General features: G+C 32.5%; 11 protein-coding genes and 2 long non-coding RNA genes across 25 annotated transcripts; 3 read left to right on the forward strand and 10 right to left on the reverse strand.

The window, feature by feature from the left end:
- Positions 1 to 4,547: 4,547 nt before the first annotated feature.
- Pkc53E (Protein C kinase 53E) lies at positions 4,548 to 109,416 on the reverse strand. Of its 4 annotated transcripts, none has more exons than XM_065356990.1 (16): positions 109,154 to 109,416; positions 81,028 to 81,059; positions 62,044 to 62,126; positions 56,120 to 56,231; positions 44,369 to 44,497; positions 24,744 to 24,897; positions 21,783 to 22,011; positions 13,754 to 13,771; positions 12,313 to 12,441; positions 12,065 to 12,238; positions 10,937 to 11,028; positions 10,655 to 10,856; positions 10,371 to 10,559; positions 10,144 to 10,284; positions 7,682 to 7,848; positions 4,548 to 7,593 (listed from the first exon to the last, which is right to left on the reverse strand). In XM_065356990.1, exons 1-15 carry the CDS (start codon positions 109,336 to 109,338, stop codon positions 7,696 to 7,698), a joined length of 2,022 nt encoding a protein of 673 aa, XP_065213062.1. In that variant the 5' UTR covers positions 109,339 to 109,416; the 3' UTR covers positions 4,548 to 7,593; positions 7,682 to 7,695. The 4 variants fall into 4 exon arrangements, with proteins under 4 accessions (XP_065213062.1, XP_065213061.1, XP_065213064.1 ...); XM_065356989.1 differs by lacking the exon at positions 56,120 to 56,231 and adding an exon at positions 50,914 to 51,025 and having other exon boundaries at positions 109,154 to 109,415; XM_065356992.1 differs by lacking the exon at positions 13,754 to 13,771.
- Positions 109,417 to 110,121: 705 nt separating this feature from the next.
- On the reverse strand, positions 110,122 to 114,273 carry LOC135840443 (probable RNA-binding protein 19). The gene is made up of 17 exons (XM_065356986.1): positions 114,104 to 114,273; positions 113,821 to 114,025; positions 113,607 to 113,749; positions 113,313 to 113,528; positions 112,980 to 113,229; positions 112,523 to 112,726; positions 112,251 to 112,433; positions 112,029 to 112,177; positions 111,837 to 111,950; positions 111,627 to 111,762; positions 111,410 to 111,544; positions 111,227 to 111,348; positions 110,935 to 111,137; positions 110,741 to 110,857; positions 110,561 to 110,666; positions 110,359 to 110,485; positions 110,122 to 110,240 (listed from the first exon to the last, which is right to left on the reverse strand). The coding sequence occupies exons 1-17, from the start codon at positions 114,149 to 114,151 to the stop codon at positions 110,173 to 110,175; spliced, it is 2,526 nt and encodes an 841-aa protein (XP_065213058.1). The 5' UTR covers positions 114,152 to 114,273; the 3' UTR covers positions 110,122 to 110,172.
- Positions 114,274 to 114,472: 199 nt separating this feature from the next.
- On the forward strand, positions 114,473 to 118,076 carry thoc5 (THO complex 5). The gene is made up of 15 exons (XM_065356987.1): positions 114,473 to 114,757; positions 114,912 to 115,046; positions 115,135 to 115,349; positions 115,420 to 115,495; positions 115,564 to 115,749; positions 115,829 to 115,961; positions 116,043 to 116,146; positions 116,226 to 116,340; positions 116,434 to 116,539; positions 116,641 to 116,737; positions 116,806 to 117,019; positions 117,108 to 117,299; positions 117,377 to 117,495; positions 117,671 to 117,846; positions 117,921 to 118,076. Exons 1-15 carry the CDS (start codon positions 114,653 to 114,655, stop codon positions 117,988 to 117,990), a joined length of 2,043 nt encoding a protein of 680 aa, XP_065213059.1. The 5' UTR covers positions 114,473 to 114,652; the 3' UTR covers positions 117,991 to 118,076.
- Positions 118,008 to 120,143, reverse strand: LOC135840447 (uncharacterized). Of its 3 annotated transcripts, none has more exons than XM_065356995.1 (4): positions 119,879 to 120,143; positions 118,583 to 119,377; positions 118,222 to 118,490; positions 118,008 to 118,123 (listed from the first exon to the last, which is right to left on the reverse strand). In XM_065356995.1, exons 2-4 carry the CDS (start codon positions 119,369 to 119,371, stop codon positions 118,078 to 118,080), a joined length of 1,104 nt encoding a protein of 367 aa, XP_065213067.1. In that variant the 5' UTR covers positions 119,372 to 119,377; positions 119,879 to 120,143; the 3' UTR covers positions 118,008 to 118,077. The 3 variants fall into 3 exon arrangements, with proteins under 3 accessions (XP_065213067.1, XP_065213066.1, XP_065213065.1); XM_065356994.1 differs by lacking the exon at positions 119,879 to 120,143 and adding an exon at positions 119,503 to 119,767; XM_065356993.1 differs by lacking the exon at positions 119,879 to 120,143 and adding an exon at positions 119,494 to 119,767.
- Positions 120,144 to 121,728: 1,585 nt separating this feature from the next.
- Positions 121,729 to 184,961, reverse strand: LOC135840358 (potassium channel subfamily K member 18-like). The gene is made up of 5 exons (XM_065356846.1): positions 184,676 to 184,961; positions 123,218 to 123,388; positions 122,707 to 122,862; positions 122,317 to 122,602; positions 121,729 to 122,212 (listed from the first exon to the last, which is right to left on the reverse strand). The coding sequence occupies exons 1-5, from the start codon at positions 184,899 to 184,901 to the stop codon at positions 121,831 to 121,833; spliced, it is 1,221 nt and encodes a 406-aa protein (XP_065212918.1). The 5' UTR covers positions 184,902 to 184,961; the 3' UTR covers positions 121,729 to 121,830.
- On the reverse strand, positions 150,338 to 152,525 carry LOC135840035 (uncharacterized). The gene is made up of 2 exons (XM_065356347.1): positions 152,242 to 152,525; positions 150,338 to 152,137 (listed from the first exon to the last, which is right to left on the reverse strand). The coding sequence occupies exon 2, from the start codon at positions 152,132 to 152,134 to the stop codon at positions 150,338 to 150,340; it is 1,797 nt and encodes a 598-aa protein (XP_065212419.1). The 5' UTR covers positions 152,135 to 152,137; positions 152,242 to 152,525.
- Positions 151,762 to 152,277, forward strand: LOC135840036 (uncharacterized). The gene is made up of 2 exons (XR_010557689.1): positions 151,762 to 151,883; positions 151,969 to 152,277. It is a non-coding gene; the product is annotated as an uncharacterized LOC135840036 (long non-coding RNA).
- A 990-nt stretch (positions 184,962 to 185,951) lies between the features above and the next one.
- On the forward strand, positions 185,952 to 236,955 carry LOC135841397 (uncharacterized). Of its 2 annotated transcripts, XR_010557914.1 has the most exons (6): positions 185,952 to 186,296; positions 187,006 to 187,106; positions 188,338 to 188,557; positions 188,889 to 189,011; positions 189,147 to 189,266; positions 235,764 to 236,955. It is a non-coding gene; the product is annotated as an uncharacterized LOC135841397 (long non-coding RNA). The 2 variants fall into 2 exon arrangements; XR_010557915.1 differs by lacking the exon at positions 187,006 to 187,106.
- Positions 193,972 to 198,371, reverse strand: LOC135842148 (uncharacterized). Its single transcript, XM_065359531.1, has 3 exons — positions 198,173 to 198,371; positions 196,422 to 196,517; positions 193,972 to 196,219 (listed from the first exon to the last, which is right to left on the reverse strand). Exons 2-3 carry the CDS (start codon positions 196,502 to 196,504, stop codon positions 194,287 to 194,289), a joined length of 2,016 nt encoding a protein of 671 aa, XP_065215603.1. The 5' UTR covers positions 196,505 to 196,517; positions 198,173 to 198,371; the 3' UTR covers positions 193,972 to 194,286.
- Positions 198,814 to 208,389, reverse strand: LOC135842147 (uncharacterized). 4 transcript variants are annotated; one of them, XM_065359529.1, is made up of 4 exons: positions 208,261 to 208,389; positions 207,284 to 207,453; positions 203,765 to 203,887; positions 198,814 to 203,040 (listed from the first exon to the last, which is right to left on the reverse strand). In XM_065359529.1, coding segments are annotated over exons 2-4 (2,172 nt in total). In that variant the 5' UTR covers positions 207,286 to 207,453; positions 208,261 to 208,389; the 3' UTR covers positions 198,814 to 200,993. The 4 variants fall into 4 exon arrangements, with proteins under 4 accessions (XP_065215601.1, XP_065215602.1, XP_065215600.1 ...); XM_065359530.1 differs by lacking the exon at positions 208,261 to 208,389 and having other exon boundaries at positions 207,284 to 207,506; XM_065359528.1 differs by lacking the exons at positions 207,284 to 207,453; positions 208,261 to 208,389 and adding an exon at positions 207,112 to 207,259.
- On the reverse strand, positions 211,625 to 214,574 carry LOC135841396 (uncharacterized). Its single transcript, XM_065358336.1, has 3 exons — positions 214,421 to 214,574; positions 213,755 to 213,886; positions 211,625 to 213,686 (listed from the first exon to the last, which is right to left on the reverse strand). Coding segments are annotated over exons 1-3 (2,001 nt in total). The 5' UTR covers positions 214,423 to 214,574; the 3' UTR covers positions 211,625 to 211,819.
- LOC135841394 (adhesion G protein-coupled receptor E2-like) lies at positions 214,994 to 228,277 on the reverse strand. Of its 4 annotated transcripts, XM_065358332.1 has the most exons (4): positions 227,492 to 228,277; positions 226,866 to 227,084; positions 225,932 to 226,081; positions 214,994 to 219,093 (listed from the first exon to the last, which is right to left on the reverse strand). In XM_065358332.1, coding segments are annotated over exons 2-4 (2,127 nt in total). In that variant the 5' UTR covers positions 226,868 to 227,084; positions 227,492 to 228,277; the 3' UTR covers positions 214,994 to 217,118. The 4 variants fall into 4 exon arrangements, with proteins under 4 accessions (XP_065214404.1, XP_065214403.1, XP_065214406.1 ...); XM_065358331.1 differs by lacking the exon at positions 227,492 to 228,277 and having other exon boundaries at positions 226,866 to 227,484; XM_065358333.1 differs by lacking the exon at positions 227,492 to 228,277 and having other exon boundaries at positions 219,016 to 223,751; positions 226,866 to 227,484.
- Positions 229,824 to 232,768, reverse strand: LOC135841395 (uncharacterized). The gene is made up of 3 exons (XM_065358335.1): positions 232,334 to 232,768; positions 231,935 to 232,105; positions 229,824 to 231,836 (listed from the first exon to the last, which is right to left on the reverse strand). The coding sequence occupies exons 2-3, from the start codon at positions 232,099 to 232,101 to the stop codon at positions 229,943 to 229,945; spliced, it is 2,061 nt and encodes a 686-aa protein (XP_065214407.1). The 5' UTR covers positions 232,102 to 232,105; positions 232,334 to 232,768; the 3' UTR covers positions 229,824 to 229,942.
- Positions 236,956 to 242,625: the final 5,670 nt, after the last annotated feature.

Raw genomic sequence — 242,625 nt, forward strand, 5'->3', positions numbered from 1 at the left:
GTTATTATGATAAGTTGCCTATCTTGTAAAATAAAGGGTCCACGTGCTCCGCAAAATCGGAAATTTATAATTATAAATTTTGAAAAATTTATCAAAAATAAGAAAATGTTTGAATCATTTAAATGATGCCCCTAACTCATAGTACTCCAGTGGACAAAAAAAAATGTTATTATGGCCAATTGCCTATCTTCAAAATTGAAGGGGCAAACCTGATTCAAAATTTCCAAATTTCGAGTGCCCTAAATTTGAGTTTTGAGATTGTGCTTGCCCCTTCAATTTTGAAGATAGGCAATCGGTCATGATAACATTTTTTGTTCATCCACTCAAGTACTATGGGTTAGTGACATCATTCAAACGATTCAAACATTTTCTTATTTTAGAAGACTTTTTCAAAATAGGTAAATTTTAGTTTAAAAATGGGGTAATTTCTTCAATTTGCAGACAGTAAGAAAATGTTCGTATCATTTGAATGAAGTCACTAACCCATAGTACTCGAGTGGACGAACAAAAAATGTTAATATGACCAATTGCCTATCTTCAAAATTGAAGGGGCAAGCACACTTTCAAAACTCAAATTTAGGGCACTCGAAATTTGGAAATTTTGAATCAGGTTTGTCCCTTCAATTTTGAAGATAGGCAATTGGTCATAATAACATTTTTTGTTCGTCCACTCGAGTACTATGGGTTAGTGGCATCATTTGAATGATTCAAACATTTTCTTATTTTTGATGAATTTTTCGAAATAGGTAAATTTCCGATTTTGCGGAGCACGTGGCCCCTTCATTTTACAAGATAGACAACTTATCATAATAACGTTTTTTGTTCGTCTCCTCGAGTACTATCTGTTGAATTTAACGAGACGACTCCGGATTCATCCTATGTACATAATTAAAAAACATACAAACATCATCATTATAAAAGATTACTTCCAGTATCAAAAATGTGAAGCAGAGTTGAGCTGTTTTCATACACCAATATATTATCCAAAAAGTGCCTGTAAGTATAGGCTTACAGACAGACTGGGAAAAATTTCAATTATCTACGCTCAAGATTCACAATAATACCCTTATTTTTCTCAAAGCTTTGAGTCTCCTTCCTTTATAGCTATAGCTGTAGTAGCAAAATGGTGAAAAAGAACTAGGTATTGTTAATCATAATGAACTCTCGATGTCACTTACTCGAGATATTTTTCAATAGGCTTCAGGTGTTTCTCTATGTATCCTTTATCATCTTTGGGACCACCAAAAATGATGGTTGAGTCAACCACGACGTCGATCAAGTAATAAAAATTAGTATTCCGGTTGACGTTAACTACCTCTGTGCAATAGTATACTCCACTATCATTTTCACTAAATTTTTCAATAGTTAATTCGTAATTGTCTTGCGAAATTCTCCAAACCATATTGCTCAATTCGATTATTTCATCTCTCATAAATCTGTCTCTCTTGAACCAATTTTTGATTGCTCCAGTGCTGTGCCTAATATATGTAACCAATCAGCTTGTATATTTTCACATCGAAAAAAAAATCGAAAGTTTAAGTAAAAAATCTCGTTACTTTTGACAACAAGGTATTTTCACGTCGATTCCTTTTTTTACGAATGTGGAATTAAAATCTGGTACTTGACTGATTCCTCTCAATGGCTCCTTGAATGGGCAATATAGATATTTTTCTTCACAAAATACAACTTTGAATAAATTATTAAAAATTAAAATGAAACACAACTCGATGGGAAACTTCACCATGACTTGAATTTCATGTGGACAAATTTACATAACAAAACGTAGAGGCACTTTTAAAACCATCTATTGATTTAAAACGAGTGATAAGTACCTATACGTATAACCTTTGTATAGGTACCAATTTTTTTTATTTTTTTAATACCTACCGATAAACCCATAATTGAAAATTACCAAACCATTCACTAAAATTAAAGCGAATCGTAGACGAGAGTATTGAAATTTCAGAAAATATTTATCAAAAGACGTTGCGGTAAAATTACATCGTATCATATAAAAAGATATCCATTAATAACGTCAGAGGATACCTGTTTGAATGATTAAAAAGACGGTTGATAAAAATAGATAGCTACGACGCTTTTTCGAATTTAAGAAGTCGTATATTTACGCCGCGTATTATACAATTTATTTTACAGTTGGGGTGGTATCCTTTGAAGTTGTAAGATTACGAAAGGCTTCTGTGTGGAAATAAAATTTAAATTCTAATATAACAACGGGTACAACAAAACTAGGTCACGCCGAAGAATTGGTTGAAAAGGTTTCAAGCACTAATCTGCGCGTTAACTACGCAGCTCACTGCGAGATGGGAAGCATAATATTGGAAATTCATCGAGTAATGAATAACGACGATGCTTGTACAAAATTTCCGTTTCAATAAAGCCGAGCCGCATTGGGTTAAGGGCAATATTGACGTCATTGAGGTGGTTTGCAATGGCAGCAGAGAACAGAGATGCTGAGAAGTTTGCTACCATGGCGACGTACAACGCAAAAATACCTGCTCTTTTTTTATCTGCTCTTAAATAGATTTAAAACCTGACGTCAAACGTTTTACTTACTTACTCTTCTTATTTTAATGTCAAGGATTAGTTTTTTTGCGCTTTCAAAATAATACCTAGTAGGTAAGTACCTAGATTACCTAACTACCTACCTATACCTACCTAGGTACCTTGTGTAGCTACTCGTATGGGTAAATTTACACTTCGAATAATTTTCACCCTTTGCTGACTCGTGAGAGATTTTCTAAATTGGGTTACTGGGTTAAATTGTGGCCGTGAAAGATACTCAGCTATACGGGGTAGTTCGTAGAATATAATTCCTACATATTCAACTTTATTCCACTGTAAACGTCATAGGGATGTATTTACATGTGGTTTGGTCATTGAAAATATACATATACCATACTCGCATTTCCTGAATGGGTAAGTGGATAAGTAGGTACCTATGTTAAAAATGCCTAAACAAAAGTACTTTTGGCAAATGCAAATAAATGAAATAACGATCTGTTTTTTTTTTTTTTTTTAAATAGGTAATGTGAGACGCAATATTATGTATTTCATAACGACCCAAATAAAAAAAAATTGAGAAATTTGCAACTTTTTTCCAGAATTGTCTGAAAAACGTAATTCTTTAAATCATAAAAACAAGAAGAAAAGAAAACGAGCCAAAACTAAAAGACTCCGCTTTTTATGAGATCTGTGAATTGAAAACAAAGCTCTCCAACTTAATTAAAAATATCACTCATTCCTCAAATTGTGCACATGTTTTTGGAACATTGGTTTAATTTGGATAATTTTTTTTTTACTCAACTTAAATCAAGATGATAATGTATCACGAAATAATGAAATCAGGTATCAATTTTTTTCTACCGTTCATTCAAAACATCAACGAAAAATCATGAATGAAACTAGAGCACAGGTATTCTAAGGTACCTAATTTCAGAGCTGCGCAAACGTAAGTACTAAGTAGGTACGAGCTAAATTGACATAATATTTTCTCAATTTTTTTTTATCAGTTGGTTTGGTCGAGGTTTTCTCAAGCAAAGAGTAAATGCCGCCTAAGACATCAGGGGGAAATGCTAAAAGAGGTAATTTTTTTCAACGAGTGTTCTATGATACTCCAGGGATTTGATATTTCATTGAAAGTTTAAGTGAAAAAAGAATGATTGCTCGAACAACATTTTTATGAAAGGTTACGTCAAAAACACAAGACAGGTTTTAATATTTACCAACTCGAAACGTGTGGGAAGTTTTCTTTTTATGAACACTCTCGACTATTCTCTTTTTTGAGGGGAATTTTCACAAAATTGACAGAATTGTATTCGGGAACCAACCAATCTTAAGAATGAAAATATCCTTGAGAAAAATTTCAGATGAGAATGAATTAAATTTCGTTTAATTTTTATAAAGGTTTTTGAAGGGTGAGTAAATAATTGAAAATTCGAATTGGCTATACTGTCATCAGAGTACAAAACAGTCGAGATAGAATCCGCCAATTATATACATTAAGTTTCCCTCATTGGAAAATCTAGGGGTGATCATACGTAACAAACGAAAAGGGAACAAAATTTATGTATTACAGCTCGATCTATCTATTGTTGTCAATAAAAACTCATTAACGAAAGCTAAAATTAATATTTGAGTTTTTTTGTTGAAAAAAAATATTGACTTTTGAGCACTAACCGCTTTTTATCAAACTGCCCTCCAGTTACACTAAAAAAACTAAACCTCATTAGAATATTGTTAAGTTCCTGGGAATTCGCATTGATAGATCACCAACTTGGAAAGATCACATTAGGATCAAACTCAACGATCTAAATATCAAATTCAAAAAAATGCATTTGATATCAGTATAAAAATCTTACTTTTCAAAGCCCCTTCCTCCAGGAGGGTGTTAGGGTTGCAACGATTGGCTCCAAAATCATATTTTACCGCCACAAATACGAGGCTGCAAACATTTTTGAAAAAAATTGATTTTGGCCTATTTAAACAAATTTCTACATCAACAACTTGTTGAAAAAAAAATTACAAAATGGAGGGAAATGGTTTTTATTATATAAACAAAAAAAGGAAAAAAAACATAAGAGGTAACGATAAAATAAGTAAGCTAATAAATATTACAATAACAAATCATATTTGAATGTAAAGAATAAAACGAATAGAAAAATTGCAAGATAAAATTATTACTATTCTAGGTATAGTTTGATCATCGAATTTTACAAAATAAATTTAAAAGAATGATAGTCAAAATGAATCAAATATTTTAAAAATTAAAACACAAATTGTTCTAAAAGCCGTATCGCAGGCAGTTCGGGGTAGAGAGGTAAATATATATTTTTTTCTTTTCTTTTTTAAAATATTTTTAAACCGCCTCGATACGTTTAGCAAAAATGAGCAAGATTTTTTTCTTCGTCTTTCAAAATTTCAGTATATTTAGCAAATTTTTTAAGTAAAAAGTAATACTTAGTTCGGTTTGCATTAATTTACATATACACCAAGAACGAACACCGTGATAATTAGGAGCAAACCTCACATAAATTACATCTACGTTGCATTGATATCAAGAGTAATCAAACCAAGGAGCTAATCGAGATGAGCGATTTTACGATTCGGTTTTTCATCATCAAATCAACTTCATAAAATCCGCTCGATATATATCTATTCAATTTGCTAAATATGCGTAGAGGTATTTAAAATACTTAATAAAATCGAGAATAATTTAAAAACTATAAAGCGAAAGAGAAAAACGACTACGAAATTTCATCTCACGCACAGATGTTAATCACATTTTAAACAATATATCACAACTTAGCAATAAAATTAAAAATACTATTGCACTTAGTAATATTAATTTCAATTGAATTGAAAAAAAAACAACTACCGGGCGATTCGATTCGTTCGACGAATATTTCGCTTGATTTGCTCTTCTAAAGCAAAAGCATCATGAGGTAAATCGAAATATCGATAATAAGTATTCATTTAGTATTATTTTTTTCAGTGATATGTACGAAAGGGAAGATAAATGTCGTGCATTTTAGAAACGAGTAAAATTTATACCTATCCCACATGATGGGGGGGAGTAAAATTTCGGCAGCGAATAAAATATTCAAAAAACAAAAACAAAATCGAATACTACATCAACACTATATAAAGTAATATACGTAAATAAGAAAATAAATAACAACGCGGGGCAAGATTTTGGAGAGAGAAAAAAAGTACATTACATCAGGAGGTAGGTAAAACATTATGTACTAAGATTATACAACTAGCCAACCGTAGGTATTGATGCTAAAATTAACGTAAAATAGAGATTAATGTATAAAACAACGTATTAATTTCAGTCTCTATTTTACTTAATAGGTAAATAGTATAATTTTATCATCGGCACAACTGTAGAATTTCACCTGTTAAACTTCTTAGTACTGACAACCCATTTTTAAATAAAATATATAGGTAGGTAATAACAGTCGTTAAAAACAGTATTAAACTGTTCGCGGCTGCGAAGCTTACACATGGCATGAGATGGTTTTAAAATTTCACTATCTCGAATATAGGTAATTGGTAAAGAAATGGAATAAAATTACCCATATCGATAGAAAGTGCATTGGTATACAATTCTTCGCATAAATATTAAGTACACATCGATGAATTTTGGACAAATTAGGAGAACCAATTTAGAAATTCTAACATACTTCGGAACGCGCAACTAATCAAATATTCGCTATAAAATTACTCTATTTTAAAAATAGAAAATTCTTAAAGTTTAACATTCCACTTTAGTAGATGTAATACTGCAAATTGAGCAATAAAGCTACAACATAGTAAGATAGAAAGAGACAAAAAGAGAAATATAAAGAGAAAAAAACTACAACCTAATAGGTACCGTTTCTTTTACATTATAGGCAAAAACGCTTTTCGAAATAAGTTTTAAAATTCATGATGATAGTGGAAAAGTTATCCTTTGTAGCTTTATTCTTGAAAAGAAACAAACAAAGGTAATTGAAAAAAAATCTAAATAGTAAGCAATTTTCATATGCCCAAAATGAAAAATTCTAAACGTTGATATCGTTGAATTCGTAAAATCGTGTACTATCGTCGAAAAAAATCGATATAGATAACAATAACTCTCGAAATTATTGGTAAAAAATTAAAATACACGAGGTGATTGTCATAGTTAAAAATGTTTACTAATCAATTGTGAATATATTTATCATTTGTTTTTATTTATTTATCACATGACGAACGAATCGTATACTTACGTCTTTTTTAAAATAAAATATCATTTAGATTTTTTTTTTTTGAAATCATCTATATTACTTCACACCTGCTCGAGAAAATCAAAACTACCTACTGAACAAATCCTCAGAGTACGTTACACAAATAACTTGTTTAAAATACGATTTTATAACGTATGTTTTTTTTAATCATTTTGAAACAACTCTTTCCCAAGATATTGATAAAATTTTCTACTTTGGCAATTCGTTCGTGAAAATGCTACAAAGGAGATCAAAGAAGACTACACGCGTAGAAAAATCTATACGAACTCCAAACGTTTTAGTTAGTTAGGCCGATTTAGAAAGTTAAAAAAAATCCACACCGTTCGCGATTATTTTTTACATTCTGTTAACGTTGCTTTTCTTCATTTCGCGAACATATGTGGCGATAAAAAAAAGTAAAATAATCAGAAAAGGATGAAAAAGTGATGATGGATTTTCGTTCATGAAAAAAAAGAAAGAAAAAAAAGAAGAAAACTGTTAAAAAATCTAGATAAATTAGAAAAAAATGATCTTAAAATAACGAAGAATAAGAAATACATAACATTAAACAGAAGAGATCTTACTAGAGGGTAATCTTCATTCGACACGTACACATACAACCGCACACAAACATACATAAAGGTAGAAAAATATAGCACACAATCGAATAATAGAAATGGAAACGTTACAGTCGAAGAAAAAAAGGGGCTAATGTGTTAGGCGATTAATAAATCTTACTGTTGGACATTATAGCTTCGTTCAGTCAAGCGTTATTTTCACCAACAATGAAGAAAGATATTTTGATAAAGAGATACAAGATGACCTGTTGACAAAAACTGTTTTAAGTAAATGGATAAACATAGTCTATAGAACAAAATATACAATTGTTTTTTTTGTTTTTTTTTTTTTACCTTCTGTAAAATCATTACACGTGTTGGATGAACTCCGGGTTCAGATACGAAAATCCCATAAATTCGGTTTGGTCTAAATTCATCATGAATAGCTTGTCGGTAGGCGTTAAATCGATCTTTTCCGATGTAAATTGCTTATCAAAGTTACTAACGTCTTTCCGATGTTTCTGAAAAATAAAAGTACAAAATTCTTAGTAAAATACAAGGCACATCAACGTAGTTGATCGATAAGCAAAATAAATTGAAGAATCAGTATAAATGATAGAAAAATTTTTTAGCTCATTTTTTTCATTTATTAGATTAAAATTTTTTAAACATTATTGAACAAAATTTCAATTAAAAATAATTTTTTCAACTCAATTTTTTATTAATGCTATTTTTTCCAAAAAAATCGTGATTTTTTTTATTTTTCATTCATTTTCTTCAGAGTTCCGCTATTAAATTTGTTCCCAGTACAACCAGCTCTGAGAAATGAGCCTCATGACAGAATGTGACAGTTTTGCAGTAAATGTATGAAAATTACAAGATTCCCGCCTTCACCTCTGAAGTATTAAGACGAAAATGACCATAGTTGCAATGGAATCAATCCATGTTGATTAAGTTGCATAAGCGGTTTGCCGTAAATAATACATTATTGATAATCATTTCATTTTTATCTTCGTTTGCCGGTATTTTTTCGACTAGAAAAGATGCTCCGTGATATTTTATTTATGTATTTTTTGAACATTCTGTTTAGAAACGTTGGATCGAAAAATAAATCGAACGCCTATCCAAACTCCGCGCCGCCATCAAATTAATAATATTCAATACCTATGCCACTTTATTTTAATTTTTTAAAATTTTGTATGATAACTGAGAGGCTTTCTGGATTTTGGGACAATGCTTCGAATCCATTATCTTGTTTTGTGCTTCTTAGGCTTATCAACACCTCATTTCGAAAATTAGCTGGTTTAAAGTAGAGTAAAAAATGGCCTCAAAATATAAATTTTTGAATTATAGTTTTCATTTAATTCGAAAATTTAATTTTGAGTTTTACAAATACTAATTTGTTGATTTTGACCTTATACCTAAATCCTACATACGTTGGATTGGGTAGAAAATGAGCAAAATTGAAGAATCCGTTCTTTTTTTTGGTTCAAGTAAATATTGAATAGGTCAGGATCCATCTGCAGGACACTAAATTGAGCATTCTCTCTTTAAAAAAAATTCACTCTCAAAATATGAGAATATTTTTCAGACTTGTGATAAGTAATTCATGATAAAAAAATTTTAAACAATAAATTAGAGAGAAATAACATAGTAATTTTAACGAGTTTTCAGTGAAAAATGCAAGACGTTTGACCGAAATGTTGGACTTGATGAGCATTTCATCGTCATTTCATCGATTTTTAGCGTTTAGTTTGTAAAATGCAGAACTGATTTATCATTTGTAGGACCTAATGGAAATTTCGTTGAAAGAAAAAAAAACACCTCAGCTTTTTATACCTGGATTTGTGAGAGTAAAGCACAAAAAATGCAGTTGAGAAAGTATCAAAGCAGCTGAGATGTTTTTTTTTTATTTTAATGGAAAAATAAATGACATAAACAAAATAAACATCACTTCACAAGGAGGTACGAGAAATACGAAGTGGAAATATGTATTCCGTAAAGTTATTCACATCATAAAGTCGTTTAAAGACAGTTAAAATGATATGTAGGTATATTCTATACATCATCATAAAGAAAAAGATCTACCTATAATTCAATTCAAATCACTCCTAGGTATGAAAAACTTTTCACCAAGCCACATTACGTTGTCATAAAAGCGGAATAATAGATAATATTTTTTTCTTTCTTCGAGTCTACTCGTATTTTGAAAATGTTATTATGAAAAACAGACTAAACTAGGTACGTAAGGTAAGGTACTCGAACAGGGCATTTTTACTTTGACAAAAGAAAAGATATTTCAGCTAAAAAAAAAAATCCCCACTCGTAATTTCCAATATCAACGCTCCGCCGAAAATTAACTTGGACATGAGAAATACATACAAAGTTTACAGGGTGGTGTTAGCTTTCAATTTCATCGAAATTCGAAAATAATCAACTCAACTTCAGACGAATTCGGTTTAGAAAATAATTAAAATGAAACCATTGGTTCGCGTTTCTATGTGGAATTTGCTTTTTCTTCTGAACTTTTTTCACTTTAACGCAAGATTAGAAGATGATCAAAACATTCTTTCGGTCAATATGCGATAACGAGAATCTCTCATCTTTTAAATACCTCGAATTCTTTTAGCTTTTTTCTCGACGACGCGAGAAAATCGTGCAGGTGTAAGTTAAACCCTTTTATCTTTAGTTTGCAACGTTAGGTACTTGAGGCATATAAGACCATCATTGAAAGCTACCCACTCGCAAAATGCTTGTATCAAAGTGAACAAAATTTAGTTTCTTGAATACTCATTGTAGAAAATGTTTCAACTTACAATTTTTGGCTTAAATGGTGGCTGAACTTCTCTATTTTCGATTTTATCCCAATCGATTCTTCTGAAGAAAGCATGCCCTCTAATATCTTCTTCTCCTCGGGGACCGCTTCCTAATCTTTTGTTCGGATTTTTCATTAAAAACTAAACGAAAAAATAGGCATCGTTATTACGAACGAGTAAAAGTAGCATGTCTAGTTTAAGATTTACTTAGATTCATTTCGACTTACGCCTTTACAAATTTCTTTCGCTTCTTTGGATAAACTTTTTGGGTAACTAACACTGTGATCGGTAATGGCGGCGAAGAGTTCTTCTTCATCTTCGCCATCAAAGGGAGGCTGGCCGACTAACATTTCGTAAAGTAGTACGCCATAGGCCCACCAATCCACCGATTTACCATAAGGTTGATATAATATAATCTATTAAAAAAAAGTAATAATTGGAACTCGTAAATACCATTATCAATAATTACCTGATTATTATAAATTATGAATTGCATAAACTAATAATTTACCTCGGGGGCTATGTAATCTGGCGTGCCACAAAACGTTTTGGTAGTTTTGTCGCCACTGATACCTTCTTTACACATACCAAAATCGGCTATTTTGATATGACCATCTTGATCTAGCATAACGTTATCTAATTTTAAATCACGGTATAGGATTCCATTGGCATGTAAATAAAATAAACCGATGGCTATTTCGGCAGAGTAAAATCTACATGGAAAAATAGAAATTTTATTTTAAAATACAAATAAATAAATAAAGTACTGATTTTGAATTTTTTTTATACTTACACAGCGACGGGTTCTTTGAATTTTCCAAATTGTTGTATTTGAAACATCAAATCACCGCCATTAACAAATTCCATCACGAAATACAACCGATCCTAAGGTCAAAAAATAAATCCGTCTTAATGTCATATTCGTATATTATCGGCACGTAAATTTCGACCCTTTTTTCGCTAGACGTATTATCTTCAAGTTTTTCAACTCTATTTTCACTGATTCAAATGCATATTTTTATGGTATTCGCCAAGAGCTTGGAAATTCATAAATCCACTAGAGGCTCATCCAGAACCAGAACAACTTGAAGCCAATACCAATCAATTAAGGAAATTTCAGCTTTTTACCTCGATTTGATCAGAATTTTATTTTTGCACAAGAAAAGGACTAAAGCCTAAATTCTCAAAAAATTTGTCAAAATTTTAAAAATAAAATTCATCACTTTAGAATTAGAAGCAGTGTACAATTTTTTCTACTGTTTAAATAATCAATTTTTTTAAATTTGGTGTTTCTTATTTTTAATTTTTTTTTCATTGTTACAATTGATATTAGAAGGTGGAAAATAAATAAATAACTCTTACATAAAATGATATCGATCAAATTTTTTAAAAAAATTTACTGATTATTTCTATCCTAATTTGGAAAAAAAACAGGACACGATTTTTTCCAAAATATTGACGAAAAAGGGAGCAGTTAAACATTGATTTGAAGAGTTCAAATTTTTGGATTTCTTAGAAGATATTTTACAACAAATTCTTTACTTATTACCCTCATTATTAAAAAAATAAAAAAAATAAAAATCAACTCAACATGTTTTACAAATTTCTAAGTATCAACACGAGTGTCGTAATTTATGTAGTTTTTTAATGACTTTTATTCCACTTTTTCCCCTCTCACACTCTCATAAAAATGCATAAACAGTAAAGAGAGCCCGGATATATTTGAAAAAAAAATCTTTTTCAATAAAGTCTGAGATAAAAAACCGAGTCCGAAACACACACGATACATTGTACATAGCCTTCATAATACATAGTTAAACTGAGTAAGTACACATCACAGCCCATTATCTGATAATTTTTAAAGATCATCTATCAAAAAATGACGTACGTCAATTGGTTAAAGTTATAATAACAAAATTACCATAGTTTGAAAGCACGAATGAAGTTGGACCAAAAACGGGGGTTTATTCGATAATGCCAGCACTCTTTTTTCCACCATCGTACATTCCACATCGTCGTCTTGTATGATTATATCTTTTTTCAAAATTTTTATCGCGTACAATTCATCGGTACCTTTTCGTTCAGCAAGCATAACCTGTAAGATGAAATTTCATTAAAATACGTGCCATCGATTGATATATAATAATGTAAGTAAATAGTTCAACTCACCTTTCCAAAACTTCCTTTTCCCAACACCATCAAAAAGTTGAAATCTGTCGCTCTGATAACATCTTTTCGCCCCATATTATGTGGTATGTCTTTATCCGAGACCACCGGTTTTTTAGAAACTGAAGTTTTCTACACGAGTAAATTAGAAAAAAAACAACGATTAATACATTTTTTTTTTTTCAAAAATCTGTCAAATAAATAACAAATGATATACGCGTCGCCTATAATAAATTTTAGCTGGTTTATACCTACGTACATAAACAATCTGTAGGTAATCTACAAACGAATGAAAAACGATTATTTCATAAGCAGACTTAATTAATATTACGCTGCTCTGTGTATATATAAAAAAAAAGGTCTTTCATAAGCGTTTTAATACCTTTTAAATGTGATAATACGAACGCGGATAAATTTATATCCGCTAAATCAACGACATTTATTTGATATTTTTCTACTTAATCGGATGAATAAGGAAGTATCGTGCATTAAGTTTGTTTATCAACCGTTTTACAATGGTGCGGGGAAGAAAATTTCATCAATTTTTTTTAATCGTTTGAGCAGAAATTTAGTATAAAATAGCGAGATGTTAATTTACACAGTCTTATGAATCGTGTAATTTTTCTAATAATTTCCCAATTTGTTGTATTAATTTTACGAAAGACTTTCCAATTTTTGAGTCTGAACCAAACCCACTATAATAAACAATGCCCAATGGAATGAAAATAAACTACGATTGTCAATTTAGTGAATCGTCATCACTTCATCAGGTACTAATAATTTGACAGCCCTCCTCTGACCTGGATCTGGTTGAGGGAATTCTATAGGGGAAAAAACTTTAATTAAAATTTAGATTATCAAGTATGTAGTCGAATTTAATCACATCGTCAGACGTGTTTTATTGCCTGTTTGTTTGAATAAAAAATTTCATCATGAAATGTAGCTCGATTCAAATTTAATACACGAATGCATCAAATTAGGTGCATCTATCACACGAATTGACCATTTTCATTACTGCTTCAAACGATTCGACGACAACGATGTAACATTTTAATTAAAATAAAATTCAAAAACGACGTTTTAATTGTCCATACCTACGACATATTTTTACCATCTTACTAAGTACATCGAAAAACTATATCTACAGCACGTAATTTAATTACACCGAAATTATTTCATCGTCGAAACAAATGTCACATACAGGCGTAGGTATATAATGTATTATAGTGTGCAATTAATTGAATTCTAAAATTTTGAATCCAACTGCGATTCAAGCTGAAACCTATGACTATCTAGTACAAAGCTGAAAACAAGCAATTACCGTGTAATAAACCTCAAACTTGGGTCAACATTACATTATTACCTACAAAAGTATACAAGCGTTGGCCAAATTAGCTACGAATATCAAAGCAATATGCGACAGAATGTCAAAAATAGAACAAACCGAAAATTGTCGGCTTTGCTGAATAAAGTCCAGTAACACAAGTGCGCAAAGAATGAAGTAAAAAACAGTAAAATAAAATGAAAATTAGTGTAAAAATTTATATTCGTAGATTCGTTTAATTATAGAATTTACAAAACCATGTGCCATTCATATGTATTTTAGACGATTAGTACGAAAATAAATAAATTGTTTACTTTGACACTAATCTGTTTTCAAACCTTTCAAATTGGTAAATACAAAACCATCGAGCTTCCAATCCAAGCCCCTTGAAATAAAATGAAACAATCTTATAGATAGGTAGGTATCTTTTTTGTTAAATTGGAATTTATGCAAACGAATGGCCATGGCAATGTAAACGCCTTAATTAGGTATATTCCACAATAAGTTTAAACTTATTGTGCATTATTTAACATATTTTTTTACGATTTAAAATGAACGCAATTTACTATACAGGGTGTCGCAGTTTGGTACACAAACTCAGTTGCCTACAAAAGCAGAAAAAAAATCTAATTGAAATAACAAGAAAAACGAGACAACAAACAAAACACTCTTTTAGCGTTTTCAATTTTCGACAAACATCAAGACATCTTAAAGAACCCTTTGCTCATTTCCAGGGCCGTATTTACGTATAGGCAGTATAGGCAGCTGCCTAGGGCGGCAAATTTTAGGGGGCGGCAGATTTTTGCTTTAAAAAAAATAATAAATCGTACGAATTTGGCAAAAAGTGCCTACGGAAATGTACAGATATCTCGATTTTTATCCAATAAAACATGCAAAAATGGGCGTTTTTTCGTTTCTTGAACCCATTTTTTCAAAAAAATTTTCAGCGAAAATTTTACTTTTCTTCCTTTAGAACTATCCCACGCCTCAAAAAGTTCCATTTGGGTCATTCCACGTCAATTGAACCAAGAAGTGGTAGGGGGGTTCGGCGATTTTTTTGAAATTTTTCCTGTGGAAAGACCTTCTGAAGGGATGACCAATGGCGCGAATCGCAGCCCTCTAGCCCATTTTTAAAGGCAGCCAGGGGGTGTCAAAATTTTCAGTGAACCTAAAACGTCATCCCCATTTCAGCAGTGGATTACTCGATAACCGCGATACCTACCAAAATGGGATATTTTCCCATAGTTAGGGGTTTTGAAAGGCTTTTTGGTGATATCATAAAAATCAGTGTTGCCAGATTTTTTCGTAAGAAAAAGTAGCTCAAAAAGTTTTGAAACGTAGTTTTCATATCGTTCCGACTCTCAAAAATTCTGAAAAAAATATATTATGGACATCTTTTCATGCTGAACAACATATTAAAAAATTGGGATGGTAACATGTTGCAAAGTTGATTTTAAAAAATTCAAAGTTTGCGAAAAAATGCGATTTTTGAATTTAAAACATGAAAAAAAGTTTTGATAGGTGAAGTTGACCCATTTGACCCCTATTTTTACGTATCTGTTGAAAAAGTTGAAAAAACCCTTTTACTCGTTGAAATACTTAAACTCCTCACGAAAAAATTAAAATTTGAAAAAATTTAATTTTCAATTTGAAACAACAAAAAAAGTTTAAATTTATTCAGTTGTCTTATTTTGACCTCTTTCTGACGTATTTCATGAAAAAGTTGTTGAAAATTACTCTCACAACAAAAAAATAAAAATTCGTTCACTTCTTGAATCTTTTCGAATTTTGATTTTTTTGTGAGGAGTTCATTTCATCGAGTGAAAGGGTTTTTTCTCAACTTTTTCCACAAATACGTAAAAATAGGGGTCAAATGGGTCAACTTCACCTACCAAAACTTTTTTTCATGTTTTAAATCAAAAAATCGCATTTTTTCGCAAACTTTGAATTTTTTAAAATCATATTTGCAACATGTTACCATCCCAATTTTTTAATATGTTGTTCAGCATGAAAAGTTGTCCGTAATATATTTTTTTCAGAATTTTTGAGAGTCGGAACGATATGAAAACTACGTTTCGGAACTTTTTGAGCTAATTTTTCTTACGAAAAAATCTGGCAACACTGATTTTTATGATATCACCAAAAAGCCTTTCAAAACCCCTAACTATGGGAAAATATCCCATTTTGGTAGGTATCGCAGTTATCGAGTAATCCACTGCTGAAATGAATGATATTTTAGGTTCATTGAAAACTTTGACACCCCCTGGCTGCCTTTAAAAATGGGCTAGAGGGCTGCGATTTGCGCCATTGGTCATCCCTTCAGAAGGTCTTTCCACAGGAAAAATTTCAAAAAAATCGCCGAACCCCCCTACCACTGCTTGGTCCAATTGACGTGGAATGACCCAAACCTCTAATTTTGAGTTTTCATGCCCAAAAATTTGGTATTTCACGCGGTCAAAAACTCAAAATCAAGAAACACGTTTTTTAAGGTTGTTTTTTTTAGTGTAAGGAAACTTGCGTATTTCATTTTTCATAAAAAAATACGGATTTAAAATAGATTTTTTGGATGCCAGCACTTTATGAAAAATAATAAACAAATGCAATGTTTCTGATATTAAATACGTAGATATTGATATTGTATATATCAGTTACGTTTTGTATATTTTGATTAAAAATTGAATTATGGGTGGGCATAAATTTTCACACAAACCAAAAAAATTGTGGGGGAGGAAGGGGCGGCAAATTTTTTTCTGCCTAGGGCGGCCTAATGTTAAATCCGGCCCTGCTCATTTCGATAAGTGCCATGAACCACACAAGTTGTTTCGTAGCTCTTTCAATAATTTTGAAAAAAGGTCACATGTGCGGGTAAAGTTTCACGTACGTCGTCGAGGAAATTTACAACTACCTGGTAGATTGTTCCATGCACTTAATTGGGACACCCTGTATGTAAATTAAAACACAAAGGTAATGTTGATTGTTTACTTCTTGATTTATTTCATTAAAAAAAAAAAAAAAAATGTTGCTGAAGAATAAAAGCGGTGCAGAAACGTACCTTCCAGAGGACAGCGCCTACCTCCCTAATTAGTAATTACCTACAAAGAAGAATGAAGACCTTTTCAAGATGGAGAAATACAGTAGGTATTTGAAAAATATTTGTGGTCGTGATCAAGACTTAGTTCTGATCTGATCATGAAAATTCCAATTTTGTTAAAGTGTTTGTATACCTAGGTATAGGTACTTCTACCTATCATAATAATTTTCATTTTTCAATCAACAGAAGAACTACATCTATCGGTTCCTTTTCTACAGGACTGTATTTCTCAATTTGAATCTATCTATAGGTAGTTGAAAAACGATAATGACTAATCATTTTTTTCAAAAAGCTTCGGCCAGTTGGCATGGTGATTTGGCTTTCAACTCGAATTCTAATTTTTACCTAAAGATGTTAGTGGAACTGGAACATCCCCCATAACCACCTTCAAGTCTACTTTAAGAAGTTCAAGTCACTGGAGGAGGGAGAGGAATTTCAGAAGAAAACCAAAAATACGAGTATATTATATTCGTATTTTCACAAAACTTTTTTTGAATTTTTGTGGCCGTTTCTATTGATTTCAAAACGAGTTTTTAGCTAGTTGAATGCGAATCTTCCGATATCGACAAAACTAACTTAGGTCGAAGAAGCATGCCTAAAACCCCTGTAGCCTGTAACCAAAATTTAATATGCTAAAATTGATTTTACAAATTTTTTACAAATTCTTGAGAATTCAAAAATTATGTTTATGGTGAATTTTCAAGGCAGCCTATTCTTTTTTTAAACCTAACAAACTAGTGCGAATAATTTTTTCATAGTCATAGGGTATATATTCAATAACCCTTTTTGAGAGAGGTTATTATTTTTAAAAAAAGAAACCATGACCGATTATAAGAAACCTGTCAAATTTCTTGGGCCTCATCTTCTGACAGATTTTTGAGGAATATCTTCAGAAAAAAATGAACTACATCAAAAACTTTTGTAGGTACCTATTTATCAATTTCAAAGAGTTTCAATTTCAAATTGCTTATTACTAGAAAATTCATCGAAACCCGAGCCATTCAAGATAAAAATGTTTAAAATTGACCCACCTTGTAAAATTTCAAATAATTGTCACGTCAAAGTCTATCAGAAAAATAATACATACTGTATTAAATTTATGAACATATTGATGAGCTTTGTATTCAAAGCACAGTTGAATTTCAACATAAAAAATTGGAAACCGATCAACCAATGAGCTGTACGACAACTTTCGGACAACTTGACATGAATATTGAAAAAACTGTTTATTAATCCTCTGACTAGATACGCTTTTAAACTGAAAATACAATAAGTACAGACAGATAATAGAATTGATAATGCTTAAGCAAAGCAAAAGCGTTTTAAACGATAAATAAAAAGTGAATATTTATTGCTGAAATTGAAAATAGGTACATAAGTTGAATATTCAATTTTTATTTCATGATTATAAAAAGTATCACCGTAGGGCGTAGAAAAATAAATCTTGGTAGATCAAATGCTCAAAAATCTTTACATTTTATTAACAGGTAGATATATTCAACAGTAAAACATAGGGTTGGATTTACCACACGTATACGTATGTTGTTAATTGCGTAAAACCCGATCCTATATGCCCTGTAATTACGACAGGGAACCTTGCGTGTTTGTTATTGGCCTGCCTAATGAATGAATACAACACTTTCACATACCTACAACACTTCGCTGATTGATACAATATATCAGTCAGATACAGTATAGTTACCTACGTATTAAAGGTATACCTATCTTGATTTGTGGGAAATTTGACGAAACATCGCAAATATAGATAGGTACCTCCTACCCACGTACCTATAAGTTAATTTACTCAAGTTATACATACTAATTACATCACTCATATTTTAAAAACGATTATGCTTAATTTTTTGAATAGTAATACAAAGACCGACTGCTCAAAAAAGTGACAGCATTTTTTCTACAAAACATATTCTTATGAGACAAGGTATAAAAATGACGCGGGAAAAAAGATGAACTTCTCCGATAAGGTCTTTGAAAATTAAGTTACACGAGCAATCCTATTTGCATGAAGTACACTCTGCTCAAAAGCATCACAGAATAAATTTGCTTTCAAATTTTCGCAATTTATTTAACATAATACGATTCCTTTGAGACGTTTTTCAACGTTGAATTTTTTTCTTTTGCAATTAAGACGAGCATACACAACAAACGACGAGCCTATTCTTATTTCATCGCATAAAAAAGATCACAATATCTAGATGTAATTTGGCTGATCTGACAAAAAATTATCAGTCAGGATAATTTTTTTCATCTATAAAGTTGGAATTTATTTGACTTTTTACGACGAAATAAAAATCGAAAATTTCTTCATCATAGGCCTATTATTTCATTCGTTTAGCACTAGAAGTACGAGAAGAATATCTGAAAAAATTCAAAGACTTACAAATGACACGCAGTTCCAAGAAATGAGACACACCATGTTGACTTGAACACTACTTACACAGGTACCCAGATCTCTAGTTCTCTACCTAACAAACTCCAGTCAAAAAAAAATAGGCTAAGTCCCATGATACTGTTGTATGTAGTATACCTACCTATTTTAATAGGTAACAGAATCGTGAATTTTGTGGTTCCTTTTCCTACACATATTTACGTATGAAGGTGTTTTTCGAATTAAAACCGAGGATACCGAAGCAATCGTGCAACATATGTACTGTTTTAGTAGCAACTTATACAGGTGTATATTCGATGTCGTGCTTTTGAAAATGTTTTTTAAAGCTATTGTTACTGAGAAACATGGACGTTTGAACATACGGTTATGGGAGCTCATTTATTATTAATTTTTCTCTTAGGTGGAGGTTTCCCGTTTCTAGGTATGTAGGCCTATTTTGAAAACCTCAGAAAAAATATTGATGCAGTAGATAGAAAATTACCGAAACTAAATCATCGGGTGTCGAAAGGCACGTTAAAAATCCTGAATATCAAAACTGATTAGATGAAAATGAGTTTTTAATAGGTTAATTGTTTATCGGATTGTGAAACAGAATTTGAGTTTTATTTGGATTTTTGCACCAAAAACATGTATTTTCTTCACAATTTTTTTCTCTTATCTTACGTTGCAAGAAAAAATTATTCACAATCTATACTTCTACCCTTTTCGTTTTAAAAAAGAAATTTAATTATGTAGATTTTTATCTATCAATTTTGCTCATTCATTCCATCTTTGACTAAAATCCAACTCTATTATTCCGAAAGATCTCAAAAACTTTTAGGAGGAGTAAATTTTTTTTCAAAAGTTTAATTTTCTTCAGAATAAAGATCCTCAAGCATTCAAAATTTTATGTATGTAGTTCATATGTACTACTTTAAAGTAATATTTTGAAGCAAAATCAAAATTAAAACATTTTTAACACGAAAACGAAAGAAAAAAAATTGATTTTGACGAAAAAATGTTTGGCTTGTGATGATGGTAGAGACTACTCTCAAAATATCTTCCCTCGGCATATTTCACTTTTAAAAATGTATCTACAATGACTGGAAAACCCTTCAGTAGCTTGTAGAATTTTCAGTTCATCCAGTAAGTGACCAATTGACCATGCCACACTACAAATTCTAGACAAAATTTGAATGTTGTCTCTTCGAAGCCTTTTCACAAACCATAAAAAAAAATAACACTCGGTTTGAAGCTTTATACAGTTGAAAAAATATTTTAGAAAAGACCGAGTGTGTTTTCACTCAAAATCATCGCAAAAGAAGCGCGTAAGAGGCTGAGATGGGTAAATGCATATCTTGGAGGATGCTACAAAAATAGGTAAATCTAGGTAGGTACTTGACGAAAAAAAATCACTAACAACAGTTCATTGTTTGGATTTTTTTTAATTTTTGAAAACAAAAATAAACCATGTCAAGTATTATAGATAGTGGATACCTCCTATTCTAAATGTAGGTAGGTAGGTAGGTAGGTACTCGAAGACATTCAAAATTCAAAACTAGGATACATTTCAAGTTTTGAGTCAACTTGAAGTAAACTTAGCTTTCAATTAATCTCGACGTTTCAAATAAATTTATCACGTTTCCCAAAACTGTTGTAGTGCCTCTAAAGGAAATATCATGTTTTCCAACACTTTCAAACTTCTTCAAAAGTACGACAGAAATACTTGAACTTTGACAGCTGAAAATTTGATCAGAGTATGCTACCGAAATTCTCAATTGATTAACAACGAAATGTACGTAAGAGCTAATACATCAATTAAATTTTCATTCCGTTTCGAAGGAATAGGTAAGCGAATTCTGTATAGGCTTGGGAATTTAAATTCGACAAGTTCGTTTCTAGGATTGTATTTCTTATTTGGTAGAGTAAAACGACTATTGTTTTGACAGAGGTGATTTTTTATCGTGAGATTGATAACAAGGTTATACAAAAAAATATACCTAGTAGGCGGATATTCGATTTCAACAACCTCGTATAACGAGTATTCCCAAACGACGTCTCAACTAGGATTTTACGTAGTCATTTCAGACGTTGGTATGCGCGAATTTTGAAAATTAGGTTGAATACACGTTGCTGACGTTGCAGGTAGGTAGGTAGGTACCTATTCTAACTGGTAAGCGCAGTCATCAAAATGAAAATGTCCATAAACTCGCAAGGCCCGATGGGGAAATCTAAATATCCTCTTTAACTCTTTCGTCCTTGGTACGCATAAAGAGAATAATTTCATACACAAAAAATACCTTCGCTCAGTTGTTCGCATTCAACAGCGTTGATGTTTTCGTTGATAATTACATTTTTTGAAACATTTTAATTTTCGAGACGAAACATCTGGCACTAAAAACATCGGCAACTGTTAATTTAACGAACCTGCAGCTTTTTTCCACATTGCGTTCGTTCGATTTTTTAGTTTAGTCATTTTAAAACGTTGTGAAGTTACGAAAATTTTCAATACGATCACGTATTCATCAAGAAAAAAAATGACATGCATGTAGTCTAAGGTCTACCATAGTATATAGGAGAACAAGAAGAACGATACGAGACACAAATAAACGCCAAATGAAACTGAAAGATTTCAAAAAAAAAGTGATAATAATGCAATATGATACACTTACTCTCATTTGATTTTTCAAGGCTGCCAAATCAGCTCCTTCTTCTGGAACTGGAACGTTGTAAAATTCGCCTTCTTCTTGGGTGAGTAACTTGAACCAACCAGATACCGGAGACTTCATTAATTCAGAAATACCAAATGATAATGATCCCATGAAATCATTACGAGATGTTCGATCCCAATCCCAAACTTCGATTAGAACTCTTCGATCTTTATCTTCTGATCTCAAATCGCTGTAACAAATGAAACCAGTAGTTTGATACGTATTTTGGTTGAATTTTACGTAGGTGTGTCAATTTTGAAGCATCGAGAGAAATGTTGAAAAACTTGTACAATTCACTCATTTCAGAACTTTTCAAAGCAAACTGACTTCAGAAATGGACTTGAATCGGGTAGAGGATAGAAAACATGCACTTTCAAACCGCATACTCGTCAAACCTTCAATTATATAATGAAAATAAGAAAAAAATAATAATGTTCGTATCAAAAAAATCTGTTCAGAGTCTATGCTAATGAAATTCATCGACATTTTTCAGGGAATACTTTTTACGAATGTGACTCAAAATAGGTATTCCAACTAGATACACAATTGATATATTATAGGTAGGTATCTGATTCCTAGATGATATTGTCATACCAAACAAACTGACGTATTCCAATTACAAATGAAAACCTAAACCAAACATGGTCAATATTTCAATTAAAATCAATTCTACACAGCTACACACTAATTTTAGTGTATCGTCACCTCAATGAGATACTCGCGTGGCATAAATTTCAGCTCTCATTACGAAATTGATTCGCAAAAGACATATAAACTACGTAATACACGTTCATCAATATTTACAGTTCCACGTCAACGACGAAAAAAACCAAGGGGGGGGAGGGGAATACAAAATTTCGTTAATTTCGTTAAAACGACGAAACGTAAACGAGTTTTTACAAATTGAATATACCCTTTAACTCAAGCTGTGCAATTTACACGGTCGAACTATCACATTTCATTTACTCGTGTCAATAAACTTTTCTTCAATCCGCATAAGTAATTATTTCGTTTTCACGCTAGTTTTCCTTTAAAACGACACGATGTGACGAAGTTGCAAATAAGTTACGATGACTCGGTCGCTTTCAACACTGTTCGTCATTTTCGTTTTCAACGTATTAAAACAGTTTGAGGTTATCTTTGTACGCGTTTACTGTGATACCATACAGTTCATCATCAAATTTTAATCCACCCGGTTTAAAAATCAATTTCAACATTTCATGCGTCCAAAGTCGGTAAAAGGTACTTGCTTTTCGCGGAATAAATTATGGTCGATGATTTTCGACGGTACAGCTCGGCAATTTTCATTTTCAAACTTTCACTACAGAGATTTACGAATGAAGTTTTCAAGTTGCCAATCCAAATGCCATTCGTATACGTAATAATCCAACCATCGACCGAACCAATCATATGCGAAGTCCAATTCTCAAAGGATTCTGTTAAACTTATAACGAAAAAACTCGACTTTTGCGACCACTCGGCGAAGAAAAAATTTTACTTATGTAAAATCGAAGCTTTGGAGTATCATAAGAATGTAGAAATGTAAAACTACGGCGGACTAATTTCTATTTTTTATAAAAAGTTGCAGACTGAGTTGGAAAAAAGTTGTTCTCGTACTCGTAATATGACGTCAATAAGAGGCGGTGAAAAGTAAAGGTTTTGAACATGCATAATTCCAAACTCTCTCCCCTTCTATTTCAATTTCAAGCGGTAAAACTTTAAAAAAATGAAAGATGAATACGTAAAACACCGATATAAAATAATGCGAGTACGCGTGTTTATACTAATTAAAAAATAATCGAAAACAATGTTTCATTTTTGACACATTTTGAAAAAAGATAAGAAAAAGGAGAGACGACGTTGCAAACTGCAATTACTGCAGCAAAGAAAAAGATTATCAAAATTCCCAGCTCTTATGAAACACAGTCTTTTTAGAGGCTTGGGATGGATTTTCATGAATTATTTCCACATTTTCAATTAAAAATAAACGGACTTCAAAAATTAATGCAAAAGGACAGATGGCAGATGGCTAATTTCATTTTTTATGAAATAAATAAATTGAGCTCAGAAGAGCGACGAAGTGAAATGATTGTAACGAAAATTGATGAATTGAGTCACAAAACTATTAAAATTCCATTCTAAATTCATCCTGATCATTTAAAAATGTAGATTCAAAAATTTGAACCCCTATTTTGTGGGGGAAGGGTGTGAAAAATTCAATCGATTTAACAACTAAGAAGGCGCCAAAGTACGGTATACCTATTTCAAAAGCTAATAAATATTTGAAATCAGCACCTGTAAATTAGCGAAAATCACCACATTATGTCACAACATTTTTTAGTAATTTTTGTGCATTTTTTCACAATTGTGAAGAAGCAGAATTTTTAAAAACAAATAAACGGTTCTGAAGCGAAAGGGCCAATCTACGTTTAAAAAGTTCCGTTCTGAACTTTCTGAACTTGAATGCATTGCAAAATTCAAGTTTCCAGCTAGTAATAAAATGTTCATGCACTTTTTTCTCCCCTCTGATAATTTTCCCCTCGTTCAGTACTGAATACGAGAAGAAAACTTGAGAAAAAAATTAGTTCTAAATGTACTTGAGCAATAGTCGATTTGGATTACACGAATTCTGGTTAGACACTTGGACAGGCACCTCCAACATTTGGTTAACTTGAATAATGAACTGTTGAAATGCAGACCGTACGTTCGTTAGGTTGTTTACATTTACTATATAGTCCGAGTTAGCGCAGAATTTGCTAAATTCAACGTCGGTGTAATAGAAATTTCCCACTAAATTCATTTAAATGTTAACCCGATTTGAAATAAAGTTTAAACGCACGTAACGTAGGCAGCCCCTATTTAAACACCATATAAATTAGTGCAACTACGCGATTCAATAAAATACACGCTTTGTCAACTTACAATGAAATCGTTTCATTCCAAACTGGATTTAAAGATGCTTTAATTGTTTTCGTTTTCTTCTTAATGTTGTCTGCATCTGGTATTAGTTTTAATTTCACGTATGGGTCAGAAGCGCCATTTGGGTCCATTGGTATCAGATTTTTAGCTTGTAGAACTGCAAAAAAAAAAAAGCAATAATAAAGAGGTTAGTGTACAGCTACGCAAATTTAAATTAAATTTTTCATAAAACACGTGTTACATCAAATGTGTATTACACATTCAGATTAGACAAACCAAAAACTTCGTGAAAACAATTTGTGTATCTTCGCATACCTATGAAGAGACAATGATATGAAAAATTCCAAAGAAAACAATAATTATTATCTCTTCAAATGCCAAAATAAACGACACCTAGCTTACACGAAGTTTTCATTTTCTTGAAACTAGTTACATTCAATGTGTATTTGATGGGACACCTTGTATACGAAAAACCAATAAAATTAAAAATCTTCAGATGTACCTAAACCTATGTGAAGGGTAGTATACGTCATACGTATGATACAATGAATTAACAATAAGAATCAATCCACATGTACTACCAAGATTGATTGCTACATATTTATTTCGTAATCGCTTTTCTTCGACTTCAAAGTAGAATACAACAAAGGGAAAAATTACCATTCAGTTTCAAATTATCGGTACCTAAGCCTATAACAAGACAGTATACTACAAAGATGAACTAACTCTTTACGCGGCTCTTTTCGTTTGCAGCATCAAATTACCAACTCTTGAGTTCACGTATCGATTTTGTAAAAGGTATAATGTTTATATCTACAGATATACATTTCAAAATGTATTTTACCTCGTAAAAATTATACACATAAATGATTTTCCACAACAGCTCTACTCTGTATACTTATTCGTAAACCGATTGTTACGTATTTTTATACACGCGAATTTTAAAAATCACATCACGTTTGAAATGAGCCCACTTCACCGACATCGAAATGAATACAACTTCAACAAAACTAAACCGACAACAATTTTGAATAAGGCGTGAACGATACATAAAAATATGTGCCAATAATCAAAATAAAAGAAAAAAACCTTCATCAAATTTGGAATTTTTGTTTAAAAAATATTTTCAAAATCAACAATAAAAACGCGGACAGTTTTACGATCATTTTGTATTTTATTAATAAATATTTTATACTTCGACTTTGCACTCGCTATGCTATAAAACTTTTTTTCCTTTTCGATAAACTTCAAAATGAACTCGAACCTGGAATGAATGAAATATAAGCTACACAAAAAAATATCCTCTAGCTAAAGACCGAGACGAACTTTTTTTTTGTAAATTTTTCAGCACATTTCGAAACAACGGAATGAAAATTTCATTTGCCTTCGAAACATTTTCTAAAAACGTGAATTTTTTTCAAATCAAATCATTTCGACGACGCGTTTATTTGTTTTATCAGTCGACAAGTTGTAGGAATATTGTAATTTTTCTTTTAACCGGTGCGGTAGTGAATGTTAGGTATGTGTAATTTTTTTTCATTCGACGCGACGAAAAATTAAACCGTCGAGATGATATTCTTCGAGAAATGTTAATAAAAAATCACGCTTCGGAGAGGCATTGGAAAAGGCAAGGGAAGGTGCGAGGTGCGGGCGCAGTGCTTGAATTGACATGTTAATAGAATTGCATACTCGGTTCGCCGTGAATTTAAACAAATGCATTGCAGCAAAGTCTGAAGTACAACGTCGTCGCGTCGGTCGCGCTCGTTGCTTGATTCATGGCCAGTTTTCAACTTCTTCCCCTCCCCCCACTACGCAAAATGCTTCTGAAGGTTGGGAAAGATAATGGTTGGTAGACAGAGTCGACGACTACACCATCTCTTAAAACGGATTTGAAAAAAATTATTGATTTCATATCCTTGTATTGATATTTCAGAGGGAGAGGAAGGATGCTTGATAATCTAATTTAATTTTTTTTAAATCTAAATTTAAAAAGAAAATCAAACATTTTATAGTCTCTTCTCCACAGCACATTGAACCTGAGATATGTTCTATGTATTACCTTAAATAGGTACGCAACATTTGTAACAGTGTTTGAAAATAGTAATCATAAATAAATTGATATTCAAATTAAGATTTCTGACAAACCGAAAAAAAAACCTTTACATGTCTAATTCTTTGTCACACACATCTTCGTTCAATAAACCAATTTCTCGAAGCGCAGACATATTTCAAATAATGCCCATTCTCACTTGCTAGCGAGAATTAACTTATTATGGCATACCTAACTCGACAAAATTATAGCATCCGTGAAAACACCTAAATCCATTTAACGTACCCTCGTGCGCTTCTATTCGGTGTCTAATATCAATAGCGCGCTATAAATCCGCTACAAGGTGCGCTAAGATCAATTAGACACCGGGTATGTGAATAAAATAAATGCTCACGCTATCAGCTTAATTTATTATCATTAATATAGTCGGGTGTAAATCTCCAAACGTTGAAATTTATCGAAGTGAAAAAAATTAATTAAAGCTTGTTAAATAAACTAAATCAATTATAGCAGAACTAAGATACCTATTATAAAACAAAATAAGAACAAGTACATATAAAATTTATACATTCGAAGGAATGCTATTTATTGAGGATAAAACGTATTTATTTTTTTAAAGATCATTTTGCAACTTTGATCAGCAAATTTCCAACGTCTTTAAGTAACTGCGAAGATACAATTTTCCACCTACGAGTATTCATGGTCGCATCGTCAGAAGTTTCTTAATCAAGATAGCAGCGGAAACTTTTTCTTCGGCTGAAGGTTAAATTTAGTACATATTTCATGATGAAGTTATCTTTGATTCATCAGGCTGCCTGCTGAATTGAAAGAAGAAGAATAGTTTGTTTCTATGTCTTAATTCTTCGTATTGTTTGCGAATTTTAAAATAAAAAGTGAAAAAAAGAGAATTTTTGTTGTTACGAATTTTTTGTCTTTTGAGTCCGCTGAGTCGAAATATCAATCGACTTTTTAAGTCTGACCCACCACAGACATCCTAATTTGGCCCAAAGATGGAAAAAAGTTATAGGTATAGGTAGTACATATTTCATGATTAATCATATGTTAGGATTTCAGAAGCGCTAAGGGTGAATATCATTAAGATCCGACCTTCTACACCTATCACAATTCATAATTTTATGACTTTTAGAGGTTCACTCGGAAAGAAAAATTACCACGTACACAATTCAAATGACGTCGTCTTTTTTGTAGAGAGGTCATTTCGAAAGAAAAATTACAAACAGCGAGCCCCCGTCTCTGTTTTTTTCTTTTTTTTTTTTGGACAAAAATGCCAGTTTCAAAGGATTTTATCCCAACAATATTTTATCAAAAAGTCACTTTTTCAAGGAAAATTTCAAATACATACATAATGCCCTTGATTTCAACATTTTTTTAAAAATCAAAGTGTGAGAAAAATTTGAAATTAACTACCTATTGCCAATTTGATGACTTTTTGTCCAAACGCGAATTTTTCTGTAGAATTAAAATGGTAGGGGATCCTTTAGTACTATGTACATACATAGATATGATTCAACGAGCTTCTAGTACAAACATCAGTTTTTAATTTAGGCTATTCTAAACTTGAAAACACAGTACCCACTAGCCAGGTCACTACCATAATTTAAAAACTTTTTCCAGCATTTTTTTTTTGTTTAGAATTATCTCGAACAAAATTTGACGAAATAGGCGTTTACTTTGCAATACGAAGTGTATTACGTGATTCTAGCTCTCCTCGGAGAATACTTTCCCACTTGTTACTCATTCAAGAAGAGAAATTTTATTGTGCAAACAATTTTTGTAAAATACCCTTACATTGGACATTTTCTTGATAGAAGATCATCTGTCAAATAATTATGTTTATTAAGCATCAATATTTTCAAAGTGAAAAAAAGCTTAAACTCTATAGAGGTTTTTGTTTCGTTCGAAACATTTCTTTCGGCGTTCATCTTAAGGCGTCGTGTAGTAAGGCTCGTATAAACCTACCTAATATGTTTTTTAATTTCCCAAAGGGGATGTAATTTTTTTTTTATTGAAGATATTTTCATATGTAAATGGATATTTTAATGTACTACTTTTTAGTGGATTGTAAAGAGGGTTTTCTGTTATATCTCATAAAAGTCCACGAACAGAAATATTATTCGTGGTACTGTTCTTTTGCGGTTTTAGAATATCAATGATTAAGTACACACGTATCTACTCTTTCAAACTTATAGTCGACCAAGAATCGAAAGTTTTTCGATAAATAATGGAATTTGACAATTTAAAATTCGTCTAGACATTTTTAGGTAATAAAATATATTTCAAAAAGATCTCATTCAAAGTATATTTTTTTCCCCTATAACTATACATTTCCAATGCTGAAAAAAAGATTGAAATCGAAATAGATGAAAAATACCTAATGTAATGAAAATCTGGTTTGCTTTTTTAATATTCCAAACGAACGGAGAGAAAAAGAAAGGAATAAAGGTGTTACCAGGTGCCAGTATTCGGAACAAATAATTTATGCGACGTGTAAACGCGTAACATGCTAACAAGTCTCATATATCGAATCCCATGTGCTTTTGCAAATTTAATGAAGTACGTAGTATTTTTTTAATAAAAGTTTTTTAAAAATTTTCTTCCTGCTTTTATGATGCACGATATTCAGCGTGCACGTTAGATACTCGTACTTCTCAGCATTCCTATAACTTGGTGATATATTTGTATGACGAAAAATACAACAAATTTTATACATCGGCATCGGCATCGACATTTTCTCTACGGTACAATAACCTTACACTTCTGCGTTCACAGACATTTGCATTGGTATCTATTGTATTTTTACATTATTTTATAGGTACGTACATTTATTCATATCGGATTCTCAGAGCACGATCAACCTGTGTAAATCTTTATCCGCATCGTAACATTATTACTAGATCAAACTGGCTCCATAAACCAAGTTTTACCCGGCTTTAATTATTTAATAAATTTTTGTTGCGTTTCAGAATAGGTATTCGGACTCAAATTACATACGTGTGCCACTGTGCGTGTAATAGTGAAAAACACATACCTACTCCTAAATACCTGTGTCCGCTTTTAATCAAGCGAATTAAATTTAAACAATAGGTCAAGTTTTATTTTGTGGTAGATTGCCCGTAACGTTCGATAAACGCTAGACATTTTTTTTTAGGTGTGCGGAACTGTTACAAGTCACAATGTTTGATACCTACGGTGGTAGTTATCTACGTATCTATTCTAGGCACTGATGTAACCTATATTTTTGGTCTTTCAAAATCAAACGTGTGAAATTACTAACATACAAGTATACATAAATTGATATTGTATTAAATTTTGTACATACGTACGTTACGACGTATGAATATAATAATATGAATATTGATTAATGGAAAAATCATGCGATATTTTCTAAACAATTGAAATTTTATGTGAAAAGCATATCGCTTTCCCAAGTTACGTGGTAGAATATAATACGTATACGAGAGAGGCGAAGTTGAAAGCACTTTTCTGTATTGAACACGAAAAACTCGTTAGTCCGTGAATTAAGTAAATGTGATAAAAATTAAAATTTTTTTCTTTTTGTACTCGTCATTTTAAAACGTTTTCGTTGAGAGGGAAAAAATGTTGTTTAAAATTTTGCAAAAAGGTACGTACATTTATGTTACGCCTTAACTATGAAAATGTCTGATGCATGAAATGTGCGATTTTTTCGCGGATGAGCATACAAAATAGGCCACATTGTTACCTATTTCGTGCATTTTTCACATTCTCGTTCTCAAACTTCAAATAAAAAATTCAAGACGATTCTGTGTGTTTTCTTTAATAAACGGTGTCTATCTTTTTTTTTTGATTTTTTCTAGTTGTGATTGCATCAAAACTGCAAAAAAAAAAATGCTCAAAAATATTTTTTCTTATTTTATTATTCGCACATCGACGCTTATGATGCATTTTACCTATTTGAAAAAATTCTTGAAAAACGATAACGAAAAGTTCCAAAACAAAGGATTTTTGTCAAGTTTTTAAACTGAATATTCATCTCTTTTTGCAAATATTTTTGTGAAGAAGTGTAACTTGAGCACATGAGCAGGAACCAACAAATTTGAATTTCACACTCCGCCATTTTGGTGTTCAAGTTTCTTCAAAAAAAGCATTGCTTTCTTAGAAAATCACTGTTCATAGATCATGAGCTTTAAATTTTTGGAATTACTACTTGGATAATTAAAAAAATTAGACGACACAATTTCATATTTCTCCATAAGATTGGAAGATTAATTCCTGATTACATTTTTCTGGTGCCGCTAAATGTTATTCAAAGTAACAGATTGTTTGAATAAATTTCAATCAATCAATCAACCAATTGATATTAAATTGAAAAAAATATGCCAGATTATGCCAGTTTGAAATATGAGTAGGTACCTATTACCTACGCTAGAAAATTAAGCTAAATTTTTTCATGTCAAACGTCAAAATTTTCATTCCAGATAGACCTTAAATTTTGCCAAGTCGAGATGGCAAGACTGCTTTCACTAGAATTTTTACGAAGGTTAAATCGCAAAAATAGTGATTTCTTATCAATTTTATGGTATTTTTCAAACATTAAAAATATTCTGTATTTGAGCTCAGCAGCCCAGGAGGTTGAAATACTATTACAACACTTTTCACGATTATTTCCATAAAATTGTCCAAAACCACTTCTTTGTTTAGTTTTTTTCAAGGCTAAGTTAGAATTCAGCATTAGTTTTTCAGGATGAAATTTCCAATGGTACAAAAGTGCCATAAAATTAACACGAAAATGTGATCTTTGCGATCTGCCTCTCATAAATCACCTGCAGCAGGCGGTTTTAGGGACATGAGTCACCCCTCACGTTTTAACGTTTGTCTGAAGTACGTATCTTGACCATTGGGATACTTTGGTATTTTGATTATTGAATAAACTATAGGTATAAGTGACCAATTTGTGACGAAAAGATTGCTCTTTCAAATGAGACAAAAACCAACCGCTTACTTCTTTTACTCTGCGAGAAATTAGAGAATAGAGAAATAATAAAAATTGTCTGAAGTATATCCTCCTTCTCCCCTTCTTATAGGCAATCATTTATTAAGCTACGGAACAGATTCCTAACATACCCTTGTCCCTTATTCATTACTTTTCTTTTCTCACATCTCTCAACACGCCCTAACAATTGTAGGTATTCTCATTTCTGAAAAGTGAATTAAGCTCAAAAAGACTTGACAAAGACTCGATCTGTACCCTCTTTGTATTCCCTCCCATGTATATAGTTACGCCGCCTTACGCGTTTATAATTACAGATAACAATTTCAACTTGAAAATAATGCCTCGCCATCAATATTAATTTACCGTGATTTTGCTTATTTAACTTTATAAAAAGACAAATAAAAAAACCAAGATGTTTAAACTGCGCGTGAAGTTTCTCATTTTTTTCTCGCGAAAAATATTTAGAAACTTTTTTTAAAAAGTAGTTTAGAAAAAACATCGTGTTTAGTTACACTTTCGATGTACGATTCCCTTTAATTTTATTAAAGAAACTTAGCAAGTTTTTGAAAGTTAGTTTGCTCAAATAAGTACTTGGTATGGCGAGTAACGTTTAATTTATTCTTATATTTTCTGCAGTGATGTCTCTTAAGAGAAAAGTTTTCTCGTTTAATACAACTTTAATTAGAATACGATAACATTAAATTTTAATTACAATAAAAAAATATCCAATTTATTAGTTTTTGAAAAATGAAAATTGAACCAATTATTCTTAGCCGAAAATACGTGGTAAATTAGGTAATACGATCCACTTGCAGTTCTTGTACGTAGTACGATTGCGAGTGTATATGTTTTAATGCCTGTGATGTCATTAACCAAATCGTAAAAACATTACGAACTTAGGAATAGCGTAAGTTACTCATGAATAAAAAAAACTATAAAAAATGCTTAAAATTACTACGAAAATTGAGTAAATTATCATTTTTTTTTTAAGAGACGTCATTTAAACCGTCAACAGGATATTTGATTCAAACGACAATCATAATAAGTACCTAATATAATTTCAACAAATAGCAATATTTGTTTACATTGTTTTTCACGAGCTTAATGCCAATTAATTGATCATTTTTTTCCTACATACTTCGAATCAGTTTTACAATATCTGTTCCTGTTATTTATTTCTATCGCCAGTTTGATAAAAGTTTTAAGAAGAATTTCAAAGGTTTCTTGAATGACACACCATCATCGACGATTTGAAGAATAGTTTACATCATTTTGAACTATTTTATTCACTGATATATTCCACTAACTTGTTATCACCTCTCTCGTTCTCATAAAAAATGAACTCGCATCTGACGTGCGCTTATTTACCTACCTGCAAACGTCACTAATTTTGATTGACCGATTTTTTTTTTTTTAAACGTAGCCCTCTCTACTTTTCTTCCCATTAAATTGTAATAATCGAGATGCCAAAGTTACGTAGGTACTTTAAAATAAATAACATCTTGGGTACGTAGACGTAGGTACCTACTTTTCAAAGTTGAAAAAACTACCCGAGTACAACCTTTTCTTATTTGACGATGGTATAAAAAATACGAAAGACGACAAGAGCTGTAATGCGAAGCTTGGAAAAGAAACTCGTTACAAGTCAAGTTTTAAATATCTGCTTTTGAAACGGAAGAAAAAATTTTGGCGCAATTTCCCCAAAGGACAATACGTATAATAAGTTTTAAAAAGTGAAATTCGCCGATACGAAGCGGCTTCATACGATGAAATTGCGGCTGGTATAGTTTTTATTAGATGAATAATTTATATTTCAAGTTGAATTGTGTGTTTTCCACATGTGAAAATATTATTACGCGTTGTATTTGACGGCACTTTAATGTTAATATATTTCCTTCGCTCGGAGGCACTTCTCTTTCATTCGATGCAGCAGCTATTGCTCGTAGGTTTAATAAACGACGGGTAGTTAGTTATTTACGAATCAAAAAGTCAAGCGTACGATTCAAAAACATCGTTTCGCATCATAATACTGCACTATTTGACTTTCACGACCAAAAGCTCGCGTTTTAATAATATCCGACGTATTTCGGTTAATTTTTTTCTCCTTCGCATGCATATAATGAATGAATTTTGACCTCGTATTTGTATTTTCTATATTCACGCAGATTTGTTTGGCTTATTTTCATAGTCGAGCGTGTAGAATTATATAGCGAGTTTATTCAGAAAATATTACACAGGGTTCACAAAACGAGGCTTATCTGAACTTTTTTGAATTTATTTTGGTTGCACTTCGGAACCTCTTTTTTGAAATATTGTTCTATATACGTACAAGCTCGAGGGGGAAAATTGGAATCGATAGGGGAACGATTTTTAGATGAGGAAGAAGGGTGAATTAGAGTAGATATGCCTATTACAGTTATTTACCCATAGAGTAACAAAAAAACAATTATTCAAACGACAATCATAAACCAACTTGCACTTCATCTCATCATTTTTTTGGTGTACTTCAAATTCATAATGGAAACCATCCCTTTCTCTGCCTTTATGTTAAGATTATTATGAGAAATGGTTCACAAATTCAGAATTTTTTCTCATAAATTTTATCATTCTCATGTTAATAGGTAATAAAAGGGATTGCCCAAGATGGTTCCAGTCACTTAAAGCAACAAGTTTTTTACTTTGTATTCACTTTCAGCATCCTCTCTTCTTCTCAGTGGTTACCACAACCAATTTTCCTAATTTTTTAAACACATCATAGGGGCTCAAATAAATTTCAGCCACCTAAACGAAAATTTGAGTTTTAAGAGCTTTTAAATTTCTCAAAATCCTCCATAAATTGAATCGACTAAAAAAAGTGAATGGTCAGTTATTATTTTAGAAAACTTCCATTTCTAGCCACTGTTGGATTGAAAACACCTCTATAAAGGTCCAATTTTGACATCAGTAACGAAAACAGCATTTTTAAAGACCGACATTTTTAAAGAATAAGGTCATAAAATGGCGAAAAATACATTTTTTGAACATTTCAAACTTATTGGTCTTCAAAAGTGATGATAGTGAACGTTTTCTAGAATTGTAGCTCACATATCCACATTTTAAGATATTCAAAAAAAAAAAAAAAATCGGAAACTTAAAAATACCTTTTTTTCACTCATGTTGAAAAGGGAAAAGACCGAGGAAGTCATTCGGCCTAAAAGGGTTGAAGATACGAAGGAATACCAAAAAATGTATTCAAAATGTAATTTTGTCAACGACTCACACTACATACGATGCAAATGTTCAAATGTAAAAAATTCCTATAAATGTTGAATGTTACCAAAACATCTTATCCGTTTGATTATTGCCACGAGGGGCAAAAATACTTCTTTTTTCAGAAAAATTGCGATCATCTCTGTAGATATAACAACGCAATCTGTACTATAACATGATTCTCGGGACTAAATTGACATACCTCTTATAGGCTCAACTGCGATGATTTTTTTTCACGACCAATATTGAAATTTTAAAGCTCGGCGAATTGTAGTCGTATATTTATAGAGACATATTATACCTACAACGTATTTCTAAATCCATCGAGCTTTACTGTAACAGGGATCGTTAAAATAAGATCAAGTTTTCATAATGCTACACATACATAGAATCCAATAAACTGTACTCGGTTTAGGGTCAAACCGTTATTATAGTTTTTCCCACGTAGTCTTCTAACGATTATTTACTCGTATAGTTTTTACATCGAGAAACCATACCAAAAATACTTCGCTGGTTCCGCGTATGGAAAAATCCTCAGTTATTGGGAACACGAGCGACGAGATGAATCTTATACGAATTGAAGCAAAGATTCATTATTTTTATAGGACGCAGAGACGCAGATTTCTGATATTGTATCTATAAATCCGATGAGTTGATTTTAAACACAGCAGCGTTGTTGAATTAACCGACAAACAGGTGAGCATTGTACCTGTACTCGTACATAGCCTATCTACCTACGCATAGAAAACTTGAAAATGCGAATAAACGCGCAAAATTTGAAAAATTCAACGCTTTCACGATGTACAGAGCCATTTGCGCGTTTAAAAGTGAAACGAACAAACGATTCAACATGTAGGTAAAAACGCTATAGGTATATTTCCGATGTGTCACGATAGGTATTCGAGAAAACCTTTGTAAACCAGTGCGGATTACACAATACACAACCAGTCAGATTTAATAATTAATGAACCTATCAAGTTGAAAAGCTTTTTAACTTGTGAAATATAAATATGGTTGTATGTTAGGAAAATACGCGAGTATTTTTTTCCTCTCTCTCGCATAAAGTCTTCAATTTACACGCGGCCAACTTTAACACACGATACCGAAGTAACATTTTAATCGCGTAAATTTATTATCTGCTCGCGCGCGGTTACACTAATATAGCGATAAGTACCATTATACACCGCGCCTCTCCATATACGGTAGGTATCTAGCGCCGCGTATAACGCGTTAGCACGCATCATTTACTAATCTTTCTTAACTATGTATAAAGGTTTAAAATCTTTTCGTAGCCTTAGCCTATGCGATAGCATATACGGGGTGTCCTATACCAAAAAATCAGCCATAGTTTGAATTTTGATACAATCATGGTACCTTCGAGAAATGGAAAAATTTCGATGAAGAAGATGCCCATCTTGGAATCTGAAGAGACAGCTCGGTTTAGAAATACATCTTACTAAGAAGTTATTTTTTCAGTTCTAATTTTGGTAGAATCATTCTAAGAGGAACAAGAAAAGGTTCAGGCAAATATCGAATCTGTTTCACAAAACTTCCGATGGCAGAAAATTTTAAACGATCCCACGTAAAATAGTAAAATGACTTACAAAAAAAAAAAAAAAAACTAACATGCACATTTTTCCTGTCCCTCGTTTTTAAAGAACTGTCAAAAAAAATTAACGAAACGAATAAGGTGATTTAAGAAGTTAATAAGTTGAACAATTTGCTTTGAAGAGTGTAATAGGTAGGTACACTGCCCAATTGGCTATAACACAAAAAAGTTGAGCTTTCAAAGAAAACCTATTTTGGAAAATATAACTTTTGAAAAATCTCAAATTCTTCATTTCCAACAGAACAAATGAATATACTCGTAGGTAAATTGGAAATTTTTTTCAAAAATAATTCAACAACATAAGTAAAAAACTCCTTTTTTGGTAAAGTGAAGTCTATGATCAAGATTTCTTAATAAGTATAGGTACATATAACATCTTTTCAGAGAAGCATTCTAATGGTCAAAACATTTTTCAGATCAAAAAAAAAATCAAAAACGCATCCAAATGCCAAAAGTTTGAGGGATGTCTAGAAAGTCAGGGACACATTTTTTTTTACTGGGAAGGAATTGCGCCAGCGACTTGAAACTTTATATGGTATTAGACTGGGGGCTCTACTTCCAGCTGCCGCAAAGCATTTGTTGATACATGCAGTAGTACTTCTTCTATCCCATTTTAAGTATCTCGCCGCTGATACCAGTGTGCATGCTGATGGGGAAAGTGTGTAGTCTAGTTACGTTTAGTCTGAGCGTATACCACACAAAAACGATCTCCTATGGAATTTGAAAGAATAATTCACGCGTTGTATGGTGACAATGTCGCACCTCGGGAGTAATAAGGTTTCATCTCAAAAAAAAATTGATTTTGACGTTTTTGCATTTTTGGGGTTTGTATGGCCCCCTCAACCAAAAATAACACTTTGAGTTGGGTACATTATCTAGATCTTGTAAAAAACGCAAATGGCCTAACTCAAAATCCAAAATCCCAAAAACATTGCAAGTTGTTTGGAGTTACGTATAAGGGTACATCTCAAAAAACGCCATCTTTTTTGAGTAAATTTTGTACATTACAAAGTGTTAACAAACAGTTTTGATTGTTTTGAATGTTTGTCAGTTAGAAATAGTCACAAGCAGTGTATTTTTTTTATTGGTTTGTACGAAATGAAAAAAAAAAGTTTAAATTGATCATGATCACTTTTCAGAAAAATAAATTTGCACATAGGTATAATGAAATTTTAGTTTTTTGAGAAAAACTCAAAAACTAAGCACTCTAGAAAAAAACTAACGACATTACGTCGATTGGAAATTTGATTCTCTACAACTTTGTTAACATGAAATTTTTTTGGACGCTTCCTTTCACCTCCAGATCAATTTTAATGAAAGCTTATAACTCAAAATGTTTTCCAAACATTGAAATATTTCCTCTTTAAGATTTTATTTTTCAAAGTGTTCTTATGCTAAATAAAGGTAGGATACCAGATCTTTAAAATGAGGTGCTATTCATTCCTCACAATTGATTATAAGTTGATAAAAATAATGAATTAAGTTTTTAAGAAAAATAAAATCACTCTCCTGTAAAATTTCACTTTTTTGAGATGTAACCTTATTATTCCCGAGATGCGATGTGATGTCCAGTAAACAAATATTATCAATCTGGAGTTCAAAATTTGACTATGGAGAGGCAGATTTGGAGGATAAAGTTGGCCCATGACTGCCCACACAGAAAAGATGAAGCACGAAAATTGAACATCTCATGTAAGCTGATCGCCAAATCAAAATTTGAGAAATCACCAATGAAGCATGCATTTCAAAGTCTGTAGTTCATAAAATTGGACAAGATGGCTTGAAATTTTGAAAACTTTGCGCGAAATTGTGCCTAAACAGCTAATTGTTGAGCACATAGCACAGAAGGCTTAAATGCTCGCAAAGAAATCTTCAACATTTGGCAAATGAGGATAATTTTTTTGGATTGAATCATAATGGGAGACGAAATCTAGATTGTCTAAAGTAATACCAGAGTGGTCAGAAGTTTGATTGTGATGAGAAGCTGGTGGCAGTGATCATGGAATTCGTCTGAAATTAGTGTGTACATACAGGTTTTTGGAGAAGGAATTTTTAAATTGAAACTACGGTGTGAAAAATGGGTCAATGTGGGGAAGTGACTACGTTGAGAAATAGTAGAAAGTCTATATTTTAAGGTGTATGTACAAGTATATCACTTTTCCATAAAAAACATTTGTTGATTGGTTGGAATTTTGTGTATTTGACTTTCCTGACAACTTTCGTAAATCACTTAACAAAATTTCCTCAAACTGACGCGAAAAGCTGAAATAAGTACCTTCCTAGTACCTATAGGACATACCTACCTACCTACATATACATATGTATCTCACCTCGAAGAAATTTTTTGTGGGACTCCCTTGACTGATTTCGACACAAATTTTCAAAGGCTGTTTCTGTTACATTTAAATTCATATTAATTTCAATAGGTAATATTTTTGAAGAACTGGTAAATGTTAAATCCTTAGAAAGACTAGAAACCTTCATTAAAGAATTTGAGAGTTCAGGACACCATGTATGATCTAATTACCCGCACAACAACATCAACAAATGCGAACACGTACGAAAATCAAGAGATATTTCGCGTGAAAGTGTTTTTCCGCACCACCGTCGTACGTCGGTCGGCGTCGCGTCGTCGTCGTCGTCACTCAAGTGGTACCTACAATTAATATTTATAACAAATTATAACCGCTTTAGGTTCTAAAGGTGAACTTTTACTCGCATATGCCATTCAATAACCGCACAATTCCCATACAGACGCGCTAACGCATGTAATAAAAAACAAAAAAAGGACGAAAACTTTTTTGTTTATTATAAGCTCGACGACAAACGAGGAAAAATGTCAGTTTCATCCGTGTACCGTATACCAATACCTTTACCTAACTATACGAGTATACGACGAATGCACAACCGATTGTCTATCTGGGAATTGAAAAAGCAGCTTTTCGGTATTTATGTACCTATACAACATCAAAATTGACGTAAAACTTGGAACTCTAAATAAACAACGGAGAAGTTAAAAGGTCAAAATAAAATATCAAAAGTATTAACAAAGCTGTTCCGCAAGCGAACAACGGCGTACGATAAATAATCCTCCTTTTTCGACAAATCCTTTCATTAATTACTGTTTACATAAGGAAAACTAATGGACCGAAATTATCTAAAATAAAATAAGAGTATGTAAGTAATACCGATATACTGATACGGGGAGAAATCACTACTTCAATTTAAGACCACGAAAATAAGAAAACGTTCCGTTCGGTTCCGGACGAAAAGTCGCTGATTTTACACGAATTTATTTCACAAGGTACTAAAAAAAAAATGCTGAAAAATTAGCTATAAAAATAAAAGGCTAGTGAAAAAGCACGTTTACATACTAAAACTTGGAATAAGTAGGTATACTTCTTATAAATTTGATGGTTAGAGTAAGTATTTCCTCTAAAGTATGTATCTGAGCGACGACGAGATGAAAATACTCTTATCGAATTTGATGAACTCCCTGAACAGTTCGGCAAATGTATGGAGTGTTAATTGACCGAGAAATCGACTTATGACCAAATTTCATGAAGACCTTTGTTTTGAGTTGAAAGTTTTTCAGAAACACTTTGCCCTGAAGGTGTCCCTGGAGGAGCTATCAGCTTTGCAATAGAGATATTTTATGAAAAAATCACAGTTTTTCCATTTTAAAAGTTTACATTTAGGATTATTGCTACCACAGCTTATTAATTTTCATTTTTAAAAAGTGATTTCTTGATTTTTGTAAAGATAGGCAATAAAAAATGAAAAATGAAAAATCTTTCTTTTTTGAACCAATATGTTGCAAGTATTTTCGATTTTCATCTTTATGAAGTTTTTATTTAATATTTTCTGTACCTGCCGGCTTTAAGCTTGTTCCGTTTTGAAAATTGCATTTGAAAATGTGTAAATAAATAATATTTTAAGAACAATAACACAAGAAGGTCGACAATCGAAGATTTCAGCTTATGTTAGGCTATTCGTCAAAAATCTCGAGAAATAATGAATGAGCCTCGAATCCCGTTCCAGCATGCGAACGATGACGAAAGTCGACAATATTCCGGCTAAAGGAGAAAGAATATCTTAAAGTTGGAGAATTCTATTTTTCAAAATCGACATCCGCTTTTCCGCATAAAATCTTAACGCAAGATACCTAAAGCTTTCCTCTGTCTTGTACAATTTTCAAATGAATTCAAACCCCATTAAATGGAACATTTTTATAAACTTTTGTTCGACAATTATTGGAATTGAAACGAAGAAAAACGTGATTTTCGACCGTTTCCGACCGTACCTACGAGAACGAATCAAGCGCATTAGGGACGTTTTCAAAATGAAATTTTTGTATCTAATCTAATTTTTCACGTTAATTTACTCCGGCTTATAAATTTTTAGTAGGTATTATTATTCAGAAAACGCCAAATACTGACAAATATACCTATATAAGGCTCGTTATTGGAACGAGCTTTTGATCATTCGTCACGTAATCCAACTTTCGTATAATAATTTTAAAATGAACTAACCATGATTTACGATCTTTCAAATTAATACCAAACAGCGAAGAAAGTCGGCTCGTTTAATCCGTCCTTTTTGACAAGCGATCGAAGCGCGCTATTCAAAATTAACGAAAATCGTACCATAAAAACGGGAGCCCTGCAATTGCGCCAAATCACCAAAATCATGTACCCGGAATTGCGCCGGGTGTTCAAAAAAGTACACTGGCAATTGCGCCGAGTTGAAGAAATGCGAAACGAACAAGATATGAATGAATCGTTCAGTCGCAAAAGTTATATCTATGATTATGATTTATTCACTCACTCCAGAATCTTCCTCCACCTAATGTCGCAAAAAAATAGGTTCAACGAACAGGAACAAAATTAGAGGTTGTTCGAGAGGGGGTGGGGAGGGTTACTGAGAATTTTTCGATTGGTATGAGGAAAAAAAATACCAATTTTGCCGAATAAAATGATGCATTTCTAAATAGGTACTCACTCATCCATTAAAGCTTATTTAAAAATTGTAATTTTCCCTTTTGAATTTATGGAAGTTCCAAATATGTATGAAATTTTTTTAGTTTGGGAAAGAGATAGGAATTGGTCCAAGCAAAATGAGGTCAAAAGTATTCAAAAATTTGTATTTCAAGAAGTGAAAAACGATGTAAGTATTTTTTAAAAACTTATTTCTTTTTCTGCTAAAGAATTTTAGAATTTGAATGTTGAGTTTTTGAAAATTTCAATTTTGAAAATGAAAAACAAACAGACGTGAACGAAGCGAGGACAAAATCTGTTTCGAGAAGTAAGAAAACGATGTTTTTAGATTGCAAAAATTTATGTTTATAAAAAGTGAAAATATAATAGCAATAAGTACCTCATGCCCCTACGTCTACAGTGTCTACACCTAATTATAAGAACGAATTATTCAACTAAGTACACCAAAATTACGATTCTGACAGTCCGCAGTGTGAGCAAAGGGTCGGGAAGATTCGTTCTTTTGATCGGTGCAATTCCCCATGAGCACATTTCCCTATTTGGCGCAATTGCAGGTATGCTTATTTTTTTACTCGGCGCAATTCAGGGTATATTTGGCGCAATTGCATGACAGCCATAAAAACGTTTTTGCTTTTTCCCTAGCACGCCGTAAATTTTACGTTTTTAATCTCTCGAGACTAATCCACGATTACCCTACACCCTTACGAATGTAGTACGTAGTAATCATTAATATTTGAAACTCAACCAAACGTAAAAACAAATATTAAAAAGCTTCTAAAAACATATCTTTGAAAAAAGAAAAATAAAACATCAAAAACAGATGCTCTTTTCTCAACTTGAAAGCTAAATATGTACATCAAATCAAAAAGTTCAAAAATAACTCGAAACGGCACAGCACCTTTTACAGAGAAAAAAAACAACAATACAAATTTTAATTTGTTTACAACTCGGCAATTTCTCCTGCAGCCTTTTTTCTGATCAGGAGAAAAATTTGAAAATAAATTATCCTCGAATGGGAAAATTCTCGAAAAAGTATTTTTTTTTTATAAGTTTCTCTCGCCAATACCTATACGTAGCGATATTAAATCAGATATACGTAGACGTACTTAGATACTTCACAGTGCAGGCCTACATGAGACGAGATGGACTCAAACATAAAACTACAAATTGTAAAAATGTTTAACGATTAGGTACAATCCGTTTGGTGTCGATGCTGCGGGGAAAACGCAATAAAAATCGTCATTCGAGCACTTTTTTTCGATTGGTAAAAATCGCTGATACATTTTTTATTCATTCGTGTTGGAAATCTGTATTTTTTTTTTACTATCTCGCCATTTTTACCGGCATTTTCGTAGTAAATGCGTCGAAAAGCCTTCACAGTTAAGCCATCTGCAGCTAATGGATGTATTTTACGAGTTCAATCCCAAACCGCTCGAAAAATTTATCTTATGTAGGTTGAAATTAAAATCTTCGCTTTTTTCCAACACTTTGGCACCGAGAGGGAAAAAAACTTTAAATAGTAAGTATTAATTTCGTTGTAGTTTTCCATTCAACACCATTTCAACAACTTTCAGAGAATCACCGGTGTGCGAAAAAGTTTTACGAGTGAAATTAAATTCAACTAAGTTCGCCAAAACTACGAAATCCGTTCGCTCATTTCTCACGTTTTCGCATACATAATAATATTCATAATATTATCATTCTTTTACAACTCGACTTATTTGAAAAATTAACAAGTTGAGCTGATTTTGTCGAATTAAGAATACTTCTACAATTCGCAAGAGCTTTTTATTTAAACGCAGGCGAGTCGGTGATATTTCCTAATGTTCTAAAGCTTACAGCCCAATTAGTACTCACAATTAGTATTTACGTATTTATTAAAATTAATGTTATTTAAGAGCTTTGCTAATTCCAAAATTCTCTGATATTAAATTTTTACCCATTTCTATTCGAATACTAGATATATTTTTCAATTTGAAAAGTCACACAAGTTTCAAATTTCTTCGCGTGTTTTTCTTTGTACTTTGGTGAAAAGCAAACGGTCAAAAAAAACAAAATTTTCTGCAGATTTTCCATTTTTTGTTTTATTTTATTCATTATAAAACTATTAAAGATACTGAAAAAAATAAAAATACAAAATTGACTGAACTTTTCAGAACGACCAGAAAAATTTATGAGAACGAAGAGGGTGGAGGGGGAGTAAAACCCGACTCCCAAGTTTGCACATAGGCTACCTACCGCACAAAAACAAGTTACTAAATAGAAAAATAATTTACAAATTCAATTTTTAATTTCACGTAAAATTCGAAAAAAAAACGAGAGGTTGAGAATTGTTTTCCATAAGAGAAGCTAAGGTCCTAACAAGGGACCCTTTTGACGAGATGTCTGCCTCCGACATGAACAAAAATGCGATTTTTGGAATGAGCATGGTAGCTGAAATTTTAAACAAAAATTCCCAAAAACTGACATACGAGTATTTCGTAAACTTCATCAAATAAATCGCCACTTAACTTCTGCACGCATATTTATTACTTAATAAACATTTTCTGCCGGGAGAAAGGCATTTGGGAAAATTATATGTTTCGGGGAAATGCTCTTTTGAGATTTTGTCCTTTAGGCAAATCGGGTTCGAGGAAATGTCCGGGATCCCACAATTCGGATTAATTTACACATTTTATCTAATGATTAAAATCTTATACTAATATCAAATAACATAAAATATTCACTAACCTTCAACAATGAGCTTATTGGAGGAGCAATTTATCTTCAGTTCTATTCTACCTCTTCTTTCGGTGTGGTCGCAACCGCATAAATTTGGAACACTCTCTTGGCATCTTTTATGAACATTCATATCACATGCTACGCAAATAAATAGAATGTTAGTATCTTATTTTTGATATTTGGAATCTAAGTAAGTCTAGATACCTTAATTCAAATTATACACCTATTTGATACGTAATTATTACAGGTAAGTATAATAAAGAAATGAGAACACTCATCTTCACATTCCTTATTTTTTCACAGTTTTAGTTCAGTTGAAATTTATCAAAAAGGTTTACTTACTCAATTTTAGTCGACGCAAAATCATTTAAACTTGTCAACGAACAGCCTGCGACAATTCAAGGTTCATCCGATTTTTTTTTCGTAATGCATAAGTATAATGCACTTTACATTTTTCACATTATTCTGTGGTTAATTTTGCATCTGATGAATAAAATCTTTTGATTTTGAAATAGAATGACAAATTTAGGTACACTTCGTTTTATTTAGAGCAAAATGAAAAGTAAAAAAATGTGATAAAGTGCACTTACACCCTTGTATCATTTTCGCGCTCAAAAGTTTTCTGAAGAGGGGATATTACGAGTATGAAGAAACAATTTAAATTAATTTTCGATGAAATAACTTTCAAAAAATATCTAAGTTTTTACATCAACTGAACTAAATACCGAGTATATTTACCCATATGCATATTACTTCGTACGAATACACATACAGGTAGGTATTTTATATAAGTAATCGTGCTTCAATAAAACACTAAAAAAAAAATCAAGTAATAGGTAAGTAGATATATAGTTGTAATGATAAAGAGGTGCGTAGTTCCCTCTAATAATTTATCTATAATCTAAGTACCAAACTAAAATGTCATATACTAGAAAAAATTGTAAGTAAAAAGCCACAAAAGCGAAAAAGAAATCTATAAACTATAATAATTATTGAAGAAGAAAACAAAGAATGAATTGCAGTACTTTTTAAATTCAGGTTCAATACGAAACTATTTGTTACATCTCACGTGAAACGAAATGTTCATAGTCAAATGTAAGTAATCAGCAAAACGCGAATTGTTAAAGAAAAAAAAATCTCCATAGTCATCATGCATAACCATGCCAGTAAAAAAATACACAAAAATTCAAAATAACATTTTTCCGCTTACCATTGAAACGACTTTAACTGGCCAATTACAAAGAAGGTGATAATGAAAAACACCAATAGAAAGTATTTCTAATAGCACTATTCCGTGATACATCAATTTTAAAACAAAAACTAGGTAGGTAACAATACGACGTATGGAAAACTTAGCTAAAAAAACAATGATCTAAAATTTTCGATTAAAGCGGTAACCAAAGTAAATTTAACAAAAAGTTCGAATAAAAAAACCACACACACACTAATACATCGCATACTTAAAATTCAATAAATATAACGGACGAATGAGCTTCTATTAAATTTTTAAAAATTTTAATGAGGAAAAGAGCTCCCCATAAAAAAAAACTTCTAAGAAGTCGATCTTTACAAAACAACTTCATGAAACTACAAAAAAAATCTTTATAGTTTGCGCATTTCATAAAATACCTACTAAAATGAAAACTGCGTGCACGAAGAAAAAAAAATAATGCTTTTCATTATCATTATTATTATTTCTGCGTCAGTTACAGCAACTTTTAAAAAAGAAATCCACTGTTAATTCTTTTTAAAAAGTTCCTTCAACGACCAATTTAAGTTCAAATTTAAGCCAAACAGCCTCGCTATAAATTTCATTCATCTCATTTTCGCAGAACAGTTACACTCATTGAACCCATTTTAGAAAAAGAGAGAGAAGAAGAAGAAAAACCTACAACAAAGACGATACGAGCACTACATAATGAAGCTGTAACTCAATAAAGTTAACATGTATGTAGGTAGCTCTTCAACTCCCAAAAGATTGATACGCTTGAGAAAAGATATCGTAGAAAATCGTTTTATCGAATATTTTCACGTATTTTTAAAAATTAATGTATCGTAAAAAATGTTCAATCTATCGCGCTACCAAAGGATTACCCTTCAAAATTACAACTAATGTATCGAAAACCTATATACTTGGTTCTTTCTTCGTCTCTCATAATATTACACATTCGATTAAATTTCAACAATAGTTTACGCAGCTTTATGGACAAAACAAAATTGATTAACGTTTAAAAGCCAGTTTCTCTTTTTTTTCATTAATAACAAAAGGTCGTACGGATCCTTTTACAAACGCTTAAAACGATTAAAACTGAATTAATAATCTATCACTACGCAAGCAAAATCGTACCAGACAAATTCAATCTACCTACCTATATATTCGTTGTACGAAGGTAAAACTCATTAATTTACATGAAAATTGAATATAATTTGGAGTGTATGATATAGTTATAGCGTCAAAGCGTTAAAAAAAACGAACACAGCCCGGCGTACACTTGAAAAATAAAATTGTGCAGTATTCATTTTCGCTTTTTTCCGAACAAGCTCGCCATAAAATATTATAGGCATTGGTTAGATATGGTACCCGATTAGATCATGACTTTTTTTTAATGATAAATTGGGGAAGGCTTTCGAAAAAATATCAATTCAATAAATAAAGACCTTTAAAAAAAGACGAAGAAACAATTTTTATCAATTTTTTATTTCAAAATTCATAATAATGTTGAATGTGTTATTTCAGTAGAAAGAGGATCTCAAGATGAACCATGAAGCCAGAGCTTTTTATCTAATTCCATGATTTTTCTGACAGCTTTAACCACAATCTAAAAAAATAATTCTATAGCCCATTCTCATATTCGCTGATTTCAAGTTAAGAAAATGCTCTCGAGCATATTTAGTCGATATAAAGCATTAATGAATGATTCGCTGCTTTGCTACAGGGAAAATCTGACGGTGAGAGGGGGAGGGGTCTACAAAAGAATTCTTTTATAATTAAAATATTAATTATCAACTCGAGTGAAAGAAAACTAATTGAAAACGTTTAAAAACGAGACTTCGCAACAGTCGTAAAAATTATAATGCTTCTTAAAGGCTATAGATCAATGCTAAAAAATTTCCAGATATTCGCAACATTGTTTTCGAAACAAAAATATGAATTTTGTTTCTTTAAACCGATTCCACAAAAACAATCGATTCTCTCAGCCATCTAAATTGCAATACCCTTTGCAAAAAGTGTCATCCTCGATCGTGCTCGATTTAAAACATATCGTACACTTACATGTACCACAACAGTTGCTCGCCTTGTCGTTACACGTTTCAGGACAAATGTTGTGGCACATGTTGTGATACGTAATATGCCAATCGGTGCACGTAGAAAATTATCACACATTGCAACGTACAATCCTTATTCTCCAAAACGTGTAATAAAATTTTCAATTTACAACATATTTTTATCTAACGACTTCAAAAAAAAGCCCGTTGGCGGATTGATTTTTTTCAACTATTCAGCTTTTCATGAGAAAATTAACGACTACACGTCCATACACCCAATTTTCAAAAAAATAAATCAAAACACGAATTGTTTAACGAATGATCAAGAAGAGATGGTAGGTATCATCAATCACATGTTGTTTTTTGTTCATACAAGAATGTAAGAAAGGCATTCCTATCTTATTATACGTAGGTACGTATAATATATTAAAACATTTGGTAATGATCAAGCCTGAGGGAATTTTACTTTAGGTATGACAATAAGAAACGAAAACGACAACATTTTGTAGGCGTACATGCACTACATGTACATTGAAAAATAGGCATAAAAATAGCTCGCGTAAACAACCACTATAATAAGGTAGAGATACAAAGAGGCATTTTAATGAAAAATTATATGCATCTTTTAAATTTTCAAAAACATAGGAATTTTCATTATGAGAATTTACATTTTTGAATGTTTGATGAAATGCGTGGACTCGAATAATTTTTCATTTACAGAACTCTGCGGACTTTTGAGTTCACGGTGCTGAATTTTGAATGCTCATTTTGCTTGAAAGGCAAATTATAACAAAACAAATAATGCACATTGCAAATACATGCAATATTTTTTACTTTTCAGATTCATTTTCATTCTCATTTCTCCAGAGTAGATAAAACTGAACTTTTTTTTGGGGGGGGGGCATTTCGATGACCTTTCTCATCAGATCTTGGAACTTTTTTATTGAGCAGAAATTGGATAGTGTAAAAATACAATTGAGGAGTCGGCCTGCAAAGTGACCTAACTGCAAAAAAAATGATTTTTGAGATAGCAACGCTATCTGATAGTTTAGGACATGCCCTACAAAAGGAATATATCACCTTCATCCAGTTTCACTCGTAACACCCCTTCCCCCTCCCTTGAAAATGATAAAATTTAAAGCATGGCCTGCAAAGTGACCTTATTTTTACAATTTTCCGAAAATGTGTTTCATAGGGTACTGTTTGTTGAAATCAAAATTAATTTTAACCCCTTTTAAAGAAATTCAAAAATTTTGGAGACATCGAAAATCGCACTGGAGGCTCCAGAGTGATTCGAAATGGTAAAATCGTAAGTTGGGAATAAGCCACAACTCCAGTTTTAGCTACCCAGCTTCCTGTACATAAAAAAATCTTGAATGAATGAATAAATCTTTGCTTTCATAAAAAATAACATACGCAATGAAAAACCGGAGAAAATTGCGTACATATCACTAAAAAACAAAAAAAAAACGTATGTGCGGCCTGCAAAGTGACCTAACTGCAGCATTTTTCATTTTTGTTGCACCCTGTAGCGAACCCGTGTTCATATTTTTCAGAAACGAAAAGGTGATTAAGTGAGTGAGGGTTGACCCTTTCGATTCCCGATAACAGATTTCGAAAATGTGACTTCATTTTCCTAGGACACGTTTTTCTCATTTATCTCGAAATCAATTTTTTGCAGTTAGGTCACTTTGCAGGCCGACTCCTCAATTTATGTATTTTGTACGATTTGCAAAGTTGGTGTAGGTATTTTTACATAACTTATTTTTTTTAAAAGTGAGTACGCTACAAATGTATTAATGCCTCGCACAGCAACTCGTTGAGTAGATCAACATATCTACAGTATAGCTACGAGCGATGCTATGAAATGAACCTTTATGTGCATAGGTTTCGGAACCTAACTCATACACAGCCCATCCGTACGTACATATAACAAATAAATGTCACCTTCATCATTTTTGTCGTAGACTAATAATTTGTGGTTGCACAGCAATAAATCAAAAATACCTAGACCTACATATACCACAGACTACCTATATCACCTACCTACTACCTGTGTTCGCCGTATAATCAATTTTATTCGACCTTTTTGTTAAAAGTCAACTCAAATTATGACGAAAGAACAAATTTTTAAAAAAACAAATAAATCAACATGTTCAAATTTCGTTCAAGAATACCGTTAGAGCTACAGAAAGTCAGGTGTATTGAACATCGTGCACAAAACGTATCTACCGGAAGAAGATTTAGTGTACACGTTCAGTACTCTAACTGTTTTTCATGCCGTACATCACCTACATACTAATCAAATTGCAATAAATTTTAAAAGATTTACGACCGGATAAAAATGCCACCTACATGAACTAAAATATCGGTAAATGAGTCAAATGTACTTATGGTACATTGAGATGTCTGTCCATTGTCTATGGATTGAATTTATAAAACCGAAACTAAAAAACTAAAAAAACCTATCTATAAACTTAATAAAGGCTTCTAGTTCTACAAAAGTGAAGCATCTTAGGTCACCCTTATTTCACCATCAACGAACAGTAAATGCTGATGGAAAAAATATGAAAGTTTGATTTTTAGCTCATAATTAACACTTTCAAGATCAATATTTTGGATTGTCGCGTTATTTTAATTTTTAAGAAATGAATTGAAGTATGCATATTGCATTTCTTCGATCTCTTGTTCATTCTAAGATTTATCTGTGAGTGATTAATATTTTAAATTTTAAAACGAGATACTTAACAGACACAACATTCAAGTTCCAGCGTTATCACAGATTCAGCGATAACGCGAACAAAATAAATTGAGTTAGGCCTACATAGCAATCTAAAATATTGATCTTAAATAATTAGGTGCTAAAAAAAAGTGATGAGAAAGCTCTAGAAATACCATCATCCTTGAAAACCCTTAAACCAATGAATTTTGAGCACATGAGCAACAAAAATAAGATTATGAACGAATGCAGAACAATGCACCATTTGCAGTCGATTTGCGTCTTGTAATAAATATATGTACAATTGAAGAACCCGGCCCAATATTACTCGCATTTAATGTATTAGGTATTTATACTTAGTTACAGACAATTCAGCTAATTTTCAAAATAAATGCTATAAGTCTACCTAGTCTACGAATTAAAAAAAAAATCCAAGTGGGTTAATTTTGTGCAAATTTCTGCAATCAACAGTCAACCCTTCAAATAAAAGTAACCATAAGGAATAAGGATGCGAAATAAGAAATCATCTAAGGGAATTCGACGAATGCAAAATATTGAAACTTCTCACCTGAACACTTCCATCCTTGGTGCGTTATCCCATGCAGCATTGATCCGCAATGATCACAAAATGTAGGCGTAATATACGTATGTAATTGCCATTTGTGCTTTGCTTGTTCTGCCTTTTGTTAAGAAATAACAAAAAAAATTGAAAAACAAAAAACTGTACTACCAAAAAACGAAAAAATAAAAACTAAGGTAAAAAATAAAAATATTAAATTAAGTTTTTTAAAAAAAGTTATACACACGCAAGAAATCAAAAATATTCATCGAAGCGAATTAGTGTCAAGTAGAAGCGTTTTTAGTACATTTAAAAAAAAAACAACAACAAAAATGAACACTTATTCAAGTAAAAAGGTTGATCAGTAAAGTAGGTATTAAGTAGACATAGAAGAATAGAATCGAGTTAATGTTAATAACACACAAGCATTATGAATACAAAAAATTGATTACTTTGCAATATCACGCAACATATTTTTTCATGCTTTGATTTCAATTATTAAATTTTTTGTTCATTTCATACGACATTCATTTAAATGTAATAAATAATTATGTAAGTACAATAAATAATGATCAACACCTTCATTCTCGTAGGTATGTTAAAATATAAAATATTTAACGACCTTGACCATTTTTCCCACTATCAAATGCAGAAAAAATTAATTAAGTAATTTCCATTGATCTAGCGTATTTTGCACCTATGATTTCTCACTTTGATTAGATTCTTAATTTAGCTAGGTAAGTATTTACTTTGATACATCCACCAGTCCCACCCCACTAATAAATGAAACTTCTTTAATACCAATGTTATTCGTGCCTCATGACTCATACTTAAGCCTCACAAGATATAGGCTACATTTTAATGTAGGTACATATTATGTACATGAATACTTAATTTGAAAACAGCAAGTTGAGAAGTGGCTTAATTAGCGAGAAATGAATTTCAAAAAATCATAATTTAATATTGTAGGTACATAAAGGCATATCTGCATAAATTTGAATTTTGAAACACTGAAAATCAATTTAATAAACTTTTCGTAGATGATGAAAAAATATCAAGATGCTGTGCATTGAAATAAAAATGCCTAAAGCACTTTGATCATATTAGCTCGACATATTAAACGAAGAAGAAAATTGAGCTACTAGTTTGCCCGAAAGTAAGAAAATTTAAATTAAAATAAATCTCGCAATATGACTCGTGAATATTGAATAAACATTACTTTAATTTTGGGAATAAAGTCCAAGTGGCTCGTGAATAAATGCTCTTTGCTACTTTGTGCGTAGCGATAACTCTAACTAACTATAAGGGATTGAGTTGAAATTCATAGGGTTTAATAATTAATTAGTAATTCTTTCCTCGACGCTATCTAATACACAGGTAGGTAAGGTATAAGTTACATCAAGTTATCTCCAACGTCCCTGTTACATTATTGAAATGTCTTGATTATTAATTTTTCAAAAATACGCTTTCGCAGCCATATAAAAAAATGCTGATTTTTCCAATATTTCGACTAGATTTCAGGTCAAAGGATATCACGGGATTTCACAGTTACGTAGAGCTGCTGAATTTTGAACGAATGCTTCCGTCCAATTTAATTCATTACTTTCACATGAGATTTATACTAGAATCTGCGTCGTGTAGAACGATATACCTTTACCTTTGTATTGTTACTCTTATCTCTAAGGGTTCAAAAAATTCTTTCGCAAAGGCCCGTAGTTCGGTGGAAACTTTTCTCACCGTCCTATTCTGCCTTGTTGAAGTACTTCTTGTCATTCCATTTTAAACTTTTAGGCTCAGTATTTCACAATGTCAAATAAGGCAGACATTTCAGGGTTTCAATACATTCTTTATATCTACTTACTGAAGGTATTTAGTAGCGCGATAATTTCAAGTTTTGCTTTAGGCCTATTCGTTTGTTTTCGTTTTTAAAAAAAGTACGATTCGCAAATAAACAAATTGGTTTTTTGAAAATGTTGATAATTCTTATACATCTTTACCGGAGAATTCGTTGCAATGCAAAATTTTTCATCGGATACCTTTTTTTTCTAAATTTGAATTGAAATACGTATAGCTATAGGTACGTACAGGTACACTCTTGCACTCTACTAAATAATTATTTCAGCATGACGCCTATACATACAAACTGCACGTGCAGACTTTATGATAAGTTGAACTTTTTGAAAAAGAGTTATTATTTCTAGTTTAGTTTTTGCTAAAATTAGCTATTTAGATGAGAATGACCGATTTTATTTTAAAATCAGACGACTTGGTAGTTGGGGTGCATTATCACTATTAACTATAGTAAAGCTTAAACTTCCAAAGAAACCATTATTTTCCTTCACACAGTTTTACAACACTTACAGTAAGTAAGCAAACAAAACAGTATTTGATCAAGAATTAACTAAGCGGATATAAGAAAATCCACACTGCAAATAATTGAAAAGTTGAAACCTTCAAACTCGACTGAAACGCATAAAAATTTTACGAAGGGTATTTTAAATCTCCTTAGTCCGCGTCGAGGCAAAAATTACCACCTCCATAGAAAAAATTGAGACGGTTCATTTATTCCTAAAAAAATTCATTGTCAACTAATAATCTCGATTTTTGAAATATCCGATCAAATTTGGCTAAAATATCTAGAAACATCATCAATTTTCATTCCAATTTGGAAATGCATAAAACATTCAATTTTTTGGGGGAAGTACTCTTATTTTGAAGTAAGTACAAAAACAGTTAACCACTCGTGGAAAATTCAGAATTTCAACAAACGTTTTTTGAACGTTGGCAAAACTTTGATGTTTTATATTTTTCATATTTGTACTACTATCACGAAAAGGTAACTTAAGCAAAAATAAAATGTTTATGAATTTTTGCAACATTTTTAGTTGATAAAGCGCAGGAATTTTTTTTTCGAATTTTCTATTAGGTGTAATTATGCCAGAAAACATATTTAAGCATAGGCAAATTTTTTCTGTATTGAGGCAAGAAAAAATTTTTATTCGTCATCTCTGTCAATAAAATGGTCAAGTAGGTATTTTGACATCACAAAAAAAATTTCTGAAATTTTTTACAGCAATTTTGTATACAGCCTACTCACAATCTTTAAAAATTATTTTCTCGAAAAATTTTCAATCTGTGCTTTTATACCTACTTTTATTTCAATTGTAAGTTTTTGAACTGATTTTTTTTGCATCATCAAAAATCAAAAGTCGCAACACGCTGATTTTAGCAACATGAGCAAAAATAGCCAATAGCCTTTGGAATGTAGAATAAAATTTAAAAAAAAAATTTGAACCGCAAAATTGATTAGAACCAGAGCCATAGGCATTTGAAATTTTAATTTGCCAGTCATTTTAAAAATTTTCAATTGCTCCTCCTGCCGTCAACAAAATTGTAGGAATCTCCAGTTTATTGCGCCATTCCTAATCGTTGTTACCTAATTTTTCAAACTACCCTCGTATCATTATTGAGCATATTCTTATGATAAAAATACCAAGCTTTCGCTCCTGTGTTTCAATTCAATTTTTTTTCAGAAATAATTTTCATTGATTTCAATAAAAACATTTTCATCATAAAACTTTCCAATTTTCAAAAATTTCGCCGGGTTTCAAAATTTGAAGATAATTCAAGAAGATGTAAGAAAATACTACTTATTATATCCATCTGGGGGAGGGAGTGCATTATCTGAGTAGTGAGTAGGGTGTTTCAAGACTCTGATATGGTTTTCAGTCCACTATCCAATAGAAAATTGAAAAATAAATTCATCCAAAACTACACACTTTAGTTCATTCCAAACAATTAAGAGACAATGGTACGTGAATGAATATAAACCCAATAAATAATTGAAATTGGACACATGAATGAAAATTAGATCATTTCAGCCCTCGGTTGTTCACTTGAGTAAGATATGTTCCAATACATCTTACATGCATATTATGGTCTATCCTGTGATCCGAGGATAAAATTCAAGATTCGATAAACGCGTTAGACGAAAACTAAGTTATTCTAAATATTTTAGCACTACATACCACGTAAGTCCTTAGAAAATAAGAGTTTCGTGAAATTACACACATAAGTAGTACTATAACGCGTTAAAGTGACGTGTAACGAGAAAATTACATCATTTAACCGCAGTACCAAGACCTACTGTATACTTATACTTATTCATATCACATGCGCAATCTAGCAACTTAAAAATTACGCATTAATTTTATAGTAAAAGAATATGCAAGATATGAGAAATAAGTCTACCTCACCGTACGACAACTTATTTTTTCTCGTAAGTATACGTATATAAGTAGCCTAATATATCATATAGTTTGCATGCACGTATTCAACACCACAACACGAAAGATCTACATACAATGATGCTAAACGATACATACACATACACGTTTCGGAAAATGAAAAAAATAAACAAATACTAATCAAACTGTCTTCATCGACGTTGACAGTCACAGGCTCAAGAAAAAATAAACACAAGTAGGCTACTACCGAAAAAAAATCCCTTCGTATACGCGCAACATGATTAAAATACTGGTACAGGAACTCAAATTGCAAAATAATGTCATTCCAGTAACATACACAAACATATAAGTTTAAGTATACGACGATATTATCTATGTATCTATGATAAATGTACGAATACGCATTTGAATAATTTTTACGTGCAAACTTGTGATAGTTAAAGGCCATTGGAGAAAGACAGAAAGAAAAAAAGAAAGTAAAAAAAAGAATAAATAAATCAATCAATTAATACAATCACAAAAATTGATAGGCTCAAGACAGAGAACAAAACGAGTTTACAGAGATTAGAAGAACAAAATAAAAAATTTCACGCCATCAAAAAATTACCCAATCTTTCATACTGTAACAACGCAGCCAAAAAAAAGAAGTGTTACTAAAAGAGAAAAATCATCACACATAAAAAAAAAGAAAGTTAAAAAGCAGGCACTCCATTCGTAAGGAAAATAGTGTAATTCAAAATGTAAAATCTTCAAGCGCATTTTTTGACCATGAACATTAGGAAAAGAAAAATCAAAAAAAAAAAAAAAACCAAATACATAAAATATCGAAATACGCGAGACCAGCGGCGCACGTATTTCGATAAGTGTATTGGCGTAATCACGCTGCAAAAGCGCGAGTAAAGTGAAAAGTAATTATAATAAAACGGAAAAAATTTCCCTACAGAGTAGTTGGAATGTTAGTGTCTAACCTTCACATTTCATGCCTTGGTGAATAACGCCATACAGCAGCGAGCCGCAATGGTCGCAGAAAGTAGGTGAACCGTATGTGTGAGATTTAAATCTGTGCTTCGTTCTAGAATCCTGTAGGGATACGTTAAACACAACAGGTCAAAAAGCTATTTCAAACCTAACCAAAACTTGAACACTTGACAAACACTTTAACCTATGTTAGATATCTAGATAAATCCAGAGAGAAAAAAACAGCACGATAATCACAAAATTGTACACGTACGATTTTCCGCGCCCTATTACAGCGTTTCTTAGCTAAAAATTAGTACAGTAGACAACTAACATAATTATTGATCATGTATTCGCCAAACAGTTGTCATAGTTTACTTTCATGAAATTACCAAGTTTTTTTTTTGATAGACTACATACAAAATGAATACAAAAAAAAACAGGTATAGATACAGGATAAATGATAAATACCTATATTGAACCGAGCAACGAGTTGAAAAAAATACATAAGTAGGTACTTGTAAATTGAAAGAACCTTAGAAGTAGGATCATTGGTAAAATACTTTAAAAGAGGGTTACTTCAATCCGTTTTAAAAATTTTTTGTGTAGTGGGCCTCATACATTAAGCCTGACGTGACACCAAACATGAACATTTTTAAAATTTTGAGTATTGTCTCTTTGCTCAAAATCTGAGTTTTTTTTTTGTCAAATTTTGAATGCATGTACAGTGGAAAAATGAGGCGGGAGGCTGAGAAACTGAAAATCAATACATTTTTAGAAAAACGTTTAAAGAGGTACTTGGGTACGGTAATTTAAATTATATGTATTATATTAGTTGAACAACAAGCTTTTCGCTAAGAGTTCAATATTTCTAAGAAATTTTTCATGAAGAATGTCATATTTTTATTGAGGAGAGGTTGGCCGGTATCTTACTGTGATAAGCATTCACCAACTAAAAAAAATATCATCTCGAAAATGATTTTCTTAAATTATAATTAAAAATATACTGGGTGTTCTGTAACCATGGTCCAGTGCAATAATTCGACTAACAACACTAGGTAAAATACACAACACACCACATAGCTGAATATTAAAAGGTGCACAAGAGAAATGTTTTCCGTTTTTCTATTTTAGCTCAGAAATTTTCAAACAGACTGTGAACATAATCTTTCACAGAACATTAAAGGTTCCATAAATTAGGTTTTATTCGTGTTATGTCTGATTTGAAATTGAAAGCGTTAAACCCCTTTTAAAATTTTGATCGGTTATACCTAGTTTCATCAGTTTCGAAAATTGAAATCAAGTTGAAAAGAACTTTTTTTTGTGTTTGTGGCACTTTTCATATTTTGCAACATGGCGTGATCGTATCTGCAATGTTGCAGTGTTTTCAGGTGAATTAGGTATTCGACGCCTGTTACAGATCACCCAGTGCCGAAAGAAGGCTAAAACAAACCTATTTCAAACAAAAAATTCTGGTTAGACAACTATTTCAAAATTTCAAAGCTAAAAGCAAAAAAAGAACATGGACTTTCTTAGCATTTTCTAAAATTTTGAAGTGGATTCGAATGTGCTTAAAAATTTTAAAGTGGGAGCATCCGAAAAAATTGAAAAAAATTTACTAATGAAAATTGAGCATAAATTCACATTATATTTTAGAAAAAGATTCGACTTTTTGTCATAAGCACTTGAAAAATGAAGGAAAAGTTGTTAAAAAAATCAGATTTTTACTACGCGTAATTTAAAATGATATTTCTCACGACAGGTTCAAGAAAGAAAAAATCTCATCGATTGATTACATTTTAAGCTAAAAATTGGCCTTTTTTCAAAATTTCTATAAAAATGACAATTTTTTACTTTTCGCATTCAGCAGCCTTCCTAATCACGCTACCACATTTTGAAAAAAATACATTCACATCAAAATCTACGATATAGAATGCAATCATTCGCCATGTTTCACTTACTACTATAATGTCCAACAGACAACAGTATACGAGTACATACGGCGTAGGGTATGCAAAAATATTAACACGTATTCAATATTCGTGGCTTCACAATTGAGCATACCAACGTTGGGCTTAATTTTATTTATTTTTTCCTACGATTGTCAACATGAAAAAGGTACAAATACATTGACGAAAGGCAGGTACTAAGTGCTAAAAAATTAATCAATTCTATTTCAAATCATTTTTCGATCGTTACACAGCAAAACTCATACGGTCCATACACAAGGTACCTGTACCTGTGCCTACTTATGCTATTTAAATACACAGTACATACATAGTTACACACACATAACATAACACACGACACAGAGGCAAACGGTAACACTTTTTGCGCCTAATTTTCAAAGCTTTTATAATATGTATTCAGTAAGTACTTATAATACTGTACGTATTTTTTCTTCTTTCTTTTCTTTTTCGTTATTTTTTTTTGTACACACGAAATTGTAAATTCTCTAGAGAATTCTTGTCTCGTAATACTTGACATTTATCTCGAACTAAAATGTATAGGAAATGACGTTCAACACGCACAATAAATGTTACAGCTTACAAATTGTATGTACGCATGTATTAGAATTTCCTTTACGTCGAATCGATATTACATTCATACAAATATACACAATGAGTTAAACGTAATAAATCAGCAACTTTTGCTTTGCGAAAATTCTAAATAAAACATAATACACAAGGTAAAATATTCCTTTGCGGTGTTATTCACCAAATTTCTGTATCCAGTTTATGAACAAAGCAACTATACCTATAACGTTATATGTATGAGTAAGCCTGTTTCCAAAGTACATATCAAAAATTGTACGTTTACGTATGCCGAAAAGATAATGCTGTTGAAATTTGTACATGGAGGTGTAGTTACTAGCTGGTAGGTAATATGCGACATGGAAGCATTAGTGTATATAGGTATACTTTACATTTAGTATTAAATAGATCCAATTTATCGGATTGTTTTCTTCCATTATCGATGTTATATTTCAGTTTTAAAAATAATATAATTGCCAGTATTAAGTACTTTGTGTTTCAAAGGTAATGGTTTTGTATTCGTTATCGGGAAAATCAAAATTTATAAAATATCTTTCATTACAAACAATGGCTTTACAATGCAAACGTTCGAATGGAACTAAAAACAAAAACCTCTTTGTAACATTGCCAATAGACTTGCAATTTTAAGATTTTCACAAAAATGTAATTATATACCTACTCACTACTTCTCATATCAAGGAGAGAGGGGAGAGGAAACGCCCATTGAATATAACGACTTTTTGCTTTCATAACGTATTCCAAATGATAACTTATGCCTACTTATTATTATGTTCCATAAAACTTGCTAAAATTCACAAAAATGAAATTTTGAAACTACAGTAAATTCCGCTTAAAAGAATAATCCGCTTAATGCGATCAAAATTGATTGGAATGGAACAGAACTCTTCTATCTTTTTATATGTATGTAGATGTACATAGAAAATTAAGTACGCTTATTGCAATAATTATGAATGTTGAATCAGTTTACATGTAATAGAATTAATAGGAACCGTAGTAGGTGGGATAGTTTTTAAAAAATATGTAATTAAAATTTTTCAATTTTTTTTGTAATGGTACCGAAAAACTTTCAAAGTATGTAGGTACTTAATGTTTTCAACAAAAAAAAATTGTCTGGTACAAATTTTCTGAAAAAAATCGATAGGAATTAGGAATGTTGGTAATTTGTTTTTGTTTTTTAAAGAAAACTCTACCGCATTCGTGTACTTCAATTCAAAGCATCAACTTGATTAACAAAAGGAATTTAAGAAGCCCACACGCCCACAGTGTAAATTCCAATAAAGAACGACAGGATTAAAAAATAATAAAATGATGTGAACTTGAAATTGAAAACATATTTCACAGAACTTGTACCAGATATTAAATTAACTTATCAAAAATACTTGTGTTTAAAAACTCAATCATTAAATAGAACAATTTTTTATATAAAAATGAAAAAAAAAAACAAAACAAAAACAACAACTGATAGGTAAGTACGTTGTATGAACTGTACATACAATCAAACATTTATTCATATGTCGAATACACATACACATACAAGGGATGATACTGAACTATATTTATAAATACCCATAAACTGTCAAAATGTAATTTTGGTACGATTGTAAATTAAATCATAATAGCTTCAAGGTGGGTATTTCGTCAAATATAATCTATTTAAAACGGTTTTAGTTTATTCAATTTATTTCAAAATACATAGCGTGCGTCCAATGAATTACAAACAAAAATTTCGCTTCAGCGCGAAAATACAACCAAAACAATATAGTCGGAAAATACAAAATAAACACCACGAGTAACAGAGCAAAAAAGTAATGTTCAAAAAGTGATGTTTGTTGTAACATTTTAACAAAACTCGAGAACTTGGGACAAATTTTTCGATTCAGCGTGAAGTTTTGTTCGTTTTTCCCTTGGTGTGAAACATTCTCATCGATAAAATAAAAAAGTATATGAATCGAAAACGTGGAAAAACTACATTTATCCACTGCTATAAATTAAAAGCTGTAACCAATTTTTTTATTTGTTTCCTACGTAAAATTTCTAGGTACTTGAAATGTTATTATTATCATCAACAATTAAACATGAAGAAATCATCAAGAATTACAATTTTTCCAACCTCAAAAATCGTATAAAGATGCCCATTTTGGAATCATTCAATGAAGTTGAGTGCTCCAATAAAATAAAACTATTTAGAGAAAAACTAACCCCACTCAACAGGTAGAATATTGCAAGCTCTATAATTTTCTTTATTTTTACTTCTCACGCAGGGCACTCACTTCTTTCTTAAACATTTTTTTTTTTTTTTTGTGATAGAAAAATATAATTTTTTTAAAACTTTTTCATTATGCCTATAAAAAATTTATTTTTTGTGGAACCTTTATTTATTTATTTATTTATTTATTTTTTTACTTAAGAACAATTTTTAGAGAAAGTTAAAGGTCCCACGGATTGAATTGTACTCGAAGTTTTTCAGCAAGATGCAACTTATACAGTGACAGCAACAAATTGTGATTTTTAGACCTTAAAATTTTCATACAGCACTAAATTTTTTGATTGGACAGTCGCTCATTTTATGGCAGCTTTACTTCATATTAAGAAAAAGACATGCGATCTTCATCCAGCAGTCGGTCAGCATGTTTATTAAAATAAGATTGCTTAATATTCGCCAAGAGAAATATTTTCAAGGGAAACAAAAACGTTTCAAAATCAAAAATTGCTCAATTTTTAAACGCTTCAAACTATGTACCAGGAGCGGTTTAAATCCAAACAGTCCTTCTTTATGAAACACCATCACCACATTTTTTCAGGAGGATTTTCCAGCCATTTGAATTTTTCATTTCGTCGCATGTGTTTAATAACATCAGTACTTATTTACCATAGTAAAAATACAGCAAAATATCCATCTACTTCATACAAGTAACGTGTAATAAACAAATGTACTTATATTATGAGTACCTATAGGTACATTAATCAATTACCTACCCATTAATTAAATTATGTTATTTGCAAGTTACGTAAACGAAGCGATTCCTTTTACAACTCATTTCATACACCCATTAATTTATATTGTGCAGCATAAACCATGTAAAATTGGTAAATTTTTTATCGTTCACGCTCAACGATAAAATTACTATTAATACCATTATTAGTAGACTAACAATAAGATAATTTTATTGTAAAAACCCTATACACACATTCATAGAGCAAACTTTTCACTACTACACCTATACATTCCCTGCTTTTTAACATTTACTACCTATAGGCATCTACTTAATGAAAATTCATATCCCATAACCCTTTAATTATTTTCGGACCAATTTCAATAAAATTATAGTAGTTAATAACCAATGGTACATACTACAAAGAATGAGAAAATGGATACTTACGTCGGAATCTGGTCCTTTGTCAGCACCAGGACAAGTAAAGGAAACATACTCATGGCAACGTTTATGTACTACGAAACTGCAAACTGAAAAAATGATAAAATACGTGTAATTAATTTTCTGTCACTTGAACTCGTATAAAAATTCATTTAAGATTAAGTAAATTTTTCAGTCAAGCGAACAGCAGAAAAAATTGAGAAACGAAATGAAAATATTCCATCAAATTTTGAACAAATAGAGAAATCGAAAGCCAAAACTCGAATTAATAAAATATGCGTTTAGAGAAGCAGAACAATGGTACATATTCCACATTCAGTTTTCATCGCGAAGAAATAAACTCGCAAATTATAAATAAAACCTTAACATAATCGCATTGAATATTTCAATGAGAAAGTCTCTTGAAATTTTACTACGACAAAACAAATTTGTAATTTAATTTCAAGTAATAATATGAAAACGAATTCGTAAGATATCTCATTTTGCAAATGAAAATTCCAACAATTGGAATCCAAATGAAAGAAAAGCCAAGATGAAAATTGTATTTTTTATGTCTTTTTTCAATCACCCATTCCGCTCATAGTAAGGTTATTAAACTCGTATATTTCGTTATCGTCGCGTTTTGGTTTTTTGTTTCGAACGTACGATTTGATCTTTTAACGAATACTGATAGATAATGCCGTCATCTTATGTACCAGACCTTTAGCCGGTACCCGAACTTCGCTCCGGATGGAAAAATTTACGAATTTGTTCACGTAAGGAAAACCCTTCTAAAACGTCGATAGAATAAGAATATTAATTCACCATTATTTCGAAATGGAATGACAATTTTTGTTGGTTGAAATTACTCATACGCCCTTCTCGAAAGCATCTCATTTTTTCGCTCGACTAATGCTATAGGCTATTCGATTATTTATAATTTAAAGAATTTTGATTCATAATCTTCCATAAATAGATCCTCTAAAGGGTCCTGTTCCACTAACATTGGATAATCTATTGATCCTGGCAAAATCCTCAAATGCACTGACTCAAATCACATGAGTAAAAGAGCGTGTAAATAAGCTGCGACAGACTGAAAGTAGAATTCTGCTAAGTTGCCTTTGTTTTACCAATTGTGACAAGAAAATCCGGCCAAAACAGCGAGCCTATTATACCCTTTTTATTCTTCAAGTGAAGTTCACTGAAAAAAAAACAACACCGTTGTTTGCTGCAGATACTCTCGATTTTACAGTATCGGTAAAAATGGTAATAAATGAGACATTCATCGAGCCGTAAAAGCGTAGGTATAATGTGACGTTTGAAATATGGTCACAATCTGATGCGAAATTCGAGTAAGCGGATTAACCTACATAAAGTAGTTTTTCTTCGTCGTTATCTCGTGCTCCATTACAAGGTCAACACCGAAAAAAAAAACCATTTACAGGTAGTTTATATACGTATATACCTATGTACTACCGTAAATATCAAAGTTTTAGCCGCCTGGCTGTTTCAGCAGGTTGATTATAGGGAAATACGACAATGAATAATGCACAGTCAATTCGAGTGAATACGGTTAACATACAATGAATGAATTTCTCGTATGCTCGTTATAATTGAAGCGAGCTAATACATATGTAGTTGAACTATTCACGAATGGTTATACAAACGACTGGAGAGATGAATTGAGTCATCAAGAAACCAAGGATTTCCCCAGTGAGGTCTCGGGATGATTTGGTTCTCACAACACACATTCCGGATTTTTTCTATGGTAAGATCCTGGATACTAATTGTTATAATATGTGTATTTCTTTCATAGAATAAACAAATTAAAAATTATTCAAGACTCTACTGTACCTACTTTAAATGTTACGTATTTTGTTATGAAAGGAGGGAGGCATTTAATTACATTTTTTTTGTTGCGGAAACGAAATTCTGAACATTTTCAATTTTGTGCCATCTCTGTGGTTTTTCCAAACTGATCTCGGAGGCGATTTCAGGGAAAAATTGAACGTGAAAGAACTAATATGTACATAGTACAAGGTGCCTACACGTAAACTCTATCTCTGCAACAAGTTGGATTATAATATACACCACTTTAAAGAACATCTTGTAAAAGAAATAGCGCTCGAAATTGAGAAAATTTGATCCCTTCAAATCATTAAGTCAACAAACCTAATATTTTCACTGGCGTTGTCTGAAGCTCACCAAAGCCTTAAACTATAGTCTGTTCCAAATAAGAAACGCAAACTGACAACCCGCAACACACGACGAGGCGTGATGTTCGGGGAACTGGCGGGGAGGTGAACAATATTACACAGCAATGAAAAGCAAACCGGTTATTAATTTCGTTGGTTTAGCGTAGTGCTCAACCTTGCTTGTTCATGTGGACCCTATGTTTTTGCGCCTAGAAAAGTTTGCGTTTCTTATTTGGAACAGAGTATATTATTTTGCAGTAGATCGAAGGTTGTGAACTATACGACCCAAGCATACGATTAGAAAACGAAAAGAAATAAAGAAGTCGACGGGTAAAATTGACATGTAGGTACGTACGTAGAGTACATCGGTACCAGATAGGTAGATATGTGTAGCAAAAGACACTAAATATTTACCTAATAACCACACCAGAGTGTTTTTAAAAATTAATAATTAGTGTAGAAAAAAATTCAAGTTGCCACTACTAAAGAATTTCCGTTCGTATGAATAGGTGGCGCAGGGGCTCATATACTTAACAATTAGGAAATCTGCCATTGGCTATAAGGATCATTTATCGCGCAGTTGTGACGGCCGCTTGTCACACGTTTCCTCGTTCGAAATTCGTTTCCATGTCGCCAATTCTATTCGCGATGATTTTCTCTTTCATTTTTATTGTAATATTTTGACGCGCGAGTGTCAACCGCTTGGTTGAGTTGAAATTCCTCACTGTTTTGTTATACTTTTCAGTCATTTAACGTATTTTCAGCGCCTATATACCGACTAACCTATTACGACACCAGACAACTCGGCGACGATGAAAAAAGCATTAATTCTGCCATCTCTTCAACACACCCACCGTCATGATTTTATCCGCAAACGCGTAGCATTTAATATACTGTTGCGAATCATTAGCACTGAAAATCAACCCGTAAAACTTCTTGACAAACGTTTGCTTCAGAGCGAGTATATTTTTGTGTTTTCTTCCTCATCTCGAACATATCTTATCAATTCGTCGATTAATCTTGCTGCTTTTCGCTGCCAGCGTTTTTCATAAATAATTAAAATCGCGCGATCGCGGAGCGTTAATTTTTCTTAACAAAATATTGCTAATTTGACTTCAGCCAAACACTCGCGGCTTCGTTTTATTTCAAGTGCAAATAATTAAAACTCCCAACGCGAACTTGAAAGCAAAAAACTTACAAAATTAGATAAATTTTGCTTTTTGCTACGCCTCATAACGCACCAAACCAATCTGCAGAAAAACTCTCGCTATATAGGTATTTTCTATACCTACTCGTATTTTACGTAATGTACGTACTTACATCGGATCGTTTTTTTTTTCATACTCGTTGCATTGATTTTTTTTTATTTCTACTTTAATTCATATCATTTTAATAGCGAAAGAAGGCGTAATATAAAAACCATGCGGTAGTTTTACAATTTCGTAGATATTCTGCAAACGTGACGAACATGATAAATACAAATGAGCCTATTTTAAGTTCACTCGTAAGTACATCAGACATAAATTTGTCCCTAAATCTTATCCTTTCCTGCAATACTGGAATTATTTTTCCCGAACGTGACTGATTTACAGGAAAAAAGAGCTCAACAATGATTATTTCGCAAAAGTTTAATCGCTCGATTCAATTTTTATTTAAAAAAATACGCTTATCTTCAAATTTCACGCAGCTTTCGTTGAATAGAATTTTGAATTTTTAAACGTGTGATGATTTCAATTTCAACATTTTTTCACTCGCACGTACGATTTTTATTTGCAAGTGGGTAAAATATAGGTACTCGTATGTAGATTATTTCAACAATAAACATCAGGTTGTTCCTCTCTATAATCGTATTTTGAACGACTGATTTTTTTTCTTGGAATTATGGCTCTACTCCCAAGTCTCATTTCTCAGCATTTTTTCCAACAAAATTTCAGCTAATCAGCGTATTAAGTTTAATAATCTCTCGAGGTGATCTATATCTGTAGAAGAAAAATACTCTAATTTGGCTGAAATTTGGCATAGGTACTGAAAATTCATGTCACCAACACCACAGAACCAAATTTTCAGCTGCCGAAATTGATTACAGCGCTTTCTAAACCGATTCCATGTGTGCTGGAGAAAAACTCATTTCTGCTGCAGGCTCCAGATCGTCTCGAAAATGGTAGCAATCGATTCGAAGGGTCGATTTTAGGGTATATGCGAAGTTTTGGACAGTTTTCTCCAGAGATATGCGCTACTAGAATTTTTTGAAAATATGAAATAATTATTCAACTGGTTAAAAAAATACATTCGTCACCTCGTCATCTCAGATTCGTAATTTAACCGCCCAAATCGATTGAGAATATGAAACTTATATAGGTACTTAGTAAGATTAAAATTTCAGCTGACGAAGTTAATTACAGCACTTTCTGGAGCGATTCTAGTGTGCTAGAGAAAAATTAATTCCCGCAGGCGGCTCCAGATCGTCTCTAAAATGGTCGCAATCATTTCGGGAGGTCGACTTTAGCATCCAAACCAAATATTTCAGATTTTTATCTCGTGGTTTACCTTTTAAAGAAAACCTTGTCAGTAAATAATGGACTATTTCGGCCATTTTCAAAAATTTGCCAAAATTCGAAAAATCAACTTCCGCAGCTAAAAGTTTGGTTCTATGATGTGCATGACAAGAACTTTCAATAGGTATGTCAAATTTCAGCCAAATCAAAGGTGAAAAATTAACGACGTTTCCTTGTAAGATACCCACATATAAAATTGTTGGATTCCAAGCCAAAAAGAAGTAAGACGTACCCAGTACCCCAATATTTGAAAACAAAGGAATGGAAATACTTGTAAATATTCAAAATGTCTACCAGATTACAAAACAAAATTTTAGACTTTTTTCGGCAAAAAAACTGTTCAACTATGATGTGGCAGGACTTCCATTTTTCTCCTTCAAAAAACGTTTTAATTTCACATGCATAAGGAGCTGTTATATGCCATGAGCTTCTTTTCATTTTTTTCATATTAGGTACCTACTTGATTTAGGAGAAATTATAAAACAAGAGATTATTTCTTCATAAACCTCAAGAACTAGAGGGGAGGAGAGAGAATAACAGATGTGTACGGGTACCATCAAGACCTAGGTAAGTAGTAAGTACTGAGTACATGAAATTCGCACACAACCAAAAAAGTGAACAAACTATAGTTAATATGAATCCAGGTATCTTTCAAAAAGTACATTCTTTTCAAATTAATGACTAATCGTACCTAAATAGGCACCTCTTACTAAACAACGAATTTGAAAAAAACAACAATCAACTTTTCTTAGCAAATTCATAAAATATTAACAATATCAGACGAATTACGAACACAAAAGCGTTTTTGAAAAGGGAAGTCAGCAGCTCAACAGCTTCCAAACAATACGTCGGTAGAATTAAAAAGAAGAAAGAAGTTTGCAAACGACAATGTAATTAACCTAGTCTAGATTAAAAACGGGTCAAAGCTAACTTTCAACTGTTGCTTCGGCGGCTAAATTAAAATTTTTTTTGTGCTTCGTGTGTGCGTCAACTGTATAACACGAATCAATTAAACTTAGGTATATTAGGTGATACGTCTAGGCAATTTGCGAATACATTGTCGTTAATGATAATACTTTGCAAATAAAGGCCAGACACGAATTTGATAATTCATTGAAGAGATTATCTAACTTGATGATCTCACTATAATTAATCGAAACATCGTGAATTTGGTGCATCGTTCAACTAATTAACAGTTAGGTATTAGTTATTCAAAAAGATTTCGTTAGAAAAGAGTGTTTTTTTCCCAATATGAATAAAAATAGATGCGAATACCTAAATAATGTATAGGTAAGGTACCTAGATAAATGAATAAATAATGAAATCATAACTAATGTTCGGGCAAAATGTGAATAAAAACAGTTATTTCGTTTAAAAAATAACAACCACCGCAACACAAAACAAAACAAACAAAAATTTCTCCATATTTCTAAACTTTTTCACCCTACAAAATAGCAGGAAAATCCCGTATACGAAACTTGAAGCGAGGGAGAGGTCAACAGTTTATCCCCTCCCCTCGGATCAGCACCAAAAGTGAAAACTCAATATTTCAAAAAAGAAAAAAACCACTGTATTAAGTTCTTTTAAAGAACACGAATGAATAGAATACATGTACAACCTACCCTGTGGTCGATTTTAATAAATTTATCGAAGTGTGAAATTATCAAGATTGATGTGTACAATAACGCAGAGAATTAAACGTACTCTATACGTCAACAGCTTCGATAATTCTTCGCTTGAAAAAATAACGGGTCGTAGCGGCCCGTACACTTCTCATGCGCATATACGTACGCAGTAGGGTGAAATTTTTGGCCGAATTTTCTTCAAAAAAAGTAGCGGTATTGTTGCATTATATTGATTAAAAAATGAGGCTGGGGTTTAGTGTTCTATAAAACTGGTTTTCATATTTTCTGTTCAAATCGCAAGTATCATACACAGACAGGCTGACCAGACATTGAGTAGTCAAACTGAAAATTCGAGCACAATGATCATGCAATCTATCTTGAAAATTGAAGGGGCACACGTAAATTCGCGATAATTGACCATGAGAATTTAATATGCGGCAAGTAGTATAACTGTAAGTCAAAAATTGAATAAATTGAGCTTTTGCTTTGATTGAAAATTAAAGGAGGCACGGAGTCGAGATTTGAATAAAAAAACGACGATTTAAAAATCGTTACCGCGAAGGCAATTCCGTGTATGTCCATAAAAAAAATCAATTTTGCGTTTGACTGATAAGGCTCTGGCGTGTCTGGAACAGTTTGGGAAATACTGATCAGACATCAGTTAGTTTCCTACATCTTCTGGTGTTCAGTTTTGCTACACCCAGATGAAAATTTTCCATTTCCAGGCACGCTAGAGCCTTATCAGTGACACGCCCAATTGATTTGTTTAATGGACCTACACGAAGTTGCCTTTAAGGTAACGAGATGATCAAGTTCACAGACAAATACAGTACGTAGGTAGATACGCTAATAATACATTATTCAACTAGGAAAATCGTTTATTTTAGGTAATGCTTAAAGCGAATGACAGAAAAATAAGTTATGAATTTCCTTGGCTCATTTTTTATTTATACTTACCTAGCTTTTTTTCAAAATCTATTCGCAGCTTTTTCAGGCTGAAAGCTGAGAAAAACACACCCAATCAAAGTTTACAAACTTCTTGTTTTTCGTTTCGATGCAATTACTACCCACTTCTGCAGTCTAAAATTCATTTAAACCTTTTTTCTTCAAATGGTGTGTGCTTCTTCAACTTTAGAGACCGGCAAAACCTTCAGCAAACATTTTTTTCTCGTAATGCTCAACATACAATACAAATGTTTGATTCGGGCATCTAAAAAGTCACTCAGAAAGAATTTAACCCTTTGGAGGTTCTGTAGGTTTCCATATTGAGGAAACAAAATTACTTTAATGGGTATAATTCGTAGATTACTCTGCCCAATTGACCAAATCACAAAAAAGTTGAGCTTTCAAAGAAAAATTCCGTTGAAAAATGAAAGTTTTGAAAAAACAGAAATCCTTCATTTCCAACAAAACAAATGGTACTCTGCACACACACGTTGCATTAAACGTTACTCGATAATTCGTAATAACTCAATGCAGAACTTTGATTGGCGAAATCAAAATGAGACAACACTTAAATTTGACACCAAAATTTTTCTAATTTGTAAATTTTAAAATTCACAATGACGGATTTTCCACGGGAAAAAATATGTTTTGTACAACAGAAGATCCATTTTTCCAAAAACTAACAGAAGTCAACTGGGTTTCAGATAATTCTAAAATCTACAGTTGAGTATTTTCAGCCGATTCAAGGACTGATTTACTGCAACTAATTGTAAAAGAAAAAAAACTAGTTTTTTCGCATTTTATTTCGAAAATTCTTACTTCGAAAGTCACTGAAAATATTTCTATGAAACTGAAATTTGGAATAAATAATTATTGAAATTGAAGTATGTTCGAGATTGTGCGTTAAAATTACCCCAAAAAAAGTTCAGCCCCCCACGTGCCCCTGCAGTGAAACTGTGCCCCCCACCCCCCACCCCAAAGTAGGGTCATTTTGGGGGAAACGTTGTTTTTTTGAATTTAAAAGTACTTACGAGTACAGTAGACTCCCGATTATCCGCCCTAATTGGGGCTGAAGGTCTGGCGGATAACGAAAATGGCGGATAATCCAAAATAACGTTTTCAGGGAAATTCGTTTCGTTTGGGTAAAATTTTTTAAAAAACTTTCCAGCTAAAAAACGAAAAAAACATGATTTTTTAGAAAAAATTTGAGAAAATGGGCAGAAATGGGAAAAATATACATTGAAACGAGTAAAAAGAACAAAATATGCTGAAATATGCGCTAAAAACAGCCAAAATATGCAAATATGTGTGCATCCGCCCTCAGTAGGTCGGATAACCCGGAGGGAAGGGCGGATGAAATTGGGTCGGATAAGCCGAAGGGCGGATAATCGAATGGCGGATAATCGGGAGTCTACTGTATTCAAATTGTAGTAAAACACAGTGAGGGACGATAAAGGTTAGCTCTTCAGACCATTACGCCCTTGTTTCTTCTTATTTTCAAAACATTTAGTTTTTACTTTGTTGGTCTACGTCTATTAGTTTAAGGTGGTACTCTAAATATAAACCCTTCTTGAAAACAGCAACTTTGAGAAAATTCGGCTTAGAAAGCTTCGCTGCTATGCTTTTTTTCATTTGAAACGTGTCGTTTCATGTACCGGTCATTAAAAGCAGAAAAAGTTTTTCCGCGTAGTTGGTAGATACGCGTATATTACGGCGAAAGACTAATCATTGAATTTTTTCCCTGTGGAAATGGAAAACGATAATGAACTTTTTAAAAGAACGGTTTTCCGGTAATTTTCCAACACAGCAACTTTTTCTGTTTCGAATGTAAACTGACGTTTTTGCAAATCTGAGAAGATATGAAAATTTAATTTAGAAAACCTCTTAACGAAATTGAAATTTAAACAACGAAAATTCGTAACTAAATGAGCCCGTTGGCAAACACTTTAAAAGCTATATTTCGCGTTGAAGAAAACCGAATAAGTACCTGTAAGACGGTCAAGAAAAGGCTAATTTTTAGTTTTTTAGAACCAAATTGAAATGAAAAAGTAGATAAGCATAAGACTATACATAGTAAGTAGGTACGATGAACTTTGCTGTGAGACGAGTCATCACATGTGAAATATAACAGTGACTATACATTTTACCTTCTACATCTACGAATGCTGCAGAAAAGCGAACCAGTGCTGCAAAATCACATTTTTTTTAGCCAAACAATTCTTTGATTCGGCGAATTTTCACTGTTTTTTTTTTTTTTTTTTTTTTTTTAACAAAGATTTTGGGACGTATTTTGGGACACTCGACACTCCTTGCACCTACTCGAAAGCACTCTTATGAGGTCAAAATTATTTGCTGATAAAGGAATATCGCGAGGTGTTTGCTTTCGATATAAACGGGATCGCAATTTTTAGAAAAAGCACTATCTGAAATCCTTAACTTATAGCCAATATTCATTTTCCAATTTTCGGAAAATTTTTGAAAAACAAAAATTGACTATTTTTAGCGATGCAGACAACAACTAATTTAGGATCGAAATGCATCAAAATGGACCAAGTAAACATTTATATTTCGGAGAATTGATACGAATATCACGATACGAGTAGAAATTTTACTTAATTATTACATATTTCTTTTAATTATGATTCATAGGTAATTATGATTAGGTATTATCAAACGGAATATCCTTTTTAATACTTTTTTTTTTCAACAAAAGAATACCTAATATGTATTTTAGAAACAATAATTTCGGAATTCATCATGTTGAAAAAAAGAGAATTGATTTCACCATGCTTCCCATGTGTCAGTTTCTATTGAAAAACAAAATTGTTTGGGTTGGGACACTGCTTAAAGTCAACTTCTCGAGTTGAATTCTTCAGAATCCTGATTTTTAGCCAATATGAACTGTTCAACTATAAAGATAAGGTGCGATAAAATTATGAAAAAAAAATCTACCAATAATGTACGTATAAATAGAGAGCAACTCCAACTTAGTTACACATACTAACACTGAAAAATTAGTACCTCAAAAAGATACGTTAAAATTTTGAACGTTGCAAATTGTAAGTATAACATCTCACACTCCTCAATCAGAGGCTTACAGTTTCAAAAATTCACCACTGGAAAAATATGAATTCCTACTGTTTTTATTCTAATGAAAATCAATTTGAAGAATTAATAAAATGAAGGAACATTCGAAAAACATCGTTAAAAAATCAGATCACTCAAGTGATCAACTGTCTACGCAAAAGTATGAAACCTTGAAAAGTACCTACACCTACATATAATATGTACATACATAATACAATATACATATGTACAATACAACGTACGAATATGTAAAAAAGTTTTGCTTTCTGAATCAAAATGTCCAAAATTTATTATTAATTCATCAGCCAACGTACAATTCAATCTAGTTTTCACACATTCAATTTCAATGTAAGTACTTAAAAGAATAATGAAATCAAACGAAACTTTTACAGCTGTCTGCAGGTTGCTAAAAGTTTTATTATTAGTTTTTTCTTACCTTTTTTTTTCTTTTTTAAAATCTGAAAAACTCGTTTTAATAATTTTTAAATGTCGGAAGCATGATCTCTTTTTCATTCTACATTTTAAAAAGGTCTATAACCACAACCAACCACGTTTTTCCGCTACCTAACGAATTTTTTACGAGAAATACGAGAAAAAAAAAGAAAACACGTACTTTGTAGTACCCTACATAATCTTCTTACAAAAAGGAAAAAATTAACAATCAACAACTCCCTTATAAAATATGACGTGAATAAAAATTTCTCCTAATAGAATTGCAAAAAAAAAATCATAATTATTTACAATAAGTAATTCGCTCGAATTAAAACGTTGATTTGATTAGAAAAAAATGCAAATTTATTCGTACCCATTCATATAATTCCCACAGTGGAGTATCGGTCGAGTTTGGCTAAATGTTTGCGGCTTTAAGCCTATTTCAACGTCAGGTATATGCGTAAATTTATCAATTAAATAAATCACGTTCATATCTCAATTATAAATGGAAATGAGGAAAAATGCCGCAGCAGTTCCACAGCTAAATACATCAAGATCCTCAACATTGTTGTCGGGAAATTGTAAATGCGTGGCAGTGGCGTTCACCAATATTAATAGCGAATGTTAATTAAGTCTTCGGGCATAAAGTCGGAATGTATGTGCTATGTTATTTTGGTCGAAATGACAAAGATCATAATTTATCACAGCACGTCGTCGTTCTATACTCGTTTCATATATCATACTATGTGGTTTTTCCATCCGTTCTTCAGAAATAACGATGATATGGTTTCAAAAAAAAAAAAAAAAAAAAAAAAATGAGACAGAAAAAGGGGAAAAGAAATGCGCGATACATTATACGAGGGTTATTACTGGTCAAAGCTAAAGCTACTTTGTTCGGTGAATAAACAGTAACTATTCCTTACCTATGTACGAGTTATACGAGTATCAATACATGATGAACATCAATAACAATAGCAAAATAACTTTATAGGTTTCTTCAACATTTATTTCATCGAAATCGAAATGTTCTTGAAACCAAAAATGATTTTTTCTAATTAACGTATTTTAAAACTCTTAAGAAACTCGCAAACGTCTCAAGTTGAACGTCGGCGAATAGACTTCCTTCGCCATTTAAAACATACGAGTAAGTATGTACTTCACATATTTATATTTTTCTTTCGTAGAAATAAAAAATGAATGATACCGCCGAGTGAAAATAATGAAATTTCTCAAGCAATATACAAATTCATCGATTATAAGAAACGAATACATTCACTTATCCCTGCTCAGAAATTTATGTACATTAAAAAACGCCTCATTTTTGCCAAAAGTTATAAAAGATGAATTGAGTAGAAATTTTCGTGCGCAAATATGCAAATTAGAAATTACGTTTCGGCACTAATACGCGTTTGTTGTTTTTAAAATCGGAAAGAGAAAAGAAATAAAACGACATTAATTAAGTACTTTGCCTTAGTCCAAGTCTACCCCCGTTTATGGGACAGACGTTAAGGTCTGCAAAAGAAAACAAAGTACACACTTAATCGAAAATAACGAGCGAAATGCAACAGAAACAATAAACGAACAAAAACTCAAGAAACTTTTAGATTATTAACTATCAAAAGTTTGGAAAAGTTGTAAAAGCAGCTGAAAACTAAAGACAAACGAAATTATACTACGCTTGTCAAATAACAAACCGGAATAAAAGCGAATTTCCAAAACACTCGACGATTTTTTAGCAGATTTTCTTTACCTTTCTCCCCGTAAAAATTTCAGGCGTTTCGAATTACAAAAACCCTTAAGTATTTGCTTAAATATTATTGTTTTCATTTGTAACGAACGATACTGAATAAAAATTAACCTGTTAAATAATATGGGTAAGTTTGTATAAGTATAAGTAGGTAGACACACATTTAAGGATGAAAATATTTAAACGACTTCTTTTGGCTTAAAAAACAATTAATACGATACGTATGAGATATTTAAGTGCATTATTATAGTACATTTATGACCATCATCTCAATTCTAAATCTTTTAAACGTGGGCTAATGAAGTCTTGTCATATCTTTAATGAGGAAAAAGAAAAATGAAATAAGAAATTTGATTAAGAACATGTCAAAAAAAAGTTTTTTCTCTGTAAGTACTCAGTAGGTAGATAAACCTACACTCCCATCAAATGGGTTCTTGAAAATGCTGTAAATCAAGCCACAACCCAACCTCGTCTCTTTATAAAGGTCAAGAGCAGACAGTCCCAGTTGGACATGAGTACCTACTTGAGGAGAGAAGAGTTTAAAGTAATGAAGATTTTTCTGCCTCATTTTGTGGTAAATATTATACACTATAAAAATAAAGCAAACCGGAGATAAAAATAATATCTCAATAAAAGGAAGCAAGTGCAAGCATAACTTAAAAAAATGAGAACTGATCAACATATTTTTCATCCTGGACATTATTTTCTGTTATTTTTCGAGTCAAGAATTCAACATGATAAGAATATAAATGGGTAGCTATTGCGCCAGAGAGCAATGCGTTTTGAGATACAAGGCAATCCTAATGCGAATTTTTCAATGATGGTGGATCTAATTGTAAATCTACCAACCAGGTGGTTTAAAAGCAACCAGGAAACACATTTATACGAGCTTGGCGGTGAAATGTACTTGTATGTATGTATTTTTAAAAAAAATACTTGTACTGTTTGTATTAATATGTACGTATATAGGTACCTACTACCTACCTACATATAAAATTCTTTCACACTTCTAATGTAATCTGGTGAATTTTTAAGATCGAGCATCCCCCTTCCGGAGTTAAAACCTTAATTTTTCTATTTGAATGCCACCATAGTTAAGTACATACATCGAGTAGAAAAATTCTTTGAAAGTAATTTTTAATGAATTTTTAAAGTGAGTACAGTCGAAAATGGTTCACATTTCGATTTCTCGACATGACTTTTCAAATCACATTTCATCGCGTTGGAAAAAAAATCATAACGGAAAACGTTTCTTTTTTGACACTCGAATACAATGTTTACTTGAACTGTTTTTTTTAGTGTGCGTAGCACACTATTAGTTTCGGTCTGAAAGTGTAAAAATTCTTTGGAACGAATGTTCTCTAAGATGGATGGACCGATTTTTTTGAAATTTTTGTAGGTAGGTGTGGTTTAATGTGAGGCATGGAACGCCGTAATTATAATTGCAATTACTCAATTAGCTTCTTGAGTAATTGCAATTAATTACAAAAATTTGTACCAAAAAAAGAATAAAAAGGGGAAAAGGGCCATATCAAAAGGAACGCCGACAAAAGCAAAGCCGACCTCAGTTAAATTTCGAAATTTATGTAACGCCACAGGGGTTCTAAAATCTTTTCTATTGTTCAATTTTTGAATTTATTTTTCAAAATTGAACAAAGGAAAAGATTTTATCAAAAGTGAAGCCGACCCCCTGTGGTGTTATATTTATCAAAAGGGAAGCCGAAATCCGTTTTAAAATGTAACACCACAGGTGTCCTAAAATATTCTTATCTACAGTGTTATCTTTCCCTTTGTTCAATTTATTACGAAAATTTGTACCAAAAAAATAATAAAAAGGGGAAAAGGGCCATATCAAAAGGAACGCCGACAAAAGCAAAGCCGACCTCAGTGTTAAATTTCGAAATTTATGTAACGCCACAAGGGTTCTAAAATCTTTTCTATTGTTCAATTTTCGAATTTATTTTTCAAAATTGAACAAAGGAAAAGATTTTATCAAAAGTGAGGCCGACCTCCTGTGGTGTTATATTTATCAAAAGGGAAGCCGAAATCCGTTTTAAAATGTAACTTCGCAGGTGTCCAAAAATATTCTTATCTACAGTGTTATCTTTCCCTTTGTTCAATTTAAAACATTTCTCTATTGTTCAATTTTGAGAAAGGTTTTTAGAACACCTGCAGGTGTTTCATTTACACACATTCAGTACCTAGACACCGCAAGCAGGTGGTTACCCTTTCGGAATCAAAACCCACCAGTCATTTGTGATTTTGCTGTGCTCCCAAGAGGTTCGGAATCGCTTTGTGCTTTTTATTTCAAAATGACGTTGTGCTTTTTTTCAAATTCGCGTTCTTTTTTTTCAAAATCGCATTGTGCTTTTTTTCAAAGTTGTGTTGTGCTTTTTTTTACAAATTCGCGATGTGCGTTTTTTCAAATTCGCATTCTTTTTTTTCAAAATCGCGTTGTGCTTTTTTTTCTAAATCGCGTGGTGCTTTTTTTCAAATTCATGTTGTGCTTTTTTTTCTAAATCGCGATGTCTTTTTTTTCAAATTCGCGTTGTGCTTTTTTTTTGAAACTGAGTTGTGCTTTTTTTCAAATTTGCGTTGTGCTTTTTTTCCTAAATCTCATGGTGCTTTTTTTCAAATTCATATTGTGCTTTTTTTTCAAAATCGCGTTGTGCTTTTTTTTCAAATTCACGTTGTGATTTTTTTCAAATTCGCGTTGTGCTTTTTTTCAAAATCGCTTGTGGTTTTTTTTTCAAATTTGCGTTGTGCTTTTTTTTCAAATTCGCGTTGTGCTTTTTTTCAAATTCGCGATGTGCTTTTTTTTCAAATTCGCGTTGTGCTTTTTTTTGAAACCGACTTGTGCTTTTTTTCAAATTCGCGTTGTGCTTTTTTTCAAATTCGCGTTGTGCTTTTTTTTCTAAATCGCGTTGTGCTTTTTTTCAAATTCGCGTTGTGCTTTTTTTTCTAAATCGCGTTGTGATTTTTTTCAAAATCGCTTGTGGTTTTTTTTCAAATTTGCGTTGTGCTTTTTTTTTCAAATTCGCGTTGTGCTTTTTTTTCGAATTCGCGTTGTGCTTTTTTTTCAAAATCGCTCGTGCTTTTTTTCAAATTTGCGTTGTGCTTTTTTTCATATTTGCGTTGTGCTTTTTTTCAAATTCGCGTTGTGCTTTTTTTCAAATTTGCGTTGTGCTTTTTTTTGTAACCGAGTTGTGCTTTTTTTCAAATTTGTGTTGTGCTTTTTTTCATATTTGCGTTGTGCTTTTTTTCATATTTGCGTTGTGCTTTTTTTTCAAATTCGCGATGTGCTTTTTTTTCAAATTCGCGTTGTGCTTTTTTTTGAAACTCAGTTGTTATTTTTTTTCAAAGTCGCGTTGTGCTTTTTTATGCTTTTTTCCGAAATCATGTTGTGCTTTTTTTTTACTGAAATCACGTCGTGCTTTTTTTTTGTAAACGCGTTGTGCTTTTTTTTCTAAATCGCGTTGTGCTTTATTTTGCTTTTTTACCGAAATGGCGTTGTGCTTTTTTCCCCAAAATCGCGTTGTGCTTTATTTTGTTTTTTTTTCGAAATCGCATTTTGCTTTTTTTCTTGAAATCATGTTGTGCTTTTTTTTCGAAATCGCGTTGTGCTTTTTTTCCGAAATCCCATTTTCCTTTTTTTGACTTTTTTCAGAAATCGCGTTGTGCTATTTTTGTCTTTTTTCTGAAATTGCGTTGTGCTTTTTTTTCTGTAGTCACGTTGTGCTTTTTTTTCGAAATCGCGTTGTGCTTTATTTTGCTTTTTTACCGAAATCGCGTTGTGCTTTTTCCCCCAAAATCTCGTTGTGCTTTATTTTGCTTTTTTCGAAATCACGTGATTTTTTTCGAAATCGCGTTGTGCTTTTTTTTTGAAGTCGCGTTGTGCTTTTCTCCGAAATCGCGTTGTGCTTTTTTTTCCAAATTTGCGTTCTTTTTTTTTTGAATTCGCGATGTGCTTTTTTTTCCAAAATCGTGTTGTGCTTATTTTTTTGAAATTACGTTTTTATTTTCAAAATTGTTTGTTTTTTTTTTTTAAATTGCGCTGTGTCCTTTTTTAAAAAATCTTATTGTGCTTCTTTTTTCAAAATCGTGTTGTGCTTTGTTTGGAAGTTGTGTTTTTTTAAAAATTGCATCGTGCTTTCAGAATCAAAATTGTGTTCTGCTTTTGAAATCCCAATTGCGTTTTTTCAAAACCGCGTTGTGCTTTGTTTTTCAAATTCGCGTTGTGCTTTCAAAATCAAAATTGCGTTGTTCTTTTCGAAATTGGGTTTTACTTTTGTAACAAAATAAGCGAAGCACACTGTTGCAGCTGCGCTTAGCGCAGCTGTCTAGTTTTCAATTAATTTTCCATTATAAAATGGTTACCATTGCAGGGTGGTCCACCCTTGTTCGGAAATGATGTTCCCTGACTTTTTCAGGTTTTCCAAAACAATTTCTCCAATTTTCCAGACCCTTCAAAAATGAATTTCACATGCGATCAGGTGGGGAGGGGGTGTCAAATTTTTCTAACATTTTATTGCACGTTAAGCTCCGAGTACCAGAACAGCAGAGGCAACAGAAATGCACGTAATTTGTTGCCGGTATCAAAAAGCTGTAACTGGTTTGAGCAACTATAGGTAGCAGTGATTACTGAACTCAGGGTTGTAAAAATCCGGCTAGCGATGTATGAGCTACTTTGTAGATAGCGTAGAAAGCAACGGGAAACTACTACGTGAAAGCTCAAAACAACGTCGATTCCCCAGAATAATCGCTGTGGCATAGGCATTCGCCTCACCCTGTTAGGGTACCACCAAAATGCGATTTCCAATGTCCTGTAAAGGACATGGAGCCACTACGACGACGATGAGCGAAAAATATCGTTAATAGGTCTACAATTGTGCCCTTCATTTTCCAAACACGGCTGTGTGCTCAATAGGATGGCCCTTATTTGTACATGATGGAAATTTCTTTTTTGGGTGCCACTTCGTGAGAGAGCGATTTTGGCGAATTGTTGGTGAAAGAATAACCCGAATGTCATCGTCTGGTGACTTCTGGTGGCAGATTCACCAAGAAGTCGCCAAGTGGGTTTCTGAGTTTTTTATGGCGAATTGTTGTTGAAGAAATCACCAGAATGTCCCCAGGACTTTTGAAAATTCTTTTGGCCACCCGGTGACTTCTTGGTGGATTCTGGTGACTTATTCACCAAAGAGTCACCATGTGAGTTTTTGGCAAATTGGTGTTCAAATATTCACCAGAACGTCCCCACAACTCAATTGAGGAGCGATATTCCAAAACGCCCTTAGTGCATTTTTTTCGAATTGCGTTTTTAAAAATAAAAAGTGTTCCAAAACGCACTTTGTCCATTTTTATTGAATTTTTTTTAGCGGTACCTGATGGATGAAGTGTATAGCTAAACTCCTAACATCATAAATCCACCCAAATAAAGTTTTAAACCCGCCTAAATAGCCAATTTACCAGACTAAAAATTAATTTTTTTAAATGGACATAGGGCGTTTTGGAATATCGCTCCTCAATTGAGAATTTTCGCGATTTCTGGCGAAATATTACGGTACTTTTAGCAATCTCAGCAAAAGAAAAAGGTTTTTGGCAATTTTTGGCGAAAAAACGACACATTAGAACTATGTACATTGGAAAAGAGTGAGAGTTTTCGGATGAAAAAAAAAACAACAAAACATTAAGCAATTTTTCGTATTAAAAAAAAGTTCTTGACAATAAAAAGCGAGACTTTTTGCCATTTTTGACAAAAAACGAGACTTCAAGGCTTCTTAGCCATTTTTAGCAAAAAAGCGAAATATTTAAGCACATTTGCGAAAAACCGAGATTTTTTAATGATTCTCATAACTCATAAGTTGATAAAATGCAAGACTTCAACGATGTTTGCAAAAAAGCAAGACTTTCTAGGAATTTGGAAATTTTTGATGAAAGCGAAAAAATTGCCTGAGCAAAGCGAAGGTAAATTTTTTCATTAAGAGAAATGGGAAAATCTGTTAGAAGTAACCTTTCACAAAATTCACTTACTTTTGAGTAAAAAATGCTGTGAATTCCAAAATTCCCCAACTTTTCCAGACCGACCTAATTCCCCGACTTTTCCAGGGTTTCCAGGCTTGTGGACACCCTGCATTGGGGAAACTCACACAACTTGCGATAACCAGCCAAGTTTATACTATTTTCTCTTGATTTCCAAACGTGAATTTTTAAAATTCAACATTGTAACAATGAATAAACGAAATACGGTAACTCGTAAAATAAAATATGATGTCGTAATTCAACGTCAGCTTGACTTATTCAAGATTTTTATGATTACAAAGGGAAACGGTGTAAAATTTCAGCTTGATGTTTTAATTTCACGGTAGATTTTGATAACAAAATTAGATATGATCGAATAAACGAATCGTTAAAGAAATAAAAATTACCTTGGCATTGAAACCCTTGTTTTCCAAAGCCCCTGTAACAAAAAATAAAAATTCAATATTATTTTCTATTCATTTCTTACCAAAAATATGTATAAACAATTAACAGAAAACTATATTATCTAAATTGATGTTATCATATACATAGAAATTATAAAGAAAAGTTATATATTTTCATAACAAGGTACTTCTAAAAAAAGTTGAGCCGTGTCTTTCTTACGATTGAGTTTGAAATATAATTTGATAGATGCATATCCAAGGAAAATCTGGACAAGGTTGGGTCGCCATTCTACTTTTTAAAATGATTACCGAATAACCTCAATAAGATGCAGGAAAAATGTCAATTTTTGGTAAACGTTTGACTCTCCTCCCTCACCCCCGGCTCGAGCTCAAAATTCTCAAAATTTGGAAAATTTTCAATTATTTCAATTGTTTTTTCAGTTCAGGTGGTCTGTTGACGTCTGTAGTAGGTACTTGCATATGATCACTTTTAGGCCGTTCATTTTGCTTAATGCAGGAGTTCTCAAAATATTCGGGTTTTCCTTTGAAATAAGACAATTTTGTAATCATTTCTTCAAGATGGAAAAATTAGAACTGAGCAACTGATTCACATTTGCACGTAATAATGGGCATCAGTAGACCATTTATGCTGTAAAAAAAATTTAGTTGAAAAATGAACTACCCCCAGCTACTGTACACTTCAAATTTAAATTTCTCTCAAGCTCGGTAGACTCTCTCAAAAGAACATGCAAATAACGTATGGGACCCTTTTTTCAAAAATTATACATACTTACGTATAATTTGACACCTTTGAAAATCATGATTTCTTCTCCCTACCACTTTCTTTTTTGCAATTACATCAATTTTTTTTAAAAACTCATACCTACTTTTAAAAAAAAAGGTTTTTTTGGTCTTATACCTAATGATAAAATTTACATAACTATTATGTACTCAAAATTTTCAAAATAGGCAATACTACAGGACTTTTCACTTTTCGCACCAATACCAGAAATATCTGAAGGTCAACAGGTGGAGGTTTCATGGAACTGCTATTTTTCAAGTCAAAATTATGGCAACTTTTCCTCTATTTTTAGCACCCAAAGGAAATTTTTCCGATTCTTTACACGAGTATTTTAAGCGAAGGAAATTGAACGTCGTCGGTGACGACGAATGAACAAATATGAAATGCATGATACATATTTCTAGCGGATTCGAATAAAAATAGGTTACTGTCACAACAAACTCACCGCACGTGGAATAAAAATAAGACTCGAACAGTTTTCCACCCTTAAATTCGTCGAATGGTGTTAAAATATTTCATGACCATTTTCAAGCGAAAAGTGCGCAATATTGTTTTCGGGGTGATAAGCGATAACACGGTCGTATTCTTATTGTTGATTCTGTGAGTGATAGCAAATAACAGTTTAACAAAACAGAAGGGCACGAGAAGCATTTTTACATTCGTAAAGTAAAATTTCACAGCACGTTAGTATTTCACGATTAATGTTGTCAGTTAAATTACCATTTTTCGCGAAAGCGGTTCTCTTTTTTCGTTTCCTTGCCTACTTGCTTACCTACCTACGCATAAATTGAGTGGGAAAATTTCTTTTTCCTGAAGCAGCTTTTTCTCAAGTTGAGAAAAAAAGTTCTATTTTATTTTTCAAATTCCACGATGTAAAATTTTCATCGATGCGGATTTTAACGCAGGCAAATCGCCCCAGTAAATAAAATAAAAACCAGAAAACGATTGAAAATTCAACTTGCAGAAATTATCATTTTATTGGTGATGTCGTGAAATAGTAATTATTATCGATCGAGTATTTATGTAGGTAAGTTCTAATGCTAAAATACTCCCGATAATTACTTTTGCTATGATTAATCTTTGAAGCACTTTCTTAATTACACTACGTACATCTGTTTGACGTTCGTTAATGGTAATCATTCGTCAGCCATAAAACCATATTTTCGCCTTTGTTGCTTACCAATGCGTGCACACGATGCACATGTACAAGTATAATAATCATCTATGTATGTAGTTTGTTTTTTTCAATTTCAGCTCATTCGCTTAAATGAAATGGTAATAAAAGTAAAAACATACCCAGGTAAAATTTTCCAACTACCTACGACAGGTCCTTGCTAAAAAATATCAATTAGGTTGGTAATTGTGCATATAAGAATATACAAAAAATGCTTATTATTCATCGGGAACAAGAAAGTCTACGTATGGTAGGTACTAGCTAGAGGTACCTAGTGAAAGTTCCACGATAGCAGCTTTAATGAGTAAATTGAAGGGATTCGGAATAAGACGCCAGGGCGAAAAGTTTTTCATTTTTTAAATATATCATTTTGAAAATCCGTAATTTATTTTCCAAACTTTTCGGCTCATAGTGAAAATTTTAATGCTTTGCTACCATAAAAGGATGTAATAAAGAAAATGAAGAAAGTCCAAGACAAGCTGCTTAAGGGTATTCTTTACACCTTTATCAGTAAGTGCGGTTTCTGGTTGCATACCAGTTTTTCCTTAACATATATGTTTACATTTGATGATTTACTTCGCGAACGACCAAAAATCACGAACTGCAGAGGTGCATTTCTTCTGTCTATTCATTCACAGTCAGACAATAGTGCATACGCAACCCACTTTTAACAATACCTACCCTCTTCACCCCATACTTGCATAGTTTTTTAAACTGTCACAGCTTCTTGTTGTATGTATGGGTCTAGTGTGATACATTCGAGAATGACCTTTTACATTACCGTACTGTATACACCCTACCTACCCATACCTACACCCCGCTGTGTTGGTATTTTTATACTTCTTTTTCTCTCAGTTTGTTTTTTTTTCTCGCAAGTGTTATATAGATAACTAGATGCAAAGACTACAGTAAGCTAAATTAGTAAAAGAAGAGAGGACATACTCATGCGAAATATTGAATTTTTGAGGGTGATTCTGATGGGACTTTTCACACTGTTCTCGAGAATGAGAAAATGATAAAAAAGTTCCACTTCATAAACATTTTCCGCAAAACCAATTTTCTGATTGAAAATTTTTTTCCATTTTTCATCGTTTTTGAGGGTGAAAAATGCTACACGATCAAAATGTTTTTTTTTTAAATTTTTGGGTCAATATTTTTTTTAGAAGACAAGGGGCTTCACATGTTTTTCAAATTTTGTTTCAAGTTACGTAATAAAGACCTATTGCATTTTTGCGAATTTTATTGATAAAATTTGAGAATAATGAGAGACATTTTTCAAAATTTCACTAAAGTTTGGCAATTTTTTGTCAGTGATCGTGTTCTAAGATGTCGCATTTTTGATGGAAGTGTGCTAAACCAAAATAGCTCAAACCAACAGGTTACAGGTGCCATTGAAAATCACCAAAACTGTCAAAACTGTGCAGTCCTCTGAAAACATTTCGAGAAAAAAAAAATTAAAATCTTACCAAATAGACCTAGAAGGCTGACTTTTGGAAAATACCCTATTTTTGACCTTCCAAATCGATTGAAAACTGTTTCAGACCGTTTAGAGTAGTTCTGGAGTCTCCAGAAGATTTTTGAAATGAAATTCTCACAAAATGTCATGAAATGTAGTTGGAAAGACGAAATTCATTCTGAAAACTAATTTCAATACGCTATGAAGTCGACTGCAGGTGGATTTCAAGTCATTTTAGAGTCTCCAGCGACTTTTTGAAAGTTACTAGAGCCTCCAGTAGATTTCTGAAACTTGAAATTTTGTATTTTCACGAAATTTCATTAAATGGAGATGAAAAGCAGAAATTTACTCTGCACTCTAATTTTAGCACTCTCCGAAGACGACTTCAGGACTCAGGTGGGTTCAAGTCATTTTGAAGCCTCTCCTGCGCCTTTTTTGAAACTTCCATTTTTTTAAAAATGCCACTTGTACTGTGCATAATAAATTTCGGTTTTCCAACTCCATTTGATGAAATTTTATTGAAATTTCAAGTTTCAAAAATCTGCTGGAGACTCTAGGAATAATTTTCAAAAAGTCTCAGGAGGCTCCAAAATGACTTGAACCCACCTGAAGTGGTCTTCGAAGAGTGCTAAAATTAGATTGCAGAGTAAATTTCCGCTTTTCATCTCTATTTGATGAATTTTTGTGAAAATTTCAATACTGTAGGCTCCAGTAACTTTCAAAAAGTCGCTGGAGACTCTAAAATGACTTGAAATCCACCTGCAGTCGACTTCGTAGCATATTGAAATTAGTTTGCAGAATGAATTTCGTTTTTCCAACACCATTTCATGAAATTTTGTGGGAATTTCAAGTTTTAAAAATCTTCTGGAGGCTCCAGAACTACTCGTAAACGGTCTGAAACAGTTTCCAAACGATTTGGCAGGTCAAAAATAGGGTACATTCAAAATGTCAGCTTTCTAGATCAATTTGGCGAGATTTTAATTTTTCCCCTCATTTTTGGCCTTTTGATTTTCAAAAATTCACCAAGAATCGAAAAAGGCACTTAGGCACTTGAAATTTTGTCAGTTCCTTAGGACTCCTCTTTTAAAAAAGTTGTCCCGGAGGATAGGCTGCTGGGTGCAATTGATCCTTATGCGGGTCCCCAACTAATATGTAAGTCCTTTTTATACGGCCAGCTTCGTGTTTTATTGCAATTGAATGTTCTTTTCAGACGTGCCAATTTTCCTCAGAGAGAGGAAATTTCTCAAAATATGCATTGTGATTTTTTACTTCTACTACTACCTCCACCTCTTTTCAAAAAGAACTGCCCCAGTTCTAAAAGATAGTATACTTGAGATTCTGCGTGGCGTCGATCAATGATCAAGGTCGTCATTGTCCTCAAAATCCAAAACCTCTTTCGGCTCTTTCAGAGTTCTACTGAGTGGTTAAAAATTCTAAAATTGCTTAGTTTTGGGTAAATTACGTAGTATTTTGAAAATTGTTTCTTCCCAAATATTTTAAAACATCGAAAGATATAATTTCTGAAACTGGGGGAATACTTTGGAATTCAGTTGTGTCAATTTTTCGATCATTATTGCCAATTTCATAAACTCGAATTTGTATCAATTTTAACCAATTTGTCATTAAACTGAAATACTTAATATTAGAAACTAGTACTCAAATAATTTCAATTTATTGATGAAAAAAAAATGAAATTTTACCAAGTAGGTGTACACTAGGTACATGACATACGTTTCAAAAAAATTTCCATGGGTGAAACTCGAGTATTGTTGAAAAGAAAACCAAACAGGCCAATACGTGAATTGAGAGCTTAAGCTTTTAAAAATTGATAATTCAAGAAGTAAAAACATCATTTTTGACGATCAGAAAAGTCTACTTATTTTTCAAAATTTGATACTTATTTTTGAAAAATTGAACAAGAACAAGCTTCTGAAATTTCATACTTTGAGAAGTAAAACAAAATTTTGACAATAGGAAAAAAACTCCAACTTTTCTCGACGTTGACTATTGAGTTGATATTAAGGAACGTTTTTTTCTATTTTTTATTTTTGAAAAAGAAAATTTTCCATAATTTGTTAGTTTTGTAATTTCTTCAAATTTTACCCCCTCCCATCATCAAATTTACCACTCTAGGCGGCCGCCTTGCCTTGCCTATTGAATTAGAAAACTAAATCGACACCCAATACCAGTAACCTCAGAAGAACTCGGAAGAAGTAAAACCGGTTTAAAACGGTTTAAATACGCAAAATCTGTGAAGAACGAAACTACCCTTCTTCATAACGTCCAACACCCACACACACCCTCTATATTTTTTAGGCTGAACTGTTACTTGGAATGTCTCATGTCCCGCCACCCGCTCCCGTCCATCAGAGTACAGAACTTATACACCTGATTACTCCGCAAGTTTCAAGTTTTTTAAAAAAATTTTTTCACAGCATGGTTCAAAAAAATGAGATCTAGCCGAGTACGTCGCCACATTTTTGATATAAGCCTTCAGTTGCCTGCTTGGCTACTCGCAAATTACTGTGTTTTCAAAGCTTTTTTTTGAGAAAAAAAATTGATAATTTCGAAAAATCGCTACGTACTCGGCTAGATAAAAGAATAAACGTCATATTAAAACAAACTCCATTGAAATCGGTTAAAAATTCACGGAGTAATCAGGTGCATAAGTTGAGCATTTTTCTCGAGCTGAAACAACTGATAACTCGTGGTAAAGAATACCCTTAATGAACATTGAAAATACGGATGAAGATGGGCAGAAAATATTGCGACGTCGTTCGCGCGAGAAAATCAAGTTGAATTACCTACTTGCTAAATAAACTGCTCTTCAACTCCTGTTGATCAAGAAGATCATCTTGATAGAAACAAGGGTGACAAGTTAGAAGTAGGAAATTATATAATAATTGTATAGGTCATAGGATAAAATTTAAGGATAGGAGATGACAAAGAAAATGCCAAAAACCAAGACAACCACCATCCATCAACGTCGCCGCTCAGGGTGAAAGTAGCCAATGGAAGTCATTAAGGATAATGGTTGAAGATTTATTACGTGAAATGTTCCACTATCAGACATTTACCAACGACACGCGCACCATGACATCCAATCAATGTTACCAACACCTTATTACATATTTTTTCTATCCATAGAAACACTGATGACGCGTTAAACACGAACGTTGTTTTTCTAGCGTAGGCTCAATTTGAAAGCTTACGTTTACTCTCGTGAAGACACGAGCAACCTACTGAATTACGTAAGTTGTACATGTTCATTTGTTTAAACTGATAGAGGTCAGTTTCATTGAATGATGGTTGAATTCAGTTGATTTTACATATTTTTAATTAGTTCGATCAATTCAATGATTCCTATATATGTACATCATTATTGAGAATCTCACCTACTTTCAAGTTGAGTGCTCCACAAGATGTGTATTAAATGCAATAAAATTGAAATTTCAAACTTTTTTGAAATTATTTTCACTTTTGTAATTTTTCAATTTTTATTCTCTCTTCTTTTCGTTCACACTCCATAATCCAAAATTGCAGAAAAGGAGGATCACTGTATCCACTTTCTTAAATACCTACTCCTAAAATTTATTAACTTAGGATCTTAGGTCTTATACTCGTATACATAGAAAATATTCAAAAGATTGAGCGAAGTGAGCGCAAGGATTCTGAAAAAAAAGGAATTAAAAAATTCACGAATGTTATTTTCAACATTTTGTCACCTACATTAAAAATTTTGAACTTGAAAATCTCGATAACTTCTGTCTAGTACAGAAACCATGATCAAGAACATTTTACTTTCTGACAGGGGATGCTGGTTGGACCACGAATATATCACAATAAAAATCAATAAGTGCTTACTATAATCACTCTCATTAGTACGTTACACATTCACTAAAAAGCTACCCACTGAACCACTCGTAAAAACCCAGTATAAGTAGGTAACTTATCTTTTACGAATGAAACTGAGAGCATAAAATATGGAATCAGCTTTATGTAACGAATTTGTCTACTTTTTCTCATTTGGAAAAAACCTACGAACCGCATATAAGTACTTAATACAGATACGAGTATAAAGTATATGTTAGGCTCGGTTTCATTCATTTACATACATTTTTAAAGTAAAAAACACATTTTCACAGAAATGGAGTACGTGTTACGTTTTACAATTCCTTCTCACCCCCTAGTTACTCGTGTAAGTGGTTTCAGCAGCTAAGCTACCTATAAATGTTCACAAAGTTCTGCAAACATTCAAGTACCTATGTCAAACCTTTTTTGTGGTAAAATTCACCAACTTATGTTTCAGCTGATGTCATTAAATTCTTAGCTTATTTTCTATCGAAACACGGTACATGACCTAATTTTCATTGACATGAAGCGATACATATTTTTTCTTTCTTTTCGTTTTAAGTCGATCACGTTTTTGATGTATTTCCGAGTAAATACGACGTATTTCAATTTTTTTCCCATACTTATCGTTTATTATATTATGTACTTTTGGCAGACAGATGCTCAACTTCTTCATGAAAAAAAAAAAAAAAATGGTTCAGATAAATATTACGTAGGTACATGTTTCTTTGTGCAAATGTCTGCTGTATGTACCTTGGATCTAGATATAACTGCCTAACAAGATACTAAAAGCAATTCTATTTGAAAATATAGCTCGACGTAAAATACAAAATTTCAGCATTAAAAAAAAATAAAGTCTTGCGCAACTTCGAAGACAAATGAAAAAATTTTACGACAAAACTGCTCATTTTAAATAAATAAAAATAAGCTGCACGAAAGTGGAAAGTCCTCTTCTGTAGGTACGAGTACCACAGGGAGGTGAGTACAAAACAAAAGTCATATTCAATTATGGATGACCTTTTCACCAATTTGAAGTAGTTAACAATACTAATACTGATTATTAAAATTTTCATAATATACGCACTACGCAGTGAAGTAAATTCAAAGTGCACTCGAGTTCTTTAAAATAAAAAATTTGCCATTGGTAATACGACCTTTTTCTCTATCGTATGAAGAGCATTTTCTCAGCGTCTTCAAAGTTTCCGTCATTCGAGATTTTGAACGAAGAAATTCCAAATTGACCGATGATACGCGACCCTTATCAGAGAAATTTACATTTTTGTGCCCCTTCAACTTGAACGATACACTTGCAGGCTGCATGTTTCGATAAATTCGAGACTATCTGTCTAGTCCATCATGAAAAATGATATCAAAATCAAATATTCTAAATTTTCTTGATTCTTGGAGATCGCTACTTTTTTAAACTTCAAAAAAGCACCGAAGAATCTTTACCACTCATGCTTGATATTATATCATTAATACGAAGTTTTCAGAGACTCCATGAGCAAGGATAATATCGTACCTACATAATAGATGAAATTTTTTTAAACAACCATTTTTGTCTGATTATCGGTTCAAAAAGTGTATTATTTACAAAAAAAAAATGTAATTCCCAATGGAAAATGTTTGAATTTCATTCCACTTTTCAACTTATTTCACGACCTTTAACACTTGTAGTTTTCGAACACCCTGTATCTAACATTCATTTCAACTGAAAAACATAACTATACGACAATTGACTTCTTTATACGACGACGAATAGCTCGCTCTAATGACAGTTACATGTCGCATACGAAAAAAGGAAACCATACTAACAGGAATTTGTGGAACGCTTTGAGTATGAATTCACTTGTACTTGTACATAGGGGGTTAATACAGTAGACTTTTTTAATAGACTCGAAGATATACGAGTAATACTTTTACAAAAGTTCACGAAAATTAGACGTTTCATTTGTATATTTTGCGAGCAGGAGCAGCAAACATACATATTTTATATGATCAGAAAAGAAGGAGAAATCTCAATTTCACTGTACGTAAATTTTTTTCGCTCAACTGAAGTGTACAAGATGATGCAATGGAAAGCCTATCGATAAAGTAATTTTTATGGAGTTCCTTTTTCGAGTAATGCACAAATAAATATTTGATAGCCTAATAAAAAAAAAATCAATAGCAACGCTAAGATGAACTTTTGGAAAAGTTGTACCTTTCGAGATGTTGGAAAAGATGGCAAATAATCTTAAAAATTAGGAACGTTAAATATCCCATTGGTAAAGTACATATCATCAAACGATCTCAAAAAAACAATTGCGAATATTTTGTACGTAGGTATTTTGCTCAAGAAGCAGCATGTTTAAAAGGAATAATTATTCAGAAGCTAAATATGTAAAAATTGTGAATTTCTTCAAATTCAAATACCAATTCGAGCTCAAATTTTGAGGTAAACAAGAAATACTCTTTTGTAAAATGACCTTTCTTGAAAATCAACTAAAAGTGATTATACCTACAACTGAATCAACTTTTAAGATGAACTATCGCGTTATATTTTCAATTCATCATCAAAGGTCACTCCAAACCAATACCATCTTAAAAATTCACATTTTCGAAATTTTGAAACTCTGTTCGTTCAATTTCCAAAATCAACACTTACAAGCTTCCCATATCAACAATATTTATCAAGTTCAAGAGAAAAAAAAATCGAGCAATACGTTGACCACGTCATTGGGTCAATAAAATGGGCACTCGCAGGGCTGCTAGGTACTCGTATTTTTCTATTTATTTCGATTTTTGGTATTAGGTATAGCTGTTTACCATAACAGACAATTTTCATCGTCACGCCTGAGAAAAAAAAAAGGTTTACGAAACGAATTGTTGATTTTATCCTTTTTCCCCCTAATCCTCAATGTTCTTATATGTCTTCGAAAGGAAAAAAATCAAGCAACGAGAAGAGAAGATCTTCTTCACTACGAACACGGTAGTTTATACGTATTTATAAAGGATTTCGAGCCTGTAACGTATACAGATATGGTGCAAGTTTTCAAGTTTTTTTCTCTGCTGAAATTACAAGAGAAGGAAATTCAATTGAGAAATCTTCTTTGTCCCATATTTTCACAATGTACCTAATACGAAAAAAAAAATTTAAAAAAGAAAAAAATAATGTGAAAATTGTATCAGCGTTAACAAACATAAAACATATACGTGTTCAACAGTCAACACGAGCCCATTGTATAAGTTTGTTTATATTTTGTTTCCAGCGGTCTTGTTTTGTTTGTTTAAAAGCTCTATTATGTTACTAAAACAACAACCAAATAATACATAGAAGACAAGTTGCTTCTTTTCTTTATTTATTAAGTAACCGAAGTGTGATCCTAACCAGTAAATTTTACAGGATTTTCTCCATTTAAGTTGGTGGTCGCGATAAAGACGTACACTTATACTTGACGTCATTATGATCTGTATAGGTATATAGGTACTTATGCTTCGTAATGATTATTGATACGTACGAGTACAATACGGTTTTAAAAAATGGTAGCATGGCGTGGACAGCGCAATTAAGGCAGATTGATTAAGCTATTAGGCCTGCATTTCGAGTGTTTGTTCAGTCACATTTTGAATACACAGGGTGTCCCACTGAACGGCGCGACTAACATAATAACACCGTGCAAGAAACACGAAAAAAGCAATTTTTCAAACCCTCGCCAAAAAAAGGAGTCTTTATGCATTCAAAAATTAACGCCAATCGGTTTTGTTTTTCATGAGACAAGATCTCTACGTATACAAAGACATCGTTACGTTATAACAAAATAAATTTTCAACAACTCTCGAAAATATGGTAACATGTTGAAGCCAAATGAGAAACCGTGAAGATCAAGTCAGGACGGGAAAGAGGGGAAAATATTGACCACGTTTCTCTGATAGTGAGTCTAAGATTTAGACATAATTTCTGAGGTATCTTTTCCCCATAACATACAATTTTTAAAAAAGTGCAAAACGATCATCATCCCCAAAGTGACAACTTACACATTTACCATACTAACACGCTGATCTGTGACATAGGTAATTGTCGAAACCATGCCTATCCATAACGTGACATTCACCCATAAAAGTTGATATTAGTCAAATGAATAACAAGGGAAAAAATGAAAACAAAATCGACCCTATTTTCAATGATACATATATAACAATATATTCGTTACGTTCAATGGTAATTATATGGTGATACTCAATATAAAGTCTATTTACTACAAGTGAAGACGTCAAACGCGCGTTTATCAATCATGTAAAACTACTCGAGTGCATGAAATTTTAAATTTATCGATTATTACAGTTCTAAAACTGTATCGTGTGATAAATTCAATACGTCGTCGCGTCTTATCAGCATTATTACAATTTTTAACGCCGCGCCGCGGTGTAATCACAAATTTTTACTGTTGGGTATGGTCGAGTGAAGAAGTCTGCAGTGTACGTCATCGATCTGACTATAAGTTCCGGTCCCCTGGCTAAACTTTACTAAGAAGAACTTCAAACAAGCGCAGATTTAAAACCTCATTTTCAAAGCGAGAATATATGCATCAGACTTTACAAGAGAGAAATATTATACCTATATAAAATGCGTTTTTCTACATTCGAGATAAAACGTGGCATTTTTGCTCTCTATGATTCACGAAATTCCCAATAAAATGACTCCCGCACAATCATCATTCAGTTTGAATTTTTCGAAATTATTGATAAAGTTCTCAAGTTTGATAATTCTTTCTCAATTTTTTCTCGCAATAGAGTGATTTTGACATAAATAACAAAAAATTCGACATTAATCTCGCTAATAGTGTTATTGGTATTCAGCGTAATAATGCAATTTTTAAGGGCGAAAAGTATCGAAGCAATAAGGGAAAGGCAACCGTTCAAAAAGCGAAGTACGAGAAATGTAAGACTACCTGTGTGAATTTATGGAACAAATATATTTATATTTTGGTAGAATATGTGCGCATTATTTATCTACAGGGCCACTTTCCTGATAATGATATCGTTTCATGATAATTTAGGAGGAAAATAAGCACAAATACCTACATATGTTTTCTCACGTAAAAATGCAACGATGTGCTGAGGCAAGATAGAGGCTCCAAAGACCAGCAACTTTGCATTATTCAGCGGTTCTTAGATTTTAAAAACGCGCGATTTGGAACCAGCTCGGAGCCACTGTTGAGAACCGCCGCCGCACAAATAATCCGTTAGAAGGTTATTAGCATAACCGCTTCCGTCTCGTGATTGGACGAGATCACCCGGATTTTTATTCCGCGGTGATGGAATTCCAAAAAAAACAATCCGCCACTGAAATCTCCATTGCTGAACTCAGTCTTGGAAGAAAAGTACGAGTGGCCCCGCATCGAAAATGTGTAGAATTACAGCGACGTTTACGAACGATCACTCAACCATTCGTATGACCAATATGTTGAAGATATAAATTTATCTTGACTGCAATAAAAATTTTCAGATTTCTTTTGGAATAAAAATTCTTAGATATGTTGTCAAAAATCTGTCATTCGAGGAAATTATGTTCGAGTATATCGATCCGGGAAAAGATTTTTCGGGTGTTCGGCAAGCGGAATTTCAGTTTTCGGTTTGATGGATTTGGGAAAATGGACGGTAACCCACCCTCCTGCTCCCCGCTTTTATGCATCCTTCATTTTCATTCCTAATAAATTTCAAATGAATTGTCATGTCAGCAACGCTGAAAACTTATATATGTTTACTCTACAGATCAAAATCAATTTTCTCTTGAAATTTGTTTTTAAAAAAGAAAGAAAATAAATGCAGTTATACATGGCGTACCGTCGCAGATGACCTCCTTCACCAGTAAGATAGGCAACCCTTCTTGAGTTCATGTATGGATTCTTGTTCTCTAGGAAGCTTAGCTTTCCACATACATATTTTTGCGTCAAGCCAGAGCTGAATTTTAATCTTCTGAATCTGAATCGAATATTTTGAAAACTAAGCTTTTGAGCAATAAGCTGATTGTATTCCATGTCTTTAAATTTCACGCATCATAATTTCAGTTTCATTCATGTTTTTATAGGACTAGTAAATAAAAATTTATTTAATACAAGAACTCAAATTTCTTAGAAGATCGTTGGAATCGATTTTCTTAATCAATAAAAATATAAACACTGAAAGAAACTTCTGATTAAAAAATTGATTTAAAAAAACACACATACTAATGATAAGAAATGAGGAATACCTAACTGAGTCATTTTGACTTTCTATGAACAAGTTGATGAAAAACTGCTCAAAATCTCTGATATATTTACAAAAAGTTATATGTATGTAAGTAATATAAAATGGATGAAAAAAAAACAGCCAAATTAATTACGATTCACAAGATGGAACTGACCTCTATTCTAAAAACATTTCCATATTTTAACATTAATTCAATGTTACATTCAACATTTAACCAAAAAAATGTATATACGGTACTTATTATTTATAAAATTTTTAAAAGTTTTTGAATAATTGCCTCGCAAAAAGGAAGCTTATTTTTCGAGCTTTTTCTTAATGACCCTCCACTTGAAGACACATGCGTAGGTACTTTTAAAAAGCTATTCTCACATTATTCAAATATTTACTCGTAATATTTGAGAACTCGTTTTCAACAAATAATAATTACTCATTAGTCATTCACGTGTATTAAAAAACGTACCACCAAAAAACTTGCGTATGAATATATGAATTCAAAACTGAAATTCAAAGTTGAACTGGAATTGAAAATGAAAAGTACAATTTCTATAATGAAATTTTCTGCAATTAATATGGCCAGTCTGGTACTGCATAAATTATGGACAATCTAACCATTGAGCGTATGTTAATTGTTGATAATTACATTTTTTTTGAGACTGGAGAGGGACTGCGTTTCTAACAAAAAGTTTACAGCTATGAGTACTTTAGAGTCAAACCCAGAATTCTCCACTTTTCACTATTTTGAGAAAAACGCAAAAAACTGATGGAAGGTGGGTATCAGTAGTAGCAGGTTTCTGATCCCGCCTATATATAGTGCTTCGGGTAACAATCAAATTGACCAAAAAAAAAAATTTTTCAAGTCATTCCATAGCAGTAATTCATGATACTATTTTGGAGAATTCTGGTTTTGACTCCAAGTCTGTAAAAAATTTCGAAAATACATGAAAATGCATGATAAAATGAGGGATAGTTCTAGATTCAAGTCTGTTGAAAGTATCTCAAGGTTGTTTACAGTCGACTGGAATGAAAAAAAAAATTTTTTTGAAGTATTTTTTTCAAAGTTTGACTTGAACCCGATATTTTGGACCCCCTAACCATCATGGTATCGGACGGGGTAAAATGTAGAATGGCAACTGATGCGTACCTACTAACTGTACCCAAAACAACCATAATCTCATTTTTGAAAATTTTGGACATTTTTCGGAATTTGGCTCGGACCCGGTACTTTGGACCCCCCTGACTGCGTCATTGTGTCAGATAGGTAAAAACGGAGAATGGCAATCGATGCGTACCTACTAACTGTACCCAAAACGATCATAACCTCATTTTTGAAAAATTTGGAGAATTCTGGTTTTGACTCTAAAGTACTCAATATGTACCTAGATCTAATAGGTAAGTACGAGTATATAAAACAAAAAAAAGTCACTAACTACCTACTCGAATTAAAAAACTTCTTCCTAAAAAAAATCCAGAAAACCACTCGAATAGAAATTATTTTAATTAAAATGATTTTCATAACTTTGAAAAGTTTATTATATAGCGTGACTAGTGACTACTGATCACCTACTTTTTGTGAAATGGTGTAGCTTTTTGACGTCTGTTGCAACTAAATCTCCAAGTCTTATGATAGGAAATAGAAGGTACAAATTACTATAATTCATCGAAAAAATAACAATCGTTTTCAAAGCGTAGGTAAAAAAGTTGGGGTCTGTATGGATATCTCATTATTGCAAATTTCGCGAGTGGTTTGTTTTCCTGCCCATTTTTGTTAAACATCGATCATCTCAAATTAATTAGCTTAATAAGTATGTACTATGTACAATGTACATAATAAATTTCATCATTTAGCTATGTAGACTTACTTAAATACATATTTGCAATTTTTTGACATCGTGCCGAATATAGCAATTTAATTCATTGAAAAATCAGCCTAGCGTGTAATCAAAAAAATTTTTATAGAGTAGCAAGAAAACTCGATAAAATAATAGAATCGTACAAATTTTCTATTTACCTAATTCGCAGAACAATTATCACAAAACCTGCAGTTTCTACCTACAAAACTTGAATTGGCGCTCAAATCGCCTGATTTTCTTAAATACTTCGATAAAAACTTTTGAATAACATTTTCGTACAAGCTAAATAAATAGGTACATCACCAATCGCCATATTTAGGTGCACGTTGCCAAAGCGTCGCCTTTAAATGGCTTCTTGAGCTAAAATTGAGAAAGGAAAAGACCAAAGCATGAGAAAAGAGCTAAATAAAGGCGCGATGCAAATTTTCAAAAAGGTACCTAGTTACAAGAAAGAACCACGGAAATTTTTTTTTTTTAATTTGGTGATTTTAATTATTTAAAGATAATATGTTTGTATACGCAAAGTTTTTTCGATAAAATAACAAACTTCACTCGATTATTACCATCGTTAATGAAAAATATAAGAAACTTTTAGAAAGCAGTGATTCTCATTAATCACCACAAGAAGAAAAAAAACAGGTACCTATAGATTACTTAACAGGGTTGAAAAGAAAATACACTGAGTAACAAATGCACGAATACGATAAAAGTTTGGAAACGAAATTCCTTCTAGTGATCGTAAAATTCGCCACTACAATGAATAAATTTCATCGAGGTATAATTAATTGAATCTTTGTAACTTGAAATGTTAACCACACCAAGCTTAAAACTTGCGAGGAATTCATTTGTATAGGCGTTTTTCAAACGCATACTTGTACATATGTATACTTTATATTATATTGGCGTAATAATATGTATCATCTCATCTACGAACCTACTCGGCTCTTTTGTTTTAGCAAAATTTAATTAACGATCCACAATTTGCACATGATTTGCACGTGCTATTTTTTGTATTTTATAAAAAATATTGATGGCTATTTATTTCGCGGTTAATTTCAATACAACGCAGCTCACAGAAAAATGTCATTCATAGGTACTCATGATACCATGTTGATACATACCTACCTTTTTCGCATTCCTATTGGCAACAAGTTGAAAACCAAATGACATATAAAATAAAAAACGAAGCAAATATTACGATGTGGCACAGCGTCGGAAAATTCTTTTAAAATACTTAGATGTGTACTTCTTTTAGCAATGGTATACTTTTTCTAATAAAATTTATTTTCAAATCAACGTTGGAAAGTAATTTTTTTCAGAGCCGACACTTCGGTTCAACTTTTTGACACATTTTACAACATATCGTTGGTTCGATATAGTGCTATTTCATTACTCGTAGTGAACAAAATCACCCTTACCCTTTAGGCACATTTGCCGACTGTTAGAAACCTTAAAAACCTTCGCTTTGCAGGAACTTTTAGCACAGCTTTCCTCTCCAATCCACTATCATAACAAAAAAATTCCCAAAATAATGTACTCGTAGGTTTAGGTATAGGTAAGGCATCGTTCAATTCGCATTCCTCATAATTCAATTAGGAATGAAACGATTTCAAATAAATGAACCATAAACTTTGTGAAACCATTTGAGAGTGCGGATTCAAAAGAAACTTTTATAAAAGATGAGCAATCAAATCGAGACTTGTTTTTAAACTTCTACATCTTTTCCTTCGTTTTTTTCTTCTTATTTCACTGGCAATCAAAACGAAAAAACAAAACTCATCTAAAAATTAAATTACCTAATTGAAATTAGTAGCTGGAATTTTCGTTGTTAAAGAGTTGTCCACTTCTATAGGCAATTAAATAAGGATTTCCATCAATAAAATGTCTACAAATTTTTAAAAAAATTATTTTTCTGACAACATTTCTTCCAACCAATAAATTCATAGCAATTTCATACATTTTTCTTCATTAAACAATGACGTATATAAGTATATACATAAGAGCAGCACTTTTTACTTTTATCAAATAAAAGAAAACGAAAACACTTGAAAAACACAAAAATCTTGAAATATTCAACTCAAACAGATATTTTAACACCTTCGATAGGTATAAGAAGGAAAGTCAAGCATTCTGCTGATATTATATGCACACGAAAAGTTGTCATTGTTAATAACTAAGTACACCTGAATTCTTTTTCACCGAAAACAAAAGAAATAATCAAAAAAAAGGAGATGAATAAATACGCTTTTTTCATCAGGGGTTACGGAAAAACGAATCATTTTCAAAACATGCAGCTCCTTTTGTTTCAAGATTTAATGAACATTGTCATACAATGTGAAGCAAGCGTAAAAAATGATACAGGGACAAAGCTTATCTAAGCATTTTTTTCATTACAAAAAACCATAAAATACAAAACCAGGACAAATATCGAATTACTTTTCTCGTTAAGGCAGGAAAAAATTATGCATTTTTCAAATCGCATTAACGTTGCGAGATAAAAGTACAGGCTCAAGTAATAATAAAGTTAAGAAAAGTAAAACGCAGCTCGAAAATTTTTATATGATGTGAATTCAGAATTATACTTGTACTTTATTCTACCGACTTAGTCAAGTTGTTATTTTTATCGTTTAATCAATTCATTTGGAAAAATACCGGTTCCTTGATAATACTCGTATCAGAAATTAATTAAAAGCTAGTAAATTTAGGTACCTACTTTGGCAATTTTACCTATATTCAATGAGTAGGAAATACGCTCGAGTATAGAAAATTTTTCGAAGAGGTACGAAAGATGAATTATAATTTGGAAGCCTTACAAATTCACTTTCATTAACGTTCGAAATGGATTTACATTCGACATCGTCCTGTAATTTTTTAATTCAATTATGTTACTTCCATTTGATGGATTTTTTTTCTCAAGCGCATCGAAGATGAGCTGAATATAAACTCTTCGTAGGCCTATGCCTATGTATAAATTAATGATGGCCCACCGTTAATTTAATCAGAATGCAAAGAATTATCAGCCAACTTGAAAATCAAAACCACAAATTGAAAAAAAAACACGCAAATTCATAAATTTTCAAATAAAATTCTACCTATTTATTGAAATATGTGTTATATCATGAAAAGGCTTAGCTTGCATATTCGATAATCTCAGAATAAAAATATATACAATGTACAAGATAGGTGCCTGCCTACCTATACCTGTATAGTGTATATTGAATCCAGTAATTCTGATAATATTGAATAATAATTCCTTAATACTTCAACGAGCATAAAAATATTCAAATATGGGATTTTGCTTTAAAACAATTGGTTTTTTGAAAATCAAATTATTGATTCATTTTTTTTATGGCATCCAACATGTTGACCTTTATTACGCAAAAGCTGAAATTATCTTCGCTCTAGTGAAGACACGGTTCTGTTTTTTACATATACGTACGTAAGTACACATTATGAACGATTCCGTACGGGATGGAAGGGACAATATGGAAATTTAATGTTTTTATGCACTACACACAGACTATTGTGGCAAAATATTTCTGCTTACAATTTTCTAGCGTCTGTTTCGATCCATTTCGTCGATTAATGGCACCGTAAACAGTTAAAAACATTGTCTTTGAAAATCAAAACACATGGTGAATGCTTATTTGCGCTAAATTATTGTCTCCACATAACATGTAGGTACGCATATATGGTAATGGACCATGGCTTTTTTGGTCACATATGAACAAAATGGTATCAATATATTGTGTACATATTCTTATAACAACTGGTCTAAACAATGACTAATACATGACCATTTTAAAGAATATTTACCGACATATTCCTCATTCCTACAGAAAATCGCACTTAAATGGACTTTAACACAGTACCTACAATGATTTGTTTTCGATAGATGGGAGGACGGAGAGGATATGAACAACAGGCATATAACAAGCACAGAAAATGTTTCCACATGAAGAAAGCTGCCTCGTCGATTTATCAATTATATTAGTATTGATGTAAGCATATTTCGAGTTGGAAGTTGTACACATCGAGCTTTTAAAAAGGGAGCCGAAAGTTTCGGTAAAATTTTAGGTTGTTCAAGAGAAGTCCCATAACATGTCTATCTGCAATCATCTAGAAGTTGGACATTTCTAGTGAGTACAAGGGATGTATTGTTTTGTTTTTCTTCTTGCAAACCAACTGACTGTACCCTCACTTCATTTCGATCACCACTGGTTGGTGTTTTCCATTTATGCTTTATTTTTGCAATTCTTTGAGAAGAATCACGCACATTATACAATTGAGGAGCGATATTCCAAAACGTCATATGTCCACTTTTTGAAATTTCCATTTTAATTTGGTAAATTGGCTATTTAGACGAGTTTAACACTTTATTTGGGTAGATTTGGGCACTTTGGAATATCGCTCCTTAATTTCAATTTCAATAAAAATCAAAATAAACAATTTTCTAGAAAACTGAACCCAAAATACGAGTAGATACTTTTGCTCTAAAAAACCATTGACAACGAATTTCTACACGTCATTAAATCTAGCAATTTTTTCAAAATTGAGAAGAATGTATAGTCTATTGTAAATTTTGTTTTCAAAACGACTGAAAATTTTTAAAAACGCAGGGAAAAAAATATTTTCTCCACGACGACGCAGAAAAACAAAACCAATGATATTTTTGAGAACAAGCTCCTATTTCACGATATGTATAATATGTGAGACAAACTTCAAAAATAGACTACGTAATACAGTGATAATGGTAAAAGCGATTAAGGAAAGGCACGTTCAAGTCGAAGGAATTCAATTTATACCAATGAGAGAGTGGTCAGAAGTGATCAGTGATCACTGCCAATGAGAACGAAATTTTACATTTGATTTTTTCCACAATGCCAAGTCGGAAAATGAAGATGTATGTACTCGTATATTTCAAAATACACAAAAAATGTAAACTTGATATGGAAAAAATCTGGCTCGACTTATATGAAAAATGAGGGGATGTCAAAGAATCGACAATAAAACTCATTTTGTAATACAGTTCACTTCAGTAACCGAAATTTGAAACTTAATCGAATACTTGGTTCTTCAAAGACCTCAAAACAGCCCAGGAAAATGCGATAGAAATAGAAATCTATCACAGCTTAAAGAGAAGCAACAAGATCGAACAACAAAATATCAATTTTTTACGATATATATAGGTACTTATACTCGTAGAAGGTATACCTAAATAATATAACGTACCTACTTAAAACTTCATCAAAGAGGTATACGCGTATTATAAAGTTGCTCGAATATGTAGGTGTAAAGCTGCGTCGCGGTGTTGAAAACGATCATACACAACACAGACACACACACACACACTTACTGAAAGTGATATCCATATTCCATATCTATCACCGTAATAATATTAACGTATAAATTTCATTAATACCCACTTTTCATTACCTTGCTCTAACATGGTATTTAACAAAATCGCAAAATTTATCGTTCTTTATTTCGTCGAAACGATTTAAAAGCACATTTTAATGAAATGCTATACTCCAATTTAAATGATAAATACTGCTAATAATCGTAGATTATTTTTGAATCTGCGAAATAATTGGCCTTTATTAGCGTACAAATTAATACAAATTTATACATGTGGGCAATTTCATCGTCAATCCATAATCACGATGATAACAATTATTTTCATTAGAATTGATATCCACGCACCAGCTCCTGCCGAATAGGGGCATCTTAAACGAAGGTAAAGGTATGTATCGACACGAATAATAAACGACACAGGAACGAGTAAGAGTAACTCAGTAAACTATCGTTTTACTCACTCCTTTTCTACCTACACAATATGCACGTAATTTACTTCATTTCACCACACATATTTGTATGTATAGTGATAGTGTAGGTATGTGTATGTACGTATGTATGTACATTACGCACTATATTAGACACATGAATCATCTTACGTGTGAGATAAAAAGCCAAACTATGTACGTACATTTTTTTCTAACCCCTCGTGAAATCAAGAGCAGGAATTTTTACAGTTAGTTTTGCAGTTTTGTGCGAAAGTACCTATAACTATTTCCTAACATTTTCACGTCACCTCATCTCCTAACCCGAATTTTTTCATATTTGCGCGTGCTTTCCCTCTTTTCTACATCACTGCTAATTTCCATTACATTCTTTCGTAAATTAAGCCACCTACTTTGGATTTTACGAAAATTAAAAATTCTTCTACGCTCAAACCATCAAGAACGTCGAAAAATCTTGCGCAAAAGTTCAAAAATATCTACAATCTAGTTCGCCTCGTGCGCTTCTTACTCGCGTATTACCACCCCAAAACCTATTCGGTGGCGAGTGGAATATTTTCGCAGAATGTTTACAATGACCTAAATTACCACAAAAATGGAATAACAGCCCATTACCGAGTATTTTTTTGATGCCCTCATGAATGAGCTTTAGGTAGGTATGTGTAGTATGTTTATACGATGAATTCGTGAAATCGCTCAATGCTCGCACTATAGGTAGACTGGTTACCAAATTCAGGCACGTTTTCTATTTTTGTTTTTCGTTTTTTTTTTGCATGGGCAAAAAAACTTTGAACAATTTAAAAAAGTTAACCATACCTCAAATAAGAAAATAACTGCGACAATAATTGAATCGGTGAGAACAGAAAGGGACCAAGTCACAATTTCGGAATTTTTTTTTCACGGATATGTGGGTTTTGTTATACGGCGGATCGACTGGTGATGTCAGATTTTCGCAAAACTGCCGGGAAAGTGGTATTTGGGCGCAGAAAAAGGGCGGATCTGCATTGATGACCGTTTTTGTTAAATTTTTTGAATTCCTTGAAAAATAAGAAACATTTTCGAGAAGACAATTTTTTGAAATTCAAGTTCATCTCTGTATTACTGAAAAAAGACGAAAAAATTAGCAACTTGGGCAAAAAGTTTTACACCTCAAGGGGTTTTTGGTCAATTTAAACGAGATAGCAGTCTAAATGATGTACTTAGATGTAGAATCAAGCCCCATTCGTGCCCCGAGCAATTTCAAGAGAAATTTTGGCGATTGAGTGCAGAAAGGGTCTAAGTCCCATTTGTTTAGGCAGCAACAGCGCGGGCGCACGTGAATATTTTTTTTCAAAACTATGCTAAAAATTGTGTCTTGGGGTTCTCTTTCAATGACCTTAAGCATGTTTACCAAAAATTTTAGATTTTCGAATAAATCAATTATTTTTTGTTATTCCTGAAATATGCGAAAATGGACTTAGCCCTTTTCTGTTCTTACCGATTCAATCCTTATACGAAAAACCGGCGAGGTTTCAAGTCATTAATAACACGCACTTAACTATTCACAAAAAATACTTTTTATATTGAAACTTTTTTTCAAGAAAAAAAATACGAAATGTTTCGAAAAATAATTTTTACACGGCAATAAAATTTACTTGCATAAAAATTTTAACAAAAATCGTATTGGTTTTCGAATTTGAAATTGCAGATTGTAGAAGTTCCATAAAATTGCATTGGAGCAAAAATTTGAAATTTGAAAAAAAAATGCTGTCGAGTGAAAGTTGAGTTTATGTAAATAGGAGGTACCTAAAAATGTATTTCTCTGACAGAAAATTTTCATTTTGGAGAGCAGCGTTGTTGGGCAGTAAACGGTTTTGCTTTCCACACAAAAAATTGACATTTTATGCAAAATGAAAATTTTTTCCAACCTAAAAAAGACAAGATTTAATGGGGGTTAAAAAATTTCAATTTTTAGCAAACATTTTTCTCCATCTTGAATTCCAAAAAATGAACATCTTTTAACCCTTTCATATGAAATTTCACAGGACGTCACAGGGTTGACTGAGTTATTTACAGAAATTACATCCGAGCTTATTGGCATTTTTCTCATTCCAGTATAGGGTCGGTCGTAGGTACCGAAAAACGCGCGACAAGCTCTTTCACACCCTTCCAATCGCATTTGCAGCCAAATCATTTCATTATTTTTGAAATTTTAAGATATTTTTTTTTAATGTAGTAGGTAAGTAAGTAAGTACATAGAAAGGATTGAGAGGTTCACCTCAGCTGAAAAATTGAAAATTTATCAAAACATTTGCGATATTATAAGATTGAAAAAATTTACCATCCATTCCATTAGAAAACCGGGCAAAACTATCGAGTTTTACGTAATACGATTACTATTTTTCACTAGCTAGATCACTGCTTAAATGAAATATGATTTCATGTTAATTGTTGTATTCAGATCCGGAAGTTACTTTTGTTATCAGATTAATGTAGAAATTTCCATCAGGATACATTATCTGGTACCTTTCGTACACCTACACACGAACAGATAAAAAAAATCACTCATTTCCACAACAATAATAATCATGGTAAGCCAGAAAGAAGAGACCACGGGAAGGGCACTTGTTATCCAACGATTGATTTCCCTCCTTCGAGCGCACATGAAATGGTTTTAAATAGCTTTTTAACCAATTTTGGAAACGTTTGAAATTTTTTGAATCGGTTATAATTTTTTTATTTGATTTTAATACTTGACTGATTCGTTTGTATCTTACGTAAGAAAAACAGTACGTATTCAATAGTATTTTTTGTACACTACGACGATCTGAAAATAAAACGATTAGAAAACTCGAATTTTTTTCGAGAAATGCGATTCGCGCGCGGAGTGCGCCGCTTTTTTATAAGTTACTCGCGCAATAAATTATAATGCTGATTCTCGTGCACTATAAGCTATTAAAAAAATACGACTAAGCGTAAATCTCAGTAGTAATTTTATGGCGAAAAAATCCTCCACTATAAGTATATGAAGATAATCAAATCGACATTAACGAAGACAAAAACTCGAAAAATTATGAACAAATCCGAGAAACAAACATATTTTTAAATTCAAATGTTTAATAAATCATTTTGAATGAAAAGTCATTAAATTATTGGGGTGTTTATTATTTTGATGGGAAAATCGAATAGAATAAAAACCATCCTACTCTCAAAACTGAAGACTAATCGTTAAAATTGAAATATTTGGATGCGATACCTACCTATTAAATAATGAATAAAATGTGCCGAACACATGCGTATATTACATGTACCACCTACCTATTTCTCATATATAGGTACATAGCGTTTATTTATGCGAGCTAAAAGGGTGCGTATTTATGGGTTGGCGGTAATCTGATAGATGTCATTTGACTCAACTCAACATGTAAGTCTTCACCAGAATTCAATAGTTTATCATCTTCAAATACACAATACAACGTCAACCTTTAAGCTCACCGTAACGTGCAAAACTCACAGAACTAATTTGCACATGTATTCAACGAAGCAAAAGGATACAATCTACTCCTACTCAATATAGATCACCGAATAAAAAACTTTTTAAAAATGGATTTTACGCAATCTCAAAAATATTCATAATTTAATTTATTTGGAAATTTGTTAGATAAATTCTCACACCAACGAACTATTGTTCAACTGATAAGGTATACTAATAGAAAGTTACAGTTGCTTAAAAAATTGATGAGTTGGGAATTTTGAAAAGAAGACGAGACGAGATGAAAAGGCATAACATAAAATCGTTACATGAAAATACTTATTACGCCTATAATTTTTTTTTAAATATCTATTAATTATCAATATAGACTAGAACTACTTGAGTTTACTGCCAAGTGCCAAGTTTTCAAGTTATGACCGGATTCTTCACACATTTTTACTAAATCTGCCAAGTAGCAAAGATAGCAAAAAAATCTTCACTTAACCAACTTTTTGTCTTTCTGCTTGTATTTGCCACTCACGTAATTCCTCTTGCACGTAGAAATGTACGTAGAATGTAGGAGAAGAAAATGAGCTGAAAGTTACCCACAACAATTTTTATCCCCGAAGTGCCCTGGAAGCCTGGAAGGGTGACATGAAGCCTCAAAGAAAAGGCGTATTCTAAAAAATCATGGCTATTCGCTCTAACTCCTATTCAACCTGTTTCGGGAAAAATGGACTGGCCCAAAAGAAAGTATTTCAGATTCTGTGTCGATCTATGCTATTACCGTAAAAACCCCAGACCACTTTTAGGGTTCTGTACTGAGCGTTTGAAAATTTACAAATCGTTTGTTTTTGGATAAATTCGTGTTTTGAAAATATTTTCACCGCAAATACTTTGCATTAATTATTATGCCAAAACATCGGAAGGTATCATTTTTGAAACTCAAGAAATATCTTGGAACTAGTGGTACCAATTTTTTGATCATTATCGCCAATTTCAAAAAATCGAGACAAATAGCCAAAAACTCGTGACATTTTTGCGGTTTTTTTCACAATAGGTATTGATCAACAGTTACCTTGCACGTGCACTTTTATGCAAGAATCAACACAGTCACCTCATCATCATGGGCCACTGTGCGACCTTCAACACATACTTACCCCCTTCTCTACTTTCCCACACGCCCCTACGATTTTTTTTTGTTGTTAAATTCAGAATCTACGACCCTTGAAACATAATCTTACATTGGCTTTAATGCGAATCACTCGATCGCTCGATCCGTAGTTGATTTTTAATTCAAATCTCGTTGGTTCGCAAATGTCTTGCTTTTAAGCCATAAATCAACTCAGCAAAAGAAGCATAATAACAATAGGCTGGTTCTGGTCCGCAAAATGTTCTACGCCCGAAAATTTCACACTTTCTCTGTATAAAAGGTTCTCATTCCCTCCTCACCCATCAATTTTTGAAAAGAAATACGTTTGCAAAAACTTTTTTGGATCACCTTAAGTGCTTAATTGTACCTAAACCTGAATTTACGTACATTAAAACAATTTTCTTTAAATGTTTAAAATTCCCAAAGCCCCTGTCCTTTCTACTTATTGCCAAGAAAAGCATTTATGTAGTTCAAATATGAAGTTCTCCGTTTTTCACACTTAGGGCGAAAGCACCATTTGAGAAGACCGAAGTTATTGACATGAATACAAAAACATGAACTAAACCTGTGATCTGTCAAGCTTGATTATTTTCAAACTTGCGTGAAATTCATTCATAAAAGAAATGCTTTGTAAGTAAGTCTAGGAGTTTACAATGCAAACACCTATTATAAGTAAATACAAAGTAGGTATCAATTTTTTTCGAGAAAAAAATGTTTCCCAAAACGCGATTCGAATACTATCGAAGTATTTTCACATAAACGTTTTACACTAAATGGATTAAAAGATCACAGGTAAAATCTAGATAGAAAAACTTTCCGAGTTGTCGAGAAACCATAAGACTTGAAGGAGTATAAATGGTTTGGTTGAATTATGAAATGAGTACAATTTTTATGGTTTCGTAAGAGCTATTCAAATATTCAAACGTCTTTTTTCTTCTTTGTTATACGCGACGCGCAATCGATATAACAGGGAGAATGAAATGCAAAATCAAGACGACAAACACAGATCACAAGAACGTGAAATTTTTTCTACGTTGTATTAGTTTGATTGACGTAAATTTGATTCGTTGACTTGTTCAACCCTAAATAGCGAAAAAGTGTTCAATGATTCTTCCGCTTGCAATTAAATATCTTCCTTCCTGCGCTTTTGACATAGCAATAAAGAACATTAATTTTCCTGAAGGGTCAATAGATATAATATTTGCAGCGTTTCTTTTTTTCTTCACTCGAAATATAAAGCAACCAGAAAAAAAGTTTTTTAAGGGTGAATAAAATTGTTTTCATCTTGTATTTTATTCTGTCTGCCTGCTTAAAGTGAGTAGGTAAGAAACGAATATATAGTTAGTTAGTTACTGTTACTACGAATCAACAATTTGTTTTTAAAAAGTGTTTCGCATGTTCGCAATATTTGAGAGATTTATTCGGGAAGCTAATTAATTCTATTCAACCAATACAGATGGCTATAATTTTAAATTAGTAACCTATTTATCAGGTGAACGTGAGATCTTCATATACATACATGAATATGGTTTTGAAAAATGAGGTCTTTATTAAGAAATTGAATGCCCTCAACACCTTGTACATTCACATCAAGTAGTAAGGATAAGTCATAAGTGTGCTATTCTAAGGTGTGAGTTATAACTCAAGGTAAAAAAAAAGCCAAAACCATCAAAATAATTTATAGGTATTTAAAAATTGAAACTTTTGATGCTGGTAACTGAATTCGTTAAAGCATGACAAGTAAATATTCGCTAATCAAGACTTGGACGAACGAGTACGAAATTTACTGCATTCTCAATTTTTTCAGACAAACGAACCAAGTCAGTCACGCAGGTGTAAATTATAAACCAGTTTTTAACGATGTAGTAGTAGTATTCTTCATTTAAATTACTCCTACTTCAAGATGAAACTCCTGAGTGTAGAGTAATTATATATGCTCGTGGTTTCAATGCGAACAGGCCAATTTTCATTACATAATATTCGCACTAACTAGCAGCAAATGATAGTCGTCCAGACTAAAAAATTATATCAATAATAACCAAAATGATGATAATAATTCAAAATAAAACCACAGGCATACGCAACCACATAAAATGTGTACCAGTATCAAAATATAAATTCTATTTTGAACTTTTCGCGCTATCACCACGTACATTATATGTACCGTATAAGTGATAGAAGAACGACGAATGCAGATAACTCTGAAGATGGGACGAATAGCGAAAATTAACGTAGAATTGCGATAGCTCAGGCCGATATCTTATTCCAGCAAAGTACGAAGTACTTGTACGATGTTGAACGATAGTTAATTAATTCGAGCTTATATCGGACGCCGGCGATGAAATAAATATGAACAACTCACCAGATAAAGTCTTTGCAATGACTACAAAATGTAGGTTGTTTGAAAAATCTGGGCATGAATTTATGATCTTTGACAACGTAGACATTCTTCTTTTTCAAGGCTCCTTTGCGACCTCGTATCTTTAATCCAAATTTAGTTTCGCTGGAATAATCATCATTGTTGTGTTCGACTTCTTCCTCAGCCATGGTAAAAAAAAAACACGACACCACACTGTTATCAGTAATACAAACGCACACTAGAATGTTTAGAAATGGAAAATAATTTACAAGCGAACTTTACAAAAATGTAAACACTTCAGATATGTGCGCACGCAGAAAGCGCAAGCGAACTTATAATCAATGCTGCCAATGTTGTTACGATTCAACATCTAATTACTCGAATTTTCGCATGCGGCGGGTAATTTCAATTTTTATAATTATTTTGGTAACTAATGCGGCAAAAAATTGAAAAAATTATGCAAAAATAATTTACATTCTTGATTTATTATTACCTGTTATACAGAATCGCAAAAATTACAAGGTTAGAAGAATAAAATTTGGACCCCGTTTCTAACGAGGGAAATAATTAGAATAAAAAGTGAAAATGAAACGTTTACTGATTACTGACTCGCGCTTGCTTTATGTGTCATCACGAGCACGACGGGAACCATAAAATTTCAAAAATTTGTTGCAAAAAAATTATAGTACCATAAAAGTGAACGCAAATTTTAAAAAATGTCAATTAAATATTATGTTAGATTAACTTATCTGGACTTTGCTCAGATCAAATTCACAATATTTTATAGTCAAAAACTAAGAGTATGTAATTATTTTAAAATCACGAAAAACGAAAAATTATTTTTTTGAAAAAGTACATTGAAATAACAAACTTTCTCATCAGCCTCATTAAATGAATCGTTTCCTTCCTCAAAATGAAGAGGTGCGGTACTGAAAGGTGTTGAAACCTAACAAAATAAATAACTGACAAGCTTTTGAGAAAGAATTTTTTTAATAAAAATATTCATTAATAACAAAATAAAATTATTCGTCATCACTCTGTTCAGTATTAATAATATCAGCTGTACTTTTCTTACTCCTGACTTCTTGTTCTGCAAAGAAAAGGAAAAAAATTAAAAACCGAACGTGCAAAATTTTCCGAATCAACAACCATAACTTCAACTTTAGAAGATGGAAAATACATAAATTAAAATATGTAGGTATAGGTACCTGTATGAAATCGCTCAGCAGTTCTTTTACGAATTTGATCAATATCTTCTTCAGTAGATTGCGCCCATTCCAGAACCAATCGACGACCATACAAATGAGTACTTTGACATAACGATTGCATTGCTTTCTACCATGTGAAAAAAATGGGTAAAATAAAAAATCTGAGAAAGAAAAATCACAATATTTTTACAATAAAGTGTACCTTGGCATCCTGTTTTGAATGATATTCAACGAAGGCAAATCCACGATGAGGACCAGTCCCCACCATTTTCCTGGGTAATCTGAGTGCTTTAATGTCACCAAAAGTCCTAAAGAAAAGTTGAATATTTTGACATGAAAGCAGGTAGACTCGTAATTAAAAAGAACACGAATTAAAACATACTTAAAGAGTTCTTGTAATTCAGATTGTTTCGCTTGAAATGGAATATTCCTCACGAGAATCTTAGTACCAGTTTGTTTTTCTACATTATTTTCTTTCCTTGCTAAATGAGAATCGGCTCTGCAATTATCATGATAAAATTAGAATCGAAAATTATCTAACAAATTTAAAAATGAATTCATGAGTAACTGAATTACTTCAAGGTTCTATTTGATCTACTCAATTCTATACAATGCCCATCCAACATCGATTGTTGTAATGTCTTTAAAGCTACGTTGGTTGAATTTTTTCTATAAAACTGAATAAATCCGTAACCCATCGAAAGCAATGCATCTGATTTTTTTGGATCTTTCTTCCGAGCTACCGTTACATTGGCAATTTTTCCACAGTTTTTAAAATGCTAAAATCGTAATAAAATCACGTAACTATCACATTTTTTCACCACACACCGCACAGAACAAAATGAAGCAATTCAAATCAGAAACTTACCTCTTTGATACTATCTTCTGTCGTTTCGAAATTTAAATTTTTAATGAATAAAGTAGCATCATCTTCCGGATCGTCTATTTCATCTTCAACACCTTTACTGGGTTCTTCGTTTATAGCGGGCACTGTAAATAATACGCATGAATTCAACTGCACATTTTATGCTAAAATAAATAACTATTTTACCTTTTTCAGGCACATCTTGAACAAAAGTGTCATCTGGAGCCCACTCCAAGTAAAGAGGTAAATTTTTAAATTTTGAATATGCTAATCGTTTAAACGCAGTTCTAGCTTCTGATGGTTCAATGAACTCTATAATTGCTATTGAATACATACAAAATTAGGCGTAGAAAGATTAATACCGATAAATCAATGAAAATGTTTTCTCAAAACTCATTCTCACCTGTGACTCCATGAGGTGGTAAAAGTGTTCTTCCTAATACACCATGTTTATTGAATAATTCTCGTATTTCGTTTACAGTGGTGCCTACTGGTAAGTTTTTGGCTAATATAACAGTCTTACTTCGATGATTTACAACCTAGAAATTGATGATGAGCACTAAACTTTTTTTTCTGGATTGAATCATTTTTGAAAATACTCTTAAATACGAACTCTATTGAATGCGTCCAATTTGACTCCGCTTCCTTCGAGAAATTCCTTGGTTTCATTCACTAATTGCGTTTCTCCCAGAGCTAATCGAACGGCTGCATTACTTCCGGAAAAAACCTACCATAAATCCATTTTAACATGAGCAAATAGCAGAAAAAATGATTATAAATTCATATTCAGAACAATCGAGCGTACTTCTTCTTTAGATAAATCATAGTTGTTGGCAATAATATCAGCTACTGCGTTTTGCCCCATAAATAATGTATTCCAATTATGCGAAGAGCCAGCCTCTTCTTTCAATTTCTTAATTTTTTTAGTTTTAAATGAACTTCCTTCTTCTGGTCCTGAAGCATTGATAAAATAAATAAATATCGCTCATATTTTCTGAATGATCTATAAAATTAAATTGCAACACACCAATTTCATTATTTTCTTTTGATTTTCCAGGAAGCAAGTGTAACATCCGTCCATGAAATATGGTTCCATCCAATTCACTGAATGCTTTGATAGCGTGTTCAGGTATCAAGAATGTGACAATTCCATATCCTTTTATTTTTCTGGTAACTTTATCGATGGGTACTAGAGTTTCAGTAATAGGACCTACGATACATGGAAATAAATTAGAACGGGATAAATTCGTACAGGCATGTTTCCATTCATATTCTGACAAAATTAACAGAATTAATAACCATATTTCTCAAAAAGTGCTTGAATTTCTTCTTCTGTGGCAGTGTAAGGTAAGTTACGGAAAAAAATTCGTCCTGATTCTGCAATAGTTTCCTCTGTTTTTAAACCATCTTCTTGTTTTTGCCATTTTTCATTTTTTTGTGCACCTGATGAATTATTGGTCTCAGTTTTTTCATGTACACATTGGATAAATATTTGTTTTCCTTCTGTAAAATTAGAATGCAAAATGAAAACATTACTTATAACTTAATCTCAGTTTTATTATTATTTTTGGCGACTTTGATACCTCTTATGTGCAAAATATGAATAATTGGATAGGAGATTTTTGCAGCCAGGGATCAACGCACGTTATTGAGACGAATTCAATGATATTTTAATGTCATTTTGGCAAAAAAAAAAAGTCACATTAGGAGGTATCAAAGTCGCCAACGACAAATTTAGTACTGATACTGAACTTACCTATAAAACTCTTGTTTCTGTTGAGTGCTTTTTTCATGCTGTTTTCGTTTTTAAATCCAATATACGCAATACCCTTGACTTTCGGTGGGATCCGTATTGAATCTATTTTCAGAGGCTGAAAAAATTCTTTGATATTCTTTTTTCGAACTTTGTAAGGTAATCCACGTACAACTAGAGTGAAATATCTCGTAGATTCTGTTTTCTTCTCTACTTCATTTAGTGTTTTCTTACCGGCTTTCAATTGCAGATACTAGAAAATTTAAAAAGTAGACGAAAGATTTGCAGGATTACGTTTTAAAAATTACAATTCAATAATTAATAAAATAGGTATACCTCTGCATCTGAAATTGTTTGATCTTCAGCGAGTTTCTTTTCTTCTCTTTCTGACGATTCATCTTCATCGGACAGTTCCGCTTCACTTTTTTCATCAGAACTTTTCGCTTTGAAAGATAAGAAAGCTGTTATGTCATCATTTTCCCAAACCTTACGATCCTTTTTATGCACTTGTAGAAACTCTAAAAATTCTGGATCATCTTTAAGTTTCTCAATCTAAAAACCAACGTTGCATGAGTTAATAAATTATTATTTACTATGAGAAGACCTACTACATTTTGAACAGTGAAGTACTTTTTCATTTAGGTGTTTTGTTACAGGATCGGTTTCTACTGATTTACTCTTGAGATCAGGTTTTTTGTCAGCTTGTTGTGATTTTTTAAAAGATGTACTGTCTGGTGCATATTTACTCCAAGCTTTAGGTTTATTCGTATCTCCTGAAAAAAGAACTCGAATTATGAACTGAATGTACTGCGAAGGAAATCCATTAAACGGAACGTCATCTTACCCAATTCGGAGCAGAATTGAACTGTTATCCGTAAAGAATTGAAATATGATTTATCGAAATATTCAACTGCTGCTTCTGCTTCTTCTCTAGTTTGATATCCCACGAAACCGAAATGTCTAAATTTTCCATCCTTGGTGTATTTCAACTGTACATCAGTCACAACACCTTTCTCCGAGAATTTTCCTTTCAATTTCTTTTCAGTAACCTAGATGAGTACATGAAATAATCCAATGAGTACAAAGAAATGAAATGCATGATCACCTGTAAAATGGTTAGTACTCACACTGCTATGAAGATTTTTCACGATTATTCGCGACATCACGAAACACATTGAATAATTTTTCTGAATTCCCCAACTAAAAAATAAAAACTTAGAAACATCATTCAATTTTCAAATTCAAAATTCAAAATTGTCGTCACGTTATCTGTTTTCAAATGTTATCACACGAATTCACCGTACCATCATACCATGCGTTGAGAGAATTATCCCCTCTCTTCGTTGGATTTTATTTTCTTCCGCCAATCAAAAAGAGTTTCCAACTTCTAAAGTCGTTTTGAGCCAATGAAATAGTTCAGTTTTTATGATCTTGCATGCGAACCGATGGTATAAATCCAAAAAAGCTTCGCCCCCCACCATCCGATCGGAAGTGAAAGCTCTGAAAGCTTGCGTGTGGTGAGGAGTGTTGGTGTTGATTTTGATTATGATAATTATGAATATTTATGATATACCGGTTGAGTTGTTGGTTAATTCAATATTATCGTGAAAAGAATAACAGAATTATTTGATTCACTTCTATGAACAGTTCAAAGTGAAAATTAAATTGTTCAAACAATGGTAAAAGATACGATGGACAGACATCCTAAACTAAAAAGAGGTGATTCGAAAATTGAAAACATTAAACTGACGAATTCAGATAATAGTAACGTTTATCATAAGGTAAATCATTTGAAATCTAATCGCTTTACTAGTATAATTTTCCTTTTTGTATGTACCTACACTTATGAGTACTCGAATACTGCTTTTCGTAACCATAAATACCTAAATGTTTCTTTGAGGTAAAGTTGAAAGTTTTCATCTGTCATGGTAATAGGCTATAGAATTCGAAGAACAAGAAGCTCTGTCTCGGTCCGGAGACGGTGATTATGAAACATTCAAACAGTGTTGTGATAAATTTCGAGAAATCATTAAATCGGTTGGAGATATAAAAAGTCGAAGCGATGGAAAGGTACTTCCTTACACATTTATTTTGATTTTATAAATTTATAATATTAATTTCAATAATACATCTTTTAAAAACATGAATTAATTTCTAGCAAAGCGATGCAGTAAATAGTTATCGTATCGATGGCTCTTTGCTGTTTGTAAAGATGAAGAAATTGAACCGTCTTGAAAAATTTCGTTTGAACAATGCTCGAGACAAGTTGTACGATACAAAACGAGAAGTAGATAATCTGCATTTACAGTGGCAAAATCTTCTTTATGAAACACATCATTTGAAGAAAGAAATAACCAAGTGTTTGAGTTTCAAGTATGTGTTTTTTCTTATGTTATATGACCGGTGGTGATATTTTCTTATAATTTTATCCAATGTTTTGCAGATCTAAAGATGAACACATTGAATTAATACCTTTAGACGAATTTTACAAAAGTGCTCCTCAGTCGATTTCAAGACCTGTAAGTGTTCTCTTATATCGTGCATCTTCGTGTTTCACAAATCTTTAAACGTTGTTATCGCTTTTCAGGAAATTACTAAAAAAGACCGCCATCAGTTGAGATTGGCCCGTCTGGAATGGGAATTGAAACAGCGAAAAATGTTGGCGGAAACTTTTCATGATTTGGAGAAGGAGAAAGAGCAAGTTGCTCTTGATATCAAAAAAAGAGAAGATCGTATTGAAAATCTGGGTCCTATGATAAGAAATATTTTGACAGTAAGCATACGTTCGACGAAGTACAATTCTCAGAAATGTCTCATACTTACCCATTCCTTTTATTGCATGTTACCTTTAGGTTACGAAACCTATGCAAGAACATTTGAGTTTGCCTATGCCACAAATACAAGTGGAACCGGAATTAGCAGAATTACTGCCGCATCCTTTATACTTTCTTTCTATTCAAGTAGATGCCATGCGAGAAGCTTGTGGTAAGTATTTGTTCAATTCAGATGATTTTATAATAAGTATTTTAAAAATGAAATACAATCACCATTTTGATTTTTTTTCAGATTCTTTATTGAAAATTCGCATTGACGGTGATAAAGAAGCGGCTGCGAGATTCAATAATAATCTTTCCGAACTAACATCATTCGAAGAATCCGATTCAGATGAAGTAAATTATTAATCACTTTTTATCAAATGTCTATTTTTCGATTTGACGTTGAATTAAATTTGAATTTTTTTCTTCGTAGGAATCGCAAAATCATCATCACAGGCGCAAAACAAAGAAACAAATTAGGGAAGAAAAAAAGAAAAAATTATTAATGAAGCACCCACTTACTGTTAATGTACAGATATTCTTGAAAGGTAAATACACATTCTTAATGTGAACATATTTTTTGTCTGTAATTAATTTTTTCTTTTTGCTGTGAACATCTGCTATTTATTCTAATTTTTCAGATAAAAGAAGTATTACCATTCCGTTTGCGTATCTGATTAATCTTCGTATTGTCACAGTAATGCCTATAGTTAATATTGATAGTAGCCTGGATGGCGTTTGTTGCAGGTAAATTAACATTAAACTTTCATTCAGAAGAATGAAGTATGTTACGAGTATTAATAATTACTTAAAATGTAAACCTGACAAAATTATATAATCTTGCGTAGACATTTACTCGAACCAAGGAATATTTTAAATGGACTTTTTGATCAAGATTATGGAAGTGAGAGCCCTAACGCTGCTAATAATTATCAGTTGCAACAAGTACGACATTCACTTCGCTCTGTATTGTTACGTTGTGTATCCTTATTCATTCATGTTGCGTGTTGCAGTTGGGTTTGGATTTTGATATCTTCAGTCTCGGAATTCCATATGCATGGGCTCAAAAATTGTGTGGTTTGGATTTCACTAGACGTACTTCTAATGATAATTTTATTGTTGACGCGAAAACAAATGCAGCTCAACGGAATTTGTCAATAACTGTAGCGAAAATTCGTCGACACTTTCAAACTATCGTGGATCTGTGTGATCAATTAAGAGAAATTGGTAGGTCAAGTGTTCATTTTGATTACTTGAAGTATTCAATATTTCGATCTTTATTTTCCTATCTGTAAGTAATATTTATTTTTTTTAGATAAGTTACGCATGCCTGAAAAGTTTCGTGATGTTACTTCGCTTCCTGTAAAAATAAGTTGCACGTTGACAAAATGGAGTCTATTATCGTGGGATCAATTGAACTCATATGCGCATACTAAACATTTAATACCGATTTTGAATTTATCTGAATATGATTGCTTCTTTGAAGCAGTCTTCGTTAGAAATGGAGGTATGTACGAATAAAAATTTGTCTCTCTTGATCGGGTTCATGATCAGATTGTTTTAATGTATGGTGCAATGTTGCAGCTAAATTGGTCGCTGTAATACTTCTGAAGCCGGACTATCCCGATATTACACCAGTTTTCTCTTTAAAAATTGAAAATTCAGGAGTAAAATTGACAGCTGAAAATGATACGAATATTAAAGTAAGAACCTACATTTTTTCTACTTATTTCTGTATCTGAAAGTAAGGAGTAGATAAGTCAAAAAGAACGAAATCTCTTATCGTATTACTTCTTTGCGCTTATCTTCTCCTACAAAGTTTATATTTTTCATGTATTTTGCACGTACGATTACTTATTTGATCTGTGATTGATGTAGGATATGGAAAAAGAAGTAAATCTATTCGTAGACGAGTTATTTGATCAGCTAGGAAAACGAAAAAATTGGATATTAACTGCTCAGTTGTACAAGTTGGCAGTATGTTTCGATATTTTCTTAGAATGCACAGATAGCGCCAACTTTCCTCGTGAAAAATTATTCCTTTTCAATTTCCGGTGAGTTGATGTACATTATATTAACCATTTTGAAAATGTTTGTGACTGGTTATATACTTCTATTTATTTTTCAGTGGACGGACTAGAAGCCTGCCTTTTAAATTTACGAAACAAGGAAACGAAGGACTGTTTGTTCAAAGATGATCAATAATATAAACTCATCAGTGTGAAACTATTTTTTTTGTAATAATCAGACAAACGTTAATAAATTTGTACATAATTGAAAACCATTCATAAAGTGATTTCGTTTGTTTTCACCCACGCTGTGAACACATTCCTACGAACAAATAAGACAGTCATTATGGGATTAAAACAGATTTTTACATGAAGAAATATGCACAATGTAGATAAATCAATAAAGATACGATAACATACCTGCAATGCATTATAACGCACTCGTTGCTACAAAACTCTTGCTCCCATTCAGGATTATTTATTGCACGATTAGCACAACCGTCTCGAATACACATTTGTATGTCATTAAGTTCATCTTCAATATTAACTTGATCAACGCCATTCGCAACAGCATTACTCGCAGAATCGTTAAGATTTTCATTTTCCACCTTTCTCTGTTGTTCAGTCAATTCTTCGGTTTTGACAGTATTTGTAGGTGATTGAACCGGTGCAGATACAGTTGTTTGTTCCTAAAATGAAATGTTGACATTGAATTCGCAAAGGTAGGTGTATTACTGTTATAAGGTACTCGTGATAATAAAAACAGTCCTTGAAAATTTACCTGCTCAGCGTTCAAGTCAATTTCTTCTTGTTTACATTCTTGTTTTACTTCGTTTATGGGTTCTGGTTTTGCATCAACTTCCTGAGCATCATCTTTTATTACAATTGGCTGTTCTATTACTTCAGGTTGGGGTCTCGAACCTTCGTCCAAATTTTGAACCGTACTCGCAAACTGGTTTTCATGAACAGTCGTGTGATCAACATCCATCGAATCTTGTGAAATATTTCCACAGTATAATTCACTCGGACCACTGATTTGCGAGAAATCATTATTCACCGTAGCGTTTACATCGTGTGGAATAGGATTCATTGAAAGTTGACTATTGGCATAATCTGCATTCATGACGTGTTTTTCTTCATTAAAGAAATTATTTTTGATATCAACGTCATTTGGTAAAGCATACTGATTTGGTTCCTGCGTTACATTTAGATTGCTAGCATTGGCAGAAATATCTATAACTAATTGAGGGTCTGATGAATTCACATAAGAATTTTCAGAATGAACTGTTTGGTCCATATCTACACAGAACGGTTGCTCCGAAGGTTTCATAGGAATGTGTTGTTGATTCAGCGAACCATCGGTATAAAAACCACCATTTGGTAAAAAATTATTATAGTTGAACGAATCCGGTACGGTATTTGGTTGGGTGGTATTAATTGCACCAGTCATGATGGGTTCATTCACACTGTACGGCATCATCCTATCGGAATAGTCGAAATTCGCCACATTTGGATCATACTGTAATGTGTTATCGATGTTGGATTGTCCACTCAAGTCACCTTGATCCATTTTCAACTGGAAACATTAATAAAAATCAATAGTATCAACGCATATTCTTTGATAAAAGCCCGTAACTAAAGATTGCTTATGAAAACTAAAATATTTGGTAACACATGTAAAAATATTCGAACCGTTAGTACATTTTCGGTATCCCTAAAAATTCCATCTTGATCCAAATCATCCAGCCATGATAAATACTTCATAAGCTGTTTTTCATCATCCATTTTCACCAACCAATTAGCAAAATAAATATACTATTACGAATCTGAATTTAGCTACATGAAAACCACACAGAGGGGTCAAATTTGAGTACCCGAAGTTTAAACTGAAATAACTTGAACCGCTTTGAAAAAACAGCCGCATAAATGTGGCAGAAACACATTCGGGTGTTTCTAATCAGTCATTCATGTACATGAAAATAACTGTATCGGTGAGATTACAATTCAGATGTACATATTGAATTCATCAATCATCATATATTAGATACTAGAAAATTAAAAATAATTAATCAATTACTTCGGAATTCCAAGATATAAGGCACTGATCAACTTCTTTTTCAAATCGAAACTGATATGACTGGATCTTTCAATTTCGTGGCGGCAAAAATGAGATCTTCTCACTAAAAGTCGTCAGAATTTCTTTCATTTCGAAAACAGTTTTTTTGGAATATTTCGCATATTCGTACACGCCATTTTTCATCACCACATGAAGCAAAAACTTGAATTATTATTTTGAAATTTTTGCGAAATAAGCGTCAAGTCGAGTGTTTTGTTGTTATCGCAAGCTGTTTTGTTGTTTTATTTTTTCATGATTGTTTAGCAGATTACTGTGGAGCGATCGCCGCAGTGACGATAGTTTGAGTAGCTTGTAAGCTCCTTTCATTGATTGTGGAGCCTAAATTCATTTTTTTTTTCAAAAATTTTTTTTAATAAAAAAATTTATTAAAAAAATATGTAATATTAATTAATTGATTAATTTTTGTAAATTTTGTGTTGTACAGGTACACAAAATTTCGAAGTGTTATTTTTTACGGCATAGTAAAATTAATTTTACTTTTCCGTAAAAAGTACGTCAAAGTAACTTCGAGTTTTTTGAGAAAAAATAAACACAATATGGAATCGCCGGAATCGGAATCATACTTCAGTTCATAGTCCATGAATTATGATTGATTTATGATTATGAAAAAAAAAGTAAAAACGAACAGTCGAACAAGAATGATTGATTTGATTTTGATTCGAACTACAATGTTATCATTTATCAATTAGGTACTTACTACTTACCATTCGGCGCTGATTCTGCTCTGCTACTGCTAGTACATTAGTGGCGGCAATAACAATTAATAAATCTCACAAAAAATTTGTTTTTCAACTTGTAAGAAATATTTGCGCTCAAAATTCATCAAAAAATAAAATTCAAATTATTTGTGATGCAATCTCTGCTCAAGTTATGCATAAATGATTACAATTATTATGAAGTTTTGAAAAAATGACCTGTTTTACTTACCTACTCCTACAGTACAAATTACACGAATAATTACATCATAAAGTAAGTCGTAAAGTAAAATGAGATTTCGAAAGTTCTCTTTCATAAATGAAAACCCCTTCGGTCATCTATGAGCCAGCGTACCTGATTAAGCTTCACGCAAAATTATGTACCTATTGTACTGTACTTATGATATCTAACTACCTGTGTATTTTTAGGACAGCTTCTTACATGAGCACTTAAGTATCATTCAATTCGAAGAAGACGCAATGTCTGAAATGTTCAAAAAAGTACGTACTTATGTGATTTTATGACAGAGTATGTCGAAATCTTACTCGTATGACGAAGGCTTCTGATTTTATGCCATCCATAGAAGAACGTCGAATTAAATTAGAAATACAAATTCTCAGAGAAATTAATATGTACTAGGAAAAGAGTACCTACAGGCTACATCTTCTCGATTTCAAGTCAATAATTATTACAAGTAATTTCTTTTAAGAAAAAGCTCTGAGATTTAAATCTTCGGAATTTTTAGCTTATCTTTTTCAACTCATTTTTATATCAACACATTTTTTGAGGTGAAAGGGAGATCCATGAGTAATATGCTACTTTTGATTTTTTTCAATTATTTTAGAAATAAAAGAAAACAAATGTTTTGAAAAGTATCACTCAATGTGATTGTAGTTCCTACATGCTGTTAATTTGAATTTCTCCAATCATCTTTTTTTTGGGAAGAGGGGGGAATATGTGGTCGTAGGAACATTTTCCCACGTTATTATATAGACCATCTTGATATTTCTAGATCTTGTAGTACTTACCTAGTGGAATATTTCTGCACGTAAATACATATACAATGTTCGAACAGCACCAAACACACCTAATCATTTATTAAAACAACGAGATGAAAAAATGTATTAACATATTTGTACAAAAATCCAACAAACAGTCTTTGAAATTAGTAATAATTACCTATAAGCTTAAAATTATTATAATGCAACCTCGTCGCTTTTCGAAGTTTCATGTAATCGAACATTATTTCCTGATTGCATATTTTTCTGTACCAATAAAACCAACGACGCGCTCAACATTAATCCAATCAAAAGATACATGCAGTATAACAACAGTTCCATAGTTTCCTGAGCAGGATTAAATACATTTCGAAATATATCGCAAGATCCTATTGTTGTTAAAGTTAAAAAACAAAAATAAGCTCCATCTGTGAAAGATTGGTTTTTCCATGCGGAGTAAGTTAATGCGCCAATGCATACATACATAATTAACAAAGATACAGTAAATGTTAATGGAAACCAATAAATACGAGATTCTAGATGAGGTTTTTCGATATTTTGCGCGGTGAAATTCGGATCACTGAAATAAACAATGAGAAATTCAAATTTACCTTAATAATCATACAAAATTCACAATCAGATTATAAATGTATAAGAATTATATTTTTCATAAAATTTACCTACCTAATTTTAAATCGCATATTTTCTTTGCACCATTCACAGTTTATGTCAAACTCGCTACATTGTTGACATAATGAGCAATTATTTTTCAGTCTTGAATTGTTATAAGGTTTTAAACAATCTTCAGAAGAGCAATTCGATTGATTTTGTTCTAGTACTGTGTGGCAAATTTTGGAAGAACGTTTATTGCTAGATCTATCATTAACGCTAACGATTGTGTCACGTTTTATGAGCGTCAGTCCATTACATTTACTTTGTTCGCATATATTGCAATGGTTTGATTCAGAATCTGAAAACATTTTGAAATTGATAATTTTTAATTGAAAAAATACCTACTTATCTGATTTTTAATTAGAAATAATAAGTAGGTAGGTACATAAATATAAAGCTTACAATATGTATTTTTATTCAATTGACCAAACTGGAGAAGATCTGAAAGTTTTACTCCCAAATTACATATGCACAACAGCATCAAAGGCACACCAAATGTTGCGTACACCACCGTCGCTAGTTTTCCAAATGAAGTATTGGGAGTGTAATTATTGCAGCCTGGAAATACAAACCAGAACGTAGTAAATAGAGAAAAACGAGAAATCTCAGGTAATATTTAATCTTTTTGAAGCAGGTACTCGAGTGTGTTTTCTTTTTACAAATATCTGACCCATTTTTATAATATTTGTTAATTCCTTTCAAGAGGTTCAGCCATTTATTCTCATTGGTCAAGTATACAGTTTTAAAGGAAACATTTCAAAATAGGTAGTAAACTCTTAAAGCATCGAATTTAGGTCGAGTGTTTAGAAACGATGTTCTTACTCTCGCATCGAATTCTTTAATTTCATATTCTCGATATTAAAGGGTTGTATTGAAATTCAACGTTTGAATATTTTCTTTACCGTAAACTTACCAATGGTTGTCAAAATTGTAACTGAATAAAAAAAGGAATCCATATACGACCACGATGGGGTTAACAGTTTACGATTTATTGTGATTTCTTTCACAACATTTGCTTCGAATTTTTTAATAGGATCTAGTGCATCTAAAGTCCAATTTTGTTTGTACAAAACGAAAGCAGATTCTGCAACAGAAAATATGACAGAAGAGTATTAATATTTTAAAAGTTACCAGTTCAAACGCGAGGAATTTATAGCTAGCTAGGTACATAGAAGTAGGTACATTAATAGGTAATTAAAGAAAATATTTCACAAACTTGGTCCGCATTAAAATCGTCTGTATATATGTATAAGCAACCTAAGATTAGCACGTTGGTTTTTTCATTAAAATTTTGAAACGTGCTGTGATTTACCAATTCGGCTACGTAAGGTGATTATTTATTCTACATAAATCAGATTTGTAACTTTGAAAAGATTAAAAAATTAATAGCTGTCTGTTGTACCTACGCAAGTATATCCACCTATACCTAAACATTGTGCTTAAATTTTATATATCTATAACATGCTATGTTGAGAATTTTACTTGTTTTAAAAATACTTTTTTATCATAGCTTTTATGACCTAAATTATTAAAAACAACATTATGATATTATTAATAATTCAACATTATAGCGAGGCTTTTCTCTAACTATTCACGATATTTTCTGTTATGGCATAAGTTTTTCTCTTCTCTAAGCCAAGTAAGTAATTGGACTACAAAAATGCTTTGGTTAATTTTTTTCACATTTTTATTACTCAAGTTTCTCGATTTGCAAGCGCTGCTCAAAAGTAGACTAGGTACTTTACTGGTATTGCGTTGTGTTTGAAACCTACCTACATTGAAATTTGAGAGGGGTCTAGAAGCAAAACTCAATTTTGCCAAAAAGTTGATTTCGAAAAGAAAGAAGGAAAAACGATTTCCAATTTAGCGGGATGAACTTCAAAACTGCAAAAAAAAACGAATTTGATTTACCTAGTTGACAAAAGTGAGTTTAGCTTAATTCCCCTTATTTTATCAATAATTTTTCGGTAAAAGATACTTCTTTAATTTAATTATCAGTGTAAATAAATCTTGGCACATGATTGGATCATTTAGGAATAATATTTAATAGGCCCATATGTTCTTCATTGCAAATTCAAATTTCGAAATTCAATTTTCCACGAATTTTCATCAACTACATACTTGATGTAAATGTTGCAATAGTTTTAAATAAACAATAACACAAAAATAAAAATACATATCTGCGGATATTGTTTCAAAAGTAAGACCATTTTCACAACATTAATTTCACACGTACAAATAAACGTTACGAAAGTAAATTGTTTAGTTACCAGCGAGACTGGTCACAAAAACTGAAGATGAGGTAGGTATCTACCTATCTACAGTAAAGGTATATTTTTAATTCATTAAAACGTGGAACAATGGTAAAATTGAAGTGGAAATGAACACCGACGAGATATTTTCCGAAAAAGATGCTATACTTAAATTTATGATTATGTATGTTATCGTACTTAATCGTTTTTATTTATGTTCTCCTCGAATAAACCAACCACGCAAAAAGTTGCCAACATTGCTCTCATATGAACATTTCCTTTTGTCTTCGCATCATTTCCCTGATACTTCAGAAAACATTTAAGCTATGTATTTTTTTTTTTTTTTACCTCACTTACCTACCACTTTTTTCCACGATGGTTTCATTACGTCAAGAATACATATACCTAATAAGGGAAAATGAGTGAAAAATTAAACGTACAAAACAGAAATTTGTATCTGTTTAATATTTCGCCCTCACAGGTAGGAAATGCAATAAGGAAGTAAAAAGGACATCACAAATATACTCAACGTAAAATGTCGATTGTTTCCCCCGCGGTAAATATTTAATCATTAATGTACCTAAATGTTTTCTCCAGTCGTGTTCGCAACCCGAACCACACGATCGAGTCGCCATTAATGCATACGTAATTACAAATTATTACACGAATACTACTTTTTACCAATATCTATAGGTTTCGATGAATTTTCATTAAACCTTCAAATACGTGTTAATACACTTTCAAATTGTTATAAAAGGTATCACAAGGGAGTAATTTTGAGAACTTTTCTGAAATTAGCAACCGTATAAATAATATATCTCTCCCATCATCATACCACAACGAACTCGACTGAGAAACGCGAGTCTGCCTTCGACCTCTCTTCTATCAATTTGCCCGTTTGGTTACTATGCATAATAAGGTTTCTGTTTAATTAACTTATCCGCGAAAATATTTTTATACTTCTTTTTTCTATTAATTATTTTCCATATTGTAGTTAAGTAGGCTTCTCTTCCATTTTTTTGAAAACTACAATACCTACTTCATGACCTACCTAACTGTAAAGTGTAAACTAACTAAGCAGGTAGGTATAGGTATAGGAACTATAGTATATATGCGGCATTCTGCTGATAACCAGGCCAATTTTAATGCCCTATAAACCAAGTTTTTCAATCCAAATTTACCAAAATTTGAATGTTTCAAGAAGATTGATTTTGTAGATCAGAATGGTATTAGGTATAGTAAATACATATAAGGACATGCGTACAAATCAGAAGAATAAAATCAGCCGAGTTGGGCTACTGAATACGAAAACACCTCTTAAGAATGAGTGTAAGATAGACACATAGACAGATAGTTTAATTAAATCAGAAATTTCAAACAACACCTTTATAAAAAATAGGCATTTCGACGAAACTTCTTTTCATTTTTTTTGTCTTGCAGCCAAATTTCAAAAAACTGAGACAGAAATAAATAAAAAATAATTTCGAGATATTTTCAACTTTAATTTAATTTTGTGCCATGATGACAACATACGACAATGTACCAACCGTTTTGCATTAGGTATAAATTTCCGAGCCTTTTTCCCCCTAAAGAAATGGTAAACTTGGAAAACGAATATCAATATTTTCTGCGTAGGTTAGTACTCTTTATTCTTCATACTTTTCAACGCATCAGTTTCTAATGAATTTCTCTCTCTTAAAAAAAAAAGAAGAAAAAAAACTTTGGTTCTTCGAACCCCATTTGTACACCGATCAAAGAAAAGTCGACCGGGCTACAAAGCAGCCTACTCACAATTTGTAAACATTTTCAAAGTTTCAGCTGTACACCTAATAAATATGTAATGCTGGTACATTTATAATAGGGTGGAGTGAAAAACATAACAAAAACATAACTTAGATGTTCAGCGTTTTCATGGAAAAGATTCATTTCGAGTTGAAAGTTGTCATCTACTCTACTTGAATTTTCAGCTAGCTTCTGTATAATTGAAAGCGGGATGGGGGGGGGCGATGGGTTTCCAAAATAATTATGCATATTGCATATGATTAGAACGGAAATTTTGATAGACCATGTAAAAGAATTCGTAAAAAAATCAGAACAAAATGGGAGGGACCGACTTTATTTTTCTGTTTCAGTTTATATGGAATAGGTTTGAAGATGATTTAATGGTGTTAATAAAATTGCATACTCAGTTTGCCGTAAATACATACAACGTATGTACTTTCACACATTCGTAGCGAAGTACTGATGACTCATCTGTCATCCCAACACGGTTGAACTTATTACCTACTTATGCTACAATTAGAGTGAATTTGTTTACAGAGATGTAAAAAAGTAGATAGGATATCAAAAATTTTAAAATAAGGACGAACTTACGAAGTGAAGACGATGGCAACTCCAAATTTGTAAATGCTGAATTTCATTTTCACCGCACTTACAGCTTTTTTTTTTGAAAACTCCAGAACGGTTCAAAATCATCACCAATCAGCCTGGGAGGTCAAAAATACTTAATGTAAAAACTAAACAGCCTTTTATTTCAATTTGATCAAATTTTTTTTTCTTAAAAAATAAAAATCAAAAAATGAATTTCAGCGCCTGAAATTTTTGTTGGTTGTGTATTTTGGAACCCTCTTTCGATTTCTCTGTGTTAGATTCGAAAATTTTCACGTTGATTAGGATACTTCCCTTTTAAGGCATTTTTAAAACTTTACCTCGTACAATTCTTCTGTTCATTTTCAATTTTTAAGCACCAAGGTAGCCGAGGGAGTTTAGGACATGCCACAAAATTCAGTCATCCACGAGCATAAATTAAAAACATTGAAATTTTTGCGTTCCTGCATTCTTGTTCGGACAAAATGTAATCGTACATATAATTATTTTTGTTACTATTATTATTTTTTTACTCGGCGTTGAGGCAAATTCAATTAAGTACATACATTATGTAGGTAGTATAAGTTCGAAAATACAAATGCATATAAAGGGACAAAATCTGGTAAAAATAGGTGTAAGTCCACCAATGCGCAATCTTTTTTTTTTTGGTTTTTCCTTTTGCTAAATTAAAAAGGGAGCTGAAAAGAGACAATATAAGACTTCTACATAAATACGAGTAGTTGAACAAATTCGCCAACACGTGGAATGATTTTTTTGATAGTTTTAATTGGCGAGTCTGCGTTTTTCTGTAAACCTGTAAAAATTATCAGCTTTAATTTCACACCACTGTACGTACGTTACATCATAGAATCTAGGTAATAGCAATTTAGAAAAATGCGCATCGTCTACAATTCAATTAAACACTTTTCGCATTAAGCCTACATTTAATTTTGCAATAAATTACCATAGTTGACATGCGTATCCAATAAATTCTTTAATTTAAACATTTGAGGAAACACTTGCAGAAATTCTGGATTATTAATTTTTCAACATAACTACAAATTTATGATACCAGAAACGAAATTTGATAACTTCCCATACGCTTATTAATAAATGACACGAATATAATAAATTACAGAAAAATTAAAAAAACAAATTTCATGCTATATGCAAATACATTTACATACGAGTAGTATGTATGTACATATAAATACGTTTTCCGTTTTTCACATATCAACGTGTAAAATAACCTCAAACATCTGGCGAACGAATGCGAAAGGTTCTTTTACCAAAAATGTCGCTTTACTCGATAAACCCTTACTTATAATCGGAATTCAATATAAGTGTGTTTTTGAAACATATTCATATCATATTTCACGGATTCGTGAAAAACAAACCTAGACGTATAAACTTTTTTTTCGAATTTCGAGTAAGTAAGCAGGTATTTGGATTACGTTTTTGCGGAACAGAGAACATCATCTTTCACGATGCATCAATCTTCATTTTCAGTTTTCGAAAAGGTAGGTACCTATATGTTAGCTATGTTTAATTTCGTTCATCGCTGCATTTCGCTGAAAAATTAAAAAATACGAGTAATTGTTGAACGATTTTAAAAACATGTCTTTTTTTTCACATTATCTAGGTAGGTATACATCTATAGCTCGTGCATACTTACATTGAAATTCATGTACCTACAAAAAGATTTACGGCTTTAATCCTGAAATTCGTAAGCTAAACACGTAAATCGCCAAGGACAAGAACAAAATGAACTAATCATGTGTAAAAAAAAGGCATGCAGATTTGAATACATAAAAATTTGTACATTACGGGCATTTATCTTACGACATACCACAGAAGCGGATATCAGGATACGTATAGTTTCCTGTCGTTTATAAAATAAATAAATTTTATACTAACATCTACACATATTAACGAATCAGGTGGAAAAAGAAAACAAATCAAATCAAATTCGAGCGATCGACAAATACCTATACTTTGAATACGTTTTTATTTTCATACAAATGGTTCTACATACAAAAAATTTCCAAGTTGTAAAAGTGTAGATGAGAATGCTGGCTACGTTTACATAAAATGTTTACATACTTTTATTATCGTTGATTGTACAGAAACGTAAACACCTATATTGCTTATACCTATTTGCTCAAGCAGCGTATCATGGCTGCGTGCTGGTATTGGTAACTGCAGACTTGAGGAAAATAATCAACGAACATGCAAATTATAGGATCGAAAAGATTTTATCAAATTACTGCCATACAGTATACAAATAATAGAAAAGTGTTTTCAAAAAAATGATGAAAAATAAATAAAAATAATAATAACATTCCTCTAGTGTGAATATTTGAGCTCGCAGGTAAATAAAAGAGAAGTGCCAACAGAAGAAAAAAATGAGCAAAAAGTTTAAAATTAATTGAATAATACCGCAAACAGTTATAGCGACGCTTGTTTTATCAATAACCCCACAGATATCATGATTGATACTTTCTTTCCATTAAGAAATTAAAGAAAGGGTTTGTTTACCATTAATTATAACTTGGAATCAAAGTCGTAAAAATTACGCTGCATAATTTAATCTATTAACGAAGGTGAAAAATAAATAGCTAGGTAATTACATTGAAAGCATCGAAGCAAACATTATTTCTAAAATATTGTATTAAAATTCATCGGAAAAGAAAATAAGGTGCTAGGAATCACGCGATGGATAATTCTATACGAAAATGTTAATCGGTCGAATAAGATAAATGGACGAGGCGACATACATCTAAAACATCATCGGTTTACTACGGCAAATAAAATTGAATACATGTCAATGATAAGGGCCCGACTTGATTAAGGCCCTCTCTCTATCTCTTTTTTTTTACGTAATGTAGTAACTAACATAGGAATGTTTGTAATATTATGTAATTTTAAACAAACGAAAACAGTTCAAATAAAATTTTACCCACTCTGTGTTATTTTATTGGTAGGTACACTAAAATTGAGCTCTTGAGAGGAAAAAAGGAGTGAAAGCAGATTGAAGAGAAAAGTGAGAACGATTGGGAGCGAGAGAAGTGTGGTGCAAGATTTCGCATCTCTTCTTTCACAGCAAGGATTTTTTAGAAAAATTGATCAAACACATGTTTTTTCAAACTTTCGGTAATATTTAATTATAAATTCATGAATTTAATCTTAGCAATTTAGAGGACGTGTGCTAACAAGGGACTCTTGTCAACTTGTCAATTTCGATTTGGCTAAAATTTGACTCACTGAAAATTCACGTCACCCACACCTCAGAACCAAATTTTCAGCTGCCAAAGTTGATTACAGCGCTTTCTGGAGTGGTTCAGCGATTTCAGTGTGCTGGAGAAAAGCTAACTTCTGTCGAAGGCTTCAGATCGACTCGAAAATGGTCGCAATCGGTTCAAGGTGAGGGGAGTAGTTTTAGGGTACAAACGAAAATTCGGACAGTTTTCTCTAGAAATATGCTGTATTGTAATTTTTAAACATTACTAGAAAATTTGATGACATATTATCGGTATCAAGCATGAAAACTTCTGCTTCTAAAACGTTATAATGTCATTAAGAGCATAATTTTATATATGTAGATGATTTTTTAAATAATAGATAATAATTAGGTATTATTTTTATTATAGTGACAAAAACTCAGAAATATGGTAAAAATCATCAATATGAAATTCTACTTCGTATATAAGTAGGTACATAAGATATAATCAAGTCTCTTTCAATGATACCATTTCTCTTTGAAAAATTTGTGTCAATGAAAAGGGTCTAATTAACGTTTTACTTTGATTAGATGTTCCTATCTCCCTACACAAAGTAAGTAGCTGAAAAGAAGGCAATTTCAGTTGATAACAAATGAAAGTAAGTAGATAAATTGATACAACCATTAGCATGATTCATAAGCATGAAACTACATACCTAATACCTATGTAAGTATGCACTCGTATTGTACACCTAACGCTTCTATAAGTAGGTATGCATTTTTTTCGAAATCAGCTGACAGCTGAAATATATTCATTAAACTAGCATCAATCAACTGGTTGTATAGGTACTAACGTGTACACGTAGACGTACATTATAATAGGTAGGTAGTAGGTACACTAGGTCAGATAATTATGTTCTTTTATTTTTAGAAAAACATTACATCGTCGTCTGTGTATTAAAAAAAAAATTTTCAACATTGTGCCTACTCATAGCTTAAGAAGCGAAATAAGTTAATCATGAACTCTCTGTCATAAATTTGGACGTTTAAAATAACCCTTATACTTTTTTTTATTTCACCTTGACTGGTCTCGATGGTATAAAAAAGAAAAATACAAGTTCAAAAATTACGACCTCACTCGTAACTAAATAACGCTCATAAATCATATCACATGTGCACTTTTTTTAACACAAGAGCTTTACCTACTCTTTTTTTTTTAAAAATAAGAACGTTTTTCAGTACAATAAACTCGAAAAAATGGTATTGCAAATGACATCGTTCATTACCTAAGTGAGTTAAGAAAGATGTCTATTGGCATATCAAATTTCATTTAGGATATACTTATCGAAGCACGGTAGTAAGATACTAACCGTGAACGTGAAAGTACCTACTTAGTCTATGTGCACTTAATTTACCGAAAGAGCATGAAATACAATTTGTAGATTTATCGACAAATCCTCATCATAAGCAAATTGATAACGAAATTTTCAAGATAACGTAGGTAGGTATTAGGTAGGTAAGTATAAAATCGCATAAGTAAGGAAAGTAACCCTAAACATCCACATTTCAGATACACTTATGAGTAATGTAACGTTTATCAAATGTTACCGTACTTTTAGCATTTGCAAACGCATCTAATTTTATCTGTATTATTTTGACAAAAAGTTGATAGATATTTTTTTACTGCGTTGTGTGTACAGGATTAAGAAGGTTAGAAAGGTTACGAGAAAATCGACCCATTATCTGTAATGTTTTGAAATAGGTAAGTATTTTTTCCATTTTATGCTATCTTCAATATATACGTATAACGAGCATGCATAAAAATCGTTTTTTCAATTGGAGATATAAGTATATCTGATGTCAGTGATATCTACTGTTTTTTTCTTCGATATACAATCAGTCCCTCTAAATTATTTTCTCAGTAGATATACCTAACGTTGAGATACTCGACATGTCACTGAAGTACGATTTTAAAAGATGAACTTCAATATGTAAATGAATGCACTTACGAAACACATTTTCAATAACTATACAATTCAATCTCACTCAGAGTAAAAATAAATATAGCTACGCGTATTCCGAAGGTACAACATTTTTAATGCAACATTCTTCATTTTTATTTTTACTTTTCAATTTTTTTTAAAAATATCGTGTAATGGATTCAACATATACCTAGCAATTAATTATAGATACCTACATGATGTAAGTACTATTTTTTTTATCGATAAATTTAATGATAGAAATACACAAAAAAAGACAGACACGTAAAATTTAAAAAAAATAAAACCATAGCACGAATCAAGAATGTTTTTATAAAAGTACTGATATTACGATGAGGTGAAAAAAATGTTTCACACGCTACAGGATTAACATAATATCGAATGGTTTTTTCTTTTTTTTTGTTTCATCATGTAAAAAAACACACCCACAGTTAAGCGGGTAGGTATAGATTTCGGTATCTAAGCCTTTACAAATTTCTATAACGAGCAAGTTCATTTTTATTGAACTTGAGATCACATTATATCACTCGCAGCGTTTCAAACTATCAATGATAAAAAGAGGAAAAAAATCGTTTTAAATAAAAAAATCTCATCTTTACCAAACGCAGTAATGCGTAAGATGAAAGTATCACCTCCAGGGTTTAACCAAGTACCAACTTCATAATAACTTCTCTAAAAAAAATATACTACTTTCCCACAATAACACAGCTTTTTTGTTTTATGTCTTCTTTTTTTTTAAATTATCTAAATGTACTTCGAATGAAAAATAAAATAAAAAAGAAGGAAAGTACAGAAAGAGATTTTGAATCACGCGAGTAAGCATGTACGTTCTCCAAAGATGTGAAGAAAGCAGAGCGTAGGATAGGCACTTTTTGAGATTGAAAAATAAAAACGTATTGTTTACGATGAAATTAATGAACTCGAATCAGAAAACAATTACATAAATTACAGCACCATCATCAACTAGATGGGTAAGTACTTGGAATAATTATTCATTTCCAACTGTTGAAATTAAAAAGTTTATCGTTGACCGGATTTATGGCAAATCGAATAGGCAATTTTATTAACATTTAGCTTTTGAATAAAACAACTACCGCGTTAGGTAGCGTATTTTGAGAAAGTGTGACTGAAACGATAGAAATATTCGAGACAGTATATTTAATGATGATGGTTTTCAACGTGAATTTCAAATAAAGTTGAGAAGTAGACGCGAAGCAATTTTTCAAAGTATACTTACACGAAAATTCATAGGCAGGTAAATCGTTTATTTTTCAAGTGATTTATTTACCTATTTGAGAGAAAAAAAGAAGATTATATCGAAAGATGAACGAGTAAAAAGTATGTAGCAAATCAGCAATCGTTATTTTCACGCCTCATTAAAAAATCGTAATTGGTCTGGTAATCACTAATCAAGGTTTATAATGGGGAATACCACGTTAATATGTTCATGTGACTCTGAGCCCCTGAGGTAATGCTACAATTCATTATAAATTTAAAACTTCATACCTTAGGTTTTGCAATTTCATATCGTTGTCCGGAAACTATAACAACTGATCACTACACCTGTAGCATATAGGTTAATAAAATTGCATACTCGGTTTGCCGTAAATACGCGATTGTAATTTGGGTTTATTTTCATTGATTCGATTAAATTTCGATCAGTATTTTTAGAATTTTTTCTATTGGAATTCGATATAAGAATTATAAAAATCAATTTCAGAGCAAAAAATTCTCAAAATCTTCATTTTTTAGTGGCTCTAAAAACACCTATATCTTCATTAATCGCATCTAAAGTGGCACGTTTATAATAATTTCTTTAAATTTTATTGGAGATGAGAAAAATACCTAAATAGGTTTCTACCAAAAGTATTCATTATCTATGTAGCTTCGTTAAATGATTTCAAAATAAGCAAGGGTAGGTAATGTATTTGGTTTTCATGAAAAAAAATCGACTCCTATACCAAAGTAAACGAAAAAACACTTCTTTCTCGTTTTAGTTCTGTAACGAAGATTTTAAATTACAGTGTACCTACGGTACAAGCTGAGATCATAAATCACACAACTATACATTTTGAATTTTTAAACTGAAAAAATAAAATGAGGAGCGTTTTTTAAAAGCGTGTACCTGCACATATAAGTTTCATAAACGAAATGAAATGAACGTATGTAAAGCTAAGCTTGGCGTGTTTTATATTTTTCCAACGCTGAACAAAATTTAATAACTCGCGTGCTGTTCATAATTTTAATTACATAGTGACAAGCGTTTTTATCGGCGTGCTCTTAATTCAAGGCTATTCCATTTTATTTTGTTGCAAATTTATTACCTTAAATGTCACTATACTTATGACACTATTAAAATTATAAAGTTTCAGATTCAAAATTCGTTCAATAATGAAGTTTTCATTAATTATTATAAATACTCGCGAAAAAATTTATTCGAAATGGTTTGTTTTGTATAAAAAGCAAAATCCAATGCAAAGATGGGGAAGGAAATTTGAAAACACACTTCGTTAAATAAAAATGCAAATATATACATCTATTCTTACTTTTAAAAGGTGAATTTAAGAACGAATTAAAACTTTTTCTAAAATAAAATTTATAAAAGCTACGTATCTCAAGTAGTTAGTAGAATGAGAATGTTTCGCACTATTAAAGTTCGTTAGTGTTTTTTTTTATTTATTTTTTTTATTTGTTCTCCAATTCATTTCATTACTTTTTGTTTCGTTGAAGAGCTTTTTAATATAATTATTTTACTTTTACGATTCAATTCAGTTCTTTTTATTGTGTCGGAATTACGTAGTGCGCAGCTACAGCACTATTAGGCAAAAGTGGATTCGAAATAAGTACATGCTATTAATTGAATCATGAGATGATTTTATTTATGAATGAAAAAATCATTTCATCGAATCAAGATTATTGGAATCATTTAAAGAACCGCGTGACTCTAAATTTTAAACATTTTTTGCTTTTTCGTATAAAAACTGTGAAAGTCTCGTGAAAGGTATCTATTTTGATTTGAGATAAGTTTGAAGCGACAAAGTTAACTGAAAAAATTGATAGAGCTCATTTCTGCCCCTTCAGTATGCGGATTAGGCAAATACAGTACACCAACATAAAGTCAGTAGGTGTTGCATAGGTAATTGGGGGATAGAAAGTTATAATCCTACCCTAAAACATCGTATACTCATTTATAAAAGACTACTTTGTAGGTAGTGGGTAGGTACATACTATGTACATACGAGTATAAGTTACAAAATTAGAATTCCCTCGTGCAACGCAATAAATAATAGTAAAGTTGATAAAGATATCAAATATACACATTATATTGAATTTGCACAAAACAACAATAACGAGACGATAAAACGGGAAATTTTGATTCTATTATAATTATATTGGCAATGCAAGAAAAAGAAAAAAAATTCGCTTCTTTCTTCAAAAAAAAAAAAAATGAATAAACGTTTCACAGCTTACAAATACGATAACTGCCTACTTTCTACTTCTTTCTGAAGATACTAAAAGGCTAAATTATTGCCTCATTACAAGTATTTCGATATTTGATATATTTTGCCAAGTTGAAGGTTCGCCTGAAACGACGCGGAAAATGAATGAAACAGAGTTGGCAATTTAGATAGTTGTCTTGTTCGTATTTTTCCGTTTTCGATATCGTATACTACAAGCGTACGTTTCGAATAAGAAAAACTGAAAGGAAAGAATTTAACAAATGATTACAGAATTATCGCCGTTTAAAACTATTAATTTTTTTCTCCCAACGAAGCAACGACAATCTAGAAAGTAAATCGGGTGACGAGGCGTTGGATTTCACTTCGGATAATTAGAGAACTCTTAATTGAGGCTGAAAAATTGTAACAGATGGTCTCTGACGACTTTAATAAAAGGAAAATAACTTGACTGGTAAAAACTCGATACGACTGAATGAAAAAGGGAAAGAGACCCCTTAAAATCATTTACCGCTAACATTATATTAATACGCGTTTAATTTCTTAATATTATGTTTTTAAAGTTTTGACAAAATTTCAAAGAATATCGCAAATCGATAGCTTTGTGTAATTTGTTACATAATTAAGTATAAATTCGAGTTTCAAGGTTTTTCAACATGTAACGTCTAACAAGTAACCTTTACAACTCGTCAACTTCGATCGAGCTAAAATTTGGCTCGCCAAAAGACCATGTCACCCAGACCACATGAACTAAATTTTCAGCTGCCGAAGCTGATTTTTCGCTTTGTGGCGAACTTTTGAAAATAACTGAAATAGCCTATTGATATATTAATTTTCTACAAAAAGAGCAAATATTGAGATATAAATCTGAATACCTATACTGTAAGTAGACTAGAAGAATAGTCTCAATTTTTTTTTTAACCCAAGGATCAGCAATCACTCAGCTAAGATTTTAAATATCGACACTCCCCTAAACAACACAATACCTAACTAAAAAGTTTCAGTATCTAATATAATATTGTCCTTGAGAGCATTTATTTAATATTTCTTCGTTGTCGCCATCTCGAGCTGTAATTAAATTTCAACTGAAACTTCCCAAAATGAGGAAAACATTCAATCCTTTGTTCTTTTAAAATGTTATCAAGCTATATTATAGTAAGTATATCCCACAAAATGTTGAATTCTAAATTCCAGGACAAATATCCTACAAAAAAATACCGCCTCAATATTTCCTCGTTTCACTAATTATATTCGATCATAATACAGAAAAAAATAATAAATTCGTAGCTTAAAGTGAGTCCTTATACTAAAGGTATTAATGAAGGTGAAAAACAGAACGTGCAAAATGTAAGTCCTAAGGATGTGTCGATAGTTTTAATTATCACCGAGGCTCGAAACCAGAAAACGTTGAATTAAACTCGAAAGAAAATAAATTTTCGAATTAATAAAGAGGATTTGTAATTTACAAGCCGTAATTTCGCGCCCTTTCTGGAACAGTGTAGAATTAAGCATTGTACAAATCATCCCTCAAATAGACCTAAATATTATAATTATTGTTATGCAACGCTAATAATACTGCGACGAAAGATGGTATACCTAATACGAATGATATCGTCTATTCGCACGCAAAACCTATTAATTATTTAAAATACGAATAGGTAAAGAATTTGTTGTGAAAAAGGGAAAACATTCTACCAATGAATGCAAGAAGAAGAACTCAACAATAATTATGAAAATTAACGTGTTTTGAATCTTCAAATTGAACCAACACGTAACATGAGAAAAATGCATACCTACCTATGAACATATCCAATCATAGTAAGTAGGTATGGTAGGCCTAAGCATATTTAAGTAGGTAAATATCCTTAAACCTCACACAAAATCCTGAAATATTAAGCCACGAATTATTACTTTCATTTCATCGTTATCTTTCGATTAGCTATTTTCCAATCTACGTTACACATAATAAAAGTTGTTTTCGTAACTCTACAAAATCTAGAAAATAGGTAAAACAAATAAATTTCGCACCTACATAAAACCGAAAGCTACACATGGGTAAAGGGCGAATGAATATAGGTATAGGATATACGATCGGTGCAGATATTATACACTACCTACTATATGTTTTGTTTCTTTGGTGTTTATTCTTTTCTATAAAATTTACCCTTAACAGAGATAGCTATCATATGCCGCGTCATTTAATTCAAAACATATTATGCATATTTCTTTTATTTGATAAGCTTCTGTTTGATAACTCGGTTTATGAAAATTTATTCACGAATATTGATACGGTTGCTAACTTTTTATTAGTTTTTACTTTGTTTACATTGAAAACATCCAGTTTAGGTATATTGAATTTTAAAATACATTCCCTATATTTACCAGCATTTTCACAATGTTTGCACATTGACATTATGGGTAAAATACATTCCCCTATGAAATATTCCTCCATTCTTTTTTCTCCCTTTAACTCTTATTAAGTATTTATATCTTTGAGGGAAAGAGATGTTTCAAATAGTTATTATGTCCAATTCAAAGTGATTCGGTACTATAGGTACATACGAAGAATATTTTAAATTTAAAAAAAATTTACGCTTTGAAAGTTTCTACAAATTTTGAACGAAGCCAAAAAAAAAGTAACAGCGAAAAGTTTCAAACTTCGTTAACATATTATTCTTCCTGCTTCGACAATAAGTTTCTTTGTGTACAGTTTTAGACAAACAATAAATTAAGGCTAGTAGAGTGACATTTCAATTTAACAAAAATGTTGTCAAATAGACTACCATAAAAATGTTACGTGTAGGTATGGCACACATGCTTAAAATACTTATTCATTGCCTTTTTCTGGAATACCTATAATACATAAAAACAAATAGGTACCTATGTAATGTTACGTCTGGCTTGGATTAACTACAAAATTCACGTGGTTACTCAAAAAGGTAGTCTCGTCAAGTGACGACTAAATAAGATTCAAACAAGCGGAGCTTCCAAAGGATAACATTTTTTTTAACTTGGCCAAGAAAAATAAGATTTTTGAAGAATTCGTGATTTTTAAATTAATTATATTTTCTACGGTCAAATCACTCGTAGTCAAATCCAGGGTTCTTGCGTGTTCTATTCAAAAAAGCCCTTCAAACAGATGTTAAGTTTTTCGACAATTCTGAGATAAATTGAAAATGCAAAAAAATTACGAGCTCCTTCCCCCTAATTCCTTGGAGATTGAAACGGAAATAGGATTATTTCACGAGAACATTGAAAGCATTCGTAAAAAAAAAATCGGAATCATACAACCCGGCTTCATTTGTGGTTCACGTTGATTATGCGAAATAAATCTCTATGTAGTTACTGCGAAAACTGATCCCCTCCATATTTTGCTGACGAGTAACTCCAAAGCAAAACGCTGAAAAAATATGTTGCCTATAAACCTACCTGACAAAATCCAATATCAAACATTGTTTTTATGCGACAATGCCCCCCCCCCAACAAAAGAATCGTGGAAAAACAAGCTTTCAAAATTGAAAGTTGGCACGATTTTTAGCGATTTTTTCGCAGCATTAGCAACCTAGTGGACACCCAGGAAAAGCGTGTGAAATGTGATACACACAACAGAACATTCATAGAAATGCGAAATCGAAATCGGTAATGACGTTTTAACAAATGGGATTAATCAAATTCGAAACGGTATTCAGCGATATTCAAGAAATTTCTGTGATTGACCGTTTGAACGGACATTGTATGTATTACCGACTTTGCCGTGAAACGGAAAAGTAAGGTATTGTATTTGTCATGATGGTTGAGGATTTGGGTGGGGGTGGGTTTTCTTGACGTTTTGGAGTGTGCTGATCACGATAAGACGTATGGCGCAAAACGAGATAAGTTTACATATATATTTATTTATATATAGATAGATACACATGAAAAGTGGTATTACGCAGCCCATACTAGATAAACCTCAGACTTTTTGCGGCCCATCACGACTTTTTGCAGCCCAGTACCGGGCTGCAAAAAGTCTGTTCTGTTTTCGACCGCTACAGACATTCAAAAACAAGCAACGCAGTGCGTACATAAGGCAAAACACCACTAAAGACCTGCACTATCTGATTTTATCAACTTGGCGTTACATACACGAGCGAATCGAGCTCCTCGCCTCTCTGTAAGTCAATGAAAACATTTTTTTGGTGGCGGAAAAAGTCTGGGGAATATCTAAAAAACATACACTTGAGTGGGGAGCTCTCCTCAAAAATCGAAAATTGAATTACAAGCCTAAATGTAAGTCTTTTTCCAACCTGGTGGAGTATATACCTTCTTCTCATGGCCCAGCAGTAAGCTGCTGTGAGAACACGTGGAAAAATTCAAGCGCGCCCCTGCTAGTGCCAACACAAGTCGGTCCGCAAAAAGTCAGTGAAATATCATGGGCTGCGTAATGTATGGGGGAAATCTATATATAGATATATAGGTATATCAATTTATGTATAAATTTGTGTCACGCTGAACTCAAAAGCTCCGAGCTTTAAGTCGAAACTGATGATGGCAAAATATTGCTTTGATACTGAACTAGAGAAATTTTTAATTTGGTCGAAATCGATTCAGCCGTTTACGAGATATGAACGTTTAAGTGTGTTTCAACGTTATGGATAAGCAGAAATTTGTGTAAACCCTTATATCTCGCGAACGGCTCACCCCCAACAAACAGATGGGGTGGTTAGGGTGTGTAGGTTGCAGATTGGTGCGCCGGAGGTCGGGTGTTCGAATCCCGCGCGAGTCAAGAGAAGAAAATTTTTTGTCGATTTTTTTGTTAATTTTTTTGTTAATTTTATCCGTCCAAAATTTTTTGGCCGAAAAATTAATATTTTTCAAAAATTTCTAGTGTAATTTTTGTTTTAACAAAAAACATTAAATTTTTGGTAAATAGCCAGTAAATTTTGATAATTTTTTTTTTGGTGAATTAATAGTAAATTTTTAGTAAATAAAATGATTAGTTATTTTTGGTGAATTACTCCTAATTAAAGTTGGTCGAAAATTTTGGTAAATTGCTTGGGTAATTTTTGTTTTGGTAAATTAATGGCGCATTTTTTGTAAAATTGGTATTCCAAATGATAAATTTTCGTAAATTGCTGAGTTAATTTTTAGTTTTCCAATAAAGTTGGTTGAAAATTTTGGTGAATTACTGGGGTAATTTTTGGTAAATTGGTAAATTTTAGTAAATTGTTGTGGTAATTTTGTGGTATTGTTAAATTAGTGGGGTAATTTATTTTGTTGAATTTGTGTCAACCTTTGGAAGTAAATTACTGGGGTAATAAAAAATTGGCAAATTAGTGGGGTAATGTCTGGTAAATTACTGAGGTAAATGTTGGTAAATTGCTGGGGTTATTTTTGGTAAATTGGTAAATTTTGGTAAGTTGGTAAAAACCTTTGGCATTAAATTACTGGGGTAATTATAATAAAAGTCGGTAAAAAATTGGTAAATTAGTGAGGAAATGTCTGGTAAATTACTGAGGTAAATGTTGGTAAATTGCTGGGGTAATTTTTGGTAAATTGGAAAATTGGTAAATTAGTGGGTAATGTCTGATAAATTACTGAGGTAAATGTTGGTAAATTGCTGGGGTTATTTTTGGTAAATTGGTAAATTTGGGTAAATTGGTAACTTTTGGTAAATTGGTAACTTGGTAAATTGGTAAATTTTGGTAAATTGGTAAAGTTTGGTAAATTGGTAAATTTTGGTAAATTGGTAGATTTTGGTAAATTGGTAACTTTTGGTTAATTGGTGGGGCAATTTTTACTTTTCCGATAAAATCGATCGAAAATTTTGGAACATTGCTGGGGGATTTTTTGATATGGTAAAAGTTTTTGGTAAATAGCCAGTGACTTTTGATAATTTTTTTATTTTTATTTTTAACAGAGCAAAGTCGGTTGATCTTGCGTACTGCGCAAGATGTTTTTCATTTATAATATTTCAGTGTAGGTAGAGGTACCTAAACCTATTTAATATACAAATACATATAGCGTACTCACAAACGGTAAACAAAAATAAACCAATAAAATTGTACGTAGGTACATTATGAAGGTGTCTGTACGTTTTTAATTTTTGTTTGAAAAAGTAAAAAAAAAAAAAAAAAGTTAGTTAGAATAGCAATTAAATATGGTTGCGTTTTCTCTTACGTAAGTATGAGCAAGAGTACCAAAGTAAAAAACAAATAAGTATCGTACACGTACATTTCCATTTATGCGGTCTGATGCGAGATAAAACGTCAAATTTTTTTCAGGCTTGAGAATACTGAATAGAATAGACAAGCGTACGGGCAAAGCTATGTGTTTGAATACCAGTTTACATAATAGATTGTTTCACTTTTACAATACTAGCTAGAGTATTCAATTTCGCATCCACGCAAAAAATGAGGGCTCGAACAATTAAGGAAATTGGTGTAGCTGTCAACATGGGCACAGTAATCAAGTTTCAGCGCTAGATTATTTTACGTTAATCTTCTTTAATTTGTTAATGTAACCGTAGTGGATGACGAATTTAGAAAGCTAAAGACCGAAATATTTAACCTCAAAAATTAACAGGAGTTTTTCCACTTTTACTTCATGAAAAAGTTGTTTTGAAAAATTACACCACATTTTCGTTGAATTAGTTTTAATAATTTTTAAAAACTTGACACTTCTTGGTAGGTTGGTACCTGCGAAATACTTGACATTAATGTGAGAAATACGAGGTATTAGTAGACTAAGAATACCTACACGAGTTTTAATCAAATTAAAACTCACTAAATTAAAAAAAAGCCTCAACTGTTTGTTATTGTGGTCCATGCTGGCAATGCTGACTACAATCTTGAAAAGCTTCAAAAATATCGTCAAATAATTATTTCAAGATTTATATTATGTAGTGTATAATTGCGTATTTTCTAAACAAAAAATTAAAATATGAAAATTAGTTGGTAATTTTAGTTTACCAATGATAACAATTTTCAAAAAGAAAAAATTATTTTAATGGCAAGCCAAGCGTAGGATTATCAACCCTTGCAAAGGTAACAAAAGTCACATTATTTTCTGGTATAACAAAGTATAACAAAGTTTGGTCTATTGTACAAGTAGGTACCTACATATTACGCGAATGTATTTAAAATTTCACCTATATGCATTAAAAATCGCAGCAAAGACGTTAATTGCTCCATATATTTTTTTTTTTGAAAAGTTCGTAAAGTTTTACGTTGGTTACTTCCAGGGCTGAATTTATTTGTATAGCTGTATAAGCTCTTGAATAGAATACGTGATAACAACCATACAGGTACGTTTAACGAAAGCATGAGTATATTACCTACCTACAGATGAAATTAACCACGAAACAGATACTTACCTTAGCCGTATACTGAACCCATGCTTTCAAAGTAATGAAAGGTAAATTTTTAGAGAGATCAAAAGTTGTAGTAGGATACCTGTACCTATCTATATTGTGTATGTTTATCCACATGGAACAAATTTGAAAACTTGAGCGAGTAGTTTGAAATTGAATATGAAATATCAAATTTTGTACACACACTATACAGGTAAAGAAAATATTCTTTAAACATACCTAGCATTTTGTAGAGAAAATTTTTTAAAACGTTACGACAAAAAAATTAAATTACGCACGTAGAACCTTTCTTAGACATATTTTTTTCTAAAAAGATACTAGGACTAGTTTCAATTTTTATAGCGAAAGAAGTGTTAAAATTTAGCCAGAATTACGAGTATGTGCTTTTGAACTTGATTGAAATGATCACAGAAATTTCAAAAAGTACCTATCTGTTTACTTTTTTTTAAATATTTGTTGAGTATTGTTTCGATACATGGGCCTGCATAATAATATTTTCAACCAATTCTTTTGTACTTATGCTTAAAAAACAGAATTTTTAAAACAATTTCAAATTTTTGAAAAAATATCAACTAAAAAAACAAATTTTTTTTAAAAAGGTAAAGTACATATTAACATATTAATTTGCATGAGTAGAAACGGACATTTAAAAATTTGTACCCAAATTGATAAAAATGACTGCAAAGATGGTAATCCAAGTTTATTGGAGCTGAATTTGATTTTGATTCGTTTTTATGGCAATTTTTTTGAAAGTAAAAAATTTTTAAAGTTTTCTGGACGCTTCAGGATGGCTTGAAAAATTTAAGATCAGAGATAAGGTACAATCCTTTCAACTACATATAATATCCACCTCAATTTGATCAAATAAAAAAAGACCTGGTCAACTAATTTCGGACATCAAAAATTAGGTAGGTATAGCGATGAATGTTTCAGCTTCTGATATTGAAGCGTTCGTAAATGAAGAATTTTTCATTATTTTTTTTAAAAAAATAAATCGTTGGGGAAAAATTGCGGGTACTTCATGAAAAAACGTGCATTTTAAAAATTTGTAATAAATATGTGTCAAAAAACAGTATATCCATGTTTAATGGTCAAGTGGGTCTAGATATCTATCGTCCATTTTAAAATCTCGAAAAAGAATGATGAATTCAAAAAATAAATTGATTTTTTTAATGACCTTCTAAGCCGTACAATAGTTGTAATTTCATATTAAAAACCCAAAAACACGAACTTGCGGTCATTTTCGAGTAAAAAATATTCCAGTTGAATGCACGCCCATTGAGATTAATTTTTGAAACTATAGGTACCTACGTAAAATTTTGCAAACCACTTCAACATGAACAATTGAGCACATACCTCTGTTTCTGGCATTTAGATATTCACCCCTGAAGTTGACTGAATAACTCTTAAATCATGTGATTGTAGCTCGCGATCAAAAAAAAAAATTCACTCGTACGAAATGGAAAATTTCAAATGTTGAATACAATTCGCAATATTGAGAACTCTCGTTTAAAAACCCAGTCCTCTTACTTCGTCATTAAAATTAGCGCTTAATATGTATGTATTTTTTATGGTCCAATTTAGTTACCAACACAAAATATAAACCGAGAATACAGCACCACGTGTAACAGAATTATCAAGAAGAAAAGTACAGTAACTTTCATAATTAATTTTTATCTCTAATTCTGGAAGATTAATGTTACCTAAGTTTGTAGGTGCCAGAGGAACTAAAAAACGTGAATTATGTCGTAGGTTGACATTTGACATAGAACAGCTCTTCGCGATGCGAATCACGCATTCGCCTGAAAAAGAAGGTGAGGGCGACCTATAAATGCGTTAGGTTTAATAATAACCGCGAGGCGTTTCGTACGCCGGATCCTCTTGCCAGCGTAATTTAAACACCGAAGAGTTTATCTTTAAAAGCTCATGCTTTATGTACAATGATATATAGTAGTCGTTGCGAATGGATGATTTCATTTCAAACTTGTGTACGACTTGGCAAATTCCAGTGATACAAAATAAGCTTTACCAGATTTCAATTTGTGTGTGTGTGGTTTTTTTTTCTTCGTAAACACACGCCATTTTCAAGAAAGGTTAAAAAAAATTCTACAAAGTGGAAAATTATCATTACTTACCTACCTAGTTTTTATGACTCAAAATAAAGGAGTCGACATTATCATACGCGGTTACACATGTGCCTCCCTTTCAGTTTCTATTTATGATTTCTTTCTTTTCGAGTGAAAAATAATTAATGTGCCAAGGTATACCAAGTTCAACAGTTGATCTCTTTGGAATTTTAGTAACCACAACCACAAGTAGGTAGGTAAGTAATTTGAAAGCAAGGTCGTCACGGTTTCTCAGAAAATATAGTCAAGTAGTAAATCCACGAGACTGCGGTATAAAAAGCAAGATTAGGATTGATTTGTAATAAAAAAAAAAAAATACTTTCTCTCAAGATTTTCTTTTTCAATCCGTTTTTGTCTTGAGAATTTGGCAAATTTTTAATAAAAGGTCAAGTTGGTATGCTTCACCGACTAATTTTCTCCTTCATGTAGCCTCCATTATAAGCTAATCGTAAAATTACTTTTTATAGCGTAAGTAATCACGGCAATATCCCTTACCCCTCTACTCAGAAAACTACGTCTATCGTACAAGAAAGTATAGTCGAGGTTGATTACCTACCAACACGATGTAAAGCTATCGCGTTCTGATGTAACAATCTGGAATGAAATATTTAGACATATTTATCGGAATAACTTGGAAGTTGAAAATATTTAGATTACGCTTCCTTATTCAAATTATATGACACTCGAAGCTCGGTAAAATTTCGCGTACGGTTTTCACTTTTAACGCTATCCCTGGAGGGTATACCATCGCGGTAATACGATAAGGCAGGTTTCCTTTGAATCATTCCCTAGTCAACTGTTTTAAGTTTGGAGAAGCTATAAGCAATGGTCGAAGTATGGTACGTTATCGATTCGATGTCAACAACTTTGACAAATTCGTCAACATTTTTTAGCATTCGCCAATTATTGCGAAAAATATACGATAAAATCTCGGATTTTATAGTAAAATTCATTCGGGTTCGCATAGACGGTGAATGTTTGCTGGCAATAAGGGCGTACGTACGACGCCAATTTATTGTTAATTTTCCACTATAAGGTACGCGTCCAGTTTCGTTTTCGAGAGAAAGCGTAGAAAGAGAAAGCTAAACCAGAACGAAATATTCAAAGTATAAAAGTAAAAAGAAATTTCATTTGCATTTCGCAAATCCGTAATCTACCCCTTATTACATTTTCACAGTACTGAGAATTATTCATTCGTTGTAGCTGCATGCATTGAAAAGGGATATTCATTGAATAACTGTTCCATAAATATAAATTTAAGAGGACATTTCTGAAACCATTTCAATGATATATGGCATACTTACATTTTAACCTCTGCCTTTCTTCGCTGTTAAGAAATCACACATTTTCTTTTTCAACCAAAAACCTTACAATGATCTTTTATCTGTACCAAAAACATATATTATATTCGCTCGGTCTTGTAAGTAAACAAGACGAAATCGTACAAGAAAATTTTTTGCACTTCAAGGTTACTTGCCTATCAACTTTTACTACATAGGTATTGATGACTCATTGAAAAGTTTCAATTTTAAAAATATAGCACGAGAGTTACTTATAAGTAGGTATTATGAACAATTTGATTTCATTTCCACGTTTTAATAACAATAAAAATGTATTTCAACAATTCTACTCTTTTACGAGGTGGTATAAAAAAATTAAACCCTAATTTTTACAAGACTTGAAACGAAGCATTCCACAATAAAACTTTTAACATTCATTACAATTAATGTAGGTAACTATGTACCTGCCTATAAAATTATTAGGATATGAAATAAAAAGCTGTACAATATTGCAATGCTGGATCCCACTTAACTCCGAGGTAATTCAAAAAAAGTTCAAAATTGATTTTAAAAATATAGGTACACATAACTAGATATTGAAATAGTTTTTATGAGGGGGGATGAAAAAGAGAGTCCAACACTAAAAGAATAGTAGGTGGTTACTTCAAGTACCTATAATGGTCCATAATTTCGAAAATCTTTGCACGTGCCTGTATAACACAAACCGTAATGCGTTCGGAAAAAGGTCACAATAATCTAGGTATTGAAATATAATGAATACTCAAGCAGGTAACCATATCTACGTTCGAGAAACTGAGCCGAGATTATGTTTTAAATGGTTTGGATACACGCCTATTTAACATATTTACCGTTCTCAAGTGACTGAATAAGCGTAAGTATAAATTTGCAAACTAAATTGTACAAGGGAAAAACTTCACTTTGCTTCATCTCTTCCTCCATAAAATCACAATTGATACCGGATTTAAGTTTTGAGCTTTGTAATGATGTGTTTCGAATTAACGAGGGACACTACTGACTATTCTTCAGCCACTTAAGGATTTAAAGCTGTCTAATAAGTTGAATTCACGACAGGTCTGCTGATATTATTGAATGGTCTCAATGGACAAACCCGAATTGATTAATTCAAAGTAACTTTGGTAATTCGATACTTTTTTTTTTGTTAAAAGACTTGAAGTCAACGTGAAGTTTCTTTTCTAGGTAAATACATGGTAAAATACTAAACTAAAAAAAAAAAAAAAAAAAAAAAAAAAAAAAACGAGATAGGTATGTACAATGCAGCGGCATAGTCAACTTTTTTTTGTGAAGAGAAATTAAATACAGTAAAAGGTAAAAAAGTTGTACGCCTACGCCATCTATCAAATATATCATTTTTTGAAATTTTCATCTTTTTTTGCCAAGTTGTAACATAGAAACACAAAAATTCAATTTTGATATTGAATTAGCTAAACTTTCTTCCTCCACTTTTTGAACATACCTACTGAGATTCACAATCACGCAAAGTGAATTGAAAAAAAAGGGGGAAAGAACCTATAAAAAATCAATTTTAAAAATCGTAAAATTTTTAAAGAAAAATCCCTTTTTCATCATATGGCTCGACATTCAAATGCAATACCCAGAAAAAACAGATTGTACCTATCGACTGATTTTCAATTTATCCAAAATAAAGCTAGCGCAAGGTACAAATTTCAGAAAATTCATCATCAGTCTCAGAGCAGTAGGATGAAGTACGTATGTACTACCTAGCCACCTTATTTTTTTGAATGGACACAAATAGACCATATACCGACCAATGGCTGAAAATTGGCTATTTTTTTTTTTTTGGAATGAACGGGGCGAGGGAGGTTGAAATAAGACGAGTAAACACATGTTTTTATACTTTGAAGAAAAATTGCAATTCATAAATAATTCCTAGTTTTATTTAATATTTATTCTAAAAAAATTTGAATTATCAGTAGGTAAGCTTATTTTTTGACAGAAAAAACATTTTAAATAGTTCAAAAAATTATAAGCTAAATTTTTTTTTTTGAGAGGGCCGGACCCATCCAGGCCTGCCCCTGTCTACTTCATTATTTCAGGGACAAAAAAAAAAGAAAAAGAGGTACCTAAGAACTTTTGTTTGTAGTGATGTCGGGAGGGGAGAAATGAGATCGAACTGGAAATACAAAAAAGATTTTGCGAAATCAATATTTGTATAGGTACCTATCATTAAATATTGTTTTTTCTGGAACTTTCAAGTTTTACGCTTTATGCTCATTGCTTTATGTAAAAATCAGAGAACTATTCATGAACCATTTTATTGGCAAAAGGACAAAACTTCAAAATCAAATAATGGTTCGATTATCAATTTCATTATTGAAATAAAAAGGCACCTACGTAAATGGGTCGATATTGGCAATTACCATTTTAATTACCCAAAAATATTATTTTAAAAATTATTCAGTCGAATGAGAGCTCACACACGCAGATATAATGTATTGTATGCATAGTTCTGCGGATGCCGCATTTATTCAAGGTCTGTTTGCTTAATATAAGCCACACTAATTTTTAAGCAGAACATTGTGGAGATATATTCTGCACATTACGATGATGCTGTTACAAGCACATCTCCATGTATAGGTCTCACATATGCTAGCTACCTACTTGAGGTCTAGCAGTACCTAGCTTCTGAGAGCTTCATAGGTACCTGGCGACTTACCGCCTCGTTACCTATTTTTCGGACACTGAGTGTAATTACGAATACCACACAGACATTTACCTTAAGATTATTTATCTTACGAAATAATAACACATCTTCGGTTGTCATTCCATGTATTGTTTATCAAGTACATAATAACAACTTACTCAAGCTATATTATTTATACTGGCCTGTACAGTATTACGAAAAGGAGAGATGGCATATTCATGCCTTAGTAAGTGCAATGCACATCACCACAGGGAATAGGGAACAGTACACGGATGTGGGAAGGTCCATATATGTTACTCATTTAGATGAGATTTACAATAAGGATCCTTGGATGTTTTACGTAATAACTCCTGGACCCGAGTTCATCTGAACGACTCCATCAACGTAACTGGAACACAGAACATATTCGAAATAGATCACTTGCTTCACCAGTTCATATTTCGTATATGACTGGACTTGTGCTACTAATTTAGTCCATTAGATTTACGCAAATAGCATGGTATAGGTGGTCCTATACCATCTCCGGAACATTGATATCCGATGTTTTATCATCGGGAGTCGCCAAATGACTGGTTTCTCTAGCGTATGTTCTCTCGTTACGAAGTATAGAGTGAACTAATCCGCTAGGTGTCGTATTACGAAACTATTTTTAATGTTGGCTAGAGGCAGAACGAATTTCTCTCGCTTACACGACCGAAAATGCATCACAATCTGTCTCTACATATGCCCCGAGTTTGTGTAATGGCATAGTGTTTACATAAATTCTCAAATTAAGAGATGATTGCGATCTCCTCTTCTTCTGCCCCGAATTATGTCAACATTTGGTTATTACGCTTGAACATGGACCTTCCGAGAAATGAAAGAATGGATAAAATGGAAACTGTACTAGGTAAAAACATATTAAAATACATAATTTGTAAAATAAAAAAAATAAAAAAATAAAAAAATAACACTGCTTACTGATAAGAGAAAAAAAAATTTTTACAATGCTTCTTACTTAAAAGATAATAAATAATAAATAGTATAAGTATGTGTTTTACGAAATTTTTGAATTATTTGCAACTAATAATGTGTTTCTGTTTTTCTGTTTCAGGTTTCTATCTTGATGGTGAATAATGTCTTGGATTAATCTTCATTTCAGTTGAAACCATTTGTGAACAATCATTACGGGAAGTATATTTCTCTTGTGTTACGCAATGTGAAATGTTTGAATACTTTGTGTCAAATTGTTTCATAGGATCAGAAGATTTTCGAAATGGTTCAACGTGTGAATTTTTATTCGGTGAGGAATGGAATGAGACCCAGGATCAGTTCTAAGATGATATGTTGTATCATTGTCGGCGCTTCGTTTTCACCTTTTTCAATTGGAGTGGATCGGTCAAGTATGGATTCCGCTTGTCTTACGTATGTTACTGTTTCCTGTCTTTCATGTGCTGTTCTTTGTAGCCAATCTCGTAATTTAGAACCTTGATCCTTAAACTCTTTTAACAGGATTGGAGGTAATATCACTATTGTTTCAGCTCCTTTGCGTTCCAAAGTATTTATTAATCGTAAATACTGAGATTTTAACTTTTCTTCACAGGTCCCATCCATGAGGTCTTTGTGGCCTACCGACATTATTATACCTCGCGTTGATTTCAGAAGGTGTTTGTCAATATTGCGCTCGAGTTGGTCAACGGAGATGTTTGGCTGTATGAAGTCATTAAATTTCATCGCATCTACATAACTGGGATCTGCTTTTACGGCTGTGTGAACAATTTGTTGGATTGCTCCATCTCCAATCATGAAATGATTTTGAATCAAGAAGATTGTTTCAGAACCACCATTTCCAACTGTCATTGAAAAACTTCTGAGAAATAGATGATCTTTGATCGGGCGTATGTTGTTGTATACTTCTTTTGGTGCTCTGTTCATTAGCGGGTAACTGAAATTTTCCAGCTCTTTTCGAAATAAAGTGTAGTTAATCGGTAAATATACTGTTTGAGCTCTTTTTTCTGCATAGGTATCTATTGTTATCGAGTTACGTAAATGTTTGATTGTCTTGATCGCCGCAAATTGTCCAGGTTTAGGATAACATTTAGAAGATGGATAAATCATCAGAGATTCATAGCGTTTCGAGTTGCGTCTTTCGTAATCTTGTTTTCTTAATTCATGTCTTCTGTTATATCCTAATGGTGTTCTCGGTATGCGTGTTGAATATCGATAGCTAGAATAATTTGGTTTTACGTATGGTCGTTTGTATACCGGAGACGTAGGGCGGATACGTGTGATTGTTGATTTAGTTGGAGATTTGCTACGTGGCGGTGTTATTAATTTTTTGCGTTCTGGTGATTTTTTCTTCGGTGACAACTGTTTACGATCATTACTGCTTTGTCTTATTTTAATTATAGTACTGTTCGCTTTTTTAGTAATTGGAGATTTATCTTTTGTTCTTTGTTTTATAGGTGATAATTCTTGGATGTCTTCTTTTGCTATCTTCGAGTTCGTTGATTTTTTATCTTCATCAGACATGCATTCATATGAAGGGGTAAAATTCATCTCCAGCATTTCTCCGTCGTCATCAGTACGATTATTCTCTTCGGACAGCGGTGAGTCATGTTTAATTTCCTCGAGTTTCGGTGCTGGTGTTGAAAATTCTACTGTTTTCGTGATTGCTTTTAGGTCAATAATCTTTTGAATGCTTTGTTTAGCTTTATTATTGATGCGTTGAATTTCTATTTCTTGTGATGTATTTGTTTTACGTAATTCTTGATTTTCTTCTTCTAGTTCTTTGATTCGACTTACGAGGAAAGACGGTGTGTTACGAAATTCATCTATCATGGTAATTTGCTTCATGTTACCTTTTACGAAATAATGAGTGTCTGGTTGGATTTCTTGGTCACATCTAGGGAATACGCATTTTACAGCACCAGGTGGAGCAATATCTATTACGTCTTTCAAACACTGCAGGTGATACAGATGCGTACACGTGGTTGCTACGAGAGGATTTTCTATTTGCTCAACGATCGGGGGCTCAGCCAGTGATTGATTACATGATGAGCAAGACACGATATTCACTATTCTGCTATCCATTTTCTGTCAACATCATGGGTATTCGTTAAATTTCGTGTATTTTGTATTACATTAATTTTCATGCTGTTTTGTGTAATTTTTACTGTTACTGATGAATCTGTACTTACGGAAATTGTTGATGTAAATAAATGGAATTGTCTTGATGTAAATTTTCTTTTACTTACGCCACTAGAGAAAATTTTACTCGTATTTCATGCTTCACTGTTGTCAATGCTGAGTAGAAATGTAGCAAAATATTTCCTGAAGATTATACAATCAGCCGGTTATCGTTGGGAATACCCATTTCAGGTTTTTGTTAACAGATGAAGCTGCTCTGACTAGTTGGGCTTTTGCCTTTTACCCTTCTATGATGTTAAATAAAAACTATAGCGTGTTTTAGCGATGGTTTTTTTTTTTTATTTTTATTTTCATATATAAGTTACGTAAACAAATGATTATTTTTAATTACGGCTGAGTATAATAGAAATAAACAGAATATAATCTTCTTTCTTATAATTACGATAATGGTACACCTAAAGTTACATCAATAACTCTACTTGAATGTTTTACGTAAAATGAAAATTGAGTATTCAAGCATCGAGAAATATCAATTAATCTGACATATCTTGTTTTCTGAGATGTATTACGAAAATTTCATTAGTAGTATTTTTCGCTGCTGTGTACGTGATACGCAATATGTAGGATTATGTCGAGGTATGCCATGAACACTGGAAAAGGGTTGCCGTTCTCATCAATATACCTTGGGACTGGATATTTGGTGTCGATCTCATCCACGCATTCTGCATATTTGATCCATATGTTTGAGTATTTTCCCGCTAATGTTTTAAGCCATTGATTGTATGTAATTGTTCTTTGTCTAAATCTGCGTGTTTCCTTCGTTGCATAACTGGTATATTGCGGTATAATTAATAAGCGTTTGCATCCTTTTTCGATTAGTACGGAAATCAGCTGTCTCATATTGTTCATCGCGTGTTTTACATTTTTTTCTTTTCGTAAGTCATGGGCTCCTGCTGACACAATTACTCCTTCCGTAACGATTTTCAGGTGATCCTTTACGTTCCTCTTTAGTAATGGTGTAGAAACCATGGCTCCCATAAATTTGCTTTTTACGCATTGAGTTTTACGAAATTTGCTTATGGCATCTCTTACTAATCCTAGAGCTAAACTGTCACCGATGACCATGAATTTATTCAGCATGTATACGATTTCACCATTTGGTAGATGTTTTGCAATTCGAATATGATTCCATTTTTCAATGATCTTGAATGTATTTCTTAAATCTTGAGGTAAAGGTTCATTAAAAGTAAAGCCACTTTTTCTGCATTCCTCATGTAAGTATTTTGTTGTTATGTCAACTGGTAATCGTATTTGGCTTCCGTTATGTACTTCAAAATCTAATTCCATGATGGTTGGTCTTCTTTTTAAAATGGTGAGAGCTGGGTACGATGGTGTGATCAGTTTATCTTCGGCTTCGTTGTGAATTAAATCTGCATCGTTATCTTCTTCTGGTTTGACTTCAATTGTTTCTAGCTTCTCGTTGATCGGTTTCAGTTTCTTTTCATCGTTTGATTTGTCGACAGTGTCGTTGTCTTGTTGTTTGGATGTTTTACGTAAAGATTCACTTTCGTGGTGTATGCCGGTGGATGTGGATGGTTGAGAGTTATTAATATCGAAGGTAGAATTTTCATTCGTCGCTATTTTGGTTTTTAAGAAGTCGATGACGTTTTGAAGGTTTGTTATTTCTCCTTGTTGTTTACGCAGCTTGTTTTCCTGTTTCTCGATTTCAGTTTTGGCAGCTTGTATTTCTTGCTCTAGTGATGAAATTTTTAGCTTGAATCGATTCATCTCAGTTGACACCGAAATCGTTTCTATCTCAATGGATTTTAAATTTTCGAAATTGTATGTCTTTACGCAATCGTGGACTTTGCACTGTACTGTTTGTTTCTCTATTTTTCCATCTATTTCTAGTAATAATCTTCTTTTTGCGCAGATTTCATGCATTGTATGTAGGCATTCCGGATTTATTAATATCTTTGGTTTCGACGGTTGACCTAACAATATTTCATCGCACATGATGCACTTCGGAACTGGGATTTCACGGGCTATTAGAATTACGTCGCTGTTGTCCGATCCTTCGCTGGATATAGTGCTCATGTTGACTTGATTTGTTCAACACTAAAACACACGTGTGTTGTTCAGAATAATTTCTAGTGATTATGATGAAGTACTGTGATAGTAATTATTACCTGTCGTTAATCGGTGAAGATTTGAATTTTCAGAAACAGTTTCAGAGATTGATCGTAAAATTTGTACTGAATAAGTCACGTTTTCGCAAATTAAACACTTTTCGTATTCATAAAATCTTTCGTAACTTTGCAATGTATAAGATAATTTCATAATCTGATGAAGTGTGTTTACCATCTGTTTTAGCTGGTCACTAACAATGTGGTGCTGTTTTCTTCGCATCTATTTTGTCTTTATTCATGCGGATGTTGTGTAGCGAATTCTTTCCAATGAAAAATGACAACAAAAAAAAAAAACTGTTTGATCTTGTAGTAAATAACATGAATCACTTGTAATAACGCAAATTTATTATTTTAAAACAATGAAAACAAATGAAAACTTCTCTTATTCTCTAGGTTACAGTGATAAGATTTATTCGACCAACGAAACCCAGAACGTTCTTTGATGTTTTACGTAAATCTTCTAAAATGAGGTTAAATTAATTGATGGTTTACGAAAATATAATGAACTAATATACTATCGGCGGATTACTTCTTCCTTTGGGTTGATGTTTTACGAAAAATTTTAGTTACTCTGTTTCTTCTGTATGTAAGAAGTTCGCCATTTCAGCTATCATTTCCAGATATGCGGGAAATAAAGGGAAAGCGTTTGCTTTTCGATCAATGTATGTCGGCGTGTTGTATATTCTTGATATGTCTTCGGCGTATGCTGCATACTCGATTGTTACGTTATTATACCTTCCTGCTAGACTGCTTAACCACTGATTGTATAGGATGGTTTTGTTTTTAATCGCAGCTGTTTCTTTCGTCGCCGTCGTATAGTATTGTGGTACTAATAGAATACGTTTTGCGCCCTTTTTAACCAATAAAGTGAGGAGCTGGCGCATATTATTAATTACGTATAAAAACTTTCGTTGCTGCCTTAGATCATGAGCGCCTGCCGATACTGCAACATTTTCTGGCATTTGTTTTACGCAAAATTCTATGTTACTCTTGAACATAGCCGTCGATACAAATGCTCCTCCTAATGCACTTTCTTCATATCTTCTTTTCGGTACCGTGTCAAAAATGGCTTCTCTAATGGCTCCATACAATAGCCCGTCTGCGATGGTAAGGAAATTGTTTAGGAAGTACAGTTGTGTTTGGTTGTGCTCATAAATTCTTACGTAATGATATTGTCTCACTGGTCGGTATTGAATGTTCGACGGTATTAGTGGCCAATCGAAGTGCTGGTTTTTTGCGTCACACTCTTTCATCAATTCTCTAGTCGTTAGGACTACTGGCTGTTTCACTTTTTGGCCGTTGTGTATGAAGAGATTATCCCAGAAGAGTACATTTCGTCTTGGTAAAATCATCTCTTGGGTTCTATTTTTCTCGTAATCAAGAATTTCGGTGTAATCTTCGTTATCAAAGTCTTTATAATTATCCGAGTCCTTTGGCTCGTATAACAGTTCTTCCAACGTTGGTTTTTTATTTTCTCGTTTTATAGTGTCTGCTGTTTGCACATCGTGTTTATCGGTTGGTGTTTTACGTAATAGGTCTTCTTCGTGCATATATCCACTCGATGTAGAAGGTATATTCGCAATGTCTACCGGAATGCCATTAAAATTGAACGTGGAATTGAAAGTTGATGTTTTCACATTTTCTTTCTGATTCGAAATCGTGATATTCCCGTTCGTCTCTAGTGTAATTTCTCTTCGTTCCACAGTCCGCTGGTTGGTTCTTACCGTACCATCGAGATTGTATGTATTACGCAAGCCGGTATTTTTCAATTCATTTTCCATTTGTTGGCACCGAAACTCAGAATCGTACAGTCTTTTTGATAAGTCTTTATAGTATTCTTCTTGACGATCGTAGTCTCTTTTAGTTTCTTCGTATAACCCTTGCCAATGTTGGATCTGTATTTGATGGTCTTGTAGATTTTCCGTTAAAGTGGTAATCCGTTCGTTGGCATTATTTAGATTGCTTTGGAGTAAACTATTCGCCGTTACATACTCTCCAATCGCTGTTGGTATTGATACTGTAGAGATATTTATCGTTTTGTAGTCGATGAAACGATTCGGGACTCGACATTTTTCACTGTTGTTGCCTTTAGGAGCTCCACATAATATTTCTAGCTCTTTATATACTCCCGAGACATATCGGATCGATGCTTCCTTCGCACATTGGAGATGGACTAAGTGTTTGCACCGTAGACTGATTGCCGTTACTTCTCGATGTCTGTCACCCGCTAATATTTTGTCGCAGATTGTACAGTTCGGTATTGGTGTATCGTAAAACGATTGATCCCGTTCTTCTTCCATTGTTTTACGAAAATTATTCTTTCACGATCTGTAACACGTGTTTTTTAACGTAAGAAATCTGGTCTACTGATATTATCAACGTTGCTAGTTTTAAACAGCTTACCTTTAGTAATTTCCTACTGGATGTTTTTCTACAATTAATCTTGCTACTTCTGCATAAATTCCTCCACTTTAAATATGTTTTACTAAAATACTTTCATAATAAACTTTGACATACCGTGTCACTTCAAAATTTTAACGTTTGTTGATAAGCTGTAGCGTTAGATAGTCTCGAGTGTGGCTGATGTGTTGCCGATTTAACGTTTACTTTGACAACTATCTGTGGATGTGGTGCATCATTTTTTCGTAGATTGAATAAACTGACGAAACGCGTTATACTTCTTTATTTGAATAATGTGCATACTTGGATTATGTTTTACTAAATTAGATGAATCACTTCTTATAAATTAGCTGATATTCACAAAATAACATTGATTTCTTTCCAATAAAAGAACGAACAAAAACAAAACAAATAACGGTAAATTATACATAGTTCATTACATTGATACGGATAACGATATTTGAACATATCAAAATGGAATGTTTTACGCAATTATTGGATGTCTTGAGCCAGGTAGTACAAAAATTCGAAGTAAGCCGGGTAGATGGGGAATGGATTCTTGTGGTGATCTATATAGGCTGGAATGTCATATTTCCTGAATATTTTCTCAGCGATTCCGATGTATTTAATTTCAGCTCCTTTGATTCTAGTAGCTGTGTTCTTTAACCAATGATTGAATAATCTTGTGCGATTCATTATGGGGTTTATGCTTTCCACACGATGTGTTACGTAAGTTGGTATAATTAGGATGTTAGTCGTTCCTCTTTTAATCAACATTTTGATAAGTTGAGTCACATTATTAAACGTTGAATTGATGTCTGATTCCATGCGTAGGTCGTGAGATCCGAAAGATAATACGATCTTGCGTGGTGTTCGTTGGTTCATGAACATTTCTATGTGACGTTTAACTAACGGTGTTGAAAAGAACGGACCGGTGAAAGCACTGTTGGCTACTTCAAATCTATCTGATTTTTCTCCCACTATGGGTTGTCGAATCATGCCATATAGAAAACTGTCGCCAATAACCATATGGTCATTTAGAAAATAGCATTGAGTAGTTTTGCTGCTGCGGCGAGTTTGGTCATATAATTTTACGTATGCAAATGTTTTCCGTAATTCAAAATTATTTGCATCTTCGTTACCGATATCCTGGCCCAGTGACCATCCTTGTTGATTACATCGTTTGTATAAAGCCTTTAGCGTGAATTCAACCGGTAGGTTGATGATTGTTCTGTCATGTATTACAAAATCAGCATCGAATTGCACGTTCCATTGTGGTAACGGGTCTTGGTCATCAACTTCATCGAGTAAGAATTCATGTCGTATTTGGTCGTACTCGGATATCAAAGTTTCATTAGTTACTGGTTTTTTATTTTGGTAATTTTCGTCATAGTGTGAGACTTGATTCGAATCGTTGTGTCGCATTCTTTTGCATTCGTTTTGAGTTTCATGCCGGTCACCCTCTTCCATACCCTGTTGATTATTTGAAAATCTTCTCTTTTCTGCGTTAGTGTGTTTCTTAGGGTTGACATCGTACGAATAGTTTTGCCAATGTGGTTGAGCGTTTCTCTCAGCTTCACGTCTCTTTCTAGGGTCTCGAGTGGATTCTTCCTTAAAAAGTTGATCGTTTCGTGATCTTTGGATCGTTGACGCTGTGTTACGGTATGTTTTCTCTTCTCGATCTCGTTTTTCGGGGAAGGGTTTATCGAATGGTTTTAGTTCACTTCGAATTTCTTCGTATTCTTTTGATGTTTGGGTTTCTCGTGATTGTGGTAGTTTTCTATCCGGAAATGGTTTTGAGAATGGTTTAAGATCTTCTCGTTCGTCGGAAGTTCCGCTCGAGGTAGATGTTTTACGAAATGTGTTGCGTTTTTTACGTGCAGTATCGTCTTCCTCGATTTTTTTCCGTAAGTTTAAGTTGTCTTCCTTTTTATTTACATTAGACCAATGCCTGTCGTCTGTTGAGGGTTTGCGGTGTTTTATTCCTTCAAGTATGCCATTTAGTCTAGCTACAGTAAGCTCATGTTCGTGAATCTGTTGGTCCTTAATTGTTATTTGTTTTACGTAAACAGCGATTGCATTCTCTTCATCTTCGCATTTGAGATTGATCGTGATCAAGTCGTCGTTCGAAAATGGTTTTTTGCAATGGTCATCGAAACACTTTACTATCGGGAAACGTTCCTTTCCGTCACAGCTTATGTATACGTATCGCTTTATGCATTTTGTGTGCATTACATGACCGCATATTTTGCTTGCTACTGTGTCATCGCCATTGGTCAGTATTCTTGAACAGACTACACAAAATGGAATGAGGATTCTCACTTTGTCTTCCTGTTAAATGAAAATTTATTTCAGTATTCTGTACTGATTAAATTCAAAGTGTGTTTCGTAAACTTTTGACTTACTTCAGGGCTACTCATCAGATCGATAATTTCATCGTTACTCTTTTGATTTTTTCCTTTCCTGGACATTTTGATTAACAGGGAGAAATCTGCTTTTATTTCAATTTAAATTTTATCACCAGTACTTTGAATCATTACGCAAATAATTCATTGAAAGATAGCATAAATTCCTTGACAACAACCATTTTGAATTTAAAATAGCTTACTCGTCTTTTCTTGAACAAAAACCAACTTTATCGCTACATGTGTTTCGGCCGGTAGGGGGCGTGGCTTACGTTACCTGTGTTCGAGTCACGTACGCATAAATAATTATCACGAGGTTTGAAACGTAAACAAAAATTTATTCTCTGTTTAAAATTAACACATACTCTTCTCAGTTTTTTTTTTTTTTAAGGTTATTAAGATGGTGCAAACATAATAAAATAAATTTGATTTGATGTTTTACGAAATAAATCTAATTGTTAGTTTATATTCCAGTTTCGATAACAACAACTGCTTGTTTTTTCCTCTGGAATTGTTTTACTGGAATCTTCATTGGAATAACTCGGCAAGGTAGGAGAATGTCTCAATGTAGCTTTTTCGATTAAAAATACGGTTGTCCTCGGGTATATTTTGGTCGATTATATTTTCTACTGTTTGCAGATATATAATGGATCCGTTGTTATTTAATTCCCTAATACGCTCACGAACGTTTCTTCGTAACAGCGAATTTAGATCAAGTCGATTGGAACATCGCGTTGGCATAAGGTATACTTTCTGTACGCCACGGTATTCTAAATGGTCAATTGCTCTTTTAATGTTTGCAAGCGTTTGATCTTCGGTTTGGTTTTCGGTGAGATCGAATTCACCAAATGACAACAGTACGGTCGATGGAAGTGTCTTTACGAAGATATTCAAATTCATTAGGAACGAGTTGATTGTCATTCTGTATTGAGAAAGTTCATTATTTTCCCAATAAGATTGGGCGGCATTATACGAATCCAGTGATCGATATACTAGATCATGGCTAGCTGCATCGCCGAGTATGAGGACACCGTTCAAGAAGTATGTATCTATTCCTCTTGCTTTGCCGTTGGTACAGGTGTATCGAGTTAAGCTGGTCTGGAAATTCTCTCTAACGTATATTTCATCTATTTTCAGGTGGTCTTCTATGTCTTGGCATAAATGGATGTTTTTCGCAATTAATCCATTCAATAGTTCTACCATGACTTCAGGAAGTCCTGTTTTCTTACGTAGGATTGCAATGATGTCGCATTTCGGGATAGACCGGTGATGAGTAAATGTTTCGATAACGGAATTCTTTCGCAATTCGATGGTGAGTTTTTCAATTTCTTTTCGAAGCTGTGGAATGGTTTCTCGATTTTTCAAGTTTAATTCGGATCTTAAATCGTTGCATTCTTCTGTTAGGTTACGGTTGGTTGTTCGTAACTGGTGGTTCGTATTTTCCATGTCTGCTAATTGTCGGTGTAAGCGAGCAATCTGCCCTATATAATTAGCTCTGGATCCGCGTAATAGAAGGTCTGCGTACACAAATTTTACTTCTACGTAATTTTGAGCCAGAAGTAGCGTTCCTGTGCAGTCTTGTTTTACGCAATGGTAGACCACTAAGGCATCGTGTTCAAGGTTTCCGTAAGTTTCTTCTACGCAGCTTCGATGAGCGGTGTGTCCGCATGTGTAAGCTTTAATCACCGGTGTGTTTTCCGTGTAACTCTTTAAACAGATAGAGCAGGCTGGAACGGCAAAGTAGCTTGATGGTTCATATACGTTCATTTTGGATTATCTATTGAGAAAATATCATCATGTGTTAATCCATGTGGTGTGAATTCGATTGACTTATCTGAGTAAGTGTTTCTTACCTTCTTTACGTCCGTACGAGATGTTTAACGAGATTTTGCTTTGTAGCGTTTGACGTTGACTTGCTTGCGAATATTTTACGGAATGTACACTATATTCACTGGATAACTTTTGCGAAAACGAAATTATTACGTTGCTGAATTATACGGCAGTTTCTTTTCCGCGGAATCGACGATAATGTCTAATTGCCCACTCTGTGTGTGTTGGTACGTAATTCCATTCAGTTTCAAATGATTTAGTGAACGTTTCACGCTGCGTTTCACTCAATATTTCCAGTATTATAGAATTCATTGTCAGTTTTTTCTTTGTTAAACGTGGATTAATTCTGATAATGGCGTTATCTTCGTCGTAATTTATCGCTGAATTGCGTTTACGCAGGTTATAACGTTGTTCTGCTTCTCGTTTAACTGATTCACGTTCTTTTACATCCGGAATCGTTTTTTCCAGGGTAGTTTCGAAATCTTTTTGTTCATTAGTTGACAATGAAGTTTTCAATTTTCTTCTGATTTTATCGTATTCGGAATGTTTACGTCTCTTTTTATTAGCCACTTTTTTATCATATTCTTCATTTACGAAATTTTCGAGTAGATCTTTATGTTTCCAGAATGCAAGAATTTTTTGATGTAAAGAGCGTTTATCAAATTTCGATCGGAGTTTAGGCTCCTTTCTAAATGCCTCAAGTTGATGTATCGTGAGGTAAGTTACTATTTGTCTTACGCTAATGAGTGTTCTGTCTTTCTTTTCTTTCAGATTTTGTATTTCGTAACAATTTCTGCCTGCCCTCTTCACAATCGCATATGGCCCATTCTGTTTGACATAAAGTTTAGCGGAAGCAAGTTTATCTGCTGATGATTGACGATGATTCGTAATCATCACCAGTTCACCAGGTTTGTGTAAACGTAAATCGCCTCTTTTCTCATTGAACTTCTGTTCATCGTTTTGATGTTTAATCGCTCTTTTTTCTTTATTCAGATGGATTAATGCCTGGTGGTATGACATTAGGTCTATTCGAGCCGTGTCAACTTCTTCCGTATATACAGCCTTTCTTGCAAGTTGATCCGCAGTGAAGTTTCCGTAATCAGTTTTTCGAGCGTAGGTATGACATAAATGGAATTCGTCAAACTGTTGTTTCAATTTAATTACTTCTTCAAAAATCTCTTTGTGATGTACAGGTTTTCCGGAATTATTTTTCCATTTGTTTTCTACCCATCGATCACATTCAGAGTTGATTGCTAATGTAACATATTGAGAATCCGTGAAAATCATTAGTTTCGTAACTCCATGGGTAATCATAGTTTCCATAGCAATTTTAAGTGCCATGATCTCTGCTAAATTGTTAGTATTCGTATAATTTGGGTGGTTGATTCTTTCAGAAATGTTCTTCGATCCTTCCGGATGCCAACAGATTCCGATACCAGCAATTGCATCTTCGTCACCGTTGTTTGCGCAAGCTCCATCTACCCAAACCCATACGTGGCCATCGGATGCTGTGTAGACGTCGTTTAGCATATCTAATTTCGTAGATTTAAGTTCTTCTATCGTGATAGATGGTACTTGTTTGTTTCTAGCAGTTTTACGTAATTCTTTTAGCTCATAGTGAGCATTGATCGGGACCCGGTCGATAGGTAGGTTCAAAACAAATTCATTAATTTCCCAAAGGTCATTAGGTAGAATGCCGACTTCGTTAGGGCAATTGTTGATTTCGTCTTCGACTTCTTTAGTATAGTGATGCCATCCTTCATGGGAATACGCTCCTCTACAATCAAAATTGATTTTTAGTCGTAGGCGTTCTCCGATCATTCTCATTGATCGTTCAACTGGGTTGGACTGTGGGTTATAGGGTGTTGAATTACCTACGGTGATTTTTTGTTTTGTAAGAGTTTGATTCCAAAGTGAATTACGAAATTGAACAGCATTGTCTGTATTGATTTTTCTGATTTTGTACCCTAAATCCTTGATGTTATTAATTATAGTTAACATGCAGTCTGCGACTGTTTCTTGTTTTATGTCTAACATAAGCTGTAACCAAATTTTTCCGGAGAAAATATCTTTTGCTACTAAGAGGTATTTAGGTTCATTTGAACTGTTTGCAATCGGTCCTAGGATATCTACGGATAATACGTCAGCTAGGCAATGTGCTTCTACAAATGAAAATTCTACAGGTTTCTTTATTCCATAGGATTTATTTGATTTACATGCGAGGCAGGCACTGGTCAGGTATCGAGCATAATGTTTTGAATTTGATGAATAATAAAATCTTCGGAAAATTTGGGTCAACTTGTTGGCACCAACATGTCCAAAAATATCATGTATATACATCATCGTGTCTGCGAATAGTTCATCGGGAAGTACTGGTACAATTGAATCATCTTTATATCTGAACATTAGGAATTCTCTACCGTTGATTTCGTGTATCTCGTATCTTTTAGCTAATTGTCCTTTTGCAAGACGTTCTCTTTTTGTGAGTTCTGAATCGGGTGTTCTTAACTTACGTGTAATTTTCATGCAATTCGGATCTCTCTTCTGCATAACATCGATTTTGTCTAAACTGCTGAGCAGTTTGTCGACGATTTTCTCTTGATGTGTGTCTACTTGTGTTACGAAATTGATAACGTTGATGCTGTTCAAAGTCAATTCAGGAGCCTGAATTCCAAACCACCGTTTATGCTTTTTTCGCAAATCATATATCAAGTTGTAACAATTGAGTTGAGTGATCCAAATAGCAGCTTTCCGGTGTACTTCGGCTATGACCTCAAATTGTGACACAATTGATTTTAAATCACTTCTAACATGGATGGTCCTTCCATGTAGCCAAAGCTGCAACTTTTTGATAGTTTTCGCAAGATTGTACATTTCTCGTTCTATGAGAGTGTATGACTTTTGGTGTTCTTTGAATGAAAAACTAGAAAACATTACTATTTCGTCTTGACCTTCGAACGTTTGGTATAAAACTGCATTCATAGCATCAGGTGAAGTATAGGTATCGAGCCATAGATCAATTCCGTTTCGGGGGGATTTTAGAGCAAAATTTTCCGTGTATTTTTCTTTAAGTAATTCAAAAGCTTCTTCCTGCTCCTTGCCCCAGTGAAATGTTACGCCTTTTTCCGTCAACTTGTACAAATTACGTAATATCTGCTGATAACAGGGGATAAACCGCCTATAGAGTCCGGTTAACCCTATTAATTCAAGCACTTCTGTGGCATTCTTTAATTCAAACTTACCAGTTTTCTTATTGGTGTGCTTTTCGATATACTCCATGAATTTGGCAATTTTCTTCGATTGTTTCTTGATAATGCCAGCTTCTAAATCAAAACCTAAATGGTCGATTTGTTTACGGAAAAATGTTGACTTAGTTGCGTTCAACTTCAGTCCATTCGCTCTTAATTTCTTGAATGTGTCTTCTAATAACGATAACATTTCTTCAAAAGTTTTACATCGGAGTAAAATATCATCGACGTACTTGGTTAGTCCATCTTTATCTGGTATTACGTGGTTAATGAGTTTTACGAAATATGCTGAAGATATTTTGAGTCCATACGGTAGACGTATGAATTGGTAGACACGCCCATCGATTTGGAAAGCGCAATATTTACGAAAAGATTCTTCGAGCACGATTTGCCAGAAACCAGCAACGAAATCTAACGAACTGAAAAACTTGGCTTCTGGGTATTCTGTGAGTATCCTATCTAGTAATCCAGCTTCGTTGTAGTCTTCTTCTAGAATTGGGTTTAGGTCCACAGGATTTAGACATATTCGCATGTCACCATTTTTCTTGATGTTAATTACGATAGGGTTAATAAATTTAGAATTGGATGGTTCAATTACGTTTGTTGCAAGCATGATTTGGATTTCTTTCTTGATGGCTTCCATCATCTTTTTAGATGGATTGTATTTACCACTTCGATAAACTATCTTGTTTTGCGGAATATTGAACACCAATTTAGATTTCTTTCCTTTATAACGACCTGGAAATTTGCTAAAAATGTCTTTGTAAGGTGATAGGATATTGTAGGCGTAATCAGCTTGTTGTTGAGTTAATCGTTGTTCTGATACTGCTTCGTCTAGGTCAGCTTTTAATTTCTTAATAAATGTTTCAGGTCCAGTATCTTTAACTCCATCGGGTAAAGAGTAGAATCTGCGAGCGGTGTCGGCTCGGTTCAAAATGGCATACATTTCGTCAACATATTGCGATCCCATCGTAATGTTGTTAATTGCAAGTTTGTCTGCATATTCGTGGAATTGTAGAATTGGGATACTTTCGATGTCATGTTCGGGGGTAGGTTGGCACTCGGCTATCTGATCTCTCATTTTGGCTACTATTCCAAGTTGTATCATGGTTTGTGACCCAATCAAACATACTTGGTTGCATTCCTTGATTATATAAAATGGTATTTTTAAATGATGTTTTCCAAATTTCATTTTAGGTACGATTATATATTCCGAGGTGGTTACTACTTGTTTGTTCGCCATCATGCATTGAACTGGTTCGTGTAATTCTAAAAAGTCAAGCTCGCTGGAATGTTCTCGTATCAATCTTAGCGCTGTTTCTTCAGATATAACGTTAAGGACTGCCCCAGTGTCAAGTTGGGTTGGGAAGTCCGTTTCACCAATTTGGAGATTGACTACGCACGTTTGTGGCATCATCCGTCGCTGTATTAATTGGGAAACTACCGAAGGAGTTTCATCGTTGCTCAGAGTTGAATTTTTTATTAAATCAGGTTCGTAATAAGGACTGTTCGTAAATATTTGGTTGATTGTGCAGGTAGCATAATCTTCCATCTGATTGATAACTTTCTCTAACCCATTTGCCCCAGGGTATTCTCTCGCACTCAAGTAATCTCGTAAAAATAGTTGATAGGCTCGATAAACGAATGAAGATAGTAAATCTTTCTTGTTCACGGTGTAATAATCAAATTTGGTTGTATGCCTACTGAGTGCTACTATTGCATGGGGCAGGCTATCATAGATCGATAGGTGTTCTCTCTGCAGTCTTACTACTATTATGTGATCATTTTGTTTGCCTTGAAACTCGTGAATTGTGTTCACGCAAAACTTTTCTTTTTCCAGCGCAGCTTTCTCTTGCTGTGTGTACACTAAGTACTGAGCTCCTGCTACTCGCGGTAATTGATCGAGGTTTACGAAATCGTGCAGTGACATTTCAGAATGTACTTTTGACGTGGTAGTCATCCCTCTGTCATACATATCGGATAATACTGCACAGGTGGTTAACGTGCAACGATGTGATACAGTTAAGTATTCAATTTTATCAATTAATTGTTGATGTACGTTTTGGTATAACGTATCACGTAATGGCGATCTGTTTATGTACTGGATTTGATGTCCATCTCCGATAAGTATCACTTCTTTTACTTTCGATTTTGCAATAGCTAAAATAATTTCACCGAAATGTACCAACATGGCTTCGTCGATGATAAGTCGTTTATATTGTTGATCGCTACTATGCATTAAGTACGAATCGATGGTGCGGTAATTTTTAACTACATCTTGATTTTCTATGTCTAGGTTGCGTAATTTACATAAACGAGTACGAAAATCTTTACATCCTTCCTTCGTTGGAAATAGTACCAAATCTGACCCATCAGTGTTTACGTGTTTGAGTAAGTATGTGGTTTTTCCACATCCAGCCACACCTTGGACCATTTTGGTTGATGGCATTACGAAATCATTGAATGAAATGTTTTTGCATTGTAGGTACAAATCCAGGTCACTTAATATTTTGGTATCTTTGGTAACAATAAGCATATCTGAAGATAAATTCGAAGCATCTTCCACCTCAGAAGTTTGAATTAATTTGTTTCCATCATGTGCATACTTGTGATCAGGGATTGCATCTTTTGGCAAGTGAGTAAATATTCCTGATGGAACATCGTAAATTCCAATTTCATTGTTATTGTAATCTAATATTTTTTCAATATCATCTTCTGATGTATTTAACAGTTTCGTATGGATAGCCTTAGTTCTATGATGAATTGACATATAGGTGTGGTACCAGATTGCAAGCTGTTCCTTCGCAGCGTTGTACGCAATTTCCTCTTTCGAAATAGCTTCAATTTTTGGTGGTCGGAAATCAATTACAATGGAATCAAGGTGTGTATCATTAGGTGATACTGATTTTTCTGAATTTGTTTGATCCGTGGTGATTATTTTTTCAGGTGCCAACATCGAGGTGTTTTCCGTACGGTCTAGTAGATCAGTTTCATCGAATACTGTATTACGTAAAGTTTCGGACTTCTCCAACTCATTAGCAATAACATTTTTAATGTTGTTTAGCTTGTGTTGGGCAGCTTCTTCCGTTTCATCTAGTGTTGGGGGAGGCGGTATTTCCTCTGGCATTTTGATTTTACGGTTATCCAACGGAGGAGATTTAGCACTTTTCAGGTGGCTGTCTAACACGATGTTTACAAACGTTTCGATGAATCTTTCTTTCATTGCATTATTTGGTAAATAGTTGCCAGCATTATTTGCATAAAATTTCTTAAAATCAGGTACTACATTATGATGGCGGTCTTCCTTTATTACATACTGAGACTTAATTTTAGGATGAGGTTTTAAACAGGTGAATATCAGCGATGGTTCAATCACTAAGCGGAGGTTGTGTTTTTTTGATAAAGCATAGAAGATTCTTTGAAAAGCATACCATCGAGTGACTGGAACATGGTTACGTTGATCTTTCGTAGGTAATACTAGCGGGAAAGCTAAGATTATGTCCTCGAATCCTTTTTCAATCAATTCTAAGATAATTGCATCAGCATATTTAATGAATTGTTGGTAGTCAACGTAGTTGCTGTTAAGTTCTTTTTGACCGAAAGATATAACGGCGTGATAACGGTGTTTGAATCGTGTTTTACGTAATGCTTGGAGTAAGCTATATGCAGATACATTATCAATTAGACATAGTCGGTCAGTTTCGCAGTTTGCTATGTCGAACAGATAAGAGGCCAAAGTGTCGCCTATCATTTGGTATTCAGTAATCGGGAACTTTGACCTATATACTTCGACGGAGTTTAAATATTCAACAACTGTTCTGCCTCCTCCTCGTCTTCGTCTGGAGGTATTGAAATCTCTAGACCATCCTCGTTTTTTGAATCCTCATCTTGTTGTTGTGTGAAATCTACTAGGATGTTGTTCAATGCTCCTGCATATAATGCTTGTAATTGTTCTTGAGTTAAAGAATTCAAAAGTGGTTGTTGTTTCTGATAATTTCCACGTTGGCCAGATGAAGTGCCTGCCCCAGCGTTCGTATCCTGTGTTGAAGTTCCATTGTTTTGTTTTCCTTTCCCACTATTTTCTAGACTCTGGTTTAGATTTCTACCTCGCGGGTTGTTGCGACCATTATTTTGGTACCGGCCAGCTGGGGTAGATTGAAAAGGTGTGGCGTTGGGCCTCGGGGTACTATTCATCGGTACAGAGCGTTTCGTGAGCTCCTTAATTCGCGCACCTAAATTCTGGATGTTTTTAGTTACGCCCAAATCAAAATGATGTTTCATATCGTCGTCTATTTTCAATTGAATAGTAGAAATTATAGTACAATCGGGAAATTCTGCATCACATAATGTCTTGAACCATTTTTGTAGTTCAAAAGCCCATTTAATCGAATTTACTTTCGTAAGTTGTGTCATGATGAAGTACATCTTGGCATTCTCTTGTTGAGTAGTATTCCATAATGTTTGAATGAATGATGTTCTTAAATTGTAATAAGTCTTGATCTCGCCGTTAAGGCCCATTAAGCTTTCCTTCCAATTTTTTCCTGCATCGCTTAGTACTAATGCCTTGAAAAATTCGACGTATTGAGCTTCTGAAGCTCCTTTAGTAGACATGGCTCCTTCGAACTCATAAATAAATTGCATGACATGATAAAGGTTTGAATTAATATGTTTGATGCCTTGATCCGAAAGTTGTTTTGTCTTGATGTAATTATTGGGTTCTTTAGAAAAATATAAGTCATATCTGAGTATACGTTGTCTACGTGGTACATTGATGGGTATATATTGGTGTCGATTTCCTAATTGGAAAGGTACCACAATTTCATTTCCTTTTTCATCACGAGGGGGAAAATCCTCTAATTGATCGTCAACGGCATTAGTTGGATCACATGTTAACATGGTTTGTCCGGTTATCATCCCTGTCATGTTAGTGTTCATAGCGGTATAATTTGGTGGTGGATATTGCGTAAAATTTGGCTGAGGATGATCCGAAGTTTGGTTTACGGAATGAGAATTAGATTGTGGTCCATTGGTAGAACCTATATTGAATTGGACGTGTGGGGTTGCTTGCCCCATCTGTTGATTATTGGTAGGTTGTTGTACATGGTGTGATTGTACATTCCTTTGATCCGACATCTGTTGATTAAAATGTTGGGCTTCACAAAATTTCTCATACATCGGGTTGACTTTTTCATCCAATTTTTCGAGTGCAGTCCATGTTTCTCCGACACAGTCTTTCAACTTTGTGACTCCTTCTACCCCTTGTATGCATGTATTCATGCAAGTAAACAGGGCATCTCTGATTTGGATTTGTTTTTGATGAAACGATAGAAATTGTTCCCGAATGTGTCGACACTCAGTAGCCATAGAGGCTTGCATGTTTTTGTAACATTTATCCATTTGAGCTGGCTGGTTCACTACATAGTCATTCATGTCATCACGAGATTTTGTTAATTGGATTTCAAGGTTTTTTATGCGATTTTGAAGATCAGTTATCGCTTCACGGCGTGCAGTTTCGTTTTCAATTGCCCATTTAATATGGTCTTTATGCGCAACTGCTTCAGGATCTTCCGGAATTGCATTTTCCGCATCCTTAACGAATTCTTTTTCATGATTGATAGGCGTAAAATCATATATACGTACGTGACGTTGGCTCTGAGTAGCCACTGATAAAATTTGGTGTACGTTTACTTGCTTTGTAATCTCACTCCCTATCATGTTGCCAACATTCGGGTCATCGTCTATTTGCAGGTTAAATGAAGAATCGTCTACGTTTTCTTGCTCATTGATCTGAGGCATGGTACGTATAGGTGAAACATTAGGACCTCCAAAAAGGCCTGACATTCTTTGAGTGGAAGTAGCTACCGATTGTTGCAAATCATTTTGCAGGTTGTTCATAATTTGTTCATTACGACCTACTTGATTGGTTGGATAGATAAGCTGATGGCCTTGGGGAGTAGTTTTCGGTAGTTTTTTCGTACGTAAATTTGTAGCAATATTTTTTAGATGTCTCATTTGGGGACTTTCCGTAGTATTAATTGCTGCAAGTTTGGCCATTTGTCGAGCATAAGCCCTTGTGCTTTGATGAAAACGTGGTTCCACAGGACCGGTGTTCTTACCTTTGTGGGTTGTAGCAGTTGGGTTCGATTGCCCAGCAGTGTTTTGCTGCAGATTGCCATTATTCGGAGCACCATTTTGGTTTACGACAGGTTGTTGACTGAGTAACAAGGGGTTCGTTTGAATCATAGTCGTAAAGAAATCCGAAGGAGGATTGTTCTGATTTGCTTGTGACATTGCTTGGACATTCAATGATCTATTCAGATCTTGCTGAGGTGGGTTAGAATCCGTTAAGTTTCCTGGTACCGGAACAGTATGATTCAAATTTGGATTTTGTCCATTTTGAACTGGTGGGGTTGTGCCCCAAATCGAAGGGATCGGATGAAATAAATGATAATTATTCGGCGGTGCATTTGCCTGAGGTGCAGTCGGGACTGGATTCGGAACGAGCATTTGTCCTGTTGAAGCAGGAGTAGTACCAGTTTGATTCACGAAAGGAGTACTTTGAAAGATACTCGCTTGCCCGTTGGTAAGTCCACCTTGCTGAGTAGGATGAGGATTCATATTTTCAAAAATAGAATCTAACGAGACACTGCAATTGACTAACGTTGATGTCTTCCGATAAGCAGGATACCAAGTTTATTGCGTAAAATTTACGTTTGGCTAACGCCTGTTTTACGATAAACTAGATGATGGAATTATTACGAAATAACACGTTTGGCTAACGTCTGTATTTACGTAATAAATTGATTGCTTGAATAATTAAAATTATTCACACAGGAACGAGAGAATATTTTGAAATATTCACTTGATGAAAATTGCTTAAGCAACGCTTGATGATAGCAGAAATGGAACACCTTCTCATAGCAGAGAAAATAAACATATGAGCTCTGTACCGTTGCTTAGTTCGCTAGCTAGTACCTTCGATGGAAAATAGGTATAGTGGGAGTAGATAACCTTCCCTTCCTCTTTGCACTTCGAAATAATGTGCTCAGATGGTCTAGCCTCGTAATAATACGTCGTACATATCCGTTCAATAGATTTTACATTGTACAGTGTATTTTATTTTCAGCCAAAAACCTGCTCCAATACTCTTATTGTTTGAGAGTGTTATCTGAACAAGTTTCATAACGAATTGGCTGTTTTACGTAATATATCGCTGACGAGTAGGTATTACCTACCTCACGTTGCTGATTACACATGAAATAAATAGGTAACATTTCAACACGTTTTGAACATGCAACGTGTATCATATTACGCGAATGGCCTTCAATAATCCATCTGAATTGAATTGCGAAATTACCTCTGCAGTAGGTTCTTACGAAATCTTTTCTTCTGGAATATCTCCGGATAATTCCTTAAATTTAATCTTCTTATAACTATTTCTTCTTATAAATAAACACGAACACATACATTGAATAAAAATGTGTCCCATGCAAAAATAGGTAAGAGCAGATGAGTAGGTAGGCGCTTCTGTCTGAAGTTGATATTTTCAGGAGTGTTGAAATTACGAAATATTCACTGGAATTATTCTGGAACAGTGTTTCAACACTTCGGGCCCACCCGGGGGCGCCAAATGTGGAGATATATTCTGCACATTACGATGATGCTGTTACAAGCACATCTCCATGTATAGGTCTCACATATGCTAGCTACCTACTTGAGGTCTAGCAGTACCTAGCTTCTGAGAGCTTCATAGGTACCTGGCGACTTACCGCCTCGTTACCTATTTTTCGGACACTGAGTGTAATTACGAATACCACACAGACATTTACCTTAAGATTATTTATCTTACGAAATAATAACACATCTTCGGTTGTCATTCCATGTATTGTTTATCAAGTACATAATAACAACTTACTCAAGCTATATTATTTATACTGGCCTGTACAGTATTACGAAAAGGAGAGATGGCATATTCATGCCTTAGTAAGTGCAATGCACATCACCACAGGGAATAGGGAACAGTACACGGATGTGGGAAGGTCCATATATGTTACTCATTTAGATGAGATTTACAATAAGGATCCTTGGATGTTTTACGTAATAACTCCTGGACCCGAGTTCATCTGAACGACTCCATCAACGTAACTGGAACACAGAACATATTCGAAATAGATCACTTGCTTCACCAGTTCATATTTCGTATATGACTGGACTTGTGCTACTAATTTAGTCCATTAGATTTACGCAAATAGCATGGTATAGGTGGTCCTATACCATCTCCGGAACATTGATATCCGATGTTTTATCATCGGGAGTCGCCAAATGACTGGTTTCTCTAGCGTATGTTCTCTCGTTACGAAGTATAGAGTGAACTAATCCGCTAGGTGTCGTATTACGAAACTATTTTTAATGTTGGCTAGAGGCAGAACGAATTTCTCTCGCTTACACGACCGAAAATGCATCACAATCTGTCTCTACAACATACTACGACCTACGATGGTGGTAATTTTAATTCAAAATTGCGGCCATTTGCACGGATATATGTGTGTTATGGAAATGAGCATTTTTTTTTCTAAATGTAAAAGAACTTTACATCTTTTATAACAATATGTACATGATCTTTTTTCACAGGGAATGCCTAATCAACAATGTTATAATTCTTGTTTACATTTCTCCTCAAAAGACGAGAAAAAAATAAAGAAGAAAAAAGTGAGAAAATATGTTTAACGACATAGGTACACGAGCATTTGCATTATTTATAATGATGAAGGCTTCATCTGCGAAACATTAGGTATTTGCAATATCAAAATTTAATGCAACTCAAACGAAATGTAACACATCCGACTGTCGGCGTTGTCGTTACTCAAGCACATTTAAGTGGCTCTTTCACGTTTCTGCAAAATACAAAGAATGATGTATTCGTTATTTGAATAAGTGGATCATAAATCGTTTTGAGTGCTCGTGTTACAGTTTTTTTCCTATTTAAATTCCCTTTCACTGAATGTAGCAAGGTGTTAGAAATTTCGTTTTCTAGAATAACTTATCATCAAGTTTATTTCTTTTCAAACTGCAAATTACAACGACGTGCAAAACGTAAATTGAAGGTTAATGGCATTAAGTACACGCTTTTCCGAGTAAAAAGTTCTTGAAAAACAGTTCGTACTATTAGGCGAATTAGTCAAACAACTCGTTATAAATATGATACATACGAATGTCTACGGTGAAATTTTACAGTTTAATTTTATTAATTAACAACCAAGCGCCTGCGTAAGGCATTAATTTTGAAAGTGTCCAGGCACGTTTTACCATACGAATGGAATTTTACATGAATTTCATTGCGACGAAAAATACGATAAACTACATAAGTAGGCATTTACTAAAACGATTATTTAATGCAGAGTATTTTACATCGATGCGTTTACACAGAATGAAATTATTCGTCAATTTTAAAACTAAAATTGGAATTTTTCAACAACCAACGGTTAACCTTTTGTTTTAAACGTACAAGTTATACTCACAAAAGAACAATCATAATAACAACGAAAAACAAAATGAAATTGCGATAAAACACCAGCTTACACAATGTTGTAAAGAAAAAAGATACTTAGTGCACCTACATGAGCCATTTATCATTAGAATCGGGTCAAAAGCACGAATAGGTAGGTAGGTACATTTGTTAAGCACGTTCATGATTATAATAATTACGAAGTTTCATAATTTTATTTGGATTTAAAATTTACACCTGGAAATATTATAGGTACGCTACTTGTCCACATAATTTTTTATGAATAGATCATGTTTTATCGTTGAAATAAATCTTTCAATTATTTAGGTAACTTTATGGCAAAAACAACACTTTGACGCTAAGGCGGAAATTATTTCAAGTCATGAAAGAAATATGTACAATGTGCTGATATCAGTCGAACAGTCTCATGCTAGCAAACTGTATTCCACCCCTAAAGTAGGTAGTCTATTATTACTTGTACTGTGGAGATTCTAAATAAGTTTGTTTCACTTTTTATGCCTATCTGTGCCTAAAAATTTAAGCCTACGCCGATGGTCTTGTGGAAAAAATTTAATCAAGACTTGAAATTTTTTTACTGAGGTACCCAAGTTGAAATTTTCAGAACAAAGGTCTATGTAAGTAAGTAAACTAGCAACGAGTTTCTTTAATATGAATGACATTTTAAGTAAAACGTTTCTCCAACACTTCGTCATTTATTAAACACACAACGCAAACGATATCAAACGCTTTTACAGAAACTTGGCAAAAAGTTTTTTTGATGTAAGAAATAAAAAGAAACTGTCTCTAACGATTCTTCTACCGTTTTAAAAGTAATTCTTTGGCATGACATTTAAAGACTTGCAAATTATACCAGAGTGTATCATTGTATCGTATCTTCTTCCTTATAAAAAATACTACCTACATAGAACAGCTTACATGATAAATTTAAAAAAATAAAATAAAAACATTTACTTATTTCATCGTAGTTAGGAAAGCAATTTTTTTGCAGATCATTTATACCTAATAGGGCAAAATAACGTTCTTAAATAATTTCATGATTTTTGTGATTTTTTTTTTCAAATTATAAACTCAGATTTGAGAAATCACGCTCTCAAACTTGTACATACCTAGATATTATATTGACATTCCACGCATATTTTCGGAATTTTTCAAGCTTTTGTCTCAAAAATGGCGAAGCTGGAGAGGCTTCCCAAAAATTTGAGGATATCTGAACCCTGAAAAATAACGCTTTTCAATTGGTAACTATCGACAAGTTAGTAGCTTGTTTTAATTTTTTTTTTCAATTTTGAAATTGGGAGTATTCGTGCCTTCCAAGAATGTTCAGATCGTACTTTGAAAACATCGTAAAAAGGGTTTAAAAAGGTCTCCTCTAGACTACGCTGCGATTTTTTTCAAATTTTTAAATGAATATCACAATAAGTAGAACTTTTACTTGAAAAAACTGGTTTTAAACTTTTCAAATTTTTTTTGATCGCAAAAGTGTAAAAATTACAAGCCCCTCCACCTCTCGAAAGGGTTGGAGCAGAAAAGACGGTACATACCTAGTTATTTCCTGTGACTATCAAAGATGAATCACAAAAAAATTGGGCCGTGAAGTCAGAATAAGTAACACATGACATAATATTTTTGGTTCAAATGGAAGTGGAATAAGGTAGTGAAAAATGAACTTGTGTATTTACGGCAAGCTGGTTATGCAATTCTATTAACATCTTTTAGTTACTTGTGTGTGAAAGGGATTTGAAGGAAAAACAAAACTGCGATGTCATGTTGCGCAAGCCGAACACAATTTTTGATCCAAAGGTATCACTTTTTACCTTGGTTTGAAATGTCGTGCTTTCAAAATGGGCCATCTCAACGGAAAAGGGTACCCACCCTGAATTTTACAGTAAGATAGGAAACAATTTCGAAATCATGCGATGAATCTATTATTTCGTTTTCAAAGATGCTGGACACGAATGTGACTTTATTTTTCTTTTGAAATCCATCCCTGTTTATTAATAGTTCAATTAAAAATTTCTTATTAAAAAAAAAAAAAAAAAAAAACGTTAATCGCAAGAGTAAGCACACATGCACACATCCAATATCACTGTTGAAAGAGAGTTACCAATACATACCTATTTATAGCCCAAAATAATTTTCAATTTTTAATGAACTTGGGTATTTCACTACTAAGGAACAAAAACTTAGTAAGAATGGAATTAGTTCTTGATCAATAAAAAAATCTAATTCGTTCATTTTTGAAAACTGAAACAATGAAAAATTTAAACACTTGAAAATATGTAAATCCTTTACCAATACCACACTGTATATTATATGCACATATTAGCGTTAAATTCAATTTGACCGTCTGATAATCAAACTTGAGAACTCATATCTCATTCTTTAAGCTTCCTATATAGTTATATAACAATATCATTATTTAAATAAGTAATTTATCAGCAGGTATCTATCTATCCAGGCATCAACTCTGAAAATACCCAAACATTTCGCTTTTCCGCCGAATATAATTTATTGCACTTGTATAATCCTTTTCAATTTACACGTATTCAAATAAACGCCATTAAAATTTCTCGCTTCATTAAGCCAGCGAATTAATAACAAAACCGAACTCGAACATTAATTCGGTAATCAGTCAAAAAATAAAGTAGACAAATTAAAGTGTCAATTAAAAACCCATCGCCAAATTCGATTTAATGAAATTCCTGCGCTATACTTTCATCGTTGACCGTTAGATTTATATTTTAAAGTTGAATAGATTTGAATTTTAAAAATGAATAAATTTTTAAGCCTAAATGTTTTTCCTAATCAGCATATTATTATGCAAAAAGTACATAAATCAATTTCAATTATAAAAATCTAGCAACCTATTCAATATTTGATCCATCAATGAAAGTTTTTTTTTATTTTTTATTTTTTTTTTTGCATTTCAACATCCCACTACACCTATTTCTTCCATGTCAATCTACTTTTCAACTCATGAAACAAAATCATCCGATCAGCAATTCGTTTGAAGAGTTCAAAATTATTGCAAAGCTTGTTTTTTCGAAAAATTTGTACAAAATTTTGCCATAATTACACTTGAATAATCAAAGTGAGAAGACGATTTCATTTGAAAAATACGCCATTGAATATGGACAAAAAAATTGATACAACAGGTTTAACTTTGCTGTGAATTAGGTATAAAAAGAGAGCGAATAAAACTTATTTGTGATAGGTAATCAATTAATCATTTTCCCCCTTCAGATTTACCTACTAACAAAGTACCTAATACTCTACCCTACCTTACCACATGAGCACGAAAAAATTTACATACAATAAGGTAACTATTAATTATTGACAGTGCTGAAGTAATTACTTAAAATGAATATCACTCAAGTATTACATTGATATAGATTAAATTGATCCAGGTGCTTATTGCTCATACAAACACATAATTACAATTACTCAGGTACGAGTATTATTGTGTATATTGTAAACAAGTAGGGGCATATATTTAGCTAGGCGCAGTTGTAAATAATACGTTTCAAGATTGATTCGATTATACGTAGCTACGTACCTAACTAACATGAAGTAACCTGGGAAAATATCCAATTTCGATACCCAAATTCAACTTTTTCATCGGCTAAAAAAGTTACCTACGTTGAACAATTTTCGGAATTTTCATATTTTATATTTTTCATCTACGAGATACGACGACGCACCTCGAACGAAAATATTTTGATCACATGGTGCACTTTCAATATTTCTTTTTTTGATTAATAATCAAACAAATATTGAAAAATTACACAAATGCTGTCATATTTTTTTTTTTTTTAGATATAACTCCAATAAATACATCATACTGCATTTTATTTCAAGAAGAATCCCAAGCCACGCATAAATAGAATGATTTCAACTTGACAAACGATGAAAATACGGCGAAAATCTCATCATAATGAAAGAGGAGCGTATCATATATAATATTCTTATCAAACACGTAATTTTTTTTCCATTTTGAGACAATACTGAGAACTTACCTATCTATCTATGTGCCTACATATACCTATTACCTACGTATGTACACAGTAAAAGGATGCATAAATGCTTCAATTCGTTATTAAAACCTAATTTCAAGTCCGTTTGTTGGGGGTGATCATGGTTCTTAAATTTTTTGATAAGTACAGTAATGAAAAGTAAACGACACAGAAGAATACCTTACATGGATAATTTTTTTAAACACTGTACGAATTCGTAAGCGTAACTATAATATTCAGAGAGATGGAAAACTGAAAACAAATAGAGGTTTAGATGAAGTGGGTATATGTAGGGTTTATCAATGATACGTGGGGAAAAAGAAATTACGTTTCATATTCAACTTCGAGTTTTCAACGGATTATAGGAATAACTGAGAAAATACGCTGCTCTGTCTAACGATAATTTGTTAGTAAAACAAGCGTAATTTTAAATTAATACGATTGCGCAAAAGGGAAATTTGTAATGCCAAAGGTTTACGAATAGTGGTTGTTTCTGACAGAAGGTTTAGAATTGGAATACCGTAATATATTGCTTTCGGGTAAAGTTTTAATTTTTTTTTTAAGTACATATTACCTATTATTCAAAAATAATCTAAGATAAGAAATCAATTTTGAAAAAATCTCAAATTATTATTTATTTACCTACATACATGTTTTCTATACATTATGATGAAGGAGATTGCGATAGGTACGTAGGTAAACGTAAAAATTTAGCGAAACTTAATAAGGTTCGGTGTCCGTAATTTGCATTTTATTTTACCAAGCTATACATACAATTCAAAACAATATACCGACACATATATGTACGATCGAATTTTCAAAAACAATACTTATAAATTTTATACGCGAATGAATTCGATTTTGGATAGGTACCTAGGTACCTATTCAATAGAGAGAAAAGTTACTTAATGAAGGAACAAGTATGTCAGGAAGGTATTGCTTAAACTTTATTTTTAAATGAGAAAAGTAGATAGAAGAAGAAGAATTTGAAATCACGACAGTCGAATAAGTAAATTATACAAAATACTAACGATGGTTTTTACACTTCGAATAAAATGCTCAGAATGGTAATTCAATTTTCGTTTTCATTTGCTTTTTAATTACAAGCAAAAGTTGAGATAAAAGTTCGAGGAAAAAAAATAAACAAATTTTACTCGTATCAATGCTTCTGCTACAGAGGACTGAGTTGATTTTAGTTAAATTAAAATAAAAAAATCCAATATTAAATAGGTTAACTTTTCGTTACAGTACACATAAAAATCTGGTAATGCGAACTGACATACCTACTATACTGTTCCCATGGGATGATAAAAATTATATGCGAAAATGAAACCTTTTATATGCAAAATGGCACATGTACCTACTCTGCTTCAAATGATTTTTTTTTTATAAAATCAATTTTAAAATGTAGTTTCTTTTTGTTTGTTTTTTTTTCAATCAAAGTAGTCAAAAATTACGCATCGTGCTCATTCGTAGTTTCACAATTATTGACAATGGACCATTATAGAGTATTTTAGGAGTAGGTAGATTGTATGTAGGATTTTTTAAACCAAAAAATAGACAACGAGTATCAAGCTTAGATTCTGTATTCATGTTTGCCCAGCCACTGAAATGCAAGGGCAGCAGCGCATAGGTTTATTCATTTTTTTTTCGAAACCTACGTGCGATTTTTATCTCGACACAGTCCGAAAGCTACGATATAAGTAGACCTACATGAAGAGTTGGAGGTTCACGCTGAAAAAAAAACAAGGCTCATCCCTACTCCCTGGAAGACTAGAACGGAAATTTTATACGTAAATCATTGAAAGAAACTCTTCAAAAAAATCCGAGAGAAATAGGAAAACTAGACTTTGTTTTTGATACGGATTTATATGGAATAGGTTTGAATACAACTTGATGATGGTGTTAATAGAATTGCATACTCAGTTTGCCGTGAATACATTGTATTACACATTTTACAGAAAACTTGAGGATGCAGTTTATTAAACATTTTACTTTTCCAACCAGTGCGTGGATTGGAAGAAATTATACCTAATATAATTTTTTAGTGTGTGAAGAAAAAATTGTAGAATGATTCAAAATTTTTATTGCTCATATTTTTGAAAATTATTGGAAAATAAAAAATTGTGAAATTGAAAATGAATCATGCAAAACTAAAATCAAACTTCGACAGTTTTTCAAGATTTTTAAAATTAGTCAAAAATGACGTTTTTTTTTTGAGAATTTGAAAAAAGTACATTCCAGATATCAAGTTGATTGAAAAACAGCAAACATACTTTTGTAGCTCAGCTCGCCTTAATAGCTTCCTAGTTTTTAGTGGATATGTACCAACAAATTTAAATTCAACTTTTTAGGTGAAAGCTCAAATTTTCATGATATAAGTACAAAATTGAAAGCTTTAAAAAAACACAAAATCTTCCAATTTTTATCAAGATTTAAAATAATTTTCAAAATGAAGTGACATAAGTCACTGATTTTTAAAGTTCGAAAGCTACAAGTTCAGATATTTATAGACTTATTTTATCGACCCAACCTATCTAAACATCGCACTATAGGTAGTGCCCTTAAACATGGTAAAAATATAAAAAGATTGAAAATAGTGTGTGGAGCGTTGTTTATGAATTTGTTGAGAGTTGTGATTTCAAATATTCGTCTACTTTCAGAAAGACGCTTTTCAGTGTCTCTTTCATTCCATCCTCCACAACTTTGAAAAAATTTTGAAAAGACGATTTCTACTAATTTTAAGGCGGTGACTTCAAATAAAATCTACCTTGAGCCTTCAATACCTCTTTGAACCCTCAATTTTTCAAAATTCAAGACTGGAGGGCACAGAAAGCTCAAATTCCAAAAACTTGTAACCGATCTGAGCGCCAAAAAATGCGTTTTTTTTTTCAGTCTCATTATTTTTATTTAGAATGACTTCAGCCCCAAAAATATTCATATTGTACGAGTATTGAAAAAAGAAACACTTTGAATATACGTAGCACGTACCTAGGTATCGTTGGATTTTAGATTTTGATACCTATCATCAACGAATTGATTTGTCTACTTTCTATATAAATAAGACGTAATTCAAGAATGAACCAAAGAAGGTTATACGTATTAAAAGCTGCGAATGCTTCAAAAAACCACGTACAATGAATGTTATTATTTTGACAATAAGGTAGGTACCACAAAACTTGACGTTTTCCTATTTTTTTTTTTTTTTTCAAAAGGCGTATAAAATTTTTTATGACACGAAAATGTACGCAGATATACTCGGTATGCAGTAACGTATGAATCTCTGCTAATGTCACCGCTGTATAAGTAACACGTATTATTGAGGAAACGTATGTACTTCCTCAATGTTCTATACGGCGCATTTATACTATAGCATAAATGCGCCGTGAATCCGCTCAATATGCAATAACTTCGTCGAGGTGGTAAATTAACTAGACGGAATTCTGTGGAAATGGAAAATACACAACACGATAAATAAATAACTCGTTATACAACACATTAGTACGCTGGAGCGTGAAGCAAAGAAAAATCGTGTGAAATTAAAGTTTGATACGTAACACAAATTTTCACCTTCATTAAGGCGCATAACGCACACGTGATATCTCAGTTATTTACTATAATCGAGTGGCATTTATCATACACAATAGTTTCATATGGCAAATTACTATAGCGAACATTGTGGGCTTGAAAAATACACATAGTACGAAAACCGGATACGATAAATTTGAGGCAAAAGAAACCTTCATGTTTCATAATCATCAGCAGTACGTCGTAAATGTTCGCAGGGGGTTCGTTCACACTACTCAAAATGATCATTTTTTTTGAATTGGGTTGTAAATTGAATTACAGATATGTATTTTTTTTTTAGTAAGTAAGTCATGTATTCGTCGAAGATTTTCTTTTCTCTTTCTCTTCTTCTTCTTTTTTTTGAAACAATGCCAACCATAATCAACTACATAATAGAAATAAAACGAAACGAAAAACAACTAACGAACAGCAAAAAAAAGAGTTATCAGATTTTTCTTCGTAATTTGCCTCCATTTTCCAGAATAATTTATACTTTTCTTTCTATAGGTACTCGTTCGCACAACATCGCTACAGGTGTTCAGCTAGAAATACAATTTTGAGGAAAAATTTAAATGATATTAATTTCAAAACTACGAGATTTCACAAAGAAATATTTTAACATCGAGCAAAAGCCAATTTCGGAAAATTTACGCGTGCGAAATTACAGCGACAGATTTTCGAATATGGGTACAGCTTTATAGTTAATTATCAATTGTGGCTGTGAGAATTTAACGAACTCCATTGAAAAATGATATCTAAAAATTTACCGCAAGCTTGCAGATGAATGACAAATTTCAAATGGCAGCCTATTTCTGAAATACGAAATTTTGCGGTTTTCGCAAGAACAGCTTTGTATAATAGGCAAAACGAGCGCTTGTAAACAAGAACAGTTTAAATAACATAATTTATCGTAAATGAAGCCAACTCTATTTCAAATGGTGTAAACTCGATGCGAAAATATGCTACGTGAGCTACGTGTAAATCTAACGTCGGCTTCGTCACCAAATACTCATTTCTTCTTAAATTACAGAATAAATTATACGCTATGAAGATAAAAACGAAAATTTAATTCAATCTGTGCCTAATACTTATCGAAGGAAATTATCTAGCAAATTGCACCTGATGCACTAACACTCGATCGTGTATCCAATCTGAAAGTTATACGATGAGAAATTTCTAATGCCTATTTACTAAAATCAAATAAGTTCCCATTCATTACACTTTAATTCTACAAAATAAGGTACCTACTCGAAATACTCAACACGGCAACCCCCGTCATCATTTCTTAGAAACATCGAAGTATGGAAATAGATATCTTCAAGTACATACATACATATTACATTTCATGTAGGAAAAAATTGACAACATTGCATAGAATAACGCGATGGTGTACATCCAGACAATCAGACATTGAGACCGCACCACACTTCAAGTTATATGGCCTGCCAATGCGGGGAGGGAAGTTAGCATTGATCGAATGATGGAAGTATGAAAGATGAGCCACACGAGTCCATTTCAGGGCACCTAACCCAACTTACCATTTGTGGAAACTTAGGTATTAATTTTTTAACAAAATTAATAGAAGGGATGGGGAATTGAGCATTTTTAAATGTAAACTGCGAGTTTTTATGGAATCTCCCATCTTCACTTCGATTTGGTTTCGATTTTTTTGTTACAAAGTAATTTCCGAGTTTCGAATTATCGTAGATGGATTTATACGATATTTCCGTTATCGAAAAATAAGTTGGTAGCGTGAGCAGATACGAGTGATATAGTATTACTTTACTCAATGTTTCGAAATACTCATCAACTTTTTGGGTATAATATGGAAATCTTATATTAAATTACCTATACCTACTCGACGTCCATCATATAAAGAAGAGAAAATTAGGTAAATTATTCTACATATTACTCCATTGAATTATATTTGATCTAAAAAATCATAATTGGAAAACTAGAGAGAAAGAAGCAGGTAATTATTATGGATATTCGGTTTACGACTATATTATACACCTTGAGGAAGGAGAAGCAGAGCAGAGATAGAGGATACTCTGCCGTAATATGAGAAAAACCGATATCATTGAACAGTTATGAATATAATTTACCAATAATTTATTTTATTTTTACCTGCATGAAAATGTATCTGTTCAAAATGTGACATTTCGTCACTCGTCTGGGACACCGTTAGTAGGTAAGGTAGAGATACATATACATGGGTGCGGCAATTTTATTAGCATAGTATGGGGATTCAAGCATTTATTGTACCCACCCCCACCACCTCAACGTGCCATAAGGCTTTTACATATGAGGGGAGGTATAGAGATACCTAGTAACCATTTCTCCTAAGTATCACGTGACTGTGTGGAATGTAACAAGTGGTTGAGTGAAAACGTGAAAGATCAAAACAATTTGACTACAGAGATTTTGTAAAGCATTCCTAATTTCAAAAAAATTATTAAAATCATTTTGATTTCAAAAAACAAAAAAATGACTGTATTGATGTCATAATGTAGGTACCTAGGTACTTGAATAGTAAGTTGCTTTTGATGGGAGAAGAATATCTGAACAAAGTTCGTTTTTTTTTAGCATAGCTGATGAAAGTATTGAAGACGACACTTCGTCTTTTAAAGTAGGATCACAAAAAAAAACTTTACCTCATTAGTAGGTAGGTACCTATATACAGATTGAAATTAGAGGAAATTTCAAATGCACATGAAATCGATTCTTGAGTATTGAATAAGAAATAACGTTAGACTGATAAAGAAGAAAATTGATCAACCAAATAGATCGGTGCATCCGACAGAAAAATCAAAGCAATGATGTACAAGTTTAGGACATCAGTACTTATGCATGCAAATCGCAAGCATGTTCAAATTTCAAAAATCAACATGTGCTCGCAAATAAATGTCTCTCCATTCTCGTGTTTTTTACCAAAGTATCCATCTGAATACGTTTCAAAATTTCAAATCGACTGATAGAAATGAGGCATAGACATAGACCTTGCCATGCGAGGGTGAATTAAAGATACAACATGAGTAAAGTAGGTACATAAAATACACGAGGATTCCTAATTACGTACGGTATCTATCTACGTATAAGAAATATAAGCAATTGGAACTCGATGTAGAGACGAACAAAAACCATTCAAAAAAGTCAACACCCTAAATACACTTCACACTTACACATAGCATCATATTCCCATTAAATTGCAAAGCAAAGAATACTCATTCGGTATCTCATCTAAACCAACTAAATATGAATAATTTCAATTACTTACGTACCTAAACAAAAAATGAGAATACTTACTCGTAATGGACCATAATTCTTGAATACATTCATCACGATATTTCTGAAAATAAACACGACTATCAATTTGTTTTTGATTTTCTAAAAATTTAAACAGAAAACCGCCAAAAATCAAGTACACGAACACAATAACCAACGTTCCGATATTTGAAAAAGATATTCGAAATAATTTTCGTAAACATTTTCCCAACGGTGTGGGTTCTCGATGCGGAGCTACTCGTTTCATGAGTCCGTAGCGGAAGAACGCTGCTTTATTACTGAATTTCAATTTCAGTCATAGGTACCTCCGTTCCATGCTTCGGTACGAAATTTTAGATACGGTTGTTTAATACTTACTACAAAGATATATCTGAATGGGCATTTTCACTCAAATTTTTTGAATGATGCGGCGTCGCATTCGTGCTTTTACTGGTAGACAAATGGAAAATCATATCTAACTGCGACAGCTGTTGAACAATTTCCTGAACCAAAAAAAAGTGATTTTAAATGTAAGTACATATTACATTACATACACAATAATAAGTAAAACTAGGAACAGTTAACAACAAATGAAATTTTAAGCTTTAATTCAGTCTTTCAAAGACATCATGCAACAATTTGTGATGCCAAAATAATCCATTTATTCCTCATTTTTCTGTCCTTCGTAAGTAAAAACTCATTATCACTTACAATTTCATTACGAAAAGGAATTTTCGACGCCTATGAATCTGTATTCACTTATTATAAACGGCGTCAAGACTTGAATTCCTCGATTCCTTATTTTGCATGATTCAATCCCCAACAAATGCGTCTAATACACTTGAGGAATTTTTCAGGTATTGATTTTTTCAACGAAGGTATGCAATTGATATTCGGCTTTTAAAATGATAGAACATGAGGCATGATTAATCGTGCCACCTACTTACGTAAGGGTTTATAATACATACATACCTCAAACGTCGTGCATTATTCGTGTTATGTGCAGCAACTTTTCAATTGACAGAATCATACGGAGACAAACGATAAATTAAATTCAGCTACAACTGCATCAACCAGGACTCAGGAGGATGAGATACACATTTTCAAAAATACAAAATGTAACTTGTATTCTCGTACTTAACATTGTGATTTGTAAATTCATAATTTCATAATTTTCGAAAGATTTTTAAAAATTTTGAGATTCTGATTCCGTAAAATGAAGGAGTCCGGCGTCCATGGATTCTTATCAGCCGTTATCACAGGATAATCACACGTCACGTGATCATTTATGCGGATTCGGCCAACCAGAGCCCAGAATCATGATTTCATCATTCATGCAACATCTCAGAAACAGCTGTCTCCGTGAAGAGGTATTTTGTGTGGGGTAGATTTTTTTTTTTAATCTTCCGCTTCAGAGCAGTCAGAGTAGTGTTTTAAGTTACTTGATTTGATAAAGAAAAGTTTTCAGAAAAATATGTAATATTTTACCGATAAGTAAATGTCTCGTGAATTTGATTACTTACCTGGAATGGAACCAATGCGTGATAATGTTATAACTACTTCATCTCAAATACGATCTTGCTCAATGACCACAAGATTTGGAAATGACTGCTGAAAGATTTGATTCTCATACTAACGTGGAAAATCAAAGACTATTATGCAGGTAAGCATTGAAGGTTATATAGTTCAAAATGTTCATTTTCTTTTTGTAAGATGTAATAGGTTATCAAAAACAAAATGTGTTAGAGGCGGTAGTAAAATTCATTTTCTTATCCTGTTGTGAAAAATGTCTTCGTATCTTGGCCATGAAACTTGAAAGTCAGAGTGCATCATAATTATTGAATTGATATCCGCGTGTAAACATTCAAAGGTAATGCTCGTATAGTGCTGAATGTTTTCATCTATGTATTCAATTATTCATTTTTATTCAACTATGGTAACCGATCGAAGAAAGAAACGCGGAGTAATTATTCTAATGACAAGATAATCACACGATGGAAAATCTTAGCTAAAACGTTATTCCCTTAATCCACTTTTTACATAGCCTAAACTAAACCTACTTACATGCACTGAAAAGTAAAACACTCGCTAAAAAACACTTGAAAATTTACTTTCATAGGAAGTTGTAGGAAGTTCGTTGAATCGTACATTTGAGCTTTGCTAATCATACCTAGTTTGAAAGAGCGTTCTTATTTTCAAAGAGCTTCGATTATGCTTTACATCCAACCCTTTTTTGTATGTGTTGTTTTTTTCTACATCTTTCATTTCTTAATGCTTTACAACTTCATAGGAAATTTCATGCTTTAGAAGAAATTTTGCCTGAAGCTGAAGCGTGTTATTAATGCGTATTTTAAAATTTTTATTCACTTCAGAATCAATTAACCCTATTCAGACGTTGATAACAAAGGCAGAAGCAATATTGCTACGAGAGCCGACACTATTAAGAATTGAACCGCCAATATAATTGCAGTAGGTGCGCTGAATTTTGTGTCCTATATTTTCCTTTCCTTGTCATTTTTAACCAGCGATGTTAACCGAAATGAAAAAAAATATTGGTTACAGTTTTGCAGTTACGGTTCTGTGCATAAAAATATCGGTCATTTTTTAGCGTTTATTTTCTTTACAAAACGATTGGTCAAGGTTGCGATTAAAGGTTACGGTTATGGCCAAAAAAAATTAAAGTTACTGTTCTGTTTTTCCTCACTTCCTACATAAAGGAAATGCAAAAACTATAAAAATCATCAAAAAAAAATGAAATATGGGGATAAAAAATGTTTGAAATGTAAAATTTAACAAAAAAAAAGAGCATTGAATAATTGAAATTACTGAAAATTATTTCAAATTAATGATATTTTGGTAAAATTTAGATACTACAAGTGCTAGAAAAAGTGTTGAAAACGTGTGAAATCGAGGTTAAAAAGCACTCAAAAAAGCTTGTAAAATCAAAATAGCTCAATATGACCAAAAAGTGATGGTACGTAATTTTGTAAAATTTAACAGGATTGAGTGAGCAAGAATGGTGTGAATATAGGTAATTTGCTGTTTCTTTTAACACATCACATATTGATGTTCAGACTTAAGAAGAAAAATTTCTGGAAATGAAAACTTTTTCAAAATTGTATAAAACATTGTAAAATTAAATCACTTGAAAATATGCATACAGTGCCAAAATTGATCATTAATTTTCCGTAAGTTTTGATCAAAATTGCAAATTAACCAGAACCGAAATGAAAATATAAATCGATTACAGAGTTATGGTTTGTGGTTTAAAAAATTGAAATTAATAATCGTTGTTACCTATACTTACGTTTATGGTTAAAAAATTCTAACAACTTTTTCGGTTATTAATGGTCACACTTTTTGGCTTTTTTTAGTTGTTATAAAAATCCATTTTGGTCAAAAATTACGATTGCAGTTAACATCCCTACATTTAACTAGTGTTGATTTGTAAATCACGTTAAAGGTGATATTCATGGTCAATTTGAAGATTTGCTGTGGATTTTCCAGCAAACTGGCTTCTCTCCAGCCACTAGTTATACATTATATTTTTGGGAGATTATGTAGATCGTGGACAACACTCAGTGGAATGTAATTAGTTTGTTGCTATCATTGAAAGTGAAATACCCAAAAAACGTTTATTTATTACTCGTATGAGGAAATCATTTTATTTTGAATTAATTTAGACGAATACTTCGTTCTTATAGGCAGGCAAAGATTCAACGTTGGATTATGGAATAAATTCTCTGGGTTATTTGATTGTTTATCCTTAGCGGCGATAATACATAGGAAGTAAAATTTTTTGTTGCCATGGTGGAATGAGCCCAGATTTGAAAACAGCCGATCAAATAGTACATGAGAAGACCATACCCTATTAATACCTTAACTGGTCTTGTTAATGATTTACTTTGGCCGGATCGTTCACGGGTAAATATTTGAGTAGTTCTATCATTATTTTCAAGATTTTGTTTGCTTTAAATTACCTATTTACTGTTTTCTTCAAATAACACTCGTGTTTGTAACTTATGCCTACGCATTTACCTTATTATACAATTTGATTCTTCAAGTATTTTAAGTATTGTTAGCATTGTTCCTTTAAACAATTTTATGATATAGGTTATCACATTACTATCATATATGTATACTTACATATAGGTAATGAAAAATTTCTATTTTGGATGGAAATCCCATTTTATGTTTCTTCTTCATTCATCGTTTTAGATGCTATTCACTCAGTAAACATGTTTTTTATTTTCAGTTTCATAAAGGATGGAAATATGTACTTATAACAAATATCGAAGTGTTTCATTTTTCTGGCAGCGATGTAATTGAAAAATTTCTTTCTGATAATAATTTTCAGCTCGTCGTTAGAGCTCATCAGGTATGCCTATTTTTGCATGTTTTCAAATTAAGATGCAAGTTACCTATATTCTAGTTGATATGCTTTTAGACATCTTCAAGTTCTGTAATCTACATGGTTAATGTATTTCTATTATTTTTTTCTGTTGGTCTGTAGGTTAATCACCGGTGAATATCAAATTTTCGCCGGAGTTGTGCTCATTGTAATAATCATATGAACGAAGGAGCGCTTCTACATATTGATGCCAATTTAAAATGCTGCTTCATTAGGCTGAAGGTAAGTGATGCATGAATCAAAGATTTCTAATATGACAACTGACAAGTACACCTACACTTACTGAGATTTCACTCAATAAAATTCTAAAACTACAAACCTTCCACAAATAAATGGTGGACTTTTTCTGTGGGGATGTTACAATGTGTGAAAAAATGTAATAGGTGCCTATGGTACCTTATAATTGATGATCATAAAATCCCATTATCAACATTAATTTACAATTATCAGACTATTTTGTAATTGTAAATCTCATATTACCAAACAAACATTAAAACTTTCGTTTCAGTAAGAATTTCAAAATTGAGCGAAAAAAGTGTTTATTAGTGATTAAGTTTTCCTTTCTATATGTATAATAAAGCCCGTTAAGAATAAAATAAAGAGGTCCCATCGCCTTTCCCCCGATATCTCACGTTTATACGAGTATGTAGGCACCTATATTAGTGTATTTTTTTCATTTTCGACAAAAATAAGTTCGGTATTGAGAAAGAAAAAAACAATTTTTCCATACAAATATTCACCAAGTTGACCGTGTTGAGCGTGGGTTCTTTTTAGAATACGGTTACAATGGGAACTTTCAAGATACTTTTTTGTTTGCTCTTTTGTCTGTTCCCATCGTCTTTTATATCATCATAGTAAATCTTTTCAATTTCATTGAAAAGAGCTAAGTAGCGTTTTCATTTGCTTTCACATCACCTAAAAAAATCGTTACATCTCGACTCAATTTACAAACAAAAAGAAATCGTTTTTTTTTGTACTTCGTAGTTGAACTGTTTTAAGTTATATCTATGGTCATTATTTCATTTTAAAATTTTTCTTACTGATCAGACGATAGTGATCGATGAAATTATCACTCGCAAAAAATTTAAAGCGATGCATTTTACTGTTGAGTTTAGTGGTCTCAATATTCAACAACTAACTGCTTGCATTTTTATTGTGCAAATATTATAATTCCTTTTCCTTTATAACCAAGTTACTAGTATTGTGCAAATACTTTATTCCTTTATAATTAAGTTACTAGTATATTTATGATGTTATTTCATAAAGTGCTGAAAGTGTTCCATGATAATTGATACCTACTTGTAACAAGTTGAATTGAAAGCATGCAGCGAACATTTCGGAAATACACCAATTGTACGTAGGTACTTGTAGTGTTTTCCATACGGATTCGAAATGAGCCAGTGATTCGTTTTATATGTAGTGAATCTACTCGTATCATCTAACTCATTAAGAATATCAAAGAGCAAGGGGCATGAGACCACAACACATTTTGAGAATTGGAAATGTGCTAATTATTGCGCAGTTTGTCTCCGTTTTATTTTAAAATACACGAATAGGTACTTAATCTTGTAAATGGCGACTAACGTTATTTTTTGTATCGAAAAACACTGCCAGTTCGCTTCAGATGTTTTAAAATTTGTGTAACTTTTAAGCCTTTTAAGCACCTTATGTGTCTTGAAACGCGTGTAAATTTTAATAAAATACACGAATTGTGTTTATTCGATGAAAAATAGGTAGGTAAGGTACATACAAAATAGATTTTTTATCTCGGGGGCGATTATTTTGTAAATATGGCTTTTGCGCGCGTCTATTAATTCAAATATCCAGTAAAAAACCTTATGTAAGGTATTTCATTTGTGTAAATTAACTGGGTTACCTATCACAAACATTTTTTATTATTCTTTCTGAAAATAAGAGTTGCGTTAAAATGTTGTTCAAGTTTCAACGTTGATGACGATTTGAAGATGTGCCTAACTTTTACATTAAAAATGGATGATAGGTAATGTGAAAATCCAAAAAAAAAAAAAGTGAGCTACAGATTTTAGTAGCTATATGAGAAATTTTATTTTATTTGAGAAAGAAAAAGTGTTTATGTAATCTTAGAGTTAGATATTTTATTTGAGTAGATGCATGGTTAAAAATAACGAGTAGGTACTGTATTTACTTCCCCCATTTTCTGTTGGTATCCGAAATATGTGTCACATCTTTGAACCGTGAACTCTTTTATACTTTTGGAACACAGTTTTTGAAAAAATACCCAACTATTTCTGTAACTGGGAAAAGCTTAAAAAATTCAAGTCCAAGTAGTAGGTATAGACAGAAAAGTTCTTGTTTGTCTGGAGAGAATGTTCATGATAAGTCTATTCGGTAAATGTTTCTGTTTTAAATTGAATTAGCCTAATATGTTGATTTATAACTCATATGAACAAATACCTAGATGGGAAGAGGGAATGAAAAGTATTAAAATGTGAAATTGAGCTGTTTTATTAATTACGTAGGTAATCTATTTGCTAAGCAAGTGAAATATTTAGAAAAAAAATCATCTAACTGATGGCAGTCACGCAAGTGCCTTTATATTAGAGATATATATATATACTTATGTACCAAATCGGCTGTCAACTCCTCGGATGAATATTGAAAATGGTGTTACTCGTTTTAAAGAAAGGCCCATCCGGTGCGGAAATCTTGTTGAAACTTCTGTATCAGAATAACTTTCTGAATCTCGTACGAATGAATTTCAACAAAAATCTGATTTTTCAATGCGGAAATATTGAAGAAGACAATATGAACGACGTCAAAACGTACAAATTGAATATTGGAATTTTTCAAACCACATTGCTCAGTTTTTGCGTCACGTTATCGATGACTTTTTTGTCAAAAATGGTGAGATTACTTTTATCTTATGTATTCCCGTAGTAAGCTCGAACTACATTCATTCATACCATTGATCTCACCTATTACCATGAATTAAATACAGGTTTTGTATATTTGTACTGTTATTTCACCCGAATTACGTAGGTAACTAGGTATACAATGTATACATACTTACTACCAAGTACACCTACCTGCTTTGTTTATTTCTTCTGGGAATTACCATTATTCGTGTTTTCATGTTTAATAATCAGTGGTACAATAATTTTTAAAAGTCATGAATTTCCATTTATTTTTTATTTTTCTAAAAAGATTTCATACGTTTTCTTTGCGGATTCTGTACGAAATATTAGGTCATTTCTGTATCCATATTTTATGTGTTTACTTTAGAAAATTTATTCTTACCGATGAGTCGCATAAAACGTAAACAAACAGTACAAACGGAGCGTAAAAATGTCAGTGTTTGTTGTTCCATCTTCCATGTAAACTCTGATGGATTGTGTGTGCTCTTATTTCGAAACGAATTTCCCCAAAGTTGTACACATTAACTAATTTTCAGTAATTTTTTGTCGTTCAATTTCCCGAATTTGGGATTTCTTTTTGTATTTTTATTTCAAAAAATATTGCTTGGAAAACACAAGTGTTCGATGTGTGGCAAAATTAAAACCATTTTAATTTCTCAAAATAATACAAACATCGTAGGTATAAATTGATCAAAAAAAAAAAAAAAAAATAGAAAAATTGAACGATCATTGATCAGTGCTCCTGCTCTACTTACTTATAAAACCATAATTTTTAGTCACATTGAAATTACAATTAGGTAGGCACGTTTATAGGAGCCAATTTTGACGTGAGTGGAAAAAGCAATACATATTTTTTGAATACATATTATATGATTTTAAAATATTATCAAAATTGAGGTGTCTGAAAAAAAATTTAGCCCAAAAAAATATAATTTTTCTCGCTTATGTCGAAAGATATATCCTCAAAACACATCGGTACCTAGTTGAAATAGGTATTATGATCCTGATCCTGAAAGAAGATTTTTAGAGTTGTACATAGTTTTGTCCAATCGTAAAAAATTTTGTTTTTATGAATTTCAGCCTCAAATTTTCAATTTTCCTATTGGAAAAAAAATTTCGAAAAACCCAAATCAAAGATCCAGATTAACTGTGAATTGGGACGTTACCATAAGTATTGGCATGTTAAGTTGTGTTGATGAAAAAAAAATCAACTAATTAAAAACTTGATCAATGTTGGCAGGTTGGTAATTTTGAGGAAGTAATTTTCGGTTTGATTTAAAAACTCAAAGTTAGCATGATGATAATTTTGAGTTGAGGTAATTTTCATTTTAATTCTTCAACTTGGTCCATGAATGTTGAATTATTTTTCAAATTTAAATTTTTACATGGAAATTAAAAATGTGGAAGATATGTAGTTTAAATTACAATTATTCAGAAATGATGCATCAAACGCCATCTATGAACTTTCGGCGTTATTTTTTCGTGCTTTAAATTTTAACAGAACAATTTCAACGCTTTTATTTTCACCGATGAACCCGAAAACTTTTTAATAAAATGAAAATACTTCGCACTTCAACTTGAGAATGACTAGAGCAACGTAGAGAATATATGCATACTTATTATTGAATTTAATGATCTATTTTTATCAATTAATTTCTTTTGGCTCCAGTCGTCTAAGCACTAACGAGATAATGTCAAGATCGAGTTAAATTGCCATACTTCAACGAAATCTTCCTAGTTTAATCTTCAACGTAGCGTCAGTTTAATGTTTATAAACATTTTTATGTCTTTCTGTAGGTAAGGTACCTTTTCCCTACTTTTATAACAAAGACATTGCTGTTTTATACGGGAAATTATTTTTTCAATGTTGGTCCACATCGGTGTATTTATTATTTTAATTATAAATGTTGATAGTTAGGTAGATATAGGAGGTGAACAACCCAAATACGTAAATTCTCATTTTCGTATATCTACACTACATCGTACCTATATTATGAACTTCTAATGGCTAAAAAAATAAATAAGTAGGAAACTGAAAAAAAATATTATACGTCAGTTTATTTACAAACATTTTTTTGTAAGTCATCATGTGATCCTTGGTAGATTGCGGCTATTTTTCACAGCAGTATTTTCTTATGTTCAAAATCGTACAATCTTAACTTAAATGGACCTAACTACATACCTATCTAGCCGAATACCCATCAATAAGTAGGTACCAGGTTTTTGTTTTAAAGTGGGAGTTCCGAATTCGCACGAATCGTGTTTTCGCTATTAAATTATCTAAATACTTATGCTAAAAATAAAACGATCATGCCGATTCGAACGCTGCCTACATCTGTATAATCAGTTCATTTCTGAATTAAATTTTCCCCAACTGGTAGAAAACGTTGGTTCAAATATGCTGAAATTTTGATAGAAAACGCGTGTTTAACGGGTGAACAGAGATAAACTAATAGACCTAATGTAGCATCGAGACAAGCGAAACATACCCAAAGAAAAGAGTCGTCGTAATACATAGCAATTAAAGCGGTCGACCACATCAAGTTACTCGTTATAATTAAACCGGTATGAAATTTGAAATCGATTCCGTGTTTAGCGAATAACTTAACAACGGCGGTCCTTTGTAGCCAGACCACGTAAGCGGAAAATAGGTAAAATGCCAAATTCACGGACATGGTTATTGTTAAAGGAAAGGCGAAAAATATTAACAATGTTTCATCATTTTGAAACCAACATGTCTCGTAGATGCGACCTTCTAAAATGAAATCACCGTTTCTTTCGGCTACATAAATCATGATGAAAATAATAACCGGTGGGAAAATCCAACTTATCAGCGAATAAGTTGTAAATTTTTCGGAATTAGTCACATTTTTACCAAGTATATCGAATTCTTGGACGCAGCACCATATTTTGCAAGAAATATCAAAGGCTAAAGCTGACAGCCAGAAAAATGACGTCAGAAATCCGAAGTACGCTATAGGTCCGAGTAAACTACAGAAGTTTTCGGTTGCATTACTCAGAAAAAATCCAATGTTACCGATTGTTAAAGCGATCGCATACGAGGCGAAAATCTTTTGACTCAGAGTCGAACCGGAACTTGAGAACAAGAAATCGTACAAATGTGACAATATGAATAAAATTGATACAAATACGAGTAAATTCACAAAAATTCTCAAAAGTTCAGATTCTTCTGAATTTTCTTCCTGTACTGCTTCGTTTTTATCGTCTCCCTTACATATACGAACCGGATATCCACTTAACATGTTGGCTTCTCTCAGACGAGTACGTTTCATTGTACTGAATGATTTCGTTTCCACTGTTAATTTGGTCATCGTTAACGAGTCTAGTAAATCGTTACAATTCTGTTTCACAATAATATGTAAAAATTCACGTACTTCTGTTGTAATATTTGTAGTATTATTGGTAACAGACGAGGCAGGAAAAAAACGCGGAGGAGTAACAGTGATTCCTGTCTGAGGAGATGAGGATGAAACGGGTCTTTTTGATGTTGGCGTTGGCTTAGTTGTTGTGTAAGAAGAACTGATATTTTTTCTTCTACACGTGAGATTCGTTGATGATACATTATTGCATAAGGCGCAGTATTCGTTTTTATAATAAGTGCCATTTTGGTGTCTAACTATCGAAGTGTAATTTGAGCACTGTTTCGAATAAGATGATAGCGAGGGACAAGATTTGACTAAATTTGGACGGCATTGCCTTAATGGATATGGCAACTTTGCTGGTGGAATCGGAGTAAATACACATGTTTCAGTTTCGTTATTGGAATTATAAGTCCATTTTTGAAGCGTATCGTTGAAACGGTACGTTGATGAATTGAATGTGGTTGCATTGCCCATTTTGAATCTTGTTTCATGCTCCTCGCAAGAAAAGTGGATATCCCAATATGTGAAATTTGTAATTTTTTCGCAAGCAGCGCAGAATTGGTTCCCATAAGTTATCCCATTTGATCCTATAACGGGTAGTTTCAGGGCAAAATTAGATGATTGTTCGTCATAATTTTTAGAAGATGAACATCGTGCTCTGTTCCGATATTGCCTAAAAGGTCGGCTACAAGCCCGTTTTAAATAGGCTCCAGGAATTTTTCCATATTTTATTTCTACGCAGTCGAAGTTTGAAGTTGTGCTAGTTGTTGATCTATATATTGAATCGATACAGCAGTCACCGTACGTAGCGCAATCGGAATCGCAACGACACTTTTTTATCGGGTCTGCTCCTGGCCAAGTAGTATTTCTTCTTTTACATTTCATCACTGCGCAAGTGCTAGAAAATTAAACGTAAATTGGTCAAAAAAGTTTGAAACTGAGACATTTTATTTGTTTAATTGAAGCATACGTATAGGTATAGGATTATAGCTTGAGAGGGGGTCGAATTATAAAAAGAAAAATCAAAATTCTATCATTGTTCATTACAGGTTTGTTCTCGAGATAGCCTATTGATTATACATATACACTTTAGTACTTACGCATTGTCTTGTGCAGAGACTTGGCCAAGAATGAACAATTCAAGTAAGATGAGAAGCAATACGCAGCTAAAAAAACGCTTCATTTTTGTAACCGATCTGAAATATTAAGGTTTTGATTAAATAGGTACCAACCAGTCTCAAGACAAGATAGAAGCTTTCAAAGTTTTGGAGATTCGCTATAAATTACGAATAACTAAATAAGTAACTAAAAATTACGGGACACCTCCTTCCAACTCATGAAAAGTAGAACTACGAGTAAAATGGCGATGATTAGATATTTCAATTTTTTCTGATCAAATGTGATTGATAAGTATATGTCTGTGAGTACGATTCACCTGGCTCTCATCGACTCACAATGTCAGGCTCACGACCAAGTCAGCCCCCGAAATTGATGATTTCAATGTTTTTTGAAGCAATTTTGCCCGTGGGAGGGAGGAGAGGACATCAGAGGTGGAGTAAATTGAATAAACTACAATCACAAATTTAAATGTTCGAGTTGAACCGCACTGAAACTCGTTTTTGAGGTCGTTGGTCTTTTTTAGAATCGAAAGGTAGCCTACCATATTTATATTTTTATAATTTTAAAAAAAAATCAATCTAAATAGCATTCCCGTTAAGCTCCGCTAATTTTCTTTTCCCGACAAAATTTTCTAGTGACAACAGTTTGAGTGAGGGGGTTAATTTTTTATTTTTGGATTGTGATCTCTAAAAAAAGAAGGGATTTCTTCCCAAAAATCTAGTTGAAGACTTGGTCTCCCAGAATTTGCTTTCTCGGTACCCCTGTTTCAAAAATTTTAATTTTTTAGCAGTATCAATCTGATAACAAATATGTAGACAGTATAGTAATCGTATGAGAGGAATAAATTTGAAATTCTCTTCAAAAAATTTTACTCGAAAATTTCTGCGAATCGTGCCAAACCAACATTTTTTCCTATGTACGTGAATATGGAAATGTCCATTGTGATAGAGTCGCTAAGGTCAGAAATTCATACGAGTCGTAGTCACTGGATATTTCATGCGACTTACCATACAGTATCTAATCACGTGTTATTTGAATGGATGAAAGCTAGAGAAAAATACTTCCTAAGGGATGACGTGATCATACTAAAGGCATGCTAAATTAGCTTCACGCTGAAAAATATATACTCAACCTGCACGCAATGCTTTTAAAGCAATGAATTTTGTTTTTTAATAGTCGTTTGTGACATTTATATACACACCAACGCTTTAACAGTGTAGATGATGGTTTTGAAAGCGTCAAATAAATTGAGAGATAATCAAGTACATACCTACCTACAGTCACTAAGAATTGAAAATTTTCGCTGCGTAATTATGTAGGATTTACCATTACGGATGAAACCTACCTAGGTGTTTAATTTTTTTCTACCTATACGTATTGTACGTATAAGTATATTGATGCAAAAAATATATAGGTACCTATTTCATCAACGCAATCTTCTCAACTTAATTTTCAATGTATGTATTAAGGGCATAAAAGGACAAAAAAGATTGTATCAGCATAAAAAAAAACAATGGGCAAAAGTAATAAAAAAAGTCACCTTTGAATTTTTAAATGTGTGTTTTCAAATGTTTATTCATTTATTTTAATGTCACTTAGCAGTTACAAGTATAACGTGTGAAAATAATTCAAACAACATTACGCGATAATTTTGAAAACTTCAGATTTTTTGCCTCAAAAACTACGTGCTTAATTACTCTAATTGCATGCTGGAAATTCAAAATTGGCTTACCTTTAGTTCATTAGCATTTCAGTCTTTGTTTAGGAGACGTTTATTCGGATGTTCCATAACTATAACAACGTATATCTGTTCATCTGTTAATGCGAATGATGGATGAAAAAAAGGGGCAATTGATCTGTTCGTTTTTAATCCCAACGTGTGCGAATTCTATTGGGAATACAGCAGGCAGAGAGTACTTGTGTTTTGTAAAGTTCATATTTTCAATCTGCTTATTAGGACATTTTTATGCAGATACTTCTATATAGTATGGGTATTACGATAATGCCTACATTAGGTGACGAAGGAATCCAAATTTAAATTAAAGTTGTTTAACCAACTTATTAAATAACAGAACTGCTAAAATGTAGTTTCCTACATTTGGCGGATCCGAGACTGTCAAGTTAATATAGGTATACGTAAACGTATTGAATGAGCAGCAACACGTTAACGTTTGAATTTTACAAATAACTCATGATTTGGTATGTATTTTAGTCTTCGTGTATACGAAACGATTACCTACCTTCTTAATTATACTTTCAATTAAAGTACGTATTATGCGGTAGTTTACCTTGAATGATTAAAATTTTACTACACTTCTGCCATTTGTTCTCTTGAACGAAATTACGTGTTAATTTGGGAATAAATGCAGTCCATTAGGTATACGAATGTACTTGTATTGGTATGGTATACTTTAAGATCTATTAAAGCTGAAAAACGGTAAAATTTCGAAAATATTCTGAATTCCTAGCAGAACAATGATTGCGATTTCAATCGTAATCGGATTACTAGTATCTATACATGTACACATATAACTGTAAAGAAACCGATAGGTACATACATGCTTAAGTTAAGTATGTACATCACATACTCACCTGTGAGTATTAGGTATTAGCAGTATCTTAAAAATCAGAACTAGTTTCTCAAACAATACCGCATTTTTTTCTGCAAAGCATCTCATTAAAAGGGAAATACAATTTATCCGGAAGAGGGGAAGTATAATTATGTAGATTTGCTAATAAGGGAACCTCATCTATTCGTCTCCTTAGATTTGGCTGAAATTAGGTACACTGAAAGTTCATGTCACCAACACTATCAGAACCAAATTTTCAGATGTCGTAGTTGATTATAGCGCTCACAGAACCAAATTTTCTAAAAACATGGGATAATTATTCAACTCGTAAAAAAGTACACTCGTGTCCTCGTCACCTCAGATTCGCAATTTGACTGTCCTAATTGATTGGGAATATCAAACTTATGATAGGATTGAAATTTCAGCTGCCGAAGTTAATTACAGTACTTCCTGGAGCGATTCCAGTGTGCTGGAGAAAAACTAATCCCTGCTGGAGGCTCCAGATCGTCTCGAAAATGGTCGCAATCAATTCGGCAGGTTGACTTTAGTATCCAAACCAAATTTCAGATTTTCATCTCGTGGATTACCATTTCTAAGAAAATCTCGTCAGTCAATGAGCTATTTCAGGCATTTTCAAAAAATTCACCGATATTTGAAAAATCAACTTCGGCAGCTGAAAATTTGGTTTTGAAGTGTGGATGACTTGAACTTTCATTGAAACAAATGAGTGCCCAATCAAAGGTGACTAGGTATGTTGAGTGACGAAGTTTCCTTGTGAATTTTTAATTTTTGATTTTCATCATGGAAGCTCACACTTGACTACATATGTTTCAAAGAATGCAATTGTACCCAAAGACTACCGAATTTTTCGTGTTTTTATTTTTGTCTAAATGAAAACCTGAAATAAAAATGAAGCAGTCTTTTTTCAATTTTGTAAAATTTCTTGAATCGGATTTTTCACAATTCCTAATTTATTTTTCATTTATGTGCGCTTTCATATGTAATTATATCCATTAAATAAAACAAAACAAAAAAAGAAAAAAAAGTACTTATCTATGTACCTATAACTAGGTAAGTATTTTATATTTCTCCTCATAAAACATGTAAAAATAAGTAGAATGTTACTTAGATGATAACGATTTGAGATTTTAAAATGATATTCATAAAATATCGTAAAAATATGTAGATAGTTTCAAAACAAAGCATAATTTATTGACTAGTATAAAAAAGAATACCACAAAAGATACATTCGCATAGATAGGTACGTACCTAAAAATAGTGCAAAAAAGAACAAAATTAGTCGAAGGTTTATATGAGACATCTTCAAAAATACGTAATTTGCATACGTACAAAATCGGAGTCTGTGAATCACGTATAAAATTTCGTAAAAAACTGAACAAAATAGTGACCTTGAGATTATAAAGAGATACTTAAGTATAACTGCATTCTATTACAGAAGTGGAAATGTTAATGAAAATTTTAAACTGAGTACCTACTCGTATTATCTGATATTTTATCGAATGAGAATACCTATCTAATATAACTTTTTCTCAATGCACTCGTGTATCATATTAAAAATTAAGTACTGAGGTTCAAGTTTTTGTATGGCATCTTTTATATCAACAACAAAAAAGTACTGCATTTTTCTTCAAAATGTCATCAGATCATTTTAAAAAATATTGCTTCAAAATACAGATCTAACCACGAGAAGTCTCGCATTACATTTCTCACTGCTGAGCCCCTGCGAAAAGTACTGAAACTCGCGCGCTCGAGGCACATATTATCTAAAATCCCCTCCCCCCCCCCGTTCTCGTATTGTTGACAATTTTTTTCAACACACAACTTCGTGGGGGATTATACTTGTAGGCCAAAACAAAACACGTGGAAGGAGGGAGAGTTAAAAATCTTTTTTCTTTATTGTTACCTACCCTCACTGTAACCCATTTCACTCGCTCAAATTCATGGATTTTAGTTTTTATGTATTTACAACACATCCACTTGCGTTGTTCTGGGGACCTGAGTAGTTTCGGATACAACGGTGGCCATGTCAGCGTTTGATACGAACGTCGAAAAAGTAGAGCTTAAGAATTTGTTATCTCGATGACGTTGTAATAAACCTTTGGCAGTTTTTCTTTTGAAAGTGAATCCGAAAAATATGAAAATACCTTGCGACATATTAAAAACAGTGAATAAAAGTGCGATAATTTCGCTGTTTGTAACAGTAACGAAAAATCCTAAAGTCCACGTCAGACCCATTAGCAATCCCAACCTTGTGTACAGTCGGAAATCGTGTCGTGTATTGGGATTAACGGTTTTACGTTGGCTTAGGTAAATCATATAAGCTGTATGCGCGAAGAAGCAAATATTTATGAAAAATATCACCGTGGCTGGTATGAAAAAGAAGTAAATTAAAGGCATTTTTTGGGCAATAAAGCATTGGTCAAATCTACCATAGGCTGGCTTAAGGTCGCAATTTACAACGTTTGCGGGGGCAAATTCTACATAAACAGCAGGACCAACTACGAATAAGGGTAATGTCCAAGCAAGTATCGAGTAAATGAGAAACTTCATTTGGTGTTTTCCACCTGATGTGCGAAATTTGGCCGTCGCTCTATATAAACTGAGCCAAACATCGTAAGACATTATCAGCATCCAAGTGAAACAGCTTAAAAAACTGTAGTGCCCTACGATAGCGAGTATTTCGCATGATGGTAGCCAAGGTCCGATATCGAACGATAGAAAAGCTGCTAATAAGGCTACACAAAAAGATGCCAAATTTTTACCCGATAAATTTTGCAATTCGGGTAATTGCGCGAATGCCACCAAGTGGAGAACTACGCAGACGATGGATATTTTGATGAGTATTTCAGTGATAACTTCATTTATGTAGTTCATGACGCGTTGATACCGGGTCCTTGGAATTTGTCTACCGCAAACGAATATTGTAGTATTGTTTAAGGCTGCCCAATCGACCTCAGAAAATTCCCAATCGTATTCTTTAATGAAAACGGTCTCGTTATTCACGTAATAGAATTCGTCGTTTGTTAGATAGTAATATTTACTGATGTAGCAGAATGTTTTCTTTGATTTTTGCGAAATGTAGCATTCTTCTGTTGAAGTCTCCTCAGGTGTGGGGTCTTGTTTCTTGCAAATCAGGTTATGAGCTGGGGTGTTCACTGGAAAATCATCGCAATGAGGAACTTTTGGTACAGCCGAATCCGTTATAAGGATTTCGGTCACATTTTCGTTGGGTATTTTACTCGTAGTTTGAGAACATCCTTTTAATTCTTCTGACTTTATGTCGTTGCATTCAGCACATTCCAAATTTTTGTAAACCGTGTCGCCGACATAAACGTACGAAGAATACCCTTCGCATATGGTACCATTTGTACACGATCGTATCACATCTGGCACGCAATACCGCAGAGAAGTTATTCTAGATGGTAATTTGGCTTGTAAATTGCATTGATAAAATGATTCATTCACGTTTGAACTCCAAATCATCTCTCCTGTCTCGTTAAAACTCAGTTTATCGAGTATATCTTTAACATCGATGGATCTATCGACGCTATAGTGACTAATATTGAGTGAGGTGGAATTGTGAACATTAACTGTCGGGGCAATGAACTCATAAGTCAAACCAACGTTCCAAAAATCATATTTGGTTTCTTCGTTGCAAATAGCGCAAAACACATTACCGTACGTGACTCCATTTGATGTGCTGGTTACTGGTAGTTTTAGGAGAATGTCGTAGGACAGAGTTATAGGATTTTGAGCTAGGCAGTTCTCTTTGATCGATGTGACATTCCAATCCTTGGGACATGATTGAACCATGTAGACACCTCCATCGAATGGAGTCTTAGTGCAGAGAAATTGTACTTCAATGCCATCTTTGGTTTGATTTGTGTCACGACAGCAATCTTTATAAAAAGAGCATTTGTCATCGCACATGCAATTCCTCGTTCTTAAATCTTGAAGTGTTGATGGAATTTCTTTTGTAACATCGCATGTATCCTTTAGCTGACATATTCTGTAAAAATAGGTAATAAAACAAACGTGTTGTATAATAATTTTAGGTACCTGTCATATTTTCAAAATTCATCAGTTTAATCAGTTTTTACCTAATTTTTTTATTATTTTATCTTTTTTGAATTTGTCTCTCTTTTCGTATTATTACGTATTTTCAAATTTTGTTTTTTTTTTAAATTCAAGTTTCCTTCATTTCATTTTTTCTTCATTTTCAAAAATTTATACCATTTTTTCAGCTTTAAATTTTTCATAGGTAATACTTGTATTTTTTCAAAAAGCTCTCGGACTACCTGTATCCATCCATGTTAAATCTGTGCTGAAAAATCCGGGAGTTGTGGCGATCTTAAAACCTTAGTCGCCTATCCAAAATTAAGATTCTCATATCATTTTAATGATTCCACGAAATTCGAAATTTCATATGATTTCTTAGGTTTGTGATATTTCATATTTTTGAGTCTGTTTTTTCTCTTTATTTTTCGGTTTTGGCTCTTTTGTTTTATACCTATACGGCTTATCGTATTTTTGAAAGTTGATAGCGATCTGTTATGACATGTACACGGGACGATTGCTCACACACCCACCAACTAATAACTATCGACAATTTTACATCGAGTCTTGTTTATTTGAAATTAAACAACGCCTCATAAATAGATATTCTGGTGTACTTTAAACAGATACATATTTGCACGTATTTATCTATAAAATGTATGTAGTGGTGTACTCACTCTTGTTTGTATTTTTGAATGAGCTCGGTATTATTGGCGGAAACATTGGAGGATATCTCCGCGCTAACTGAAGAAATAAACAGGAAGAAAATCGCGTAGGTCCAATGAGCTAATGGTATATTCCTGTAATTAACAAACGTCATAGTTGAAAATCATAATTATTACACACTCGTTAGGTGACAAATTACGTAAAGTTTTATTCGCGTCGCGTTAGGTAGACTATACGTCATGCCCGTTAAAGAAAGCATGGACCTAGATGGGAAACGTATATTTTTTATGAACTGCACTTTATGTACAATCGATCACTATTTATTTAACTTATAAATTTATTTATTTAGGTTTTGGAGAGATAATGAAAAACCATGTACTAATTATTGATGCGTCCGATCGTGGTTATGATTCATTCTCAAATTTTACACTACCACTCTCGCGGTGTGTTACTTGTTTTTTTAATTGATAATTCTTGTAATTTTTATCACGTCTGGGTCTGGTGCTTTATGCGTATGTAAAATTAGCGTTGAAAAATGGAATTTTTTAGCCGAGATAATTGACCATAATCTTCAGAAAAACCGTTGCATATCAATGTCAGATTATTTAGTGTTTTATCTTTTCACGAAATGATTACAACAAGCGAGGCGCGTGCTGTTGAAAATTATTGTATTAGATTTACTTAGATGTTTGTAAATTCGTAGCTTTTAATTTCGCAAAGCGTTTATTTTTTCCGAAGGATCGACTTACTATAGTTATTTTAGCCTTATTTTCATTTTTAGATGGCAAGAAGGTTTTTCAAAATGAATATTTCATGAATTTACTTGAAAATTCCGGAAATAAAAAAATTTAAAATGATGTCTAAGGAATTGCTGACTTTCCTTGGCAATTTAAAGAATTATGAGTTCTCAGCTTTGAAAATACTTCATAAAAAATATTCTAAAACGGTAATTTGTTCTTCAAACAAAAAAATCGCCCAACCATTTGAAAATAAACTTTGATGCAAGTATCACAAACTTTCCAAACAGGACAAACAAAAATCTAAAAAATATTTCAATTAAAGAAAATAAGATTCTTTATGAGATTCGTGAATAAACGCAACACTGCAAAAGAAAAATTTGAAAAGTTGAAAATTACAAAAAAAAATTGTTTAGTATAGTTGTGCCCATAACACTGCATCAAAAGAATCAATCCTTCCTTATAGGTAATTTCATGAAAATCTCGAAATCGATTTTTTGGGCAAAAACAATAAAGCAAAGGGGTAAAAAGTTCTAATCCTATACCTACTTAATCGAAAAAATATGTAATTATTCTCTCAAATTTAAAAATCTACGTTTACAGAATAAGATTGTAGAAAACCAAGGAATCCTTACTTTTTTCAATTGGGTATCTAGATCTAGGTAGTCATTTAAAAAACTGGAATTTTCTCATGAAAAATTTTCTATCTAAGCCACAAAATACTGCTAAAGCTTCGCATGATTAATAGGGAAATTGATTTTGATTTCCTCGAAATTTTTAATTAATTTCTACCTGTTTTACCTATTCAGGGTTATTATTCAAAATTAATTAGGATGACTATAACTCTATAAATTCGTAGAATAGGTACGTAGGTAGGTAGTAACGTTGTCAGCAGATTAGGTGGCTATTAATTAGGAGAAAATTCATTGAAGAAATAAACCCAAATACACCTGTCAAACAATGCGATAAGGATTGCTTTAAGGAATGAATTTATGACCTTTTATTGGTGTAGGTTAATATTACTGTACATAACATGCTTCGCAAGTTACCTACTCTGAGGTGTCATCTTCTTTTGAAGAATGATTTACCGCATGAACCCTTACTTCTTCAGAATAATAACAATTATGCGTTCGTTTTAATGAAATCTCTACATATTCGAAACAATATCGATGTAAGGCGAGAGGGGGCATTTTGAGAGATACACATACTCGTATACATATTACAATGCTTATTTCTTTGAAAATATTAATGAAGGGGGGGGGGCTTTACTGAAAATGTAGTACCAGTGTTTTATTTCAATTTTTGTGATTGCTTGAGAAACAAATTGTACTTAGGTAAATATTTTTCTCGTTGGATGTCTACTCAGTTTTCAGAGTAAGCTCCAAAGATGTACGGGATTTAAGTACATACCTACATATGTAGATACTTGAAAATTTTATAAAAATTTGTCGAATGTTCCAAACCAAACGGACGAAAAAATTTTGGAACACGATAAAATTGGAATAAAGCAAAGTAGAATTTAGTAGGTCGAGTACGTTTGATTTTGAAAAAATTTCACTTTGGAATTTGAGGTTAGAGATTACCGACAACCTTCATCCATACTTCATCCATAAAAAAAAAATGTTCCCGATTCAAAAATGAAAATGATTTGTTCATTTTTAAAATTGTAGTTTTTAATTCAAATCTTTTCTAGTTTTCGAATAAAAATTATATTATATGGTAATGGAGGTACCTACGTCAAGATAATAATTTACGATTTTTCTTAATTCCGCGTTCGAATTCTCTTGAAGTTTTGGACATCAGGTGTCAAATAATTTATTTGAGGCCCTCACTTGAAAAAAAAAAAATCATGAAGGTATATCTAAATGGAAATAATAATTGATTTTGCTACCATCTCGATCTTCCACTTTTCATTTCATATTTTACGTATTGGCTCATGAAAGAGGGTAGGGGATGAATGGTTTGAAATTTATAAGCAATAGTATACGAAAGAAGTTGAAAATTTTGATTTTTACGATTTATAGTGGCAATACATAAAATATTACGTATGTGTTTTTCTCGAGTACCATGCTTCTTCTATTCTTTGACGATTAAGTGTATCGTCTCTTGGCATTTTTGAGTAGGGGAAAATTTGAGGGGGATTTTTCAAAATATGAAAACATGTGTAAATGTTGGCTGATTGTTATCTACATTCGTATTACAAAATATTTCAAGGCACAGGATATGGTATTTTCAAACAATTATTTGCGAAATACGCGGATTAAGATACGAAACAATGCCACGTTATAAGTTTTTCACGATGTTATTTTTGTTTTAATTCCGATAAAAAGTGTAACAAGTGGAAAAATTTCAGGCTTTTCAATTATTCACTGAAAACTGTCCAACTATGTAGTCACGTACTTTGCGATAGAAAAATTCATTTACAGAACCGCCTTTCAAAAAAATAACCATGTTCACTTCACTTAATGATAAATGTCCTGTGACAATAAAATGATACGACGCAAAAAATTCTAATAAGTAATTAGAGAAAAAGTTACTTTTTCATAACTTGCGATCATATATTTGATACGTCAATGTCAGTTACGAATAAAATTAGAACCCGCGAATAGGTATGTACATACTTCATGCAATTGAATTTTTTTCTCGAAATTTCAACACGAAAAATATATTTGCTTCGTAAAATAAGCCATGTCGTAGCGATAGCGAATAAAGCTCTATACTTTAAGCACTTGATACAGTTAAAACTATCGCAAAAAGCTGATTTATATAAAATTCAATACAATAGGTACTCACATATCGTCATATTTCTCGGCGAAAATGAATATTTTATAGCTTAAACCATCGGTGAGATTACACGAAAACAAATCTTTTCCACTTTACAGGTACAAACATTAAATTGAAAACCTGTCTTGCTTCATTCCTGCCGGTATTTTCAGTGTTACCAGAATGACGCGCGTTCGAATCTATTGAGTAATTTTTGGATTGCTTAGTGTTGTTAATTAATTAAACGGTATACTGTAGGGCTCCTGAATTTGCTCCTTTTTTCTCTGTTTGTTTTATCATTATTTTAGTAAAATTGCTCGCATGTTGCGTTGCACTATTTAATTTTATGCGCAGGTTAGTTTTTTTTTTTTTTAAGATTAACTCCATTTCGAATGATTGATGCCGTATAATTCGATTTGGTGAAGGTATTTTTTGTCCAAAAAACTAATTATATTATTGATAAGAATCTCGTGGAAAACCGAATTATACTGATTAGACTGCGCATCCGGTTATGAATGATGGTTATAAGTGGAATGGACAATCGATGATGAGTATCTTTGTACCATATGTACCTTGTATATTTTTTGTTTATATTCTTCCTATATAGTTGTAGGTAGGTACTAGGTACCTATAATTGGGTTTTAAATAAAAATTTACTGCGTGGAAACCAGTTTTAAGTCAACGTAGGTATCTGTAGAATTACTGGGTTCTTCGAGATTATTCGAGTTTATAGATAGGTTACTTTTCTTTCTAGGTATCTGTTTTTGCCATAATCTATGGTTAGAAATTTAGCATTTTCTATTTGGCAAATTTCGTGCAAATCTCAGTTATTTTCAAGTAGGTATAGACAGAGGCACTGACGTAAAATTATACATTTAAGCAAATTAATTTCAGATTTTTACGTGATGAAGTTGCGGCATCTAATTCATTTACATTTTTTCCCTAATAGGTAGAAACTTATTTGAATACCTATGAAATGCATACATAGATAGGTGGAAGGTACTTACTGTATAATAACGGCCTAGGTTACTCACTTCACTTCTATTCCAAAATACCATTCAATAATTGTAAAGCTAAGGTAAACAGAGCCTCGTCATGGAATTCATGACACATTACTTTGCAATAAATGAATAAACTCCACACGTTTTACCAGAATTAGATGTGTTTCACTTCATTGAAGAAGAAAAAAAGTTTTATTTTCGGAATATGTGGGCGCTCGTTACGAAGTAATTTATTGTACTTATTAAATGTTTGAAACTGTCTTTCTAAAAATTGTTTCAAAGTAAAAAAAAATAAATAAAGAGCATCGTCATTCTTTTTCATTTTTCAAGATTACGACGATTGACTTTTTACGAGGTCGGCATAGTTTTTTTTTTTCTTTGATTAGTATAAATATATATTTTTCAAATGTGACGGTTATTTTAAAGATACACAGTAATTACCCACTTCGGCTCTTCAGATTGAGATCATATGCAGAGAATTGTCAAAACCAGACCTCCAAAAAACCCTTTATTTTCCTTTTCTCTAGTCCTTTAGGTTCGCACCTTTTAAGTTTTCGATCATTAGAACTTTCTTATTTAAGTCGTTCTAAAGTTTTCATTTCAGTTCAAGTTGTGTTGAGATTTTTTAAAATATAATTTTGTAAGTATAGGTACTGTTTCAGCATGATTTTTTTCCTCCGAAATCCGAAAATAAAATTTTGAAATTTCAGCTATCGAACATTTGAAAATTGTGCCTAGGATTTGTTTTTTCTTGAGTTATTCAAAACAAAGAAGTGGCGAAAATGAGCTAAGAATGGAAATCCGTGCAGATTAATGAAAAAACGCTCAAATACCTATTCAAAACCACTAAAAATGAAATAAGTTTCATTTTTATTCCAAATTCCGTTCTCATTATAGTTCGACTAAAATTTTGTCATATTATTAGGTATTAAATTTTTAATTGCAATTCAAACATTTTGTCATAATTTGGCCCAAATTTTCATTCTTCTTCTTCATCTTTACCATGTTTTTCAATATTAAAATCTCATGAGGAAAGAGGAGTTAAAAAGCTAAATTTTCAGAATCTTTCAAAAATTTTCAACAAGATTCAAATTTTGTTGGTTTTTTTACGTGAGTAGGAAGCTGGGTACTAAAGTTTTGTTTGCTAAATAATAGAGTTTGTCATTTTCCGTGAATTATTTGAGATTTAAGTTTCTTTAAACTACAATTTTATTGTTATAGTACATCTTTGAAAATTTTTAAAGAGAGAGTGTGAATCGGTCTCATAACGGAAGTTGACAAGCTGTAGTCTTTATGGTACGTACCTATCTACCATCTATATTCTACCTCCATGATTAATTTTCTTGATCCATCAGGTGTTCTCAGGTTATTTGACTACCTACACCTTTACGTAATGATATCACAACAGTGAAGACTTCTTGTTGTGTAATTATGCAGTATTACCTAGTACCTAACTTACCCGGCTCATTTAAAAACAGAAAGTAAAATTAAATGTACCTATTTACATGTTTACTCGAATCTCTCGCATAGATCGTGTTTTTGTTGATTTTGTTTTGGCTGGATTCAATGTTAAACATTCAAGCCAGTGTTGCCTTGTGAAGGAGACGCTTTTTGCCTCCGTTTTAAAACCACGAATCACTCATTCAATTTTTTGTCGTATTTTGTGGCGAAAAGTAATGTAGTTGCATATTTAACAAACATTTGTGTATAGATTCGACATAAACTAGGAATAAAAATGTAGTGCCAACCAGTCGAATAAGATATGTACTTTGTTCGAAATCCGCGTTATAGCAGTATTGTTGATCCGTTAATCGCGATCTTGAAACTTGAAAATTATCTAGGAAAAAACAAGTTTCGTAGGTACGTTTCGTGGTTACCTACCTTTTATTCATCATCGTGTGTTCCAGCTGTAAAAAAATATGCAAATGATGATAACGCAATATGTACAATAATTTTTCAACTTGATCTGATTTGAAGGTCACGAGTCGTGGTGAGTTTTCATCTCAAGATATCGAAATGAAAACTCCGAAGATTAAGCATTGGGTGTTTCAGCCAAAAAAAAAAATCGACTGATTGAAATAATTACCTACTTTTCTCAATGGTTTTAGATCTCACGAAAATAATAAAGTAACGGAATAAAAACATTACCTACGATGAACTTGAGTACAAATTACATAATGTATCTACGTATACTTCACATAGAAGGTTTTTGAACTTTACATTGTTACGTATGTGTAGAACTTTATCACTCTCAAAAATGTTCCAAGATCGGTTTGTAATGTAGGCCTAGGTTATCATTTCTTGTTTATGTATAGGAATGCAGTCAGATGGACCATTAATGCTAAATTGTGGTCTGCGGGTGCATAAAGTTGTCATCCATTCGTTTTATCAATGTATTCGTTACCTATATGAGAAATAAACCTGTTAATATATACTTAGGCCTACCTACTTATTTATAGACTTGGACGCATTTCTTACTCAATTCTTTCCAAATTCCAATTTGAGATTTTCTATCCGTACAAAAAGCATTTAGGTAAATGTGTGTACTGCGAAATTTTGTGAGTTTTTCGTGGTTCATTTTGTGTTGCCCCTTCAAATGACGAAATAGACTTCCTGTACGCATGAATTTCTCTCTCTCATATTTTTTTCTGCATTTAAATTTAACAATTGGGAAAAAAAGTTGCATTTATTAATCCTGAAATTTTGTTAGGTAGGTACTTTCAATTTTTTTTTGAAAGTTTGTTTGAGAGATTTACTTTTGAACGTTGATAAAGCCCAAAAATTAATAAAATTGAAGTTGCTAAAATTTGGTCTAAACTGTACTTTCCACTTCTTGAATTGATGGCAGTGGGTGATTTCGAGCCAATCCGAAATCGCCAGTAGATTTTTGGATTTTTCAGTTTTGCAAAAATTAGCGTAAAAAAATACCAACTTACAGTTTTTCATCAAAAAGTAACGTCAGAAAAAATGTTTGATTTGAACAGGTAAAGATAAATTTGGAACATTTGTTCCTTTAAATCGATCAAAAGGGTTACGAAGACGGCATTTATCCTAGTTTATTCCATGCTGAATTGTTATTTTGGCCTCATTATGGCAATTCTTCCGAAAGTACAAAATCTAAAAATTTTCTGGAAGCTCCAGAACATCTCAAAAATATTACAAATTGATTATTCAGTTCTTGAAATTTGGTCTATAAGCTGCTCTTTCAATGTTTTGCTGTGCGGTCTAAAAATTTTCTTGGAGTAAAATTTGAATACCGTTCTTGAGAGTAAATTTCGAAATTTTTCAAAAATTCTGAAATATGCTTATTTGAGTACTTTATCGGTGCTTTTCAATTCTTTCTTCAAAATTGAATAATTGAGTGGATTAATATCATTGAGAAATAATTATTTAATCATTGTTGTCTTCAACATCTTTTTCAACACTTGGGCCATTGTATAATGCTTAATCGATTTACATGTCTTTTATTTTAAATTACACAATCATAATTTGCAGATTAGCTTGACTAATACATTCGAGGAAAAATACGTTCCAGATTTTCAAAATGTTTCCCAATATTTTTAATTTACTTGCTCGGTAAAAATTTTTTGAGCATATTTTTGTCCAAACTGAATAATAAAAACATAAAAATACCTTGAGCAGCGTGGAATATTTTCTGTATGGTATGAAACAAAATGAAATCAGTTTTCACTACCAATATGTACAAGGCCCATAAAAGGACCATAAATGCAACGATACCCATATTTAATGATAATCTTACAAAAATCACGTACGAATTTGTGTTTTGAATCGTCGACGTGATATCTTTTCTTTTATTCTTAAAAATATGATACGAGGTATGTAAAAATAACGAAATATTAAAACAAGTTATCACAGCTGTGGGATAATGATAAAAATAATTTAAAGGCGTTTCTTGAGCTACGAAACACTGTTTCAGTCTACCATAACCTGGTTTCAAATAGCATGGTATTTTATTATTGGGAGCAAATTCAAAATACAACGCTATCGATATAATGGATAGTGGGGAAACCCAGCCCCAAAAACAATATAATAAATATCTTTTTAAACGAGATTTTCCAGCGAATGTTTGAAATTTTGCTGACGAATGACAAATGACTAGCCAACAATCATACGAAGCGATTAACAACCATGTGAAACAACTTAAGCTCGAGTAATGTAAAAGTACGGCTAAAATTTGACAAGATGGCAATCGTTCCTCCATATCCCAAAGTACGTAAACTATTAGTAACATTGAAGAGTACGAGTACATTATTTTATTTGGTAAACTTTGCAATTTATTATCACTCGCGCTCCATATTAAATGCACGATTAGAAATAAAATTGAAAATTTTACCAGTATGTTGGATATAATGTAATTTATCTTGCTGTGGAATTTCCTCTCGTCGGAAATAGGTATTTCAGTACCACAGAGAAATACTTCGTTTTCTGTATCAACTTGTCGTACCCATTCTGCTGCATTAAATTTGCTGTTATATTTTTCAACGAATATTGTTTCATTATCGAGGTGATAAAAGTCTTCATTTTCTTTCAACCATACATTTAATAAACAGGGTTTTCCCTCAAATGTGTTGAAAAAACAATGTTCACTATCCAGTTGCTTTTTTGTGAAGGAGTTTGATCTTGGAAAACAAAGCATTTCATAGGTGTGGCTATTAAACGGTATGTCTTCGCAGTGATTTAGTTTTGGTAGAAGGGAATTATTTAAATTAATTTTGAACGTGTTTGAAATACTTTCATCAAATTCTCGATGACTTGAATTTAAACTCGGATTTTTTCCTTGTTCTGAAACTGATTGATTTTCAAAAGAATTACAATATCTTTTCGTATCCCTGAAATGTGAAGGCATTTCAATTTTTAAATCACATTCATACCTCGATCCGTAAACATCCGACATTAATTTAGAATAATTTTTTTCATTCTGTAAATTGTACAGTATTAAATCAGAAGTAATCTGTAAATCGGATTCAGTAGTGGTAAAGTATTGTGGAAAAATTCTAACGTTTTGGATGTTGGTTAATTTATAATGCAGCGCGATGTTCCAAAATTCAAATTGTATTTCTTGGTTGCAGATGGCGCAAAATACATTTTTGAAAGTAATATTTTTCGTCTCGCTGGTTACCGGAGTATTTAATAACATATCACTTATAAAATCAGTCTTATTTGTTGTTTCGCAGTTGTGAATAATTTTGGAATTTTCGTAATGTAGAGGACATCTGTATACCATGTAAATGTGTCCATCGAGTGGTGTACTGATGCAAGCGAATTTTTCGTCTCTTAGGCTATTATCGATATATTTCGCATCTGTGCAGCAATCGTCGTAAATGGAGCATTGTTCATCACACATGCAGCATCTTATTCGCTGATTATTTGTATCGAGAGATTGTTGGCAGCTTTCAGTCTGATTACAGATCCTATCGAATAGAAAGATTATAAAAATGTGTCTGATGTAAATGTGTGATTCGGATTTGTTTTTACTTACATCTCTTCTAACCTTAACGCTTGCACCGAAGTTGTCAAGTTTTTTACCTCTGATAAGTGGTTTACATTCATACTTTCATCTTGAGAAACACTTCCATGTAATAAACAGATTATCAAGTATAATTTTTCAAGCCTGTAAAAAATCGTCTGTGCATTAGATAGGTACCTATGTATTTAAGAATGTACATATTATAACAACTTTATAGATGCCTGACTGATAACATTTTTCTGATTATTATTCAATTTTCAAAATACTCGTACCTTTAATATTGGTTTTGTTATTTAAAAAATAATTGCAAGATTGTTGAGAGATTTGGCTACAGATGAGTAGAAATGCATTGCAAAGAGAAATTCCTATATATAACTCTAGCATTCGCATGTGATAAAAAACTGTGTAGGAAGTTTAATCAATTACGACAATCAGCTAGGCAAAATTCATATATGTATCTTTGTATCATTACACATTTTTTTGTTGTAAAAACAAAAACTGATACTTAACGCATACCTTACCTATGTACCTGCGCAGTATCTACCTATGTATGCATTTTCATTTGAATTAAAGAACAAAAATAAAATTGCTTAAAATTATTTTGTTATCTTCGAATTAAATAGGTTCATGTAATTTGAAAATTTTTGTAGATGAATTAATGAAAAAAATTGTACTCACATGGCATCTGGTATTGTCTTCGCGGATCACATAATGCATTTAATATCACGCATATGGAGCTGGATAGGTATCACTGTATCTGCACTGACCAGAAACGAAATGAGTGTCTATGTGTAAATAACTTGTTTTCTTCGTTTATAATAATCATGCTGCTGTTATTTTTAGTGGTTTAGCTTCTGTAAAATCATATGACTAGAACACGCGGTATTAATTATGTATCATTATGTAATTATTACTTACTTAGTTTCGGAGCTTCAATGACAATCATTCGAGAAATTAGTTTGGGGACATGGTACATCGTTTGTGCATTTTTCTTACTTAATTGCTCGTTTTTCAACGATTTTTTTTTTGCATTATGAAAAATGTGATGTACTTATTACGCATTCCTAATGATAACTATCGTAAGGAATGAGAATACTCCGAGATAATTTTTTGCTATTGGTTGGTTGCCAGACTGAGTGTTTCTTCAAACTACATACTTACCTACATGCATTTTTGTTCTTTATTTTCAACGATGTAGGTACCTATCTACGTACATATATCTGTTGGAGATTTTTTAATAAAAAGAAAAAATAATGGTGAGACAATACTCATGTTTTTTTTATTTGTGTTATACGTGTAAATCATCGAGTCGTAAAATAACAGTTCAAATTATAATTAAAATAAATTAATTTACAGTAATTATGAGTCAGTTCTTGAAAATTTAGAACTTATCAAGCGTACAACGTACTTATGCACTTATGTATGACTTTATATGACAATTTTATTTGTGAAAATTTTGCATCATATTACTCAGTGGCTTGGCCTGAATGTATAGGAAAAAAGTTTTTTACATTAGATAAGTATGTATTAAAACAAAGATGGATTGCTTTTCGAGTGTTGCGGCCGGCGGAAGTGAACATTTTTCAAAAAATTGGATTAAAAAATCGAAAAATACACAAATGTACCTTTTATATCAACGTTTCATCTTTTTGAAAATATCAGTTGCCATCCTCGAGATTTCAGCGTTTTCTCGCGGAAATTTAATTTGGGAAACTGGATTCGGAGAGTAGGTCTACGGTAGTTCTTTCTCTTGGCTCTTTGGCCCCCGAAAAGTACCTATACGTAGATGGGGGGGGGGGGGAGATAGATCGCGTTTGCACAAATCTAATGTCGTGTCGCCTACTATAGGTATGTATAAAAAACTCAAGGAACAATAATTTTTGTAGTTGGAATTATTATTCAAATTTTTTCAATAATTTTCAACTGTGGGTAAGCAATGTTTTTATGTAGTTTTATTGATACCTAGACCATTTTAGTCGAGAATCTTTTTTGTTCGCATTTAAAAGTTCTACATACATTTACACAATGTTGAGTTATTGGCCCTCCAGTGCGCCCACCGCAAAGAAACTGGCCACTTTTTTTTGAGAAAAGTGAAATTTTACGACGAATAGTTTGTACATTTAACTATTTAATTATGTATGAATTCTACTGCTTACATGAGCATTTTATTAGTAAACTTGTCAACTTTTAAAACATTTTCTACATAGAAAAAAAAATTATCACTATTACGAGACGTGACGTACAATGTAATTAATTTTTGTAATTTTATCCTAAATTTTATAACGCTAAAAGCTTCTAAGACAGAATATTCATCTCTGTTTCTGTCCCTTCTTTCATCTATTAGGCCCCCGGTCAAAATGTAGGCAGCTTTTTTTGAGTTCACGGATATATATTTGCATAATTTCTAAATCGAAGGAATTTGATTTGTATTTTTTTTTTTTGAATTTTATAGATACTCGTAGGTTTGTTGTTAAAATATACTTATTATTACTTCTGGAATGAATCACACGCAGGATAGAACCAAAGTAGGTGAGATATTTTGCTTTTTTTAGGAAACTGGTGGAGTGGTGGAAAGTTAAAAAGAAATTACGGAAAAACTCACACGACACCTAGGTATTTTAATTGATGCGACTCGTACTCGCGACTTGTAGATTATTTCGTTTCTTGCTGCGCGTAATTTTTTAGAAGTGTCTTTCAATTTTGTATATTTCACTTACTAGGTAGTAAGTACCTACTTTTCCCTTCATATTTAAAATTATGGTTTTCTCTTTGCCAGACTGTGTTAAACGGGAAATGAATTTTAAAAAATCTTTTATTTAAAAGCTTCCGTTCGTTCTACGATTCAAAGTTCTCTTTGAAGAAACGATTTTACATTTTTGGTGAATGGTACTTATTCCATGAATCACTTAAAATAATTTTAATTATCAATTTTCTGATCGATGATACTCTCCAAATGGTTAAATAATGGAAAATTTCGGTCAAAGAGACGTTGCAACTTAACAAAATTGTTATTAAAAATGACGTTTGATGTTTCACCATTTCATGCCTCTTCGAGTCTTGTAAACAATGGTCGATTGCAAAACGAAGATCTTTAGAACCCTTGAAAAAAATTCACCGCTGTTCGTTTTATTTCGTGTCTTTATTACAGCAGGAATTGCTACTCGTATTAGAATAGCACGTAGAAACCCACACCATCTTTGTAACGTTGATGGCGTCTCGTCGACGTGCAAGCTTAGTTGCATGGTAACTTTTTCTGGACTTTTTCACGTAGAAAAGATTTCCTTTTCGTTTCTGATAAAATAAACTGAAACTGGAGGTTCTGACATACCTAGCTGCAGCTGCCCTACTGCCCAGATGTCTACCTTCCATATTGGTCTTAATGAGTACTTTCCATTTCTTGTGTCACTGGGTCGATAGAAGTGGTAGATTGCGAAGCGGGATTTTTAATTTTGTCGGTAATACTAAAAAACGTGCTTCTGGTTTGTTGAACAATAGATGTGTTTTTATGTTTTTCGTACATTTTTGTAAGCATGGTGCTTTTGAAACAGTAAGCGAAAAACATTAAAATGCCATGAGATGCGTTTAAAGTAACGTAGATGGTGCTAATAAAATTAGACTTGATGTAAGTTACCAATAGGCCGAGCGTCCACGTTATACCCATTGACAATGCTAATTTTACAAAAAGAAGGTAATAATTATTTTGAGCTGTGGATTTGATGTTTTTACGTTTGCTTAAATAAATATGATAAGAAGTGTGGGCGAATAAAGCTAATATAATGCAAAATATAACAGTTGTTGGATAAAGAAGAAAGTAGAATTTAGGGTAATCTTGACCAATAAAACATTGCTTTAGTCTACCATACCCGGGTTTCAAATTGCAGGGAATAATACGATTCAAGGCGAGTTCAAAATATATGGCAATGGCCATTATGAAGCAAGGGGAAATCCAGCCGAAAAAACAGTAAAGTAAATAACGTTTTAGACGTGTTTTACCAGCCAACGTTTGAAGTTTTGTCGATGAAAGACAAATGACCTGCCAAAAATCATAAGATGCTATCAAAAGCCACATGATGCAGCTTAAATACAAGTAATGTATTATCGCAGCCGCCATAATACAAGATTTCAAAAGCTGCGCTACTTCAAATACCACGTAAAGAAGTAACAGTGTGAAGCAAAACGAGAATAAGATTTTATTAGGTAAACTTTGAAGTTTCTGTTTATTTACGTTAACCGCGAGATATAGAATGAGGAAAAATATCGATAATTTGATAAATATTTCGGTTAAAGTGTCCCTTAATTTTGTAAAAAATTTGTCTTCATTAGACATGGGTATTTCGGTACCGCAAACAAAAATTCCTCCAGTTGTAGTACTCGTGTCGTTTGTATACTGTTCGGGGGGAAATACGATTTCAGATTCCTTAACATAAACCGAACCATCTTCGCGAAATTCGTATTCGCCGACTTCGAGGTACCTATTCACTAAGCATAATTCTTTGGTGACAGGATTCTTATAAAAACAGTGTTCGATGTTAGGTTCACAGAAAATTAATTTTTTATCGACGTCATCCGGCACATCATCACACGTAAAGATCTTAGGAAAGCGAGATTCATGCACTGTCAATTCCAGAATATTAGCCAGGTTTATACCTAAATTTTCAACACAGCTATTTGTTGGAGTACCTTTTTCGCAATCAGAACACAATCGATCATTTGAATCCGAGAAACAAAAACGTGATGCTGATGCCACTTCGGTTTGCATATTAGGGACTATGTAACACAAATACGATCTTCCTTCTACTACTGATACTAGCTGTGTATGATTTTCATTCATTTTCATATTAGATAATATTGTTGTGTGGTTGATAACATTGTATAGATTTTGATCCGTGGAAGAAGATATAGAAGCATTTTTCTGTATGATATCAAGAGTCGGTTCCTCTATTATGTATAACAAAGGTTGCCAAAATTCGAATTCCGTCTCGTAATTACATATCGCACAGTACGCGTTTTTATACGTAATATTTTTCGCCACGTTACTCACCGGAATACTCAATAAAAAATTTTCTACTAAATCTCTACGGTTTGTTGTTTTACAGTTTTTGACCATTGTAGGGTTGACGTAATCTGTTGGGCATTTACTTATCATGTAGATGTAACCATCTAAGAAGCTACTCTCGCAGGTAAACGAACGTTCGCGCTGAGTAGTAAGATTATAATATATGGAATCTTTGCAGCAGTCTCCATATGTAGGGCATTTCTCATCACACATGCATTTCCTAGTTCTCAAATCTTTGTATTTCGGTTCATCGAAAGTATCGTACCGTTGACAGGTTTCTGTATGATTACATACTCTGAAATATTAAGTATAAATTGTTGCACAATGTTTTGATAAACAAAAAGAAACAAAAAAAAATTCTCAAAACTGAAAAAAAGTATAAGTATACCTACCTATAATATACTTGCGATGAATCTATCGTGAATAAATTCCTATAACGAACTGGAGTAGCAAGTATAGGTACCTACATAGTGTTGAATGCAATGCGTGAAGTAACATTTTCCTCCTCTCCTTACTGGCCAATAAGAATTTAGCGTCTGTTTGATAATAAAAATTGCTTTCTTTTTCAAGAAGAGTAAAAATAGAAATCTGTGTTTAAAAAACTTATGTATTATTTTTAATTATTTCAATGCGCTATGGCACTAATTAAGCATATTTTCACAATTTTTTGAACATAATTCGCTCGAGAAGAACTCTACAATTGGAACCAAGCACCTATTTTTAATGTGAACCTGCTGTTTGGGAAAGCTTGCCAAAATTAAAAATTAAAGTGAGGACCTAAGTACATAATATCGGAGGTGGAATGAAAAAAATTATGAACAGAATATCTAATAAAAACAGAACAGAACAGAACAGTTGGTACATACAAAACAAAGGACCAAAATTAAGGCGATTAAAACTAGAATAGATTAATTGACTCCTCCCTCCCATTGATACTAAATGAGCAGATTGGACAATATGCTTCACAGTTACCTATACTGGAGTAGAGAACATGCAAAACTGGACAATTTCACGTGAAAAAAATTGCTGTTTTACACGAGCATGTTCACCTTAGACCAGTGGAGGACTGGCATATGATGTTAGATGTTACTTGGCGATTGCCAGGGGCCCCGAGGCCATGTTTAAACCAAGATATTTTTACTTTCTCCAACAAAAATTTTTTGTAAGCTTTTGCCTTCGCTTCGCTTGGGCTCTTTTTTTTAATTTAAAAATCTAAATTTTCAATTTTAGCACATTCAAATTCTATAATTGTATGGTCAAAAAAATAAACTCATCAGTCACCACAAAAAAAAACATTGTTTCTTACCTCTCAAAATACAAATTTTTGAAATTTTCTGCCCTCACCTCACTCGGGTCTGTGTGATTTTTTTCAAATTAAGATTCAACCTTTATAAAAATCTATTAAGTTAGGTATTCAAATTTCAAGAAACTTTGTAACCAAAAAACACTCTTCACCTCAAAAAATGTTGTTTTTCTACTTCTCGAAACTATAGCTTTTGCTCTCACTCCGCACTGAGCCTGTTTTCTTTTAATTTTCAAATTTGAAATTTATGAAAAACAGGCATTCGAGTTCTAAAATTTTGAGCTAAAAAAGTGAACAAATTTTTCAAAAACATGGTTTTTTTACCTCTCGAAATACAAATTTTTAGAAGCGTTTGCCCTCACTTTGCTCGGGTCAATTTCTATCCCTTATCTAAAGCAAAAAAATCCATTTTTGAAACTTTCATGAATTCAAAAGAGAAAATAAGAATTATTCATACTTAAGCCTAAATTCGATTTATATTAGTTGACAAAATTGTCATTTCATCTGTCATTTCACTTTAAAAACTTGTCATTTTATTCGGTAAAATTGATATTTTTTTCTTATGACAAATTTTCCCCCGCCCCCCCTCAAAAAATCTCATCTTTTTTTGCTATTAATAAATACCTACCTATTGAATAAAAAGACAATAGCAAAAATCAATCGCTCAACTTGCATTCAAGTATCGAAACCTGGGAAAAAACAGAACGAGAAAGATTCCTAAAGGGGAAGCGAAAAATTTTGTGGGCCCCATTCGGAGCATTCTCCAGGGGCCCCAAACCGACCCAGTCCACCACTGCCTTAGATATTAACAGGACTGTGACTTTTGGAAAGAGCATGGCTTGAAACACTCGTCACCAAAATTTCAGCTGCCCAAGTTGATTCTTCGATTTTTGACGAATTTTGAAAATTAGTCTTTAGATTTAATATTAACCATTAGAATATAAATTCCACACTTTCGAGACATTCTGGAGCCTCCGGTGCGATTTTCGGTTTCTCCAGAACTCGAAATTTTCTTCAGAAGGCGTGAAAATCAAGTTGGGCAGCTAAAAATCGAGTTGTGGCTTATACTCAACCTATCTATCGATTTTATTCATGTTTGAACCGATTTCCAGATCGACACCTCAAGAGTGTTTTTCACAAGAATTTTTATACCTACAAGGAAAAAAGAATTAAGAATAAAAAATTTCCTGTTCACAAGAATTTTTTTGAAATTCGAACTGACAGTTGTTTCTGTATACTAAAACAACCCTGTGAATACGAATTTCACTGTTCTTAGCCTCTTTTGAGCCATTTCAAAATTTTGGAGAACTGATAAGTCACTTTGGAGGCTCGATAATGGCTTTGAATAGTGAAATTAAAATAGAGGAGGCGAGATTGAGAGGTTCCCATGTTATAGATATTTTTAATAAGTACCTATATTTTTCTGATGTGCATGATTGAAAAGAGCTGTCTATGTGCTGACCAAGTGTATTTTCTTCTTTATTTCCTATTGTTTTTAAAAAGTTGTTTCGTATCTTACAATTGAGATATCAGTTTATGGATACATATCTTTATTTTTACTTTGCCTGACTGTGAGAAAACTTACCCATTTTTAGAATTTTCAAGCAGTGGGTCTGGGTATCTTATGACGTAATGACCCTTTCCGTTTCTGTGAAGAGTTTCTGATTGATTGAATATGGAGTTTACCATAATGTCTGCCTCTTAACTATAAACGTGATTCGGCAGAAGCAGTAGACTGTGAAGTAGGATTCTTAATTTTATCGGCAAAACTCAAAAACGTGCTTCTGGTTTGTTGTACGATGGAAATATTCTTTTGTGTTTCGTACATTTTAGTGAGCATAGTACGTTTAAAACCATAAGCAAAAAAAATAAAAATACCATGGGATGACATCAAAATTACGAAGACGGTGTTTATAATATTAGAATTAACATAGGTTACCAATAAGGCAACTGTCCAGGTGACACCCATTGATAATGCTAATTTTAGAAAGAGAGAGTAATAATTATTTTGAGCAGTAGATTTGATATTTTTACGTTTGCTTAAATAAATATGATAAGACGTGTGGGCGAATAAAGCTAATATAATGCAAAACGCGGCGGTTATCGGATAGATGAAAAAATATAATTTAGGGTCAGCTTGAGAAATGAAACATTGTTTTAGTCTACCATAACCGGGTTTCAAATAACAGGGAATAATACGATTTAAGGCGAGTTCAAAATATATGGCAACAGCCATTATGAAGCAAGGGGAAATCCAGCCGAAAAAACAGTAAAGCAAATAACGTTTTAGACGTGTTTTACCAGCCAGTGTTTGAAGTTTTGTCGATGAAAGACAAATTACTTGCCAAAAATCGCAGGATGCGATTAAAAGCCACGTTATACAGCTTAATGTTAAGTAATGAATTACTGCGGATGCTATGCTGCAATTCTCCACAAGCAGCGATACTTCATATGCCACGTAAAGGAGTAAGAGTGTGAAGCAAAACGAAAATAAGATTTTATTCGGTAAACTTTGAAGTTTCTTTGTATTTACGTTGATGACCAGATAAATAATGAGGAAAAATATCGACAATTTTGTCAATATTTTAGTTAAAATTACTCTTAGTTTTGTAAAAGATTCATCTTCACCGGACATCGGTATCGTAGGACCGCATATGTAAATCACTCCAGGAGCGGTCGTGTTCAAGTAATCCCACGGGGGAAATGTGGCATGATATTTTTCAATGTAAATCGAATCATCTTCATTAAGTTTGTATTCGTGGGGCTCGAAATGAGAATTTACTAAGCATAATTCCTTGGCATCATTCCTTATAAAACAGTGGTCGATATTAGCCTCGCAGAACTTCTGTCTTTCATATACATCATCCGGTACATCATCACATGTATAGACTATAGGCAATTTTGGGTCCTCCCATGACAGTGTTAGAGTATTTTTAGTATTCACGTTTGATTTTGCAACGCAGTTATTCCTTTCACAATCAGAACATGATCGAATATTTGAATCAGGATGACGACAATAACGAATTGCTGGTATTTGATTTCCAAGCAGTTTAGGAACTACGTAACAGAAGTACAATGTTTCATTAACTACTGAAATCAGCTGTGTGTGATTTTCAGTCATTGTCATATTAGATAATACCTGTTCAGGGGAGTGGATGGCAACTGAGTATGAGTTCTTATCTGGAGAAAAGGGTTTAGAGGTATTTTTCAATACAATATCAATATCTGGTTCTGCTAACTTGAAATATAACTTGGGATTCCAAAATTCGAATTCGGTGTCGTAATTACATATCGCGCAGTAAGCGTTTTTATAAGTTATACTTTTCTCTACAACAGCCACCGCAATACCTGTCAAATAATTTTCCACCAAATCGACGGGGCTGGGATTTTCGCAGTATTTAATCATCGTAGGGTTAGCGTAACCTGGTGCGCATTTATTTATCATGTAAATGGAACCATCCAAGAGCGTTTTCACACAGGTAAACGACCGTTTGAGCTGAGCAGGCATGTTATAATATTTGGAATCTTTGCAGCAGTCTCCATACGTAGAACATTTCTCATCACACATGCACTTCCTAGTTCTCAAATCTTTGTATTTCTGTACATTGATAGTATCGTTTTGTTGACAGGTTTCAATATGATTACACACTCTGAAATATTATAAATTATTGTATGATGTGTTTTTTAAAAAAGATAATAGGTATACCTACTTCTAGTTTTCGAGTTTGAAAAAAAATCTGCGATGAATCGATTACTTATTAATTATACCTACCTACATTTCGATAGAGTCTACTTAATTGGTCAGAACAGCTAATATGACGTAGGTATAAATTTGCGAATAACGCCCTGCTTTTATCTAATGCCCATCCATGGCCTATTTCCTTGTTGTTTGCAAAATAAGGAGGTACCTAGGTACTAAGAAACGATGTTCTGTTCTACACTGCGTTTTTCAAGTTCAGATAGGTATCGTGATAGAGTAAAGAGTGCGAATTCTGAATACTTAATCGTGAAAGAAAAAAAATTTCTAAATCAATTTTTTGGTATTTTCTTATGATATCGTGATAGTAGGTAAGTTTACAAGCAAATGCACTAAATACTAGAAAAAAATTTCTTTTTCTTTCTAGTAGGTACATATGTTCATTGTTCATTTTGTTTTTTGGCCACTACTTTGATGGGAAGCTATAATTGTAATAATTACTTAACTCGAGTTAAAAGGCGGTTCATGACTAAAATTCCGCCCGCATATTCAAAATCTACCTATGTATTATACCTGGTGAAAAATGGGCAAAAATACAAAACAATAACACAGATTTAGAAAGAAGAAGAGAAAAGCCATTCGTTGACATTGCCAGGGCGAGATGCTTAGGTAGATATAACAACGCCTAGAATACGGATTTTTATTTTCAATCTGTGTAATCGTTATTTGATGAATTTTTTGAAAGTAAACCAAACAGTATGAATCATACCTCTTCTTTATTCTGCAAACGCTGCTTTGATCTCTATTTTTGCAATTTGAGTGCCTAAAATTGCACTTTAATAAATTGAGGCGTCGTTAGGTGCATTTACCTGGTATAATTATATTGAATACTTACATTTCGGAAAAGTGGCTAAAACACTAGAGATAGTACAAAAGTAGGTATGGCAAAAAATGAAATACAAAAATGCAAAAAAAAACATAGAATTTCCAAAACATTAAAATACTTGGATACCTATCCATCCCCTCCCCCTCCCAAAGTTCAGAAACTCTATACACTTTTCAATTCTCATGCCTCCTAAAAAAGTGAATATGGTGCTGAAGTATTTGCTTTTAATTGATTTGCAGTTGCTTATAGGCCTATTCAACATAATCAACTAGGTAATCATATTACCTACGTATTTTTTTAAAACTGACCTAATTGAGTGTTTACTTGTCGGAGTTGAAAATACAAAAAATCGACACGCTGTTTCCGACATGATTTCGAGGGGCAAGTGGGCAACCACTGGCAACCAGCTAGCCACAATTAAAAAGAGTGTACTCGAGGTAAAGAAATGATTATTTTGAATGAAAATTCAGATTTATTTCAATTTTTGAGGTGGAGAGGAGAGAAGAAGAATGAAGATCGCAATGTCGAAACTAAAATCTATTGTCAGATGTTCTGCATCGATTATGAAGGAAGAAACTATATGATTTCGTGTTTTTGACTTTTTAAGACTAGGTATGGGTAACATTTATAATAGATACACAGGTATTCACGATATGATTTTTGAAAAGCGTTTCACATAGGTCTTGGATGAAGTATTTTTAAAGTCAATTTTTGTCCAGTTTAAATAATTTCTACTTACTATCTCCACCTAATGCATTGTAGAAAACTCAAACTTAATTTGAAGGCAGAGAATGATTCGAAATACATTCACAAATTTACCGACAGCCGAGAAGAGAGAACGTGTTGAAAATTACCATACTGAAAAATTATTGAAAAATTTTTCTATCTAAAAGTAGATATAAAATTTTCAAAATTTTTAGTAGCTAAGTACCTATCGATTTATTTATTCAAAATTGAATATTTGTTTTCATTTTCGCTTATTTTTGCAGTCAATAGGCTGATGGAAATCAAGTTTGAAGTTTTTTTTACCTAGTTGTAGGGATTAGAAGATAATACCCAGTAGGTAAGCACTGCACTTGTATTCAGAGTTGTAGTGAAAATTACAATTACTTGAAAAAAAAATTCTTGGCGAGGACATTAATTTACATCGCAAGTATCTAAGCCTAATATAACCATACCCTTTATAAAAGTACTCTTTTTATAAGGTTAAGTAATTATATTGTGAAAAAAATGAATGAATAACTTACATTTCTAAAGGAGTAGGTGTTGGTACTGTTGGTGATGTATTGTTTTGTGCAGTGCTTTCGGTTACATTGCTGGTTGCATTTTTCTCGATATTTTGCCCACATATCAAAGTAACTACTGTTAAAAGAGCTGAAATTCTCAACTCAATATTCCTAGAAGAAGAAAAGATAAAAATGAATTAGGCACACATTTAATATTTTCTTAGGTACACAGGTACATGAATATTTTGAAACAGAAAATGTGTAGACATGTTCCTCACCACTTTAAAATTTCACAAAAAAAAAAAGTTTGAAAAATTGAAGGTAAGAATGTAAAAATTTTCTGTCTTCATGAAATGTTGGCAAATAAAATGGAAGAAATCCATTAATTAATTTTTTGTACAGTTAGAAGAAAAATTAGGAAATTATACACAGCTTCTTTTAAGTAAATACAAAAATTTTAATAAAATTTCCTAAAGTTTTTCGATTTTCAAAAAGGAAAATTCTTCTTCTGTTTTGTCTCTTGAAAAAGATATTCACGTGTGAGGAAAAAAACGATTACTGTATGTATATGATTTTTGTTAAAATTTAAAATCAATTCGTTACGATCAGTTTAACCTTGAAATTAATCACTTCAAGTCACGGATTGGCTAATAAGTTTCGTATTAAATTTACTTTGCATCGGTTTTTAAACTGGGTATTAATCACAAACAAAAAGAAATGAAAATGGATAGGTAATGTAAAGTTATTTTGACGTGTCTAACAATTTCGTATCTTTTGCTTACAGAATGCCGCATGCATTTTTTGTGTCTTAGTTAGATTTTATGTGTCTAACTGTCTATCTACATTATGTAGGTACTTACGTAGGTAATAACTCTTATCTAACACGCGCGGTCATTTTTGCGTGAAAATATCAGTAATGTACTATTGTAAAAATGAAAGGATTTGTTTTACTTACATATTTGAAATTCATTTGATGTGTTTTTCTTCGTTTATCTTGAGAATGACTCGATGCATAGGTTAGCGGATATAAATCTTCCAAAGTAAACTCGTTTCTTTAGATTTCTGCGAGTTGATGTCTTTTCTTAGGTGAAATTCTATTCTCAATGTTACCAACCGAATGATATTTCAATTCTGCTTAATATGATTTTGTTGAGGATTTCTTGATTTTCAATCACTGCATTGATGAAAAAATTTTTATTATTTGTTTTTGATCGATCTCGTGTGAAAATAGAAGAAATAAGACGAGATAATTAAATGAACTGACAACGCATTTAATCTAAACAGCGCCTTCAAATGAATAAAATATTCCCAAATGTAAACGGCACATGTTTTACTAGTTTCCAACTTGATTCGATTAACGTCAATAATGTGTTTATAGTTTAAACAGTACACTCTTAATCATTGAAAAAACGCCAGATAATGTAACTTTTTTAAAATTTATAATCTGGGAACAATATTCAAAGCGGCATGTTGCCAGAAATCAAAAAAGATACCTTCTTACATTAGTTTACTTACTCGCTCGTATGTATATGCAAAGTATCACAATATGCAAAAATATTTTTAAAAAATAAAGTTTCCTACCTCTTGGTGAATTTTATACTGCTCGAATTACATAATATGCATATTATACGCACTATTAGATGAAAGGAAAAATTTAACTGAGAGGCGTCACTGGAAATGGTTTCACACCAATGATAATACATACGTGATGTAAATATTTTATAATAAATTCAACTGAGTATGAAAGACTTTTATTAAAATGCGTGTACTATGAGGTGGTCATTTAATTATGAAAAAACTAATTGAAATAATGTGTTGTAACATCTCATCGAAAAATAAATAATAAAACTCACGAAATACCGAGAAGTTAAGTAAAATGTCATGATAATTAAAAAGTTATATATGAGCATTATGGCTGTCGTGTTTTTACTTTTGGTAGATGTGTAGTGTTCCTACGTACCTCCACCTACCTACAAAAAAGATCTCATTTTTGAAAAATATTTTGTTGAATTCATAATATTTTCCTCAATGTTCTGGTCATTGTTAGGCTTACAATTTTTAACAAACTCAATTTGTTTAAAATTTCGCGCCAAAAACTGGATATTCTTAAATAATTAAAATCCTTTTATAAAACTCAAAAACTGATATACAGTAGCGTACAAAGTATGTAGACGATAGCAAAATCACGACATACGAATAGTGTTTTTCAACAACTTGCTTCCACAATACCGCAGTTTTGAAAAATAAATTGTTATGGGTGAAAGCCCTATTCTTCAAAAAATGTTTGATATGTTTGAACCAAAAAAAAAAAAATTCAAAGGCTCACTGAGGTAAACATTAGAAAATTATTAACTAATTTCATCAACTAAAGCTTGAGAAGTTGTGCATAGCAATAGCAAATTTTGAAAGATTTTTTCAAGTTAACTAAAATTCTGTAGATATATGTATGCTAGAAAATAAATTTAACATAGCCTACTTACCTTGGATTGACATTTTATGTATTTTTATGAATATTATGATTTTAAATGGAACGTATCACATCCTATACTCATGTCCTAAATAAAACAATATGAGAAACAGCAGAAGTGTCTGAGTTTTCGGTACCTAACTACTTTTTTTAATAACTCGTGTAAGAGTTGGTACGAATGGTAGTTGACTATTAACAAACTTGCAGCTTGATTAATCATAATCAAAATGGTATTCCTGACGCAGTGGTGTTATCATCACAATTATCATGCAAAATTTATAATTTCTCGAAGACGCTATTAAGTACATTGTATATCCGATACTCAATAATTAAAAAACCAGTATAGGTAATGAATAGGTACCTTGAAATCATGAGACAGAGACAGAGACAGTCAGAGACGAGACAGAGACAAGACACACAGTTCAGATATAATAAGCGTATGAAGAGAATTTACCTACCTAACTACTCTACGCAGACAGTGAATTACTTAATCTCACTTACCTATTCGTTTTTCAATGTTCGTTGGAAAAAAGACACTAACGATTTTTTTCTTGTTACAATACTCGTACTTAGTAGTTCCATTACGAATTTGCCAATTGCCAACTAAATAACATCATTGTATCTGCAGCATTATTTTTAATCGGAGGCGTTTATAAAGACTCCTTATCCAAAAAAGTAGGTAGGTAAGTATAGCTCGGAAATTCAATTTTCAAAAATTTAAAAAATGGGGTATATAGGAGTTCAAGAACTTGGATTTTTTTCTTATTTTTAGCACGCAGACACCGGGAGGAATTTTTCTTCGTCGTTTACAATCACGTAATGCTACTTGTGTATTTTACTATGCAAGGTTGGAATTTTTTTCCTCCCATCCTAATCTAATTTATCCAAATATTCTCCATTTCTGCGTAAAAAAATTTCTAAACAATTCCCTTTTCAAGAAAATTTTTTCCTCGATTCTTCAAGGCATTTTGGCCTCCTTTGTATGATTATGAAGCCCCCTGCAAGAAATGAAAGAAATGAAAGAATGAAGTAAGTACCTACGCTTAAATCAAAACCGGTAATTTTTTCGAAAATTTCTTCCAAGTGGCCCTCTTTGCAAGAAAAAACTTTCCTCGAGCCTACAGTCCCTCCAACGGTGGAAAAAAAAAACATAAAGGATGCAAAATTTTAGCCTGTAAAACTACTTTTTAAACCCTCCTCTTCATATCCGCCTCAAATACCATCTTCTTTATGTTACTTAAGAAAGCAATGTTGCATGTGTGACGAATTAAAAAGTATGTATTGCATATACAAGCTTCGAAACATCTTCCAGGAATTCTACATACATAAATGAAGTAGGTATGATTTTCTCAGCAGAAAACTATGCACCTATACCATATTATAGACATAGACCTACCGTTCACATAAAAAATTGAGTATAAGTAAATAAATTTACACTTGAAAAAATATTTTCAAATGACTATATTTCGTATAATATTTTAGTGAATAAGAGTTTTTTTTACCTATATCTACAAATAATTTCAAATGCCGCACACCTTTACCTAGGTAGGTTAGGTATAGGTACATTAGAAATATTCATTTGGTGACGAACGTGACACCTGAATACCCGTTGTTGCTTGGAATGTGACTGCGCTATTACCTCGTGTTTTGGCATTTTTAAAAATATGGTGATAAAATTTTCCAACTATATCTTTAATCATTTCTTTATCATAAGCGAATACAAAAAATATAAAAATTCCTTGAGACGAATTCAAAATCACGTAAATTAATCTCAATATTTGCGCATCTGTCAGTGTTACCAAAGTGCCAATTGTCCACGGTATACCAGTTACCAAAGCTAATTTAGCAAAAATAGAAAAATTCCTGTGAACCGATGAATTACAAAATACGTAAACGCTTATGTGAATAAAAAAATATATGTTTACGAGGAACATGATCGCGCTAGGATAGTGGAAAAAATAATAAGAAGGCAGGGATTGAGCAATGAAGCATTGATTTAGTCTGCCGTATCCTGGCTTCAAAGTACACGGTATACTCTGAATAGGACTAAGCTCAAAGTATATCGCGACAGATACAATGGATGTGGGTAAAATCCATCCTATTATGCAATAAATGCTAAACCGTATCCAGGAATGCTCTTTGTTATTTCGAATTCTGGTGGATGATGTTACTGTGCGCCAACACTCGAACGATGCAACCATTAGCCAAGTAAAACAGCTCAAAAAAAGATAATGTAATAAAGCCGCCATCACTTTGCAGGACGATACCCAGTTAGCCGTTAGAAAGATCAAACATGCCACCAATAAGGTTACACTATAGCATAATATCACTCTACTAAAAGGATATCTTAATTTACTAACATTATTATACATGATAATATACAAAGCGAGAAAAAATACTGAAACAGTGAGTAGCACGTTGGATAGAAAACTGTTTACAATTGAAAAAAAACGTTGCGTTGAGGATTGAGGTATTTCAGTTCCGCAAACATACAGAGAAGAATCACTTTCTAACGACCACTCTGAACTGGAAAAATTACTCTGGAATTCGTACACGTAAATCGTTTCTGAATCGATTATTTGGAATTCGTTTGATTGGAAAAAGGAATTTATCAAGCATAGTTTACTATCTGGAGGTAGAGTTTGGAAGAAACATCTATCTATGTAAGTGAGTTCGGGCAGGTCATGGTCAGGTTCATCGATGGATTGCATTTGAGAATTTTTTGTACAAAACTTTTTAAAAGCAGAATTGTTAGTGGGGATAATTTCGCAAAACTGAAAAGGTATATCTTTAGCCTTTTTTGTTGGAACGTGTTTTCCGTAGGTACTATCTGAAAAATCATACTTCCCCACTAAACTGTCGAAACAATCGCATTTTATTTCAGTACGATAATTTTGAAGACAGTTCCGTATATTATCTGGGATGCAATATCGGACTGCAGAAGATAGCGATTCCGGTATTTTAGCTCGAAAGGTATAATTTTCCATGTTACCCTCTACAAAATTATTGTTAAGAAATATTTCATTATCTACATTGAAATTGATTGCGAGCAGACGAGTATTAGGTATAATGGCCACTTCCCAAAAACGAAAGTATTTGTCGTCGTTGCACAAGGCACAGAAGAAATTCACATAAGTGATATTTGTTGTCTTACTAGTCACTGGAATCATTCCGAACACATTTTTATTATCAATGATCGCATAATCGGTGCAAAAATTTGATAAATTATCATTATTCCCAAACTGGCATGTATTTCTCATGTAAATATTCCCATCGAAAAATGTTCTTTCGCAAGCGAAATTCGATCGATTTTCATTTCGATATTCGACATCCGAGCAACAGTCGCCGTAAATGGAGCATTTTTCGTCACACATGCAAATTCGACTTGGTAAATCTGCGAAATTTTGTTTTACTGAATTGTTTTCTTCGCAGGTATTTGTGTAATTACAAACCGTTGACCTAAACAAACAAAAGGAAATCGATTTTTGTTCCGGGTTATTATTTTGTTTTTCTTATTTCGCCACTGGCTTGAATTATTTCAATTGATAGGTAGGTACTTATTTTCATCATTGTTCGACGGAAATAGTGAAATTTCAAATTCTGCGCTGGTCTGTAAAATCGGTTCGGTTGTGATTTCTGTTACATATTGGTCAGTTTCGTATTGTGAATATACTACTAATGGTATGTATAGCCAAATCAAAAAATGGTACTGCTTGGATAGCATTTTTCTGCCGAAAAAAAATAATAGAATGTTATGTAGATGATTAAATGATTATACATATTGGTGCAAACAATTTTTAGGTAATTTCAAGCTTCTTAATTGAATTAATAGATTATCTAATCCTGATTAATGAGTCTCTGATTATTCAATGTCTCGTCTGATTGCTTTTCCAAATATTTCTACACGATATCTGCTAGGTAGATACTAGATACATAGTAAAGGCTAGGCTACTTACCATTTGTGTCTACATTTGGATGAAAATAGGTACGAGAATTATGCATTTATTTCAGAAGTACGCATATATCACTTTTTCACTGCACTAAATTTTACACCGAATCAATTTTTTGTAATTTGTATTTGAATATTACATTAAAACTAAATTCATTAAGCAATTTTGTGGCATCTGCCGCCTATAGCAATTAGTTGTGTACCAATGGAACCTGTTCAACATCTTTTTCCGGATTCAATCATGTTTCCAATGTCAGCCACTATACAGAAGTCTATGGTGGAGTATATTAATGAACTCTTCTGGATTCGACTATAGAAAATTGACATTGCAAAAAAATCATGCACGTTTTGCTAAAATTTTTATATCTGAGTTACGACGCGGCGGACGCGATATGTCGGTAAAACGTATTTATAATTACTCGAAAACTTCACACTGGCTCATTCACGATGGCACATACTGTATTCTGCATAAGTCACGCAACCGATTTAAATTTAGATTAAAACACTTTTTTTTTATCAATTGTTTTACGTTTGATGATAATTTTACAACTGGATTACGTACAAAAAATGTGTTTCAAGTCTCTGCACCTTGGTATGAATTGGGAACCTATATTTAGCAAAACAGACACCAAAAGAAAAAGGAACGGGTTGTGACCAGCAAAACTTTATGGGTACTATTATGTGTTTTGCATAAATTTGTAAGTACCTACCAGAGGGTACTTTTGAAAAAAAAAAAAAAAACAGAAATCTGAACTTACGTTAGCTACCCTATTTTGTTTTGAGATGTTGGTATTTCTAGTTTCCATTTCGTAGTAGAGTTGAATAACTTGCCTAACTACGATTTACTAAGGCAGTGATTCAAGTCGCGCAATTCTGCTAACGAAATCTAGGCAGGTATCTCAATTTAAATAAAAATGTGTAAGTAACCACTACCTAACTACCTACTTTCTTTCATGATATTAAAAAAAAATTTTCCCATCCATAACTAAACAAAATCCTGCATTAAAATCGATGCACTTGTTTTATGTATACTTACTCGTATTTACGTAAGTAGGTACATATAAATGTATATTAGACTGCTCGAAATTTGGTGTATCTGCTGCCATCTATCAACACATGCACTCATAAAATTGTCAAGAAATTCGACTCAACTGGTTTTTTCCATTCGTTTTTGTATTTTATCATGGTGAGTATAGGTAGTAGTAATTTTTTACCGATTCTTTCCCTATCTTCCCTTCTGTGTACGTACATATTTTATTTCCAGATCTTCCTCATGAATAAAAAGCTAGGTACGCTCTTGTATTTACCCATATTGATGGAAATGGCTTATTATTTTTTAAAAATCATCGCATTAAATTTTTTATTTTAAAATAATTTTTACATAAGTTTTTCAAGTCTTTAAAAATGATTTCTCGCAGTTGAAATACAAAACTTCAATTTTGGGTAAATAGGTCTGAAATTTTGTGAAATCGAGATAGTTACTTGAGTATTGGCTGACATGTAGGTAGCTAGGTATGTACTGTTTTTGGATTCGTCTCAACCAAATCTAGAAGATGCATTATCTATTTTTCATTCTGAAAAAGTGCCCAGAAGATCTTAGAAGACGATTTTGAAAAAATACATCCTTCGAAAAAAATCAAATAAGTACGGGTACATAATTATATTTTTTGAAAATTTTACATTTTGGTTCACCTCCTAGATTTAATTTGATTTTCTAGCTAAAACAATTCAAAATCGGTTGGCGGAGTTCAGAAAACATACGTTTCGACAACCATCGCAATAATTTAGAATATGTAGTTTTAAATTTTGCCCCCTCCCCCTCGAACGATCCATGTTAGGTTTTGGGTCAAAACAGCTAAAAAAAAATTTTTAACACCTCGTGATCATTCATAGAGCTAAGTCAAGGATCCTCATATTAAGTAGGTACCATTTTTGAAACAAAAAAATAACTGCCTTTCTTAATTTTGGGTACTGTTACTTATGTAAAGGACAATATTCTCCAATATTGACAAAGCAGAACAATTCCAAGTCATATACTAATCTCTTGATAATAAGTTTTCCCCAAAGTTTAATAGTGACGAAAAATGGCTTCTGCTAGAAGCAGCAAACCTTGCCAATCTGAAATTTCAGCGATTTTCTTATCCACCAACCCTTCTAATATGATCCCTCTCCTCTTACCAGAAGAAGCCAAGACCGACCAATCTTGCATAGGTAGGTACTTAGGTAATTGTGTGTTTGCATTTTTGACTCTATTTGATATCTCACATCTAATTTGGATCGCCCTGTAGGTATATGCAATGCACCTACTTCTCATGCCCATTTCACGTAATATAAGTGAATATTTTAAATTGGCACCTACCTATCTAAAATAAATTCCTCTCGAATAAACCGAGGTGAAAATTTTCAAAAAATTTCATATTGGCATAGTATTTTGCTAATCTAATCCCGTGTTTCGGTATTTATCCGAGAGAGAATGAAACAAAAAAAAAAAAAAAAATAGAATTTCATTGGAAAAATTTAATTTAAATAATGCATTTGAATAGTATTCCTCCCAGGAGAAAAGTACCTACATAGTAAATTATAGTCTAAGCGAAATAGTATGCATATGAGACGATATAGGTAGCTCATATATCGTTTACGTTGTTTCGGCAACATTACAGTAATTGTATTATTCATTGTTTTAAGCTTGGAAAGCATAGTGATACTTGAACTTTTGTAATTGGAGTGAATTTTAATTTAAGTTAAAAGTAATATTTTTAGCTGTGGAACTGTATTCGTTTTTAATAAAGTACGTACCTATTTATAAAATGATAATTAGGAGTATTTTTATATGGTGTAAAATATCATCGTGTTATTACGCGTCAATTTTTATAATTTTTACAATACGAAATTTCCTCTCGACTTTCAACGCTTTTTAAAACCAAGAAAAAAAGAGTGTGTTTTATAACATTTGTTCCCATTCGTTTGGAAGAAATAACGTCTGTCAGTTTACAAAATTTCTTGCTGTTTTATGTACAATTCGACTGAGACATTTCATTATGTATTCCGATTTACGAAATAGAAGTACGTATGAAATACAGGTATTAGGCCTATCTTTTCTGACATAAATTTATTTCATTTTTTTCTCTTTTCGTGCGTTTCGTTATTTTCGATTTTTCTTGTTTCACAATGACAGATGCATACCTTTGACAATATAAGGTTACAGGAATGAAAGTTTTATTCCAAAGAAACGGTGCGAATGAAGTTTAAAAATTCAAAATGGTTTATGTGGGGTTACCTATACTTACTTACTTAATTTTACAACTTTTTCTCGTTGGCACTTGTACCTACACATGTTTTAAGAAATTTTAGTTATTACCTCAAGATTAATTTATGTTGTTGCATTTTCTAGACGAATGGAAAAATATTTAGCATTTTTGTGCATATTATTGTTACAGAATAACCGATCAAAATGTTGAACGAAACGTGTTCAAATTATTCGCACGAATTGGCGAATGATTCGTCTGCCAATTCCTTCTATATTAAATTGTTTGCATTTTCTGGAATGCTGGTTTCCGTAATATTCATCCCTACACATTTATTCTTACTGTACGTCACTGACTATGTGGAATCAGCCAAAGGAAAAAACTTCTTATCATTGATGGCGATGTTATTGTTGAAATATTTATTAATTTTGCTAAATACTACATTAGATATTCCATATTTCGCTAAATTTCCGAACGTGCTACTCTTCGGCCTCGTGTACGTTCACATATCGTCTACTTGCTGGTTATGCATAATAACGGAGCATTCGTTAAACATTATTAGAAAAAATATATGGAAGACGACGTATAATATTAAATGGATTCCGGTGAGCGTAAGTGCAATATTAGGTTGGCTACTTCCAATATTCTTTGTATTATTTGCATATTTATCTTCTATTACAATGGGAGATCGCTTTTGCCAAAAGTACTGTATACAGAATTTTTGTCAAATGAATATATTTTTGGTGACTTTCGAATTAATTAGATTATCTTTATTGATTAAAAGCTCTATAGATATTATTCGCGTCAAGTATTACACTTCTTACGTAATGCCGAGTGAAATTAACGAAGAAACAATAAACGATTTGGATTATATAAATTTTAGTTATTTTATTTGTATTGTATTTTATGTCAGCTGGATTTTAGAAATTGTCGTTTACTTTTTGGGTATTAATATTCCTATTACGGTTAGTTCAATTGTAAGCTCTATCGAAGCTATATTGATCGTGCTAGGTACTTTGTGGTGGAAAAAGTGCATCTCTTCTGCAAATGTTTCATAAGTTATTTGGTGTATTTTTTGTAATAGGTAATTAGATATCTGTTCTGAACGAATCAATATTTAAAATGTAAATATTTCTACTTACCTACTCACTGTCATCTTATTTAATTTATTACAAATTATATGAAAATATTATTCTCTTTACATATGTAGCTTCTATTTAGGTATGTATCGTAAAATTAATTTAAAGCGTCCTATTATGTCCTACTAAGATATTAAGTTCATTACTTGCCTAAATAGGTATGTTTTTTATACGAATAGATTATACTTAATAGTTAAAGTAACTTTTGATTAAGATTAATAAATACGAGTATATTGCGAAACGATCCAAATAATAAAAATATTTTATTGTCTTTGAATTTATTTTAAAATCGACACATACTCGTAAACCGTATTTCCATTATTTGTAAGTGAGTGCCTGAGTTTGAAAGTTATGCGTTTATAATTTGCATACACAGTTTTTCTGAAGGAATCAAACTGTCGATTGATCAGATCAGGTTTCTTTAGAAATACTGTGTGCAATCCAAAGAACACTTTGCTTCAATTATTTACATAATTGACATCATCAAAGGAGAAAGAAATATGGGTAGGTACCTAATATAGTCCACCTACCAAGTAATTTGGAGATATTCAATTCATGGCACCCCCTACATAGAAACAAAACGAATCACGTTTCCATAAACAAAAAAAAACCAAAGTAGGTACGTAGCTATATACACAATAAGTCGAAAAGAAAAGAAAGTAAAAAATTATTCCGATTCATGAATACGCGTATAAAGGACAGATACGTGTTGCCGATAGTCGGTTATTTGAGGATAACAAAATGTTCGTTTAGTGCCTCAGAAAAAATGAAATAATCTTGGACCAGATTACGATAAGTACTTAATTGTTACCTCATGAAATTATTCTTTTCAAAATAATTTTACGCAGTGTTAAGAGCAGGGAGTAATATTAAGTGAGTAAGTTTGATATTATCAACATGTCTTCTTTTTCACACTGTTTTCTAAAAATCCACCGAAAAAAATTGTTGCTTACCAACAATAGAAAAACAATGATGCTCAAGTGAAAACAGTTAGGTACCTACTGCAATATTTCAATTTTTTCATCGTTCATAGATAAGGTATTTTTTAAAAAATCATTTTCCAACACATTTTGCACGAATTTAAGTGATGAGCTGGAATTATACCAAATTTTTGGAAAAGTATAGGAAGGAGAGATTGTAGATTTACTTTACTACTTACATTATTGGGAGAACAGAGCTCATGGGTTCCGGTGGTAAAATTTTCAAAAATCGTGTCTTTTTTTAATAAATATGTAAAAATTACTTCTTAAAATTATGCAAAATTTGTTCAAATTCAAGACAAAGCCATACAAATCAGGCGTAGATTTTTTTCTCAATAAATATATGTATACCTATTTTTTTTAATAGTGGCATTTGTTTAAAATTATCAAAAGCTTGTTTAAAATCAAACGCGTACAAAAATTTTTCAACTGATGTCTCACTAATTCTAATCTCTTCATTTTCCATCTCCCTTTCATACCTCACAAAACACCCAATAAATACAATTTTGAAATTTCTAATCAATAATTCCGAATAATTTGAGCTTTTGCAAAGGAGAGTGGAGTGAAAGGGAGGGGTGCGTGTTTCATGCTCTTCCAACTGGTACTTTTTTTTCAAAAAAAAAACAGAGATTTCTAAAAATTATTCACGAGGTTCTGGGTTTCAAATATCTTGAACATATTGAGAACACAATAGAAGGAAGGAAGAACTGAAAGGAGAGAGGAAGGTGATGGCGAGGAAAATGCGTCACAATCTCCGTTGAATTGTGATAACTGATAAGTAAAAGTATTTGTACCTACGTATTTACGGCAAACTGGGTAGGCAACTTAATTCACATCATGTTGTGGAAAGTTGAAATTTGGTTTACGCTCTATTTTCAAGCTCGGAAATCGATCATTTGTGTTCTCGAGCCAATCTATTGTCATCAAAAAATCATCGCATTTTTCTGTCCAGTAATTTCGTGATTTTTGCAGGGGAAAAAATGAAAATTTTATCTGGTATACGTTGAACCATTGGTACCTACCTAAAGAAAAAGCTATTTGTTTCACTTTTGTTTTTCACCTTCTAAAATGAATCATGGTGATTTTGAATCCTTTTAAAACCTCTCTGAAATAACGATTGCTCATCAGAAATTTTTTTGAAATGTAAGGCAAATACTTATCAGGTACTTCATGATCAATCCTTTTTTTAATTCACATAAGTAGGTACTTAACCAGAGAAAAAGTGCACTTTTTTCAGTGCAAAGGTCAATTATTTATCAATCATGGTTTTCGTATTGTACATATGTATCAAGTCAAGTTGAAAAGCGTTCACTAGTTTTGAAAAGAAGAATCTGATCCGTATAGCTCGTCGTTGTTTCTGTAGCTCAAAGGTTAGGCACACATGTCTACATATACCCTACTTATTAAATATGTATTGGGTAATTATGGTTTGCATAGTTATTTGGTTAAAACCTTTAACACCCATTCTGTCATGTATAGACACTAGGCAGCTATGAAAATTTTAAAGAATAGGTACCTTCAACCTACTAGTTACTAGTTATTATACTTATTAATTTTTTGAATAACAAAATTTCTCTGATGAAAATATGATGAGAAGTATCTGTTGAGTATTGAGTAGATTTTTCTTTTTTATTCTCGATTCTCTACTTATTTAATCGAATCGATGCTGCATTTGTTGTCTAAGTCTATTAATTAAATTCTGAAGTAATAATGCTTTTAATCCATTTATTTTATATACCTATTACTTATTCATATTTCAACTTGTAATCAAGCCAGGTTATTTGAAAATAACAGCATTATTCGTGGTATTGGGAATGCGAAGAATTCAAATATTAAAATACACAGTATAGGCTCGCATTACGAAGAAAAACGTAACAAATGTAATATTTTCCATCGCATTTTCGAGAGATGAAACGTCGATTGTACATATAATTAAATTTGATCCATTAGAAAAATGAAATTTTTCGTATTCCAAGCATGATGTAATTCATTGGTCATTTTTAGCAATATTGAAAGAAAAGTCCCAAGTTGAAATGTATTTTGGTTTAGTTTTGTGCGATTCGACGTAACAGTTGGAACATTTATACGAATTGTAATTATAGTACCTACCTATCGTTTTAATGTAATTTTCATCGGATCAGTTTGAATATTTACTTGCGGATATATTTTTCGCGTGTATGGTGACGTAAGAATAAAGAAAGTTTTTAAATATCCGTCGATTAAATTCACCGGAGCCATGGAGGAAAATTTCTCGCAATCGCCGAGCATTCAAAATGCGACTATAAATGCCGACGACGAAATCCTGGAAAAATGCATCACTGTATTCGGATATTCGCTTTCAATGATGGCGATTTCGATTCACGTATTTGTACACTTTACGACAGATTTGTTTCAAAATTTTCCCGGCAATTTGTTGATATCGAATTGCTTGTTACTTTTCATACAGTATGTGTGTTCGCTGGTGTTTTTAATGCTGGAAAAGTCGGTTGGAAATTCGATGTTTAATCGGGAATCGTTGGATAGCGTCAATAACTACATCACCATTTATATCTGGTCTGTTTTAACGAGGATTCAATTTGCCATGGCTTTAGATTTATGGAAATGCTTACGTACCAAAACCACCAATGTTAGGTTATCCGGTAATCGCGCGATTAAATTTATTAAATACACGGTGTACTGTTGGGGTTCGCCGTTTTTAGAATGGGCTGTCCTATGGTTACTAATGGACTATATTTTGAAGAGATTTTTCACGATGGCCTCGTGTCAGCAACCGGATGGAGAATTATGGTGCGTGTTTATGATATTTTATTTCTTCGACTTTGGTCTCATGATATTGAACTTATCGTTGTATATTTGCTGCCTCGTTTACATCTATCGTACTAAATCATCCGTTAAAAATGCCATTCGACAAAAATCCAATTTCTCGTTTTATTTTAAAATTTGCGGACGTCTTTTTATCATGTCGGAAGTTAATTACACGTTGTTGATTTTTGTCGACCATTTTCAATATCGTATGCTTAAGTACGTGTTCTACAGCTGTATGGCTTATCATGGTACTATTGTGTTTGCTACGATCATATTGAAGAAGAGTTTACTCAAGTATAAAGGCGTTAAAACTGATTCGGAAAATACCGCTATGACAACTAATGCTGTATCAGGGTAGGCCTACATGTATGTAATATCTACCTATACCTACCCATCAATTGAATTATTTGGTTATGAAATTGTATGTACAACGTTTTATGTGTATCTAGAGTTAATTCTTCATGCCTTGATAGAATGACAATCTTTATTTTAAATTTTAATAACGAAAATATGTGGTAGATATGTAGTACCTACCCAATACCTATTATCTACTCATAAGACGTATTTAGCATTATGCGATGCAACGAAAAACGAATTCTGAATAGGGACCTACATACGCCTAATTTGTACTGAGCAGATTTTATTCGGACAGTAGCTCGATTTGGCCACACATCAGGACATTCGGAAATGCGACTATAAGTACATACAATTAAACGTTTTTTTATGTAAGTGGTATCATATACTTATACCTATTTAATTTTTCTTTTACGATAGTGAATAAATTTTACCGCAATTTTCGATATAGCCTACCTATTTATTCGTTTAGTAGATACCTAAATACTATGCAAATAATCTAATACCAACTTTAGCCTGAATATTTCATGTTTGACTTTTATTTCTGATAGTTAAGTAACTTCCTATAGTTATATCAGTTAAAATATTGTAAATAAAAACGTAATTACACATAAATATTGATTTAAAATAAAAAATGACTTAACATTGAAGATATCTACCTATACACAGGTATGTCTATGTATACCTACGTAAATGGCTTAAAAAATTTTATCGATTTTCATAAATATAGGTATTTACCTATATAATTATTTGTATTAATTTTTATTTATTAATAAAAGATTTGGAAAATCCTGGCGAGATATAAGTGTTTATCATGCTTATTCTATAGGTAATTATTTCATGGATCGCTACGATCTTGGTGAACTCTCAAATGCCTTTTGTAAGAGGGTCGTCGAAAGGGGGATAAAGGGGGTGGTTCGTCTCGGCCCGCATTCTCTGGAGGATCTGGTAAAAGAAGAAAATTCGGTGAATAAGAATAAACATTGTTTTTTTACCTTTCGAAACACGAATTTTCAAACGCTTTTACCTTCGCTTCACTTGGGACTATTTTCTTTTCTTTTTCATAATTTTTTTTTATTATTGTTTTTTTAAAAACATTATTCGAATTCTAAAGTTTTTAAAGCCAAAAGAAGAAACTTCTCGCATAAAAAACATGATTTTTTCGTACCTCTACACAATATAGGTACGAATTTTTGAAAGATTCCGTCCTTACTTTGCTCGAGCTTGTTCTAATGTTTTCTTTTTCAAAATCCAACTTCATAGAAAAAACATCATTCAAATTCTATAATTTTAAAATTCCAAAAAATAAATTTCTCGCGTAAAAATCATCGTGTTTATGCCTCTCGAAGTAGGATTTTTCAATAGATTTTATTTTCGCGTTATTCGGACTAAGTAATTTATTTTTCGTTTTATAATGAAAAAATTCCACATTTGAGGCTTTCAAAAATCTAAAAAGGAAAATGAAAATGTTTATAAGTCATAAGAATAGTTCTTCCTTTCGGTATCAATCGGCAAAATTGTAGTATTTTTTACTCACTTATTCGTTTTAAAATTAAAATCAAGAATTCTCCCTGTTTCATTCGGCAGACTTGGTACCTGAGCATGTTTTTACCATATCAGCCGACAAATTTTCAGTAAATTACACCCTCATTTTTTTTTTTTTTTACGAGAGAAAAAAAGTATAAAAATACCCAGAATTAATTTATTTTACAGCTGAAAAGAATTTTCCTAGGTGAATAATGAGTGACAATTCGAAAAAAAAAAAATCATAATGAG

Source organism: Planococcus citri, chromosome 3, assembly GCF_950023065.1.
Source record: "Planococcus citri chromosome 3, ihPlaCitr1.1, whole genome shotgun sequence".
Lineage (NCBI taxonomy): Eukaryota > Metazoa > Arthropoda > Insecta > Hemiptera > Pseudococcidae > Planococcus > Planococcus citri.

Bases quoted from the DNA above. Each gene is read 5' to 3' on its own strand.
- LOC135840035 (XM_065356347.1), bottom strand. From the start codon at position 152,134: ATGGATAGCAGAATAGTGAATATCGTGTCTTGCTCATCATGTAATCAA.
- LOC135840447 (XM_065356993.1), bottom strand. From the start codon at position 119,586: ATGGATGATGAAAAACAGCTTATGAAGTATTTATCATGGCTGGATGAT. The intron at 118,491-118,582 runs GTAAATTTTCAA...ATTTCATTTTAG, and splicing joins TTGACTTGAACGCTGAGCAG to GAACAAACAACTGTATCTGC. The intron at 118,124-118,221 runs GTATGTTATCGT...ATTTGTTCGTAG, and splicing joins TGCGTTATAATGCATTGCAG to GAATGTGTTCACAGCGTGGG.
- Pkc53E (XM_065356990.1), bottom strand. From the start codon at position 109,338: ATGGCTGAGGAAGAAGTCGAACACAACAATGATGATTATTCCAGCGAA. The intron at 56,232-62,043 runs GTAAGTATCCAT...GTATCCCTACAG, and splicing joins ACAAAGGACCAGATTCCGAC to GATTCTAGAACGAAGCACAG. The intron at 7,849-10,143 runs GTAAGTTGAAAC...TTTATTTTTCAG, and splicing joins CACCATTTAAGCCAAAAATT to AAACATCGGAAAGACGTTAG.
- LOC135841396 (XM_065358336.1), bottom strand. The intron at 213,687-213,754 runs GTAAGTAAAAAC...TCTATTCGATAG, and splicing joins GCGTTAAGGTTAGAAGAGAT to GATCTGTAATCAGACTGAAA.
- LOC135842148 (XM_065359531.1), bottom strand. From the start codon at position 196,504: ATGAAGCGTTTTTTTAGCTGCGTATTGCTTCTCATCTTACTTGAATTG. The intron at 196,220-196,421 runs GTAAGTACTAAA...TTAATTTTCTAG, and splicing joins GTCTCTGCACAAGACAATGC to CACTTGCGCAGTGATGAAAT.
- LOC135842147 (XM_065359527.1), bottom strand. The intron at 203,041-203,764 runs GTGAGTACACCA...CTATTTTTACAG, and splicing joins ATTCAAAAATACAAACAAGA to AATATGTCAGCTAAAGGATA.
- thoc5 (XM_065356987.1), top strand. From the start codon at position 114,653: ATGGTAAAAGATACGATGGACAGACATCCTAAACTAAAAAGAGGTGAT. The intron at 115,047-115,134 runs GTACTTCCTTAC...ATTAATTTCTAG, and splicing joins AAAGTCGAAGCGATGGAAAG to CAAAGCGATGCAGTAAATAG. The intron at 117,020-117,107 runs GTAGGTCAAGTG...TATTTTTTTTAG, and splicing joins TGATCAATTAAGAGAAATTG to ATAAGTTACGCATGCCTGAA.
- LOC135840358 (XM_065356846.1), bottom strand. From the start codon at position 184,901: ATGAAACGAGTAGCTCCGCATCGAGAACCCACACCGTTGGGAAAATGT. The intron at 122,863-123,217 runs GTAAGTTTACGG...TTGTATTTCCAG, and splicing joins TACAATTTTGACAACCATTG to GCTGCAATAATTACACTCCC. The intron at 122,213-122,316 runs GTAGGTAAATTT...TGTTTATTTCAG, and splicing joins AATATGCGATTTAAAATTAG to TGATCCGAATTTCACCGCGC.
- LOC135841394 (XM_065358332.1), bottom strand. The intron at 219,094-225,931 runs GTAAGTTATTCA...TTAATATTTCAG, and splicing joins ACACCTACTCCTTTAGAAAT to AGTATGTAATCATACAGAAA.
- LOC135841395 (XM_065358335.1), bottom strand. From the start codon at position 232,101: ATGCTATCCAAGCAGTACCATTTTTTGATTTGGCTATACATACCATTA. The intron at 231,837-231,934 runs GTACCTACCTAT...TTGTTTGTTTAG, and splicing joins TCGAACAATGATGAAAATAA to GTCAACGGTTTGTAATTACA.
- LOC135840443 (XM_065356986.1), bottom strand. From the start codon at position 114,151: ATGTGTTTCGTGATGTCGCGAATAATCGTGAAAAATCTTCATAGCAGT. The intron at 111,951-112,028 runs GTACGCTCGATT...GATTTATGGTAG, and splicing joins ATGATTTATCTAAAGAAGAA to GTTTTTTCCGGAAGTAATGC. The intron at 111,349-111,409 runs GTAAAATAGTTA...TATTATTTACAG, and splicing joins TCAAGATGTGCCTGAAAAAG to TGCCCGCTATAAACGAAGAA.